A 288,358-nucleotide genomic window follows, 5' to 3' on the forward strand; every position below is an offset into this window, starting at 1 on the left:
CCATAGTTAGTGCAATCAACCATATATATGTACTGTTTATAAATGCATAAGTTTGTACAATCTATTGTGTATGTATGTTGGGACTTTGAAACTTCATGAATAATCCACGAGATATAGGAATAATAGATTGTAAGTCGCGAGTGAAAAATGGCGTTCATTCAATGTCATTAAAATCAGGTAAAAGTTTTCACTACCGCTAAACAAAGATCTGAGGACATCACGTTACGGGTCACGTCAGAACGACCTTTCGCGAATTTTGACTGACCAATGAAATGACTGACAAGAAATCGACATTAGCCAATCAGAAGGTAGCTTTCTCGAGCTTTACGACACTAGTTTCAAATTGGCGACTACGCTTCGAAACATATTTTGACCTATTCTCGATTAAAAAAATTAAAACTGATAAGCAGAACATTCTGGAATGGCTTATAGATGGCCTAGATTGTAATGGATATAATAATAAAACCCGTAACTGTCATTCGGAATAACCCGTGTTAAATATTTCGTGGTTGCATGATCAGAAAATACATTTCGACTGTCACTTTCATGATGTGGTAAGCGACGCCCTGATTGGTTGGATGAAAGGTTGTTCTGACGTGACCCGTAATGGGATGTCCTCAGATCTTTGTTAAGCGATAGCAAGAACTAAGACCTGATTTTAATGAGATTGGTGTTAATTCATAGCCATTGGAGAGAGACTTCGAGTCTGTTATTCCGTTTATCACATAATGGAAATGTTTCTCAGCAGGATATAGCTAATGGATAAAAACGGTTTCCGTGAAGAAGGTCAAACAGGTTGGTTCGACTTTCAGTGTGACGCCTTTGTCTGTCGCCGAGTCACAATATTAACCATTGGAGTTCTGGACACACTATTCACTGGGATAATTGCTACCATAATCAAAATAATAGTTTTAAGATACCGATAATAGGTGCCTAACGAGGACGTGGCTCAGCCCTCTTACGTGGAGCTTCCCCTGTAAAAGGATTGGGACAAACTATTCACTGGTTAATTGTAATCATTTCGATTGATGAAAATATGAGTTTAATATATCGAACAATAGTGTCCAACAGTTCGTTGGATTCAGGTCCAGTTAAACACCGGACAAAGGTATATTTCCGTGAATATCTAAGCGACCGCGGGAACCGGCGGATGTACAAGTGGAGGCAACTTTCGAAACATCAACGTTAAACCCAACTCACTCACTCACAAAACATCATCCAGCCCCGACGTCCAGCTATAAGCCAAATTTTTCATGTCACCACCAGGCTTGCCTAGCTTGGTGTAGACTGGAGACTGAATGGCGTACGATGCCTGAACGACATTACGCCCTGTGTGCACGTGCAGGGACGTAACGTCACGTTGCAGCAGGATACTGATCGTCAGCACGTAGCGCGTGCTGTAACATCTTTTTTGAGGCAGCATAAAATTGCCGTACTGCCATGACCGGCGGGTTCTCCAGACCTCTCCCACAGATCACGTCTGGGATGAGATGGAATGACATCTACGACAGAACCAGAACCACCTATAACGCTAGCTGAGATGGGCCAACGGGTTAACAATTGGAACCCCCGGGGTGTTTTTATTCATCTGATGTCTTCATAGCGCCAACGCTGCCTCGTCCGTATCAGCGCAAATGGTGGTCACACCCGATATTGAGGTGAGGTGAAATGGGGTTTAACGTCGCGTCCAAGATTATTGCACTTATATAGCGACGTGCATGCACGTGTATGTGTGTGTGTGGCTGCTTGTACTAGTCCGGACTGATGCCGATTTTTAGTGCTAGCTCACTGAGATACCATGCCGCAGTTTAACATGAATACCCCACTCAGACACAGTATACTGACTCCGAGCCGACCAGTCCTTGTTTTAGCCCCTTAATGCCGAGCGCCAGACAGGGTAACAACAAGTACAATCTTTTAACGTCTTTTTGTATGACGCGGCCCGGGATCGAACCCTGGACCTTCCGCTCTCCGGGCGGACGCTCTACCACTAGACCACGGAGGCGGTCCACACCCGATATTGACAGTGTTTATTGAGTTGTTACAGCACCCCCTCTTTTCGGGAATCTTTTCTAGTGGTAGAGTGTCCGCCCGGAGAGCGGAAGGTCTGGGGTTCGATCCCCGGGCGCGTCATACCAAAAGACGTTAAAAGATGGTACTTGTTGTTACTCTGTCTGACGCTCGGCATTAAAGGGTTAAAACAAGGACTGGTCGGCTCGGAGTCAGTATACTATGTCTGAGTTGGGTATACATGTTAAACTGCGGCATGGTATCTCAGTGAGCTAGCACTATAAATCGGCATCAGTCCGGACTGGTACTAGCAGCCACACAAACACACACACGTACATGCACGTTGCTATATAAGTGCAATAATCTTGGACGCGACGTTAAACCCATTTTCACCCCACCTCACCTATACATACATACGTATACAGTACATATGTAGGTCGAAACACGTGCAACAGATTCCGCTCTAACAGCCCGGATGTTACCATCCATCAGCTGAATGTTTTTTCGTTTTTTTTTAAATATTTGAAACAACATCCAGAGTGTATTTGATCTAACAACATCTTCAACGGCTGTGTGTAGAAAATAATTGGTTGGGATTCCTTACATTAAAGGTTAATGGAAAGTCAGTTATCTTGGCGGCTCTGACGCTATACCAAGAACAGGTCATGATGACCTTGTGAGTGAGTGTGTTGTGTTTTATGCCGCTTTGAATATTTTTGTTAGAGATGCTTCTACATGGTGCTGACAAGCCTAGAAACCAAAGAGGGCGGGTGAGTGAGTGAAACCCTTCTTTCAACTGTATTTCATTTAACCACAGCGTGCCAGATCAATGTGTGGAGAAATCCCGAATTGAAGCACGTTTGGTGAAAGCCGAAGGCACTTGTAGGGCGATGACAGATACACGACAGACTTTCCATCACTCTGAAAAGGCAAGTAGACTCAGTCAATATGAGTATAAAAAACATAAGTATTAATCCTCTTCTCTATTAATCGATTTGCATCTCTTATTTTCTGCCGACCTTACAAATCTAACATGCTTTTTTGTTTTTGTTTCTTTAAGGAACAGTTTTGCAAGTTTTGTAATGCCATGGTTTATTATAAATTTGTTTATTATAGCAACAAACCCCAAGACACTTTTATGGGGATAATCAGGCGGTAAAAGATGCACGACAGAATTTTCATCAAGTCGTTTATTGTTATAAAAATATCCTCGAAACGTTTGGCATCGACTAAAATGCTGAAATGAAGTACTGTTATGAGTGCTTATTTTTAATATTTGAAAACAGAAACAAAACAGATATTTACACCGCTTTTAGCAATAGTTCAGCAATACCATGGTGGGGGACACGAGAAATGGGCTTCACACATTGTACCCATGTGGGGAATGGAACCCGGAAAGCGAACGCTTTAAAAACTAGACTACCCCACCTCTCAAACACAAACAAATGTTGCTTGGTAGTGACATAATATTTATGAAAACGTTGATATGTTGTCTTAATCGCCGAATATGATTTCGTTTAAAGTCTGTGTCAAATCATGCATATAACGACGTGGTGGAAACCCGTTTCCACCAGACCGACCGCCTCCGTGGTCTAATGGTAGAGCGTCCGCCCGGAGAGCGAAAGGTCCGGGGTTCGATCCCCAGCCGCGTAGTACCAAAAGACGTTAAAAGATAGCACTTGTTCTTACCCTGTCTGACGCTCGGCATTAAGGGGCTAAAACAAGGACTAGTCGGCTCGGGGTCAGTATACTGTGTCTGAGTGGGGTATTCATGTTAAACTGCGGCATGGTATCTCAATGAGCTAGCACTATAAATCGGCATCAGTCCGGACTAGTACAAGCATCCACACACACACACATACACGTGCATGCACGTCGCTATATAAGTGCAATAATCTTGGATGCGACGTTAAACCCCATTTCACCTCACCTTCTACCAGACCCATGGTTGGAGTGGAAATGAGTGACGTTAACGACGCAGTCAACAATAGTCCGGCTACACGACGGCTAACTGTCAACCATTGAGTCCAGGCAAAATAGTGGCTGACGGCACGAGGAACGACCCACGCCATTTAGCCTCAGTGATACGCTCGACGAGCCTGACCAAATGTTACCCTTTTAGTCGACTCGTAAGAAGATTAGCCGGCCAAAAGGAAGTTTATTGTTTTTTTGTTAACGCCGCACTCAGCAATATTCCAGCTATATGACGGCGGTCTGTAAATAATCGAGTCTGAACCAGAACATCCAGTGATTGACATCATGAGCACCGATCCAGGCAATTGGGATACGATGACATGCATCAACCAAGTCAGCGTGAATGACCACCCGATCCCGTTAGTCGCCGCTTACGACAAACATAGTCGCCACTTACGGCAAGAATGGGTTGATGAAGATCTATTCTACCCGGATCTTCACGGGGCCAACAGAAGAAAGTATACACCCACGTTTGATGGTGGCTAAATATGAAACAAACAAACAAGAAATGGTTATTCGATGGTTATGTATTTGATACTTGTGTTTTTGGCATTAAGTTTAAAGTGTTTCGGCGACTGTATAAGTTACGTTTTCATAACGTTTGTTATGTTCTGCAGTGTTCAAGTGTTTATTTCGTTTTCCCCGGTACCTAAAGTTACTGTGGACCAATTCTTCCCGGAATACTCCCGGGGGAACTCCCAGCATGATAAAACATAAAACTGAGGAACACCTTTATAAGCCCACAGTCCTCTTTGATAAGTGACTGCCTCCGTGTTAGAATGGTAGAGCGTCCGCCCGGAGAGAGGAAGGTCCGGGGTTCGATCCCCGGCCGCGTCATACCAAAAGACGTTAAAAGATGGTACTTGTTGTTACCCTGTCTGGCGCTCGGCATTAAGGGGCTAAAACAAGGACTGGTCGGCTCGGAGTCAGTGTACTGTGTCTAAGTGGGGTATTCATTTTAAACTGCGACATGGTATCTCAGTGAGCTAGCACTATAAATCGGCATCAGTCCGGACTAGTACAATTAGCCACACACACACGTGCATGCACATAAATAGACGCGACGTTAAACCCCATTTCACCATACCTATTTAATTAGTTAATGAAACACGCTTTTAGTTGGGCTTTGTTACCATTCTAAAGGAAACTATCCTAAATCACTAGTCAAAACAGATACCTTATGAATATAGAACTGTTTGGTCATATATTTGAAAAGGATTCATCAGCACGTCAAACAGCCTTGAGGCATGTACACTGTGAGACGGGTTTAATAAGTGTATAAGGCACATACGTGTGTTTGTTTGCAATCGATTTTTCCCCGCATGCCATTACTGCATTGTCTTCAAAGCCACTCACCCGTCCATTTGTCATTAGAGATGAATCAATGATTGTTGCAAATTTATGAACTATTGAGGTTGTGGTATGTTTTGTGTTTGCGGAAACTGTGCTGCATATCAACTTGTATAAATGTTATGTGAGTGAGTTGGGTTTAACGCTGCTTTTAACAGTATTACAGTTATATCGCGGCGTGTCAGCTTAATGTGGGAGGAAAGCCCGAAGTGATGCAGGTCTCCGACGTTTACCACTTCGGTGAAACCCACGAGCACGGGTATGGTGCTGACAAACCTAGAAACATAATCGGGGCGAACCGGGATTCGAACCCACAATCGTAGGTTTCTGGCGTGCCCAAGGGACGCAACTCTGCACAGCGAATCGCGGCGCCATAGACGACTGGGCCACCCGTGTCCCCATAAATGTGATGCTATTTAAAATAACAACATAATATTTGGTCATGTTTTAGTGTAACAAATTCACAGACAAAACCTATACGTGCTAGCAGGAGACTGAGCGACACGCCCTAAAAAGAGCAGTGGTATAACAACTCATTTAACAATGTCAACATCGGATATGTGACCACCTTTTGCGTTCGAGCGATGTCGTCCCGGTAGCGTACGTCGTTCAAATTGCCATTAACAATGATGAGTTGTGATGTCAACCTCTGCTATCATTACCTTTAACCCCCCCAAATGACAACATTGAGAAACTGGACGCCTTCGTCACCACTCGCCCCTTTCCGTAACCTGCAAGAAGTCGCTATTCGGCTTGTCCCGGAATAACACGAGTTGGTCACGAATGCTTTAGACCATTGCGCGACCATCAGAGCTGTCCACTTTAACATGGACTCAAACGAGGGCTGGCCAAAAGTTTTAAACTTGACTGTTATCGCGAGCTGTTATTGTGGCAGTTTGGTATCGATGACGTAGATGCAACAACCGAATATGGTTATCTTGCGACGTCACGGGTGGGCGATTGGCCTGTGGCAAGTCATGAGTGTTGCCCTGAGATGTCTTCATGAATATGTTTTGAAAGATGCATTATTTTAATTTCAGAATAAATTAATTTTTATTGAATTTTATGTGAAGCACGGTTATATTTTTCCTCTAGTGTACAAATGTCTGCAATACAAATCTAAAACCGCGAAGGTTTGGGTTAGACTCGGTCTTCAGCAACCCTTGCTTATCGTACGAGGCAACTAACGGGATCTGGTCGTCAGGCACGCTGACTTGGATGATGCATGTCATCGTATCCCAATTGCGCAGATCGATGCTCATTATGTCAATCACTGGATTGTTTGACCCGAACCCGAATAATTACAGACCGGCGTCACATAGCTTGGATGTTTTACAGTCGGCTCCTGTGATAAGTATGAGAGTCTAGGGACATATTCATTCCCGGATTCCCAAACGAGGTAAATATGGAATATGTAAACAGTTGTTTAAGCTGAAAGAAAAAGAACAACAAGAACAAAAACAAAAACAAGAATGTCAACATGCGTCTTTATGCGTCATCATATGACGTGACTCAGTATTTGTGACCATCTTGAGAAACATAGTGTTCTTTTACCAACTATCCTGCAGGTATCAATGGTACCTTGAACATGGCATCTGTATGTCCAAACGATACATGCCAAGTCTGGGATATGTAGAGGATATTATCTGAGTGTTCATGTCATACTATGTGCTCATTTCCCGAGCGAGAGCGTAAACACAGTATGACATGAACACGAATATAATGTTATATTTATTCACGAAGAAGATGTCTACATACATAGACGAATTTTAGTGTTGACCTGTAAGGACAGCATGTCGCAACAGCAGCGGAACCACAATTTATCAGCTTATACGTCGTTTCTAGTGTGACGTCATTGCAACCTCACGTCACAATAAGATTCGAATGACGTCAACAATGCGGTCCAGATGACTAAAATAATGCACTCTTGTCTCGTGACGTGATATGACCCTAGGGCACATGATTTTTATGAACCCCGATATGTTTGCCCTCGTAGGTAATAAATGGACATATACATTGGGTGGTGTTTAACATATTCCCAGGTGTATAGATTAATATCAATACATAGATGATATTATATATATGTTTAAGACACTCGTGTCTAAATTCCGGTAATTAGACACTCGTTTTATGACATCAACACATTGTATGACATGAACACGAATATAATGTTCTATATATTACCTAAGAAGATACAGAGATGAATTTAAAATATATATTTTTCACTAATTACCACCGCTGTCTTGGAAAACCACTATTTGTCGAATGATGTCAACAATCTTCAGCTATGACATCGTTTATCGTGGGACGTCATTCCGATCTCACGTCACAATCAGATTTGAATGACGTCACAATGCCGCCCGGATGACGGAAACAATACACTGTTGATATGACCCTAGGGCACATACTGAGGATCTCACCCGAGTTTCTTTTGATATAAAATATATCAACAGTGGAAAAAATTATATGATTGAGTGTTGATATATTTGATATCATAAGACACTCGGTGGGACTTTATTTATCATCCAACATCATTCTTCCAACTTTTTCAATTTGTAAACAGTAATAAGCAGTGTCTTAAGTGTAAAAAAAAGTACTGCTAACAGTTTCAGTAGCAGAGCCATTAGTGATGTCATTTGATTGTCGTCATGGTAACCAATGACGTCACAATGGTCTGCAAAGCATTGTTATGCAATTTTATTGCAGCATATCTACAATGATCTCACCCAAGCGATATCTCCTGTGTGATCCAGTTTGGGATAATAAATGACTTTTATGGACCCAGATATGTTTGCCCGTGGAGGTAAAGAAAAATGTTTTTCCTTAATCAAAATATATGTCTGATGCCATTACAGGGTATGTCCTCCCTGGTACATTAGAGATTTAAAGACGTCACAGTAAATTTAACTATGCATGGGTAATCATAAAAGAGGCGTGAAAGAGTGACAACTGCACGCGACAACATGGGTTCTGGGAATTAAATTATTCATGTCATTGAATAAATTCCCACTGTGAACACAAATTCCACGTCGATAAACAATAGCAGCTTCAATGTCATAGAACAATAAAATAGAGGTTGTATAAGTGTAGAAAATTAACCGCAGCAGGCTTCCGCAAAAGAAACAGTGCTTTCTAACTCATTTTAGAATTATTGAAGATAGGCAGCTTATTTCTGTCTCCGAAAACTGTTTACTAAATTCCACTGTTTTACCCGTCGACAAACAATAGCAGCTTCAATGTCATTGAACAATACAATAGAGGCGATAGAAGTGTGGAGAATCAACCGCAGCAGGCTTCTCTAAAAGAAACGGTGCTTTCTAACACTTTTTAAAATTATTTAAGATAGGCAGCTTATTTCTGTATTACGTGCTTTCTAAAGAACTAGTGTGAGTGAGTGAGTTGGGTTTTACGCCGCTTTTAACAGTATTCCAGTTATATCACGGGCGTGCCAGCTTAATGTGGGAGGAAAGCCCGAAGTGATGCAGGTCTCAGACGTTTACCACTTCAGTGAAACCCACGAGCACGGGTATGGTGCTGACAAACCTAGAAACATAATCGGGGCGAACCGGGATTCGAACCCACAATCACAGGTTTCTGGCGTGCCCAAGGGACGCAACTCTGCACAGCGAGTCGCGGCGCCTTAGACGACTGGGCCACCCGTGCCCCCTGCTTTTCTAAAAAAAATCTTTAATAACTTACCATTGTCTCGCCTTTTGCTATGCAAACAGTACTTTCTAATGCGGCTCAACGTGAGTTTAACGTAACGTTTTTCGTTTAACGTAATATCAAGACACAGCCTTCCGTTATCAATGGTACATTCTTACCACATACAGTAAACTACGGTTATAACGAACACGCTTATAATGAACTGACGGATATAACGAACTTACTTTTTTGGTCCCGACTATTTGCTGTAGTTATGCTGTATATATGCTTATAACGAACTACGGTTATAACGAACTAAAATTAGTAGTCCCTTTGAGTTCGTTATAACCGTACTTTACTGTACTTGTAATAATGTTCCGGCACACACGTGACATGACTAATGGCTAAATACAGTGAAGAAATATTTCGATGTTCTGAATTATGGAAACATTGTGATACGCCATTTCAGTCCCTACGGGTTTCGAATAAATACAGACGCCTAGTCGAGTGTGGAATGTTGCTGAAACGGGCGAAGTCGCCAGCTGGTGTACCGAGGTGCCTAGGTTCTTTGGCTTTCAGGATGCGGTGACAATTCATCCTGCAAAAGTATTCCACGCTGACAAGAAACTATTCGAGAGATACGCTTCTACCACTACTCTTGGTAGACCTTATTGCAGATGAAAACCGTTTCTACACTCTGAATGTGTGCTTTGGGTGCCAAGGTAGGAAACAGAGGAAAGTTTAAGATGCCATTTTGTTTGTCAATGCAAAATATTCCAGCTACATCACGATTGTTTGTTGATAATGGAGTCTGGACCAGACTCTCCTTCCGACCCATGAAACCATCTCATACGAAAAGCATTGGTTGCTGGAGACCAATTCTAACCTTGAATCCACACGGGGTCAAAGAAGAAATCATGGTTATCAAATGAGCTAAAAACTTGTTTCCTCAGTTCCGGAGAGTGAAAAGTGAATGGGAAACTTTGGTTAGTCAAAGTGATCGCTAACAGGATTCAGCATTGATAGTTTATCAATTTCTGAAAACATAATTATGATATACAGTCATGGCTAAATCAATGGAACAGTTTCTTATTAAGTTTTGAAAGAAGACAAAGCCCTTTGAAATATAAACTGATGGAAATGAATAAGGGAACAAGGAAACATATACAGAAAAAACCTTGACTGTCAGTACATTTGAAATAGCGCGGATACAGATTCAACGCATGTCAGAATGAAATGTTGAGATGTTTTTGTGTTCGTTGTTTCCATCGCCTCTTTGATATACAGGCTGGGAACTCATGATAGGATACAATTTTAAAGTGTCTAAAACTAAGTGTTCCGTTATTCATTTCCGTCAGTATATGTTTGTTTCTACATTAACACTTCACTCAGCAATATTCCGGCTATATAACTACCGTGGTTGGGGGGGGGGGGGGGGGGGGGGGGGGGTACTCTGAAGTCGCCAGTACCTGGATTCGTTTGATCCCCACACAAGCATTGATGGGAAGCCATTGGACCATGAGCTCATGAACTTCACTGAAGGCTAAATACGTCGTATGTATTACATCCTGCATTCGTCACGCTTGAAGGTGAAGTGAGGTGAAATTGGGTTTAATGTCGCGTCCAAGATTATTGCACTTATATAACGACGAGCATGCACGTGTGTGCGTGTGAGTGAGTGTGTGCGTGTGAGTGAGTGAGTGTGTGTATGCGTGAGTGTGCGTGTGCGTGTGCGTCTGCCTGCACTAGTCCGGACTGATTCCGATTAATAGTGCTAGCCTACCATGCCACAGTTTAACATGAATATCCCACTCAGACACGGTATACTGACTCCGAGCCGACCAGTCCTTGTTTTAGCCCCTCAATGCCGAGCACCAGACAGGGTAACAACAAGTACCATCTTTTTTACGTCTTTCGGTATGACGCGGCCGGGGATCGAACCCCGGACCTTCCGCTCTCCGGGCGGTCGCTCTACCACGGAGGCGGTCCTCGAGGAAGGAGACCTACTGCCCAGTGTTGAGGCACACATTCAAGGAAGCACGACCAAGGAAACAACAAAAAGACCATGCGCAAAGATCAACATTTCCATGAAATAAAGTATTAAGATGTACCGAGGAAGAATTGGGAAGATCAATTAGTGAAAGATATGCTTGAGTCCAATAAAACCTCAGGGAGGAAGGTACAATAAATTCACCCTCCACTAAAGTGAGGAAGGTTCGTTCATCTTCTCTATTAGCCCATTTTGTGACAAAGGCTTCGACAGCATCTTTACATTTAAAAGCTGTGTCCCAATAGGTAGCAGGCAGTTCACGATATTTGAGGTCATATTTGAATTACCGACGAAGGTTGCAATTGTCAATAAAAGCGAAGTCGCCTGTGGTTTTATAACAGGTTGGTAGAAGTATGAGTCTCGACAGCTCCAGTTGTGGAGTTTACATCACCTGCCAAGTCCACTTTCTGCAATATTTAGATATACATGGACTGAGAAAGTCACTCAGGTTTAAAGCATCCTTTCCCAATTTCCAATGCAGGAACATGCAGTCTTGATTTAGTGAGAGTGAGCGCGTTGGGTTTAAGGATGTTTTGAACAGTATTCCAGTTATATAACGGAGTGTCAGCTTGATATTGGAGGAAAGCCCTTGATAAGTGAATGAGACCCTAGACGTTTAACACTTTGGTGATTCCAACCAGAACCGGTATGGTGCTGACGAACTTAGGAACATAAAAGGGGCGAACCGTGATTCGAACCCACAATCATAGGTTTCTTGCGTGGCCAAGGGATGCAACTCTGCACAGCGACTTCCGACGGTGGCCATGGAATGCAAGTCTGCACAGCGAGTGGCCGCCCTCAAACGACTGAGCCACCAGTGCTCCTCCGTCTTGATTTAGTGGAGTCGAAGTTTCTGGTTTGTCTAAAGGCTTTGAATTAATATCACATACTGATCCATTCTCTTGTACATACCTTATGCTCTTACTATTTCTAGAAGCATCTGCCAGCAAAAAGTGCTGAAGTCGCTTGGTTTCTTTCAAAGACATGCATTTGGGGCTGCCATATGGATGAACTGTCATGCAAAGGAGGAATGATTTTCAGAATTGAAATGTTGGCGGACACAAGTGGGAGTATTTCTGTTGATATCCAGGGGGCACGGGTTGTCCAGTCTAAGGCGCCGCGATTCGCTGTGCAGAGTTGCGTCCCTTGGGCACGCCCCAAAACCTATGATTGTGGGTTCGAATCGCGGTTCGCCCCGAATATGTTTCTAGGTTTGTCAGCACCATACCCGTGCCCGTGGGTTTCATCGAAGTGGTAAACGTCTGAGACCTGCATCACTTCGGGCTTTCCTCCATCATTAAGCTGACACGCCGTGATAGAACTGGAATACTGTTAAACTCACTCACTGTTGATGTCCAATCTATGCCAGCTGCCTTGTGTCAGGTGTGTACCACTTTGATGAGAGTATGGTGATGACAAACCTAGGAGCATAATCAGGAGCATAGTTGATTAAAACCCAGGATCATGTTCATGTATGCCCACGGGATGCTAAGTCTGCACATGCAATTGAGGTAGCACTCATGAATGGGACATCAGTGAGGTGAGGTGAAATAGGGTTTAATGTTGCTTCCAAGATTATTGCACTTATATGGTGATGAGCATGCACGTGTGTGTGTGTCTGCTTGTACTAGTCCGGACTTATGACGATTTATAGTGATAGCCCACTGAGATATCATGCAGCAGTTAAACATGAATACCCCTCTCAGACACAGATACTGACTCCGAGCCGACCAGTCCTTGTTTTAGCCCCTTAACGCCGAGTGCCAGACAGGTAACAACAAGTACAATCTTTTAACGTCGCGGCCGGGGATTGAACCCCAGACCTTCCGCTCTCCGTCGGACGCTCTACCACTAAGACCACGGAAGAGGCGTCTGGGACAACTGTGCCCCAAAGGTGCATGTTATGAGAGACTGAGAATGGTTTAACTCCGGTTTTAGCAATATTCCAGCAATATCATGGTGGGGAACACCAGTAATGGGCTTCACACACTGTACCTTTGTCGGAATCGAACTGGGTCTTTGGCGTGACGAGCGAATGCTTTAACCACTAAGCTACCCGACCGCCCAGGTGCATGTTATGAGTCTGCTTTGTACTTTAATAGTGCTCGCACCATTCAACATTCTAAATAACATCACAGCTGTCAGTTGTCAATGATGAAAATAGAACATTTGCAATTCAATTTTTTAATCAAAGTATATCTATTCATGGCCCTTTCTGATGTACTATAAAAAATATAAAATAATACATCCGCATAATTTGCTGAAAACATTCTCTAAACAAGAAAATGTCATGTTTACTAGTATTGCATTGTAAATACACTGTTTCTGAACTATAACTGATTCCTACCACCTAATATGTATAAGACAATTTAACAATGTGTAAAATAGGTACATTTATCTCACAACTGTTTTGCACTTAAATAAGATAATTGATTCTACTCATGTCGAAGACTGTATGAGGAAATCAGAGTAAACCAAATCCACTAGGCCTAAACACATGTTCCAGCTGTGTTGCCCATTGTTTGCTGCTGTAACAATCAGTAGCAACTTTCCAATAATTACATACAGAAAGGATCTCTAATAACTCATTAAGACTGACAAATTATTAATATTCTTTTAGAAAAGACAATTCACTGATCATATGTTACAAATCTTAGTGAGTTGGGTTTAACACTGCTTTTAACAGTATTGCAGTTATATCACGGCGTGTCAGCTTTATGTAGGAGGAAAGCCCGAAGTGATGCAGGTCTCAGACATTTACCACTTTGGTGGAACCCACTCGTATGGTGCTGAAAAACCAAGAAACATAAGCAAGGCCAACCATGATTCGAACCCACAATCCTAGGTTTGAGTACAAGGATTTTGAATTATTTATCTCTATTAAGTTTCAATGTATTAAACCTATCATTTCTGACATCTTTTGCCTCCTGAATCCCTTTATTGCCCTATAAAGCTGCAAAACGAATTAAAACTGATCTGGTGTAAATCAGAAAAATGTCTTTGATGCTACACATTAGTCTGACAAAACATAAAATGAAAATTCAACGAGGGTTTTCAACAAAAACAAAATGGAAAATCTTTTTGCTTATACATTGTAGCTGACACTGCTAGCAAACAATGGCAACTAATAATAATAGGCTGAACAAACAGTAACATGGAAATTAATACGCTAACAAGTATACATGTAACTGAGTCCATCAGTTAAAACAATATTGGGGATTTGAAACACAATCTTTCAAAATTCACAGAAAAATGCCAGAAGATACACAAATCAATATAGTCAATGCATCCTATCAGGATTATAGCTCCAACTGGCCTGTGAAGATCTGGGGTAGAATAGGTCTTCAGCAACCCATGCTTGCCGTAAAAGGCGACTATGCTTGTCGTAAGAGGCGACTAACGGGATCGTGTGGTCAAGCTCGCTGACTTGGTTGATGCATGTCATTGTTTCCAAATTGTGTGGATCAATGCTCATGATGTCAATCAGTGGATCGTCAGGTCCAGACTCGATTATTTACAGACTGCCGTCATATAGCTGAAATTTTGCTGAGTGCGGCATAAAACAACAAATAAACAAAACAAACAAGAATATAGCTCTAACTTATCAATAATTATCTTCAGAGGGCACGTTGTGTGGACATCATCCTGACGAAATAGGAACATGGTACTACAATTCATCAAAATGAAACCAGCTTAAGTATGGAGTCTTTAGTCTTCCACTTCGCCATTGAAACTGATACAGGTTGTCAACAATCTTATGAAGTAATTCAAGAAATATGAATAGATATATTGTAAGTTTACAAAGGCATTTATATCACATTTATATTGCACATCTCAGATCAACACAGGCTTCAACTGCCTCATTAACTCAAAAATCCCTGTTGGTTGTTTTGTAGTGTATTCATGAGTGAGTGAGTGAGTGAGTTGGGTTTAACGCCGCTTTTAACATTATTCCAGTTATATCACGGCGTGTCAGATTAATGTGGGAGGAAAGCCCGAAGTGATGCAGGTCTCAGACGTTTACCACTTCTGTGAAACCCACGACCATGGGTATGATGCTGAAAAACCTAGAAACATAATTGGGGCGAACCGGAATTTGAACCCACAATCATAGGTTTCTGGCGTGCCCAAGGGACGCAACTCTGCACAGCAAATTGCGGCACCTTAGACGACTGGGCCACCCGTGCCCCCAGTGTATTCCAGAGAAACATTTTCTGTTCTCACTGTGCAAGCGTTTGTTAAAGATGTCAGCTGTTGTCTTGTATTCATTGCACAAAACAAACTGTCATAAGACTCAAATTGTCTATAATATGGCGACATGTATCAAACAAATCAAGGATATTATATTTGTGTTCATGTCATACAATGTTTCCGACACGAGTGTCTCAATACCGGAATTTAGGCACGAGTGTTGTAAACATAGTATGACATGAACACTCACATAATGTTCTATTCGTTACAGAAGATGTCTTCATACAGAGACGAATTTTAGTGTTTACCTGTAAGGAAAGCAAGTCGCAACAGCAGCGGAACCACACTTTTTCGAATGACATCACCAATCTTCAGCTATAACATCTTTTCTAGTGTGACATCATTTCGAACTCACGTCACAATAAGATTGGAATGATGTCAACAATGCCGTCTTGATGACGGAAATAACACACTGTTGTCTCGGGACGTGATATAACCCTAGGGCACATATGATGTTTATGAACCCCAATGTTGGCCCTCGTAGGTATCAAAGTGAACTTATACCCACGTTAGGACCGGCCAAATATTTACAACAGCAATCGTAAATGTGATGTCGCTGGATTGTAACCATGTAGTGGGATGTCATAGCCATGTATGATAAATGCAATGTCTGCATGAACATGAGTCAAATAATAAATGAGCACGTTTTTATCCATTTGCAAAATAATTTGCACAGTTACATATTTTTTGTATAAGTCTCAAGTTTGTATACGACTGATATATTTCTCCAGGATTTAATTGCCCATAATTAATTATATAACACACGAGTGCGAATAAATAATTCTTGTGTACATTGATCAATCGGAAGGGGTGTTAATTGAGATTGTTCACTAGCCAATATATAGCAAATATCGCCGTGGGCGCTTTTTACGTCGAATACGGTAATATGCACTGGATTTCTTAAATGTTAATAAATGCAAATATGTTTTATCTGCCGTGGGCGCTTATTACGCCGAATACGGTTATCAGGGAGATCTGAGATTTGAACCTCCAAGCATAGGTTTCTGGCAAGCCTAAAGGAACTCAACACTGCACAACAAATCAATCTACAACTTAGCTACACACCACCCCTAGTAAAGTGTGAATTTGGTGCAGGAGCAATAAATATACCCTGCGCAACAGACTGCACAGTAACACCCTCATTTGTTTTTAACTGGAAAGTAAGATAAATTTAGATATAAAAAGATAAATCGTCCAGCGGATATCAATAATGTAACAATACAGTACTTCACTCCCTGTTCGTCACTTACTGAGGTGAGGCTTGAGCAACCAAATCTGCATAGCAGGGACAGAAACAGTGTGTCTTTCTAGTGTGCCTGTCACAGGACTCCCATTACCATTAGATGTACCCAATAATTGTGACAAGACCAATACTGTTGATCCATCTTCAAACTTGGCAATTGTCATTTCACTGTGAGTTAGATTATTAAACAAACCAGTCTGCCCCTACCTTTTCAGTAAGAGTGGCAATACCCTTGTTGATTATTTTGTAAATCATGCTGTCCATTAAATAAACTGAACAAAAAGGTTAGGGCTTCATGAATTATTTTTTATATCTGTATGAAATTGTGTGCTTCTGCACTTCAAAATAATTTCCCAAATCTATTCATGATGCCTAACTTGTTTTGTTCACTACATATTAATACGTTCATTCCCCAATGGGTTTGTCCAATTTGTGTGAAAGTACATTTATCCTAGACATAACATGGTTTGAAACAAAACCTTGCTTTCTAAGTAGGCCCTTCAGGCATGGTATTTCTGTTTTACCTTGTTTCAATTTTAACTGTGCTATTGGCACCAATACAAGGAACTCTGAGACCCTGCATAGCAACAGTTTGCATGAGGTTCATGAACATTACACTGACTATGAGTGAGTTAACAACACTTCATAAACTATTCAGTCCCACCACAATGTGTCAGCATTCAAGTCATGACATATAATCTCAGTACAGACAGAGTTGTTGTGGATGCTGGCACATGTTAGAATACGTTATCATGACATAATCCTACTACACTGGACCCACACAACAAACACATTGGATCAGTGCCTTTCACGGAACTGTAAGTAAGGCTGGATCTGTTACAGGGATTGTAAAGCACCATCAGTACCAATATTTTAACATCTGAACTCACAGGACATGTCTCAGGCAAAGAATAAAGCTTGTTACAGGCAATCAAGGACAGCTAAAATATAGGACGGGAATCAAACTCGACATACATGTGTCCCCCAAAACACTGTCCCATTACCACCCAAAAAGGGGGCGGGTCATATAACCACACAATCTCTGACAAGTCACCTGCCCCACTGAAGCTATTTTTCTAAAAGTCTTTGCATGCTGAATTTGGTACTGGTTCCATATTTGTAGAGTTATTGCCCATTTGAAGTAACACAATTTTAGTTCACTTGTCCTGACAACACGAAAGGTCACTCAAGATGTATTTTCTATGAGTGAGTGAGTGAGTGAGTGAGTGAGTGAGTGAGAATTAGTGAAGGAGTGAGTGTGTGAGAGAGGTATAACGCCTCTTATATCACTGCGTCGTCAGCTTGATGTGAGAGGAAAGCCTGAAGTGATGCATGTCTCTGACAATTACCACTTTGCTACAAAAAACTAGAAATAATAAGGGCGAACCAGGATTCGAACCGAGATTCAAACCCACAATAGTAGGTTCCTCGCATGCCCAGGGGACACAACTCTGCACAGGGAATTGTTGCAGCGCCTTGGACGACTGGACCGCTTGTGTTCCCTATTTTCTAAGAAAGGCCACATAAACATCCTTCTCTCACATACTCTTGATTCATTTAGAACTGTGTACTTTTTTTGGAGTGACTGGGATATCAAAATAAAATAAAGACTTAAAATTCGACCTACTTATTTCTTTTTCAAAACATGATGAGAAACAAGTGTATATACATTGGAATATAAGAACATCTGAAACATAGGCCAACATAGCCATAAACTCTCAAACAAGTAACAATCCTAAATAGATAAAAAGAGAAAAATATGTGCAAAAACAGACCATACACTTTGACTGTACAACACAGGAAGGCAATATTACACTGACAAAAAATATGTATCAAACTGTCACCATTAGTGTGTGTATATATTACAAAATGTTTGTAAACAACAGTTGTAGACATGGTAGAAGCAGTATCACATTTTATAAAGACATGCCATGAACGTGGCCCTTGATGGCAGTTGTCCTTAATAATCTTCAACACTTATTCTATACAACAATGTAATCAACACTACAAAAAAACAATAAATTACTTGTATTGTACAAATATAAATACTGGCTATTTACAGTTTACAGGGAAGTAGTTTCCTGAATGATTGTATAATAAGCATAGAACAAAAACACAAAACCAGAATGAAACAAGAGATTGATGTCACCTCATCTCCAATACTGAATCATACTTAATAACATGTCATATTCACTCAACATCAGATTACACAATATCATTCTAGTATACTGAAATCAAATAATTTTGATATTTGACAAATATAACTGATATACTACCAACTTATATCTTATATTAGTCAACCATTTCAAGTGGGCTGGGCTGGGCTGCTTCTATCTTCCCGAGGCAAGGGCATCAACTGACTATAAAAATCCAGTTCCAACCCTTGCCGAACTACGCAATTTCCATGTAGCACCACCAGTGGCTATTAAGAGTTATGTCCCTTCTATGTCCCTCCTAATGACCAATAAGATTCCATCACTCAGATCACTTGCTTCAAGCAAAATGGCGGCACCCTGTCAAAACGATCTGATTGATTATCAATATCTATATTTTATAAAACGGGTCTTATCCCGCAAAGTGCATCAAATCACTTGAGCACCTTGATAAAACTTGAAAAGATTTGAAAAATATCTGTTGATGCCCAGTTGGCAGTACACATGCTTTGCAAATCCTGCAGTCGGTCCAAATCTGCACATTGAAATCCATGTTGTTTACGAACTGGATGTCTAGTTCGTTACACGGTTTTGATTGGACTATGTATAGACTCGTTAGTCCGGCCGAACTGTAACTCTGGAATTCCAGCCTAGTTTGGCAAGGGTGGAAACTGGACTTTTAAAGTGCCTCGGGAAGATGGGATGTTTCAGGCTGGGATGTCTTGAAATGTCATTCACTGAATGACAACAGCAAGTTAGTAGTTTTACCCCACATTCAGCAATATTCCAGCGACATTATGGCAGAACTGGACTCACACATTGTACAGATGTGTGGAATCAAACCTGAACCTTTGATGTGATGAGCAACACTTTAAACACTAGATTGCCCCATCGCCCCTCACTAAATAAAGACATTGCCATACGGCAATAAAAATAATACTCTTGGTTCTCAGGCACCACCCGCATAATCATAAAGTCTGACACACATTTCGTTTTGATTTCTATTTTCAAAAACAAATAAAAAATCCTAATACTTAATAACAATGTGATCCAAAACAGTGTTCCGTTACTTCCCCTTACATGCGCACTGCATTACTGCGCATCATGTGTTATGGTCATGGCAGCAATAGGAGCTTGTATGCTTGTTAATGTATGGAGGCCCTTTGCCTTATTTGGTTACCTACTAGTTTGAACAAGCTAAAAAAACACACAAAAAACACCACCCGCCCGCCCACACTATATTTTCAAAAGTCATTGCCTGAGAACCAATTCTTTTATTTTTAAACCTAATATTGCCACTTCATAATATGTCATTCCGATTCAGGTAGATGTTAAAAAGGAAAACATACCCAATTTGCTAAATGTGGCAGTTTTGATCACATTTCACAGAAATAAGTTCAGCGTCAAAGGGAAGTCTCCTATATTCGATATGTCCATGTTTCAGTGGTAAGTTATAGAAGGTATATATTCATGATCTTAATAAGCACATACTCCCATATTCATATACATGATTGTTTTGTTTTGTCACCTACCGGGTATGTATTAACAGTGAGTATTTGATATATTTGTAAATATCACCTATAAAACATACACTGCAAAACACATTAAGAAGAAAAAGTTCAATATTTCACAGCCAAGGATAACTTTGTATCCTGATAATGTCAAAGTAATTCAATACTTACAAAATTTGATAACTGCCCTACGCTGGACAGAAGCATTTTGTTAGTTTGTTGCATATAAATTTCTTGAGATGATCTTCCTTCAAGGAATAAATACTGTAAATCCCATTCCGTTTTCTGAGGTCTATCACTCTCATTTACCCCAGCATGCTGTTGATGAACAGGTCATCTAACAGTCCAAAGGCACACGGTTATTTAACACATGTTCCAGGTCTTCATTACTTCACTGGTTGTCTTCAGTTAACATAATGTGTCCATCAGTTAACATAATGTGTCCATCAGTTAACATAATGTGTCCATCAGTTAACATAATGTGTCCATCAGTTAACATCAGCTGTCCATCAGTTAACATCAGCTGTCCATCAGTTAACATCAATAATTCATCATTTAACACCAGCTGAAATTAACATCAGATTCCAAAAATAAACATCAGTTGTTCTTCAGTGAACATCCGAAATTAAGATCAGATTCCAATAATAAACATCCTATGTTCAGCAGTTAACATCCCCTGTTGCACTGACTGTCCTGCTGATCACATCTCCACATGTAGGAAGGGACAAAGCTGCTTGAGTTTGTCGATGCTCCGGACACTGGTGCAGCCATACAGGTGAAGTGTCTTCAATCTGGGGAAAGAATGCAAGTATCGTGTTAACAAGTAGAAATACATTCCAAATGATGATGAGTGAGTGCGTGAGTATGGTTTTACACTGCTTCCAGCAATATTCCAGCAATATCACGGCGTCGGACACCAGAAATGGGCTTCACACATTGTACACATGTCGGGAATCGAACCTGGGTCTTCGGCCATTAGGCTGCCCGACTGCCCCTGATGATGATGATGTTGATGCATTTACTCCACACAACACATGATGATAGGGTGTACAAATATCGATACTACCCCATATCATATTTGAGAGTGTCTCGATGACATGGAAGTACTCACTTCTTGCAGTTCTTTACCAGTTTCTGTAGGCAGACCTCAGTGATGTCAGCAAGGAAGTTGAGCTTCAACGTCTCCAGGTTGCGGTTGCAGTAGCTGGCCAGAAGCGTCACACTGGAACACCACACAATTGTTGTAGGCTTGCAGTGACCTTTGTAGCACTTCACTGAGTGATGTTTGTGTGACAGTTCATGCAATACAGCGTTAGAAATCGGCACTAGTCCTGTAGTCCTTACCAAACTGCCCAATAGTAAAGGTATCCTACCGACTAGTAGAAATTGGCCCATTTTAAGGGTTTTGCTATATGTTATCATTATAAGGACTAGTGGGCAAAAACTGTTAGCTTCTAACCCTGCAATATCAGCAATAATCAGCAATATTCCACCTATATGACGGCTGCCCAGATGGCTGTCTGTACCAATATGATGTGCACCCCTAATCGTAGGTACAAGTTTCCAGGAAAAATCTCTATTTCATATTTGTGCACCGTCAAAAACTGCATCGTAGCGCTTTAGGTGAATAAACAGGCGATAAACTTGGTAAATGAAAATGTGAAATTTGCAACACAAAAATCACTACACGTGCAATCACATTAAAATCAGACCTTAGTCCTTGATACAGCTAAACAAAGATCTGAAGACATCCCATTAGGGGTCACGTCAGAATGACCTTTCATCCGACCAATCAGAGCGTCGCTTACCAGATCATGAAAGTGACAGTCGGAATGTGATTTCTAATCATACAACCTCGAAAACTTTAACACTGGGTATTCCGAACGATAGTTACGGGTAAAACGACTGAATCCATACAATCAAGCCTATCTATTAGCCATTCCCGAATGTTCTTTTGTTTAGGTATCAAATTTGTAATCGAGAATTTGTCAAAATATGTTTCGAAGCGTAGTCGCCAATTTAGAAATAAGTGCTGTAAAGCACGATAAAGCTGTCTTCTGATTGGTCATTCCATTGGTCGGTCAAAGTTTGCGCAAGGTCAGTCTGACGTGACCCGTAATGGGATGTCCTCAGATCTTTGTTTAGCGGTAGCGAGAACTAAGATCTGATTTTAATGAGATTGCTACACGTGATGATTTACAATAAAATAAGCTGGATTCAGCAATCAGCTGTACACACATTTACTCCCAGATCTAGATTCTACCAACGATTCAGTTAAAGCATACCAAATATTAAAACTTAAAAGATTTTACTTCAATGATTAGATGAAGTTGTATCCGAAACTACAATTGTATTAGGAATAAAAAAAAATAATATATTGTTATTTTAGTTTCTGCACTTTCTTAATAAATTTAAAATAATAATAACCATATGCATAGCACTTTTGTATTTAGGATATTTGTTTGGATATGGACAGTTTCGCAAGTCACTGTCTGCGTATTATACACAAGAAGATATGTTAATTTAATGTGGGAAGCAATGTTGTACAGGTACTTTGGTAAAACCTTTAAGCACAGCAGCCTGATAGTGCTGACAAACTAAAGATGATAATCAGAGAACCTGGGCCTTCTGTTGGCTGTCTGAGCACTTCACAACACAGAACAACACCCCGTTTTGGATTCCAGGGAGAACAGGTCCTTGTTACCTCATATTTGTATCTGGGTAAGACAGCTCGACATCATGGCGAGCGTATCCTCACCCAATAAGGGAGGTAACTCTGCCGAGCCATCCCTTGATGACATGGAGCACTACAGCTACTGTGTCTGCTTACCTGCGGTGAGAACATCCAGATGAGCTGATGTCCAGCTGTGTGAGTCGCTGGCAGTTGTTGGCCAGGGTCCGGATGCTGTGATCTGTCACGTTGCGACATCCACAGATGTCCAGACTCCTGAAGATGGACAAAAATAGTGCACATCATTGATTTGTGTTTGTTTGTTTGTTGTTTAGCAATATAACTCGGCAATATTCCAGCTACATGATGGCGGTCTATAAAGACAAGACAATCCAGAGGCTACAACCAAGCTTGGAGTGGAACTTGGAGCCAACCATTATGTTTACAAACAAGTGATGACTGCTGTGATGCTGAATACTCTTACCCCTGCTTAATTATATTCTTTGTTGGTCAATTTGAATTTCTATTTCATTCCAACGGGTAATTGGTATAATTGGTATAGTAAGAACGTAAGGGGGATTTTGGGTGATTTTCTGTTCGTCTGCAATCTCGAACCAATCTGATCAAACGAACAAAAATTAAAAATCATCTGGGACATTTGGTCAGTCGTAAACCTTTTCAAAATTCCCCATGATTGCATTCCCACAGACATAAACAAAAGGATAAACATTACTGCATTTGGGGTTAGAGGGGAAATTTCAAAATTCTTGTAATGGCTGCGCCCACACTGGTGGCAGCGATGTTACTGAGAGTGTAACGAGGGTGTCACCCTCTTGGAAGGAGCTTGGAGCATGCGGATTAAAGGGAGGTAATTACTGGTGCTGAGCTTACCGCACATCCACTGAGTATGTGGCTATCTCGACAAGAGCTGCATCAGACACATGGGGGCAGTTGGCAATGATGATTGTCTTCAGGCGAGGACAGTTCCGCACTATCTTCCTTATACAGTTATCCCGTATCTGGGAAAAAAACCATGCAACACTTGAACAGATGCTAGCAATGCATTTATGAGCCACCTGAAATCATTAATAATGACAAAAAATATCACACTTTACCTTGGTATAAAATCTTCAATTCACCAAGAAACATCTCCAAGATAGTAATCATTTTGGGTAATTACAAGTAAACGTTCCTCTAGAATACAATACCGGTAGTCTTATTCTCCTGTCAAGGAGACTCTTTAATGATAAACCTTTTCTGAGTGTGGAACATGACACTGTTTTGTTGATAGAGTTACTTCCCTTTGGGATTTACATCACGAGCATCGATCCATGCACTTGGGATACGATGACACACATCAACCAAGTCAGCGAGCCTGACTACCAATCCCGTAGTCGCCTCTTTCGATCAACATAGTCGCCGAAAAGGCGTAATAAAGATAGTGCTTACAAATGCAACTGCTGTTCATTGACAGCAACCTAGTCACAAAGGGCTGCTTTTAACAACACAGAATGAACAATAAAACATTTTTTATCATTGTCATAAAATTCCTTTAATACACAATGAAGTATGTAGGGCGTATAGCCATAGTATTTCAATTTTTAGCAAACAGAAACTGCAAAATTCCTACAGGTAGGCAGCTCTGGGACAATGAAGTGAGGGAAAAAGAAGTGACCTACCTGCTTACACCCCCGAAGGTCAAGGTTCTCCACTCGTCCCAGGCTGGCAGACAGGTGTGTGATGGAGGAATCGGTCAGCTGGACACAAATATAGGGTTACCATGACAACAGATGGGGAGGAGTGAGAGGGATTTACACTGCTAATAACTGCATACACCATAGTGCACCATCAATAACTGCATACACTATAGTGCACCATCAATAACTGCATGCACCATAGTGCATCATCAATAACTGCATGCACCATAGTGCATCATCAATAATTGCATACACCATAGTGCATCATCAATAATTGCATACACCATAGTGCATCATCAATAATTGCATACGCCATAGTGCATCATCAACAATTGCATACACCATAGTGCATCATCAATAATTGCATACACCATAGAGCATCATCAATAATTGCATACACCGTAGTGCATCATCAATAATTGCATGCACTGTAGTGCGTCATCAATAATTGCATACACCATAGTGCGTCATCAATAATTGCATACACCGTAGTGCATCATCAATAATTGCATACACCAGAGTGCATCATCAATAATTACATACACCAAGACAAGAGAGTTAACCGACTATAAAAGTCCAGTTTCCACCTTTGCCAGACTAGGCTGGTATTATGGAGTTACATTTTGGCTGGACTAACGAGTCTATGCATAGTCCAATCAAATCCGTGCCACTGGTGGTGCTTAGATCGAGCCCAGGAATTCCAGCCAAGTTCAGCAAGGGTGGAAACTGGACTTTTAAAGTCAGTTAACTCTCTTGCCTTGGGAAGATGCAGACATTGTTTCCATCCCATGCTTTAGCCCATAGGCGACTTGAACAGCCCTCTTAGGAAAACGTGTGTATCAATTTAAACAATTATACAACCAACAGTGAATGAGTACGATTTCACACCACTTAGCAATATTGGAAGGACACAAAAAATGTACCAATTGTTGGAATTGAAAGCATCCAGTAAGTATGTCGAGTGTAGCACTAAGATACCCTGCTGACCCCGCTGTCATATCAATAATAGCATGTATAGACAACATTTTGCCATGTTTGCCATGTTTGCGATGGTGATTGTTGTATTCAGCTACACTTACTGTGGCCACTACTTTGTATCAAAAGTTGTCCTGTTTTCTCAGCGAGATATCAGTAGTTTCATTATTGTTTGGATGACAAGGAACAGAAAGATGCATTATTTACCAGCATCCTAACTATGTGACGTACTCCAAACATGACGGTGGTCTATATGTGAGTGACTGAATGTTATTTAATGCCATAGTCAGCAAATATATCAACTATATGAATCATCAATCCACATCATCAGGGTACGATGACACTGTATATAGAGGCTAAACAAGCATGAGCTACTGACGTCCCCCAGTCACTCCACTGTTGGTGAACACTGAGGGTACGATGACACTGTATATAGAGGCTAAACAAGCATGAGTTACTAACGTCCCCCAGTCACTCCACTGTTGGTGAACACTGAGGGTATGATGACACTGTATATAGAGGCTAAACAAGCATGAGTTACTGCCGTCCCCCAGTCACTCCACTGTTGGTGAACACTGAGGGTACGATGACACTGTATATAGAGGCTAAACAAGCATGAGTTACTGACGTCCCCCAGTCACTCCACTGTTGGTGAACACTGAGGGTAACAGCTGCTGTTCAGGATTCACCATCAGCAGGGGCACCTCATTCTTGAGGGTTCAAATGTACGTACCCGGAAGCATTGTCCGAGGTTGATGGTGAGGAGGTTGGTGCAGTGGGTGGCGATGCAGCGGATGCAGCGCGGAGTCAGGTTGAAGCAGCCGAACAGCTCCAGCACTCGAAGACTGGACACACGAATACAGCATGTAATATAATTCCATTAAGGATGCTACAAGAAATTCATTGTCACCGACAGCTGTTTTGTTAAAGATGCAATTTGGGTTTACATTGCTGGGACAAGCCTCATAATCTGAGTGAATACATTGGCATCTGGCTTCACATTTTTTATTTGTCCCACACTATTTACATAAAATAAAGCCACTTAAAAGTCAGAAATATCTACAAGATCATGGATAAAAATATTTGAAACAAGAACCGGGAGGGACTGTGTGAGTTGGGTTTTACACTGCTTCCAACTTGATGAGATAGGAAAGAATGAAGTGATGTAGATTCTAGACATTTACCACTTTGATGAAACCCACAAGCATGGGTATGGAGCTGACAAACCTAGAAACATAAGCAGAGCGGACCTGGGATTCCATCCCATAATCCTAGGTTTCTGGAATACACAAGGGACACAACTGCACAGTGAACTGTGCCATCCTAGACAACTGGACCAACTGTGCTGACAAACCTCGAAACATAATCAGGGCAAATCTGGGTTTCCATCCCATGATTCTAGGTTTCTGGCACACCTAAGGGACACAACTGCACAGCAAATTGTGACTGCGCCACTCGTGTCCTCACTGTCACAGTTGGTTCACATGTGTAATATTGACAACAAATTGTTTTTGTTTGTTCAGACCCCATGTAAACATCAAGTCCTGCAGGTGCCACACCCACCTGGATCCGTGCTTCTTGATGACTGTCTCCACACCCTCATCAGACAGCATCTGGCAGCCATTCAGACACAGCGACTCCAGCCTGCAACATAGGCTCAAACTCAAAGCATCTGTATTATTATAAAAGCCCTCTTTGGATGTTCAAGAATGCTTTAATAACTACGGGCGTGATAATGGCCCGTCGTCAAGCAATATGAGGGCATTATCAAGTTACAGTGGCCGCTCATTTTTGATAACATTCGGGCAGTTTAACGATAATCCTATCCATTTTAGCTAAAATTCGAGATAATTTTACTTCGGTCAACTATATCAAACAAAATCTCCGGGCATCCTACCTGTGTGCACTCTCTGACAGAGCTGTGAGGCCATTATCAGTGACATGACACCAGCTAGCATCGACGTGTGTCAGGTGACGACACCGCGCCGAGGCGTGTAGCAAGATGCTGTCACCGGTCAGACCTCCACGACTGCACCGACTGAAGTTCAGCTCCTGGGACACAAAACATGACTTCATGACTCATAGCACAAGCCTGACCATGCTGACAGACAGGCATCACAAAACAGTATTCTTTTATTTCATCCTCATGCAACAAACAGTGTTTCATGTCATAAACAAGGATAAGAATGGGTATTTTCCTTTTCAGATGAAATTTCTTTGCAATGGAGCGTGGTCCATAATTTGGGGGTGTTTATGGGGGTAGCTATCAGATTTTAACAAATTTGTGGTCACTAAAATTCTTGGAAATTTCGTGAATCAGCGTAAGATTCTCATCCCTGCAAAAAGATGCAAGCAATCACCAACACAGAAATAGTTTAAATATCAATTTAAGACAGGTTCGATTGAGCAAAACAATATCTGATGTTCAAGTTTTCTCTTCCCTAATCTTGTCATGTTTATCTGTGGTGATGTAAATGAGTTAGTCCAAAATGAGTTGTGGACTAGCTGGATAACCCAATGTCTCTTCCCCTCCACATATGTCTAATATCGGTAAAAATATTTCCCAAAATTCAAACAGATAAAGTTCTGCAGTAAAATTTTAAAATTCTGTGAATAATTCAGCAATAATTCACACTTCTTTAATTCCCAATTAAAATAGAAACAACATATCTCAATAACAAGTTTAATGGTTTGTTTGTTTTTTGTTTAACGCCGCACTCAGCAATATTCTAGCTATATGACGGCGGTCTGTAAATAATCGAGTCTGGACCAGACAATCCAGTGATTAATGTCATCAGCATCGATCCACACAATTGGGTTCGATGACATGTTTCAACCAAGTCAGCGAGCCTGACCACCCGATCCCGTTAGTCGCCTCTTATGACAAGCATAGCGCCTTTTATGGCAAGCATGTGTTGCTTAAGACCTATTCTACCCCAGATCTTCACGGGTCAACAAGTTTAATGAAACAAGGCACTGGTCCTCAAGCTAGAGCCAAGAGTTATTCATCATCAACAATCCTCAGTTTGAGCTGTATCCATTATTCATCCACGAAACCTACCTTCAGATTGTCTGTACATTCCCTGAAGAGCTCTCGGAGGCCTCTACCTGTGACGTTGTCGCCGTGACACTGGATGAGCGCCAGTGAGACTGGGTGCCTCATGGCGATCTGGGACAGCCACTGATCACAAATAGCATGGTTCTTCTTCACAGTGATGTGCTTCCCTGCAGCCGAAACATCTTGCATCATACACAGGTAGACATGGTAGATGCTGATATCGTCATTTTCGTTCATAAATGTCACAGTCCCTATCTTAGATTATGCAGTGTCTTTCACTGATTCTTCGCATGCATAGTTATTTTACTTAGCTGTTTCACCTGCTTGTTGCATAAAATAGCATAAAACCTCAATCAAGTTTTAAAAAATTGAGACAAATTTCACTTATTCAATTGTCTAGTGGACTAGGGTGGTACTCTGTACACACAATGACAAAGTGATGACTCACAGAGGCTGTCATCAACGGAGATGCGACAGAACTGTTTGCAGGCTCGTGCCATTCGGGCTAGGTCACTGTGTGGTAGGAAGGAGAAGATGTAGAGCCAGATCTCATCCGGCAGACACTGCCACTTGGAGAACTCCCCCTCCTCTATACGTGGTGTCTGTCGGGGGAAGGGGGACGTTAGTGCATCGTATGGTACTGCGAGCTCGTGTACAGAGTGCTCGAGTGAGTGAGGAGATAAACCCATTACTGTGTCAATATCTCTAGCTGTGTAATCTGTAGATTTGGAGGCACTCAAATGTATTCGTAGAGATGAGTTTAACGCTGCTTTGAACAGTATATATAAACCTGATGCTACTTTTGCCTATTGTATAGTAGGTATTTTCCTGCTTATTTTTTCTAAGTAAGACCTCATCCCAGATATGAGGTTTTATTTTTTTCCTAGTAAGACCTCATCCTGGGTAAGAAGTTTTATTTTTTCCTTGTAAGACCTCATCCTAGATATGAGGTTTTATTTTTTCCTTGTAAGACCTCATCCTAGATATGAGGTTTTATTTTTTCCTAGTAAGACCTCATCCCGGGTATGAGGTTTTATTTTTTCCTAGTAAGACCTCATCACTGGTATGAGGTTTTACTTTTTCCTAGTAAGACCTGGATTGGATTTTTTGTTTAAATTATACTCTTCTGACGATTTATAAGCCAGAGAAAACATTACCCCTCTGCCTCGTGTTTTACATTTTCAACCAAAACTTTGGAGGCATGTCTTCTCCTATACTCACATCACGGTGCGTCAACTAATGTGGGAGGAAAGTCCATGGTGATACATATCTTAGATGTTTATCACTTTTGCGAAGCCATAAGAATAGGTATGGTGCTGACCAACAAAGAATCAAAATCAGGCTGATCTAGGATTCGAACCAACAATCAAAGGACTCTGTTGAGTGAATAGCACTGCCCCTGAATCTCCCATCTTTAGCCATATTGAGATACATACCATCTCCATGTACATGTTGTAGGCAGTGATGGCAGCGGAGGGGCCTGTAACAGGGAGAACAACACTTCACAACTAAGCTAATATTTGAAATGACAGATGCAATTATTTAACAAGATTAAAGAGACTATCATTCTAGTACAGTCTAGTGGATGAATGGATTTGTCGTAGATGGACATCTCCCTAGTTGACAGTGAGTGAGTTGGGTTTAGCGGTGAGCTTTACGTGGGAGAAAAGCCTTTGGGTATGGTGCTGACAAACCTAGACATATAATAGGCCGAATCCATGATGGCTCATGACATATCATCCATTGCGCATAACATCACTGAATAAAGAATAACTTTTTCATGCCATATGAAACATTGATACCCACGAGGCAAATAAAACACTTGCAAAGCTAAGGGAAGCAACTCTACGTGCCATTTTTCAGCAACAGTCCAATGGGCTGCTGAGCATTGTCTTTGTTCAAAATTAAAGAGGTCCTGGGTTCCTTGAATCAGAATTTAAGTCTTTAATTTTTCACATAGGGGTTTGACAATGACTTTGAAAACTGCTTAAAAGCTTAACTTTGAACACTGATCCTCCACTATCATATAGCTGGGATACTGATTACTAGGGCATTAAACAACAAACGAAGAAAACAAAGACAAACAAGTTACATGATCAGGACAAATCTCCGATTTGAACACATGGCAATAGGTTTCTGGCATGCCTAAGGGACACAACTCTGCACAGCAAATTGCAGCACCTTATTCGGCTGGGCCACCTGAGCAGCCTTATAGCAATGTAAGAACAGCCTGTAAATGAATTGTGGCAGACTAACCATAGCTAGAACACTGTACTTCCACAATGACATCAAGGCTAGGGCAGTTATGGGTGCTCACACAGTGTGTATATACTCACCCTGCAGTGTCCTGGCCATGGGTGGCTGATGGTCCTCCTGGGGCAGTCTGTGGGCAATGACGCTGGTCTGTGAGGGGCTGAGGTTAGGGGGATCAGTGTCCCTAGCCCGGGGCTGGTGGTTCCCTCTCACCTGGGCACTTGCTGGCCGCATACTGGATTGCACTTTCCTGAACAAACACATAGATATTGATAGGTGCTGTTTTACAAAAACATGTCTCAATATTGTCCTGGGATCAACACATCCTCTATTATCTAGCATAACTCATCTCCATTCTTTTGTGATCAACAGCCTGGACCCATTTGCCACAATAGCTTCATTTCTGACTTTTAGTTTTGTCTTTGTTTTGTTTGTTGTTTAACGCCGCACTCATCTATATGACAGTGGTCTGTAAATAATTGAGTCTGGACCAGATAATCCAGCGATTGACATGAGCATTGATCCACGCAATTGGGATACAATGACATGCATCAACCAAGTCAGTGAACCTGACCACCTGATCCTGTTAGTCGCCTCTTACGACAAACATAGTTGCCTTTAACGGCAAGCATGGGTTGCTGAACATTTCTGAAGAGTTGTCACCATCTTCATCACTTGTAGCTAACATTTTTGTCACTCATCAATCTCATTAAAATCAGATGAAAGGTCGTTCTGACGTGACCCCTAATGGAATGTCCTCAGATCTTTGTATAGCGGCAGCGAGAACTAAGATCTGATTTTAATGAGATTGGTCTCTCATTATCGTGAAATTGTACAGTTCATCAAGTGATAGTTCCTCTTCTAATAAATATCTGAATAAGAGGAAATATATATTTGAAGCCAATATCTTCAACTTGTTCAACACATGCACATTTATTTAACATACGATATAGATAGTTTTGCTCACCTCCGATACAGGTCTGCACTTGCTGGTCTTGACTTTTTGTGCGTCTGCGCCGCACCCCTTCCATCAGGCCTCCGTGTCTCTGCTGTCGCCATGTTCTCCGTGCTGGTGGAACACTTCACACGGGGGTCCTGCATCATGAAGTTCTTCATTGAGGACCTCGTGCTCAGTTCCCGGGGGTGAAACGACGACCATGCAATACTCGACTTTTCCCAGTGCCGCTGGTAGGGCTTGGCTTCAATAGACTCTCGCACAATACTCTGAGTCATTCTCTTCCTGTCAAGAAGATCTGCACTTTGAGGACGCTGACGTTCCGACCTGCTGGAATTGTTTCTCATGGCAAGTATATGGGCAAGGAAACAGGGGTCCTGTGAAGGATTTCCTTCGTCTGAGTTATCTCCCCCTGGCGTCCCCAGACTGTCCGTTTCTGGTGCTTCAAGAGGGAGATCTGGGCTTTCTTCAGCAGGATTGAGTTGCTGTGATTCGTTCACAGAAGACCAGTCATCTGTATCAATGGAGAAGCTGATTGGCATAGTTTTCATTGCCAGCCTCCTTGCTTTAATGACCTCCTCGTCATCACTACTGTCATGGAGGTCGAGACATGGAACCACCGGGGCATTGCGGCTGGCTGTTCGAGACTCCCGGCTGTCTTGGATGTCAAAGATCTGGACATCAATATCGCCGTGGTTCTTGTATTTGTTGCTTCTGCTCTTTTGATGCTTGGGTGGTGGAGAGTCAAAGCTTTCGGATGATTGGAGGTTAAGAATAACCTCCCCATCTGAGAGATCAGGTTCAACATCAGCCTTTGGTGTTACTACATCAACCTCCTGTTCTTGCCCATCACATGTTTCTGCTTCAACGTCATCATCGGCTTTGGCTTTTCTACTGAAATAGTTTTTGATGAAGCCTCTGATTACTGGATCACTGATAACTTCACAAAGATCATTAATTTCTTTAGGAGATCGGATATAATTACCAGTAGCACCTGAGCCTGTGGTTGGTACTGCCATCTCTCGCTTGACTCGCTCCAGCTGTTTCATGTGACTATCCACCTGTGCTGGCTTCGTCACACTCACCTTCATATCTGTGTCGTGTCGGTAGGACAGGATCTCGGGCGAAATGGAAATGCTTTTTCGTGTGGATACTGTAGGACCTGCTTGCTCAGTGGGGTTTTCAGATTTAACCTCCACATGTTCTGTTCTGTCCTTCCTGTCTGCATTATCCTTTCTTCTCTCCTTCCTCTTTGCTACAATGGACTCCACCCCGATCAATATTTCCCCACAGTCAGCACACCAAGACATGTATTCCTTGTTCCAGGACGCACATGCAGGACAGACCTTCACCTTCTTGCGCTTCTTCTGCTTGTCATCCTCGTCACCCTCGTTAACAGCATCCTTGGACTTGATGTGAGCAACATCTATCCCAAGTCTTTCAAGTCTGTCCGTGATTCCACCAGCCTTGACACTGGTGGCAGTGACGCTAGTGAAGGCGTCTTCATCAACTACATCTTCATCCCCAGCATCATCAACTGCTTCTCCATCTTCAGGTTCTTCATCTGGGGTTTCCTCAGCCTCCTCTTCAGTCTGTGGGAGACTGCCTTGAGGGGAGGTGGGTGGCCTGTATATGTTTTCCAAGGAAGAGAAGTACCTGTCTAAAGATGCCTGAGCAAACTTCTTCTGTTTCTCCATGTGAAAAACTTCGTTCATTTTGTCTTCTTGCATCTGGCGTCTGAAAGAAATGTGAAAACAAGACTTTATGAAATGTGAGATCAGTTCTTGTTACACATGTTACACCACCCCAGTCATCAATATTCCAGCTATATCACAGCAGCATGTAAATATTCAAGTCTGAACCAGACGACCCAGTAATGATCCATGCCATTGGGGCATGATGACAGGTACTGACCATCCAATCCACTAATCCACTTTAGTAGCCTCTCCCAATCAGCATTGGGGTGCTGAAGGCCTACTATACTAAACCGCAAAAGAAACGTCACCCCAAGGAACATTGCATGAAAAGTTGTCATTTAAATATCTGGGTAATTTTTGTCAAAGTTTCTAAAATTTAACATTACCTTGTCCATGTTGTCCGGAAAAATGAAATTTGATGATGAAAAAACAAAGCAGATGACAATAAAACCGATCGCCCAAATGCATCATGGCAACGGCCATGGTAACCCAATGCATGTGAGTTCCGTTCAAATTGAAATGCACATACGTTCCCCCATTTCTTGCCCTATAAAATCCACCCAGATCGGATAACTTTCATTCGATATTGAATTGCTACCACATGCCAAGATTGACAAGAAATCAGCGACACCAAGCCCTTGGAAGTTCCAGCAACGGTACCAGACCACCAATACTACAGATGACCGACCACGTAGTGGAAGGCCAAGGGTCACCATCCGACGTCAGGATCGTCAGATTGTGCGACAGCATCTTCAAGATGTTTTTTTTACTGCTGTGGAAACTGCTTGAAAGACCATGGTGACACACCATTGACACATTAGTGCGGACACCGTGCGTCGACGATTGATGAGCAGTCACCTCCACTGTCACAGGCCACACTGAGGACCCATTCTGACACCATATCACCGTCTTCAGTGGGCAACACAGCATCAGCATTGGCGCCACCAGCAGTGGAGAAGAGTCCTCTTCTCAGACGATAGCCGTTACTGTATCTCAACAGCAAATGGCAGAGAGAGAGAGTCTAGCGACGCCATGGGGAACGTTTTTCGGATGCTTGTGTTGTTTAGAGAGACTTATGGGGTGGTCTGAGCATCATGGTGTGGGGTGGAATTGGTCTTGCACAGAAGGTTGGCCCTGTGGTCTTCCAGAACATCAGTCCAGGGTGAGGCAATGGTGTCACAGTAGCTCGGTACATTGATCAACTCTTGAGACCACACGCCATACCTCTGGCGAGAACTGGTCGCTAGCTTCGACGTGTACACTTTCAAGTGTATCCAGTCCAGAATGACATGATGACATGTTTTAACTGTTCGAAAATAGGGTATGTGAAAATAGGAAGGCGGATGCCCCGATGCACACGCGACCCGCCAGTCACGACCTTGGGTGGATTGTGGTCCCTCTTGGCAGTGGATGATTTAACATAGCGCTTTAATTACTTTGGCAGAGGTTGCGGGTGACAGCACAGCCACGGTGATTGAATTAATAAGTATCAAGCGCTTTACTGAGTACTGCGGACCGCACCCGTCTCGCGTACAAGAGACGGCAGACCCGTCTCACGTACACGTTATGTCTGCCACTGCTCATTTGGCATGTTGCTGCAACCACAAGTTTTAGCATGATAACGCCCGTGCCCACACTGTGTGAGCAACAAGAGACTTCCTCCAGCAGAATGGTATCAGAACCATGCAGTGGTCTGCCCTCAGTCCCGATTTAAATCCCATTGAGCACCTGTGGGACGAGATTGAAAGACGGCTGAATGACGTCCGACCAAGGCCGACAACTGCAGCTGAACTGCGTCAGGCGTTCCTTAGAGCATGTAGAGTGTGGGCTCAAGTGCCTATGGCCTTCATCAACCGCCTCATCCATTCCATGTATCGACGTTGCACGGCAGTCATCAATGCACATGGCGGACACATGAGATACTGACTTGTGATGCCATTTTCTCAGAGACTAGTGTTGCGTTTCACATTAAGAACATTTGACACTTTAATTTCAACCTTGATGATCAGCTTTGCCAAGTTTCATCTTTTTAATATGTCTCAAAGTATGTTTACAGTGTTTGGACAAATAAGGTTTCTTATATATCTATCCATGGTGACATTTCTTTTGTGGTTCAGTATATAATCTTTGGGTGTAGATGCGATTGGGCTCAGTAATGACAATCAAATTGTGCAGTATTAATTATCTACATTTGGAACCGGTTGATTTATTTCATTTTCGAGATGATCTATTAAACACATCATAAAGTTTATCAGACGCAACCTCCTTTGCAAGTGTCATCAGATCTCCACGCACAGAGATATACCGTATTTATTCGTGTATTTATTTTATTTAAAATTCCATTCAATGATGTTTACCTAAATTTCAGCAAAATCGTGTCCCTCCGATACTTCCGTTTCCCGTTCCATAGGGTCTGCTAAACCACATACCGTGACAGCGCCAAATCACATTATCCACAGCAACAATGATAATATTTTCTTCTGTTTCATTTTTGATGAGTCTACACATCCAGTGTGTATTATACACGAATAAATATGGTAGTATTGGAATAAAAAGATCTTATCTTAATAATATAGTGTCCCAACCTTTCATATTATAATGGTTGTTCCCTCACAGTCACACATACCTATGTTCATGGTGTATCCTGATGGCTTCTATGTGTCTATCTGGAGCAGGGTTCCCCTCTTCTCTTTCATCTTCCACCTTCTTGCGTTGTAGCTTGTCCCTGTCTCGAGCTTTAGCCCTCTCGACATTCTTAGACGACTTATCTTTCGTGGTGCTCTGGGTCTGCACCAGCACCTCAGCAGGAGGGGAAGTAGGAGGGTGGGGTGGGTGTGGCACTGTGGGGACGACCTGTGGTGGGTAGTACACTCCTGGGGGCTGCTGAGCATTGCCTGATGGGGGTTGGGGAGGGGGGTGGGGGACATGGACGGGAGGGACATAGTTGGCGTACTGGGTATTGTATGCTGGAGGGGAGAATGGTTGCGATTGATACATGTTAGTATAGCCTTGGTAACCTCCATGGAAGCCAGGATCAGTCATGTAGGGCTGATAGAACATAGGGTGGGGGGAGGCCGGGGTGGGGGTTGTCGGAGTTCGGGGGGTAAACATGTCAGGCTGACCACCGTAAATGTAGGGTCCTGGAGGCTGCCCATGCATTCCTTGGGTAGGCTGCCCGTGCATTCCTGGGGTAGGCTGCCCATGCATTCCTGGGGTAGGCTGTCCTTGCATTCCTGGGGGAGGCTGCCCATGCATTCCTGGGGTAGGCTGTCCTTGCATTCCTGGGGGAGGCTGCCCATGCATTCCTGGGGTAGGCTGTCCATGCATTCCTGGGGAAGGCTGCCCATGCATTCCTGGGGGAGGCTGTGTAAAATCAGGAGGAAAATGTCCATGAGGTGACTGAAAACCTCCATGGGTCGGCTGGAAAGCCCCCTGAGGTGACTGAAACCCAACTGAGGGTGCCTGGAAACTCCCTGATGGCATGTTCATCATCATGGCTGGATGAAAGGGCATAGTCTGGTTGTATGACATAGCTTGAATTGGCATTCCTCGCTGTAATTGACTTCCAGATGCACCATAAGCTTGGCGGTAAATTTCATCTGCTGAAAATGTCACTTTTGGAGCAACAGTTATTTGTTCATAGTTTTTCGCACTGGAAGGTACAGAGTCTGATCCTTCTAGTTCCAAGTCTCGTTTTGTTTTGGCAACAAGGTTCTGAATGTGAACTGGGTCTTTTCTAGGTCTATTAAGCCTATGTCTTGGTGAGCGAGACTGAACATGGTTATTCATATGTCCACCTGTCTCAGGTCGGCCATGGCTGGCCTCTTCCTTCTCATGCTCTACATCTGTTTGTTCTTCTATCAAAGATCTGATCAGATGCGGTGAAGTCTCCGTGGTCTTGTTCTGATAAAGTTCATTAATATCTTTTACAGATTTTTCAACAAATTCTTGATACTTGCTCGCCCCTAACAAATTTTTCATTTCCTGTGAAAGACTATTTTCCATCAAATCTGCATTGTTATTCTGATTCCTGTCCAAGCTGGGCCGGTCAGAGTCAGGCCTATGTGTAGAAAGACCTAGGTCCTGGCAATCAACCTCACTCTTAAACATTGACATGGCATCAAGATCTTGAGATTCTCGCAACAGTTCCTGAGAATTATCTCTCGACAATGTCTTTGTTTCCTGGCCAGTTTGATGCCCTTTTCTAAATAAATGTTCCACATGCGAATTCCAGTCCTTTGACAACATGTCATCATCTACAGCAGCAGCAGTAGAAGCTGCTTGAGTTGTCCTTGTACCAGAATACTTTTTACCAGGCTGCCCATTTCCACCATCCTGCCTAACACTGGTCTTCACACCTTTCGTAGATCTTGTATTTGGCATAGGAGCCTGCTTAGTGAGAGAATCACGTTGTCCCAACAAATTGGTATTCTCTGGTCTGGTTCTAAGGGTCTTGACACCCTTCGTAGATCTTGTATTTAGCACAGAAGCCTGCTTATTGAGAGAATTATGTTCTCCCAAGTTATTGAAACTCTCTGATCCTGTTTTATTGCGACTTTTATCGCCTGGTCCATGTTTTTGTTGTTTGTCTGAATCCTGACCAGCCGCAAGGTCAGCTTCATGGGAAGTGTTTTGGAAGTATGCCAATCGCCTTTGTCGGACCTCTTCAATGGATGGGGGTTTGTTTTTATCCATATTGTTTTATCACCATCCCCTTAAGCTGATGTCCTGAAAAGAATGCAAGCACAAATATAGCATGTTTGGGCTTGTTTAAAAGTGCATTCACAAATATACAGAAAGAGGGGTATTTTTTCATGTAAAACTTCAATCAATATGTTTTTACAATCACCATGATCACAGAGTAATAATTCAGAGAATTATTCAATAGCACCAGCAAAAATTGAATAATTAATAATGATCAACATCATTTGTAAAACCAAGCTGTGTATGATGCCTACATCATATAAGTTTTGTTGCTCAACGCCGCACTCGGCAATGTTCCAGTGGTCTGTAAATAATTGAGTTTGGTCCAGACAATCCAGTGATTGACATGAGCATTGATCTAGGCTACCATCGGAACATGAAGTGAATGGGTTATCGGTCTGTTATTCCTCAAGTTGTGGTAATAAAATTATGACATGTACGTGTATATACATAGGGAAATTATATGGGAGTACGGTGATATTAAACTTTCAGTCACAAACTCACGGGAAATATTTTTTAAAAATATGAGGGTAATCGGCCACCACAGTCTGAAAAGGATTTATGAAGGTGGTGTTCTCGCCAGTGATGTAGGGTTATGTCTTGACTGTAGGACTCCATCGCGGCTCTCGGCTACATTAGATACTAAGTTCAGAAAGCCAAAGAAATACTCACTGTGACTTTGCAAAAACAATCTCAAAGAAAGTAATTTGTGGTCTACGTTTAAACAATAAACAACATTTTAGTTGGTTCTTAAAATCTGTTCATCTGGTGTCAAAGTAAGGTGAACAATACGTACTTCTACACCAAGATATCCATCAAAGCACTTTTGACAAGCACCTGCCAATAACTTTAGTCGCCATTTTGTAACTCTGGCATTTGTCGCCAGGGTATCGTTGAAAAAATAATAATATGGTAATAATAACTCTAGAAGTATAGAGTGTGTGTTTGATAACACAACGATAAAGAATAATTGAAATACAAAAATCATGAGTAACGTTAATTATAAATGTATGTTTTCTCGAGATCCGAGAACCGGAAGTAGAATATTGCGAGACGTAATGGCGACGTCCAATGACCCACGCTAAACGAAAATATTAAGAATAATCGGCGATAAATAGCGTACAGTAAAGCTATATTGTGAGTATGCATATATTTATTTTGTAGATGTTGGTAGATAGATCAATCAAGAGAAGTCGAAAGTTTGTTTGAGTTTCCAAGGTACATTAACTAGAAAAGGGCGAAAAGAAACCTCAAAACACAATAAGGCCGGTCAATTGCAGGCTCATGGTAGCCTAGTAGCTTTCGTATTTCATCACAATCAAATGTAAGGTTTCTCTTTTCGATGTGGGATTCATATTCCCTGTATGAATGTAAGAAAGCTTAGACATAAACACTTTGGAGAAAACATGTTCCCATTGTTCATTACACAGATAGACCCTGTATTACGACAAACATAGTTGCCTTTTACGGCAAGCATGGGTTGTCGAAGATTTCTTCAAAGACAACACTGTTATAACATTTAGTTTGACAGTATTGTGGTCACTGGTCATTGTCGCGTTTGAGCAGATACTAAGTATGTAAATGTAGTTAACAAACCATGTCAGTAGTTTATGTTGTGATTGTTTCACTGAATATAACAAATAAGTCATCAACTGCGGACTTGTTATTGTATTCATGAATTGATATTCATATTCCTTACCCTCTATCCATGATACGAATCGTATTCGCCTCCTAGTGTATTTGTTGCAGCCCTACTGTGAAGTAATATACAGTTGATTGTGATCGGTGAACCAACAGCTCCAGAAGTACTGGTACAGCATTTTCATGAAATGTTTGTTTCAGCTGACCTTGACCTACAATGGACTTCCAGCATCGAGCTGGGGGGAAGACGGGGAGTGGGGGTGTGGCCTCCGCCTCCGAGTCCAACCGGGACCGGAGGGAGCGTCTCCGACAGTTGGCCCTGGAAACTATTGATCTGAACAAGGTAAGGAGTTGTGTACAATTTCAAATAGCTGCAAAATTGCTGTGCGGAGTTGTGTCCCTTGAACCAGTGACTCAGAAATCTATGATCTTAAGTTTGAAACCCAGATTCACACTGATTTAGTTTCTAGGTTTGTCAGCACCATGTCCATGCTCACAGAAGTGGTATCTGTCTGAGACATGCATCACTTTGGGCTTTCCTCACTCCAGATCCTCTATGTTACATACTGGTTACCATAGTTTCTCTACTGACTCAAAACAATGAAACTTTGTATGCATAGAAACATCAATTTGACATTAATACCTTAGACATTTCTTGCATTGAATTGAGCAAGTTCCAGTTTTAGGGGCGGTCAGGTAGCCTAGTGGTTAAAGTGTTCGCTCGTCACACCGAAGACCCGGGTTTGATTCCTGACATGGGTGCAATATGTGAAGCCCATTCCTGGTGTCCCCCGCTGTGATATTGCTGGAATATTGCTAAAAGCGACGTAAAACCATACTCACTCACTCACTCACTCTTCCAGTTTAAAGTTTGGAGTTTGACTTTGTCTTGTTATCTTTGGCATGTTTTGACCAATAGAGCGACCAATAATGTCGTGCTTGGTCATGCTGATACTTATGTGTCAGGGTCCCTTTGAACAAAGCGATTTTAGCGCTAAGGTGATCGTCACTCCCATACCTTAACATAGACTAATGACAGTCCTTGCGCTAAGGTTGTTATGTACAACGGCACCCAGGCAGGGAACTATGAACTTTATTCTGGCCTCAGTGGGCCACGGGTTGCTGTGTCGTCTAAGGTGCTGCTTTTTGCTGTGCAGAGTTGCGTCCCGCGGTCACTCAAAAAACCTATGATTGTAGGTACAAATCCCTGTTCGCACCGATTATGTATCTTTGCTCTGTCAGCACCATACCCATACTCGTGGGTTTCACGAAAGTGGGAAACGTCTGAGACCTGCATCATTTCGGGCTTTCCTTCCACATTAAGCTGACACGCTGCGATATAACTGGAATACTGTTAAAAGCGGCGTAAAACCCAACTCACTCACTCCTCCCACATTAAGCTGACACACAGTGATATACAGTCAAGTCTCGTTAATCTGACACTCATTTATCCGACATACTCGTTAATCCGACATAATCATATGCAACCAACAATGTCTGGTTAACGGGACTTGACAGTAACTGGAATACTGTGCAAACCCAACTCACTCACTATTCTGGCCTCAGCTGGATACGGCGGCGGTCGGGTAGCCTAGTGGTTAAAGAGTTCGCTCGTCACGCCGAAGACACGGGTTCGATTCCTGACATGGGTACAATGTGTGAAGCCCATTTCTGGTGTCCCCCGCCATGATATTGCTGGAATATTGCTAAAAGTGGCGTAAAACCATACTCACTCACTCACTCACTCAGCTGGATACAGTCAAGGATACAATGAGCTCAAACATGTTGTGAGAATGCTGTTACCATAGGCATCACTTTCTTTTCATCATGTTCATGAAGAGAAATATGTGTCAAGTTTTGAAAAGATAATAAATGTCAGAAACGGGAAATGCTTGCTTGTAATAATTATCATGATTTATGCTTCTGAAGGTTTTTCCATATTTTCCCTGTGGGGCGGTGCCCGCGTTTCCTTGTTCTTATATATGCCTCATTTGTCAAACTGTTTTTCTGTTAACAGGATCCATATTTTATGAAAAACCATCTCGGATCCTATGAGTGTAAGCTTTGTCTCACACTACACAACAATGAGGTAAGCAGTTTTAGAACATTGATATTTTTTGTTAACTAACTTGTACCAAAAGTTCACATGATCTCACGTCGTCATCGCCTTAGATTATTTCTTGTTCAAAAACTACCTATTGTTACTTTTTAGCTCACTTGACTGAAAGTCCAAGAAGATCCAAGTTTGTTCAAGGCATCCTTGTCCTTAACGATGTTGCAAAAATATTTTATCTGTTTCATACAATCTACTGCATCATATTAAACTATCATAAAATTATTTTACATTTTGTCATCTTTTTCTTGAAAAGGCAGAGGTACTAAAACTTACCATGGATGCTCCCAGACATGCTGTCTCTAAACATTGCTCACTGATTTTCACAGATATCGGATCCTTGTAAAAGAATTGTAGCTATTGCAGCCAATTTGAATAAGTAATTTTTCCCATTACTGTCAGTTACTGCCTTATTGTCAAATGTATTCACCTCAGGTTTGGCTGTGTGACATCTTGGTGTGCAAGAAACATGATGATAAGTGTATGTCAGCAGTGGGTTTACCTCGGTCTATTTACGAGTCCTAGGGACTCTCAGTAATACATGTTGGGGGCCACAGACATTTCATTGGGCATCCCTGGGGGATCACAGTACCAACATGAACTAATATCCAAAGTATGTTTGAAAATGTCAGCTTATTATAGATGTCACTCTGTAACAGTATTTTGTGTCCATGCTTATTTTTTTTGCGTATAGGATGCAGTATTTTGAATCTGGTAAAGCCCTGCATTCGTTTTGGTCAGATTGCAAATTTAAAACTATAAAAAGCAATTTTCATTGGGACAAATCGCATTAAGGACTTTTGGATGATGTTTTCTGAATCTATATATAATTGGACATTCTTCTATATCATGCTTGTCACTACTTACCTGGAAGAAAATCTTTGGAAGACAGTCAGTCAGTGTCCCAGAACATGAACGAATCTGAATCGCCTGGTTAATATTGAGCAATTCAGATGAGCTTCTAGTTTCTTTTTTGATAAAACCTACAGGTTCAATAAACATGATAAGCACAAGATTATTTAAAAAAATGGTCAGTTTGTTATTTTTTATATTGAATTCCTGCTGTAAATAGTCATTATGGATTATCTCCCTTTGGTCATCAGATTTCATCCAGTGTATAGACACAGGATGGCTCTTAGTCGTGCTGTGCAAAAAACAGTCAGTGATTTTGTTCACATTGGCAAGTGTGACTATAATGTTTCTGATTGTCTCTTGCAGGGAAGTTACCTGGCCCACACACAGGGAAAGAAACATCAAGCCAACTTGTAAGTCCGACTAGATCAACACGTTCAGCCATCTCTCTGGCAACCATTTTCTACACTGGGAGAACATGAAATACCTATCCTTGTGCCATTGTGATAAGAGATCTTAGCACTAAGGTGATCGTAACTCCTATACCTTAACAAAGAGTTACGACATCGAAGCGCTAAGGTTGTTTTCTACGAAACCCTGTAGACACTAAAGTGGCTGGTTCTCCTCAAAGTTAAACGTGGTAAATGTCTGAGACCTGCATCGCTTGGGGCTTTCCTCCCACATTAAGCTGACACGCCGTGATATAACTGGAATACTATTAAAAGCGGTGTTAAACCCAACTCACTCACTCACTCAGTATCTATGATGTCCAGGGCAAGCCAGAAATGCCAGGTTATTAGGTTTGTCACAACTATTGTGTCAGTTTCATGTCTAGGTAAACACTCACTCACCCTATATATATAATATGAACAATTTCCACTCATGTGCTGTAAGGCTTTAGCTTCACACTTAGTTAATAAACATGGCAAATGCAGCCTACCCGTTTCACCATTTGTAAACATTGTTGTACACCTGTAGCCAACTTAAACTTGCTGACTTGCTGTCTGCTGCATAGGTATGTAACTTATACCTAATAAGTATACCACAAGACGTGCTACGCAATGTATAACTCTGTAATATCATATACTGAATTGAATAAAATAATATTTAAAAAACAACCAAAAAACACTCACTTACCCTAAGTGAAACATGCATATCTCTGGGTGATAAATTGAATATTGCTTACTTCAGCATTATGCAAGTAAAGGGGACTTATGGAATTAATTCTGATAATTAAGTAAATCTTCTGTTGGTCTAGACACATTCATGCTTAATTATCCAATCCAGTCGTATGCCTCCAATTTTCATGGTAAATATCCTGATCACATTCGCCACCATAGCTTTGTTTGAGTCTAGTGCAAATGTCACAATGCTTAAAATAGCCTTCCACTCAAATTGCACAGTTCTTTCACGACTGAAGCAAGCCGTTATATCACCATGCAATACTTGCAAAGACTTGTAGCATGACATCCCCTCCCCTGTCTTAATACTCCGCTAAAAGTAAAGTTCATAAGTCTTCTGAACCGATAAGATGCATCAAGGGCATGCTCATAGAAGGCCATGAAATTGAATGTAGATCTATGCCGAATTCACATTCATAAGAGGCATTGTGATTGGTTGTTGACTTCAAGCTCATGAGCAAGAGACAGGGTTTTACTTTGACTTACAAAAGTGGGGGACCCCATATAATCAATTTTAAGGGGCCTTGCAGGCAATATGAGGGTCCTGTAATGTAAGGAAATGGTTAAGTGTACTGTACGTTTTGGGGGCGGTCGGGTAGCCTAGTGGTTAAAGCATTCGCTCATCATGCTGAAGACCCATCGTTTGATTTCCGACATGGGTACAATGTGTGAAGCCCATTTCTGGTGTCCCCCTCCGTGATGTTGCTGGAATATTGCTTAAAGTGTCGTAAAACCATACTCACTCACTCACAAAGTTTTGCTAGTTACTACAGAGCTAGGAATGAATCAGTGATCATGAAGACAGTGGTCATGATTGATGGGTGAAATGACAGACACCCATAACTGCTCTTGATGCGCTGTAGGTACATTCAGTGTTATTGGTCAACCCTCGGGACACAGTATGTTCTTGTTTGCGCCCAATTTCAACATTTGTGCGTACTGGACAAAATGTTTGCTCTGTGTAAACCCTGAATAGAGATTCTGGCAGAGCTAGTAATACAGGAGATGGAGATGTCATGGTTGGCAATGGGTGCAGGGTGTTTATCATAATAAGAGGGAGATGAGATACACTGGATGAACTAGGGTGAGATACATTACATCACATGTCAGAATCCCTGCACAAGACCTGTTCAGGCTAAGTACGGTGTAAGTGGTAGAAATATCGCGTGAAGAGATACTTTGAGGCAGTGTTTTGTGCCACCAGAGCTCGGAGGGCAGCTAAAGATGCCAAGGAGGCCCCTGCACAGCCTGCCCCAGAGAAGGCCAAAGTTGACATCAAGAAATTTGTGAAGATTGGGCGACCTGGTTACAAAGGTAGGACCTGTTTCCTGGGCCACAACTGGAGAGGCTAGAAGGGAGAGGGGGATGGGATTGAGGGGAGGAGAGGAGATGGTGGTGGTGGGGGGAGAGTAGACGGGAGGGGTAGAGGGAGGAGAGGAGATGGGAAGGGTGGAAGAGATAGGAGGGAGGAGTGGAGGGAGGAGAGTACAGGTGTGGAGGAGGAGAGTAGACAGGACGGTGGAGGGAGGAGATGGGAGGTGTGGAGGGAGAAGAGTAGACTGGAGGGGTGGAGGAGAGTAGAGTTGTGGAGGGAGAAGAGTAGACTGGAGGGGTGGAGGAGAGTAGAGTTGTGGAGGGAGAAGAGTAGACTGGAGGGGTGGAGGAGAGTAGAGTTGTGGAGGGAGAAGGGTAGACTGGAGGGGTGGAGGAGAGTAGAGTTGTGGAGGGAGAAGAGTAGACTGGAGGGGTGGAGGAGAGTAGAGTTGTGGAGGGAGAAGAGTAGACTGGAGGGGTGGAGGAGAGTAGAGTTGTGGAGGGAGAAGAGTAGACTGGAGGGGTGGAGGAGAGTAGAGTTGTGGAGGGAGAAGAGTAGACTGGAGGGGTGGAGGAGAGTAGAGTTGTGGAGGGAGAAGAGTAGACTGGAGGGGTGGAGGGAGGAGATGGGAGGAGTGGAGGGAGGAGAGTAGACTGGAGGAGTGGAGGAGAGTAGAGGTGTGGAGGGAGAAGAGTAGACTTGAGGGGTGGAGGAGAGTGGAGTGATGGAATGTGGAGAGTAGAGGTGTGGAGGGAGGAGAGTAGACTGGAGGGGTGGAGGAGAGTAGAGTTGTGGAGGGAGAAGAGTAGACTGGAGGGGTGGAGGAGAGTAGAGTTGTGGAGGGAGAAGAGTAGACTGGAGGGGTGGAGGAGAGTAGAGTTGTGGAGGGAGAAGAGTAGACTGGAGGGGTGGAGGAGAGTAGAGTTGTGGAGGGAGAAGAGTAGACTGGAGGGGTGGAGGAGAGTAGAGTTGTGGAGGGAGAAGAGTAGACTGGAGGGGTGGAGGAGAGTAGAGTTGTGGAGGGAGAAGAGTAGACTGGAGGGGTGGAGGAGAGTAGAGTTGTGGAGGGAGAAGAGTAGACTGGAGGGGTGGAGGGAGGAGATGGGAGGAGTGGAGGGAGGAGAGTAGACTGGAGGAGTGGAGGAGAGTAGAGGTGTGGAGGGAGAAGAGTAGACTTGAGGGGTGGAGGAGAGTGGAGTGATGGAATGTGGAGAGTAGAGGTGTGGAGGGAGGAGAGTAGACTGGAGGGGTGGAGGAGAGTAGAGTTGTGGAGGGAGAAGAGTAGACTGGAGGGGTGGAGGAGAGTAGAGTTGTGGAGGGAGAAGAGTAGACTGGAGGGGTGGAGGAGAGTAGAGTGATGGAACGTGGAGAGTAGAGGTGTGGAGGGAGGAGAGGGGAGGGGTGGAGGGAGGAGAGTAGAGTTGTGGAGGGAGAAGAGTAGACTGGAGGGGTGGAGGAGAGTAGAGTGATGGAACGTGGAGAGTAGAGGTGTGGAGGGAGGAGAGGGGAGGGGTGGAGGGAGGAGAGTAAAGGTTGTGGAGGGAGAAGAGTAGACTGGAGGGGTGGAGGAGAGTAGAGTGATGGAACGTGGAGAGTAGAGGTGTGGAGGGAGGAGAGTAGAGGTGTGGAGGGAGGAGAGTAGAGAGGTGGAGGGAGGAGAGTAGAGAGGTGGAGGGAGGAGAGTAGAGGGTGGAGGGAGGAGAGTAGAGAGGTGGAGGGAGGAGAGTAGAGGGTGGAGGGAGGAGAGTAGAGAGGTGGAGGGAGGAGAGTAGAGGTGTGGAGGGAGGAGAGTAGAGAGGTGGAGGGAGGAGAGTAGAGATGTGGAGGGAGGAGAGTAGAGATGTGGAGGGAGGAGAGTAGAGAGGTGGAGGGAGGAGAGTAGAGAGGTGGAGGGAGGAGAGTAGAGATGTGGAGGGAGGAGAGTAGAGATGTGGAGGGAGGAGAGTAGAGAGGTGGAGGGAGGAGAGTAGAGAGGTGGAGGGAGGAGAGTAGAGGGTGGAGGGAGGAGAGTAGAGATGTGGAGGGAGGAGAGTAGAGTGGTGGAGGGAGGAGAGTAGAGAGATGGAGGGAGGAGAATAGAGTTGTGGAGGGAGGAGAGTAGAGGGGTGGAGGGAGGAGAGTAGAGTGGTGGAGGGAGGAGAGTAGAGAGATGGAGGGAGGAGAATAGAGTTGTGGAGGGAGGAGAGTAGAGTGGTGGAGGGAGGAGAGTAGAGAGATGGAGGGAGGAGAGTAGAGTGGTGGAGGGAGGAGAGTAGAGAGATGGAGGGAGGAGAATAGAGTTGTGGAGGGAGGAGAGTAGAGTGGTGGAGGGAGGAGAGTAGAGAGATGGAGGGAGGAGAGTAGAGAGATGGAGGGAGGAGAGTAGAGGGGTGGAGGGAGGAGAGTAGAGAGATGGAGGGAGGAGAATAGAGTTGTGGAGGGTGGAGAGTAGAGGGGTGGAGGGAGGAGAGTAGAGTGGTGGAGGGAGGAGAGTAGAGAGATGGAGGGAGGAGAATAGAGTTGTGGAGGGAGGAGAGTAGAGGGGTGGAGGGAGGAGAGTAGAGAGGTGGAGGGAGGAGAGTAGAGGTGTGGAGGGAGGAGAGTAGAGAGGTGGAGGGAGGAGAGTAGAGGGTGGAGGGAGGAGAGTAGAGAGGTGGAGGGAGGAGAGTAGAGAGGTGGAGGGAGGAGAGTAGAGGGTGGAGGGAGGAGAGTAGAGAGGTGGAGGGAGGAGAGTAGAGGGGTGGAGGGAGGAGAGTAGAGAGATGGAGGGAGGAGAGTAGAGATGTGGAGGGAGGAGAGTAGAGAGGTGGAGGGAGGAGAGTAGAGAGGTGGAGGGAGGAGAGTAGAGAGGTGGAGGGAGGAGAGTAGAGTGGTGGAGGGAGGAGAGTAGAGAGATGGAGGGAGGAGAGTAGAGGGGTGGAGGGAGGAGAGTAGAGGGGTGGAGGGAGGAGAGTAGAGGGGTGGAGGGAGGAGAGTAGAGATGTGGAGGGAGGAGAGTAGAGAGGTGGAGGGAGGAGAGTAGAGAGGTGGAGGGAGGAGAGTAGAGGGGTGGAGGGAGGAGAGTAGAGAGATGGAGGGAGGAGAATAGAGTTGTGGAGGGAGGAGAGTAGAGGGGTGGAGGGAGGAGAGTAGAGAGATGGAGGGAGGAGAATAGAGTTGTGGAGGGTGGAGAGTAGAGGGGTGGAGGGAGGAGAGTAGAGGGGTGGAGGGAGGAGAGTAGAGAGATGGAGGGAGGAGAGTAGAGTGGTGGAGGGAGGAGAGTAGAGAGATGGAGGGAGGAGAGTAGAGTGGTGGAGGGAGGAGAGTAGAGAGATGGAGGGAGGAGAATAGAGTTGTGGAGGGAGGAGAGTAGAGGGGTGGAGGGAGGAGAGTAGAGGGTGGAGGGAGGAGAGTAGAGAGATGGAGGGAGGAGAGTAGCGGTGTGGAAGGGGAAGGAGGTGAAGGGGAGGAGGAGTTAGTTATTGCAATAGTACTGCAACAGCTGAATTCATTATTACAATATCATTGTGATCGTACTGCAATATTTTGAGTATCTAACTTCCAATCATGTCAGTAGTACTGATTGCTGGGCAATATTGTGACACAATATCTAGCATCTAGCATAGGAGTTTTCAATATTGTGTCCTATGAGCAGATTGTTAAGATTGATAATAAATGCAATTAATATGCACTGCAAATCTGTGACGCGAAAAAGGTGTTGCCTGAATAAATGTTTGAAGCTAAATCATTTGTGGCATGCTTGTTTACATTAAGGATATACATACATTCTAATGACACTGTCCATGTCAGATTTCCTTCGCTCACTCACTTCGTTCCGTTTAAAAAAAGAAATGATAAAATATGATAAGCATGTGGCTTAGGTCATGTGCAAGTCATGATGTCATTAAAATTCTTCGAAGTCCTGTGTCATGTCACCGTCCATGTCCCCCATTACCAAGTCTGGGACCTCTAAAATTTTCCTGTGAGTCTGCTGGGTATGACTCGACTACTGTTTAAAGTGGTGGTTAACCAAACTCACTCAATCACTGATCCGTGGCGACTAAAGGGATCGGATGGTCCGACTCGCTGACTTGGTTGATGAATGTCATCATTTCCCTATTGTGTAGATCGATGCTCATAATGTCAATCACTGGATTGTCTGGTACAGACTTGGTTATTTCCAGGCTGCTGTTATATAGCTGGAATATTGCTGAGTGCGGCTTTAATCAGCAAACAAACAAACAAACAAACTAACAAACTCTCATTCTCTGGAGCTCCTAGCACTCACAAACAAATGCAGCTTGAAAGGGTTCTGTGTGAAGACTGTCTGCAGCACGACACAAACATTGGCATACATATCTCGTGCAGGTACCTGATGAACAACACCTCAGACTCTTGAATGTGCCTGTTTCTGCATCCTGTAAGGAAGTCATTCTTCTGCTCCAGCATAGCAGTTTCACCCATCATTTGTTGCATAATAGCAGGATACAGGTCAAGCAATGCCCCTGTCCATCACTGCCAACTGTCAACAAAGGCCACATTTTAAAAGTTATTTTATGGTAAACGATTTCGACCAACTTGAAATCTCTTTGATGCAATAGAACAGAAGTGTATATATGCAGAATTAAAAGGTGTTTTATTGAGTTTATAAAGAAGTAATAGATTGAAACAATGTTTTATTGAGTTTATAAAGAAGTAATATCTTGAAACAATGTTTTATTGACTATACTGAGGTAAGAGATTGAAACAATGTTTTATTGACTTTATACAGAAGTAATAGATTGAAACAATGTTTTATTGACATTGTACAGATGTAATAGATTGAAACAATGTTTTATTGACTTTATACAGAAGTAATAGATTGAAACAATGTTTTATTGACATTGTACAGAAGTAATAGATTGAAACAATGTTTTATTGACTTTATACAGAAGTAATAGATTGAAACAATGTTTTATTGACTTTGTACAGAAGTAAACGATTGAAACAATGTTTTATTGACATTGTACAGAAGTAAACGATTGAAACAATATTTTATTGACATTGTACAGAAGTAATAGATTGAAACAATGTTTTATTGACTTTAAACAGAAGTAATAGATTGAAACAATGTTTTATTGACATTGTACAGAAGTAATAGATTGAAACAATGTTTTATTGACTTTATACAGAAGTAAAAGATTGAAACAAATGTTATATGCGATATAACCCACTCAGTCACCGAGGCGTCCATAAAAAATGAAAGTCCAACATCTTGTAGTCTAGATCACATACTTTGTATACCCCTCTGATGAGTGTAAATTGGCAGGGCTCCCATGGCGGAAGGCTGTTATAGTGTTATCCCAAACATAACATTTGTTAACCATGAGATAGTAAATGACCTGCCCTGTAAACAATATAAGCATTAAGTTTAAATCAGTCTACCTAAACTGAAGGGGTAGCAATTGGGATTTTGTATAGAGACTTTATATTTTTTTAGCTACAGCTGCAAAACCAGATATTTTTTAAATAAAACTATGAGCCTAATTAAAAAGTAATTCAAAACACCTTTCAAGAATGCATTTTTTGTTGCTTAATTATTTTTTTCAACATTCTGAAGCCGAACTATTTGTTTTCAAGCATTTGGGGGACAATTTATTTGTTTTGTTTTGAAATAATCCCAATTTTTGAAGGTGTCATAAATGTGTGTCAACAAATGCATGTCAACATGATGCTTTCACGGAAAATAAAAAGTGATGACATACCGGTAGCTGCGAAGAAATGAACCTACTTAAGCATTACACAGTGTTTAATGAGACATCTATCTTCCTCCTTCTAATGCATGTTGTGTAACCTGTGACTGTTTGTGTTTCAGTGACAAAACAGCGGGACCCCGACAACGGGCAACAGAGTCTGCTGTTTCAGGTCAGTTGGAGTAACCTGCAGTGTCATCATGACCTGCTAGAGACCGGGATCTTCTCAGTAAATTTGTTTCCCCGTGCAAGTGTAACTTTATCTTCCTAAGGCAAGGGCGTTTACTGACTACAGGGCCCCGTTCCTCAAAGCGATCTTAGCGCTACGCTGATCGTAAGCCTATGTTAAAGTATGGGACTTACGATCACCTTAGCGCTAAGATCGCTTTGAGGAACGGGGCCCCGGAGTCCAGTTCCCATCCTTGCCGAACTAGGTAGGAATCTCCAGGCTTGATCGTAGCGTCACCAGTTGCTATTACGAATTAGATCCCTTCTATGTCCCTCCTATTGACCAATCCAATTCCATCACTCATATCACTTGCATTTGCTTCAAACAAAATGGTGGCGCCAAGTAAAAATGATCTGATCGATAATCAAGATCTATCTCACACCGCTAGTTGCATCAAATCACTTTGGCACCTTGATTAAAAACATGAAAAGATTAGCTAAATATCTGTCGACGCCCAATTGACAGTACACATGCTTTACAAATCCTGCAGTCAACCGAAATCAGCATGTTGAAATCCATGTAGTTTGTTAAGCGATTTTGATTGGATTATGCATTGACTCATGCCAAATGTAACTGTGGAATACCAGCCTAGCTCGGCAAGGGTTGGAACTGGACTTTTATAGTCACCTAACGCCCTTGCCTCGGGAAGATAAGGTAACTTTAGAAGAAAGGATGGCTACGTCCCTAGGCCAGATGGCCAAGTGGTCTAAGATGCTGGATGTTGCTGTCAAGAGTTATTTGCCTTAGCTGCCAGATCTGCTGGTCATGGGTGCAAATTACACAACAATTAGAACTCTGTTGGAATTCTCAGTGACTTTTATTTAAAATTTTTGTCTGACGAAACCTTACTTATCAACACAGCATCGATCTTTGGTCTCACTCAGTACCTCTAAGTTTATTTGCCATACTATTCACTAGAGCTGTTACGATTCACTCACATATTTGGTTAATCGAAACCGTAACCATTCATGAATTGAATTCGTTATTCATGGCCACTAGAATCAAATATTTATGAATATGCAATCATGTGTATTTACATACCCTATACCTAAAAATATCCATAAGAACATGGGTGAGGTGAGGTGAAATGGGGTTTAACGTTGCGTCCAAGATTATTGCACTTATATAGCGACGTGCATGTACATGTGTGTGTTTGTGTGGCTGCTTGTACTAGTCCAGACTGATGCCGATTTATAGTGCTAGCTCACTGAGATACCATGCCGCAGTTTGACATGAATACCCCACTCAGACACAGTATACTGACTCCGAGCCGACCAGTCCTTGTTTTAGCCCCTTAATGCCGAGCGCCAGACAGGGTAACAACAAGTACCATCTTTTAACATCTTTTGTTATGACGCGGCTGGGGATCGAACCCCGGACCTTCCGCTCTCCGGGCGGACGCTCTACCACTAGACCACGGAGGCGGTCATAAGAACATGGGATCCAGTGAGTGGGGTAATAATAGTGCTTTGAGCATGCCCCTGAGTGGTGTGGAAAAATATCCAATACAAATAGCCTGTTTGTATTATGATATCAACTCTTGGCTGCAGATCGATTACCCGGAGATTGTGGAGAGTATGATGCCGCGGTACCGCTTCATGGCAGCCTATGAACAGAAGATGGAACCCCCAGACAGGCGGTGGCAGTACCTGCTGTTTGCCGCAGAGCCTTACGAAACCATTGCCTTCAAGGTACGTGTTGAAACCCATTGAACGGGCCATTCGTGGATGATTGAATGATTGAGATAAAGGGGGTATCACCAGTAACAGGCAATGAATCTACACCCACCAGATTTTGTTTCCAGTCTGGATTCATTGTTCAAAGTTCACTTTTAATGAAATAAAATGTACATATATCAGGTGAATGTGGAACAGATTGGTACATAGATTTTATAGTGAGAGAGTTTGGTTTTACGTCGCTTTGGGCAATATTCCAGCAGTATCATGGCGGGGGACACTAGAAATGGGCTTCACACTTTGTACCCATGTCGGGATTCGAACCCAGGTCTTCGGTGTGGACGAACACTTAAACCACAACCACCCAACATAGATTTTATAATATTTTATGATTTGTAGCCAATCAGAGATATAGACATGCTGTAAAGTATGCAGCATGCTTTGGCTGACTTTTCTGATGGGTCAATCTGTAGCTGCCCAGTAGAGACCTTAAGTACATCTGATTATATGACTAAATGATGAGTGTTTGTTTGTTTGTTTTTAACACCGCACTCAGCAGTATTCCAGCTATATGACGGCGGTCTGTAAATAATCAAGCCTGGACCAGACAATCCAGTGATTGACATCATGAGCATCGATCCAAGTAAATATGATGAGTGGATAAGGGGATACAGTAACCATGCTTACTGCAGCTAGTGTTTATCATTTGTGATGTATTTTTACATTTTAGAGAATGTTTATAGAGGAATATTCAAGTGATGTCAACGATAAGGATGGGGTTTAATTTGATAATGACATGCAAAAGGCAGAATGTATGTGACATGCAAACAGAAAAGAGTATATTCGAAACATTGTCAGTGTACCCGCTAGCTTATGAAACTGCCAGACCTGGTGGACTGGCAACTCTAAAAATTACCAGTCCCCCCGAATTTTTGTCGGTCCCAACTTTCAACAAATAAAAAAACATGTGAAAATAACCTGGTTTTAATTCCCTCAACATCATATTCAATGCAATGAAGTCATCTCTGAAGTAACTTAGTTAGATTTACTTGTCATTCACACCAAGTTCAGTCACAATTCTCTCTTCTTTTCTAATATTTCGAGACTGTCACTACAAATATATACTTAAATGTTATTTCCTTGCACTAGAAATAGACAAGGGGAACCCTAGACAAGCTGACTTCGTTTGAAAAATATACGTATATGAATATCGCCAATGTTTTGTTCAACAAAGATTTGTAAGGTACTTTATTTGCCGGTCCACAGGGACTGGCAGTCCCATGAATTACCGGTCCAAGCCTAATTTTACCGGTAAAGAACTGGTAATTACCAGTAAACGGGAACACTGATTGTATTGATATGGATGGACTATGCCATGTCTGAAGGTACAGTAACGAGCAACAGTCCATAAGAAGAATACTCCTGTCACTTGCAATGCCATCCTGTATGGCATGTCATACAAGGGGTTCACGCAGTAGTGAGATTGTCCTCTTTGCGCCTTGATGTAGACCTGACACTTTCATCTTGTTGATAAGACAAAATGTTGAAGAAAGGCCTGGCAAATGGATTAGTCGTGGTTCCTGCAGCACTGTTTGAGGATTTGGAAGATGCTGCAATTTGACTTGTTTGTTATATGCAGTACATGGGGTAAATAGGGTACATGGGGTACATGGGGTTTTATGCATCCTGCATTAAACCGAAGAAGGGCCACATAAAACCCCATGTACCCCGAGTGATCCTTCTACAACAAATTTATCTTACTGACATGATTTGATGTGACATTGTAAAAGAATTAGCACAAATTCAAAACTGAAAGAAAACAGCTCTTCAATTGAGCTGAGGTTAACTTGTGCTATGTCGCGTGACTTCTATCGACTCAGGGTATAAGGAATTTATTCTGTTTCTCAGAAATCCATGTGCAGCCTGTATTGCTTGTGGCGGTGTATAAGAGATTTATTTCCCCGCTTAGAAATTTATTAACCTCCAAGGCGGGTAACACAGTATTTTATCAAGATCATGTGGACCAATGAGATCTCATCATTCTGACATGGTGGTATGATAATGTGTATTGGTCCTATGTATTTACATAGTATTACAGACATGGAAGTATTGACAACATTAAACATGGAGTTTCAAGTTTGTTTCTGCAACAATGTCAGCAACTTGTGTTGGTCAGGGGAAAGGGAGGTAACTCTTGGGATCCTGTTTGTAATTGCTTCTGTTTTTGAAACCAATCTCGACTCAATTGGTTGATATGATTGGCCATACAGATATGAGCAGAGTATTTTTGTATGTAGTGTTGCATTGTAAGCAGTGAACTAAATTTAAGGACATGACAAGTTTTGAAAATGTAAAGTCTGTGGGAGTTGTTTGTGTGTTGTTTTGGTGGGATAAAAGACATATATGTACTTTGCAGGTGCCCAGCAGAGAAGTGGACAAGGACCCCAAGAAACTATGGACACACTGGAACAAGGATACAAAACAGGTGTGTGGGGATATGTGTAGGGGACTGGTGTGGTGAAGGGGTGGGCAGTTGGTGTGGCAATGGGTGGTAGGTGGGTGGGGATGGGTGTAGGGCTGGTAGGTGGATGGAGGTGTGGACATGGATATAGGGTTGGGCGTAGGGGTGGGAATGGGTGGTAGGTGGGTGGGGATGGGTGTAGGGCTGGTAGGTGGGTGGAGGTGTGGACGTGGATATAGGGTTGGGCGTAGGGGTGGCAATGGGTGGTAGGTGGGTGGGGATGGGTGTAGGGCTGGTAGGTGGGTGGAGGTGTGGACGTGGATATAGGGTTGGGCGTAGGGGTGGGAATGGGTGGTAGGTGGGTGGGGATGGGTGTAGGGCTGGTAGGTGGATGGAGGTGTGGACGTGGATATAGGGTTGGGCGTAGGGGTGGCAATGGGTGGTAGGTGGGTGGGGATGGGTGTAGGGCTGGTAGGTGGATGGAGGTGTGGACGTGGATATAGGGTTGGGCGTAGGGGTGGGAATGGGTGGTAGGTGGGTGGGGATGGGTGTAGGGATGGTAGGTGGGTGGAGGTGTGGACGTGGATATAAGGTTGGGCGTAGGGGTTGGAATGGGTGGTAGGTGGGTGGGGATGGGTGTAGGGGTGGGTGTAGGGGTTGGCGTTGGCGTGGGCGTGGGCGTGGGTGTAGGGTTGGAGATGGGTGGACAACTCATGGCAGGCTTGAAATTAGACTGTAAAACTGAGTTTTCTGATGCATGTTTTATTGCAACTATTTAAACCATTGGTTTTTAAAAATACTATCAATATGTATATTGGTATTTTTAAAATTCCTATCAATATACATGTAGTACCATCGTAGGGGAAACAAATGCGATACATCAGAATTTCGACAGGAGGATCTAAGTCAAGTTCCCTAAGTTCTGCTTGGCTCGTTCCCACGTTCCATGTTCACATTCATCAGTGTCAGTTTCTGATAGCTGTTTATAAGGTATTACATTTGATTGTGATATGGAGGTGAACATGGAATGCGGAACTTAGAAAACTTGTTTTTGCCCAACCCTCCTTGGAGATGTCATTAGCACATAAAGAATGAATATTTCATTTCGGAAGTATCTAATAGATACTTAAGTTATAACAAAAGTTACACATGTGCATCTTGTGCGACATAAATCAGTTCATTAAACACACTATTTGATGAATCAATATAAACCAAAAGGAAATGCTGACAGGACCAATAAATATTATTTTGAATTACGTTCCTGAGCTTGGTGACTTGTGATGTGGTGAGTCACAATCCCCCACACATACCACCTCCTCAACAACCCTGTTGTTCAGACAGGTACATCCTGGTTGACTGTCCCAGCCTGCTGACAAGGGCGCCTGAACCGAGCATGTCAGCTGTGGGGGAGGGGGGGCAAACCCATGCTACACGACACACACCAGCGTGGTGTAGATAGGCCTTTGTTTTTTTGTCAGTTGCTTCACAAATATTTCTTTCCAAAAAAACAGAGACTTTGTCTTTGCCAAATCCTTGAGTTGGTGGCCAAATAAAAATACAATTGGGCCCTTCAATTTTATTTGTTTTTGTAATAAAAAGGTTCTTTGGACCGAAAAGAGAATTCCAGTTCTTTATTTTCCATTTGGCTTTCAGTAAAATGTGTTGGAATTGTTAATTATTTTTTTCATTTATGTGGACACAAAGACACACAGCTACTTGACATGAATGCCTTACAATAGATGGGTATTCATAACAGTGAGCTGTAGTGTTAAATGAGGCCTGGGAGACCAGGGCCAGGAATGGGAGTACTGACTCATCTGATAGTCTTTGTCTCTTCGTAGGTCAGATGAGTGTTTATCAACATGACAGTATGTATTATGATCAGTAAGCCAGATTAGCACCAGAGCCCTTGGCTCTGTATTTCATCAGATCATGCTTAGGGCAGTGAACTTGCTCCGTGTCAAGTACATTCTTTATTCTTTGTTTCAGTATTTTCTCCAGTTTGCATTCAAGGCTGACCCCAAAGGCAACATGCCACCCATGCAGCCTCCTGTTCCTATGGGTCCTCCTCGGATGCCTGGCCCCCCACGGATGCCCCCTCCCCCCATTCCCCCACCTATGGGGATGCCACCTCGACCACCTCCACCGTCAGGCCCTCCCCCTGGCCAACCACCTAATCAGGGTCCACCCCCGGTACCTCCCCCGTCCAACATGATGCCGCTTGGTCCACCCCCTTCTGCACCGCCACCACCCCCCCATGATGCCCCCAGGCCCCCCTCCTTCATCTGCTCCACCCCCCTTGGCTCCCCCCTTGGCTCCCCCTGCACCTCCTGCCCCACCTCCACCTCCTCCCCCAAACCCACCATCTTAATTAGGGTATGGTTAGTTTTAATGTCAGTGATGGGAAAGGGTATTTTTCTCATCAAATGTATGTGTATCGCAATCACTCCTCAAATTTCAAAGCCTGAAAGTGAGATTTTTCCGGGATAATAAGGGACCTAAGTGAATATTTGATCATAATTTTGAATTCATTCATTCATTGTTATCACGTATTCAAAAAAATACTTTGTACAAAATAAAATCATTCAACATTATTTTTCTCTTCTTTATTTCAAATTCTTTGTTTCCACAATATGTATTCTTTTTGTGCATTTCACATCTGTTATAGTTACACTTGCATAGCTGGCATATGGGTGACCCAGTCGCTAAGGCGACCTAAGGCGCTGCGATTCGCTGTGCAGAGTTGCGTCCCTTTGACAGGCCAGAAACCTATGATTGTGGGTTTGAATCCCGGTTCGGACCAATTATGATTCTAGGTTTGTCAGCACCATACCCGTGCTTGTGGGTTTCACCGAAGTGATAAACGTCTGAGACCTGCATCTTTTCGGGCTTTCCTCCCACATTAAGCTGACACGCCGTGATATAACTGGAATACTGTCAACAGCGGCGTAAAACCCAACTCACTCACACTCACTCACTTACGAAGATATGCCATGGAAAGCTGATTGTGAGTTTGAATCCCATTTTCAAATGTGATTCTTGGTCTGTCAGCACCTCTTATGCTACAGGGTTTTGCCAAAGGGTGAGTTAATGTGAAATAGAAGCATGGGTCTTGGTACCACAAGTCACATTGCAGAATGGCTTCCCTTAGGCATGCCAGGAACATATGACTGTGGCTTCAAATCCCAGTTTCTCCTTTTGTTTTCATGGTTTGTCAGCGCCATACCCTTTTGGGACTTGCCAAACTTCTAAACGTCTAAGACCTATGTCCCTTTTGGCTTTCCTCTACCAAGCTAACATGACATGACATGACATTACTGACATGCTGTTGGAAGCAGCTCCTAGTTGTTGATAAGATTTCATCCCGTCACCCATAGAACAAATGAAATACTGTTGAAAGCAGCTCTCAAGCCATCTGACACTCACCTACAGAGTTCATATGATTTCATCCCGTCACCCATAGAACAAATGAAATACTGTTGAAAGTGGCCCTCAACCCATCTGACACACCTACAGAGTTCATATGATTTCACCCTGTCGCCTATAGAACAAATGAAATACTGTTGAAAGTGGCCCTCAACCCATCTGACACACCTACAGAGTTCAGATGATTTCACCCCGTCGCCCATAGAACAAATGAAATACTGTTGAAAGTGGCTCTCAACCCATCCGACACACACCTACAGAGTTCATATGATTTCACCCTGTCGCCTATAGAACAAATGAAATACTGTTGAAAGTGGCCCTCAACCCATCTGACACACACCTACAGAGTTCATATGATTTCACCCTGTCGCCTATAGAACACATGAAATACTGTTGAAAGTGGCTCTCAACCCATCTGACACACACCTACAGAGTTCATATGATTTCATCCCGTCACCCATAGAACAAATGAAATACTGTTGAAAGTGGCCCTCAACCCATCTGACACACCTACAGAGTTCATATGATTTCACCCTGTCGCCTATAGAACAAATGAAATACTGTTGAAAGTGGCCCTCAACCCATCTGACACACCTACAGAGTTCATATGATTTCACCCTGTCGCCTATAGGACAAATGAAATACTGTTGAAAGTGGCTCTCAACCCATCTGACACACACCTACAGAGTTCATATGATTTCACCCCGTCGCCTGTAGAACAAATAAAATACTGTTGAAGGCAGCATTAAAGCCAACTCACTAACTCTAAACATCTCATATTTGCTATGTGCAAGCCCAAATGTGATTTGTATGTTTGTTGGTAAGTGTTGAATAATGTTCCAGCTTCATGATGGTGGTCTGGACCAGACAGTGAAGTGATTGATATCCTGAGCATCAATCTACACAATTGGGATGCGATGACATGCATGAACCAAGTCAGCAAGCTTGACCACCCGATCCCGTTAGTCGCCTCTTCAGACAAGGTTGCTGGGTTGCTGGGGACCCATATTCTTACCCAGAATCCCCACAGGTGCCATTATGTGACTATAGCTGTGCAGACAGTGACTCACAGTTGCTCCTAAATGATGGGTGTACAGTAATTCTTATAAATTAGAAATTTGCCTGTAAGGCTGAATAGGGAAATTAAGGAAATTGATGTGAAATGTAGACTTGGCTGGCTGCTGATGCCACAGGCGAAATTGATGTTATCAATCTCCTCTTCCTGCTGATTTTAATTCAAGGTTTACTCACCACGCTTTTACATTTGAGTGGACCCGTGAAGACCTGGGGTAGAATAGGTCCTCAGCAACCCATACTTGCCGTAAAAGGCGACTATGCTTGTCGTAAAAGGCGACAAACGGGATCGGGTGTTCAGGCTCGCTGACTTGGTTGATGCATGTCATCGATTCCAATTGCGTGGATCGATGCTCATGATATCAATCACTGGATTGTCTGGTCCAGACTCAATTCTTTACAGACCGCTGTCATAAAGCTGGAATATTGCTGAGTGCGGAGTAAAAGAACAAATAAACAAACAAAATACATTTGAGTGCATGAGTGAGTGAGGTTTTACGCCGCTTTTAGCAATATTCCAGCAATATCACAGCAGGGGACACCAGAAATGGGCTTCACACATTGTACCCGTGTCGGGAATTGAACCCGGGTCTTCAGTGTGACGAGCGGACACTTTAACCACTAGGCTACCCGACCGCCCCCTTTTACATTTGAAAATTGGGCCACCAATAACTGTTTACTGGGCCTAAATAGATCAGTTATTATGTTTTCTCGTACCATCCTTGATCATCCAGATCGCCTCCGCCTGGAGAGCGGAAGGTCCGGGGTTCGATCGTTGACCGTGTCATACCAAATGACGTTAAAATATAGAACTTGTTGTTACCCTGCCTGGCGCTCGGCAGTAAGGTGCTAAAAGAAGGACTGGTCGGCTCGGAGTCGGTATACTGTGTCTGATTGGGTTATTCATGTTAAACTGCACCATGCTATCTCAGTGGGTTAGCACTATAGGCCACATACACACATTGTGCATGCACGTGGCTATATAGTGCAATAATCTTGAACCAGGTTAAGCCCATTTCACTTCACTTGATCATCCAGGATCCTTTTTCTGCCTGCTATATTAAACTCGGGTTTTTTAGGAAGTGCATTACCATCTCGAACTTTGCATGACACTTTATTTCCTTTGGTATTTTATAATTTACAGAGTCAGTTATTTTTAATGTCATGCAATTGGAAGCAGACAGAAAATGAAACTATGACTGTGAAAGAGTAATGAGAATAACTGAAATATTTGAAAGAGTTAAAAAACACCCGATTGTTACATATGACTACAGCTGTGTTAACGTTTCCTCCCAACCTACCGGTGATTCAGTTAAAACGTAGCCACTGATACCACTTTAAAAAAAATTGATGCAATGGTCGGAAGAAATTGTATCTTAAAATATTATTTTATCAGGAATAGTATATTCCAATATGGTGTTATTTTAGTTGCAGCTTCCACCATATAATACTTAAAATTATAAGAACCACAAGCGTAGCACTTTGGTACAGGATTGTATCGAGGATATTTTTTGACGTATGGAACGATTTTGACGAGTCACCGTAGGGACTTCCGCACAACATGTATTTCGATTGCGAAACGTCATGTTGACATTTAATTGTCAAACTGCCTCAAATATGACTTTAAGCGGGTCATGGTACGGCATTTATGATATGTGTATCCATTCTCTTGCAACTAAAGTTGGTTTCAAAGGCGTCAATAGCGGTAATCTGACGTTATTATAATTATTGACTGAAATTTTGAATATAATTCAACACAATATATTGCAAACACTAGTCCAGATAAACAATGAACATTTTTTATATATTACCAGATATTATAATAATAGGATTTAAATTGCGTACTTCGGTTTCGGATTTGTTGACTGGTATTTCCGGTGCTACGTGATTGCGGTGATTTTTCTGAGATGGTGGGAGAAACATCGTGTCATTTGAAAAACTTGAGTTTATCGAAAAATGTTAGTAAATTTTGGGAGCCATGCTTTACCGCGTGCTATAACCGAGTTAGCGCTATATTGAAGGTGTCCTCCCATTTGGCCCACGCTTTTAAAGGATTTAATTACGGTAAGTAATCGGTTGGTTGATCACTCACTAATTACCCGTCTCCCCCAGAGTGATGAAAATGAACAGTCCCAACAACAGAGAAATACAAGCTAACAGAATCTTTTAATGTAATTTAATCAGGATTCCTTCTGCATCTGCCAGTGCCAAGGAAAATATTTCTCCTTGCTGGTGTCTGTCTCGGAGTCTGGGCAGCTGACCATGGAGGTACACATATTTTCTCTGGGCTGGGCTAGTGTCTGGTGTTTTATTAGTTCTTGGACCAACATTGTCATGGTGACTCCAGATTTCAACACCAGATCTAGCATCATCTCCAACCCAGTTTGACACGACATACCGGTAATCATTGAACAGTTGAACCTCAGCCTGTTCTAAAGCCCCATTGAAGGGCGTAATAACGAGGTGACACTGTATAATTAATCTGTCATGGCTGGTGGGTATTGCAACACACACCCATGCAGTTGTAGGTGTTTTTTCAACTTGTTTTCAGGCATATATATATATATGTATATATATATATATATATATATATATATATATATTATATATTATATATATATATATATATATATATATAGTTAAACTGTCATGGTTGGTAGGTATTGCAACACAGCCTTCCAATTGTGCATATGTATATTTTTTACTCTGAAATAGAACTGAATTGAAGGTGTGGCTGTTACATTTCACCGTCTGTCTGTCTGCTTATGAAATTGAAATTGAAACTTGAACTTGAATGTGTCCAAAGTTGCAAACAACTATACGTGTACCTTAGGTTTTAATCTAAGATCCCCTATTAATGTGGGTATGGGAGGGGGAGGTGGAGGTGGAGGGTGGAGGGGGTGGGGGGGGTGGCGGCGGGCTCAGTTTTCTTAGGCACTGCAATTCCCTGCAATTTTTCAGAGATGTGTCTGCAACCTTTGACCGTGGGGTTGAATTTCATATTCATATTTATGGGAAATCAAACCTAACCGACGGAGACCTTCTTTGGTCACACTATTAACCACTAGTTTGCCTGACCCAGATTCAATTATTCACTCGTAATATACGTTGGGTTTAACACTGCTTTGAAACAGTATTGATTTATATCATATCATGTCATGCGGGAGGAAAGCCGGAAGTGATGCAGGTCTTAAGCGAACCAGGATTCGAACCCACAATCACAGGTTGCTGTAGTGCCCAAGGGACGCAACTCTGCACAGTGAATGGCGGCACCTTAGACCAGTGCCCCAACTTTTGATATAGCCGACAGGATTTCTGTATATACTCTGCAAATAAAGAAAGATAAAAGTGATTTTAAAGTATATTTTATATATCATATTAATAATCAACAGATGGTAATATTCAAAACTGGCACACATCATTATCATTGACCCAGGTTCCATATGGCACACACGGAACAGTAGATTTCAAATTTGAAGGTCATCTGTTCCCAATATCTTCAAGATTTTTGTATGGCCACCATTTAGAGTCCAAAACTGACTGGCATCATTGTCTCATGGAAGCAATCCGGCAGTTGTGGCCAGGGGAATGTTCATCCACTCTGCCGACAGTGCTTGATCCAGTGCCTCCAGTGAATGTTTGATTAAGTTTTAAATCTTGAGACCTGGAGGGCCATGGCAGGACCTGGATGTTCTGATTCCTGAAAAAAAGAATGTTGTTTAAATTCCAGCCCTTGGGGAACCATTATGACGTATTGTGCAGATGCGTCTACAAGCATCAAATTTGGCACATGTGTAGACCAGAACATAATTACTCAAGTTTTGGAGGGGCGCCAAAGCCGGCGCTCATTGGGGCGGCCATATTTGCAAATTCAAAGATGGCCGCCAGTCCCTATTTCATTTTGTCCCAACTTCATAACCAAAAGTCATAGGATCCTGAATTAAGGCGCTTTTTAAAGGTTTTTAAAGTCTGTTCTGTAAGTGTAGAAGATGGCTGCCCACATCACACTACCACCATCAAATCTGTCCACTTCCTGTTTGCCGTTTCGTGCATAACGTTCTACGTTTCATGACGTCTACCATCCGCACGGCGAAGCATAAAACGTGACTCGTCACTAAACCAAACGTGTCTCCATCGCAGTTGTGGCCATACTCTGTTGTGACCCTTGACACCATTTGACGTCGAAGCCGACGATGCAGGGTCCGTTAAAATGACTACTCGAACTAGTCGTCTTGCGCGAATACCTTCAGCGTGTAATCGGTTCCTCCCCTGTGTAAGCTGATATCCTACACAGTCATGGTATTGCCGTAGATGTAGACGCGGCCGTGGTGGTTCTTCCACAGAAGTGACGTGGCCGTGGTGAATCATGTGCTCTGGTAGTGATACGTGGTCGACCGGATCTGGGAAGGTCACATGTTGTCCCGTGTGTCTGATAACGTTCCAAAGTTATGTAATGGCGCTTGGTGCTACGTGGATAAACCTTGCTACATGTGAATATGATTTTCGTGTTTGCAGTCGCGCGATGGCGTTGTTGCGTTGGGCTTCGGTAAGATTGTGATGGCATGCAAATGAAACCCCAACGTTTTTAAAGCCCAGCAAGTGAAGTTACATGCATGTCACGTTGATCTGTTTCGGCGCCAGGGTTTCACGTGGTTTTGTTTTTGCGATTTTTCCATCGTTTCACCAAATTTATGCAGTACCTTATATTTTCCACCTAAATCAATCCCAATCTATGCATATATGACCAATTCCTTTAGGTAATAATTCTGTATGGATGTCGGCAACTCTGTCAGATATTTACGATTTTACTACTTTTGCGTTTCTTTTTTTGCAGAGTATATAGCTTAATAATGACCTAACATGCCCACACTGCAGAAGCCATCACTAACCTCCATAAAACAAACAGTAATATGGCAGGCCCGTTGGAGCAGGTGTAGGGTGTGTAGAGGTGTGAGGGTGCCGCAAGGGTCAACCCCACCCACCACCCAACCACTCTCACACCTTTTGTCCCACCGAAGTTTTTTTGACAACAATTTGGAAGAGTTTTTCTCAAACCCCACCCATTGGCCAACATCAACACACAAAGTATTTGCTGCAGAACCGAATTTACAAACAATAACATTTTATTTATTACCTACGAGGGCAAACAGGGTTAATAAATATCATATGGCGCCCTTGGGTAATATCACGTCACGAGACAACAGTGTATTGTTTCTGTCATCCATTGCTGACGTCATTCGAATCTTATTGTGACCTGAGGTCGGATTGACGTCACACTAGAAAAGTCGTCATAGCTGAAGATTGTTGATGTCATTCGACAATTGTGGGTTCCGCTGCTGTCCTGATAGGTAAACACTAAAATTCATCACTGTATGTAGACATCTTCGGTAATAAACAGAACATTATATTCATGTTCATGTCCTTCTATGTTTACGACACTCGTGCCCCAAATTCCGGTATTTACCGGCTCTTTTCTCGCTCGGGTATTACCGAAATTAAGACACTCGGATCGTAAACATAGTATGACATGAACCGGAATATAATATCCTCTATATGCATAAGTTCAGATTTAATATGCTTTTTAGTTTTGTCACGTGACTTATTTCTCGTGACGGTTCTGAATCAGCGGGATTAATAATATTGGCTGATGAACATGGACATGTTTCACTGCTTCGAATGTATGTTTCGGACCGCCCCCCGCCCCACCCCCCCCCCCCCCCCCCCGCCCCCCCCCCCCCCCCCCCCCCCCCCCCCCCCCCCTTATGTTGTATCAACCCCGTGGGGCATACCGGGTTAGAGTTAATCCCCTGCAAACCATGTTGGTCGTAAGAGGCCACGCAATGGGTCAGATAGTCAGACTCGTTGACTTGGTCAATAGCAGTGCTCATAACGTTAATCACCGGTTTGTCTGGTCAGAAAAGCAAGAACAAACAACAGTTCTATGATAAATCAACTTTAATCTTTAGGTAATAGGTAACATTTCGAAAATACATATTTAACAAGCTCCATTGTATAGCGGTAATAACATCAACATCTACAACTGCACATTATATATCTAACACGATTCAATCTCGCCGAATTGGCAGTGCATAGTGATTACTTGTTTGTCGGAGTTGGGTGTCAGAGGCAGATCAACGATTTTGAAGAGGGAGGGCACCCCTGTGTATCAAACCTGAGGCAAAATTATTTTCGAGTATTTAATTGAACAAATGAAAAACGAAAACCAGGCCTCCTAATATGGTCGGTCCACAGAAAGTCGTCAGTGCTAAGTGCGTCTGTTACTCAAGTCGAAAGAACAACGCACTATTCATGACGTTTAATATTTGAGTTTTTCGTGCAAGATTAGAGGTAATCTTGTAGCTTAATGTGTGTTTTTTTTTTGTTCTTAATATCATCAAACATGTTTTGTTTGTTTCGTAAAATATATGGCGGCGAATCCGACTAACAAATAACCAGTTTCCTGTGGCCCAACAATCATACACCGATCACGTGACATTACCCGTGACGTCACGGTGCCACCTGAATACAGCCTAAATACTCTTGTGTTGTTGCAGTCACGTGACTCTACATGTAGAATTATGCCGTTTGTTTAGGATTTCATTAAGTTGAACTATGTTCACATATAAATGCAAATTAGAACAAGATAACTAATTTTAGTCACTTTTAAAAAAAAATTCCACTGCGACCTTATTCTAAATAGTCACCCTGCTTAAATCTATTGCTAACGACCCACAAAAGATGTCGAGACATCTTTCAAATAAGGCGCCGCGATTCGCTGTGCAGAGTCGCTTCCCTTGGGCACGCCAGAAACCTATGATTGTGGGTTCGAATCCTGGTTCGCCCCGATTATGTTTCTAGGTTTGTCAGCACCATACCCGTGTTCTTGGGTTTCACCGAAGTGGTAAACGTCTGAGACCTGCATCAGTTCGGGCTTTCCTCCCACATTAAGCTGACACGCCGTGATATAACTGGAATACTGTTAAAAGCGGCGTTAAACCCAACTCACTCACTCAAAGCGCTGTTTTGTTTTGACATAGAATAACATGCATAGTTTTATGCATATATTGTTAAACGCAATAATAAGACGAACACTGCGCATCCGTTATCATATTCAGATAGTTTTTTGAATAAAATCAACTGACATGACATTTTTATGACATTGTTCCCCCTACGACCAGTAATTTTAACAAAAATGTTCGTAAACGAATATAATAAAAACAAATCTTGCCTGAACTGGTAAAACACACATTCTTTGTCACACAAGATGTTTGGACAACTGTATTTTTAAAAAATCACGATATCCCCATCTATCCGAACATTATCCTGATTTTAGATCTAAAAACAGGACTTGTATCTACCTGCAACTATACAGAATAATACGCTTGCTGGAATGTACCATACAATATTAGCCCAGATGCGCTTTTAGAAAACGATGACACAAGTCCTAAAGTAATGGAGTTAATAGAAAAAAATAAAAATAAAAATAAAATAATAATAATAAAAAAATAAAAAATATTTTTTTAGAGTTGATAGCTTTACTATGTTAATATAACACTTGATTGGCCATCCTCGATTGTCCAGTGTATTACATCTCGTTTTGAAGGCCACGGCGTTATAAAAAAATGCCGTCCAATCAAATTACAAATGAGGAGCGAGATGAACTCTGTGGTACGTTCGTGATAGGCTGGATGGGATCGTGACGTCAATTTTTGAAACGATGCAATGGCGGAAATATAATACACGGGATTCACGAGGATCCTGACTGACGTGATCGCGATGATAATAAAGACAGCATGCCTTCATCGTATCAGAACTGCATATGCTACGAATGGTTCCCCTAAATGCTTTGAAACACAGCCAGTGTCATGGAAGAAATAATCATGTATCACACAGTTCCATACCACTTGAGTAGATTACATGCCATTTGAGCGGGTCCTGCCTGCAAAGTATACGTCAGTGTCAACCTAAAACACTTCTTCTAAGTCGAAATGTTGAACTATTTTATCTATTTCACTACACCCAGACTTCGGATAATACGAAATTAGAGCGACATCTTGGTTAAGGCCGGTCACGATTTCGGCACCGAATTCGGTCCTACCGGAATGTAGAGCTGAATGAAAGCACTCGGAACGACAATGATAACCTGGAAGAGCTACGGTAAAATACGTATTGTTCAATCAATATGAATGTCACAATTATCATATCGCTATCGCTAAACAAAGATCTGAGGACATCCCATTACAGGTCACGTCAGAACGACCTTTCATCCGACCAATCAAAGCATCGTTTACTGTCATGATCGACAGTCGGAATGTTTCAAAGATATCAGGTACAGAATTGGTACGATGCAGTGTGAATTATACTGAACAAAGAGGTTAGGGAACATAAATATTTTGGGGACGTTTTTTGTGGTGAAGACAAAAAACACTATTTCATATTTCTCATATACACATATTTCATGATCCCTAACTTGTTTTGTTCAGTATATATACCAAAAATAGCAGATTCCATTCTCATTCCATCGAAGGCACATTCCTACGATATAACCGGTGTAGGTGGCGCCGGATAAAGGCCGATTTCACCTGCTGCCTGTAATATACTGCTTTACTACTACCAAGACGACTATGCTTGTCGAAAGAGGCGACTAACGACTAACGGGATCGGGTGGTCAGGCTCGCTGACTTGGTTGGTGCATGTCACCGTATCCAAATTGCATTGATCGATGCTCATGATGTCAATCACTAGATTGTCTGGACCAGACTCGATTATTTAGAGACCGCCGTCATGTAGCTGGAATATTGCTGAGTGCGGCGTTAAACAACAAACAGACAAACAAATACTACTGACCTACATCTAATTCATCTGAAGGAAAGTCTTCTCCCTTTTAATAATGTTACGTCATCGTGAATAATCATGACGTTAAAAGTATTCATACTGTTTCACAAAGATATCAGTTTCTTCTATGGGGCACGGGCGTTTCGTTCGCCTAATTGCAACATTTATTAATACATTAAACCCCGAGAGAGAGAGAGAGAGAGAGAGAGAGAGAGAGAGAGAGAGAGAGAGAGAGAGAGAGAGAGAGAGAGAGAGAGAGAGAGAGAGAGAGAGAGAGTACAGGTGTGGTCCTGACAATCAGTGTAACTATGGGAGTCGAACCCTCGATTATGGGATTCTTATGCACCTAATTAAGGAACGTAGCTGTGCACATCGAACATTTGGCGCCTCACACGACTATGATTCCATGCCCCTCCCTCATCTGTGTAATAGCTAATGCCGAGATCTCTAGAAGTCCGACAGTGTATATAATACACTGTATTTGTACCTGAAGACTATGAACATGTGTGGATGGTTCTTAAGTACACTTTTAATAGCTACCTTTGGTATTTACAAATGGCTAAAGGTTGCATGAATCGTGCCAATAAGTTTCCATAACATACGTGCAACGGTTAAGCCACACCTGGATACATTATCTGCATACTGTTATATTCAGTCTTCGTAATGAAGAAGCCATTTCTCTTATATCACAAACACGAACCCATTCATCGACTCGGACCCTGTTTACAAAACATACCCCAACTATCACATCCAGATAAAAACAATCTAAATTATGTTTATGACAACGACAACAATAACAACAACATTTTCAATCATGTCACTGGTTGAAATAAACTTATCGTCAGGAATCATAGGAATTCACCAAGCGCATGTGAATTGCTTGTTAATTTCTTGTCTGAATTGTCAGTCTGAAACCTGACTCTCATGTTCGTCCTTATTGGTGAAGAGGTCTACGTTGGTGAATCCATTTCCATGTCTTCAGCTCATTCGTAATTTATACTGCCAAATTGTTCTTTCAACACGTTCGTAGGGAAAACATACCCAGATCAACACCCGTGTCAGCTTGCCACTTCCAGTTTTATGTGCGTCTCAAAGTGCTCATCATTTACGTAATCTGTTGAATCTGACCCTCTTTTGCTAAAGAGCGTTTTCATTGACAAGTCTTCCGGTTCGTCTTGCACCGGCGCACTCATAACTTCCTGTTTGACATATGGGACCGTGTGGTCCTCGAGTCCTTCAAATCTGTCCCCGTCCTCGTCATCGTCGATGGTTGGTCTCAAACGACCGTCAATTAGCTGTAAATCACACTGGCTGTCGTAATTGTCATAGGCTTCGATTACTGGACTTCTAATTGGAGGCTGGTCCACAGAATGAATGTCATTGCTTGCCGGAGTCACAGCCTCGTTGTGAGGCTCGTGTTTGATTGGTTGAGGTGTGGGGTTATTGGGCTCCTGTTGGGTAACTCTGGCAGAGTGGGGCCTTGCTCCTCTCTGACCTTTCTTGATATTCCGAGGATGCTGAAGAAATCTGGAATGAATGGAAGTACGATGTGGTAGAATCAAATAGATGTATACCTCTAATGTCCCTTCCTTTTTTGACAAAAAAAACCGAGAGTCTTTGTACGCAGTCTTTTCCAAAGAAAAAATCTAAAAACATTATTCAAGAAAGCTCAATCCCAAGTAAAGGCACTGTTAGAAAAGTGGTTTTGTCATTAAAATATTATCTCTTAAAACAAGGATGTTAGTTCTAACAATACAAACATTTTTTCCAAGAGGAACAGCAGTATTGGGAGGTCAGGGACCGACCATTTGCTGTTCTGGAGGGGGTGGAGTGAGGGATGCGGGGTGGGGGGTGGGGGGTGGTGGAGATTTTGTCTGGAGGTAAGATTTTTTTCAGTTACAGCTGCAAAACCACATGTTTTCAAAATTAAAACTATAGCCCTGAATATTGTTTCATAGAAAGCACGTTGCAACATGTAATTTCTGTGGCATACAATTTCCGTCGTTGGAGTAGCATGGTGGTTATTAATGTTATTAATGTGTTTTTTGACAGCCTTTGCAATATTCCAGTAACATCAGGGGAGGGGAGGGGAGCTCCAGAAATGGGCTTCACACTTTGTGCTCATGTTGGGAATATCACCCAGGCCTTTGCTTTGACAAGCGAACTTTTTAACTACTAGGCTACCCCTACCCACCGACGTATAAGCAGTGTACTGTCATTCAGAGCAAAATAGACTAATACATACTGGTATGTGAGTCGTTTCCCTTGCACCTTCTTGATGATGTTCATCTTGTAGTAGTAGCGCAGGGCACGGGATAGCTTCTCGTACGTCATGTTGGTCCTGTTCTTCTGGTACCCCCACAGCTCGGCCAGGCCGGTCGGGTTGATGATGCGGAATATCAGCTCCTCCTGCTTCTCCCAGCACACGTAGTCCCGGTACTTGGGGTCCAGCAGCAGCTGGTGGATGAACTCCCATAACAACCTGCAGTCTGAAGACAGAAGAGGACATTGTTACTCCCATAGTAACCTGCAGTCTGAGGACAGAAGAGGACATTGTTACTCCCATAGTAACCTGCAGTCTGAGGACAGAAGAGGACATTGTTATTCTCATAGTAACCTGCAGTCTGAGGACAGAAGAGGACATTGTTATTCTCATAGTAACCTGCAGTCTGAGGACAGAAGAGGACATTGTTACTCCCATAACAACCTGCAGTCTGAGGACAGAAGAGGACATTGTTACTCCCATAACAACCAGCAGTCTGAGGACAGAAGAGGACAGTGTTACTCCCATAACAACCTGCAGTCTGAGGACAGAAGAGGACATTGTAACTCCCATAGCAACCCACATTCTGAGGACAGAAGAGGACATTGTTACTCCCATAGCAACCCACAGTCTGAGGACAGAAGAGGACATTGTTACTCTCGTAGTAACCCACAGCCTGAGGACAGAAGAGGACATTGTTATTCTCATAGTAACCTGCAGTCTGAGGACAGACGAGGACATTGTTATTCTCATAGTAGCCTGCAGTCTGAGGACAGAAGAGGACATTGTTACTCCCATAACAACCTGCAGTCTGAGGACAGAAGAGGACATTGTTACTCCCATAACAACCTGCAGTCTGAGGACAGAAGAGGACAGTGTTACTCCCATAACAACCTGCAGTCTGAGGACAGAAGAGGACATTGTAACTCCCATAGCAACCCACATTCTGAGGACAAAGGAGGACATTGTTACTCCCATAGCAACCCACAGTCTGAGGACAGAAGAGGACATTGTTACTCTCGTAGTAACCCACAGCCTGAGGACAGAAGAGGACATTGTTATTCTCATAGTAACCTTCAGTCTGAGGACAGAAGAGGACATTGTTACTCCCATAGCAACCCACAGTCCGAGGACAGAAGAGGACATTGTTACTCTCGAAACAACCCACATTCTGAGGACAGAAGAGGACATTGTAACTCCCATAGTAACCCACATTCTGAGGACAGAAGAGGACATTGTTACTCTCGTAGTAACCCACAGTCTGAGGACAGAAGAGGACATTGTTATTCTCATAGTAACCTGCAGTCTGAGGACAGAAGAGGACATTGTTTCTCCCATAGCAACCCACAGTCCGAGGACAGAAGAGGACATTGTTACTCTCGAAACAACCCACATTCTGAGGACAGAAGAGGACATTGTTACTCCCATAGTAGCCTGCAGTCTGAGGACAGAAGAGGACATTGTTACTCCCATAGTAGCCTGCAGTCTGAGGACAGAAGAGGATATTGGTATTCCATAACAACCTGCAGTCTGAGGACAGAAGAGGACATTGTAACTCCCATAGTTACCCACATTCTGAGGACAGAAGAGGACATTGTTACTCCCATAGCAACCCACAGTCTGAGGACAGAAGAGGACATTGTTACTCTCGAAACAACCCACATTCTGAGGACAGAAGAGGACATTGTAACTCCCATAGTAACCCACATTCTGAGGACAGAAGAGGACATTGTTACTCTCGTAGTAACCCACAGTCTGAGGACAGAAGAGGACATTGTTATTCTCATAGTAACCTGCAGTCTGAGGACAGAAGAGGATATTGGTATTCCATAACAACCTGCAGTCTGAGGACAGAAGAGGACATTGTAACTCCCATAGTAACCCACATTCTGAGGACAGAAGAGGACATTGTTACTCCCATAACAACCTTCAGTCTGAGGACAGAAGAGGACATTGTTACTCCCATAACAACCTGCAGTCTGAGGACAGAAGAGGACATTGTTACTCCCATAGTAACCTGCAGTCTGAGGACAGAAGAGGACATTGTTACTCCCATAGCAACCAACAGTCTGAGGACAGAAGAGGACATTGTTACTCTCGAAACAACCCACATTCTGAGGACAGAAGAGGACATTGTTACTCCCATAGCAACCCACAGTCTGAGGACAGAAGAGGACATTGTTACTCTCGTAGTAACCCACAGTCTGAGGACAGAAGAGGACATTGTTACTCTCGTAGTAACCTGCAGTCTGAGGACAGAAGAGGACATTGTTACTCCCGTAGTAACCTGCAGTCTGAGGACAGAAGAGGACATTGTTACTCTTGTAGTAACCTGCAGTCTGAGGACGGAAGAGGACATTGTTACTCCCGTAGTAACCTGCAGTCTGAGGACAGAAGAGGACATTGTTACCCCCATGGTAGCCTGCAGTCTGAGGACAGAAGAGGACATTGTTACTCCCATAGTAGCCTGCAGTCTGAGGACAGAAGAGGATATTGGTACTCCATAACAACCTGCAGTCTGAGGACAGAAGAGGACATTGGTACTCTCATCTTACCTCCTTCGCCTTTCTTGAGGTGGGGCATGTGGAGATCAGCTGACATGTCACGTGATATGGAGCCCTCTGATGATTGGTGCATATGATTCTCAAGTTCCTCACGGTATTCCATTTCCTCATCGCCTGTAATCCAACAAAATGTCTGATAAAGACAAAATCAGTAATCAATAAAACAATAACACGGTATCAAATGACTTTGCAACAACTAATGAAAATGCGATCGCACTGTCGCACATGTCGATCTCATTGTCAGAGCTGTCGGTCTCACCTTCGCACGTGTCGGTCTCGCTGTCGTGTAGGTCAGTCTGACTGTAGCAATGTCGGTTTCTCTGTCACAACTGTCGGTGGGGGCACGGGTGTACAGAGATGCGCTCCTTGGACACGCCAGAAACCTATGATTGTGGGTTCGAATTCCGGTTCACCCCGATTATGTTTCTAGGTTTGTCAGCACCATACCCGTGCTCGTGGGTTTCACCGAAGTGGTAAACGTCCGAGACCTGCATCACGTCGGGCTTTCCTCCCACATTAAGCTGACACGTGATATAACTGGAATACTGTTAAAAGCGGCGTTAAACCCACCTCACTCACACAACTTTCGGCCTTGCTGGTAAACGTGTCCGCTTGACTGTCACCCTGAGCTAAATGCGCAAGGTTCATTGTGATTATCTCATGCTTGACACGACGACATGGGGGGGGGGGGGGGGGGGGGGGGTTCAGGGTGTAGAGCACATGAGTTTATTTACCAGTTGTTTCTCTTACAAGCGTTACCACAAACCGCTTAGTCCTGCACCATGGCCGTGGAATATATTTATTTTATGAAAAAACATAGTCTAGAAATGCATACAAAAGCAAGTCTAGCCAGCTCAAGCTAGCTCTATTCCACCAGCATAGGGACTTTTTTTTTGAGTCAAAAAGGATCTTGTGTAATATAAGATTTCAGAGACTAAATGTTAGTCTACAAACCGCTGAAACAGCAGATATACATACACCTACTTACAAGACGGACCGTCGTCAATTTACCAACATATACACCGGTACCTTTTGGTAGGGATATATAAGCGATCCAAAAATGGAATTATAGGGTCAACATGAAGAGACTTAATGTTTATTAATATTTGAACATACCTTGATAAATGACCCAAAGGGTCCAACACTTGAATGCCCACAAATTAACCGACCTAGGTGTAACATACTAGTTACGGCGAAGTGTTTTTAGAAACGCTTTCGGAATCCCGGTTTTGGATATTCCTTGTACAGTATGTTTTTTATTTGTGTGTGTGTGTTGTTTAACGCCGCATTCAGAAATATTCCAGCTGTAAGATGGGGTCTGCAAAATAATCGAGTTTGGACCAGACATTCCAGTGATAGACATCATGAGCATCGATCTACGTATTTGGTATACGATGACATGCATCAACCAGGTCAGCGAGCCTGATCACCCGATCCCGTTAGTCGCCTCTTACGACGATCACAGTTGCTGAAGACAAATTCTAACCCGGATCTTCACGGAGTTTGTACAGTATGTGGGGACTAAGGACCAACACGCGGCCTATAGCTAGTTTATAGTGTATACAGTGAAACTTCGTGAATCCGGACCCCGTTAGTACAGACATTCCGTAATCCGGACAATAACTGTTGACCATGTGTAACTATTTAAATGGACATCATTACGCTGCAGTGATGCGTTAATCCTGACAATTGTTAATCCGGACAATGATTTCACTGGGCTCGGAATTGGGGTTCACTACATAATGATACCCCGCATTCAACCATATCTATCCAGAGCCATCATCGACTATCCAAATGTTTCTATTCTATCATAAGAACCATTTTCTGGTGTCCCCCGCCGTGATATTGCTGGAATATTGTTAGAACCCATTCGCTTCGAGTTCAGTGCGGTGCGAATGACATGACACTAAAAATAGGCGTCCAATCAAATGACACTCCTTCATGATTTGCACAAGCAGCGACATATACAGCACTCCACCTAGAGTGTTGCGTGTCGTCACAAATAGAACCGAAACGTCTTGTAGCATTAGGAATTCCATCCCCTATCTTAGTAAACCCGTGAAGATTCAAGTTAGAATAGGTCTTCAGCAACCCATGCTTGCCGTAAAAGGTGACTATGTATGTCGTATCGGGATCGGGTGGCCAGGCTCGCTGGATCGATACTCATGATATTAATCACTGGATTGTCTGGTCCAGACTCGATTATTTACAGACCGCCGTCATATAGCTGGAATATTGCTGAGTGCGTCGTTAAATAACAAACCATCCAACCAACCTATCTTACTACTCGGGGAAACATCTTTTCAAGCTAAACTATCTTTTGACAATATATGAAGCTCGCATGGGAACTGAATGTAGATCTACACCATGGTACCATTGATATAGCTGACTTCAAAAGTCCCTAAGAAACCACCACGAAGTACCCCTTTAATCCTACCTTCAGGGGGCGACTCTGTGTCTGACAAGGCACTGTCTGTGTCCGTGTTGGTTAGGGCAGGACTCAACACGCTCTCTGTAACAGAACAAGCCTCTTTAACAAACCAGGAAGTCTACTGTTATTAACATGTCGAGCCTATGTATATTCTATTCATGGATTTTCCTGTATATTCTTTTGACAGTGTGCTCTATGTCAACATGGATAGCTGCACTTTATGAATTTTGAAATGTTTGAACAGATTCAAATATGAAAGTGTCTAGGCTTTAAAGCGTTGTTCCTTGTTGTTCGAACAGACCTTTGAAATAACTGATTTTATTAATACCGTATTCGACGTAATAATCGCCCTGCTCTAATAAGCGCCTTGCATGGCTAGTGAACAATCCCAATTAGCACCCTTCCGATTGATTGATGTACACAAGACTTATTCATTCGTGTATAATACGCACTCGTGTGTTATATGCACCCATAATTATGGGCAATGACATTCTGGAAAAATATATCTGTCGTGTATAAAACGCACAGACTTTTCTCTTGTATCATTCAGACTGTCAGCAAAAACCACGGAATTTACGATCTTTCTAAGATCTTAGAAGCTTTATTCTAATAAGAGCCCCCTATTTCTAATTTTGAGAGCGCCCTGGGCGTTTATTAGGTCGAATACGGTAATAACATTAAGAAGTGGAATTGTAGAAAATAGATTGGGTAAGTTAGAACGCGTGGACTTCGTAGGGATTGCATGAGTGCTGGGGCTCGATCCTCAAAGCGATCTTATCGTCAGGACAGCCGTAAGTTCTACACGGTTACAGAAACTTGCGATAGCACTGAGATGTCTTTGTGGATTCGGGTTCCCCCCTTGCACGTGATTTGTCATGTGACCGAACCACCTGCTAGTAACCGTAACGTGTAACAGCTTGGGCCCGGGGCCCCAAAAACGACCTTTGCGTCATCGTAAGTCTGGGTTAGAGTGTGGCTGTCTCACTACTATCGCTTTAGGGACGGGGCCCTGGCCAAAGTGTGCGGTGGACTCAAAGCATAAAGATGTGCTAGGCTCCCGGGTAATTAAATTAACAGTGTTTGGCTATATCGAACAAGAACGTAATATGGTGTGGTTTGATTAACTTGCATCCTTGCACAGCTAAAAGCTATTTTTGTTCAACAGATATATCACATATGAATCATTTATATTCCCCAGTGCTAGTTTTGATACTTGAAGAGCAACGCGGTGGTCCTGTCTTGTCGCGGAGGTCCTGACCCGGAGGTCCTGTCATGTCGCAGAGGCCCTGACGTAGAGGTCCTGACGCGGAGGTCCTGTCATGTCGCAGAGGTTCTGACGTGAAGGTCCTGACGCGGAGGTCCTGTCATGTCGCAGAGGTTCTGACGTGAAGGTCCTGACGCGGAGGTCCTGTCATGTCGCAGAGGTTCTGACGTGAAGGTCCTGACATGGAGATCCTGTCATGTCGCAGAGGTTCTGACGTGAAGGTCCTGACGTGGAGGTCCTGACGCGGAGGTCCTGTCATGTCGCAGAGGTCCTGACGTGAAGGTCCTGACGCGGAGGTCCTGTCATGTCGCAGAGGTTCCGACGTGAAGGTCCTGACGCGGAGGTCCTGTCATGTCGCAGAGGTTCTGACGTGAAGGTCCTGACATGGAGATCCTGTCATGTAGCAGAGGTTCTGACGTGAAGGTCCTGACGCGGAGGTCCTGTCATGTCGCAGAGGTCCTGACGCGGAGGTCCTGACGCGGAGGTCCTGTCATGTCGCAGAGGTTCTGACGTGAAGGTCCTGACGCGGAGGAAATAACGTGAAGATACTGACGCGAATGTATTGACGCAGAGGTCCTGACGCGGAGGTACTAATGTGAAGGTCCTCACGCGGAGGAAATAACGTGAAGGTACTGACGCGAATGTATTGACGCAGAGGTCCTCACGCGGAGGTACTAATGTGAGGTCCAGACGCGGAGGTACTGGATGTGAAGGTTTAGGCGCGGAGGTCCCGACACCAAGGTCCTGACTTGGATGCACTACCGTGAAGGTCAGGAGACTTGTGAAATCTAGTGTCAGACACGGAAAGGCGGACAACTCGAAACATACTTCAACAGCTTCAATAATTTCCCTGGGCCCTATTGTGTATTTTCTGTACCATACCAACCACTAATGAAATACATTAAGAGATCTGCTCGACGTACCCTAACCCATAAACCCCTACATCCCCAATGTATTTGACCTTCAACGGGAGCTTGTTGCAAGGAGCAGTGCTGGGCGTGAGGATGCACAACAGAAACCATCCTCTACGACTACCTGGAATGTGGACTTTAGGGCTGAGATCTTTATGTGGTGGCAACGGGGACGGATATGACGTCACAGGCCCAGGTAGGATGGGGATGTAGGACTTGTGTGGCTTGTCCGTGCTGAATGTGGGTTGCATGCTGCCGCTTGTTGGGCTGTCTGTCAGAAGGAGGATGCCATTTGTTCGGTGTTCCTGGCTGTGTACCAGGGCTGCTGAAACGACAAAGAAGTGAGTGAGTTTGGTTAACTTTACTTTGAAAAGTATCTCAGTTCTGTGACGGCATGTGAGCTTAATATGGAGGCAAGCCTGAACTGACGCAGGTTGGTGGCTTTTTCATCTGTCAAAAATCTTCCAGCATGGCTATACTGCTGACAAACCATCATTATCAGATCGAATCTGGCATTCGAACCCACGATCAGCACATCCTGGCAAGACAAAGGGACGCAACTCTGAACATAGATTCAACATTGGATGACAAGTGCTTGTGAAAATTTTGTGAAATAACCCTGATAAATCCCACGTTATATCAGAATAAGCGACTGAGTCTGTTGTTACGCCGCTTTAGCAATATTCCAGCAATACTGCGACGAAGGACACCAAAAATCGACTTAACACATAGGTGTAACCAGTGAGTGAGTGAGTGAGTGAGTTGGGTTTAACGCCGCTTTTAACAGTATTCCAGTTATATCACGGCGTGTCAGCTTAATGTGGGAGGAAAGCCCGAACTGATGCAGGTCTCAGACGTTTACCACTTCGATGAAACCCACGAGCACGGGTATGGTGCTGACAATCCTAGAAACATAATCAAGGCGAACCGGAATTCGAACCCACAATCATAGGTTTCTGGCGTGCCCAAGGGACGCAACTCTGCACAGGGAATCGCGGCGCCTTAGACGACTGGGCCACCCGTGCCCCTTATAGGTGTAGCCATGTGGGAATTGAACCGGGACTTTGGCGTGACGATCGAACGCGTTACCACTAGGCTACCCCACTGCTCCGTTATCAGATTGAAAACCAAAAAGAAAAGCAGCTTTACCTGGCGGAGGTTGTTTCAGCTGTGGACACGTGATATGGCGACCGAAGCCCGAAGCGGCATCTGGCGGCGGGATTGTAGGAAAGGGGGAGTAAGAGCAGGGTGGTGGTACTGTAAGTAAATGGTTAACGTCATGAATGGTAGCTAACATCTTCTATTAACCAGGGTATTATATCTCCATTCTATTAACACCGGGTGACAGAGGAACCTGGGAGCATGGTCTCTCTCCAATGTTATTAATCTCCATTGCAACACACAACCTTCCAATTGAGAGTGTTGAATAGCAGATGCTGCACGACATGAGAGTAAGGAAACTACGGTTATAACGAACTCAAGGAGACCACGAATTTTTATTCGTTTTAACCGTAGTTCGTTATAAGCATATGTAAAACAAATATACAACAAATGGACGGGGCCAAGAAATAGTTCGTTTTCCGTCAGTTCGTTGTAAGCGTGTTTTTTATAAACGTAGTTTATTGTTCAGTGTACATAGTTGGCACCAAAAAACAAATTAAACTGTCGGTAAGATAAAACAACGATTTAATGTCTCTCGGTTCGAAAATTGCATGGTATGTTTTACCCTAAAGCGTTCAAATGCAATATAGTCGGAAGGAATGACTATTCCAAAGTTTTCACAACTCAAAGACATACACGAACCAACCCAGGTGAGAACAGATTGAAGCACTTGACACACTCTTTAAGCTCTGTAGGAAACTTCATAAAATGATTGTATATATATATAACACATAAACCCGTGACGTCAACAAAAACGTGTGCACCAAGCGCTGACAAACAGCGGCCACAGACGTGTCAGAAAATGTAACTGTCAGTGTAACACCCCCGTCCCCTATACTGCCACTTCCCCCTACAAAACACACATCTCTCACACCCGCAGACTTTCCTCATACTGGCTACTTATGATTTATGAATAAATGCATAGATATACTCACAGCCAGTACAAAATGTCACGGTGACATTCCAAAGTAGGTCATGTCATGTTGATATCTCAATGGTGTTGTTTTCAGTTGTAAAACACCTTGTTATGTTCGGGTCATATATAAAAATATGTCCCCGTGCTCCAACGCCGAAACTATCCCACCGAGGAGCGCAACTCGTCCACTTTTTATTGACATAATGTTTTTTTCACAATTCAACCCCTTTGTATTCCTTTGTCCCGCAAAAAACTCCCAATGTTGCATTCGAATCTTGGTAGTGAATTCGAACCCCAGCTTCGCTAAGTAAGTGAGTGAGTATGGTTTTACGCCGCTTTTAGCAATATTCAAGCAATACCGCGGTGGAAGACACCAGAAATGGGCTTCACACATTATACCCATGTGGGGAATCGAGCCCGGGTCTTCGGCGTGACAAGCGAACGTTTTAACCACTAGAGTACCCCACCGCCCCGCCTAAAATATAGTTGGTTGTCAGCATAATATGTGTGCTCGTTCACAACACTGGTAAAAAGTAACTTCCGGCTCTCCTCTCGCATCCTCCGTCACGCCGGGATGTAACTGGGATATTATTCAACCCAACACGCAATCTCTCTCATCTGGCGGAGCGAGTGAGTATTTTAGGTTTAACGCCGCTTTGAACAGTATTCCAGTTATATCCCTGCGTGTCAGCTTGATGTTGGAGGAAAACCCGAAGTGATGCAGGTCCAAGTCGTTTACCACTAACCACGGGTAAGCCGCTGACAAATCTAGAAATAAAATCGGGGCGAACCGGGATTCGATCCCACGATCATGGCGTCTCTGACGTTCCCAAGGGACGCAACTTTGCACAACTAGCCCCCCTCAACTGTCCCAGAATGTGTTGACAGAAATTACTTCCGGTTTTTGTTACAGGCAAAAAACTAATGTAACAAATGCGTAAACACATGCGTGTATTTATGTACGTATAATATACGTATTTGTTTACCTACACGTATTATCGAATATACCGATCAAAGCAGTGTTAAACACAACCCACTCTCTCATTCACTCACTCAAATAATGAATTTTGGTGTCTTTGGTAGGCATTTAGAACTTGTTACTTCACAGACAAAGTTATATGGATTTCAGTCATTGTGTACTAAGATTACAGAAGTTGAAATCCATACACATCGCGTCTCATTGATGTTGACTTTGAAAGCGTCAAATGATATTATTTGTTTTTTTTCTGAGCGACTTCCTCATCTCGAAAGAATATAGAAGGTATTTCGGTGTTCTGCTGCTACTGACACGCACAATGACTTTACAATATCAATATGAAATTGTCAGCAGCAGCGTCACGTCAAGTTACCCCGGCGTGTGTATTTTCGGACATAATAATATTGCAAACACGACAAGTCGATTAAAGAGCAACCGCTATTCTCCGTGTTTAGTTTTGTCCCGTCGTTTATCAGGCCTTTCTTGAAGGAAATAGGGTATTCTGAACTTGATGCGCAGTCTATTGGAGGCCCTACTGTTTGTTTGTTTGTTGTTTAACGCCGCACTCAGCATTATTCGAGTCTGGACCAGTGATTGATATCATGAGCATCGATCTACGCAATTGGGATACGATGACGTGCATCAACCAAGTCAGCGAGCCTGACCACTCGATACGACAAGCGTAGTCGCCTTTTACGACAAGCATGGGTTACTGAAGACCTTCCCACCAGGATGTTTAAGGGTCGGAGACTACACGTCTTTCGAGTGGCTTTTATTGTAAACCCGGCGTCAACTACAGACCAGCCAGTATTGAATACGCCTCTAATTTGATTTTGCCCCGTCGTTATATCGGAGACCCGGCGACTATTACAGTTGTTATTTGCTGTTTAACGCCACACTCAGCTATATTCCAGCTATATGACAGCGGTGAGTTTATTAAAGGAACTACGGTAATCTGAACTTAATGCGTATTTACATCATACAGCTGCTGTGTGGAATGGGAAGGGAAAGTTAGCTGCTGTACCAGGAAGCTAGTGTGTGTTGACAGCTGTCCCTTTATTGGGTTAATCTATATTTATTCCCATAAAATAAAGTCGTTACTACCCCTGTGGCCCTGCAGTTATCCTTTGTACCTAGTCACTGGAAATGGGCAGTCCGAGCATGATTGATCCAACACACTTATACGTATACTCTGTACTCGACCAGGGCCCACTTGCACAAAGCTATCTTAGCGCTAAGATGATCTTAACTCCCATACTTTAGCATAGGCTTACACGAGTCTTAGCGCTAAGATCGCTTTGTGCAAGTGGGCCCAGGACGATCTAAAGGGCGACCCGCGACGTCAGTGTTAGAATAGGACTTCAGCAACCCATGTTTGACGAAAGAGGCCAAGACTGAGGGATCGAGTGGTCAGGACATTTGCTCCACTAACACAGCCCTTAATAACCGCGGCACCACACAACCGCTAATAACCGCTGCACCAACACATCAACAACCGCGGCACCAACACAACCACCAATAACCGCTGCACCAACGCAATAACAACCGCTGCATCAACACAACCTCCAATAACCGCTGCACCAACGCAAAAGCTAATAACCGCTGCATCAACACAACCTCCAATAACCGCTGTACCAACACAACCTCCAATAACCACTGCACCAAAACAACAACAACCGCTGTACCAACACAACCTCCAACAGCCGCTGTACCAACACAACCTCCAATAAAAGTTGTGCACCAACACAACCCTTAATACCCACTGCACCGACACAACTGCCAATAACCGCTGTACCGACACAACCGCCAATAACCGCTGCATCAACACAACCTCCAATAACTGCTGCACCAACACAACCGCTGTACAGCATAACAACCAACAACAGCTGCACCGCTGCACCAACACAGCCCTCATACCCACTGCACCAACATAACTGCCAATAACCGCTGCACCAACACAGCCCTCATACCCACTGCACCAACATAACTGCCAATAACCGCTGCACCAACACAGCCCTCATACCCACTGCACCAACATAACTGCCAATAACCGCTGCACCAACACAGCCCTCATACCCACTGCACCAACATAACTGCCAATAACCGCTGCACCAACACAGCCCTCATACCCACTGCACCAACATAACTGCCAATAACTGCTGCACCGACACAGCCCTCATACCCACTGCACCAACATAACTGCCAATAACCGCTGCACCAACACAGCCCTCATACCCACTGCACCAACATAACTGCCAATAACCGCTGCACCAACACAGCCCTCATACCCACTGCACCAACATAACTGCCAATAACCGCTGCACCAACAGAGCCCTTAATAACCGCTCAACCAACACAGCCCTAATACCCACCGCACCAACACAACCGCTAATAACCGCTGCACCGACACGACCACCAACAACCCCAAAGTCCAAAAGACTTATTACAAACATCAGGCGTGGGGGCGTATGTGAAGACTCTCTAAAATGCCTATAACATCAATATTTCTTTCAAAAGAAGGGCATCCAACTCGAATGTCGTGCACTTCTTAATGCGGCATAAAACATCGGTGGACAAAGCTGTCACGAGGAGGCAAAGCTGCATAGAAATTGGAGCCTTGTTTTCTAAACACGCTGCGTAATTACGGCGTCGCCTCCCTGTCCGGTACGTGGAGCCGTGCGATGATCGGTAATTGTCGTCACCGTCTGTGACATCTTAAGGAAACAACACAAATAAAATAAAATTGCAACACGGACCTGATCATAAGGAAAACGGTCATAAAATTCACAGGATATGTGTGGTTGTATTTCCGCCTACCTGTGTTGCAACTGGCAGTTCGCAGTATGACTGAACAAAGTACTGAGAATAACCGGCAGGGGGCGCGCCACAACACCCACGGGCGCTCGAGGCGCACCAAATATGCATCCGCATATTATACATAATCCGTAATCAAGAAATATATCAAACTGCATCTGCATGTTTTATTATATTCCAGGCAATTATGATATACAGTTAATAAACCAGAAATGGGCTTCACATTTTGTAACCAACGTATTTAGAAAAAGGAGTCTGATCTTAGTTGTAAAACGTTCATCATTTATTCATACATTATTTGAACAGATGAAAAGTTGACCAAATATCTACAGTGTATTTCTTATTTAAAGAGGTGAAAACCCCCCAAAGCATTAAGCCCTCAACATAATACCAGCTATACACAGCTTCAACACTACACCAGCTATACACAGCTTCAACACTACACCAGCTATACACAGCTTCAACACTACATCTGCTTTACACAGCTTCAACACTACACCAGCTATACACAGCTTCAACACTACACCAACTATACACAGCTTAAACACTATACAAGCTAGACACAGCTTCAACACTACACCAGATATACACAGCTTCAACACTACACAAGCTATACACAGCTTCATCACTATACAAGCTAGACACAGCTTCAACACTACACCAGATATACACAGCTTCATCACTATACAAGCTATACACAGCTTCAACACTACACCAGCTATACACAGCTTCAACACTACACCAGCTATGCACAGCTTAAACAAAATACCAGCTGTACACAGCTACAACATTACACCAGCTATACACAGCTTCGACACTACACCAGCTATACACAGCTTCGACACTACACCAGCTATACACAGCTTCAACACTACACCAGCTATACACAGCTTCAACACTACACCAGCTATACACAGCTTTAACACTACACCAGCTATACACAGCTTCGACACTACACCAGCTATACACAGCTTCAACACTACACCAGCTATACACAGCTTCAACACTACACCAGCTATACACAGCTTCAACACTACACCAGCTATACACAGCTTTAACACTACACCAGCTATACACAGCTTCGACACAAAACCACCTATACACAGCTTCAACACTACACCAGCTATACACAACTTCAACACTACAGAACGATACAAATTTTCAACTTTACCATATGAACACAACGACGTACTTTTTTCACAGTATATTCAGTATGTCTAAATTATGACATTAAGTCGTTCAACATTTAGTCGTTCGGCATTAACTGCCTCCGTTATTTTGGGGTAGAGCGTCTGCCCAAAGGGCGGAAGATCGGGCCTGCGATCTCCGGCTGCGTCATAACAAAAGACGATACACGATTTGTACTTCTTGTTACGCTGCCTGGCGCTCGGCATTAAGGGGCTAAAACAAGGACTGGTCGGCTCAGAGTCAGTACACTGTGTCTGAGTGGGGTATTCATATTAAAATGTGGCATGGTATGTCAGTGGGCTAGCACGCACGCACGCGAGTATTCGGTTTGGAACTGGATGTTTGTATCAGGTTAGGGTGAGACAAAGCATGGTATCTAGGCCTGTCAGAAAATACTCTTATTTCTCAAACCCGAATGCATAGGGGTGAACAATTGTGTTATATTATTATATTTCTTTAGTCGGTTACAAATCTACATAATATATATAGACCTTATTTGGCCACGTCCTGGTAGATTAAAAAAAGTTGGAATCCAGTGCAAGCGAAAATTGAGCTTTTTTCTGTGAATGATATTTATTTTGGGATCTTTAACCCCTGAATTAAACATGACCTTTTTCAGTAACAAACATTTTTTTTCAATGGCGGCCATGTTTAAAATCGGACCAGAATTCTATGAACTGTTTTAGAGACACTGGTAGTTTGTTGTTTAACGGCGGTCCGTAAATAATCGAGTCTGGACCAGACGATCCAGTGATTGACATCATGACCATCATGACGATCTACGCAATTGGGATCCGATGACGTGCAATAACCAAATCACCGCTTCTTAGGACAAGCATGGGTTGCTGAAGACCTAACTACCCGGATGTTCACGAGCAACAATAGCTGGGATCATTCTTCGCAAATCACAAAGTTAACAGACAGATGGACGGAACGTCAACCCCATAACTTTTCGTCCGGGGGAACTAAAATCGGAACCGGGAAAGATTTTTTAAAGTTCTAGACGGAGGGAAATAACTGGGTGATATTAAACCGATAGAGGAAGGAATGATCTGTCTCGTTTCGAGGAAGCTACTTCATTGTTCATACAAAACCATTTATATTTCCTGAACCTCTTACATACCGATAAACAAAGCATGTTGTTGTGGTGATTGAAGTACGATTGCACGGACGCCCAATTTAATCATCCTTCTCGTTTCGCCGGAACTAGCGATAAGGAAGCGATGCTGATTGGTTCAAATGTGCCACTAAAATTCACGAATGCCAGCTACAGCACATCGTTTCCCTAACCTGTCACAGATTCACGCGAAGGAAGCAACGTCGACTCCATTGCAGGAAATGACATTATGATACGAGTCATGAATTTCCTTCATGTAATGCTCTAGGCATCCTTATGACTTCCTTAAATAATTCATAGATTGAAATATCGATTTGGCTTGATGGCCGAGGGTTGATGGGGGGGGGGGGGGGGGACACAATCTTGTTTTTTTTCGTAAGTGGACTGAACTTAATGTATTCTGGTACACTTCCTGACACTACTATGTCACTGTAAATATGCTTCCTGGTCGATAGGAACTTTCTTACTACCACCAGTGCATATGGGGCTGAATGAAGTTTTTTTATATAGATCAGCTTTGAAAAAATGACTCCCAGAGATTTCGGAACCAGTACCTTTGTTTGTTTTTAACGCCGCACTCAGCAATGTTCCAGCTGTATGACGGCGGTCTGTAAATAATCGAGTCTGAGTGAGTGAGTGAGTTGGGTTTAACGCCGTTTTTAACAGTATTCCAGTAATATCGCGGTGTGTCAGCTTAATGAGGAAAGCCCGAAGAGATGCAGGTCTCAGACGTTTACCACTTCGTCGAAACCCACGAGCACGTGTATGGTGCTGACAAACCTAGAAACATAATCGGGGCGAACCGGGATTCGAACAAACCCACAATCATAGGTTTCTGGCGTGCCAAAGGGACGCAACTCTGCACAGCGAATTGCGGCGCTTTGGACGACTGGGCCACCCGTGCCCCCTAATCGAGTATGGATCAGACAATCCAGTGATTGACACCATGAGCATCGATCCACGCAATCGAGATACGATGACATGCATCAACCAAGTCTGACCACCCGACCCCGTTAGTCGTCTCTGACGACAAGCACAGTCACCTTTTACGGCAATTATTGGTTGCTGAAGACCTATTCTACGTGGGATCTTAACGGGTCGGAACCAATACCTAACGCCCCAAGACATCCGAACATGGCATGTGGACCATGCAATTCCTCCGTGCACGTGGTTAGGGTATCATTCTATAATTTGACATTTCACTGGTCGTCAGATCGCTCCGGGCCTTTTGTATTTTTCATAATCAACGGTAACATGCACGTTTCTCTCTTGCTTCCATGCAGTCTTTGTGATCCGATTGGGAATGCGTCCTCTACACCGTGAATGAGTGAGTGAGTGAGTATGTTTTACGCCGCTTTTAGCAATATTCCAGCAATATCACGGCGGGGAACACCAGAAATGGGCTTCACACATTGTACCCATGTCGGGAATCGAACCCGGGGCTTCGGCGTGACGAGCGAACGCTTTAACCACTAGGCTATCCGACCACCCCTCACCGCGAATGAGTACCTCCAGCAGTAAAACGTCTCCATAATGCAATGGCCAGCCATGATACTTAACCCTTCCCCCATAGAGAACCGTTCGGACATTATTGAAAGACTTGTTAGTCGACGGTAAAGGCCACCCGCTGCGTTAGCCGAACTGGCCAAGGTGATGCAAGAGGAGTGGGTATGACCTGCCTCAAATTGTCGTTTGGAGATTGATTCCGACTATGTCATGCCGTATAAACGAATGTTTGACCAATCGAGGGGACAGTACCCATTAATGATCAAGGCATCTCAAACGTTCATTGTTTAACCACACCCCCCTGTTGTCTTTCTTGGTTATTTGCACCCTTACAATACATCGCCAAAATGTTCTGTTCATTGTCATGTAACACCTAGTCCTTCCCTCTTCTTAGTCATCAATTACCATCATTTGATATCTCTTTGTATTTCTGTATCTGTTGTTTTCGAATAACGCATGATCTTTCTTGGAGAGTATACTTTCCGGCTGCGGTTTTCAGAGAGGTTTGCGGGGAGGTTGGGACAGAACAGACCCCTGATAATGAATGAGAAAGAACTTTGGCAGCGTAAAGGCTACTCCTAGTTATGTCTGAAGAAGGAAGCCACAGAACATCAAAGCAAGTGTTCACTCTATCAGCCATTGGTTTGAAACAAAACCAGTAACTCTAGGGTCAGAAGGGCACCAGCGAGAAGACGTAACAACGGGATCAGTACGTTTCAAGTTTTATGATCTGGGGCCAACGTGACCATAGCTCTGAGGTTCTCGTAAGTAAGCTCGCACGTGTTAAGGTATTGGAGTTACGCTCGACGTACGCTAAGATAGCTGTTTGCCCAGGTCAGGAAGGTGACCCGTGAAGATCCGGGGTAGAATAGGTCTCCATCAGCCCATGCTTGCCGTAAGAGGCGACTAACGGGATCATGTAATCAGGCTCGCTGACTTGGTTGATGTATGTCATCGTATCCCAATTGCGTAGATCGGTGCTCATGATGTCAATCACTGGATCGTATGGTCCAGACTCGGTTATTTACAGATCGCCGTCATATAGCTGGAATATTGCTGAGTGCAGCGTTAAACAACAAAAAAGCAAATAAACAAACCTTTCTTACAAAAATACTGTTTGCAGCGCTGAGCATCTGTCCAAGTTGGAAGCGCTATATAAATGCATGATTATTTGATACAGTTCTGGTCATATTGTCAGCATAAGGTAGAACACCACTGCACCGTGAGAACTGTAAACTAGGCATACTTACTTTCGTGTTTGCTGATAAGTCTTTGTAGAGCATTAAACAGGAGGTCTCCTGATGTGGGGTCTCTTTCCATGAAGTCAGCCCGGGTCAAGAGACCGAGAGCCTTTCCTGCAACACGTAAATAGGGGTCAGTGTGTGACTATAGGGACAACACGGGTCAGTGTGTGATTGTAGGGACAGGCAACAGGGGTCAGTGTAAGTGTAGGGACAGGCAACAGGGGTCAGTGTGACTGTACGGGTAGACATCAGGGGTCAGTGTGACTGAAGGGACAACACGGGTCAGTGTGTGACTGTAGGGACAGACATCAGGGGTCAGTGTGACTGTAGGGACAGGCAACAGGGGTCAGTGTGACTGTACGGGTAGACATCAGGGGTCAGTGTGACTGAAGGGACAACACGGGTCAGTGTGTGACTGTAGGGATAGACATCAGGGGTCAGTGTGACTGTAGGGATAGACATCAGGGGTCAGTGTGACTGTAGGGACAGACAGCAGGGGTGAGTGTGACTGTAGGGACAGACATCAGGGGTGAGTGTGACTGTAGGGACAGACAGCAGGGGTGAGTGTGACTGTAGGGACAGACATCAGGGGTCATTGTGACTATAGGGACAGACATCAGGGGTGAGTGTGACTCTAGGGACGGACATCAGGGGTCAGTGTGACTGTAGGGACAGACATCAGGGGTCAGTGTGTGACTGTAGGGACAGACATCAGGGGTCAGTGTGACTGTAGGGACAGACATCAGGGGTCAGTGTGACTGTAGGGACAGACAAAAGGGGTCAGTGTGACTGTAGGGACAGACATCAGGGGTCAGTGTGACTGTAGGGACAGACATCAGGGGTCAGTGTGACTGTAGGGACAGACAAAAGGGGCCAGTGTGACTGTAGGGACAGACAAAAGGGGTCAGTGTGACTGAAGGGACAACACCGGTCAGTGTGTGATTGTAGGGACATCAGGGGTGAGTGTGACTGTAGGGACAGACATCAGGGGTCAGTGTGACTGTAGGGACAGACATCAGGGGTGAGTGTGACTGTATGGACAGACAGCAGGGGTGAGTGTGACTGTAGGGACAGACATCAGGGGTCATTGTGACTATAGGGACAGACAAAAGGGGCCAGTGTGACTGTAGGGACAGACATCAGGGGTCAGTGTGACTGTAGGGACAGACATCAGGGGTCAGTGTGACTGTAGGGACAGACAAAAGGGGCCAGTGTGACTGTAGGGACAGACAAAAGGGGTCAGTGTGACTGAAGGGACAACACCGGTCAGTGTGTGATTGTAGGGACATCAGGGGTGAGTGTGACTGTAGGGACAGACATCAGGGGTCAGTGTGACTGTAGGGACAGACATCAGGGGTGAGTGTGACTGTATGGACAGACAGCAGGGGTGAGTGTGACTGTAGGGACAGACATCAGGGGTCATTGTGACTGTAGGGACAGACAAAAGGGGCCAGTGTGACTGTAGGGACAGACATCAGGGGTCAGTGTGACTGTAGGGACAGACATCAGGGGTCAGTGTGACTGTAGGGACAGACATCAGGGGTCAGTGTGACTGTAGGGACAGACATCAGGGGTCAGTGTGACTGTAGGGACAGACATCAGGGGTCAGTGTGACTGTAGGGACAGACAAAAGGGGCCAGTGTGACTGTAGGGACAGACAAAAGGGGTCAGTGTGACTGAAGGGACAACACCGGTCAGTGTGTGATTGTAGGGACATCAGGGGTGAGTGTGACTGTAGGGACAGACATCAGGGGTCAGTGTGACTGTAGGGACAGACATCAGGGGTGAGTGTGACTGTATGGACAGACAGCAGGGGTGAGTGTGACTGTAGGGACAGACATCAGGGGTCATTGTGACTATAGGGACAGACAGCAGGGGTCGGTGTGACTCTAGGGACGGACACGGGGGGGGGGGGGGGGGACACAGTGTGACTGTAGGAACGACAGAGGTCAGTGTGACTGCAGGGACAAAGGATGAAGGATCGTGTACGGCAACATGTCCGTCAGTCTGGAACTGTTAAAATACTTTTTCTTACGAAACAAACCCTCATCTTATCTAATATGTATGCACAATCACGTTTGGTGCCTTAAGGGGGTTGTAAACTGCTTGATATCACATTCAAGCATAGGGGCATGTACAAATGTCAAGTGGGATTATTTACAATGCATTTCCCATTTCATACAAAGAAACAAATGAGTTGTTTACCACAGCAGACGCAGGCTAGCGAGTGATGGGCGTGGGCGTGCGTGGTGCCGAAATAAACAGGTGCAATTCTGTCCCCACAATTATGAGCACATACCCTAAATCACGATGGACGATGGTTGATATCGTTAACAAGAAGCTAGGGTATAATATAAAATCAAGGTGTGCCGGTCAACAATCTTTTTTTAATTGCACCTGTTTACCGTAGGCACAACCTGTACGTACGAGTGTAATGTACCAGAACATATCCTATTTTTCAAAACAAAACAACCCCATTTACTTGAGTTTCAGATTTTGTGTTACACATATTTTTGGTTCGGTCGGAATTTAATTAAAAATAAGAATTCTATTTTGCATGGAATTGTTTAGGTTGGTCGATTTTTTTTCAGGGTGTTCAGTATTTGAGCCGTGACACGTATATGTATTTGGTTCTGAAAAAGTATTGCTTTTTCATAATTGTTTCTAGTGGCCAGAGGCTGAAATCAATTACTCTTTGATCAATTATGATTTAAAAAGGTTCCCAGGCCATTAAAGATCGGGATATAAAAAAAATATTTTACCATTGTTACTTCATTTTTTTATTAGAGCGTTTGAGTCTGGTCGGCGAAATCCTTAAACTTTCAAGTCGTGGTCCATATACAAAAGATATCAAATGATTAGAGAATGCGTCATCATCAATGGCAGAATGTTATTTTATGCACAGATAAGCACATTTATATATGAGGGTCAGGGTCAGTGTCAGTGTCAGGGTCAGGGTCAAGGTCAGGGATAGGGTAAGGGTTGGAAAACATTTCCACGAGTAAATTTATACCGGACCTAAAACATTTGTTTGCTTGTTTGTTTGTTGTTTAACGCCGCACTCAGAAATATTCCAACTATATCACGGCGGTCTGTAAATAATCGAGTCTGAACCAGACAATCCAGCTTTCCCCCCACATTAAGCTGACACGCCGTGATATAACTGGAATACTGTTAAAAGTGGCACCAAACCAAACTCTCTCTCACAAAAAGGATGGGTTGTTGAAGACCTATTCTCTTCCCTGATCTTCATGGGTAAAAGGGCGGTCGGGTAGCCTAGTGGTTAAAGCGTTCGCTCATCACGCCGAAGACCTAGGTTCGATTCCCGACATGGGTACAATGTGTGAAGCCCATTTCCGGTGTCCCCCGCCGTGATATTGCTGGAATATTGCTAAAAGCGGCGTAAAACCATACTCACTCACTCACTCATGGGTAAAAAAATACACTTAGAGGAATGATGGAGAACAAAACTCCCGGTAGTGAAAGATTTTCATTGAAAAAACTGTTCCATTGGTTTAATTCCCCTAGAGAAAATGATACAAAGGAACATGTTCAGGAACAGATACTCTTTGACAGTCACTCTTACCGTTCATGTCGAACTTGTCTGGCGCGACAGGCTCTATTGAGAACTCCCCCGCACACCACTCCAACCAGACTCGAACCTCGTTCTTGGTCCATGTGTGAGGTGGTTGGACTACAACAGACACCGGCATGTATTGTCGGAAATATAGGTTATACTGCCATTACCTCAACACACACACACACACACACACACACACACACACACACACACACAGAGACACACACACACACACCTCTGTATGAAACCATTCAGTGAGTGAAAACAGTACATTCAAGTGGTGATCAAGAAAATATTCTGCTTCTAACAGGAGAGAGAGAGAGAGAGAGAGAGAGAGAGAGAGAGAGAGAGAGAGAGAGAGAGAGAGAGAGAGAGAGAGAGAGAGAGAAAAACGCGTTTTCGGACAGTAGGCGTTCCGCTGCAGCGGAAGAGTCCATTTCCACTGAACAGGTGACTACTATGGAACGTGACACGGTGCACGTGGAGTTCATGTTCTACGTGTATTGCGCGTTGACTCGAGGTATGCACGGCAGCCCACGAGCAAACATCCCTCACCTGCTGTTGTCGACTGCGTGGATTATGCAGATATGCAGGTTCAATGTCAGATGGAGTTATTCAACACCAATGATACTTGTTGAACATTTCTTACATATATTTTGGTTTGTTGTTACTTAACGCCGCACTCAGCAATATTTCGCCTATATAACGGTGGTCTGTAAATAATCGAGTCTGGGCCAGACAATCCAGTGACTGACATCATGAGCATCGACCCACGCAATTGGGATACGATGACATGCATCAACCAAGTCAACGAGCCTGACCACCCGATCCGGATACTCGCCTCTTACTTTTTATAAGTAATGGCCACAAACCAGTAAACATCATAATATTTACAACACAGAGGCAATTTTGTCATCTAATAATATGAATAATATTTCTCTCAAAACTGAACACCAAAGCATATATTCTTCAAATAAACTTTAAATTTTAAATATGCACCTGATATATCCATTTCAGCCTAATCGAGCATTTGATATGCATTTAGAAGTTTGAAGAACATGTGGAGGAACTTCGATAGTATTTGTAACGATATTCCGTGGCTACTTCTAAAACTGGCCCTTTAAACGTCGTGAAATCGGGCCATGGAACAGCCAGGCCACGAAGTTCGAAAACAATATAGATATTAGATATCTAACCGTTGCCCCCGTGAAGATCCGGGTTTGAAGAGGACTTCAACAACCTGTGTTTGTCGTGAGAGGCGACTATCGGGATCAGGTGGTCAGGCTCGTTGACTTGGTTGATGCATGTCATTGTCTCCAGCTGCATTAATTAATACCCAATCTACTCTGGTCCAGACTGAATAATTTACAGACCGCCGTCATATAGCTGGAATATTGCTGATGCGGCGTTAAACAACAAACAAACTGAATGGTTGTATGATTTGAACGAACATATTCAATACCTTAACGTGACAATCACATGAATACTAAAATAGAAATTGTTAGAATAATCATTTTTAATTATATTCAATAAGTAAGTAACATTAAAAAGCGTTCGTTATTGCAATAATATAATATTTCGATTCCATTTTTTAGTCACGGGATCGTATCGTTGTTTGAGAAATTACGTTTCCAGCATGTTTGTCGTGACGAATTTATTTCTTACTTTGGAAAAGAGATGGTATTGGCATACCTAAAGTATCGTCCCAACACTATGAAGATCAGAGCGGACATTACTGTGTTTGTTAAGTGTCGATGATGTCGTGGCCTAACGATACTGAAATAATTCTTAAACATGTAATTTTTATTTTTATTTTTAATTATTTATATCATATTTACTCAAATGTATATGACAAAAAAAACCCCACAAAAAACCCCAACAACACCCCCCCCAAAAAACAACAACAACAAACAAACAAAACAAAACAACAACAAAAAACAAAAACAAAACAACCTTATAAACACAAAACAAAAAAACCCCACAAAAATCAACCAAAACAAACAATAACAAAAAAAAATCCCAAACAAAATTAAATTCATAAAGAGAACAGAACAAAAACAATTCCCCTACAAAAAATCTGTAATACAGTTTCATTTAAGGTACCGAGATGCATGATTAATGAAACAATGACATATATAAATAACCCATCCATCCATACTTAGGAAACTTAAAGCTTTTGACTTATATTTTCCGAGACACCTGTGAAACTTCTCAAATATTTGTATTGCTGAACTGCAACACAACAAAAACAGCATTCACCTCGCTCGCTAGGACCATTGTGAAACTCGCTATCAGCTGGGCCCCCTCCCCAAGTGGGGTCGGCGAGTTGTCTCATTCACAAGTATCCAGAGTAACATGAATGGACGTCAACAATGTTGCTGTAGTTTCACATTATTTGACACTCAGCGATTGTTGATCATGATTTCATTGCAGTATTTGAGACAGCACCAAATTATTGCTTTTGATAATACAACAAATACAAATATAGTATACCATATATTTATCAACGGTTATCCACGACCAAATACCGTATGGATATTAAATGTTAACTAAGCGACACTGAAAAATAAATAAATAAATAAATAAATAAATAAATAAATAAATAAATAAATAAATAAATAAATAAACCTGCAGGTAGTGCAAACATGCCTGTTCTGCGTTTCAGTTACTCGCATGATATATTTACATTTTACTTGATAAGCGTCATCTCGCCTTTACAATATGTATTATAAATCCGACATTTAACAATGTACAATTCAAGATACATAAGCAATGTATACTGACTTAAGATGTTTCTAAATCAAACGCTCTGAATCTAACCTATTTAGAAAATTAAACCCGAACAACGTTGTGATCTTGATTTAATGTTATTCAGAAATGTAAATGTTCTTTTATGGTCATGAACTACTACTACTACCACTACTACTACTACTACTACTACTGTACTACTACTACTACTACTACTACTACTACTACTACTACTACTACTACTACTGTACTACTACTACTACTACTACTACTACCACTACTACTACTACTACTGTAATACCACTTCTACTATTACTACTACTACTACTACTACTACTACTACTACTGCTACTACTACTGCTACTACTGCTACTACTACTACTACTACTACTACTACTACTACTGCCACTACCACTACTACTACTGCTGCTTCTGCTGCTTTTAAAGCTAGAACAAATATTTGTGTACAGTTCATTTTACCAAAGTTGACAACCAAGCGATATTTTCTAACCCCCAAAATACCCTGCATACCAAATTGTAGAATTAGGTTCACAATAATTGAATATTTCAAAGAAGATTTTTGCTCCCTGACAAAAATACAGATTATGTATATGAAAATATGATATGAGATGAAATAACGCGAGATCTCGTTTTACCCGAGACTTAAGTAAGGTACTCACCGAGGCTAGTTGGCACTAAGGGTGTGTGGTACGGCGCGGGGGTGACGGGAGGGGGGACCGGCACTGTGGTGGTCCATGGCATGTACATTGAAGGTCTCGACTCGTCACGGCCCGGCGCTGGAAGAAGCATGATCATGTCTAAAGGTCGTATGGTTTGACAGACTTTCTTGCTCACTGGAAACCGGAACGATTGAACAGGAAGTAGTACTGAATATTCACGAGCTCTTCTGTTTGACAATGGGCGGGGCCTATTATGCTAATAAGACCGGATACAGTTTTGCTTACGATTTCATCAGTGTATACCTGTGGTTGTGAAATTATGTTCGCCACATGGGGTAATCAGGTCTTCTAAAGCATTTTTTAACAAATTTAACAAATTCATGCATGACGTCAAAAAGCAACATGGCTTCGTTAATCCAGGGCGTAGAGTTAAGATAAACAGCGTGCGAAAATATTCAACAGATAAAAAGCAAATCCCTGTCCCCTGTGACGTCATGGCACAGTTATGGGCGAAGCTAGGACGCCACATTTGCATCTTAAATTCTTATCTATATATCTGCGGTTGGACATTCCGAAATCCTTATGCACTAGCTCTAGTCTGGAGTTTATCAGGCGATTATCAGTCCAGATGGGTGTTGTTTGGAATGTAAATATTGATTCTAATCCCTCTTACGAAGATTAACATGCCTCTAATATAAAACGCACTGCATTCTTGAGACGTTCTTTGCATTTTTTTCTGTTCTGTAAACGGTTTACAATCCTTTCAGTTTAAATACGATGACACATCTTTATGACAAATATGGTTGACATGGGAACTGTTTCTTTGTTGTTTTACGGATTGCACATCACGGTGGCCGATAAATAATCGATTCTGGACCACCATAACCAGTGGTTGATATCATGAGCCGCGTCTCACGCCGTTGGGGTACGATGACACTCAATCAATCAACTCACCGAACCTGACCATACGCTCAATTTAGTTGCATTATGACGAAAACCATAGGTTACATGAGATCAGTTCTTACCCGGAATCCCTAGGGGGTCATGATAACGAATGACGCATCAGCATAAGCTACCATGGCAACTAAATCTAAAAAAGCAACCGTATCACAATTGCAACTTAAACTTTAAAAACTCTGTGTGAAGAAAATGGAATAGAAATCTAACCAAATATAAGCCAGACACCCCCTGATTTTCAAGTTTACGAATGGTGTATTTGGTCGCCTGAAAGGGTTAAACCGAAAAGAACCACTTCGGAAAGGACAATAACTATAATTAAGTTAGCAGTAAACAAAACTAATTAAACTTCAGAATCGGTCGGTGATGAGAACAAGGTATATTTGTTCGGCCGACATTTGTGAACAATGCGTCATACCATATCAGACGGCGTGGGCACAACATCCGGGACAGAGAGACTGGGTCGGTGTTAGTGGGAACTTGGAATATCGGTCAATGGGTTACAACACAATTCTATGTTGTTTGCGTATGTTCGAAAGAGCTGCATACAGCCATTGTCACCATACAGCCTTTGTCACCCTACAGCCTTGGTCACCCATACAGCCTTTGTCACCATACAGCCTTTGTCAACCACACAGTCATTGTATTGACGACCGCCTCCGTGGTCTAGTGGTAGAGCGTCCGCCCGGAGAGCAGAAGGTCCGGGGTTCGATCCCCAACCGTGTCATATCAAAAGACGTTAAAAGATGGTACTTGTTGTTACCCTGTCTGGCGCTCGGCATTGAGGGGCTCGAGTCAGTATACTGTGTCTAGTTGGGTATTCATGTTAAACTGCGGCATGATATCTCAGTGTGCTAGCACTAATCGGCATCAGTCCGGACTAGTACAAGCAGCCACACTATATAAGCTATATAAGTGCAATAATCTTGGACGCGACGTTAAACCCCATTTCACCTCATCATTGTATTGACAGCCACTGTCACCCATACAATCAATGTATTGACGTAACTATGGTGCGCATATAGCCGGAACCGAACACGCCTTTAACTGCACGTAGGTCGTCTTTAATTCTAGAATCAAATTGATGTGTTTGGGAAAATTCCCAATACCAATCAGTACCACTGCCTTATAAACCATACCGAGATGATTGTCTGACGTGACATGGCTAACGTCAGACATCTCCAGCTGTTTATAGATTGTTAACAGGCATTTATTTTAGTTATCTAATTGTGAAATGTACTTTCGCTGGTTGGTTTGTTGTTTAACGCCGCACTCAGCAATATTCCAGGTATATGACGGCGGTCTGTAAATAATCGACTCTGGACCAGACATTCCAGTGATTGATATCATGAGCATCGATCCACGCAATTGGGATCGATGACATGCATCAACCAAGTCAGCGAGCCTGACCACCCGATCCGGTTAGTCGCCTCTTACGACAAGCATAGTTGCCTTTTACGGCAAGCATGGGTTGCTGAAGACCTATTCTACCCCGGATCTTCACGGTTCACGTCCGTCGGGGTACCATGAAACGCATTCCATTCATCTTCCCGAGGCAAGAGAGTTAACTGACTTAAAAAGGGCTCGATCGTAGCGCCACCAGTGGCTGTTACGAGTTATGTCCCTTCTATGCCTCAACTATAGACCAATCAGATTCCAACTCTCGTATCACTTGCATTTGCTTCAAACAAAACGGCGGCGCCCAGTCAAGACGATCTGATCGATAATCAAGATCCATAACTTGGGATAAAACGAGTCTTACATTGCGAAGTGCATCAAATCACGTGAGCACCTTGATTAAAAACATGCAAAGATTTAGAAAATATCTATTGACAACGAATTAGCGCTGCACATGCTTTACAAATCCTGCAATCGACCGAAATCTGCATGACAATTTAGGAACTGGATTTCGATTCCGGAGCGTAATTTTGATTGGACTATGCAAAGACTCGTTAGCCCAGCCAAAATGTAACTCCATAATACCAGCCTATTTCGGCAAGGGTGGAAACTGGACTTTTATAGTCAGTTAACTCTCTTGCCTCGCGAAGATGCATTCCATTGGGCCGGTATAACGTTTGAAGCCTATTGTTAGTTTCTCGATCCTGCAACATTTATGACCAGACGAAATATTAACCATCTCATTTGGATTTTTCTTACACATTACGACGACACGTCGTGAAATAACGCCGCGTTAAAGTCAACTCACCCACTTACTCACTCACCCATCTGCCAGAGAATGTATTGACATTATCTGTAGGTGAATTCTTGTAACTTCTCTGATAGGAAAGTCTCTCACTCATTCTGAAAGGGTTCTATGTCCAGACCAAGACTTACTCAATCATGATCACAACCACTCACTCATGATCACAAACCGTCACTCACTCATTCATGCTCAGTCTCTCACTCACTCACTCACTCACTCATGATACAACCGCTCACTTCTCACTCATGATACAACCCCTAACTTCTCACTCACTCACGATATAACCGCTCACTCAAGTACTTAGCTCCTGGCTTAGCTAAGAAAATCAATAGCAATGGTCCTATATCCCAAAGTTTGCCGCGTCCTTACTTCAAACAGACCTTCACAGCCACATTCCTCGAGCACTGAATTTAAAGATGTCCAGATAGGAGTTTACATGATTTATGACCACACACTAAAGTTATGCAAGTAAAATGTATTTCATTTAATTTTGAATTTAAATTTAAAGTAACACTAGATAATCCGTGGATCCAGTTGCATAAATGTATCTCTGTGCCTCGACGCTTTGTTAGGCGATAGCGAGAACTAAGATATGATTTTAATGAGATTGTCGTAGCGCTACGACTGTCGTAATACTATGTTAAAGTATGAGAGTTACGATCGTGTTGGTACTACGATCGCTTTGTGGAACGGGGCCTTGAAATGGACCTTTATCTGCTTCATTTTTCTGAATAGTTTTACTTCTGAGGCGGTATTTCAGGCTTAAGGAAATTCGATTTTATTTAATCGCCATTACTCATCTCAGACAGATCGCCCGTCATAAAAATCGATCGGTAATATATGACGTCCCTTTTCTTTTCGGTTATACGGAAGTGTTAAATGGAAATATTTCAATGAACAACAGCACCAAGATGATTAAAAGAGCTTTGGGAATGTTATTTCCATTTATCCGGAACTTTTCACTGTCTTGCTTGAACAGGAACATATAGATAAAATACAACCCGTATACTAAACGTTTTTTCGTGTAATCACTAACATGAATGTTACCAGACAAACCAGTAGTGCATCTCCATAGTAACTTACTGACGCCGATGTTACAAGACAGTAAAGCATAGCATCTCCATGGTAACCAACTGACGCCGATGTTACCAGACAGGACAATATTGTATTTCCATAGTAACCAATTGATGCCGATATTACTAGACAGTACAATCATGCATCTCCATGGTAACCAGCTGACGCCGATGTTACAAGGCAGAACAATAATGCATCTCCATAGTAACTAACTGACACTACTGTTAACAGACAGGACCTAAATACACGTGCAGCACGGATAATGTCTGCCAGTCATAAGCTCAGACAGGACCTAAATACACTTGCAGCACGGATAATGTCCGCCGGTCATGAACTCAGACAGGACCTAGACACGTGCAGCACGGATAATGTCCGCCAGTCATAGGCTCAGACAGGACCTAAATACACGTGCAGCACGGATATGTCCGCCAGTCATAGGCTCAGGCAGGACCTAAATACACGTGCAGCACGGATAATGTCCGCCAGTCATAGGCTCAGACAGGACCTAAATACACTTGCAGCACGGATAATGTCCGCCAGTCATAGGCTCAGGCAGGACCTAAATACACGTGCAGCACGGATAATGTCGGCCAGTCATAAGCTCAGACAGGACCTAAATACACGTGCAGCACGGATAATGTCCGCCAGTCATAGGCTCAGACAGGACCTAAATACACGTGCAGCACGGATAACGCTTCCAGTCATAAGCTCAGACAGAACCTAAATACACTTGCAGCACGTATAATGTCCGCCAGTCATAAGCTCAGACAGGACCTAAATACACGTGCAGCACAGATAATGTCTGCCGGTCATGAACTCAGACAGGACCTAAATACACGTGCAGCACGGATAATGTCCGCCAGTCATAGGCTCAGGCAGGACCTAATTACACGTGCAGCACGGATAATGTCGGCCAGTCATAAGCTCAGACAGGACCTAAATACACGTGCAGCACGGATAATGTCCGCCAGTCATAGGCTCAGACAGGACCTAAATACACGTGCAGCACGGATAACGCTTCCAGTCATAAGCTCAGACAGAACCTAAATACACTTGCAGCACGTATAATGTCCGCCAGTCATAAGCTCAGACAGGACATAAATACACGTGCAGCACAGATAATGTCTGCCGGTCATGAACTCAGACAGGACCTAAATACACGTGCAGCACGGATAATGTCCGCCAGTCATAGGCTCAGACAGGACCTAAATACACATGCAGCACGGATAATGTCTGCCGGTCATGAACTCAGACAGGACCTGAATACACGTGCAGCACGGATAATGTCCGCCAGTCATAGGCTCAGACAGGACCTAAATTCACGTGCAGCACAGATAATGTCGGCCAGTACACGTTTAATGGCCGCCAGTCATGATGTCAAACACTTCCTAAAAGAACTTGCTTCTATATTCTCACAGCAAATGATACCGATCCAACATGTATTTGTTTGCAATTCACACCGTTTCATTTCCTACGAATCCTTATCGGCCTTTACGAACGAGACTCTAAGTTAGCAAACGAATAATTTTCAACCTTGTGTCCTAATATGGCGTTGATTGAGATGCAAATCAAATCTACATAATAACGCCAATGCTTCAGCAAAATTCATCTATCATATCCGCATCTCACGCTGTTCATATGCTAATCTGATTACCAAGCGGTAAACACGGGGAATACCCCAACTCAGCAGCCATGGCCCCTGTACCAACACGTGACTTGCCCTTGTTGTCACCGATAGGCGGTTTGTGGAAACTTACAACTTGGCATCCTCGTCTTAATATGTAACCATTGAAAGAATACCGGGAAACAGCATACCATTCACCGCAATACCCAATACACTGTCAGGAAGTCATTTTACACAGCTCTTGCACAAAGCTTCAATGCGGAAGATAGAAATACAAATTTAGATATGCCTTAGTTTGAATTAAGTACACGTCACAAATATACCGCGAGAGGTGTTTTTCGCTGTATTCACAAAAACCTTCATTCATGTGTCAAATTAGTCTAAGATGTGTCAAAAATATCTCTGATATTTGGGCTCACTCAATATTTTTGGGGGCGTCGGGTGGCCTAGTGGTTAAAGCGTTCGCTCGTCACGCCGAAGACCCGGGTTCAATTCCCGACATGGATGCAATGTGTTAAGCCCATTTCTGGTGTCTCCCGCCGTGATATTGCTGGAATATTGCTAAAAGCGGCTTAAAACCATACTCACTCACTCACAAATAATCTATAAACACAGAGGCTGACATGTACTTGTGTCATTGAAACAGGATACACTATTGGTTTACAGCATAGCCTGTTGACTATAAAGGGCATTTTTTCTCGACAACTCCTGCTCAAAAGTTGTTTGATCAAGGTTATATCATTCAAGACCGCAGTGAAGCTTTCAATACGTGTCATGGTAGACATTTGATGGACATGGTAAATTTGACCAAGAGGATGACTGATGCAATTGAACCATTTAGAATTGTAGCATATCTTCACGTGTTTTTTTCAGATGAACACTTGACCTGCCTCTGCATGTATTTGTGACGGGCGCCACGGGGGACAGGATTCGCTGACCTTTTCGTGAACACCTGGTATCATCATTAACTGATATATGAATCGTGCCACTGATTGCTTTAAGCAGAGATTTGCTATGAATTTGGAATGTTTTTGTAAAAGTTTATTCTATTGTAATAATATTGCAATTGGTAAAAACACTATCGCAATACTTTGGCAACATATGAGTGTGGTAGTTTCAACTATTGCAATAGTATTGTGATAGTGTGACATACTGACAACGCTAGATGTGGGAGGAAAGCCCCAAGTGATGCAGGTCGCAGACGTTTACAACTTAGGTAAAATCCATGAGGACAGGTTTTGTGCTGACAAATCTAGAAACATACTCTGCGCGACTCTAAGATTCGAACCCTGTTTTGTGGCACATCTAATTCTGCACAGCTACGACTGGACCACCCGTGCCCCCTCTGTCGATGGTATAACGTGGTATTCATTCATTATGATACCCGTTACCCAAGGAAATAGAGGAAACCTGCAACACAGTCTGTACACTATATTAGGTGGTGGGTTTTGAGGGAGGGGATAGGGGTGGATGTTGAGGGTGTGGTAGATGTTGAGGGAGGGGATAGGGGTGGATGTTAAAGGTGTGGTGGGTGTTGAGGGAGGGGATAGGGGTGGATGTTGAAGGTGTGGTGGATGTTGAGGGAGGGGATAGGGGTGGATGTTGAAGGTGTGGTGGATGTTGAGGGTGTGGTGGATGTTGAGGGAGGGGATATGGGTGGATGTTGAGGGTGTGGTAGATGTTGAGGGAGGGGATAGGGGTGGATGTTGAGGATGTGGTAGATGTTAAGGGAGGGGATAGGGGTGGATGTTAAAGGTGTGGTGGATGTTGAGGGAGGGGATAGGGGTGGATGTTGAGGGTGTGGTGGATGTTGAGGGAGGTGATATGGGTGGATGTTGAGGGTGTGGTAGATGTTGAGGGAGGGGATAGGGGTGGATGTTGAGGGTGTGGTGGATGTTGAGGGAGGGGATAGGGGTGGATGTTGAAGATGTGGATGTTGAGGGAGGGGATAGGGGTGGATGTTGAGGATGTGGTGAATGTTGAATGTGTGGGTATTGAAAGTAGGTAGGTGTTGAAGGTTTGGTGGATGTAGAAAGTGTGGTGGATGTTGAAGGTGTGGTGGATCTTGAAGGTGTGGTGGGTGTTGAAAGTGTGGTGGATGTTGAAGGTGTGGTGGATGTTGAAGGTATGGTGGATGTTGAAGGTGTGGTGGTTGTTGAAGGTGTGGTGGTTGTTGAAGGTGTGGAGGGTGTTGAAGGTGTGGTGGGTGATGAAGGTATGGTGGGTGTTGAAGGTGTGGTGGGTGTTGAAGGTGTGCTGGATGTTGAAGGTGTGATGGATGTTGAAGGTGTGGTGGATGTTGAAGGTGTGGTGGATGTTGAAGGTGTGACGGGTGTTGAAGGTGTGGTGGATGTGGAAGGTGTGGTGGATGTTGAAGGTGTGGTGGATGTTGAAGGTGTGGTGGATGTTGAAGGTGTGACGGGTGTTGAAGGTGTGGTGCATGTTGAAGGTGTGACGGGTGTTGAAGGTGTGGTGGATGGGGAAGGTGTGATGGATGTGGAAGACCGGGTGGATGTGTAAGGTGTGGTGGATGTGTAAGGTGTGGTGGATATGGAAGGTGTGATGGATGTTGAAGGTGTGGTGGATGTTGAAGGTGTGGTGGATGTTGAAGGTGTGGCGGATGTTGAAGGTGTGGTGCATGTTGTAGGTGTGACGGGTGTTGAAGGTGTGGTGGATGGGGAAGGTGTGATGGATGTGGAAGGCCGGGTGGATGTTGAAGGTGTGGTGGATGTTGAAGGTGTGACGGGTGTTGAAGGTGTGGTGGATGTGGAAGGTGTGATGGATGTTGAAGGTGTGGTGGATGTTGAAGGTGTGATGGATGTGGAAGACCGGGTGGATGTGTAAGGTGTGGTGGATGTGTAAGGTGTGGTGGATATGGAAGGTGTGATGGATGTTGAAGGTGTGGTGGATGTTGAAGGTGTGGTGGATGTTGAAGGTGTGGCGGATGTTGAAGGTGTGGTGCATGTTGTAGGTGTGACGGGTGTTGAAGGTGTGGTGGATGGGGAAGGTGTGATGGATGTGGAAGGCCGGGTGGATGTTGAAGGTGTGGTGGATGTTGAAGGTGTGACGGGTGTTGAAGGTGTGGTGGATGTGGAAGGTGTGATGGATGTTGAAGGTGTGGTGGATGTTGAAGGTGTGGTGGATGTTGAAGGTGTGACGGGTGTTGAAGGTGTGGTGCATGTTGAAGGTGTGACGGGTGTTGAAGGTGTGGTGGATGGGGAAGGTGTGATGGATGTGGAAGACCGGGTGGATGTGTAAGGTGTGGTGGATGTGTAAGGTGTGGTGGATGTGGAAGGTGTGATGGATGTTGAAGGTGTGGTGGATGTTGAAGGTGTGGTGGATGTTGAAGGTGTGGCGGATGTTGAAGGTGTGGTGCATGTTGTAGGTGTGACGGGTGTTGAAGGTGTGGTGGATGGGGAAGGTGTGACGGATGTGGAAGGCCGGGTGGATGTGTAAGGTGTGGTGGATGTGGAAGGTGTGATGGATGTTGAAGGTGTGGTGGATGTGGAAGGTGTGGTGGATGTTGAAGGTGTGACGGGTGTTGAAGGTGTGGTGCATGTTGAAGGTGTGACGGGTGTTGAAGGTGTGGTGGATGGGGAAGGTGTGATGGATGTGGAAGACCGGGTGGATGTGTAAGGTGTGGTGGATGTGTAAGGTGTGGTGGATGTGGAAGGTGTGATGGATGTTGAAGGTGTGGTGGATGTTGAAGGTGTGGTGCATGTTGTAGGTGTGACGGGTGTTGAAGGTGTGGTGGATGGGGAAGGTGTGATGGATGTGGAAGGCCGGGTGGATGTGTAAGGTGTGGTGGATGTGTAAGGTGTGATGGATGTTGAAGGTGTGGTGAATGTGAAAGTTGTGGATGGTGGAGAAGGTGTGGTGGATGTGGAAGTTGCAATAGAATGTTGAAGGTGAGCGGGTGTTGAAGGTTTGGCTGATGTTGAAGGTGTGACGGGTCTTAAAGGTGTGGTGGAAGGGGAAGGTGTGGTGGAAGGGGAAGGTGTGGTGGATGTTGAAGGTGTGACGGGTGTTGAAAGTTTGGTGAATGTGGAAGGTGTGGTGGATGTGGAAGGTGTGGTTGATGTGGAAGGTGTGACGGTGTTGAAGGTGTGGAGGGTGTTGAAGGTGTGGAGGGTGTTGAAGGTGTGACGGGTGTTGAAGGTGTGGTGGGTGTTGAAGGTGTGACGGGTGTTGAATGTGTGGTGGATGTTGAAGGTATGGTGGATGTGGAAGGTGTGGTGGATGTGGAAGGTGTGGTGGATGTTGAAGGTGTGACGGATGTTGAAGGTGTGACGGGTGTTGAAGGTGTGGAGGGTGTGGAAGGTGTGGTGGATGTGGAAGGTGTGGTGGATGTTGAAGGTGTGACGTGTGTTGAAGGTGTGGAGGGTGTTGAAGGTGTGGAGGGTGTTGAAGGTGTGGAGGGTGTTGAAGGTGTGGTGGGTGTTGAAGGTGTGACGGGTGTTGAAGGCGAGACCGGTGTTGAAGGTGTGGCGGGTGTTGAAGGTGTGATGGATGTGGAAGAGTATGTTGAGAGTAGGGTCAAGGTTAAGATTTTGGTTTGGTGCTTGAGGCTGGGGTTGCATATGAAGGTGGAATGGACATTGGGAGTTTGGTGGATGTTGAAGGCGGTGATGATGTTGAGACTGGGTTTATTGTTGGAGGTGCGGCGAAAAACAAGTCCTCATCAGTCAGTCAGGGGGACGTGTGGTCTATTTATGGTCAGTAGTAGGTCGAGTCGGATATTACCGCACGACATGTGTGGGACGTGAATTATATAGAACAGGATGCGCCGTGTGCTATACATGCACTTGCCGCGCAGTGATATGTACAAGCTGGGTCGTAAGTGTTTGTGCTGCCAAGAACCAACCACAATATTCATATATATCATATAACCCCCTTCCAACTCGATGATGAAGACAATTACACAGGAAACGCGCACGTCATTCCGATCCAATTATCAAGTCTAGATGGGCCGGAAACCTCAGGACACCTTTGTTTTATGGGACAAAATAAATTTATATTCAAACACTTCCTAAAAGAACTTGCTTCTATATTCTCACAGCAAATGATACCGATCCAACATGTATTTGTTTGCAATTCACACCGTTTCATTTCCTACGAATCCTTATCGGCCTTTACGAACGAGACTCTAAGTTAGCAAACGAATAATTTTCAACCTTGTGTCCTAATATGGCGTTGATTGAGATGCAAATCAAATCTACATAATAACGCCAATGCTTCAGCAAAATTCATCTATCATATCCGCATCTCACGCTGTTCATATGCTAATCTGATTACCAAGCGGTAAACACGGGGAATACCCCAACTCAGCAGCCATGGCCCCTGTACCAACACGTGACTTGCCCTTGTTGTCACCGATAGGCGGTTTGTGGAAACTTACAACTTGGCATCCTCGTCTTAATATGTAACCATTGAAAGAATACCGGGAAACAGCATACCATTCACCGCAATACCCAATACACTGTCAGGAAGTCATTTTACACAGCTCTTGCACAAAGCTTCAATGCGGAAGATAGAAATACAAATTTAGATATGCCTTAGTTTGAATTAAGTACACGTCACAAATATACCGCGAGAGGTGTTTTTCGCTGTATTCACAAAAACCTTCATTCATGTGTCAAATTAGTCTAAGATGTGTCAAAAATATCTCTGATATTTGGGCTCACTCAATATTTTTGGGGGCGTCGGGTGGCCTAGTGGTTAAAGCGTTCGCTCGTCACGCCGAAGACCCGGGTTCAATTCCCGACATGGATGCAATGTGTTAAGCCCATTTCTGGTGTCTCCCGCCGTGATATTGCTGGAATATTGCTAAAAGCGGCTTAAAACCATACTCACTCACTCACAAATAATCTATAAACACAGAGGCTGACATGTACTTGTGTCATTGAAACAGGATACACTATTGGTTTACAGCATAGCCTGTTGACTATAAAGGGCATTTTTTCTCGACAACTCCTGCTCAAAAGTTGTTTGATCAAGGTTATATCATTCAAGACCGCAGTGAAGCTTTCAATACGTGTCATGGTAGACATTTGATGGACATGGTAAATTTGACCAAGAGGATGACTGATGCAATTGAACCATTTAGAATTGTAGCATATCTTCACGTGTTTTTTTCAGATGAACACTTGACCTGCCTCTGCATGTATTTGTGACGGGCGCCACGGGGGACAGGATTCGCTGACCTTTTCGTGAACACCTGGTATCATCATTAACTGATATATGAATCGTGCCACTGATTGCTTTAAGCAGAGATTTGCTATGAATTTGGAATGTTTTTGTAAAAGTTTATTCTATTGTAATAATATTGCAATTGGTAAAAACACTATCGCAATACTTTGGCAACATATGAGTGTGGTAGTTTCAACTATTGCAATAGTATTGTGATAGTGTGACATACTGACAACGCTAGATGTGGGAGGAAAGCCCCAAGTGATGCAGGTCGCAGACGTTTACAACTTAGGTAAAATCCATGAGGACAGGTTTTGTGCTGACAAATCTAGAAACATACTCTGCGCGACTCTAAGATTCGAACCCTGTTTTGTGGCACATCTAATTCTGCACAGCTACGACTGGACCACCCGTGCCCCCTCTGTCGATGGTATAACGTGGTATTCATTCATTATGATACCCGTTATCCAAGGAAATAGAGGAAACCTGCAACACAGTCTGTACACTATATTAGGTGGTGGGTTTTGAGGGAGGGGATAGGGGTGGATGTTGAGGGTGTGGTAGATGTTGAGGGAGGGGATAGGGGTGGATGTTAAAGGTGTGGTGGGTGTTGAGGGAGGGGATAGGGGTGGATGTTGAAGGTGTGGTGGATGTTGAGGGAGGGGATAGGGGTGGATGTTGAAGGTGTGGTGGATGTTGAGGGTGTGGTGGATGTTGAGGGAGGGGATATGGGTGGATGTTGAGGGTGTGGTAGATGTTGAGGGAGGGGATAGGGGTGGATGTTGAGGATGTGGTAGATGTTAAGGGAGGGGATAGGGGTGGATGTTAAAGGTGTGGTGGATGTTGAGGGAGGGGATAGGGGTGGATGTTGAGGGTGTGGTGGATGTTGAGGGAGGTGATATGGGTGGATGTTGAGGGTGTGGTAGATGTTGAGGGAGGGGATAGGGGTGGATGTTGAGGGTGTGGTGGATGTTGAGGGAGGGGATAGGGGTGGATGTTGAAGATGTGGATGTTGAGGGAGGGGATAGGGGTGGATGTTGAGGATGTGGTGAATGTTGAATGTGTGGGTATTGAAAGTAGGTAGGTGTTGAAGGTTTGGTGGATGTAGAAAGTGTGGTGGATGTTGAAGGTGTGGTGGATCTTGAAGGTGTGGTGGGTGTTGAAAGTGTGGTGGATGTTGAAGGTGTGGTGGATGTTGAAGGTATGGTGGATGTTGAAGGTGTGGTGGTTGTTGAAGGTGTGGTGGTTGTTGAAGGTGTGGAGGGTGTTGAAGGTGTGGTGGGTGATGAAGGTATGGTGGGTGTTGAAGGTGTGGTGGGTGTTGAAGGTGTGCTGGATGTTGAAGGTGTGATGGATGTTGAAGGTGTGGTGGATGTTGAAGGTGTGGTGGATGTTGAAGGTGTGACGGGTGTTGAAGGTGTGGTGGATGTGGAAGGTGTGGTGGATGTTGAAGGTGTGGTGGATGTTGAAGGTGTGGTGGATGTTGAAGGTGTGACGGGTGTTGAAGGTGTGGTGCATGTTGAAGGTGTGACGGGTGTTGAAGGTGTGGTGGATGGGGAAGGTGTGATGGATGTGGAAGACCGGGTGGATGTGTAAGGTGTGGTGGATGTGTAAGGTGTGGTGGATATGGAAGGTGTGATGGATGTTGAAGGTGTGGTGGATGTTGAAGGTGTGGTGGATGTTGAAGGTGTGGCGGATGTTGAAGGTGTGGTGCATGTTGTAGGTGTGACGGGTGTTGAAGGTGTGGTGGATGGGGAAGGTGTGATGGATGTGGAAGGCCGGGTGGATGTTGAAGGTGTGGTGGATGTTGAAGGTGTGACGGGTGTTGAAGGTGTGGTGGATGTGGAAGGTGTGATGGATGTTGAAGGTGTGGTGGATGTTGAAGGTGTGATGGATGTGGAAGACCGGGTGGATGTGTAAGGTGTGGTGGATGTGTAAGGTGTGGTGGATATGGAAGGTGTGATGGATGTTGAAGGTGTGGTGGATGTTGAAGGTGTGGTGGATGTTGAAGGTGTGGCGGATGTTGAAGGTGTGGTGCATGTTGTAGGTGTGACGGGTGTTGAAGGTGTGGTGGATGGGGAAGGTGTGATGGATGTGGAAGGCCGGGTGGATGTTGAAGGTGTGGTGGATGTTGAAGGTGTGACGGGTGTTGAAGGTGTGGTGGATGTGGAAGGTGTGATGGATGTTGAAGGTGTGGTGGATGTTGAAGGTGTGGTGGATGTTGAAGGTGTGACGGGTGTTGAAGGTGTGGTGCATGTTGAAGGTGTGACGGGTGTTGAAGGTGTGGTGGATGGGGAAGGTGTGATGGATGTGGAAGACCGGGTGGATGTGTAAGGTGTGGTGGATGTGTAAGGTGTGGTGGATGTGGAAGGTGTGATGGATGTTGAAGGTGTGGTGGATGTTGAAGGTGTGGTGGATGTTGAAGGTGTGGCGGATGTTGAAGGTGTGGTGCATGTTGTAGGTGTGACGGGTGTTGAAGGTGTGGTGGATGGGGAAGGTGTGACGGATGTGGAAGGCCGGGTGGATGTGTAAGGTGTGGTGGATGTGGAAGGTGTGATGGATGTTGAAGGTGTGGTGGATGTGGAAGGTGTGGTGGATGTTGAAGGTGTGACGGGTGTTGAAGGTGTGGTGCATGTTGAAGGTGTGACGGGTGTTGAAGGTGTGGTGGATGGGGAAGGTGTGATGGATGTGGAAGACCGGGTGGATGTGTAAGGTGTGGTGGATGTGTAAGGTGTGGTGGATGTGGAAGGTGTGATGGATGTTGAAGGTGTGGTGGATGTTGAAGGTGTGGTGGATGTTGAAGGTGTGGCGGATGTTGAAGGTGTGGTGCATGTTGTAGGTGTGACGGGTGTTGAAGGTGTGGTGGATGGGGAAGGTGTGATGGATGTGGAAGGCCGGGTGGATGTGTAAGGTGTGGTGGATGTGTAAGGTGTGATGGATGTTGAAGGTGTGGTGAATGTGAAAGTTGTGGATGGTGGAGAAGGTGTGGTGGATGTGGAAGTTGCAATAGAATGTTGAAGGTGAGCGGGTGTTGAAGGTTTGGCTGATGTTGAAGGTGTGACGGGTCTTAAAGGTGTGGTGGAAGGGGAAGGTGTGGTGGAAGGGGAAGGTGTGGTGGATGTTGAAGGTGTGACGGGTGTTGAAAGTTTGGTGAATGTGGAAGGTGTGGTGGATGTGGAAGGTGTGGTTGATGTGGAAGGTGTGACGGTGTTGAAGGTGTGGAGGGTGTTGAAGGTGTGGAGGGTGTTGAAGGTGTGACGGGTGTTGAAGGTGTGGTGGGTGTTGAAGGTGTGACGGGTGTTGAATGTGTGGTGGATGTTGAAGGTATGGTGGATGTGGAAGGTGTGGTGGATGTGGAAGGTGTGGTGGATGTTGAAGGTGTGACGGATGTTGAAGGTGTGACGGGTGTTGAAGGTGTGGAGGGTGTGGAAGGTGTGGTGGATGTGGAAGGTGTGGTGGATGTTGAAGGTGTGACGTGTGTTGAAGGTGTGGAGGGTGTTGAAGGTGTGGAGGGTGTTGAAGGTGTGGAGGGTGTTGAAGGTGTGGTGGGTGTTGAAGGTGTGACGGGTGTTGAAGGCGAGACCGGTGTTGAAGGTGTGGCGGGTGTTGAAGGTGTGATGGATGTGGAAGAGTATGTTGAGAGTAGGGTCAAGGTTAAGATTTTGGTTTGGTGCTTGAGGCTGGGGTTGCATATGAAGGTGGAATGGACATTGGGAGTTTGGTGGATGTTGAAGGCGGTGATGATGTTGAGACTGGGTTTATTGTTGGAGGTGCGGCGAAAAACAAGTCCTCATCAGTCAGTCAGGGGGACGTGTGGTCTATTTATGGTCAGTAGTAGGTCGAGTCGGATATTACCGCACGACATGTGTGGGACGTGAATTATATAGAACAGGATGCGCCGTGTGCTATACATGCACTTGCCGCGCAGTGATATGTACAAGCTGGGTCGTAAGTGTTTGTGCTGCCAAGAACCAACCACAATATTCATATATATCATATAACCCCCTTCCAACTCGATGATGAAGACAATTACACAGGAAACGCGCACGTCATTCCGATCCAATTATCAAGTCTAGATGGGCCGGAAACCTCAGGACACCTTTGTTTTATGGGACAAAATAAATTTATATGATATGAAATTTGTGTCCATACGTTGCCTCTTTTTGACAGTGTGCCAAGCTTTCGTGTGTCGTGGTGTCCCTGTTATGAATATTATAAACACATACATTTGTAATAAAATTAGGTAAGTGTGTGTGGGGCGGGTTGTGGGGGGTTGAGGGAGTGTGTGTGTGTGTGTGTGTGTGTGTGTGTGTGTGTGTGTGTGTGTGTGTGTGTATGTGTGTGTGTGTGTGTGTGTGTGTGTGTTGGGGGTCGAATCACTTCCGGATTCGAAAAAAGGACTGAGCCTGGTGTTACATAATGCATGAAGGTGACTATAAGATTTAAATAGTCTGGGGCTATGTTTGGAGTCGCGATCGGACGGTAAAGAAAAACACGTGTTGTATTTGTACTAAATAGGATCACGTACAACCAGGCTGGACGCAGGTCGGTCGGCCGGTCAAAGAAGTGTTATCAGACCCAAGTCAGTACAGGGTGATGGGCGATACGGACCTATCAGTGACACGCAGTCAGTAGTGCGAGTGCACTCACTAAAGACGCATTGACACAAGAAGACGAAGAATAAGAAAAAAGGGAGAAGAAGCGGAAGGAGAAGAAGAAAATGAGAAGGGAAGGGGAAGTAGAACGCGGAGAAGGATGAGGAAAAGAAGAAGAACCCTAAAGCAGCGACGTGGGTGGAGAGAGAGAGGAAGAAGGTGTGTGTGTGGAAGCTGCGTCGGGGGAGTGTGTGTGTGTGGGGGGTTCTATATGTAATACTAGTAAGCATCCTATGTTAGTCCAACTTGTACACCAACGCCGTTCGGTATGAGAATAAACTATTTTAAAACCAAAGTGTAAGATAAAATGTGACTCACCGCCTATTTCAACACGAGCAGCTTCTGTCAATGAAACGTGAAGTTTTCGGCCCACACGCACGCATGGCTGGCGTCCACAGATTCACAACCAGTCAACGCATTCAAACGCGTATATGATACACGAAAACGCTTTGAATAAAACGCGGGGCATTGAACGAATGACAGGTAAACTTGGGTAGGCTGTCCAACGCAACGAGAGATGCGTGGAAGACAATGCATGCGCGTAACAATGCATGTACGTGACAATGCATGCGCGGGGTAATGCATACAAATATGCAACCCGTGCTGTAAACGCGGGAGATACCGGGGCAGCTGTAACCCGATAAAAGGCATGTTTGTTAACAATTCAAGCTGCTTATAAATTATGCACTTGCAGCGAACACAGATGATCCGTTAATCTGGACCCCGTCTATCCGGACACCCGCTTCAGAACAGTTGAAGGCGGGTCAATTTCCACCTGGAAATACTAATACAGTAATAAGGTGATATTACTCCGAAACAAAGTTTCGCTTATCCGGTCATTCGTCATTCCGGACGATTTCAAGGGGAATGATACTGTCCAGATAAACAGGGATCCGTTGAATATACCGATTGTGAAATTTAAAGATTACATACCAAATTGTTGGAAGAAATTCCTTAAATACGAAGGTGGCATCACTTGCATTTCAGGAAGATAGCTGTGCTGTGCGTAATATAACAGGACTCATTATCTGTGTTGACAAGCAGAGCAACTATTCATCATTAGATACGTATGCGGATATAACGAGGCATTGAGTCATAAAGGAATGATGGACGAATGTCTCTATGCGGATATAAACCACTCCAGTGCCAGTGTAATTACAAGGATGCTCGCGTTCAAGTACCCACCGTAACTTACTGTCAAGAAGTGGGTATCCTTGTCAAGGCAGTTGGCAAACACATTCATAATCATATCTAAACCAAAATCTCTTTCTTAAAAGTGAAAGTAAATGTATCCGCTATTCGACGGAAGTTTGGTTTCGCTACCAACAAGTTTCATGTTTTGCATTATTGATGATGAACTTATGATGATGAAGTATATGACGGTTATTAAAATGATTACGTACAGAAGACAGGTCATATTCTTTCTGGTGGTGTGAATCATCGTCAAGGCAGTTGGGAAATGCATATTCTAAGTCATATTTCAAATAATACCACTTTCTTTGAAAGTGAAAGTAAAAAACCCGATGTTTTCAGGAAGTTTAGTTTCGCTACTAACAAGATTAAAAATTATGGTTGCATCAAGGATAATGACGTTTAAGATGATCAAACGTATGGCTTATTTAAATGATAATATTAATACACAGGTAAAAACGCGTATTTGCTCCTTTTTTAAAAGAAAATAATACTTTTACCTACTTTTATGAAGACGGAGTGCAAAAGGGCATCCAGTGACAGGATTAAGTAACACCGTCTCCTTAGTCTCCAACATTTTAGTGGGACACTGCGACGCTAAAGCCAGCTACCTGAGACAATCCGACGCTCGTGTGATCACAACGTGCACTAACTATAGGTAATATAAACAAGTCGAGTCACGCAGCCCCCTAAAGATCCGAGCTCACTTCTGAGAATCGGACCCCAGCAAGATAACACATTTTCCACATGTGTATAAATAAATATTCCCACAACATTTCCTGTGCTTATGTTAATCGATGGCAATGGTTTCAAACTCCTAACGGTTATATCAGAATAAAAAAGTTACATTAAGATAAAGAGAGAAAACATTTAACGAGTTTATAAAAAAAATCAGTGAAAGTAGAACCGGGCTTATTTACCAACACGCGGATGGTGAATATAGCATTGGTGCACGTTGGGACACCCTGTAGACGTTTAACGGTTAAATCATTGATAAAAGATTTTGTATTTACCCATTTTGAATCCTCATATTGTCAATGACACAAATTGTACTGTTGTACCCGGAAACTGTTTCCTCTGGCCAATCAGAGCGATCTTTCAACTTCCTGGTTAACTTCATTGATAATGAATAGGCTTGTGACGGGCCGCTCTCGGCTCACCTGTGTGCAAGCGTTTAGAGCCTGTTCAGGGCCAGCGTAGCGGAACGCACGACCCCGAATGAGAATAGGTACTGTCACTACTAAAATGACAGGATTTGCTTGTAAAGAGATTCGCGCATGTCGAGTGGGGTAACAGGTTTCACGTTGAAGAAAGTGCCCGTTGGCTATATAACGTTGGTGGGCATAGCTTGTTGTGTATAAACAGCGCACACACGCAGTGTCGGGCTACGGTAAATCATATAAAAAAACAGCTAGTGTACTTATGATTCTCAGAAACAAGGACATGCGCAGGTTTTCAACACACACGTACATCACATTTGCAGTTTGGTTGTTGTTTAACGCCGCACTCAGCAATATTCCAGGTATATGACGGCGGTCTGTAAATAATCGAGTCAGCTCAGTGATTGATATAATGACTACTCATCCACGCAATTGGGACCGATGACATGTATCAACCAAGTCAGCGAGCCTGACAACCCGATCCCGTTAGTCGTCTCTTACGACAAGACTGGGTTGCTGAAGAGCCTTCTTCACAGGCCTCACCACGTGTGCATGTACACACGCAGACACCGTGCCTGACACCAGACAAGGTGTGGTGGGGTGAAATGGTGTTTAACGTCGCGTCCAAGGTTATTGCACGTGTATAGCGACGTGCATGCAGGTGTGTGTGGCCGCTTGTACTGGTCGGACTAATGCCGATTTTATAGTGCTGGCCCATAACCATCTTTTAACGTCTTATGGCATTACGCGGTCGGAGTTTGAACCCCGACCTTCCGCTGTCTTGGAAGACGCCTACCACTTGTTCACGGAGGCGGTCCGACACCAGACAACGCTTGACATAATACGCCATTCTTGTTTCAAGGCTCTGTGATTGATACCAGAACGTCGTTTTTGACTCTAGACACCGTGCCTGACACCAACATGCGCTTGACATCAGACATGCTTGACACCAGACATGCTTGACATTAGACACCTTCCTTGACACAATACGCCGTGGTTTGACACCAGACACCTGATTTGACACCTTGTGTACCACAACACTTGGACAAAATGTTGAATAGATCAATATATTAACTTACCTTGTCGACTACCTACAGAAGTGTCACGGAAATGGCTACTTCCTAAACACCGGAGACAGGTTAATGCCTTCATGGACAGAAGGGAGAACATGCAATTACACTGATAACCCCCTTCCGTGTGTTCATATAATTTGCGAACATAGCAACAGGAACACAACTATACTTCCGATATGAAATTGTTGAACTATTTCCTAAAAGGAAGGACATTCCTGAAGCGCGTAGTCAGCGTAATTGATGTGTTCAACAGGGTACGTGTGAGTATCTCTGTTACTTCATGTTGACCTTTGAGCCCATGACAGGATGGATGGACTTTGGTTGGCAAAAGACAGAACTAGAAATCTACTGTTAATAATAGAGTACATAGCTCATTATACACATAGAAACTACTCCTACAATTGTGCAACAGGACGATAAACTTTCTTTGTGAAAGAATATGTTTTACAACGCCTTGTTTCAGCTTCTATAGTCCAGTGCTTACAAGTCTTTATTACTGTGTTGCAATGTCTATATACTGACGGAATGTATACATCTCATGTTGCAATGTGTATATTCTTCTTCTGCTATGTTTATATTTTTGTGTTGCAAGGTCTATATTCTCCTTCTACAACGTTTATATTCTTGTGTTGCAATGTTTATATTCTCATGCTTCAATATACACATTCTTGTGTTGCAATGCCTATATTCTCATGCTGCAATATATACATTCTTGTGTTGCGATGCCTATTTTCTCATGCTGCAATATATACATTCTTGTGTTGCGATGCCTATTTTCTCATGCTGCAATATATACATTCTTGTGTTGTCATGCCTACATTCTCATTCTTCAAATTATACATTATTGTGTAGCAATGCCTACATTCTCATTCTTCAAATTATACATTATTGTGTGGCAATGCTTATAGTCTCATGCTTCAAATTAAACATTCTTGTGTTGCGATGCCTATATTCTCATGCTTCAAATTAAACATTATTGTGTAGCAATGCCTATATTCTCATTCTTCAGATTATACATTATTGTGTAGCAATACCTACATTCTCATTCTTCAAATCATGCATTATTGTGTAGCAAAGCCTATATTCTCATTCTTCAGATTATACATTATTGTGTTGCAATACCTACATTCTCATTCTTCAAATTATACATTATTGTGTTGCGATGCCTATATTCTCATGCTTCAATATATACATTCTTGTTTTGCGATGCCTACATTCTCATTCTTCAAATTATACATTATTGTGTTGCAATGCCTACATTCTCATTCTTCAAATTATACATTATTGCGTTGCGATGCCTATATTCATGTGGTGCAATATTGATATTCCTTTGTTGCAATGCCTATATTCATGTGCTGCAATATTGATATTCCTTTGTTGCAATGCCTATATTCATGTGCTGCAATATTGATATTCCTGCATTGCAATGCCTATATTCGTGTGATGCAATATCGATATTCCTGTGTTGCAATGCCTATATTCTCATGCTGCAATAATTATAATCCTGTGCTGCAATGTCTATATTATAATACTGCAATGTTCATTTTCTACCGTACTCTGAAGTGTTTGTGCTGTGTCACATACCGACTACACAGCTTAAACAAGGCGTTGTAATGACGATATCAGTTAAAACACGTTCAAGCAGGGCGGTAGATGATCAGAGTTGATAAAGACACATGACGCAGTTGAAGAGTGGAAATAAGGGCCTGTTTGTGATAAATGTTTCCGGCCATTAATTTCTGAAAAAACCCACGCCAGGTGACGTCGTAGCATGACGACCTAAGAGATCGTGTGCAGGCTTCCAATCCTTCAAATACACCTCGTCCTCAAGAATGCAATGTCTTCTCAGGCAATACAAACACACTGGATTTCATCATGTACATGGGTATGTCGCTCTACATTAAACCCCAATCGAGAAAAAGAGACTCGGGGATGGGCTGATTCATTGTTGTTCGGACACCCATCTCCGCTTTTTTGGCGTTCATGCGGCGGTCGAAAATGTGGTAGAAATGTGGCATCCGGTTATCGGTGCGCATGCGTAGCATAATTAATCACAAATGTAAATAGACATGGAGACAAGTTTACACCTCCAAAGTTTTGTTTTGGGTGATGAAATTATGTTAACAGACGCGTTTACTTCACAAACGAGGGGCCATGGGGTAGTATAGAGGTGAAAGCGTTCGCTTGTCACGCTAAATACCTGGGTTCGATTCTCCACAAGGGTACATGTGTTAAGCACCATTTCTGATGTCCGCCGTCTTGATTTTGCTGGAATATTGCCAAAGGCGGCTTAAAATCATTCTCACCCACTAATTCACTTCACAAACGAACTTAACGTTGACCGTTTTTTGTTTTCATTCGAAACTGAGGAATAATCAATGCTATGTTTGGTGTCGTCCAATCGCAACCTATGAGAAATCGGCCATTCGCCTGTCGAGGTCTACTCGTTGAGGTAGACAGGAGTCCACGTGTGAACGTCACTAAGTAAGTGCAATTATCATGAACGCGCCGTTAAACCCCATTTCACCCCTGCAGTGTTAGAACTTATGCAGTAGACCCCACTTTACTGTTGCTTGCTGACATGAACAGAAGACCACAAGGAATGACAATAGGGGTGAACATAGAACACCACTGGTCATCCTGTTATTTTGTGATTACACAAGCGAGACCAAAATAAACACAGTGAATTCCCAGCGAATTCTTGTTTCGGTTTCGCCTGAAATTGTAACTGAAGCAGTAGGAAAAAGAACAGCCACATAAAGAGGGTCGAAACATTCCGCATGTGCATACAATATGCAGCTTCTTGAACTTTATCTAATAGCTCGCTAATTCGTCAGACATATGACGTTCGTTTGTTTGTTGTTTAACGTCGCACTCATCAATATTCCAGCTATATGACGGGTGTCTGTAAATAATCGAGTCCAGACAATCCAGTGATTGATATCATGAGCATCTATCCATGTAATTGGGATCGATGACATACATCAACCAAGTCATCGAGCCTGACCACCCGATCCCGTTAGGCCAGACATATGCAGTTAAGGAATAATTTCTAGAACTTCTTAAGCAAGTCCTATCATTGTATGAACTGTTTCTGATGAGGATTAATTATAGAGAAGGAGTGGCTTCAAGCTTGCACAGTCCATTAAAAATGAATTGTATTCCGTCGTACATGCACACAGAGACAGACTGACAGACACGCGTACGTACACACACACACACACACACAATCACAAACGCACGTACACACATACGCACGCACGCACGCACGCACGCACGCACGCACGCAAGCACACACACACAGAGAGACACACACACACCTTGATATAATGAAGGACAGTTCGCGTTGAATTGGGAACGCACCATTTTATAAACATGTGCTTAGGTGTGTTGTTTAGGATGAGTGGGGTGTGGTGGTGGATGCGGATGTGGTGGTGGATGTGATGGTGGTGGTGGTGCTGGTGGTGGTTATTGTAGTGGGGGTTGGGGTGGAGGGCCTGGAATTATTTTGAAAAGTTTCATTTCTTATAGAACATACCAGAAGAAAATACTTTGCATCAAGTTTTACACAAAGACACGGACATGCTGTATGCACTGAAAAAAAATGTGTTACTAGAAAAAGGTGTGTTCGACGCCTCCATTCCGAGAAACCATAAACGTTTTGAAGCAGTGACAGAAAACATATGCAGTTTCTGAATAAAATCTTTACCCCTAACAGATCCCCCAACCCCCAACCCGTACTCCCACAAAAACATATTAAATGCTCGGTCGCTTACAATTAGCAAAATCGATTCATGAAAGTATAAGAAAACATCCAGGTAAGTTGGTGGAAGTTCAAATTGTCTTACCTGTATAAAGCTACCCACCAGACCTTCGCAGAAGAACACCTACTATGCAGTGTGTGTGTGTGTGTGTTTATCATGGAGCATGAATGAATATAATCTATTTTTACAACCCCATTCCCCGAAAATTCTCTTCCCTGGAAGGGTTATAAGTTGAACAGATTTGTACCCAACCGGAAATCCCGCCCGAAAGTAAGTCATTTTAAAGTGTTAACGACACTATGCATTGTCATGCTTCGATAATGGGCCAAATAGGTCCTTATATACACATTACTTTGAGAAATATAGCGTCATGCTTACATGGGACATACAAACAGCTTATGTATAACTACTGTCATTTGAAGCTCTCTGGAAGCAGATTCGTCTTCTGAAGAAGGACTTGAAGCTTTGTGACTAGGCTAGCTTCAACTGTCATGTCACCTGCGGTGGGGACGATTGTTTAGAGGTGTGAAGAGAAGGGAAAATGAAGGTGTGTGAGGGAGGGTATTTAGGGGTTTGGGTACGGCAACTATTCCAAGGCTACATCACTAACGGCAATACAGTTACGCACGATGATGAACCCGAGAACGGATTGTTTAGTATTGAAGCTCTATAAATCAAAAGTGCCCATGTACCAATAGTACCCCTTTGTATACCAACAGTACCTTTTATACCAACATTACCCCTATATACCAACAGTACCTTTTATACCAAGAGTGCCCCTATATACCAACAGTACCTTTTATACCAAGAGTGCCCCCTTACACCAACAGAATCTCCTTATACCAGCAGTACCCCCTTATACCAACAGTGCCCCCTTTTACCAAATGTACCCCCTTATACCAACAGTACCCCCTTATCCCAACAGTACCCCTATATACCATCAGTACCCCCTTGTATAGCAACAATTACCTTTATACCAACAGTACGCCTATATACCAACAGTACCTCCTTATACCTGCAGCACCCCCTTATACCAACAGTACCCCTATATACCATCAGTACCTCCTTATACCCACAGCACCCCCTTATACCAACAGTACCCATATATACCATCAGTACCTCCTTATACCCACAGCACCCCCTTATACCAATAGTACCCCTATATACCATCAGTACCTCCTTATACCCACAGCACCCCCTTATACCAATAGTACCCCTATATACCAACAGAACCTCCTCATACCAACAGTACCCCCTTGTATAGCAACAATACCCTTTATACCAACAGTAACCCTATATACCAACAGTACGTCCTTATACCCACAGCACCCCCTTATACCAACAGTATCCCGTTACACCAACAGTACCTCCTTATACCTTCAGCACCCCCTTATACCAACAGTACCCCTATGTACCAACAGTACCCCTATATACCAACAGTACCTCCTTATACCTACAACACACCGTTATACCAACAGTACCCCCTTATACCAACAGTACCTCCTTATACCTACCGCACCCCCTTATACCAACAGTACCCCCGTCATACCTACAGCACCCCCTTATACGAACATTATCCCGTTATACCAACAGTACCCCCTAATACCAAACGTATACCGTTATACAAACAGTACCCCTGTTACCAACAGTACCCCCTTATACAAACAGTAACCCCATATACCAAGGGTACCCCGTTATACCAACAGTAACCCCATATACCAACATTACCCCTTATACCAACAATACCTCCATATACCAACAGTACCCCCTAATACTAACAGTACCCCTTACACCAACAGTACCCCCATATACCAACATTACCCCTTATACCAACAATACCCCCATATACCAACGGTACCCATAAGACAACAAGAATAAAAGAACAAGAACAAAACGATGCCAATTGTCCTCGTGGTACCTTCCTATGTCCGTCTGTAAATTGTTCGAATGAAACTTGTCTGTGTTAATTGTTCAACTGATTATTGGCCTGTGTAAATGTTCAACTGATAATTGTCCATGACATGACAGGTGCAGTATAGACACAGAATCCATCCTATGCACAATAGACATACAAACAGCGTGGACCTTAGGTGTATCAGAGAGCCTCTGTATATAGGCATACATAGACACACATCACAATCACCCGGATGTCAGGAATCGGTGTGTGTGGCGTCTTAAGGAGCCCTTATTGCCTGATCTGACAGATGGCATACAGCGATGCCCACTGTTACAGGGTTAACAGGATATACTGATAGCAAACAACGACAGGATATACTCTATAATCAACTATGGTATGATATACTGTACAGTTAACTTTGGCAGCATATACTGTACAGTCAACTATGGCGGCATATACTGTACATACAACTATGGCAGGATATACTGTACAGTCACATATAGGAGGATAAACTATACAATCACCTATAGCAGGATATACTGTCCATCCAACTATAGCAGGATATACTGTGCAGTCACCTACAGCAGGATATACTGTCCATCCAACTATGACAGGATATACTGTACAGTCAACTATGGAAGGATATACTGTACAGTCACCTATAGAAGAATATACTGTATATTAAACTATAGCAGGATATACTGTACAGTCAACTGTAGAAGGATATACTGTACAGTCACCTATAGCAGGATATACTGTACATTCAACTATAGCAGGATATACTGTGCAGTCAACTATAGCAGGATATACTGTACATACAACTATAGCAGGATATACTGTACATACAACTATAGCAGGATATACTGTGCAGTCACCTATAGCAGGATATACTGTCCATCCAACTATGACAGGATATGCTGTACAGTCAACTATGGCAGGATATACTGTACAGTCATCTATAGAAGAATATACTGTATATTAAACAATAGCAGGATATACTGTACAGTCAACTATAGAAGGATATACTGTACAGACACCTATAGCAGGATATACTGTACATTCAACTATAGCAGGATATACTGTGAAGTCACCTATAGCAGGATATACTGTACATACAACTATAGCAGGATATACTGTACAGTCACCTATATCAGGATATACTGTGCAGTCACCTATAGCAGGATATACTGTACATACAACTATAGCAGGATATACTGTACAGTCAACTATAGCAGGATATACTGTACATACAACTATAGCAGGATATATTGTACAGTCGCCTATAGCAGGATATACTGTCCATCAAACTATAGCAGGATATACTGTGCAGTCACCTATAGCAGGATATACTGTCCATCCAACTATGACAGGATATACTGTACATTCACCTATAGCAGGATATACTGTACATCAACTATAGCAGGATATACTGTACATTCAACTTTGGCATGATTTACTGTACAGTCACCTATAGCAGGATATACTGTACATTCAACTATAGCAGGATATACTGTGCATTCAACTTTGGCATGATATACTGTACAGTCACCTATAGCAGGATATACTGTACATACAACTATAGCAGGATATACTGTACATACAACTATAGCAGGATATACTGTACAGTCGCCTATAGCAGCATATACTGTACATTCAACTATAGCAGGATATACTGTATATCAACTATAGCAGGATATACTGTGCATTCAACTTTGGCATGGTATACTGTACAGTCACCTATAGCAGGATATACTGTACATACAACTATAGCAGGATATACTGTACAGTCAACTATAGCAGGATATACTGTACATACAACTATAGCAGGACATACTGTACAGTCGCCTATAGCAGGATATACTGTATATCAACTACAGCAGGATATACTGTACATTCAACTATAGCAGGATATACTGTGCATTCAACTTTGGCATGATATACTGTACAGTCAACTATAGCAGGATATACTGTACATACAACTATAGCAGGATATACTGTACAGTCAACTATAGCAGGATATACTGTACATTCAACTATAGCAGGATATACTGTATATCAACAATAGCCGGATATACTGTGCATTCAACTTTGGCATGGTATACTGTACAGTCACCTATAGCAGGATATACTGTACATACAACTATAGCAGGATATACTGTACAGTCAACTATAGCAGGATATACTGTACATACAACTATAGCAGGATATACTGTACAGTCGCCTATAGCAGGATATACTGTATATCAACTACAGCAGGATATACTGTACATTCAACTATATCAGGATATAGTGTACAGTCACCTATAGCAGGATATACTGAACATTCAACTATAGCAGGATATACTGTACATCAACTATAGCAGGATATACTGTACATTCAACTGTAGCAGGATATACTGTTCATTCAACTATAGCAGGATATACTGTACATCAACTATAGCAGGATATACTGTACATTCAACTATAGCAGGATATAGTGTACAGTCACCCATAGCAGGATATACTGTACAAAACCAGAATCATAATAAGGGCGAATCTAGGATTCACAGGATTCTGACACACTTAAGGGGCGTAACTCTGCACAGCGAATTGCAGCGGTTCAGACGACAAAGCCACCCACGGTATCTCCAGTGTTCTAGCACTATAAAACCGGATTAGTCCGGATTAGTACATGCAGCCACACTGACGCACGAATCCCGGACGGGACTCAACCCAAATAAGTACGAGAATCTGTACTTTACTAAGAAAGTGTTATCCCAAATATAACATTTGTTTAATAATAAGAGCATCTATAATGCGCCAAATTCCATTCACCAACGGAAAGCTCAAGGCGCTACATTATTATGACCCCGGTGAATGGATCAGTGTGCACTCGATTTTCATTCTCAGCTCCCTGGGAAGTGTACAACTCAACCTGCCAGGGAGGCGCCAGAAAGTGAACAGTCACATTACAACCTCATCCCACCGGGTACCCATTTACTGCTGGGTGAACAGAGGCATATTACGAACAAAGCCACTTGTCTAATGTGCTACATGTGCAACCATAGAACTCTCAGGAGTCAAGCTGCAAAAGTATCATCACGGTCACCCATCCAAGGACTCTCCGCGACTAACGTTGTTAAACTTCACCTAATTTGTGATCTGTGCTCTGTACACAGGACCATGTGGACAATACAATAATCTTGAGCGCTCAAGTGCTGTAATGGAATCGATCCCGGGGCTTCGGCATGACGAGCGAACGCTTTAAGCACGAGGCTACGCCACCTGGTATCTAACCATTACAATAATCTCGAGCGCTCAAGTCCTGTAATGGAATCGAACCCGGGGCTTCGGCATGACGGGTGAACGATTTAACCACGAGGCTACGTCACCTGGTATTTAACCATTACAATAATCTCGAGCGCTCAAGTCCTGTAATGGAATCGAACCCGGGCCTTCGGCATGACGAGCGAACGCTTTAACCACGAGGCTACTCCACCTGGTATTTAACCGATAGGGTTGACGTGCTGGTACGTGTTGTCATCTGAACGCATAAGGCAAACACTGGCAGTGTTCTTGGGGAAAGACGGTTATGATGATAACAGTGCGTGGGAGATGATTCATGCTTGTGGTGATCAACACTTAAAGGTGTGTTTATAATGCATGAGCAGGGCTCATCGAATATACAACATGTTCTGCATCGAGTGTACCTCACTTCCAAAACCAATTTCCGCGAAAACATGAATGGACATGAAATAACTTTTTACAGATGGAATATATTTTGTACGGTGTTCACGGTATGTGGAGGTCCTGCAGGTAACACTCGTTTGTTTGTTTGTTGTTTAACGCCACACTCGGCAATATTTCAACTACATGACGGCGGTCTGTAAATAATTGAATCTGACTGACATCATCCACGCAATTGGTTTGCGATGACATGCATCAACCAAGTCAGCGAGCCTGATCACCCGATCCCCTTAGGCGCCCCTTACGACAAGCATAATCGCCTTTTTTGTCAAGCATGGTTTGCTGAAGACCTATTCTAACCCGGATCTTCACGGGTCACTGCAGGTAACAGCAGATATAGTGCTGATGTCAATTCTAGACACTTTATACTCAAACATATTTGCATCACAAAGCTTATAAAAAAAGGAATAAATTACAAGTTTAGGAAATGAAACCCCATTAACCCGGACGCTACCGTTCCGAGTGAAATCATTCGGATTAATAAGAATCCTGATTGAAGAAGTGCGGTAACGTGGTATGAGTAAACACAAACGGTCACACACTAATTGTCCGGAAGTCTCGAGATCCGGAAAGCGGGTTGTCCGGATTAATGTTGTCTGGTTTATCGAGGTCATAATACTCCAGCGTGCACGAATATTGTAACTGCATATTTTCTATTTTTTGAAAACACATTTTTTAATTAAATAAACTTAAAAGTTTAAATTTATAAACTTATCCGAATATCTGTGTGCAAAACTGTATAGAACCTATCCGGGTGAGTGAGTGGGTTTAAGACCACGTTGAACAGTATTCCAGTTATATCACGTCGTGTCAGCTTGACGGGGGAAGAAAGCCCGGAGGCCCACTTTGGTGAAGTCCATGAGCACGGGTATGGTGCTGACAAACCTAGAAACATCGTCGGGATGGTGGCACTTGTTAAGATTATTAAAGTATTTATATTGATTTTTATGTGAAAACTATGAAATCGCCAGGATGTGCTACAGAATTAAACATCTTTACCGTCACAAATGTCTGTATTTGATGTCAGTATTTAATGAACTGACATTGCAACATTTTTAATATAGAGAAATTTTAAATTAATAATATATAAATGATAATAATAAGTAGTAATAAGTAACTCAACCCGGTAAAAACAAATATAAATTTGATCTACATTAAGAAAAAAGAAGTACATTGTTAGCACTATTTTTTTTAATCATCGATGAAAATTTTTATATCAGTTCCTGTCGGTAGTCTATTTATTTAAAAAAATGACAAAAGAAAATACTTTTTGATAATACCAGGCATCCATCTAAAATAACTCCATACCACAATCCGATCCCTAATGTGTTTTTTTCTCGTAGAGACAAATCTACATACTTTTGTTCTCAATTTGTAACAGAAACCTATAAACCGTTATAAGAAAGTAGTTCCTTCCTAAGTTTCGTCCACCGTGTTATTGATGTAACTGGTTGTATAATTTCCTCGGTGGTGTTAAATGCATAAAGATAGTCCCACATGCCGGCCTTTTATCTGACTGTAAGTTTACTATACGTGTATTTCCTGTAACGTATTCCTAAAACAGCCCCAACCACAGGTAGCTGAACATATTATCTGAGGATTAACTGTTTTGATGGTGATACGAAAAAAACCCTGCGGAAAATATGAAAGTAGATAATTAAAGGCAGCTTGGGGATTAGGAATCATGACAATGCTACAATGACGTAAATCTTTAAGTTTTCCTCTTACGACAAATGAGTTGTATATACAAATAACATGTCTCCCTCTCTCTATATATATCATTTAGCGGAAAGCGGGATTATTGTATTGCTCGAAGTGTATTATAATATGGTGGTACCCTTTCTTTGGAGGGAGGGGGTAGGGGATGGGGTGTTTTAGGGGTGTTGTTGGCGAAGGCATGGAAGTGAGTAATTCATTCGGAGGCTTACGAAATACTCCGAACACCTATAAATATTTTGGGGGTGATTTAGGGGTGTTGTTGGCGAAGGCATGGGAGTCAGTAATTCATTCGGAGGCTTACGAAATACTCCGTACACCTATAAATATTTTTGTTTAACAAGCATTTTAAAGATATCAAATGATTTATTTGACAATGTTAGACCACAGACCTATTATGGATACATAGGCTCTGGTTAGAGGTGGTGTTAAGCATTGTTCATTTGTACTTTCACAATGCACATCTTTATTTCGTTTTTATTTAAATCCTAGTTTCGAATAAAGCCGTAACTGACATGTATCGATAATCCTTTAAATAATAGTAGATTTATAAGTTAATCTGTAACCAATATGGAACGATGTAAGAAAGAATTAACTGAATGTCAAATTTTCAAAAAATGTCAACAAAAAGTGAATTTAGGATGATTTTCTTAAGAACGTTGAATCAATATGTGGTTAACATATGTCAAAGGCTAGATACTAAATCAGACTCTAATATGAAACGTTTGCTATGGGGAACGAACTCGTTGTATATTTTTCCATAGTTAAGTGAAATAGCGTAGTTCAAACGTGTATCTAGTGAATGCGCAGTAACCGCTTTCTAATTTTAATACGACAGTTAGTAAATCTTGATTTTAAAAATACATATGTAATTACAAAAAGTTAAATACTCTGAATACAGAAGCGGACATCCTGAAAGAATATATGACACAGACGAAGGTGGCCAAATGCCGTCTTTAGAATAGACCCACTGTTATTACTGGGCGTTTTTCGTTTAATTTGCTATATTGTACAAACTTAATTACAAACATACCTGACAGGTGAGAAATATTGTTTTTGACGGATGTAAGAGATTTGTTTGTGAAAAACGCTTTTCGATTTATACATAAATGAGGTTGATGAAAGATGAACTTGTGAATATATTAATGTCGGGTTACATTAACACATATATTTGTTTGTTCTTTAGATCCGCTCCCAGCAATATTCCAACTATAAAATGGCTGAATAAACATCTCTTCGTAAGTGTATGACGTATGCTATTTTAAAATGAACATTTCACAGCAGGTTCGCTTCTAATTGTTCTGCCTATAAAATCGCTATTTTTCATTAAAGCAGCTGTATGTAACACTCCTTAGGCTTACAAGATCTAAAGGCGGGTCACACCTTGCCAACAAACATGTCGCCCTAGGTTAGTATAAACACAACACTATCTATATATCGTGCGTCTTACCTACCTGCTACCTACATGCATAAAAACAAACATCAAAACACCGGTAATGGCAGACAATTGCTAAACTGCACATTAAAGGAAGGAAACGGGTGGTACGGATTGAAATAAACTGTCGATATTTACTCACAGAATTCATGGAAGCATCCACTCTTAAACGAATAAGAAAGTCAGTATGCGTGTCGGTATAGCCTGAGGGATGTGTTCCCACCTTAAGGAAGAAGGTGTCGAGGTGAGTGAGTTAAACAATAGCTGGGGAAATAGGGAAGCGCGTAGAGAAACTACACCCTACGACCTGGAGTGATTGCGGGATGTTCCGTCAGTAGACGACAAAGGGATACAGTGACGAGACTTTTTTGTTTTGACAGCGGTGGCAAAGTGCATTATGACGTCAGCAATAAGTTTGTTTGTTATTGTCATTAACGACATGGCGTCTGGTCGCAGTTGTTCATGTGGTAATTATACGTTTTATGGATAAGTTTAGGAAACACGTTTGCTTGCATTCCATGTGAAGTGAGATGGTGATTTCTTATTGTGTACTTCAGAGAGGACAAACTTCCCACTGTCACTCCTTCTTTATAGATGCTACACAACACAATCTAAAATAAAATAGTTGCTACAGATTTGCTACATAGTTTCTGACCTTCAACAAAGTCGCTACAGAACTGCTGATCGCTGCTACAGAGGTTAAACAGATCTGATTCAGAGGTGCTACACATTTACTATAGAGTGCTACATAGTTGCTACAGAGCTCCTACATAGCTGCTATAGAGTGCTCCATAGTTGCTACATAGTTACTACACAGTTGCTACATATTTTCTATAGAGTTGCTAAAAAGTTGCTACAGAGTTACTATAGAGTGCTACATAATTGCTATAGAGTTGCTACAAAAATGATATAGAGTTTCTACAAAGTTGCTTTAGAGGTTCTACATAATTGCTACAGAGATGCTACATAGTTACTATAGGGTTGCTACAAAGTTGTTATAGAATTACTATAGCGTGCTACAGGGTTGCTACATAATCACTATAACGTGCTACACAGTTGCTATAGAGTTGCTACACAGTGGCTGCTAAGTTGCTACATAATTGCTACAAAGATGCTAACAGAGTTACTACATAATTGCTACAGAGCTTCTCCAGAGTTACTACATAGTTTGTACACAGTTGCTACAGGGGTGCAACTTTAGAGTTGCTTCAAAGTTGCTACAGAGTTACTAAAGAGTGCTTCATAATTGCTACAGAGTTGCTACAAAAATGATATAGAGTTTCTACATTTCTACAGTTGCATTAGATTTGCTACAAAGTTGCCAACAAAGTTACTACATAATTGCTACAGAGCTTCTCCAGTGTTGCTACATAGTTACTACAGGGGTGCAACGTAGTTACTTTAGATATAGGTGCGTCACAGATGCTGCAGAGTTACTACACAGTTGCTACAGGTGTGCTATAGAAGTGTACGTATACGTAGTTGCTACTTGGGTGCTTCGCATTCGTCACCACTCGCCCCTTTCCGTAACCTGAAAGAAGACTCGCTATTCGGCTTGTCCCGGAATAACACGAGTTTGTCACGAATGGGGTGCTTCGCAGTTGCTGCAGACTTACTACATAACCCCTGACCAATCGAAGGTAGGTTTTTAATATACAATAATGTAGGTGGGTGGGAGGTTGTGTAGTCTGACTGTTGCGTCCAGTCCGGACAGGATACACAGTCTTATTAATGTATTCAACCATCGCCAATATGTTCTTTTGAGGAATCCATACATTGTAAAAACGTGTTTATTATTTAAACACTAGTCCTGCACCATGACCGTGGAATATATTTATTTTATGAAAAAATAATAATCTAGAAATGCATACAAAAGCAAGTCTAGCCAGCTCAAGCTAGCTCTATTCCAGCATAGGGAATTTTTATTTTTAGAGTCAAGAAGGATATTGTGTAATATAAGATTTCAGAGACTAAATGTTAGTCTATGTAAACACATACAAGACATGTTTAGATATAAACATGTTTAGGAGTGTGTTTAAATCCTTGACGGAATACACATTTGGTGTGTTCTCTCTAAACACGTTTAGGGTCTAAACACATGAAATGAGATATCGTCTCACAGCCTAAACACCACCTAAACATCCCCATAATCTAAACATGTTTAGAATATTTAAAATTGTTAAGAATTTGAACTTGTACTATACGGAGTGATGCCGATTTATAGTGCTAGCCCCAACCATCTTTTAACGTTTTTTGGTATGATGCGACCGGAGATCGAACCCATGACCTTCCGCTGTCCGAGTAGACGCTCTACCACTAGACCACGGAGGCGGTCCGACACCAGACAACGCCATTCTTGATTCAAGGCTCTGTGATTGATACCAGAACGTCGTGTTTGACTCGAGACCAACATGCGCTTGACACTGAGATACCATGACGCAGTTTAACATGAATACCCCACTCAGGCACAGTTTATTGACTCCGAGCCGACCAGTCCTTGTTTTAGCCCCTTAATGCCAAGCGCCAGACAGGGTAACAACAAGTACCATCTTTTAACGTCTTTTGGTATGACGCGGCCAGGGATCGAATCCCGGACCGTCCGCTGCCCAGGCGGACGCTGTACCACAAGACCACGGAGGCAATATGGCAATACTTAGGTTTGTGTTTAGGACCTGAACACATTTTTACAGTGAAGGTGTCCCGTATTCCATCCTCGAAGATTGTGTGAATGTTGTTTAACGCCGCAGGCAGGAATATTCACGGGGGCTTGCAACGATACCCATCATCGGAGGACATGTTGTTCACACACCTTAATATTATTATTCGATCCCAACGGGTGGCCCAGTCGTCTAAGGCGCCGCGATTCGCTGTGCAGAGTTGCGTCCCTCGGGCACGTCAGAAACCTATGATTGTGGGTTCGAATCCCGGTTCGCCCCGATTATGTTTCTAGGTTTGTCAGCACCATACCCGTGCTCGTGGGTTTCACCGAAGTGGTAAACGTCTGAGACCTGCATCACTTCGGGCTTTCCTCCCACATTAAGCTGACACGCCGTGATATAACTGGAATAATGTTAAAAGCGGCGTTAAACCCAACTCACTCACTCACTCACTATGATTGTGGGTTCGAATCCCGGTTCGCCCCGATTATGTTTCTAGGTTTGTCAGCACTATACCCGTGCTCGTGGGTTTCACCGAAGTGGTAAACGTCTGAGACCTGCATCACTTAGGGCTTTCCTCCCACATTAAGCTGACACGCTTAGATATAACTCGAATACTGTTCAAGACGGCATTTAAACCCTACCAATTCACTTACTCGTTATTATTACCGTAGAGGTAAGAGAAATGCACTTTTCCTTACATACTTTCAATATTGAAGAAATTAATTTACGGGGATACGGACTGTAAGGCGCCGAAATGCGCTGTGCAGAGTTGCGTCCCTTGGACACGCCAGAAACCTATGGTAGTGAGTTCGAGTCCCGGTTCGCCCCGAATATGTTTCTAGGTTTGTCAACACCAGACAAACCAGTGACTGATATAATGTGCATTGACACACAATCAACCATGTCCCCGAGCATGACCACCCGATCCAATGAAAAAACATACCCCACGGAGCTGCTGACTACTGGAGATATGATCACATGTGTGAGCTTTGCACTGAAACAACAAACCACACGGAGCTGCTAACTACAGGAGATATGATCACATGTGTGAGCTTTGCACTGAAACAACAAACCACACGGAGCTGCTGACTACTGGAGATATTATCACATGTGTGAGCTTTGCACTGAAACAACAAACCACACAGAGCTGCTGACTACAGGAGATATTATTACATGTGTGAGCTTTGCACTGAAACAACAAACCACACAGAGCTGCTGACTTCTGGAGATATGATCACATGTGTGAGCTTTGCACTGAAACAACAAACCACACAGAGCTGCTGACTACTGGAGATATGATCACATGTGTGAGCTTTGCACTGAAACAACAAACCACACAGAACTGCTGACTACTGGAGATATGATCACATGTGTGAGCTTTGCACTGAAACAACAAACCACACAGAACTGCTGACTACTGGAGATATGATCACATGTGTGAGCTTTGCACTGAAACAACAAACCACACAGAACTGCTGACTACTGGAGATATTATCACATGTGTGAGCTTTGCACTGAAACAACAAACCACACAGAGCTGCTGACTACAGGACATATGATCACATGTGTGAGCTTTGCACTGACACAACAAACCACACGGAGCTGCTGACTACAGGACATATGATCACATGTGTGAGCTTTGCACTGACACAACAAACCACACGGAGCTGCTGACTACAGGAGATATGATCACATGTGTGAGCTTTGCACTGATTTAAAAAAAAAAAAAATGAGTTTCATATGGACTGTATTTCCGAAGTTAGTTCGATATACAAACACATGCAAAAGCAAGGCAAGTTTCCACCTGAACAAAGACGGAAACATATGGTAAAAAAGAAGAAGTGAATGTCATTGGACATCATTTTGGTCAATTTGGAAATGTCCCCGACATGTCTACCAGTGAACCCTTTGGAAGTATCAATAACGCCGTAAATGCCGCAACCCTGATCAAACAACTTTTGATCATGACGTTCATTATTATTCGTGCTCTTCGTAATGATTTTTGTTATATAGAAAACGCATGAAAATATGCAAATACATGACGGGTATTTAACGGAACGTTTCATTTTGTTGTTGTTCATCTGTTTAATGTGGCAGCAACGCAGTTAAACAAATCACAGCAAATCTTTTAACTGCAGAACGAGCGAGAGTATATCCGTCAATCTGATTGGCTGAAACACATTGTTAAATGGCATTCGTGACCAACTCGTGCTATTCCGGGACAAGCCGAATAGCTTGCAGGTTACGGAACGAGGCGAGATTAATGTGTTATATTGGTTTCGGAGACTTGAAATTGTCAGGACACTTCACTGCGTATCAATACATTTATTAACCAGAAACACATCCCAAATTTGAAAGCAGTTAAACTCCGCATAAAAACTAAACTACCGCAGCCCCTTTTCATTGCGTGTGGGGCGGTCGGGTAACCTAGTGGTTAAAGCGTTCGGGTTCGATTCCCGACATGGGTACAATGTGTGTAGCCCATTTCTGGTGTCCCCCGCCGTGATATTGCTGGAATATTGCTAAAAGCGGCGTAAAACCATACTCACTCACTCACTCATTTCATTGCGTGTAATGAATCTATTTAGTTGATTTCTCTGTGCATTCTGTGATGATATGTTGTCTTGTCGGGCAGGATACGCTCACTTTTTCGCGAACAACTGGTAAAATTACTATTTGCTATTGATTCATAGGCACATAATTAGGATATGGCCGTAATCGTACAGTTGGCTCTGCTTTTGGCAGTGATTTCTTATGGGTAAATAAAGCGACAAAACCCTTTCCATACCCAATAGAAATCTCTGCATAAAGCCGAGTCGATTATACAATTCCGACTGCATCATGAGCATGTGTTTATGAATCACTATCAAATAGTAATGCAACCAGGTGTTCACGAAAAGGTGGGGAGCGTATCCTGCAGACCGGTGACCCCGTCACAAACACATGCAAAGGCAAGTCAATTGTTCACCTGAAAAAACACGGGAACGTACGGTACAGGTCAAAATAGGGAATTGCTTAGGACATAATTTTTGTCACTGATCCGAGAAATTCGGAAATACCCTCCACATGTCTACTATAAAAGCCTTACTGAGGCCTTGATCAAACAATGAATATTACGTCATCCATCGCATCATGACGTAGTAATATTTAAGACTGGCGCCATTTATGAATTACGTCGGCTTCACGTATATTTCAGGGCATCAAATAGCCAATAACACCCTCCAATCTCAGACCACATAATGTTCCTAGCCTGAATAACCACCCAACTCAACAACCCTTGCTTGGGTAATAGCCGGAACCCAATACGGACGTGTCCTGTTGAAGTAGATGACGTATAGCATACGTATCGTTGTGTTTGCCTTTTATGCGCCCTCCTCATGGATACGTACTCAAACGCATGTGCTTGTTTTTTTACGTATGCATCTCAAACAGAAAGGTGAAGTTCTTAGTCTATTTCATTTTGTATTCATTTACCTACATTGCTATAAATGCATGTCTGTCTCATTTATATTATGTCATATTTCAAGCAAAAACATATATCAACCACACAAAGACCGATAAATGTTGAAATTATCGAATCTTTCTTAAGGTCATCCTATTATGTTTTTTGACCCCTAAGGCATGGCCGGTAAAAATAAGAGCTTTTAATTTTTTCTTGCTTTCCAATTGCGGTTACAGATTGAAATTGTTTACTAGAGATTTAGATAAAAAAAATGTTGTATTTACTTTTAGCGCGTTTACCAATTGCAAACTGCATGCTTTGCAGATTATAACAAATCTGCACCATAAACTGTTTCATAAAGAAAGTTTAGATTAGTATCAACTTATAACTTCACATACCTGGAAATATTCTCCGACGCCTATAACCAGTAAACATTGCCTGCTGCAGTCGACAAGACCCGCCTTCATTCAAAACATATGCCAACTTCCTTGTCTTAGTGACCAATCAAAGGTAGCTTGGCGGTATAGGTAAACCTCCATAGACGTGTATACACTATACAATACTAAGATTATAATGTTCGTACTTTGGATCTGATATGGCGGTCTTAAGTTTACTATTCTAGGAAAGGTATCGTCTTTCTGAGAAGAAACCATCTCGTGTCACGGTTAGTCACTTAGTAAAAGTGATATTGCATTATCCTAAAGAGGAAGTGATTTTAAATATTTAAAAAAATAAATAGTTTAATTTTGTTTTGTTTTAATTCTAATTTCTTCACAATTTAAAAAATCTACATACACCAGAAATGCTACTTACTTATGATATTAACCACCTAATCACATATATTTTATGATTGCAAGATGAAAATATTTATTTATTCAAATAAAATGTGTGGTGATTTGCGGTTTAGGGCCGTTTAGGGTGTTATTTGTTATAGCACGGTTGATCAGATTATTGTGGAGCACTGTGAGGAAGCCACAGGGCTTGTATAGTCGTCACAAACCAGGGTTGATCTCAATTGGGATTCGAAACCACGATCAGCGGATCGCGGCACTGCTAAGGGACGCAATTCCTTGATTTGAAAACTCTGACTTTCAAGACAGGTTTCCTTAACCTAGAAAGGTGCGTTGTCATCGAGAAGCCGTGTTTTCTTCAAATGTTACGCCGAATGAGCATTCCCTTTGTGTGTTTGACTGACAACCTACAAGGAAGTAGACAGCTGAAGTAGTTGTGGAAACAAGTCTACCTGTTTTCAGACAGCGCTACAGGGACAATACAATCATGCCATTTATCCACGTGTGAAGACTATCCCATGGTAACGGAGACAAACAGGTCCTCGATGAATCAGCCACTGGCAATGCAGGTATTTGCTAGGAAGCTGTTTTCAATATCGCTGATCTGGGCGTGGCGTGTTTGTACAGTTGACCGGTAGCTGCTACACCTTCTTAAAACACCATTTGAAACTACACAGTACATAAAGCTGGCGTGTTGGAAACGTGAGATGTTCCACGTGTTGTGAACAATCAACGGCTTTTGGGTGGGGCCACCACAAACAGGCTTCAAAACAATAGTACCACGTGTTACAAGGAGCGAATGATAACGATTATTACAATGCTGCTGCTAATGATGGTGATAACGATGATAATAAGATGATTACAATGCTGCTTCTGAAGCTGCTGCTGATAATGATGATTACGACGACGACGACGATGATGATGATGATGATGATGAGGAGGAGGAGGAGGAGGAGGATCGCGGTCCCCGAAACACTTGCATTCCACTGACGGCTCGTCTTCACCAAAATCAACGGGCAAAAATAAGTACACATCCACGTTTAAAGGTAGCGAAAATTTGAACAAACAGGAAATGGTTATTCGATGGTGATGTATTTGATACGGGTATCAATGGCGATATTATTTGCATAATATCAATGGGTATCTCACAAAAGGTGACGTGAAAATGACGTCTCAAGGAACATTGGGGTCGCAATTTCACAGTACACAATAAGGAGCAGAGTGAATCAGGTATGGCCAGTTTGAGTTGGTTCAGGGACACCGGGGATTCTCAGTAGGGAATATGACCACCACGAGCATCAATGCACGCGACTGATGACACGATTGGGAACCCGTTGCCACTCGTCCTTCAGTGCGGCTTCCAGCTGTTGATGGTTCTGTGGTGGATGAGGACGCCTCCAGATGGGACGAACCACAACTGTCCAGTGGGGTCTGGAGAGCGAGCTGGCCATGGAAGAACGGCAAAATGCGCGGTCAAGAAATCCTGGACGACCCCTGCAGTGTGTGGCCGAGCGTTGTCGTGCTGTAAGAGAGTTCCCTGTTGCTGTTGGCAAAGGTACGGATTGATGAAAGTCATCCCTGTCGATCTGGCCGTTGAGATTGCCACGGATGATAACAAGTACTGTCCTTTGGATGCCACAAATACATCCTCTGAACTTAGGATCTCTGCCTCCCTAGTTAGGATCTCTGCCTCCCTAGTTAGGATCTCTACCTGCCTAGTTAGGATCTCTGCCTCCCTAATTAGGATCACCACCTACCTAGTTAGGATCTCTGCCTCCCTAGTTAGGATCTCTGCCTCCCTAGTTAGGAGCTCTGCCTCCCTAATTAGGATCACCACCTACCTGGTTATGATCTCTGCCTCCCTAATTAGGATCACCACCTACCTAGTTAGGATCTCTGCCTCCCTAGTTAGGATCTCTGCCTCCCTAGTTAGGAGCTCTGCCTCCCTAATTAGGATCACCACCTACCTGGTTATGATCTCTGCCTCCCTAATTAGGATCACCACCTACCTGGTTAGGATCTCTGCCTCCCTAGTTAGGATCTCTGCCTCCCTAGTTAGGATCTCTGCCTCCCTAGTTAGGATCACCTCATTCATTATCCGAATGCCACCATATGGATACACTGAATGCAGCCTGACGCCTATCGCCTCCTCCCCCACCTTCCCACCTCCCCACCCCACCCTGCGATGATAAACCCGAGTACGACCATCACTATGGAATTAGCAGAATCTGCTTTCGTCAGTGAAAAACATTCTCTGCCAGTCGTATATCTGCCAGCGCTGTAATGTCCTTGCCCAGTGCCGTCTTCGACGTTGATGTCCATGGGTCAAAGTCATGCCACGGAAGGGGCGGTAGGCTCAAATGCCTGCGACACGGAGCTATCGAAGCACACTGCGTCGACTAATGGGCGGTCTAACGCTTTTGTTGCCGTTTCCGTCGAGTTTAAAAACTCGTTGCAAAGTGCGCAAAGTACCGGTCTTCCCGTGGCGTCGTCACGGGTGGTCTGGCTGATCTTTCTCTGTCCCGTGTCCTGCCAGTCTGACGAAGGATGGTGTACAATGATAATTGTTTCTTACACTCTGGGTGTGGCTGGCACCCATTTGCCTCATTCCCCTCTCTGTTGTGTAGTTATACTTGGCACACCTTTGTCGTTACATTTGATCAGAGACCATATAAGAGATGTATAGATATAATCTTTCATATGGTCTCTGATTTGATGTTTTGGAAACGATTCATTGTATGTTATACCATTTCTGCATGTGTTTTGGGGCTGGGGACATGATTCTACCTGGGAGTGGCTGGTCACTTCACAACAGTTGGGACTGGGGACATGACTCTACATGGGAGTTGCTGGTCACTTCACAACAGTTGGGACTGGGGACATGAATCTACATGGGCGTGGCTGGTCACTTCAAAACAGTTAGGGCTGGGGACATGACTCTACCTGGGAGTGGCTGGTCGCTCACAACAGTTAGAGTTGGGGACATGACTCTACATTGGAGTGGCTGGTCGCTTCACAACAGTTAGGGCTGGGGACATGACTCTACCTGGGGGTGGCTGGTCGCTCACAACAGTTAGAGTTGGGGACATGACTCTACATTGGAGTGGCTGGTCACTTTACAACAGATGGGGCTGGAGATATGACTGTACAGGGGAGTGGCTAATCGCTTCATAACAGTTGGGGCTGCGGACATGACTCTACATGGGCGTGGCTGGTCACTTCACAACAGTTGGGACTGGGGACATGACACTACATGGGAGCGGCTGGTCACTTCACAACAGTTGGGACTTGGGACATGACTGTACAGGGGAGAGGCTGGTCACTTCACAACAGTTGGGGCTGCGGACATGACTGTACAGGGGAGTGGCTGGTCACTTCACAACAGTTGGGGCTGCGGACATGACTGTACAGGGGAGTGGCTGGTCGCTTCACAACAGTTGGGGCTGGAGATATGACTGTACAGGGGAGAGGCTGGTCGCTTCACAACAGTTGGGGCTGCGGACATGACTCTACATGGGCGTGGCTGGTCACTTCACAACAGTTGGGACTGCGGACATGACTCTACATGGGCGTGGCTGGTCACTTCACAACAGTTGGGACTGGGAACATGACTCTACATGGGAGTGGCTGGTCACTTCACAACAGTTGGGGCTGCGGACATGACTCTACATGGGCGTGGCTGGTCACTTCACAACAGTTGGGACTGCGGACATGACTCTACATGGGCGTGGCTGGTCGCTTCACAACAGTTGGGACTGCGGACATGACTCTACCTGGGAGTGGCTGGTCGCTTCACAACTGTTGGGGCTGGGGACATGGCTCTACATGGGAGTGGCTGGTCACTTCACAACAGTTGGGGCTGGGGACATGACTCTATATGGGAGTGGCTGGTCACTTCGCAACAGTTGGGGCTGGGGACATGACTGTACAGGGGAGAGGCTGGTCACTTCACAACAGTTGGGGCTGCGGGCATGACTGTGCAGGGGAGTGGCTGGTCGCTTCACAACAGTTGGGGCTGCGGACATGACTGTGCAGGGGAGTGGCTGGTCGCTTCACAATAGTTGGAGAAGGGAAGGAAGTAGTTAGATTTAAAATAAATCGTGCTTATCCGTATGAAGTGCACATTATCTCGAATAGCCAACGTCACCAAAACGAACAATATCGTTTTTCATGTTGAACTTTGATCATGGATGAAAACATCAGGCATGCAAAGTTGTGGAGGCACTTGTCCAATCAGGTGTTTGATGGAAACACTTTACTGTCGAAAAAGGTGAGCGCATTTGTAAATAATCCGTGTCAGACGACAATGATCAACACTGCAGAAGGCAACCGAAGTATGTTTTAAGCATCGTTCTACGACCGTGGCCCTTTCGTGTGTAAATACATTCAGGAAACACTCCAGAGGCATAGGCAGAGATCGTCAGGAAAAGGTTGGGATGACGCAAATATATCTCACACTTTTAAAATAAAAATCCAAGAATGCTTAAAATGTGTAATTTATTCAGCACAAATGAAATCGGATGATAAGAAAGCTCTCAAAATGTGTGCGCTCTAATGGTAAGTAAATTTAAACCAAGCCGAATCTATAAATACCAAATGCTTTCCAAGTCCCGAACCTGCGAATTGTGCACCTGCCTTAGTTAACAAATATCATATGCAAAGAGTGAGTGAGTGAGTGAGTGAGTATGGTTTTACGCCGCTTTTATCAATATTCCAGTAATATCACGGCGGGGGCACCAGAAATGGGCTTCACTCATTGTACCCATGTCGGGAATCGAACCCGTGACGAGCGAACGCTTAAACCACTAGGCTACCCGACCGCCCCTCATATACTAAGAATACCTAGTTCTATTCCGAAGGATACCCATGTATCATATACGGAGAATAACGTGGTATATAATGAATAATGTATCATATACCATGAATACCATATATCATACCAAGAATACCATATATCATATACCAAGAATACCATATATCATCCAAGAATACCATATATCGTAAGCCCGGGGTAATTACTTCCGCAATGATTGAAATGAGGCCAGCTCGCCTGGGTCGGCTCTGTTTCGATAAGTCTGTTTTCATTCAATGGTGTCAGTCATTCGGAACCTGCTCGGCGCGTGACACATGTACTCGTGTCAACGCTATCAGTACCTCTATCAGGCTTTCCGAGAACCTGACGGGTGTTCTCGGAAAGGCAGACACACAACAGAAGCGGAATGCGGAAGGTCAATTTTCAAGTTCCAGGAGATAGAAGGTGGCACCGTGTTTTGTAATGATAGGTGTTGCACGTTACCTAGTGAGACTGATTACCCCACCGTGTCTCCAGATGAATGACGAGACTTGTACGGTAACATAAACAACTCAATTCCCACCTCACAGGTAATATATGTGCGTGTGGCTATATTACATCAGATAAGATTCTGATGAAGATGAAATCAGAAAATGATAGTAAAACTTAATAAATGGCACATTACAAACGCACATTATTTAATATATAGTATGCATAGTATGCTTACGAAAGACACAAACGTACACGGATTTTACTTTTAATGAGCACGTTGCACACACGCAGGCGCGCAGGCAACGCGCGCACGGGCAAACAGGGTGCACTTTTAACATGCACACGCATACAATAATATGCACATCATAAACGCATTGAAAATGTACAGTATTCACATCATACACGCACCGTGCATTTGTGATTTGCACTTTTTCAAATACACAGGAAACTGATAATAATCACAACAACCGCTCACATCATCCCTCGGTGTGTAAGTATACCACAAGCGCATTTACGAAGCGCGAGAGTAAGACTTAGTATCATCTGGGGCCGTTTCAAGGTACCTTATGGGTTTAGGACATGCTTTGTAGGTGTGCTTTATGTTGCTTAATGGCATTGGTAAAGCATTACAGTAAACTACGGTTATAACGAACACGCTTATAACGAACTGACTGATATAACGAACTTATTTTTATTAGTCCCGGACATTTGTTGTATATTTGCTGTATATATGCTTATATAACGAACTACTGTTATAACGAGCTAAAATAAGTGGTCCCTTTGAGTTCGTTATAAGCGTAGTTTACTGTACTTTGTTTCATTTTTATACACATAAACGATGAAAAACCCTTTCAATAATCATACTAAAAGTCCATTGTACGATTCCGACTATATCCTAAGCATCTGGTCATGAATCACTATCTGTTAGTGATGCTATCAGGTGGCACCCGTCACAAACACATGCAAAGGCAAGTCAAGTGTTCAACTGAAACAATGGAACATGTGGAACATTGCATAGGACATGCTTTAGGTCTTTGATACGTCAAATATGGAAAATATTTTCAAGGGTGCAGTCAAAACCTACAAAACTACTTCAGTTTCGTACTGTTTCTTCATTGCCATGTGTCAGCACCATACGCACTCCCGCGGGTTTCACCACAGTGGTAAACGTCCAAGAGGAAGACCTTTATCACCTTTGGACTCTCCTATAACATCAAGCTGACACGCCGTGAATTTGTCTTTCTATGGTTATTTTGTTATCGTCACTCATGACTGAAAACAGACTTCCACTTGGGTTCTCATGGATGTTGTTTCTAACACAGCTGGTATATATTGTACACCGGACAATCGAGGATGAGTACAGAATATTCTTGCGGTGATTGCACTAACCCAATCCAACCCAACCCGACCACAACCCAACCCGACCACAACCCAACCCCACCCAACCCGACCAGAACCCAACCCACCACAGGCAAGGCCACATGCATTCAACAATATTCCAGCTATAACACGGTTGTCTAAAACTAACCGAGTCTGGACCAGACGATCTATTGATTAACAGCATCGTTCTACTCAATTGGGATACTATGACACGCATCAACCAAGTCACCGAACCTGACTACCCGATTTCGTTAGTCGCCTCTTACGAATAAAACATCTCAGGTTTCAGAGGACCTATATTATTTCCCGGATCCCCACGAGTGGCTCGGCGCTTGGTAAAGGAGTCAAGATGACCTTATTTGTTACACCTTTAAGATACACACAAGTTCTGACGTCATTGAAACCAGTTAATGGAAAATGTCTAGGATTTTGAATTTTAGACTACATTCCTAATGTTTTAGGTCGACTTCTACGTCTTCGTCGTGGTAGATAAACGTTATTATAATGTCAGCATGTATAGCACGTTACTGAAATCCGAGGTCTTAAGCAGCAGCCTTGTTAAAGAAGGTACCAACCTTCTTAACTAACCATCCTGTTATGTAAGGAACTACCAGTGGCCAACACATCTAATTTAGTACCCTTGTCTAGCAGCCTTCAAGTTGTCATTAGATCGACGGATGTAACTTTCCAAAAAGATCTAGGTTAGAAACCCTGTCAAGAGATGTGAGGTAGCAACCATGTCAAGAGGTCTAAACTAGCAAGCTTGTCAAGAGATCTAAAGTAGCAGCCTTGTCAATAGATCTAAAGTAGCAACCTTCTCAATAGGTCTAAAGCAGCAGCCTTGTCAAGAGATCTAAATTAGCAACCTTGTCAATAGATCTAAAGAAGCAACCATGTCAAGAGGTCTAAACTAGCAAGCTTGTCAATAGATCTAAAGTAGCAGCCTTGTCAATAGATCTAAAGTAGCAGCCTTGTCAATAGATCTAAAGTAGCATCCTTGTCAATAGATCTAAAGTAGCAACCTTGTGAAGAGGTCTAAAGTAGCAAGCTTGTCAAGAGATCTAAAGTAGCAACCTTGTGAAGAGGTCTAAAGTAGCATCCTTGTCAAGAGATCTAAAGCAGCAACCTTGTCAATAGTTCTAAAGTAGCATCCTTGTCAATAGATCTAAAGTAGCAAGCTTGTCAAGTTGTCTAAAGTAGCAAGCTTGTCAAGAGATCTAAAGTAGCAACCTTGTCAAGAGATCTAAAGTAACAACCTTCTCAAGAGATCTAAGGTAGCAAGCTTGTCAAGAGATCTAAAGTAGCAGGCTGTCAAGAGATCTAAGGTAGCAACCTTGTGAAGAGATCTAAAGTAGCAAGCTTGTCAAGAGATCTAAAGTAGCAGGCTGTCAAGAGATCTAAAGTAGCATCCTTGTCAAGAGATCTAAAGTAACAAGCTTGTCAAGAGATCTAAGGTAGCATTCTTGTCAAGAGATCTAAGGTAGCAACCTTGTCAAGAGATCTAAAGTAGCAACCTTTTCAAGAGGTCTAAAGAAGCAAGCTTGTCAAGAGACCTAAAGTAGCAACCTTGTGAAGAGATCTTAACTAGCAAGTTTGTCAAGAGATCTAAAGTAGGAGCCTTGCCAATAGATCTAAAGTAGCAACCTTCTCAATAGGTCTAAAGCAGCAGCCTTGTCAAGAGATCTAAATTAGCAACCTTGTCAATAGATCTAAAGAAGCAACCATGTCAAGAGGTCTAAACTAGCAAGCTTGTCAAGAGATCTAAAGTAGCAGCCTTGTCAATAGATCTAAAGTAGCAACCTTCTCAATAGGTCTAAAGTAGCATCCATGTCAAGAAATCTAAAGTAGCAACCTTGTCAATAGATCTAAAGTAGCATCCTTGTCAATAGATCTAAAGTAGCAACCTTGTGAAGAGGTCTAAAGTAGCAAGCTTGTCAAGAGATCTAAAGTAGCAACCTTGTGAAGAGGTCTAAAGTAGCATCCTTGTCAAGAGATCTAAAGCAGCAACCTTGTCAATAGATCTAAAGTAGCATCCTTGTCAATAGTTCTAAAGTAGCAACCTTGTGAAGAGATCTAAAGTAGCAAGCTTGTCAAGAGATCTAAAGTAGCAACCTTGTCAAGAGATCTAAAGTAACAACCTTCTCAAGAGATCTAAGGTAGCAAGCTTGTCAAGAGATCTAAAGTAGCAGGCGGTCAAGAGATCTAAAGTAGCAACCTTGTGAAGAGATCTAAAGTAGCAAGCTTGTCAAGAGATCTAAAGTAGCAGGCTGTCAGGAGATCTAAAGTAGCATCCTTGTCAAGAGATCTAAAGTAGCAAGCTTGTCAAGAGATCTAAGGTAGCATTCTTGTCAAGAGATCTAAAGTAGCAAGCTTGTCAAGAGATCTAAAGTAGCAAGCTTGTCAAGAGATCTAAAGTAGCAGCCTTGTCAAGAGGTCTAAAGTAGCAACCATGTCAAAATATCTAAAGTAGCAAGCTTGTCAAGAGATCTAGAGTAGCAACCTTTTCAAGAGGTCTAAAGAAGCAAGCTTGTCAAGAGATCTAAAGTAGCAACCTTGTGAAGAGATCTAAAGTAGCAAGCTTGTCAAAGAGAAATAAAGAAGAAACCTTGTCAAGCGATCTACAGTAGCAAGCTTGTCAAGAGATATAAAGAAGAAACCTTGTCAAGAGATGTAAGGTAGCAACTTTCAATCTATCATTACATCTACGGTTGTAGCTTTCTAAAAAGATACAAACTAAAATTGCAAAGAGATGTAAGGTAGCAACCTTGTCAAAATATACAAGTAGCAACCTTGTCTAGAGATCTAAAGCAGCAACCTTTTCAAGAGATCTAAGGCAGCAACTTTGTCAAGAGATCTCAGGCAGCGACCTTGTTTGGGGATGTAACACCTTTTCAAGAGATCTAAGGCAGCAACATTGTCAAGACATCTAAGGCAGCAGCCTTGTAAAGAGATCTTTTATAAGGTCATTTGCTGACATGGTTAGTTCATTGATTTCCAAATCACACAACAATGAAGAAAGCGAGTATCAAGAAGCCATACACCAGTTAAATCAAACAATACATTAAATGTCCAACACAAATTCAATTTATGACAGCTTTTGTCTTCGATCTTGACGAAAGTGAGTGAGTGGGCTAGTGAATGAGTTAGCCCGTGACTTTGGTATGTACTACTTTGAATAATATGTGCGTTCAATTTAAAAAAAAATGAGGTTACCACATTTCGGGCAACCATGGTTGACTAGATTCAACCTGGGTAAACAATGTCAATCAAGCATAATTTGATAAAACCCAAATAATGCTATAAAACAAAATGTCTGCCAGAGGACGGACAACAACTGCCACGTGTATTGCTCCAACACACAACTCCCAGGGGTTAGGAAGGGGTTTAGAGGTTGACAAGTATACATGTAAAACTACAAACAGTTCAAATCAATGTGTAGAACATCTAAAAGATATGAAATCATCAATTGAATTAATGATATTAAAATATCAGTCTTAAAAGTCGAACTTCCTTGACGCATATAAGAGTGAGTGAGTGAGTGAGTGAGTATGGTTTTACGCCGCTTTTAGCAATATTCCAGCAATATCACGGCGGGGGACACCAGAAATGGGCTTCACACATTGTACCCATGTCGGGAATCGAACCCGGGTCTTCGGCGTGGCGTGCGAACGCTTTAACCACTAGGCTACCCGACCACCCCGAAATGGGGTTCAACGTCGCGTCCAAGATTATTTCACTTATATAGCGCCGTTCATGTACGTGTGTATGTACGTGTGGCTGCTTGTACTAGTCCGGACTGATGCCGATTTATAGTGCTAGCTTTTAGTATGACGCAGCCGGGGATCGAACCCCGGACCTTCCGCTCTCTGGGCGCACGAACTACCACTGGACCACGGAGGCGATCTCACATATTCTTGAATACCTGGTATCATCACTGATTACCAGTGATCCAATCATATAATATTCAACGCTAAATTGCCTTTTACGCCCAAAGGAATCTGGGACAATCGAGACTGTTTTTTTCTCTCGTGTTGACGTTTTGTATCATAAGGAAATATATGCCCCTCGCTAATTCCACCGACATGATTTGTACTAATTCAAACATAAAAAGTATATACACCAGCCAAGTGCTATGAAGAAGCTTAATATTTCACAACTGCACGGTAAAAACCATGATGTTGAGAGTGTATATATGTACTCTTTAACACAAATTAAAAAAAATATATGCTCTTTTCTCTTTCCGACATTGTAAGATACATTGACTAATCACACGATATAATAAAACAGTATCTACACATTTATCTACAGAATTATCTACTGATCTGTTGTTGAAGTTATTGATAGCCACGTTATTGATTTAAGTAAAATATGATGTAGACCTATCTTACGGTAGTGTGGTTGGCAGGCCGGAGGATAGGGGGAAAGAAAACCATGGGAAGGTGGCCAGGGGATTGGAAGAAGGGATGGATGGTTGGATGGTTTGTTGTTTAACGCCGCACTCAGCAATATTCCAGCTATATGACGGCGGTCTGTAAATAATCTGGACCAGACAATCCAGTGATTAATATCATAAACATCGATCCACGCAATTGGGATCGATGACATGCATCAACCAAGTCAGCGAGCCTGACCACCCGATCCCGTTAGTCGCCTTTTACGACAAGCATAGTCACCTTCTACGTCAAGCATGGGTTGCTGAAGACCTATTCTACCCCGGATCTTCACGGGTCTGGAGGAAGGGATTTTCGGGGTAAGGGAAATGGGGGGTAGGAAAAGGGAGATTTGGGGGAAAGGCAAATGAGGGTAGGGAGGAGTAACATTGGTGGTAGGGCTTAGGGACAGGGGCGTTAACTTTTTGGTAGTGGTAATGGACTTTTAGGGTAGGGTAAATCTTGTGTGTAGGGGCCTGGAAAATAGGGGGTAAGGGGTTGGAGGTAAGGGACCAGGGATCGCTTGTACAAAGCGATCTTAGAGCTACGACTAGTGTAAGCCTTTGTTAAAGTATGGGAGTTACGATCATCTTAGCGCTAAGGTCACTTTGTGCAAGTGGGCCCTGGAATGTAAGAGTGAGGGGATTTGGGGCTTGGGGCCTGAAGGAGGGGTGAGGTGCTTTGGGGTTAGGGGGCATGGAGGGTTGGGGTAAGCTATGGTAAGGGAGGATGCATTGAAAGAATCGTCAGTCAGACAACAATCACTGTTTTGCATAAAGATAGTTTTGCCGGGAATGTTGCATGATTCAGTTCAATTCTCTTTTTCAAAATAGTTTCGCTTAACGTCATACTGCAGATGTGTGGCACAGAACCCGACAGGTTGAAGGTCGCGTCCTTGAGACACAGAATAGGGAACATTTACATCACAAACTTGGGAAACTCTTAAACAGATCACAGATAACACATTCAAATAAGGAATATAAGGAATATGAAACTGTCTTCTACAAGGGCGGGTAAAGGTGGGTCACCCTGCAATACTTGAAGAGGGGCAAGTTCATGTTCTGTCTTATGTTCTCTGGGTTTTCTCCAAGATTTCTCGAGGAAAACAACTTATGACCCCCCTCCATGAGCAGTGATCCTGTCTCCTAGCTTTTCACGGTGACTTGCACTAAAAAAGTTACTGAAAAAGTGTTTGTAAGCAAACAGCATTCGACACACAAAATTAAATATATGTACAGAAAATTACAATATATGAAAAGAAAATCAAATTCAATAGGTTGTTGAAATCATACATTTTTAAAGATATGCAATACACACTTCCACGTATAAAACACCCAAATTCGACATGTAGTTACCAGAGTGAAGCAGGTATTGTCATGATCAGTTTGAGTTGATTGACAGATACCACACATTCAGCCTAGTAAAGTTTTGATAACGTTTGTAATTGTTTGGTCAAATCCAATTTTCAAGTGTACATGTTAGTCAATGCGGAAACAGACTTAAATTTTCAGATGGGCAATTTACAAAACGCCTAAATATTTCGGTTATTGTACAAATTAACTGCAACATCTGTCCATTTATTTTTTCTGATAACGAATTCCAGTGATTTTTATGTTGGTTTTCATCACTCTTCTAATCTTGGCATTATTATTCCATTGTGATGTACTGAAGCCCTCTTGAACTTCTCAATAATGTCTAGTCAATCAGTGAAATAAATCGACAGATTCGTCAGTCAATTTGTAAAATGTCGGAAATATTTAGGCATTTTGCAAATTGCATAAGTGAATCGCATTTAACACATTGACTGTAATATATACATTTTTTAGCCCGCTAGTTCATAGGATGTAACAGTGTGAGAGGTGCGCTCTAAATAATAAAGTTCCAACTTTCGGCGACTGCTTCAAGACATACATTGTATATTTATCTAAAAGATAGACCCAAACAATAATTATTTATCATAGTATTTTCTGGAACAATTTATTCTGAAATTATTTTTATTTTTTACTTACTGAAATATATATTATAATGAATTTATACGAATTCATACAAATATGATTAAAGAAGTTTTATGCGAATTTATACAAACATGATAATTTTAATCATAATAATAAAAATAATAGTAGTAGTAGTAGTAATAATAATAATAGTAATAATATTTATAATAATAATAATAATAATTCGAATGTATAAATTTTATTCATTTGTACAGATTCTAACATATAGATCTATTCATACGAAATACTGCTACAAGAATAAGTCAATTTAAACGAATGTAATGAATTGACAGATATATTTTAGTACAACGAACGTATAACACCGTATACCTTGACGAATGAATGGGAATTGATGCTTAACTAAGAGCACTTTTAATGTTTATGTTGCAATTTCTATGTTGCTTTATACAGAATTCATCGATTAAATGTTTCAATGGGAGTAAATTATTGAACATTGTTTAAAATATTTACAATGTGTAGCATTTAAGCGCAAAACTGAGAATTTTAAACTGTGAAAAATATGTCAATGACTTTAAACGGATTTTAAATTTATTGAATAAAACAAAAAAATGCCTTAAAAACTGACGTATCTCGCATATCTTCCCTGCAGGCCGGCTGCCCGGGGTGAGACAGGTCATGTCCCCTACACCTCCCTTGTCACGTACTCTCTAGGCAGGGAAGGTTCGTCCAGAGGTGAGAGTTCCTCCTCACTCCACAAGACACAAGACACAAGACACAAATTCACCCGACACTGCCCTTCCGCCAATAAGCATTGGATACAACAACGAGGTGTTTCCGCGTCTCAGTTGTTTGAAAATGACTGTTCTATAACCACCATATCATGTGTTTTACTTATAATATTAATTACGATCATCTAAACAATAACAATAAACAACAAAAATAACAATAGAAACAGTAAATAACAACAACAGTCGAAACGATTTTAAACAAAATAAAATAAAATAAAATAAAATAAAATAAAATAAAATAAAATAAAATAAAATAAAATAAAATAAAATAAAATAAAAAGCTCTTTGGGTTTAACTTTGGAATGTATTTCTCCGATTGTTATAAAAACAGCCAATGACAAAACTGACAATTAATTTTTCGTTGGACACGTTTTTTTTTATAGCATTTTCCTTCTAAACCAATCAAACCTCCATGAAATCGATACTGCACTCAAAAAAAAGGTACCATTTTCTTGGTCAAACCCGTTACCCTACGGTCAAAAGTACCCGGGAGAGTCAGGCTTTCTGATAATCTGGGTAATGCAGAAAGCTGCAGTGTTGGGGAGTCTTCGCATTCTCCGCAAAAGTTCTGGGTGGGTTCGACTAGGCAGGGCTTCCTGGGAGAGGTCCCATTCATAATAAAAATAATGATTTGATTGTAATGCAAGAGACACAATTATGTTTTTCAAGTATTTTTCAAAGAAGCGATATGTTTAAAAAACAAACAAAACACAAACCACCAATATCAAATATACCCGCACACCACGTTAAAACTAATAAACATGCACACCACATTGATCCAAATAAACATGCACACCACACTGATCCAAATAAACATACACACCACACTGATCCAAATAAATATACACACCACATTTATGCAAATAAACATGCACACTACATTGATCCAAATAAAAATGCACACCCCATTTATCCAAATAAACATGTACATCACACTGATCCAAATAAACATGCACACCAGATTGATCCACATAAACATGCACACCCCATTTATCCAAATAAACATGCACACCCCATTTATCCAAATAAACATGTACATCACACTGATCCAAATAAACATGCACACCAGATTGATCCACATAAACATGCACACCCCATTTATCCAAATAAACCTACACACTCCATTTATCCAAATAAACATGCACACTACATTGATCCAAATAAACATGCACACCCCATTTATCCAAATAAACATGCACACCACACTGATCCAAATAAACATGCACACCAGATTGATCAACATAAACATGCACATCCCATTCATCCAAATAAACATGGACACCACACTGATCCACATAAACATTCACACCACATGTAAACATGTACACGACGTTATAAACATGTACACGACGTTATAAACATGTACACAACGTTATAAACATGTACACGACGTTATAAACATGTACACGACGTTATAAACATGCACACCACGTGAATACTAAGAAACATACACACCACCTTATAAACATGCACAGCACGTTATAAACATGCACACCAAGTTATAAACATGCATACCACTTTATAAACATGCACACGACGTTATAAACATGCACGGGACGTGAATACTAAGAAACATGCACAGCACGTTATAAACATGCACAAGTCGTTATAAACATGCACATCGAGTTATAAACATGCATACGACGTTATAAACATGCACACCACGTGAATACTAAGAAACATGCACACCACATTATAAACATGCATACCACGTTATAAACATGCACAAGACGTTATAAACATGCACACGACGTTATAAACATGCACAAGACGTTATAAACACGCATACCACTTTATAAACATGCATACAACGTTATTATCATCTATACGACGTTATAAACATGCACAACACGTTATAAAAATGCACACCAAGTTATAAACATGCATGCCACTTTATAAACATGCACACGACGTTATAAACATGCACACCACGTGAATACTAAGAAACATGCACACCACGTTATAAACATGCACACCAAGTTATAAACATGCATACCACGTTATAAACATGCACACGACGTTATAAACATGCATACAACATTATAAACATGTACACGACGTTATAAACCATGCACATCACGTGAATACTAAGAAACATGCACACCACCTTATAAACATGCATACCACGTTAAAACATGCACAGCACGTTATGAACATGCACAACACGTTATAAACATGCACTCGTTTTAAACATGCATACCATGTTATACACATGCACACCACATTTTAAACATGCACACCAAACTGATACTAATAAACTTGCACACCACGTTTTAACATGCACACCACGTTATAAACATGCACACCATGCTATAAACATGCAGGCCACGTTACAAACATGCACACCATGCTATAAACATGCAAAGCACGTTTTAACATGCACAACCATGCTATAAACATGCATACCACGTTACAGACATGCATACCACGTTGCACAGCATGTGCCACACCCTGCACAACATGTGCCACACCCTGCACAACATGTGCCACACCCTGCACTAGCATGTGTCACACCCTGCACAACATGTGTCACACTCTGCACAACATGTGCCAAACCCTGCATTAGCAAGTGCCACATCCTGCACAACATGTGCCACACCCTGCACTAGCATGTGCAAATCCCTGCACTAGCATGTGCCACACCCTGCAAATATGTGCCACACCCTGCACTAGCAAGTGCCACATCCTGCACAACATGCGCCACACACTGTTTTTAACATATGCCATACCCTGCACAACATGTGCCACACCCTGCACAAAAATGTGCCACACCCTGCACAACATGTGCCACACCCTGTTCTAGCATATGCCACATCCTGCAGTAGCAAGTGCCACACCCTGCACATCAAGTGCCACACCCTGCACATCATGTGCCACACCCTGCACAACATGTGCTACACCCTGCACAACATGTGCCACACCCTGCACTGCATGTGCAACACCCTGCACTAGCATGTGCCACACCCTGCACTAGCAAGTGCCACACCCTGCACAGCATGTGCCACACCCTCCACAACATGTGCCACACCCTGCACTAGCAAGTGCCACACCCTGCACATCAAGTGCCACACCCTGCACACCATGTGCAACAGCTTGCACAACATATGCCACACCCTGCACAACATGTGCCACACCCTGTTCTAGCATATGCCACATCCTGCAGTAGCAAGTGCCACACCCTGCACACCATGTGCCACACCCTGCACTAGCAAGTGCCACATCCTGCACAACATGTGCAAATCCCTGCACTAGCATGTGCCACACCCTGCAAAACATGTGCTACACCCTGCACTAGCAAGTACCACACCCAGCACAACATGTGCCACACCCTGCACTAGCAAGTGCCACACCATGCACAACATGCGCCACACCCTGTTCTAGCATATGCCACACCCTGCACAACATGTGCCACAACCTGCACAACACATGCCACACCCTGCACAACATATGCCACACCCTGCACATTATGTGCAACACCCTGCATTAGCAAGTGCCACTCCCTGCACATGTGCCACACCCTAATCTAGCATATGCCACGCCCTGCACTAGCAAGTGCCACACCCTGCACAGCATGTGCCACACCCTGCACAACATGTGCAAATCCCTGCACTAGCATGTGCCACACCCTGCAAAACATGTGCCACACCCTGCACTAGCAAGTGCCAAACCCTGCACAGCATGTGCCACACCCTGCACTAGCAAGTGCCACACCATGCACAACATGCGCCACACCCTGTTCTAGCATATGCCACACCCTGCACAACATGTGCCACACCCTGCACAACATATGCCACACCCTGCACAACATGTGGTACACACTGCACTAGCATGTGCTAAAATCTGCTCTAGCATGTGCCACACCCTGCACTAGCATGTGCCACACCCTACACTAGCATGTGCTACACCATGCACTATCATATGCAACATCCTGGATTTATATATGCTACACCCTGCATTAGTATATGCTACACCCTGCATTAGTATATGCTACACCCTGCACTAGCATGTGCCACACCCTGCACTAGCATGTGCCACACCCTGCACTAGCATGTGCCACACCCTGCACTAGCATGTGCCACATCCTGCATTAGGATATGCCACACCCTGCACTCGCATGTGCTACAACCAGCACTAGCATGTGCCACATCCTGCACTAGTATATGCCACACCCTGCACTTGCATGTGCTTCAACCTGCTCTAGCATGTGCTAAAATCTGCTTTAGCAAGTGCCACACCCTGCACTTGCATGTGCTAAAATCTGCACTAGCATGTGCTACAACCTGCACTAGTATATACCACTCCCTGCACTAGTATATGCCACACCCTGCACTAGCATGTGCTAAAATCTGCTCTAGCATGTGCTAAAATCTGCTCTGGCATGTGCCACACCCTGCACTAGTATGTGCCACACCCTGCACTAGCATGTGCTAAAATCTGCACTAGTATCTGCCACACCCTGCACTAGTATGTGCTAAAATCTGCACTAGTATGTGCCACACCCTGCACTTGCATGTGCTAAAATCTGCACTAGTATGGGCCACACCCTGCACTAGCATGTTCTAAAATCTGCACTAGTATGTGCCACACCCTGCACTAACATGTGCTAAAATCTGCACTAGTATGGGCCACACCCTGCACTTGCATGTGCACATCTCAATTTGCAAGTGCCATAGTTCGCAAAAATTATGCAGATTTCTCATAATCAAGCTTCCTCGAAACGATGATCACAAACTGTTTGAACAGCTTCGAACGACCACCCAACACTCGTCAAATATTCTTATACACGACGAGTACAGTACCTGTACAAAATAAGGAATCACCAAGTACAGTGAAGGCCGTGTCGGCCCATTCAGCATTACTGAGTGTACAGTGTGGGTTATTTTCAACGTTCAATATACGCAACCACATTACCCTATAGGAAAGTAAAGCTAGTTTTGAACAGCGGCAGCATGAGCTGAAGCCATTAACATACAAAGCCACTGAAACCCACACAGCAGGGGAGGTAACTCTTAAATCGTACGCCATGCCCCAGGTCATCGTTTATCTCCGATGACCTTCCGGGTGCATGTTCGTATATGAAACTGAGCCATTTCATTGGCTGGTCGACATACATGGAAAGTCCCTAGTCGTGTGTTTTTTACTCCACCTAACACTGCCCTAATACTGTATCTACATGGCTACCTACTATATATGCACCTAACCTAGGTCACACATGGCTTGACACACATAGTGTATATATAAACAACACTGCGTCTCAGCAATGTGTTGACGGTGTTCTATAATAAGAAATAAATATGTTCGTCCATCGGAATATTTCCGAACTTCCCCTACAGATTCTCAGAGCGACGATATATATTTAGTAAGTAGCCCAGCTGGTGTATTGCCAGCAATCGCCGTAAACTCGGATGTAATATCACGCTTCAGTTAAAGATGCATGGTAAAGCGACAAAGCCAGCTTGTTCCGCGTCCCTAAGTGGTGTTCAGTCATCGGATTTGACCAGGCAATGATTTATGTAGTGTTACGCACAGTTGTTACATATATCAGGAACTGAAATGCCGTAGCAAGAGTTTGAGTACAAATATTCCTACCTTGTGAATATCGATAGCCATATTGTATGTCCTGTGCGCAGGTAGTTAACGTGAAGTTAGAAAGCTTGTCGCTTAAGTTAGATGACTTCCTTGTCAATACTTCCGTGCGGAAATGTCATCATTGTGGGTAGAAATATGGCGGGGAATGTAAACGCTTTTGCTTGCATGTAATCGTAAACATTTCTTAAAATATCATAACAAACAATACACATGTAGACTTTCATGGTAGAACCCGGATCTCAAGTAGATGCATTCATGTAAACCCGGCTATTAAAATTTAAATCTTGATCGATTTCAGTATCTTGATTTCGATTAAATTGAATACCTATATCCATCTATACACACCCAGAACATAGGCAGAATATGTCTGTACTTACACTGACACAGAACGCGTACAAAACCTATCCTATCGCTACGTCAGTGTACAGACATGTAGGTATGTATACTACGCTAATATTACGCATTGTTTGCATGGGATTATGACATGATGTTCTATGTATGATGCTTGATTTAGTACAATCACTGACACATAGGTAAGACTGACAATACAATTTACTTACCGGTGGTTTTGTGGTGAATTGTTGACATCCTGAAATGAAAGGCCCGACCTCGTAGTTGATCCGCCTTAGCCTACTTCTTCTTTCCTGACGACATAGCTTTACTTATCACTCACCTATCCGGGAATAGATGGTGTGTGTAGAAACCATCACGGCAAAATATACATATATTACCTTTTGACGATCGATGTAATTCTTTTTAGAAATATTTGCTTCATCATTTCTAATAAGGAAGAGAATATATGGATGTCAACTTCTTTATTATGAGGAGCGCAACGTTTCGGAGCATATGCTTACTCCTTCATCAGGTGAATTCAATTATGCGTATCACTTCTAAATGCCTTTCAAAGACCTGATTATTTCTAATGTTTATTTATGTGTTTAGGGCCATGGGCTTGTCCGTGGTTCTTGTGAGACCCTGGGTCCCGTTCCTCAAAGCGATCTAAGCGTTAAGACAGTCGTAAGACATTGTTACAGTATGGGGTAGCAGTAAGATCGCTGTGTTTAACGTGGCCTGGACAGGGAGTTCTACGCTACATGATCCATTAGTAACGCGCTGTAAACTGGGTACCCGAGGAGACGTTGCGGTGGTGTTATTGAGTATTATGGTCTGACTCCACTTTTTGGGAGCAATGGATCGGATTGTTGATGATGCGTGACAGGGGGAGATAATATATTGTCGGAAACCTAGAGAGAGCGACCAAGCACTCTCTCTCCTTCCCCCCCCCCCCCCCCCCCCACACACACACACACACACTCTCTCACATACACACCAAGCACGCGCGCGCACACACACATGCACATGATAACGTACATAAACGCGTCGACAATACCCCGTTACAAAATACAGAATACTATTTTGTTAGTGAAAAATAGCCTTGGTCATGTTGAGACATCGGTGCAATAGATGTCGGATAAGCTCAGGTGTCAAAGGTCTTGGAAGAGATGAGTGAGTGAGTGAGTGAGTGAGTATTGTTTTACGCCGCTTTTAGCAATATTCCAGCAATATCACGGCGGGAGACACCAGAAATGGGCTTCACACATTGTACCCATGTTGGGAATCGAACCCGGGTGTTTAGCGTGACGAGAGAACGCTTTAACCACTAGGCTACCCGACCGCCCCTCATGGATATAGAGAGAAATGGATGCCATGGTCAAAGAAAGAGATGGGCGTTAAAGATATCGGGACACACGACAGTCAAACATATAGAAACAGTAGTAGGTGTCAAACATATAGGATGAGATAGGTGTCTGAGCTGTAGGATGAGACAGGTGTTAAATGTATAGGTGTCAAAAATAGGATGCGTAAGTCTCCAAGACAGAGGATGAGGCAGACGCCCAAGATATTGGAGGAAATGAGTGTAAAAGATCTTGGATAAGAGATTGGTGTCAATTATACAAGATTGGTTGGATGGTTTGTTGTTTAACGCCGAACTCAGCAATATTCCAGCTACTAGTATATGACGGCGGTCTGTCAATAATCGAGTCTGGACCAGACAATCCAGTGATTGATATCATGAGAATCGATCCACGCAATTGGCATCGATGACATGCATCAACCAAGTCAGCGGGCCTGACCACCCGACCCCGTTAGTCGCCTCTTAGGACTAGCATAGTCACCTCTTACAGCAAGCGTGGGTTGCTGAAGACCCAATTACACAAGAAGAGATGGGCGGCAACGATTATATCCTACCTGGTTCACGTCTTAAACACTGTTGCTGTACTATATCTTTACTCGTATATACCATTGCCGTCCATCTCTCCAATTACACAAGATGAGATGGACGGCAATGGTTTAGGAATCATTCTTTGCAAAAAGAGCACGTGGAAATGAAGAAATATGTTAAATATGCAAAGATAAATGTAAAACATATATGAAGAGATAGTTGTCAAAGATATAGCACAGCAACAGTGTTTAAGATGTTTAACTAGGTAGGATATGATCGTTAAAATGTCACGGCGTTAAATAAAAAATCCAATATATTATAATGTAACTATCATTTCCATTCGGAACTGTCCTTTTATGTTTGTTTTCAGGATTAAGAACTCATATAAGCTGCCCTAAATGTTCAGCCTGCTTGTACCGGGGAATTGCATGAACATGCATGTTTAATCCTGTTTGCCTTTGGAGAGGCCATTGTGACACATTGTGACGTACGGTGATGTGTTCCGGATAGGATATCAACCCCAGAATTAGGAACAAGGCTGACGTGAAATGGATGTCGTAGTACATCTAATTAAAACCCATTGTAAATGTATTTGTGTGTTAGCTTCGTATTTGTGATGGTGATCAATCAAGGAGCAGATATTAACCCAAGGACAATTTTTAGATATCAGTATCACACATGAGACTGATGCTTAGGCCAAGACAGTAATAGAATTGCATCTTAGTTCCCTTTTCAGTGTTTTGCACACATCCATCATTACCTCAGCGTAAGTACGCCGGGCCAGTACGCCAGTGTGAGGTCAAAAGTGTAAGCACATCAGTGTAAGTACGTCAGTGTAAGTTCAAAAGTGCAAGTAGGTAGTACTTAGTATGTAAGTGTGAGTTCAAAAGTGTAAGTACATCAGTGTAAGTACGTCAGTGTTAGTACATCAGTGTTAGTACATCAGTGTTAGTACATCAGTGTAAGTACGTCAGTGTTAGTACATCAGTGTTAGTACATCAGTGTTAGTACATCAGTGTAAGCACATCAGTGTTAGTACATCAGTGTTAGTACATCAGTGTAAGTACATCAGTGTAAGTACGTCAGGGTAAGTACATCAGTGTTAGTACATCAGTGTTAGTACATCAGTGTAAGTACGTCAGTGTAAGTACGTCAGTGTAAGTTCAAAAGTGTAAGTACATCAGTGTTAGTACATCAGTGTAAGTACATCAGTGTTAGTACATCAGTGTAAGTACATCAGTGTTAGTACATCAGTGTTAGTACATCAGTGTTAGTACATCAGTGTTAGTACATCCGTGTAAGTACATCAGTGTAAGTACATCAGTGTTAGTACATCAGTGTTAGTACATCAGTGTAAGTACATCAGTGTAAGTACATCAGTGTAAGTACATCAGTGTAAGTACATCAGTGTTAGTACATCAGTGTTAGTACATCAGTGTAAGTACATCAGTGTTAGTACATCAGTGTTAGTACATCAGTGTTAGTACATCAGTGTAAGTACGTCAGTGTAAGTTCAAAAGTGTAAGTACATCAGTGTAAGTACATCAGTGTAAGTACATCAGTGTAAGTACATCAGTGTAAGTACATCAGTGTAAGTACGTCAGTGTAAGTACATCAGTGTTTGTACATCAGTGTAAGTACATCAGTGTTAGTACATCAGTGTAAGTACATCAGTGTTAGTACATCAGTGTAAGTACATCAGTGTAAGTACATCAGTGTAAGTACATCAGTGTAAGTACATCAGTGTTAGTACATCAGTGTAAGTACATCAGTGTAAGTACGTCAGTGTAAGTACATCAGTGTAAGTACATCAGTGTAAGTACGTCAGTGTAAGTACATCAGTGTAAGTACATCAGTGTAAGTACGTCAGTGTAAGTACATCAGTGTAAGTACATCAGTGTAAGTACGTCAGTGTAAGTTCAAAAGTGCAAGTAGGTAGTACTTAGTATGTAAGTGTGAGTTCGAAAGTGTAAGCACATCAGTGTAAGTACATCAGTGTTAGTACATCAGTGTAAGTACGTCAGTGTGAGTTCAAAAGTGTAAGTACGTCAGTGTAAGTACATCAGTGTAAGTACGTCAGTGTGAGTTCAAAAGTGTAAGTACGTCAGTGTAAGTACATCAGTGTAAGTACGTCAGTGTAAGTTCAAAAGTGTAAGTACGTCAGTGTAAGTTCGAAAGTGTAAGTACGTCAGTGTAAGTTCAAAAGTGTAAGTACGTCAGTGTAAGTTCGAAAGTGTATGTACGTCAGTGTAAGTTCGAAAGTGTAAGTACGTCAGTGTATGTACGTCAGTGTAAGTTCAAAAGTGTAAGTACGTCAGTGTAAGTTCAAAAGTGTAAGTACGTCAGTGTATGTACGTCAGTGTAAGTTCGAAAGTGTAAGTACGTCAGTGTAAGTTCAAAAGTGTAAGTACGTCAGTGTAAGTTCAAAAGTGTAAGTACGTCAGTGTAAGTTCGAAAGTGTAAGTACGTCAGTGTATGTACGTCAGTGTAAGTATATCAGTGTAAGTACGTCAGTGTAAGTTCAAAAGTGTAAGTACGTCAGTGTAAGTTCGAAAGTGTAAGTACGTCAGTGTATGTACATCAGTGTAAGTATATCAGTGTAAGTACGTCAGTGTAAGTTCAAAAGTGTAAGTACGTCAGTGTAAGTTCAAAAGTGTAAGTACGTCAGTGTAAGTTCAAAAGTGTAAGTACGTCAGTGTAAGTTCGAAAGTGTAAGTACGTCATTGTAAGTTCAAAAGTGTAAGTACGTCAGTGTAAGTTCAAAAGTGTAAGTACGTCAGTTTAAGTTCGAAAGTGTAAGTACGTCAGTGTAAGTACGTCAGTGTAAGTTCAAAAGTGTAAGTACGTCAGTGTAAGTTCAAAAGTGTAAGTACGTCAGTGTAAGTACGTCAGTGTAAGTTCAAAAGTGTAAGTACGTCAGTGTAAGTTCGAAAGTGTAAGTACGTCAGTGTAAGTTCAAAAGTGTAAGTACGTCATTGTAAGTTCAAAAGTGTAAGTACGTCAGTGTAAGTTCAAAAGTGTAAGTACGTCAGTGTAAGTTCAAAAGTGTAAGTACGTCAGTGTAAGTACGTCAGTGTAAGTTCAAAAGTGTAAGTACGTCAGTTTAAGTTCGAAAGTGTAAGTACGTCAGTGTAAGTACGTCAGTGTAAGTTCAAAAGTGTAAGTACGTCAGTGTAAGTTCAAAAGTGTAAGTACGTCAGTGTAAGTACGTCAGTGTAAGTTCGAAAGTGTAAGTACGTCAGTGTAAGTTCGAAAGTGTAAGTACGTCAGTGTAAGTTCAAAAGTGTAAGTACGTCAGTGTAAGTTCAAAAGTGTAAGTACGTCAGTGTAAGTTCGAAAGTGTAAGTACGTTAGTGTAAGTTCAAAAGTGTAAGTACGTCAGTGTAAGTTCGTGTAAGTACGTCAGTGTATGTACGTCAGTGTAAGATAAAAAGTGTAAGTACGTCAGTGTAAGTTCGAAAGTGTAAGTACGTCAGTGTAAGTTCAAACGTGTAGGTATATAGTAGTGTCTTTGATAGAGTTGATATCGATGACCATTTGTATGATTTGTTTTGTTGGGAAACTGAAAAGCATTTTTTACGTGCAAGACATGGAACTGTTCACAGGTTTATGACATGTGTCAGGGAAGTAACGAGGGGAATTTTGAAATGACGTTATTATACTGGTCAGTCACACGTTCAAATCAATGACACTACCACGGCAGCCCATCACGTATGTGCGAAGAACAGATCTTGTTCACATCCAGATCAACTTATCAAGCATGCGTTATTGTGTCGAGATCTTACATCCTGACATGTCTCTGCAAGCACCATACGCCATTTTCAGCATGACAATACTCGTCCCCTCACATCACGAAATTACTGGTTTCCACGAGGGTTGACGTCAACGTCAACGAGGGGTACAGAATCTGCAACAATTATGCCAAGCTCTTCAGCTAGAATGGGCTGCCATTTCACAAGGTGTACTCCTCGGGTGTTTCCAATGATGTCGAATGATGTAACACGCATAACCACGTGAAGGTTTAACAAATGTTATATTTGGGATAACACTAGTAAAGTACAGATTCTCGTACTTTTGGGGGTTGAGTCCCGTCCGGCATTCGAACCCACCCTGCCAGAGTGAGGCACCTTATCGCCAGGACACAAAGTCAACGATCTAACCCACTCAGCCACCGAGGCTTCCGCAAAAATGAATGTCCAACAACTGGTAGTCTAGATTACGTACTTTGTGTACCCCTCTGACAAGTATAAATTGGCACGGCCCCAATGGCCGAAAGCTATGAATACGTTCGAATACCGGACGGGACTCAACCCCCCAAAAGTACGAGAATCTGTAATTTACTCCAAAAGTTTTATCCCATGTATAACATCGTCAACTATGGCCAAATTGTTGTGCAGATAATGACTCCTAAAAGAAACTTCATTTTGATATTCTTAATCATTTTCTTATTTGAATTGTTCTTCAATTCAGTTAAAGTTAAAATTATATTCTTAATCTGGGCGCGTTAGTTAAAAAGGGTCTTTTCTCCAGATATTGTAGCGTGTGCCCCGTGTGAAACTGAAGCCTGTTTCTATACAATAGGTTTGTTTGTTTGTTGTTTAACGCAGCACTCAGCCGTAAAAGGCGTCTATGCTTGTCGTGCGAGGCGACTATTGGAATCGGGTGGTCAGGCTCGCTGATTTGGTTGATGCATGTCGTCGTATCCCAATGCGTGGATCGATGCTCATGATGTCACTCACTGGATTGTCTGGTCCAGACTCGATTATTTACAGACCGCCGTCATATAGCTGTAATATTGCCGAGTGCAGTGTTAAACAACAAATAAACAAACAAAAAGTAAACAATTTAGAGCATAGCAACGCGTTTTTCGAGACACTGATGTTTAAACATGTTCATAATTTATATGCTGCTTTTGCAGTGACTGAGTGAGTGAGTGAGTGAGTGAGTGAGTGAGTGAGTGCATTGGTTTAAACGCGGCTTTGAATACGGTATTCAGGTATGTCGTGGCATGTCAGCTTAATGTGGGAGGAAAGCCCAAAGTGATGCAGGTCTCAAACGATCACCACCTTAGTGAAACCTACGAACAAGGGATTCAAACCCATGATCATAGGTTTCTGGCGTGCCCAAGGGACGCAACTATTCACAGTCAGTTGCGGTGCCTTAGGCGACTGGGCCACCCGTGTCCCCATAACACACTAATATAGTAACCAGATCGTTATGTAAACATCGTCACAGTATAACAATAGTTGGGATGATCAATTCATATTTTGTGTTCAGTGGCAATGTGTTTTTCACACTGGCCTACTGAATTATGAATTTGATCCTGGGTTGAACACGTGGACATATCACGTGACTCCACGGGTGGTGAGTCTCAGGCGCAATTCGGACCACGCCCGACACTTTCCATCACATCTGACAGCACGATAGGCTGATATGATCTCTGCGGCTTTAACTTCACTTTGTGATGCATTAAATATGAGACCGGCCTTTGATCTGATCTGAAAGCTGACATGTATGTCATCACTGCCTATTACCGTCAGTAACAACAGAGTGTTGAATAGATGGGTTTCTGGTTGTAGGTCCGGGTGCAGACGAACGCTGGGTCTCTGAATATATAACATGCTGGTAGAAACAAGCAGCTTTATTTAAATTGAAAAGGGCCCCCAGTGAGATGGAAGATTCAAAACCTGTGGAAAATGAGTGAGTGAATGAGTTGGGTTTAACGCCGCTTTTAACATTATTCCAGTTATATCACGGCGTGTCAGCTTAATGTGGGAGGAAAGCCCGAAATGATGCAGGTCTCAGACGTTTACCACTTCGGTGAAACCCACGAGCACGGGTATGGTGCTGACAAACCTAGAAACATAATTGGGGCGAACCGGGATTCGAACCCGCAATCATATGTTTCGGGCGTGCCCAAGGGACGTAACTCTTCACAGCGAATCGCGCCGCCTTAGACGACTGGACCACCCGTGCTCCCTGTGGAAAACTAAGAAGACTTAAAGGGTTAAAGCATTGCTTTAAGGGCTGCGCGGGAGGGAAAATAATATGGTTCAGGGACTGTGAGACGGACTACCTAGTATTTTTCTTGTAGCTTCTCGCTGACTGGTCTGTGCCAGAACACAGAACCTTTAAAACCAGTTTGGGGATGACGAGAATTGAGCCAACATGGTTTCATTGACGGGTGGGTGACAGTAGAACATCAATCTCACTAAAATCAGATCTTTGTTCTCGCCAAAGGTCGTTCTGACGTGACCCGTACTGGAATGTCCTCAGATCCTTGTTGCGCGGTAGAGAGTTCTAAATTTAAGATCTCATTTTAATAATATTTTTAGAACACCCTTTTTTAAGTTCACTTCAACACCAACAGAGCATATAGAATCTGCCTGAGATTGAAACGGCATCAATTTCCAGTTAACGGATGTGTGACGTGTGTTCAATGGTTGTGTGGTTGCTGTGTGACGAGTGTGTGGCAGTAGAATACACAATAACACCTGTCGAGTCCGGATCTCGCTAATATGAAAGCTTTGTTTTCCGGACGATACTGAAAATCTACACGATTTTACATGTAACCGTTCCATCTGGATTAACGTGGTTTCAACTATACAATTGGAACAATACAAACAGAAGTGATGCAGGTCTTAGACGTTTACCACTTTGGTGAAACCCACGAGCACGGGTGTGGTGCTGACAAACCTTGAAACAAAATGAAGGCGATTGTTGGATTCGTACCCACGAGCATAGCTTTCAGAGTAACGCAAACCTGCACAGCAAATTGGGGCGCCTAAGACGACGGGGCCACCTGGGCACTCTATATGATTCGTAATACCAAGTGTATAAGCTTTACAATAGTGAGTGAGTGAGTTGGGTTTAACGTCGCTTTTAACAGTATTCCAGTTATATCAATGCGTGCCAGCTTAATGTGGGAGGAAAACCCAAAGTGATGCAGGTCTCAGACGTTTACCACTTCGGTGAAACCCACGAACACGGGTATAGTGCTGACAAACCTTGAAACATAATCGGGGCGAACCGGGACTTGAACCCACAATCATAGGTTTCTGGCGTGCCCAAGGGACGTTACTCTGCACATCGAATCGCGGCGCCTTAGACGACTGGGCCACCTGTGCCCCCATCTTTACAATAGGTCACGAGAAAAAAAACTTTGAAAATATCATACGATACGAAGGACTGCACTGATGGTAGGTTTGTGCAAGGAATGTTGGAAGCAATGGTCAATATATAATTCAAAATTGGATTACAAGAAACCGAACATTATAAAATAGATTGTTTCACTTAAAAAACTTTAGATAAACGGAACGGTAAACTGCAGAGAGATATATTAAAGATACACTTAATAGGGTGAATGGATGAGTGTGTTAATGGGGTTTAAGGTCAATGTGAACAGTATTTCAGTTGCATCACTGATTGTCAGTTTAATTAAGGAGGAACATGCAGGTATCTTAGGTCAATTTAATGATGACACCAGGTGTTCGCTAAAAGGTGAGCGTATCCTGCCCCACCGATGGCACCCGTCACCAGGGTTGAACACTATAACTCCAGAGGGGAACATATCAAATTCTAATTTGAGATTATAAAAAGTGTGTCAACACTCGAAGGAGGTGGTTATCATACATTTGTTATTGTCATAGTCTATACATACAGTGGGCCATGGTGTTTTATTTTACTATATAACACCATCTCTCTACATGGTATTGTTTATGTGCAGAGTGTTGAGAAGCTCAGCAACCCTGCGGAGCCTTTCGCTTGGATAAAGTCATCTGGCCTGAAAAGTGAAACAGAAGGCTTTCTGTTAGCTGCTCAGGATCAGTCACCTCCCACCCAAAACCGACAATGTGTGATTCTGCATTAAAATGTAAAGGAAATGCAGTACGTGCAATGAATGTAATGAGACTGTCCAACACATTGTCAGTGGATGCCCAGCTTTTACACATACACAGTATCTTAAGCGACATGATGGCGTGACTTGATCCTTTTATTACCGTCTTCGCCATGCTCGTGGCTTTGACTAAGAGGTCCATCCATGGTAGGACCCAGAATATGTAGAGGGCGTCGTGGAAAATGATAATTACAAAATTCTTTGGAATAGGCCTGTATACAGCCTCATACCTATCCAGGCCAACAAACCTGATCTTGTCCTTTTTGATAAATCCAATGAAATCATTTACATCATTGAATTTTCTGTTCCTATTGACAAGATTCAGGAAAAACATGGCAAATATGCGAACCTCGCTTTCGAAATGTCACGCTTGCATCCTAAGAACCAAGTTGTCCGACTCCCCATTTTTCTCGATGCCTTAAGTTTGGTACCCCCCAATCTGTTGACTCACATTGAGAGAGAACCCGGGTTTGCTTGCCAGGAATACAGCCCGAAAAGTTCTAGGTGGATTTGACGAGGCAGCGCTTCCTGGGAGAAGTCCCATTCGCTGCCTGGGCTGCGTGTAGAGGGGGCAAGGGCCCTTAGCTGATGATGAGCCTAAGCAGACTGACTGTGTCTGGATCACCCAAACCCCCTTTTGCTGCATTTTAAAATGTTAATCTGTACATAATAATAATAATAATAATAATAATAATAATAATAATAATAATAATAATGATGCTAAGTTATTTATGTGGCAAGAACATTTCTTAAACACAAACCACCATCTCATCACACCAAACATTAGAAACCATTAGATCTGATCGCATACTTCCCAGTAGATATGATCATATCGTTTCCATTATATAGATCAGAAGATATGTCTCGACGATTCCCACTATCCCCTTCATTTTTAGCACAGTATACCGGACAATTATACCCTGGTTGTCCAAAATAGCTGATGTTTAAACAGCAAACTAAAAAGTTTCTGAATGTCAACCACATCATAGCACGCACAATACAAACAACGCAAGCACATCCATCGAGTCAAAACGGTTATTGCTTATGAAAAACCAGCGCCCGGACGGAAGTCGATATGATCTTTAAACCCCAGGCATGTATTAAAACATTTTAATCGAAATCCAGATGTCATCTGAGCGCCGTGGGGTTCTCATACGCAGGTGGGGGGCTTGACTGCGAAGCGTAGTGTAATGACTGAGATATACATCTCCACAAAAGTAATATTTTACCTACTTCCTTAATATTCCCAATCATTACGACTATCCCTAAAGGAAGTTCCTGGTTTGGAGACATAAATGTATTTTGTTCAAGTTGTATCGGCGCGTATATTTTTATCCACGGAAACAATGAGATTCAACCGAAATAAGTGAGGTTAGAGATGCATGTTAAGGGCACGTGGAATATCTCGAGGCGGTAATGAAATGGTGACGCGTATGCGTTTAATACCGACGCCTTTTAGGGCCATTTGTTTTTGTTATTTTGTTTCTTGAAATATCAAGATACTAACTTGAAGTTTCAACACATCTTGAAATTTCAAGTTAGTATCTTGATATACTTGAATCATGTGTATCATTGGTCATATGTAGTGTATATACTTGAATCATGTGTAGCATTGGCCATATGTAGTGTATATACTTGAATCATGTGTAGCATTGGTCATATGTAGTGTATATACTTGAATCATGTGTAGCATTGGTCATATGTAGTGTATATACTTGAATCATGTGTTGCATTGGTCATATGTAGTGTATATACTTGATTCATGTGTAGCAATGGTCATATGTAGTGTATATACTTGAATCATGTGTAGCATTGGTCATATGTAGTGTATATACTTGATTCATGTGTAGCATTGGTCATATGTAGTGTATATACTTGAATCGTGTGTAGCATTGGTCATATGTAGTGTATATACTTGAATCATGTGTTGCATTGGTCATATGTAGTGTATATACTTGAATCATGTGTAGCATTGGTCATATGTAGTGTATATACTTGAATCATGTGTTGCATTGGTTATATGTAGTGTATATACTTGAATCATGTGTTGCATTGGTCATATGTAGTGTATATACTTGAATCATGTGTAGCATTGGTCATATGTAGTGTATATACTTGATTCATGTGTAGCATTGGTCATATGTAGTGTATATACTTGAATCGTGTGTAGCATTGGTCATATGTAGTGTATATACTTGAATCATGTGTTGCATTGGTCATATGTAGTGTATATACTTGAATCATGTGTAGCATTGGTCATATGTAGTGTATATACTTGAATCATGTGTTGCATTGGTTATATGTAGTGTATATACTTGAATCATGTGTTGCATTGGTCATATGTAGTGTATATACTTGAATCATGCGTTGCATTGGTCATATGTAGTGTATATACTTGAATCATGCGTTGCATTGGTCATATGTAGTGTATATACTTGGAGCATGTGTTGCATTGGTCATATGTAGTGTATATACTTGGAGCATGTGTTGCATTGGTCATATGTAGTGTATATACTTGGAGCATGTGTTGCATTGGTCATATGTAGTGTATATACTTGAATCATGTGTTGCATTGGTCATATGTAGTGTATATACTTGGAGCATGTGTTGCATTGGTCATATGTAGTGTATATACTTGAATCATGTGTTGCATTGGTCATATGTAGTGTATATACTTGGAGCATGTGTTGCATTGGTCATATGTAGTGTATATACTTGGAGCATGTGTTGCATTGGTCATATGTAGTGTATATACTTGGAGCATGTGTTGCATTGGTCATATGTAGTGTATATACTTGAATCATGTGTAGCATTGGTCATATGTAGTGTATATACATGGAGCATGTGTAGCATTGGTCATATGTAGTGTATATACTTGAATCATGTGTAGCATTGGTCATATGTAGTGTATATACTTGGAGCATGTGTAGCATTGGTCATATGTAGTGTATATACTTGAATCATGTGTAGCATTGGTCATATGTAGTGTATATACTTGAATCATGTGTAGCATTGGTCATATGTAGTGTATATACTTGAATCATGTGTAGCATTGGTCATATGTAGTGTATATACTTGAATCATGTGTAGCATTGGTCATATGTAGTGTATATACTTGAATCATGTGTAGCATTGGTCATATGTAGTGTATATACTTGAATCATGTGTAGCTGAATCGTGTGTTTATTTGAATCATATGTAGGGTTTATACTTGAATCATGTGTTTACTTGAATCATATGTAGGGCGCATACGTGAATCGTGTGTATATTTTGTCATATATGTGACTCCAGAGCTCTTGATGAGATTTTGGTTGAGTATTTTACCCAGGAGTTTGGTTTTGATTGGGTATCCACATTTTTGGAGGATATTCAGATTCTTTTACCCATTCGTTTCTTGACATTTAGGTATTTTAACTTGAAAACCTGTTTCGTAACAACCCCTCTAAATCTTTATGAATAGTAGTACAGTAAACTACGGTTATAACGAACTCAAATGGACCACTAATTTTAGTTCGTTATAACCGTAGTTCGTTATAAGCATATATACAACATCTATACAGCAAATGGCCGGGACCAAAAATAAAGTTCGTAATATCCGTCAGTTCGTTATAAACGTGTCGTTATAAACGTATTTTACTGTATACTGGTCTACGTCTGCTTGCAGCTCCCTCTCACGGGAGCCATTTTTGTTTGCAAAAACCCAACATTGTGAGAATGGCGCTATTTTTTTAATCACCAATCAGCGACTGTTTACGAAACATGTACATAGACTAGGCACGATGTGCTTTTCAATTGGTATCTATTAGTATGTTTGTCGCACAAACTCTTCCGAATGTAACTGTCGGTAGGTGGTTTTCGCGATCGGCTGATACACAACCATTTTATCTAACAGTTGTAATTATACGCAATCTTTATATCTAACTGTTGAAATACATTGTTCTTTGATACGCTTGGATTTGATGTGTCTGCGTATTTCAGTTTATTTAATGCGTATTTTAAGCAAATACGCAGCTCAGAGTCATACATCGATCAGTCTTGAATCATGTATGTACTTAAATCATATGTTACTTGAATGACTTGATTACTTGAATTATGTGCATATTTGAATCATATGGGGGGCATATACGTGAATCACATTTTACTTAAATCATGTATATGCTTCAATCACACGTGTACTTGATTCATAGATAGGGCATATACGTGAATAATATCTCCGTCTTGATTTATGTATATACTTGAATCAGAAAGACACTTGATTCACGTGTAGGGCTTATACGTGAGTAATAACGAAGTCTTGAATCATGTATATGCTTGAATCAGATGTTTATATGATTCACATGTAGGGCTTATTCGTGAGTAATAACGCAGTCTTGAATCATGTAATTACAATTGTATAATTGATACAGATGTAAGCCGTATAAATGAAACACAAATTAATCTTGAATCAAGCATTTAATTGAATCGAATGTAAACTCAACATGTACATGTAAAATGTCATTTTCTCTTTTGCCATCAATGTCTAATTTCTCTAATTTCCCCGTACATGTTTTATTATAGTTGACGCAGCGGCCTTAACACACGCTATAAATGTTAGGACAGATTATGTAAGGAATTCTCAACCTTGGAAGAAGCACGCATAGGAGTAAATGAAAAAGTGTTAGTTTGATTTTGAAGGAAAGACCGACCGTGTGTGTGTGTGTGTGTGTGTGTGTGTGTGTGTGTGTGTGTGTGTGTGTGTGTGTGTGGCTGTTTGTACTAGTCCGGAATGATGCCGATTTATAGTTCCAGCCCACTGAGATACCATGCCGCAGTTTAACATGAAAACCCCACTCAGACACAGTATACTGACTCCGAGCCGACCAGTCCTTGTTTTAGTCACCTGGTGCCGGGCGCCAGACAGGGTAATAAGAAGTACCTTCTTTTAACGTCTTTTGGATCGAACCGGACCTTCCGCTCTGCGGGTGGACGCTCTACCACTAGACCACGGAGGCGGTCGCCCCAACATTGATAATATTTGGGGAAAATGAAAGTGTACCGAGTTTGTCTTTTATGTAATTGAAAATTGAAATAACTGTTGTGAATTTTGATTAAGTTCATCTTTTGAAAATAATTTAAGTGGCGGTCGGGTAACCTAGTGGTTAAAGCATTCGTTCGTCATCCCGAAGACCCGGGTTCGATTCCCGACATGGGTACAATGTGTGAAGCCCATTTCTGATATTGCTAAAAGCGGCGTAAAACCATACTCACTCATTCACTCACTCACTCACTCACTCACTCACTTGAAAATAATTTAGCTATCTTTAGATATTTTAATTTGAAAGTCACACATTATGATAAAATCAACCAAGATGTTTAGTTTCTGTTGCTCCTCAGTGTATATATATGGTGTTATCTCGCTAGTTACATAATTTCGCGGCTATTCCCATTCTCACTTCCCCCCCTCCTTTTGGCCATATAGTGCGGAGTGAGGTACCCCGGATGTACAGAGCGTTTGCTGAAACAATGTTTCCACGTTTGTCACATCTATAGTAAGAATGCATTACATACCCTAGTCACGAGAAACAACCATCCGTTCGTTTTGATCATGTAACTCATTTACGGGAAGCTTAACCATTTAGAAAAAAAAACCCGGAGCCTATAAAACTTCCCATTAGCTGAAATATTCCATTTGATTGTTAATTCATGACAGTGACATGTCATGTGTTTACCCTTTATTGGTTCATCGCATATCAAAACACTTTAGACCGCTAGAATATGGTAGCATTCATTTTCAAGATGGCCGCCAAAACCGATATTTACCTTGTTTGAAATAGACGGACATTCATGATAACATTGAAATCTATCTCAGTTTAAAAAATTCTTTTGTTAAATATATAAATGATAATACATTTATTGGGCAAGACGTCTTTGTTTTCCAGACGTTTATAATATATACTGCGAAAATAGGAAACACTATTTCCGCTTTTTAGGCAACTGTGACAAGAAAACAGTGGCTGTTCTTTTACACGCGTGTTATCACAAATTGAGTCCCCTTGTTATATTGATACCGATTCATTACCTACAGGCCTTCCGCCTTTATAGCTCTGTTCAAATGTTCACTTTGATGCCTAGCCAAATGTTTCATCTTCAGCCCATTCCCTTGTAACCAGTCACTCCCTCAAAGCATGCGCCGCAGTCAAACAGTCTCCCTTAATGCCTTGACCAAACATGTACATTTCCCGAATGTCCATCGCGTCGGACGCTGGCCAAATATAAGTCACGTGGTTTAGAATCCACTTGAAATGACAATATATGACTGGACTGACTTTATAAAGCTGGTCTTGTGAAGAACAGATCCAGTGTCCAAGTTTTCTGACAAGCTGATTTTTGTAGTATACAGAAACATCCTTACAATGGAAGAACTTGGAACCGTGGCTTACTGTGGGAGGATATGGTTGGCGGTGTTCAACACCGTGTTTACGGTAGGTTGTCATTTTGTCAGTAACAACCGAAGGACATTGTGTCATCGTGCTTAATAGTGAGTGAGTGAGTGAGTGAGTTGGGTTTAACGCCGCTTTTAACAGTGTTCCAGTTATATCACGGCGTGTCAGCTTAATGTGGGAGGAAAGCCCTAAGTGATGCAGGTCTCAGACGTTTACCACTTCGGTGAAACCCACGAGCACGGGTATGGTGCTGACAAACCTAGAATCATAATCGGGGCTAACCGAGATTCGAACCCACAATCATAGGTTTCTGGCGTGCCCAAGGGACGCAACTCTGCACAGCGAATCGCGGCGCCTTAGACGACTGGGCCACCCGTGCCCCCTTGTGCTTAATAATTACTGGAGTTGCCAGTAGCCTCGTGGTCAAAGTGTTCGCTCGTCACGAATAAGATCCGGGTTCGATTCTCCATTTGGGTACAATGTGTGAAGCCCGTTTGTAGTGTCCCCCGCCGTGGTATTGCCGGAATATTGCAAACAGCGGCGTAAATTCATACTCACTCACCTATACCAGTTCTGCCAAACCAAGCGAATGTTCAGAAATATGGACTGCATAAGTGATACTTTTATAAATTGACTTCTTATAAAGTAGAAATGAAAATAAATAAAATTGTAATAGTTCAATCGTTATCAAATTATATTTCGCATCAAGTTGTTTTATTTGTCGGCTAAGCTGGAAAATATATTCTTATTCTGCGTAGTTTGATTGAGTATGGTTTTACGCCGCTTTTAGCAATATTCCAGCAATAGCACGGCGGGGGACACCAGAAAGGGGCTTCACACATTGTACCCATGTCGGGAATCGAACCCGGGTCTTCGGCGTGACGAGCGAATGCTTTAACCACTAGGCTACCCGACCGCCCCTTATTCTGCGTAGAATGTGTAAGGTTTTGAAATAACTTTTTTGCCTTAATGTCACTACCCTGGTGTACTAAAAAACGCTTATACGATCAATAAGTACATGCTTGTTGTCGTATGGATTAACCACAACGAGAGCATTTAATACAAGATAAAATTACTGGCATTTAGTTTCTTTACATAAAATGTCGCTAAGATCTTGTTTTTGAATGAATTGCAGAATTCGTACAGGATGATTTGTTTTTCCAAGTTTCCGTAAGATTATCATTGTGACGAAACATCAATATTTTATACAAGTTCAAAATTTTACCATTAACATTGACAAAACTTAATTTCTTGGGATGTACACTATATGTAGTAGTGTTACAGTTGTAACTGAAGCAGATTGATACCAAAACCCCAACCGCAAAGGCCATTCATCTATCATCCTGTCTTGACAAAAATGTCGCATCGGTTATCTATGTTTGTTACGTATTTAGTGTATAAATACAAAAGATAAAATCGGTATTTCATTCGAGTTAAATAACATTTTATAGTGGAATGACGTTCAATCTACCTCAAGGGCATTTATTTTTGACAGAATAAATAGAACATTTGTCTTTTCTTGTCAAATAAGTTTTTTATCGTATCTCGTAGCTTTACCCTCTTGGCATTACGTTAAATCTATTAAGCGGTGGTGAGGTGAGGTGAGGTGAGGTGAGGTGAGGTGAGGTGATGTGGGCTTTAACGCTGCGTCCAAGATTATTGCACTTATAGCCTCCAATAATATTGCACTTAAAACTATAGCGACGTGCAGGCACGTGTTTGTGTGGCTGCTTGTACTAGTTCGGACTGATGCCGATTTATACTGCCAGCCCACTGAGATACCATGCCGCAGTTTAACATGAATACCCCACTCAGAAACAGTATACTGACTCAAAGCCGACCAGTCCTTGTTTCGGCCCCTTTAATGCCGAGCGCCAAACAGGGTAACAACAAGTACCGCCTTTTAACGTCTTTTGGTATTACGCAGCCGGAGTCGAACCCAGACCTTCCGCTCTCCGGGCAGACGCTCTACCACTTGACCATGGAGACGTCATGGGTCAGTGGGCGTAGCGTAGTGGTGGAACCGTTAGCTCGTCCGCCGAGGGCCCGGGTTCGATATAATGTGTGAAGCCAATTTCTGGTATCTCCCGCCGTGATATTATATGAATATTGCTAAAAGCGGCGTAATACATGTCTCTAAATCTAATCCTCGAATTGAAGTCTTTATTTCGTGCTTTGGGAAAAAGTTCGTGTACAGGACTATCAGCGCATACTTTTCTCAACAATGTTGTTCTATATACAGAACAATGCAAATAATCACGAAGACCAAGGCGGAAATTTAGAACGTTGCTCAACGCCCAGTCACGTGTTCTTGTTTACATGAACATCAGAACAATAGCTTGTGACGTCACAGAAGCACAATCTCTATCACCTATCAAGGCCAGCGATCAACAGCTTCATCAAATATGTAAATATTGTGGTATTGCCGCATCGTTCTGAGCGTAGGGTGCAACCATGAGCTGATATAGCTATCTGGAGTTAAAACAAGGAAAAGATAAGAAACTTCTGAAATATGTTCTTTAATCAAATCATCTCTTTATATATCCAGTGTTTCACCGACACGTTGCACGGTTATATACTGTTGGGCAAAAGAAAGTGTACACTCATTTTTGATGGTGGCTAAACATGAAACAAACATGAAATGGTTATTCGATGGTGATGTATTTGAAATGAGAATATAGTTATGTTTAGGACTTGGACCATTTCTTGTGTACCCTGCCGTGATACTGCTGGAATATTGCCTAAAGCGGCGTAAAACCATACTCACTCTCTCATTTCAAGTTTGCATGTTTCAGCGACTGTTATCAGCGTAGTAGCGTTTTGCTAACGCTTGTAATGTTTTGGTCAAATCCTACTTCAAGTGTACACGTTCTTTTCTTTTGCGGGCCGGTAGCTTAGTTGTTAAAACCTTCGCTCGTCACACCGAAGACGCGTGGTCGATTCCCGACATGGGTACAATGTGCGAAACCCATTTCTGGTGTCCCCCGCCGTGATGTTGCTGGAATATTGCTAAAAGTATCGTAAAACCAAACTCACACACTCACTTTTCTCTTGCCCGGCCGTGTACATACGAAGTCATAAACGAAGTCTCGAATAGCCAGAATCAGAAACACTGACTATGTAGACGGGGAAATGAGAGATACAATCAATCACAGACTATGTCGAGTTGACCTTACTACGTCTAGATACTAACACCGGTGCCGTATCAGGCTGTCGCGAGTTGTCGAAGCTAATGCACATGGCCACAATGACAGGCGGTGACGGGACGTGATCTCGTGCATGTGCGACCTCCTGAACTGCAGGTGATAAACAGGTGCTCCGAGAATAGATAAAGGGATGAATAAATCTGTTAGCATATCGTCACGCCTGGTAGTGACGTAAACATACTCAATACCTGTCGGTATTTAATACCAATACTGGTCTTGTGGTGACATGAAGTGTCGAATACCTATACTGGGCGAGCAGTGATGCACAAGTATTGAAGACCTATACATGCGTAGTGGTATTCAGGTATTCAGTACCCATACTGGCCTAGTGGTATTGTAAGTTATTCAGAACCTTTACAGGCGTAGTGGTATTGGGCAGGTATGCAGTGCCTAAACAGGCGTAGTGGTATTGGACAGGTATTCAGTACCTATACGGACACAGTGGTATTGTAAAGTATTCAGTACCTATACAGGCCTAGTGGTATTGTAAGCTATTCAGTACCTATACAGGCGTAGTGGTATTGTAAGTTATTCCGTACCTATGCAGAACTAGTGGTATTGGACAGGTATTTAGTACCCATGCTGACCAAGTGGTATTGTAAGGTATTCAGTACCTATGCAGACCTAGTGGTATTGGACAGGTATTTAGTACCTATACTGACCAATTGGTATTGTAAGGTATTCAGCACCTATACAGACCTAGTGGTATTGGACAAGTATTTTGTATCTACATAAGCCAATGCGTAACATTCAGCATTCACACAGGGAGGGTAAATTGTGTCATATCAACACAATCGTTTGACACATGTCAACACCAGTGACCTCACTGTCAACTGTGGTTTGATGCTTGTGTTGAATGTCAACACGACAACACATATTGACAGTCAACAACACGGACAGGGCCTGCCTCAATATGAACACTGTAGGGAATGGTCGACCCATTTCTCATCGACCAGTAGACAAAGACCGATAGACAGCTGCTTTGTCTATTTGAAAATCATGTCCTTTACGCATTGAACACATGATATACATACTTTACAAAAGTATTTCTTTTCTGCGATTTTTCTTGTTTTGCTTTCCACACCATACCAACACCACCACAAGTAGCTGCAAGTTGAGATGGCTGAGTAAAGAAATACTCGGAGGCGCGGGTGGTTCTTTCTTAATCGCAGGAATTCCTTATGCAGAGTAGCCTCCCTTAGGCGCGGCAGACGCCTGTGATCGTGGGTTCGAATCCCGGTTCGTCCTGATTTTGTTTCTAGATTTGTCAGTATTAAAGTCCCTCACCCATTCATCGAAATCGAATGAAGAAAGAATCAATGTCTGAACAATTTGAACCAGTGTGCTCAACATGTTGTTAATGGTGTTGTATGACCTTGTAATTCAGGTGACCTAGTCACGGGTTGGAATCCTCATGTTACCTGATTATGTTACCAGGTTTGTCAGCACCGTTCTCGTGGGTTTCAACAAAGTGGTAAATGTTTGAGACCTTCATCACTTTCAGCTTTTCGCATCATCAAGCTGACACGCTGTGAAACAATTGAAACACTGCTCAATGCGGCGTTAAATCCCACTCACTCACTCCAACACCACTCGACACAAAACAGTTTCAGGTGTCCGGGGTTAAAGACGGGTTTTAACTGATAATTAATTATCTTAAAGATTTGTGAATATGTTTAAAATGGATAACTGCATGTCTCCGCACACAAGGTGTTTTTTATATTAATACGATTGATAAAGATAATGACTCCGATACATTTTAAGTTTTATCTATAACATCGTTATTTCACTAATCTTCGATGTATTGTCATCAGGCTTTTTAAAGAAATCGATATTTCGATCAATTATTACACAGCATTTTACCATTGTCTGTCATTTCAAGGTTAGCTGTCTCGAAGAATTTCGAAGCTGCTATTAAGCTCAAATTGAGTTCTGGTGTAAACCAGTTGAAAAGCCGGTTGGCTCATAAATATATATATCAGTTTGTTCATGATGAAGACATGTGTGATAAAGTACCAGTAAAGTTCTCCTCGATGGTGTGGGGCGTTGCTCATAGTATCAATCACCGGTTTGTCTGCTCCAGGCTAAAACATTTTACAGGTCGCCGTGATATAGCTGGACTATTAGTGTTAAATAAGAAATAAATATTAATGAAAAATGCTGAAGCCCCGCCATCTGAAACATGATGCGTATATTTACAGATACTGGGCTCCGCCTGTTTTGTGCTGGGCAGCGTGTTGAGGTTCAGATCCGACATCTTTACAAGTTACCTGTCGGGTCTCATATCTAACGTCCAGACGGAGGAATCAGTCTTCAACTTGAGCGACTTCATTGAGGGCATTGCCTTCACCTTCATCGTCATCGGGCTCTTCATCTTCATCGTCGGCGGCCTCGGATGTCTCGGTGCTTGCTGGAAACTCAGAACATGCTTGCTTGTGGTGGGTACATGTCATGTTGATACATGCAATATTGGTACTTGTCATGATGATACATGCAATATTGGTACATGTCATGTTGATATATGCAATATTGGTACTTGTCATGTTGATACATGCAATATTGGTACATGTCATGTTGATACATGTCATATTGTTACGTCATTATGATATATGCAATATTGGTACATGACATTTTGACATATGCAATATTGGTACTTGTCATGTTGATACATGCAATATTGGTACTTGTCATGATGATACATGCAATATTGGTACATGTCATGTTGATATATGCAATATTGGTACATGTCATGTTGATACATGCAATATTGGTACATGTCATGTTGATACATGTCATATTGGTACGTCATTATGATATATGCAATATTGGTACATGACATTTTGACATATGCAATATTGATACATGTCATTATGATATATGCAATATTGGTACTTTTCATGTTGATACATGTACTGTTGGTACTTGTCATGTTGATACATGTACTATTGGTACATGTCATGTTGGTACATGTAATACTGGTACGTCATTATGATATATGCAATATTGGTACATGTCATGTTGATATATGCAATATTTTGTCATGCGCGTAATGTATTTTTGCATATGTCATGCAGTTATATAATGACAGTATAACAGTAAGGTGATACTTCTGTCTGTGTTGCAGTACGCCGTGGTCGTGGTGATAGTGTTGGTTGCGCAAGTCGTGGGCGTCACCTTGATGTGCACCCTCAAGTCACAGGTAAGACGACTATATGGGGGCACTAGACCATGAACAGTGAAGCCGGTTCTCCAGCAACCCATTCTTGTCGTAAGAGGCGACTAGCGGGATCGGGTGGTCAGGCTCGCTGACTTGGTTGATGCATGTCATCGTATCCCAATTGCGTGGATCGATGCTCATGATGTCAATCACTGGATTGTCTGGTCCAGACACGATTATTTTCAGACCGCCGTCATAAAGCTGGAATATTGCTGAGTGCGGCGTTAAGCAAACAAAACAAACAAACAAACAAACAAACAAACAAATAACATTGCACACTACCATACGTATAATTAACGCTGTCTAGCGTAGTTCGGTCAATGGTAAAAGTTGTTAAAGAAAAGTTTATTCAAGAATATTTACCAATAAAGAGGGGGCACGTGTAGCCCAGTCGTCTGATTATGTTTCTGGGTTTGTCAGCACCATACACGTGCACGTGGGTTACACCAAAGTGGTAAACGTCTGAGACCTGCATCACTTCGGGCTATCCTCCCACATTAAGCTGACACTCTGTGATATAACGTGAATATTGTTTAAAGCAGCATTAAACCCAACTCACCCACTCTTCAGTTTGACATCAGCCTAAAGACGATGTTAAAGAGGACGTTATCGTCCAGCTACACCGGGGACATCGGCACCGACCCCGTCACCCTCGGCTGGAACTACCTCTTCGTGCAGGTACGTGTACAGTAGAAGTCTTACTGAATTCACGTTACAGATTTAATTATCATACGAGTTTGTGAAATGTTGAACACATATAATTATAATTTAGTCTATAGTTTCCAAAGTAAGAGGTGATATTCTATTGTGACTATTTAATTCCTCTGATTTAAGTTGGACTGGGCAGTGGTTGAATCTGTTGTAATGCTGGACATGTCGTTGGACTGTGCTATGGCTGAGTCTGTTGCAAAGATGTACGTAGGGTAGTTGAACTATGGTTGAGTCTGTTGCAATGCTGGACATGATGTAGTTTTTTGGGTATGGTTGAGTCTGTTGCAGTGATGTGCGTATTGTAATTGAACTATGGTTGAGTCTGTTGCAATGCTGGACATACAGTTGTACTAGGCTATGGTTGATTCTGTTGCAATGATGTACGTAGGGTAGTTGAACTATGGTTGAATCTGTTGCAATGATGTACGTAGTGTAGTTGAACTATGGTTGAATCTGTTGTAATGCTGGACATGTCGTTGGACTGTGCTATGGCTGAGTCTGTTGCAACGATGTACATGCTGAAGTTTGATTGAACTGTAGCTGAGTCTGTTGCAGTGCTGGACATGATGTAGTTTTTAGGGTGTGGTTGAGTCTGTTGCAGTGCTGTGCGTCGTGTAGTTGAACTATGGTTGAGTCTGTTGCAATGATGTGCGTAGTGTATTTGAGCTGGGCAAGAGTTGAGTCTGTTGCAATGCTGGACATACAGTTGGACTAGGCTATGGTTGAGTCTGTTGCAATGATGTACGTAGGGTAGTTGAACTATGGTTGAGTCTGTTGCAATGCTGGACATGATGTAGTTTTTAGGGTATGGTTGAGTCTGTTGCAGTGATGTGAGTAGTGTAATTATGGCTGAGTCTGTTGCAATGCTGGACATACAGTTGGACTGGGCCATGGTTGAGTCTGTTGCAATGATGTATGTATTGTAGTTGAACTATGGTTGAGTCTGTTGCAATGATGTATGTGCTGCAGTTGAGTTGCTGCGGCGTTGACAACTACACCGACATCTACACGGCGACTCACTGGAATCGGACAGTGTCTGAGGGGGGTCTGACCGTCTATCTGAAGACACCCTTCACGTGCTGCAAGCTGGAGGGAGAGTACCCGGACATGGACTGGCCACTTGACCCTTTCTGTGCCCTGAGTCCAAACGCCTCCAACTCCAACTACAACCATGTGAGTAACAATACTGCCTGATGTCAACTATACTGCCTGCTGTCACCAGTACTGCCTGAATCATACACCCGGTGATAACAGTATACGTAGTGCGTGAATCATATACCTCGGTAAAAACGATGCTACCTGAATCATATACCTCGGTAAAAACAATGCTACCTGAATCATATACCTCGGTAAAAATAATGCTACCTGAATCATATACCTCGGTAAAAACAGTGCTACCTGAATCTTATACCTCGGTAGAAACAATGCTACCTGAATCATATACCTCGGTAAAAACAATGCTACCTGAATCTTATACCTCGGTAGAAACAATGCTACCTGAATCTTATACCTCGGTAAATATAATGCTACCTGAATCTTATACCTCGATAGAAACAATGCTACCTGAATCATATACCTCGGTAAAAACAATGCTACCTGAATCTTATACCTCAGTAAATATGATGCTACCTGAATCTTATACCTCGGTAGAAACAATGCCACCTGAATCATATACCTCGGTAAAAAACAATACTGCCTGAATCATATACCTCGGTAAAAAACAATACTGCCTGAATCTTATACCTCGGTAAGAACAAGACTGCCTGAATCTTATACCTCGCCAAGAACAAGGCTACCTGAATCATATACCTCAGTAAGGACAATACTGCCTGAATCATATACCTCAGTAAGGACAATACTGCCTGAATCATATACCTCAGTAAGGACAATACTGTCTGAATCATATACCTCAGTAAGGACAATACTGCCTGAATCATATACCTCAGTAAGAACAATACTGCCTGAATCATATACCTCGGTAACAACAATACTGTCTGAATCATATACCTCGGTAACAACAATACTGTCTGAATCATATACCTCGGTAAGAACAATACTGTCTGAATCATATACCTCGGTAACAACAATACTGTCTGAATCATATACCTCGGTAACAACAATACTGTCTGAATCATATACCTCGGTAAGAACAATACTGTCTGAATCATATACCTCGGTAAGAACAATACTGTCTGAATCATATACCTCGGTAAGAACAATACTGTCTGAATCATATACCTCGGTAAGAACAATACTGTCTGAATCATATACCTCGGTAAGAACAATACTGTCTGAATCATATACCTCGGTAAGAACAATACTGTCTGAATCATATACCTCGGTAAGAACAATACTGTCTGAATCATATACCTCGGTAACAACAATACTGTCTGAATCATATACCTCGGTAAGAACAATACTGTCTGAATCATATACCTCGGTAAGAACAATACTGTCTGAATCATATACCTCGGTAAGAACAATACTGTCTGAATCATATACCTCGGTAAGAACAATACTGCCTGAATCTTACACCATCGCCCCTTCATACGCACTCAAAGTGCTCAGTATTGATAACTGACATACGTGGCATGGTTTAAGTGCTCAGTATTGATAACTGACATACGTGGCATGGTTTAAGTGCTCAGTATTGATAACTGACATACGTGGCATGGTTTAAGTGCTCAGTATTGATAACTGACATACGTGGCATGGTTTAACTGCTCAAGCTATTATTACCTTTGTCGGCTCTTTCATTCTTCTAAATCCATGTTTTATTAAAGTTCTAATTTATGTTTTTGAAGGAAATACATATAAGAGTGTTGATTCGTAAATAAGTGTCAGATATGTTACGGCCCGAAAATATCCGAGTCACATGCTGAAATTCAAACCACGGACAGCCGGACCCGAGGTCAGACACACTGTCCACTTGACCAAAGCGTTCAGTGGACAAGGGAAGAATGTCATATGTCTGTCATACAGGCCCTGAAACAAATATATCCAATACAGCCCATGCAAGTCTATTGTATTTGGCAAGTCTAGATTACTGCCACTAAAGAGAGTCTTCAGGCTCCTTTTTATTTTATTTCATAACTATAATTTAACAACTGTTTCTATCTGCAAAATATGTTCGTTTCAGAGACTAGATGTAAGTCTCGGATGTCATCTGTGGGATGAGTCCGCGGTCTGCTACATAGAGGGTGTAATATGGGTGTCTGTTTTCAGGGTTGCTACAGCGCGCTGGAGGGCGTGGTCCTCGGCTACACAGCGACGATGGTAGTTGCTGGCATCATCCTGGCCGCTGTCGAGGTGAGAAACACGTTCACGCGGTACCGTTTTTTTGTCATTTACGAATTTATTATCAAGGTCATGTCGACGAAATAAATTTGAATGTGTCAAACATTTTGTATTAAATAACCTCTAACACTATCGTCGATGGGTGAAAAAGAATAATTGTTTCTTGTTTGTTTTGTATGTTTGTTGGTTAAGGCCACACTCAGCAATACTTCAGCTATATGATGATGGTCTGTAAATAATCGGGTCTGGATCAGACAATCCAGTGATTGACATCATGAGCATCGATCCACGTAATTGGGATACGATGACATGCATCAACCAAGTCAGCGAGCCTGACCCCCCGATCCTGTGAGTCGCCTCTTACGACAAGCATGGGTTGCTGAAGACCTATTCTACCCCGGATCTTCACGGGTACATAAAGATCTGCTTTGGGTTTTTTAAACATTGGGTTTATTGACGCCGTGAACAGTATTTAAGTTAAGTCATTGCGTTTTAATTCCAACTATTTTAACTGAATATTACTGTGTGAAGAATGCTCAACAAACCAAGGATCATAATCAGTGAGAATCAAAGATTCGAACCCATATTCACCGCATCCTTGCACAGCTAGGGGGCACAACCCTGCACAGCGAATTAGACAACGGAGTCACAACGTTTAAGCCAGCTATGTGGCCATGATCCCATACATAATCATGCTTCAGTTTGGACTGAATTTATAAGCAGGGCTGAAAGCCTCAGCGATGTTGAATTAGGTTATTCAAACACTGCTTCACCCTAAGACGAGCATTCCCTTGTCACGACGTAACACGTACCAGTAAGAAGACTATGTCGCAGTACTCGATACACTAATGACAATGTCCCCTGGACCCCGGCTAGTCTAATTCGCCGATGTCTATACAGAGTTGCGTCCCTTAGCTGCAATGATCCGCTGGGTTCGACTCCAACATCCAACTCCTCGCATATTCAAAGTTGTTAACGTCTACGTCCTGCGTTCTTTTGAACACCCTCATTAATACTTAATGTTGACCCGTGAAAATCCGGGTTTGAATAGGTCTTCAGCAACCCACGGTTGCCGTAAACGATCGGGTGGTCAGGCTCGTTGACTTGGTTGATGCATGCCATCGTATCTCAGTTGCACAGATCGATGCTCATAATGTCAATCACTGGATTGTCTGGTCCAGACTCGATTACTTACGGACCGCAGTCATATAGCGGGAATATTTCTGATTGCGCGTTAAAAAACAAACAAACAAAAACAAAACCTAATGTTGTTTTACACCGCAGTCAGTAGAAGTCCGCTAAATCCCGCCATATCACACAATACCCCGCTATAACACGGTGGTTCAAGCGCAGGTGGGGGGCACAACCTATGGTAGTGAGTTCGAGTCCCGGTTCGCCCCGATTATGTTTCTAGGTTTGTCAGCACCATACCCATGCTCGTGTGTTTCACCGAAGTGGTAAACGTTTGAGACCTGCATCACTTCGGGCTTTCCTCCCACATTAAGCTGACACGCCGTGATATAACTGGAATACTGTTAAAAGCGGCGATAACCCCAACTCACTCATTCACTCAGTCACTCACTCACCAATAACAATGGGATTCGAACCAACAATCAGTTGATCAAGGAGCGTAAATTTGTACAACAAAGGCTCCGGTTCGATTCTCCGCATGTGTGCAATAGGAAGCCCATTTCTGGTGTCCCTAGCCGTTATATTGCTGGAATAATGCTGAAAGCGGCGTAAACCACACTCACTCACTCATTGATGGCTTGGCAAACCTATGTTTCCACCGGGGGCACGGGTGGCCCAGTCGTCTAAGGCGCCGCGATGCAGACGCTATGCAGAGTTGCGTCCCTTGGGCACGCCAGAAACCTATGATTATGGGTTCGAATCCCGGTTCGCCCCGATTATGTTTCTAGGTTTGTCAGCATCATACCAGTGCTCGTGGGTTTCACCGAAGTGGTAAACGTCTGAGACCTGCATCACTTCGGGCTTTCCTCCCACATTAAGCTGACACGCTGTCTTATAACTGGAAGACTGTTAAAAGCGGCGTTAATCCCAACTCACTCACTCACTGTTTCCACCTGATTATAGACCCGTGGAGACCCGGGTTCAGCAACCCAGGCTTGCCGTGGGAGGCGACAATGCTTGTCGGGTGGTCAGGCTCGCTGACTTGGTTGATGCATGCCATCTTATCCCAATTCCGTAGATCGATCTCATGAAGTCCAGATCCAGACTCGATTATTTACAGACCGCGTCATATAGCTTGAATAGTCCCCGAGTCCAGCGCTTAACAACATACAAACAAAACCTGATTATAAATATAGCTTTTGCGGCACGAACCGTGTGATGTTTTTGTCGGAATAGATCCTGAAACTACGGACGAGGTCAGACGTGACGTCATTGTTCCGGGAGTTGTTTGTTGATCATTGTTGTTTGTTTCAGATTGTCAGCGTTGTTTTGGCCGTGCTGCTGTTCCGTGACCTCCACTGCGAGGAGGAGGAAGTATTCAAAGAGTAAACACGACCATCATGATTTAATAGGTGGTGAGGTGAAATGGGGTTTAACGTCGCGTCAAAAATTATTGCTCTTATATAGCGACGTGCAGCTGGGCGCGTGAGTGTGGCTACTTGTACTAGTCCGGACTGATGCCGATTTATAGTGCTAGCTCACTGAGATACCATGCCGCAGTTTAACATGAATACCCCACTCAGATATAGTATATATAGATATAAACTCCGAGCTGACCAGTCCTTGTTTTAGCCCCGTAATGCCGGGCGCCAGACAGGGTAACAACAAGTACCATATTTTCACGTCCTTTGGTATGACGCCTCCGGGGATCGAACCCGGACTATCTCCGGGCGGACGCTCTACCACTATACCACTGAGGCGGTCTCATGATTTTATAACCTGCAACGTCACAGTGCACATGGTGACATGTCCAACAAGATTCATGATTTCAAAAGTTAATGTTAATCTCAACTATACATAAACCTCTGTTATCACCGTAAACATATTGACATTACCGAACTCGCCGCAATTGGCTGTGCAGAGTTGTCTCCCGTAGTCGTGCCAGGATTCAATGATCATGGGTTCGAATTTCAGATTTACCTGGTCGAAAACCTTGCGGTTTATCCGTCTTTTTTGAATATACCAAAGAGGTGTACATCTTAATGTATCGCCTTTGGCTTTTCGCCGACATCAAGCTGACACGCCGTGATATAACTGAAAAACTGTTGGAATGTTGCGTTTGGCGTGTGTGACGTACTACACGTCACTGGTCAAGATGATGTTGTGGTCGAATCACGGGTATGTTTCTGGCTTTCTCACCTTCGATCCAGACATTCATTATCACTTTGGGCGGTGGGGTAGCCCTGTGGTGAAGGCGTTCAATTGTCACGCTGAAGGCCCGGGTTCGATTCCCACATGGGTACAAGATGTGAAGCTAATTTCTGGTGGCGCCCGCCGAGATACTGCGGGAATATTTCTAAAAGCGGCGTTAAATCCAATTCACTCACTCACTCACTCACTCACTCACTCACTCATTATCTCTTTCTGCTGATAAACACTGGTACGCGTGTACTGATTCAAAATTGCAACATTGTGCTGTGAAAGCAACCCTGTCCGGTATTTCACCGTTCTATAGCTAATATATTGATTTGCCCTTATAAAGAATCTGCCAATTTCACCACGTGCTATAATATCATAATATTCTCCTGTGGTTGCGAAATCCTCATTTAAGCTGGGGTGAAACCGCTTCAACACTTGACATCATATGTAATGAAACGTATGGAAGAATTAGTTATTGTTGGCTTGATTAATAATAAAGTGATACACACGATTCAAGTAAATGCATGATTCAAGACTGAGCTATCATTCACCCAAGGCCTGCGTCCCTTGGGCACGCCAGAAACCTATGATTGTGGGTTCGAATCCCGGTTCGTCCGGATTATGTTTCTAGGTTTGTCAGCACCATACCCGTGCTCGTGGGGTTCAACGAAGTGGTAAACGTCTGAGACCTGCATCACTTCGGGCTTTGCTCCCACATTAAGCTGACACGCTGCGATATAACTGGAAAACTGTTAAAAACACCGTTGAGCCCAAATCACTAGCTTAATCAAGATGATGTGGAATGTGTCTGGGTTCTCGACTCCAATGCATCCATGTCCAAGCCCGGGCGTCATTGTTCTATCATCTGTCGTGTTACTCAATGCATTGCTCTGTGCACCTCCGTATCGAGTCTGCCAGGAGTTGATTGAGCGACAGCGCCATAAGTCCAAGGGAGAGAACTCTGAAATACAGTTGCCACTGCTGACTCAATGCACTACCACAACGTTCAGTTCTGATAGTATTTTTGAACGCTTGTCACTGTGAACACAATCCGTCAATGTGCGCTGCGCGTGTCTTTCATAACGAATGTAGCTTCAGTGATTTCGGGTAAGAAAAGGTTCCCCGGTACCGATGCTTGTTTTAATCAGCTGGTCAAGCTGGGTGTGTGATCGTACGCCGACGGCGTGGGACATTGCTCATATTAACGATGACTGGTTTGTCTACACGATTTGAGTACTTACAGGCCGGCATTCAGCAACAAACCAACAACAAACTAACTGTTGCACGCAATAGCCATGTATAGGTTTTTAAGGAACAATGTTTTAAGTTACACAAACTTTCTAAGGTGTAGCCTTTCCTATAGGGATCATTCAATAGCGTTTCCTTTCTACAGAGTAGAATAGTGTAACATATTAGCAACGATATAGTTACGAACGACACATGTGTTGTGTTGTTTGTTTGTTAGTTTCTTGTTTAACGCCGCACTAAGCAATATTCCAGCTATATGACGGCGGTCTGTAAATAATCGAGTCTTGACCAGGCAATCCAGTGATTAATATTACGAGCATCGATCCACGCAATTGGGATACGATGACATGCATCAACCAAGTCAGCGAGCCTGACCACCCGATCCCGTTAGTCGCCTCTTACGACAAGCATAGTCACCTTTTACAGCAAGCATGGGTTGCTGAAGACCTATTCTACCCCGAATCTTCGCGGGTACATGTGTTTTGTACACGAATGAATATCGATGTTGGGTTGTGCTTCATTCAAGGACAAGCGTGTATATGTTATGTTACATTTGAATATGGCAATATATTTTTGCAAACTGAAGAGTGTAGCATTTTCTATTTTTTATAGTCCCTTGTGCGCGTCATTGTGTTGTTTGTCGTACTCTTTATTTCATAATGTATCGACTTTTTAAAATATACTTCCGCCGTGTACAAAGTAATTATTTGTAAACATATATAAACAAAGCAATAGGTACATATAAAGTCACAATTATGCGTGAAGAGTTGCGTCCCTTAGGCGTGCCAGAATCCTTTGGTCGTGTTAAAACATAACTGAATGTTTCTAAAAGCCAAAATAAGTTGAGTTGTGACCTGACAGTTAACCCCGTATGACTATGTATGAGGTCCGACCACTAGCGCGTACCATTGTGAAGAAAGGGGTAGCGGGTGGTCCGCGACAAGTACTACGATGGATAGCAATATTCCAGCAATATCACGTCGGGGGACACCAGAGTGAGTGAGTGAGTGTGTATGGTTTTACGCCCTTTTTAGCAATATTCCAGCAATATCACAGCGGGGGCACCAGAAATGGGCTTCACACATTGTACCCATGTCAGGAATCGAAGCAGGGCCTTCGGCGTGACGAGCGAACGCTTTAACCACTAGGCTACCCTAACGTGGTTGGTGGTTCACTCAATGACATGCTCCATTGTGATTGTTTTTAGGGTTTCAGCATACTGTAAACGTAATATTGAATTAATATTGAGATAACTAGATAACCAGAGCACGTGTCTTCACATTCTGATGCGGTGTCTGTTTCTGATCCTTAACCTGTATGGACTTGTCACACCGACCTCTTAATAGTCGGATGAGCAACACGTGTGTCCACGGGAGCGTAGTCAATTTCATCTTCATGACCTGCACGTGCACAACATGCGCACACCCTCTCTACCTGTAACAACCCCACTGTGTTTGCTCTAATTCTTTGCATCGCCAACTTGTCTCAAACGTGTTGGGAGTTGGCGAAGTACAACAATGGTCAAGGGGAGGTAACTGGTTTCTTAGGTGTGCGTGACTGACTGAAGTGTCTGTATAATCTCCACTACTGTTTCGTGGCTGTTGCGGTGTGCCTGCGGTTGAATGGCTCATCCATTGTCGTTTATGTTGTCACATTTTGTACATTAGTCCAAGACGCAATTTATATATTTCATACTTCATTGTTGTTTACTTATTTCATGTTCAATAAAACATTTCACAGTCAAGTGGCTATCTGTGTGTGTTTAATGAACGTTAGAGTTGGGACATGGCACTTCGTTCACAAGGAGCTTGGTTGGTTGGTTGGTTGTTTAACGCCGCTCTCAGCAATATTTCAGCTGTATGATGGCAGTCTGTAAATAATCCAGTCTGGACCAGACAATCGAGTGATTAATACCATGAGCATCGATCCACTCATTTGGGATTGATGACATGTATCAACCAAGTCAGCGAGCCTGACCACCCGATCCCGTTAGTCGCCTTTTACGACAAGCAGTGTCGCCTTTTACGGCAAGTATGGGTTGCTGAAGACCTATTCTACCCCGGAATCACGAGGAGCTTGGAGTGCAAGCATGGGTGAAGAACATATACAGTAGCCGTCACTACTGGTGTGTGACAACATGTCAACGTGGTGGCCGCTAGTGTGTGACAACATAGCAACGTGATGGCCGCTAGTGTGTCACTACAAAGCAACGTGATGGCCGCTAGTGTGTCACAACAAAGCAACGTGATGGCCGCTACTGTGACAACATAACAACGTGATGGCCGCTAGTGTGTCACTACAAAGCAACGTGATGGCCGCTAGTGTGTGACAACAAAGCAACGTGATGGCCGCTACTGTGACAACATAACAACGTGATGGCCGCTAGTGTGTCACTACAAAGCAACGTGATGGCCGCTAGTGTGTCACTACAAAGCAACGTGATGGCCGCTAGTGTGTCACAACATAGCAACGTGATGACCGCTAGTGTGTGACAACATAGCAACGTGATGGCCGCTAGTGTGTCACTACATAGCAACGTGGTGGCCGCTAGTGTGTGACAACATAGCAACGTGATGGCCGCTAGTGTGTGACAACATGGAAACGTGATGGCCGCTAGTGTGTGACAACATAGCAACGTGATGGCCGCTAGTGTGTGACAACATAGCAACGTGATGGCCGCTAGTGTGTCACTACATAGCAACGTGATGGCCGCTAGTGTGTCACTACATAGCAACGTGATGGCCGCTAGTGTGTCACAACATAGCAACGTGATGGCCGCTAGTGTGTCACTACATAGCAACGTGATGGCCGCTAGTGTGTCACTACATAGCAACGTGATGGCCGCTAGTGTGTCACTACATAGCAACGTGATGGCCGCTAGTGTGTCACAACATAGCAACGTGATGGCCGCTAGTGTGTCACAACATAGCAACGTGATGGCCGCTAGTGTGTCACTACATAGCAACGTGATGGCCGCTAGTGTGTCACAACATAGCAACGTGATGGCCGCTAGTGTGTTACAACATTACAACGTGATGGCCGCTAGTGTGTGACAACATAGCAACGTGCTGGCCGCTTGTGTGTCACAACATAGCAACGTGATGGCCCCTAGTGTGTCACTACATAGCAACGTGATGGCCGCTAGTGTGTCACTACATAGCAACGTGATGGCCGCTAGTGTGTCACAACATAGCAACGTGATGGCCCCTAGTGTGTCACTACATAGCAACGTGATGGCCGCTAGTGTGTCACTACATAGCAACGTGATGGCCCCTAGTGTGTCACTACATAGCAACGTGATGGCCGCTAGTGTGTCACTACATAGCAACGTGATGGCCCCTAGTGTGTCACTACATAGCAACGTGATGGCCGCTAGTTTGTCACTACATAGCAACGTGATTAACGCTGGATAGTTGCTCACAGTATCGACCACTGGTATGTCTGGTCCAGACTCGAGGACATGTAGTTGCAGACCGCTGTCATATAACTGGTATACTGATGTGTGCGGCGTTAAACAAATCGAATACCCTTTGACAATGCACAACGATAACACAACATATACGATGCTGACCAGGGCAGATAACGCTAGCCAAACTGCGCTGTATCTCAGATAGCGTATCAAGCTTGCTTCAGCGGGATACGCAACAGAGGACAGTAGCCGTCTCCTTGGCTGAACCCCTGCTCTAACATGAATCTCATCGTTAAATCTCCAAGCTTGTATTCTGGCTGTCAAATCTACGTTTTTACGCTCACCTTGGGTTTTGTTCTGAGGATCATTACTTCTGAGTTGACCTCTGACCCGAGATGTTGTGGCCCCGACCAGTGGGAAGCCGTGAGTCTCGAGACAGGGGGGCTGATTGACAGTTCGGCGGATTACGTGACTTTGACGGAAATACGGAGCGTTGTTCACTATGACTACCGGAACAGGAGGTTCACCGTGGAACAGAGTGTCTGGAACGGAACGAGCAACGCGACCTTCCGTCAAACAGTACACATTGATTACAACAAGGTATGTCTTGTAGTACACGTTGTATTGTGAGTGAGAAGTGTTGTACGCCGCTCTGAATAGTGTATAGTTACATAACGACCTTCCGTCAAACAGTACACATTGATTACAACAAGGTAGGCCTTATAGTACACGTTGTATTGTGAGTGAGAGGTGTTTTACGCCGCTTTGAACAGTGTATAATTACATACGACCTTCCGTCAAACAGTACACATTGATTACAACAAGGTAGGCCTTATAGTACACGTTGTATTGTGAGTGAGAGGTGTTGTACGCCGCTTTGAACAGTGTATAGTTACATACGACCTTCCGTCACACAGTACACAATGATTACAACAAGGTAGGTCTTGTTGTACACGTTGTATTGTGAGTGAGAAGTGTTGTACGCCGCTTTGAACAGTGTATAGTTACATAAGGACCTTCCGTCCAACAGACACAGTGATTACAATAAGGTAGGTAGTCGGCGTTGTGATATGTGATTGTTTGAGTGTTTAAACCGCTTTGAATAATATTTCAATTGCCACGACGTGAAAACCCGAAATGATACGGTCTTAGATGTTTAGCACGTTGATGAAACCTAAAGGTATTGGTGCCGAGAAACAATGATCATGGTCAGTGCGAACCTGTAATTCGAACCCATTGATCATAGGATCGTGGATCGTCTAAGGGACGCAACTCTAAACAGCGAAATGAGGCGCCACCCATGCAACTGTTATGTTAAAGGGAGACTGGACTCAATGATGTCTGTAAACATTACCCTAGTTACTTTCATTTGTACACCCGTATTCAATAGAATCTGTACACATTTATCCATCTTCCCGAGGCAAGGGCGTTAACTGACTGTAAAAGTCCATATTCCACCCTTGCTGAACTAGACTTGAGTTATGGAGTTATATTTTGGCTGGACGATGCACAGTCCAATCAAAATCGCGTAACGAAATCGACAGCCGGTTTCGTAAACTGCCGTGCAGATTTCGATCGACTGTACGATTTACAAAGCATATATACCGTCAACTTAGCGTCAAAAGATATTTTCCGAATGTTTTTATGTGCTCACGTGCTTTGATGCACTTCGCGAAGTAAGACCCATTTTATTACAATATAGATCTTGATTCTCGATCAGATCGTCTTGAATGGGCGCCGCCATTTTGTTTGAAGCAAATGCAAGTGATATCAGAGGTGGAATCTGATCTGGTCAATAGGAGGGGCTTAGAAGGGACAACTCGTAATAGCCACTGGTGGAGCTACGATTGAACCCCGAAATTCCAGCCTTGTTCGGCAAGGGTGGAAACAGGACTCGGGTCTTCGGCGTGACGAACGAACGCTTTAATCACTAGGCTTCCCGACCGCCCCGTTGCAGACAGGAAAGTACGTTTGTGATGATGTGTATGCACCTGTTGCAGAAGCTGAAGTGGACGCTGTATGATCGGCAATGTATCCATCAGTTACACGCAGAAGAGATGCCATCACCTTGCATCCCAGGTACGTCCAGTGGCCGTTATCTGTATGAGTGAGTGAGTGAGTGAGTGAGTGAGTAGGGTTTTACGCCGCTTTTAGTAATTAAACATCAAAGGACACCCATGGGGGGAATCGAACCAGGGCGTGTGGTGTGACCAGCGAAGGCTTACTCCACTGCCCCCACAACACAAAGGCTAGCCTCTGCTGAGGAAAAGGAGTGAATGAGTGAGTATGGTTTTACGCCCTTTTTAGCAATATTCCAGCAATATCACGTCGGGGGACACCAGAGTGAGTGAGTGTGTATGGTTTTACGCCCTTTTAAGCAATATTCTAGCAATATCACGGCGGGGGACACCAGAAACGGGCTTCACACATTGTACCCATGTCGGGAATCGAACCCGGGTCTTCGGCGTGACGAGCGAACGCTTTAACCACTAGGCTACCCGGCCGCCCCTTGAGGTAAAGGAGAAAACTCAACTAAATAACTCAATCATTCAAAACCATACACAGTGCCGTAGCCAGCGTGGGTGGTGTGTGTGTGTGTGTGTGTGTGTGTGTGTGTGTGTGTGTGTGTGTGTGTGTGTGTGTGTGTGTGTGTGTGTGTGTGTGTGTGTGTGTGTATGTGTGTGTGTGTGTGTGTGAGTGTTTATTTGAATCAATTTGGTTACAAGTGATACTTGAACAAACATTTGCCCACCCCCTGTCAATAAAAGTTAACTACGGCCTTGATACACAGATGATTCCATCGCCAAATGTTATTTAGTATTTGCCATGCGTAAATATCGAGAATTGTTTTCTACGCAATTAATGTAAAGTGTTGACAAAAAAGGTGAAGCAATTTATCTCCGGACAAGGACCATCAGTGATATGTCAGCGGACGTGTGGTTCCTGAACGACACCAACGGTAATCGCTACACCTACACCGTCACCAGAGACATCTGCGTCCTCCTCAACGAGATGACCGTCAGCAACGAGGCCAGTACGTGTCCGCTGTACCCACCAACACAAAGCAATCTTAGCGCTAACACCAGCACAAAGCAATCTTAGCGCTAACACCAACACAAAGCAATCTTAGCGCTAACACCAACACAAAGCAATCTTAGCGCTAGCACCAGCAAGTAAATATATGTCTTATCGCTATGGTCTCATTGTGCAAGTGGGCCCTAAGCGTATGTGAATGAGGCCATTTCAAAACAGTATTACTTGGTTTATGCTTTTCAGGCGTAGGTATATTATGTGTGAATGTTGTATTACGCTACGGTTTGATATCATTGCCGCTTAAAAATAATAAACTTTTGACCAGTCACTGAAAGACATAACGCACAATAAAGAAAATCCTTTTGGTTTAGAAACAAGGTCGGATTCTGATTGGTTGAGACCCATTCTATTATTTTCAGTATACCCCGATGTAAAGTATATTTTATATGGCCTCCGCTCGAATTGCCTAACTGTTGGCATTACATTTGCAATATACCAATCGCAATTTTGTATCTCGAATTAATTATTTAAGATGGTACTCAACGGTTTCACCATCCTCGATTATCCAGCGTTAAAATCTTCATTGAGTTGTGTCAAAAATATCTTGATATAATGGCGATACAACACACTGGATAATCGAGGTTGGAGTTGCACCTAGTGGTCAATCTAGTTTGGATAGTTCCAGAGAAGTATTGACTGGGATTACAAACTCTCAAAAGGTTACAAACTCTTCAATATACTTAAAATTGAAACACATTGATAAGTTTATACTGATTTAACATGATAAGAACGTGTAGTATTATTTACCTGTGAGTGTGTGTGCGCGCGCGTGCGTGCGTGCGTGCGTGCGTGCGTGAGTATACGGAAGCGAACGCGAGCCTTTGGCGTGACGAACGAACGCTTAAACCACTAAGCTATCCCATCGCCTGTGCTCCTTAGAGAACAAAGGACATTTATAGTGATCCTTATCAAACATCTCTTTTCAGTATCGACGTTCTCACTGACACAATATGACAACATTTCGATGGGGATAGCAGACGACAGCGTGTTCCGACTACCGCCATCTTGTCTTCTCAGCCTCGATGTGAGGTTACAATAGAATAAATATATTTATTTTCATAACGGTTTTATGTGCTTTCCAACGTTATGTCCCCGTAGCGGAATCTTCTCGTCTACCCGGCACCTATTGTTAAGATAATCATATTAGAATTCACTCGGGTGGATTAATCCCCGAGAACAAAAGGTTCTTCTTCCTTGCTGCACCCTGTGAAATAATATCCGGGTTTCAATGAGACAAGGGAAAACAACTACATTTCAACTTGTTTTATTTAAAACATGATTATCGCAAACATATAACACACCTAGGCGATGAGAACAATCATGACATGTAATATTTTATTTCAATACCCAGGAGGTGAGACTCGTTATCTTTGTATTCCTTCATATACTTCTGCACATTAACATACTGTCTCGTATGTCCATCTTGATAAAGCGAGGTTTTCATTCAGGGGATCTGGCACCAGCTCTCAAATGAGTGAGTGAGTGAGTTGGGTTTAACGCCGCTTTTAACAGTATTCCAATTATATCGCAGCGTGTCAGCTTAATGTGAGAGGAAAGCCCGAAGTGACGCACGTATCAGACGGTTACCACTTCGGTGAAACCCACGAGCACAGGTATGGTGTTGACAAACCTAGAAACATCATTGGGGCGTACCGGGATTCGAACCCACAATCATAGGTTTCTGGTGTACCCAAGGGACGCAACTCTGCACAGCGAGAGAGACCTTAATAGGTAAAAAGGGGATAAATCAGCTTTTGTCCAAGTCCGAGAAGCTAGGACAAAAGTAAGACAGCTCATAGACGATTCTGAAAACGGAATCATGGCAGACCTTCCGCAAATCTTTAAATGAAAAGACAAATGCTAAAACAGTCTGGACCAAAATACACACAATCAGGGTAAGCGTAAACCAACAAAAACTCCCAAGATAGCCAACCCACATACAGTCAAACCTCTCCTAGGACTCAACCCCAAAAGTAGGAGAATCTGTACTTTATAAAGAAATTGTTATTCCAAATATAACATTTGTTACATTTGACCACTTTCTAAATGGCATTGTGTGTTCATCTGAATGTGGATATAAATTCCCCAAATGTTTGCAAATCATAAATACAAAAACATTTACCAATACAAGAATATGGTAGCGAACATATAAGGACTTACATCTAGTCAATAGATGGTTTGAGAGTGTCATTAGATCACAAGAGAATGAAATGTTTGGGACACTAATTCTCTGACACAAAATGATTTCACACTGTCCAATGGCGACCGCCGGAGTTTGCCGAGCGGTGTCGGAAATAAAGCCGGGGGAGAGAGCTGCACCAGACCGTGACATAATTGAGCCAGTTGACGCCTCGGTGACAGCTAAACTTAGTAAAAACATATGTACGGGACACTAATTCTCTGACACAAAATGATTTCACACTGTCCAATGGCGACCGCCGGAGTTTGCCGAGCGGTGTCGGAAATAAAGCCGGGGGAGAGAGCTGCACCAGACCGTGACATAATTAAGCCAGTTGACGCCTCGGTGACAGCTAAACTTAGTAAAAACATATGTACGGCCCCAGGTTAATTTTCAGTTGTGTTACAGAGTCTTCCAGGGAAGCAAAGAACCGATCATAAGTTGCTTGCTTCTTATTTTCCCTATCCCTAACTGTAAAGCTTAAACTGCCGGGAAAAATAAAGCATACTCATGAAAATTGAATTTTACCCCAACATTAACGTTATCAAAACGTTACTAGGTCGAAAACAGTCGCCGAAACACTGCAAAGCTATGATCCAAACACAAGCATGAAACCTGCATAAATTACACCAACATTGAAAAAAACATTTCTTGTTTGTTTCCTGTTTAGCCACGGTCAAACATGGGTGTACACTTTCTTTTGCCCGGCAGTTTAGTACAAGCAGTTGCAGCCACACATACAACACGTGCATGTGTGCAGGTGGGCTATATAAGCGCAGTACTCTTTAAGGCGACGTTAAACACCGTTTTACATCCCCTCACCCGCAGAAGGAATGGTGACTATGGCGTCCAGTCCAGATTGTTTTCGACGTGACTGCTTATTTGTCCGAGCTGACTTCGTTAATTTGCCATGTAGAAATGGAAAGAAATCACAACTGTTTTCCCTGCCTTCTCACCGCCTCCGTGGTCTAGTGGTAGAGCGTCTGCCCTGAGAACGGAAGGTTCGGGGTTCGATCCCCGGCAGCGTCATACCAAAAGACGTTAACAGATGGTACTTGTTGTAACCCTGTCTGGCGCTCGGCATTAAGGGGCTAAAACAAGGACTGGTCGGCTCGGAGCCAGTATACTGTGTCTGAGTGGGGTATTCATGTTAAACTGCGGCATGGTATCTCAGTGGGCTAGCACTATAAATCGGCATCAGTCCGGACTAGTACAAGCACACACACACACGTGCATGCACATCGCTATATAAGTCAAATAATCTTGGACGCGACGGTAAACCCCATTTTACCTCACCTCACCCCCCTGCTGTCTCCTGACAAGTGATTGTTTAAAACCCCATACTGTTTTCACTGCGATATTTATTGGCATGACTGGTACTCTGAGCAATAAGTAATTTGTTCCTACGAAAGTATTCTTGTAACATTTACCCAAATCTTAAATTAAAAATAGAGAATATTAGCATCGTTTTCGTATATCACTTATGCATTATTATTTCGACCACTAACCAAAGGTTTTGAGAAAACAAATCTGTTCACCCAATTTTAGATAAAGAAAAGATAGTGAGGGATTGTTTCAGTCAATGCCTCAGGACATATAATATTGTTTCATATTAAAGTTCTACTCTTATAGACTATAGATATGTGATACTTTGCAAATTGTGTTTCTCGACTTTCCACTCATATAGGTGACGCTTCTGCTACTACGACTACTGCTACAACTACTGCTGCTGCATCTATTAGTACTAAAATACATAGCACAACTCTCAAATTTCGGCACCGAAAAAACGAGATAAAAACCACAACGCAGGCGTTGATCCAGTTGGCGAGCTTGCCCATTTAAAAACAGGCCACATGATTGTTGGCATTGTCAAGAAGCGCCTTTAAAATAATTACAAATACGCGATGCATATGGTCAACTCGAAACCCACACGTTAACAAGTGCGTGAGATGAAATGAGATTTACCTTCGACTTTAACATAGTGCATGGGATATTTATTTAAATTCACTTTACACTCAATTAATTTAATCCATTGTATAAACCGTCAGTACACTCAATTAATTTAATCTGTTGTATAAACCGTCATTACACTCAATTAATATAATCCATTGTATAAACCGTCATTACACTCAATTAATGTATCCATTGTATACACCGTCATTACACTCAATTAATGTATCCATTGTATACACTGTCATTACACTCAATTAATGTATCCATTGTATACACCGTCATTACACTCAATTAATTTAATCCATTGTATACACCGCCATTACACTCAATTAATATAATCCATTGTATACACCGTCATTACACTCAATTAATGTATCCATTGTATACACCGTCATTACACTCAATTAATGTATCCATTGTATACACCGTCATTACACTCAAATAATATAATCCATTGTATACACCGTCATTACACTCAATTAATATAATCCATTGTATACACCGTCATTACACTCAATTAATGTATCCATTGTATACACCGTCATTACACTCAATTAATATAATCCATTGTATAAACCGTCATAACACTCAATTAATGTATCCATTGTATACACCGTCATTACACTCAATTAATGTATCCATTGTATACACCGTCATTACACTCAATTAATTTAATCCATTGTATACACCGTCATTACACTCAATCAATATAATCCATTGTATACACCGTCATTACACTCAATTAATGTATCCATTGTATACACCGTCATTACACTCAATTAATGTATCCATTGTATACACCGTCATTACACTCAAATAATATAATCCATTGTATACACCATCATTACACTCAATTAATATAATCCATTGTATACACCGCCATTACACTCAATTAATGTATCCATTGTATAAACCGCCATTACACTCAATTAATTTAATCCGTTGTATAAACCGTCATTGCACTCAATTAATATAATCCATTGTATACACCGTCATTACACTCAATCAATGTATCCATTGTATACACCGTCATTACACTCAATTAATATAATCCATTGTATACACCGTCATTACACTCAATTAATGTATCCATTGTATACACCGTCATTACACTCAAATAATATAATCCATTGTATACACCGTCATTACACTCAATTAATATAATCCATTGTATACACCGTCATTACACTCAATTAATGTATCCATTGTATACACCGTCATTACACTCAATTAATGTATCCATTGTATACACCGTCATTACACTCAATTAATATAATCCATTGTATAAACCGTCATAACACTCAATTAATGTATCCATTGTATACACCGTCATTACACTCAATTAATGTATCCATTGTATACACCGTCATTACACTCAATTAATTTAATCCATTGTATACACCGTCATTACACTCAATCAATATAATCCATTGTATACACCGTCATTACACTCAATTAATGTATCCATTGTATACACCGTCATTACACTCAATTAATGTATCCATTGTATACACCGTCATTACACTCAAATAATATAATCCATTGTATACACCATCATTACACTCAATTAATATAATCCATTGTATACACCGCCATTACACTCAATTAATGTATCCATTGTATAAACCGCCATTACACTCAATTAATTTAATCCGTTGTATAAACCGTCATTGCACTCAATTAATATAATCCATTGTATACACCGTCATTACACTCAATCAATGTATCCATTGTATACACCGTCATTACACTCAATTAATATAATCCATTGTATACACCGTCATTACACTCAATTAATGTATCCATTGTATACACCGTCATTACACTCAAATAATATAATCCATTGTATACACCGTCATTACACTCAATTAATATAATCCATTGTATACACCGTCATTACACTCAATTAATGTATCCATTGTATACACCGTCATTACACTCAATTAATGTATCCATTGTATACACCGTCATTACACTCAATTAATATAATCCATTGTATAAACCGTCATAACACTCAATTAATGTATCCATTGTATACACCGTCATTACACTCAATTAATGTATCCATTGTATACACCGTCATTACACTCAATTAATATAATCCATTGTATACACCGTCATTACACTCAATTAATATAATCCATTGTATACACTGTCATTACACTCAATTAATGTATCCATTGTATACACCGTCATTACACTCAATTAATGTATCCATTGTATACACCGTCATTACACTCAAATAATATAATCCATTGTATACACCGTCATTACACTCAATTAATATAATCCATTGTATACACCGTCATTACACTCAATTAATGTATCCATTGTATAAACCGCCATTACACTCAATTAATTTAATCCGTTGTATAAACCGTCATTGCACTCAATTAATATAATCCATTGTATACACCGTCATTACACTCAATTAATGTATCCATTGTATACACCGTCATTACACTCAAATAATATAATCCATTGTATACACCGTCATTACACTCAATTAATATAATCCATTGTATACACCGTCATTACACTCAATTAATGTATCCATTGTATACACCGTCATTACACTCAATTAATGTATCCATTGTATACACCGTCATTACACTCAATTAATATAATCCATTGTATACACCGTCATTACACTCAATTAATATAATCCATTGTATACACCGTCATTACACTCAATTAATGTATCCATTGTATACACCGTCATTACACTCAATTAATGTATCCATTGTATACACCGTCATTACACTCAAATAATATAATCCATTGTATACACCGTCATTACACTCAATTAATATAATCCATTGTATACACCGTCATTACACTCAATTAATGTATCCATTGTATAAACCGCCATTACACTCAATTAATTTAAACCGTTGTATAAACCGTCATTGCACTCAATTAATATAATCCATTGTATACACCGTCAGTACACTCAATTAATGTATCCATTGTATACACCGTCATTACACTCAAATAATATAATCCATTGTATACACCGTCATTACACTCAATTAATATAATCCATTGTATACACCGTCATTACACTCAATTAATGTATCCATTGTATACACCGTCATTACACTCAATTAATATAATCCATTGTATACACCGTCATTACACTCAATTAATATAATCCATTGTATAAACCGTCATAACACTCAATTAATGTATCCATTGTATACACCGTCATTACACTCAATTAATGTATCCATTGTATACACCGTCATTACACTCAATTAATATAATCCATTGTATACACCGTCATTACACTCAATCAATATAATCCATTGTATACACCGTCATTACACTCAATTAATGTATCCATTGTATACACCGTCATTACACTCAATTAATGTATCCATTGTATACACCGTCATTACACTCAAATAATATAATCCATTGTATACACCGTCATTACACTCAATTAATATAATCCATTGTATACACCGCCATTACACTCAATTAATGTATCCATTGTATAAACCGCCATTACACTCAATTAATTTAATCCGTTGTATAAACCGTCATTGCACTCAATTAATATAATCCATTGTAGACACCGTCATTACACTCAATTAATGTATCCATTGTATACACCGTCATTACACTCAATTAATATAATCCATTGTATACACCGTCATTACACTCAATTAATATAATCCATTGTATACACCGTCATTACACTCAATTAATATAATCCATTGTATACACCGCCATTACACTCAATTAATGTATCCATTGTATAAACCGCCATTACACTCAATTAATTTAATCCGTTGTATAAACCGTCATTGCACTCACTTAATATAATCCATTGTATACACCGTCATTACACTCAATTAATGTATCCATTGTATACACCGTCATTACACTCAATTAATATAATCCATTGTATACACCGTCATTACACTCAATTAATGTATCCATTGTATAAACCGTCATTACACTCAATTAATATAATCCATTGTATACACCGTCATTACACTCAATTAATATAATCCATTGTATAAACCGTCATTACACTCAATTAATATAATCCATTGTATAAAGCGTCATTACACTCAATTAATTTAAACTGTTGTATAAACCGTCATTGAACTCAATTAATATAATCCATTGTATACACCGTCATTTCACTCAATTAATGTATCCATTGTATACACCGTCATTACACTCAATTAATATAATCCATTGTATACACCGCCATTACACTCAATTAATGTATCCATTGTATAAACCGCCATTACACTCAATTAATTTAATCTGTTGTATAAACCGTCATTGAACTCAATTAATATAATCCATTGTATAAACCGTCATTACACTCAACTAATATAATCCATCGTATACACCGTCATTACACTCAATTACTTTAATCAATTGTCACAAGGGATAAATATTTCAAATCATCTTCTCTAAAGGATCTTTTTAACAATATTAATTCTGATAATTATTGTTTTTTTTAAAGAAATAAAATTGTATAGTAAATTTTGATAATATGTCCTGTATAAAATGAATGACCTTTTTAAATTGGTAGACTGAATTTATATCTGAGCTGGATTGCTGGATCCTCAAAGGGGGTTGACGTAGTGTAAAATTATTGTCCCCCGGAGAGGATATAGTAAGTCCATATCATTCAAAGAATAGTTCTGCCTACTACTTTTTTTAACACCTAGTATACTTGTAATTTTAATTGTGCCTAATTTTGCGTGCAATCGCTAGTTGCTGAAGGGATGATGTAAATCCTGTTGTGTTCCATGCAGGAAGCTAGTGTACTGTAAGTCCCCATGGTTCCTAGTATGGTGATCTACCTTCAGTTGCTGGCGATCTCCAGCCTGTTTTTATACTATGGTGTTATGTTTAGTGCTATCAATTTTATGATTCCATACTAGTTTTAAGTCTATTTCTGTGATAAGTCTGGTTATTTTACTGTCCTTCGTTGACAGGTTTTTATACGTTTAATAGTATTTATAATCTTTAACCTTTGATAGTCACGATATGGCTGAAATAATGCCGATGTGACTTAAAACTTAACTCACTCACTCACTTAATCCATAGTATAAATCATCATTACACTCAATTAATGTGATCCATTGTATAAACCGTCATAACACCTAATTAATTAAATCTGCTGTATAAACCGTGATTACACTCAATTGCTTTAAGCCATTGTATAAACCATCATTACACTCAATTAATTTAATCTAGTGTGCCAACTGTCATTCTCATCATCCCATCTGAATTGTGTAAGTTTCTATCTTTTTACAACTGGCTTCACATGTTAAACATGTTTTCGATTATAACTGACTTGTTATTTATTGTATAATAGATCTTCTGAGGGTTGTGACAATGAAGTGGCCAGCGGGTCGTGGAGTATGTTCAGGGTCTGGGGATCTCAGACACGAGGCAGCCATTGTGATTACAAGCAATAGGTTGATGTTAAAAAGCGAAGAAAATGAAACAGGTAAAATATTATTTAAATATATCCTAATTTTATTTCATATACCGGGATTGGCGCCACTCCAAGGGATTACGCAAGTTAGTCAGCCGTCCATTAGTGTTGGGGAGTGTCCATGAAGGTATGATTTACCTATTAATTTTTTTCTACCACTTCGCTTTTTAACATCAACCTAGTTCTTGTACTTTGCTTCGTTGTCTGAGATCACCAGACCTTGAACACATTCCCCGGCCACAAACTTCTTTATTGTTACACCTCCTCAGAAGATCTATGTTGTGGGAATCAACCTCAGGCCATTCACCTGACGAAGGTGAAACAGGTTGCCTTTGTGTACGTATACGAAAGAAACTGTTACCCCTACTATTCCATGTCATTATTATTTCAAACATTTAAAAGCCTATAAGGTTTCTAAGCCTATAAGGTTTCTCGACTTCAATAAAGGCGGGGTATGTGTGTGTGTGTGTGTGTGTGTGTGTGTGTGTGTGTGTGTGTGTGTGTGTGTGTGTCTCTCTCTCTCTCTCTCTCTCTCTCTCTCTCTCTATCTATCTATCTATCTATCTATATATATATATATATATATATATGCATGCGCATGTACCACCGGGGCGATCGGGTAGCCCAGTGGTTGTGGTTAAAGCGTTCGCTGGGATGCAAGGTGATGGTATCTCTTCTGCCTATAAGGATGAATACATTGCCGATCATACAGCGTCCACTTCAGCTTCTGCAACAGGGGCGTACACATCATCACAAACGTACTTTCCTGTCTGCCACGGGACGGTCGGGTAGCCTAGTGGTTAAAGCGATCGCTCGTCACGCCGAAGACCCGGGTTCGATTCCCGACATGGGTACAATGTGTGAAGCCCATTTCTGATGTCCCCTGCCGTGATATTGCTGGAATATAGCCCAAAGCGGCGTAAAACCATACTCACTCACTCATGTACCACCGGTGGTGGTTTCTTTACGAATAAACTGAATCTGAATGTGATAAATAACGGAAAGGATGCTGCTAAAACTAAATACTTAATCAGAGGGAATGTGGGATTCAGCCACCACCATAGGTTTCTGCCGTTCCCGAGGGGCGCAAATGTCAACGTAACCACTACCCGCATGTTTTTTGTTTGTTAAAATATACATTCAATAACGGTGTCTTCCCGCTTCACCCCACTTTTAGGTTAAGACAGGTAGACGTAATTGTGTAATGTTGGTTGACTGCTCGACCGGAGACTACCCGCGTAAACCGAAGCCTGTTTTAGGAGAGCTTTAAATCCCCCAAGCGGTAATAGGTAATCTTGGTCATAGGTCATCCGTAAATGTCTCTGATCTGTGATAATGAGTGAGACACGTTCAGCAGGCGTAGAGTGATGATGTTGTCAAGGTGACCCGGATTGGGTGCCGACTGATGACGTTTTTTTAAGACGACCAATCATCTTAGAGTTTAATTCTATATAACAATATAAATTCACATGTCATAAATTCACATGTCATGTCCACGGACAAGAACCCGGATGTAGGCGCGTGCAAACAGGACCACGCGTGACTTTGTTTTTATTTTCATTTTCATTCTCGTATTTCCAGAGTCTCATTATACGTAGGCAATAAGCCATTGCAGATCACGGTATAACGACAGTTTCCTAGAAGGCAGGATATGAACAATATAGAGGCACCCATTCTTATGTCATTAGTTCATTGTAAGAAATGTAAGAAATACAATTGTTTTATTAGTCTTCATATGAAATATTATCATTGTATGCAAACGTTTGTGGCTGTTTTTTTGCTCAGAAGAAATATATGTTTCTTAATGGTATGAAATGCGAATCGATGGATGGGATGCGAGGAGGATGAGATGAGAGGAGAGGGGTTGAGATGGGAGGAGATGGGTTGAGATAGGAGACTTTAGATTTATATGGGAGCAGACGGGTTGATATGGGAGGAGATTGATTGAGATGGGAGGGGGGTAAATGGGCTGAGATTGGAGGAGTTTGGTTGAGATGGGAAGAGATGGGGTAAAGGGAAGAGTCGGCTTGAGATGGGAGGAAATGAGATAGGATGGTTGGAGATTTATTGAGATGGAAGGAGATGCATTTATATTGGAGCAGATGGGCATAAATGAGAGGTAACGTTTTGAGATGGGAGGTGATGGATTGAGATGGGAGGGGATGGATTGAGATGGGAGGCGATGGATTGAGATAGGAGGCGATGGATTGAGATAGGAGGCGATGGATTGAGATGGGAGGCGATGGATTAAGATGGGAGGCGATGGATTGAGTTGGAAGGAGTCGGGTTGAGATGGGAGGGGATGGATTGAGATGGGAGGCGATGGATTTAGATGGGAGGCGATGGATTGAGATGGGAGGCGATGGATTGAAATGGGAGGTGATGGGGTTATATGAAATGAGACAGGTTGAGATGGGAGAAGATGGGTTTATATTGGAGTAGATGGGTTTATATTGGAGGAGATGGGTTTATATGGGAGGAGATGGTTAGGGATGGGAGGAGGTGCATTGGGATGGGATGAGATGGGGTTATATGGGAGCAGACGGGTTGAGATGGGAAGAGATTGATTGAGATAGGAGGGGATGGATTGAGATGGAAGGAATTGGGTTGAAATGTGAGGTGGGTTTATATTGGAGCAGATGGGTTTGTATGGGAGGAGGCGGGTTGGGATGGAAGGAGTTGGGTTGAGATGGGAGGAGATAGGTTTATATTGGAGGAGATGGGTTTATATGAGAGGAGTTGGGTTTATATGGGAGGCGATGGATTCCAATATCCTGTGCCGTTGTGAAGGATTGATCTTATCCCTTCCTCTCAGGAAATATTTTCCTGAACGATACTATCGCCTTGGTGACATCCCAAAGAACATTTGATCCATACATCACGACACTGTTGATTAAAAATGTATTTTCTTAGGCTCGAAAAACGTAACACGCGGTCTCCATGGCAACAGCATTTGCATGTGATATTATGTTAATGAAACGACATTATTTTCCTTATCCAGCTGTTATCCTGTCTGAGGTTGTGAAACAGTGCTTGCGGGTCACCGCAGTCGTTTGTGTGTTAGCTTGGGGCTTATTTGCAGTTCAGGGTGTAAGGTTTTGTTTGCTACAAAATATAATAGCTTTTTCGTGTACACGATGCAATGCATATTTATAGCAAAATTATCCCGAGAAGCTAACATACAGGTTCCATTTCAAGATTCTTTTTCGTTTTTGTGTGCCTTTATCAAAGGATGACGAAATTATTATTAGTTGCACGCATTCGTGTCATTATTCAATGTTTTCAATTGACAAATGTTTGTATTAATGTGTGCTTCAAGGAGTAGATACAACAGTTAAACCCTGCATGGTCACACAATTTGTAAAGGAAGAGTCCTGCCCGCTGTACATCCCTACAACCTGTACACCACGCGTCCTGCTCGCTGTACATCCCCTAATACCTGTACATCACATGTCCTGCCCGCTGTACAACCCCTGCTACCTGTACATAACATGTCCTGCCCGCTGTACAACCGCTACTACCTGTACACCACGCGTCCTGTCCGATGTACATCCCCTACAACCTTTACACCACGCGTCCTGTCCGCAATACAACCCCTACTACCTGTACACCACATGTCCTGCCAGCTGTACAACCGCTACTACCTGTACATCACGCGTCCTGCCCGCTGTACAGCCCCTGCTACCTGTACATCACATGTCCTGCCCGCTGTACAACCCCTACTACCTGTACACCACATGTCCTGCCAGCTGTACAACCGCTACTACCTGTACATCACGCGTCCTGCCCGCTGTACAGCCCCTGCTACCTGTACATCACATGTCCTGCCCGCTGTACAACCCCTACTACCTGTACACCACATGTCCTGTCCGCTGTACATCCTCTACTACCTGTACATCACGTGTCCTGCCCGCTGTACATCCCCTACTACCTGTTCACCACATGTCCTGCCCGCTGTACAACCCCTACTACCTGTACACCACGCGTCCCGCCCGCTGCACAACCCCTACTACCTGTTCACCACGTGTCCTGCCCGCTGTACATCCCCTACTACCTGTACATCACGCGTCCTGCCCGCTGTACATCCCCTACTACCTGTTCACCACGTGTCCTGCCCGCTGTACATCCCCTACTACCTGTACACCACGTGTCCTGCCCGCTGTACATCTCCTACTACCTGTACACCACACGTCCTGCCCGCTGTACATCCCCTACTATCTGTTCACCACGTGTCCTGCCAGCTGTGCAACCCCTACTACCTGTACACCACGCGTCCTGCCCGCTGTACATCCCCTACTACCTGTTCACCACGTGTCCTGCCAGCTGTGCAACCCCTACTACCTGTACACCACGCGTCCTGTCCGATGTACATCCCCTACAACCTTTACACCACGCGTCCTGTCCGCTGTACACCCCTACTACCTTTACACCACGCGTCCTGCCCGCTGTACAACCCCTACTACCTGTACACCACGCGTCCTGTCCGCTGTATGTCTTCTGCTACCTGTACACCACGTGTCCTGTTCGCTGTACATCCCCTACTACCTGTACACCACTAGGCTACCCGACCGCCCGCGTGAACATGAAGTACATGGTGATTGTACGTAGATTTTTCTTATCAATTATTAGCAATAAGGACAAATCTGCAGTACCATATGTTGACTGTACTTTTACTAATGTTGCGTTTATGTGTACACATATTGCGAACATTACCGTTGTAAGTAGATGCTTGTTAAAATTCATGTGGAAAACCAACGAACAAGGGTCATTTCCCAGTTCTTGTTTGTTCGAAATTACGCACGATGTAAGTGTGAAGTGTGAACTATATTATGTAGAGGGGAATGTCCTCGTAACTCTCCATTCCTTAAAAATAATGGAGCAGAGGCCCCGCAGGGGCCGAGGCCCATTATGTTTAAGGAATGGAGAGTTACGAGGATATTCCCCTACTTAAAACTCATCCCTACTTTTACACTTTAACAAAATATTCTGTAGTTGAAAATATTTGAAAAATAAACCAGAACTCTTTGTTGTCCGTATTTATACTGCGTGAGTCGACCTTGCGTGATGCACGAGGAATGCGTCCTCTGCCGCTGTTGCACGTGCGCCAAGCTCCGTGGCGAGTTGACATTTACAATGCATGGTACACGGCTCTTCATAATTGTATTGGGTCCTAAACTAGTATTTATCATTCGCTTGCACATTGTTAATACATGCTGATGGGTATAATTGGAAATATAGAGCCCCGAACAAGCGATATTTATGTTACCTTATTTGTTTGTTCTCGTCAAAGGTTTATCTAACTATCTATAAATATGATCATTGTTGTGGGTAACGTGCTCTAACACAAAATATATACATATTATTTTGAGCTTTTAAGCATTATGCAAAATTGTGAAAATATTTAATAGTTAATTTCACATTATGCCTACATGTGCCGCAGTAGCTGAGGTTGACAATTACACGTTTTCAAATCTAACGATGCGTGTTCGGACCCCGCTGACGACACATGTTTTCGGAAAAAAATGAAAATATTCACTTGTAAATAAATGTAAAAACATAGTTCTGTCTGTTCCAAGTGTAAATTAATTCAAATGTTGCTTCAAGATAATGTACAGTTGACAAGCAACTCTCCATTCCTGAAAAATAATGGAACGGTCAAACAATGGAATGACGTCACAGATGTGTTTTAATTGTACAGCATCCACAACTGAAAGCAAAATGATGAACACTTTGCTTACTCACACCAACACGTTGTCAAGATAGACAGATTCACTTTCAAACTCTGCACCCCATTGCTATTAGGAGATGACTAATATGGGAGTCTAGGGGGAATCCGGGTTAGAACTGGTTTGTTTGTTTGTTGTTTAACGCCGCACTCAGCAATATTCAAGCTATATGACGGCGGTCTGTAAATAATCAAGTCTGGGCCAAACAATCCAGTGAATGACATCACGCGCATCGATTCACGCAATTGGGATACGATGACATGCAAGAACCAAGTCAGCGAGCCCGACCAGCCGATTCCAAATGTCGCCCCCTACGACAAGCATAGTCGAGGCAAGCATTGGTTGCTGAAGACCTGTTCTAACCCGGATATTCACGGGACTAGAATTGATTCTTAGCAACCTATAATTGTCGAGCATGGTAATCGGGTGGATTGGGGTGAAGGCGTATCAATCTACCAAGGCGGCATCGATCGTTGCTCAATCAATCAATGACTCGAGTATTTACCGACCTTCGTCATAAAGATCGAATGTTGTTAAAAACACACAAACTAAAATTGGGACATTTGAATACATATGTTTGTCCTTCAAACCAAATAACTCATTCACTGTTTCGAATATTCAGCAGAAAATATATGTTAACCAGCTGAGATATTAAAATTTTGCAAGCATTCGAATGAGAAACATAAAACACAGCTCAGTGGTTAGGTTCTTGTTCACTTAAGAAATCCATTGACCATGTTAGATGATGTAACCCTAAGCGAGCTGTGACAAAGAGCGACAGCTACGGCCGAAGGGACAAATTTAGTCAAACTCACGAAACCACTGAGACAACTCACTAACGAAACCACTGAGACAACTCATTCACGACACCATTGAGACAACTCATTCACGACACCATTGAGACCACTCACTAACGAAACCACTGAGACAACTCACTAACGAAACCATTGAGACAACTCACTAACGAAACCATTGAGACAACTCACTAACGTAACCACTGAGACCACTCACTAACGTAACCACAGAGACAACTCACTAACGAAACCACTGAGACAACTCACTAACGAAACCATTGAGACAACTCACTAACGAAACCATTGAGACAACTCACTAACGAAACCACTGAGACAACTCACTAACGAAACCACTGAGACAACTCACTAACGAAACCATTGAGACAACTCACTAACGAAACCACTGAGACAACTCACTAACGTAACCACTGAGACCACTCACTAACGTAACCACAGAGACAACTCACTAACGAAACCACTGAGACAACTCACTAACGAAACCACTGAGACAACTCATTCACGACACCATTGAGACAACTCATTCACGACACCATTGAGACAACTCATTCACGACACCATTGAGACCACTCACTAACGAAACCACTGAGACAACTCACTAACGAAACCATTGAGACAACTCACTAACGTAACCACTGAGACCACTCACTAACGTAACCACAGAGACAACTCACTAACGAAACCACTGAGACAACTCACTAACGAAACCATTGAGACAACTCACTAACGAAACCATTGAGACAACTCACTAACGAAACCACTGAGACAACTCACTAACGAAACCACTGAGACAACTCACTAACGAAACCACTGAGACCACTCACTAACGAAACCATTGAGACAACTCACTAACGAAACCGCTGAGACAACTCACTAACGTTACCACTGAGACAACTCACTAACGAAACCATTGAGACAACTCACTAACGAAACCGCTGAGACAACTCACTAACGTTACCACTGAGACCACTCACTAACGAAACCATTGAGACAACTCACTAACGAAACCGCTGAGACAACTCACTAACGTTACCACTGAGACCACTCTCTAACGAAACCACTGAGACCACTCACTAACGAAACCATTGAGACAACTCACTAACGTAACCATTGAGACAACTCACGAAACTATTGAGACAACTCACGAAACCATTGAGACAACTCACTAACGAAACCATTTAGACAACTCACGAAACTATTGAGACAACTCACGAAACCATTGAGACAACTCACTAACGAAACCACTGAGACAACCCACAAACGAAACCACCGAGATAACTCACTAAGGAATCAACTGAGACAATTCACTAACGTAACCATTGAGACAACTCACTAATGAAACCATTGACACAACTCACTGACGAAACCATTGGGACGACTCTCTGACGAAACCATTGAGACGACTCTCTACCGAAACCGAAAAGTGTCCAATGTTCAGGGATTTGAACTTATGCTCTGTGGTGTGGGTGTTGAATAATAAAGTATATAATGAAATTCTGTTTATGTTGAGTATAAGTGTGTATACGTAGTTGGACAATATATGGTTACACGCCAATTAAATTGTCTCATTGCACGTGTTTAATGTTGAGCTCTTTTACTAATTACGTTTCAACACATGGCTTCAATGCATTTGTTTCATAATCGTACGCTACATAGGCTACACAATGGGCTGTCGGGTAGCTGTTAAAGCGTTCAATCGTCACGCCGAAGACCCGGGTTCGATTCCCGACATGGTTACAATGTGTGAAGCCCATTTCTGGTGTCCCCCGTCGTGATATTGCTGGAATATTGCTAAAGCGGCGTAAAACCATCCTCACTCACTCACTACGCAATGGCGACAAAAACTGTACCAGCATCTCATATATGAATAAAAGTTGTTCGTACACGATTTACATTGATTACTTGGAAGTTAATACATGAAGCTAAATAATAATTGTGTAGTTTTAAACATATAAACTTCCGAACATTTCTCGTTTTATTTTTCTTTGGGAGAGAAAAGCAGTGACAGTTGTGACAGAGGTGTCAAATCGCTGTCTCAGATGACGAGGTATCACGTTGGGATGACCTTAAGATCACGAGTTGCTAGTCTGTCATACAGACCGTGATGTAGCCTGTGTCACAGTCCTTGAACCAAATGATTTCCTCTTTCGCCCTTACTGTAATACTATTGCCCTAAATGAAGTCTAGATTATCCACATGGTTAGACTGGAAGTTCCATCTCACCGGGGCTCCTATTCAATTAAAATTCAGTTGTTTGTTTCTATCAAAATAATATCATTTTCAGGGACCAAGCATCAGTCTTTCCATGAAGGATAGTATCCAAATGATCCCATGCAAGTCTATAATTGTTTTACAAGTCTAGATTTCTTCAAAAAGACTCTCCATGTTCTTTTCGATCGTATATCGAAAGACTATTAAGCTTTTTTTGAAATCTAAAACGTCTATGTTAGTATAGCGGCTTGCCAGACATATCACTTTGAAATCCTTATCGAATTTATTTTTCAACATGTCAGTGTAGATCTTTTAATATCCTTTCACGCTAAACGCATGTACTAATTAATTAAAGTGGTAATACTATGCAGAAAATAACACTTTTTGTAACAAGAGGTTGGGCTTTATTTATTGTAACAAATACATAACTTTTTGTGGTTCGTTAATCGACCATTTCCATTCACATGTCAAAATGTATACTTAATATTTTTTCATATGATAAGGTCCTACTTGTGATCTTTATTCGTGCTTTGGAATCTATTTTTCTACAGGAACCTTTTTGGGTGGACCCCGATGGTTACATAACTCTAGACAGCAATATTCAAGTCATGATTTCATGACCCGTCTAAGATGTGTCAAACCAATGCAGAAAAATGCCTGAATATTGCTGAACTATTGTATGAAGCAGATTAAAAACACACTTAATCATCTACGATCAGTATATATGTAACGCTTTGAGCATAATTTAGGGCGTAGATTTGGCGCATGATACATATGCACATTATTTGGGTCAACAAAAGAAATGTTTGGCTGAGACGCTAAAACTGCCTAAAACTATGTTGCAAAACGAACACATTTCTTGAAAGTTTTTTTAACATAAATAAGTAGAAGAATCTCAGCACTTGTACACAGCAGACTTAACTATTGTTTTGGGGGCACGGGTGGCCCAGTCGTCTAAGGCGCCGCGATTCGCTGTGCAGAGTTGCGTCCCTTGGACACGCCAGAAACCTATGATTGTGGGTTCGAATCCCGGTTCGCCCCGATTATGTTTCTAGGTTTGTCAGCACCATACCCGTGCTCGTGGGTTTCACCGAAGTGGTAAACGTCTGAAACCTGCATCACTTCAGGCTTTCCTCCCACATTAAGCTGACACGCCGCGATATAACTGGAGTACTGTTAAAAGCGGCGTTAAACCCAACTCACTCACTCACTAACTATTGTTTTAAGTTTCAACAAAATCAGTAAATGTGAAGTCGTGTCACTGGATTTCTGGTCCATCACGTCATGCCTCATGTTATGTTGAATGACTTTCCTGATGACACGAATGTCTTGTTTCAAACCGGTATGTGATATACTGAAAGCCCTTTACTGTTGACACGACCTTGTTGCTACATATATGAGTCACTGAATACCCTTTACTGTTGACACGACCTTATTGCTACATATATGATATACTGAAATGCCCTTACTGTTGACACGACCTTGTTGCTACATATATGATATACTGAAAGCCCTTTACTGTTGACACGACCTTGTTGCTACATATATGATATACTGAAAGCCCTTTACTGTTGACACGACCTTGTTGCTACATATATGATATACTGAAAGCCCTTTACTGTTGACACGACCTTGTTGCTACATATATGATATACTGAAAGCCCTTTACTGTTGACACGACCTTGTTGCTACATATATGATATACTGAAAGCCATTTACTGTTGACACGACCTTGATGCTACATATATGATATACTGAAAGCCCTTTACTGTTGACACGACCTTGTTGCTACATATATTATATACTGAAAGCCATTTACTGTTGACACGACCTTGTTGCTACATATATGATTCATTGAATGTCCTTACTGTTGACACGACCTTGTCGCTACATAAATGATTCACTGGATGTCTTTTTTTGTTGACACGTCGTTATTGCTACATATATGATATGCTGAAATGCCCTTTACTGCTGACACGACCTTTTTGCTACATATAAGATATACTGAAATTTCTTTTACTGTTGACACGACCTTATTGTCGGCAAAACAGTTGAATGCAAACCATACAGGAGCCATAGGGACACTTATCTATCCTTGTGATGATCTACAGCAGAGGCAGTACACAACAATCTACATGACACCTATCTGACCTTGTGGTAATCTACAACAGATGCAGTACACAACAATCTACATGACACCTATCTGACCTTGTTGTTATCTACAACAGATGCAGTACACAACAGTCTACATGACACCTATCTAGCCTTGTTGTGATCTACAACAGATGCAGTACACAACAGTCTACATGATACCTATCTGACCTTGTTGTTATCTACAACAGACACATTGCACAAGAGTCTACATGACACCTATCTTGCCTTGTGGTAATCTACAACAGACAAATTGCACAACAGTCTACATGACACCTATCAAGCCTTGTGGTGATCTACAACAGACAAATTGCACAACAGTCTACATGACACCTATGAAGCCTTGTGGTGATCTACAACAGATGCAGTACACAACAATCTACATGATACCTATCTAGCCTTGTGGTGATCTACAGCAGATGCAGTACACAACAGTCTACATGATACCTATCTAGCCTTGTGGTAATCTACAACAGATGCAGTACACAACAGTCTACATGATACCTATCTAGCCTTGTTTTGATCTACAACAGATGCAGTACAAGACAGTCTACATGACACCTATCTAGCCTTGTTGTGATCTACAACAGATGCAGTACACAACAGTCTACATGACACCTATCTAGCCTTGTGGTAATCCACAAAAGACACATTGCACAACAGTCTACATGGCACCTATCTAGCCTTGTGGTAATCTACAACAGATGCAGTACACAACAGTCTACATGACACCTATCAAGTCTTGTGGTAATCTACAACAGATGCAGTACACAACAGTCTACATGATACCTATCTAGCCTTGTTTTGATCTACAACAGATGCAGTACACAACAGTCTACATGACACCTATCTAGCCTTGTGGTAATCTACAACAGATGCAGTACACGACAGTCTACATGACACCTATCTAGCCTTGTGGTAATCTACAACAGATGCAGTACACAACGTACTACATGATACCTATCTAGCCTTGTGGTGATCTACAGCAGATGCAGTACACAACAGTCTACATGATACCTATCTAGCCTTGTTGTGATCTACAACAGACACATTGCACAAGAGTCTACATGACACCTATCTTGCCTTGTGGTAATCTACAACAGACAAATTGCACAACAGTCTACATGACACCTATCAAGCCTTGTGGTGATCTACAACAGACAAATTGCACAACAGTCTACATGACACCTATCAAGCCTTGTGGTGATCTACAACAGATGCAGTACACAACAATCTACATGATACCTATCTAGCTTTGTGGTGATCTACAGCAGATGCAGTACACAACAGTCTACATGATACCGATCTAGCCTTGTGGTAATCTACAACAGATGCAGTACACAACAGTCTACATGACACCTATCAAGCCTTGTGGTAATCTACAACAGATGCAGTACACAACAGTCTACATGATACCTATCTAGCCTTGTTTTGATCTACAACAGATGCAGTACAAGACAGTCTACATGACACCTATCTAGCCTTGTTGTGATCTACAACAGATGCAGTACACAACAGTCTACATGACACCTATCTAGCCTTGTGGTAATCTACAAAAGACACATTGCACAACAGTCTACATGGCACCTATCTAGCCTTGTGGTAATCTACAACAGATGCAGTACACAACAGTCTACATGACACCTATCAAGCCTTGTGGTAATCTACAACAGATGCAGTACACAACAGTCTACATGATACCTATCTAGCCTTGTTTTGATCTACAACAGATGCAGTACACGGCAGTCTACATGACACCTATCTAGCCTTGTGGTAATCTACAACAGATGCAGTACACGACAGTCTACATGACACCTATCTAGCCTTGTGGTAACCTACAAAAGACACATTGCACAAGAGTCTACATGGCACCTATCAAGCCTTGTGGTGATCTACAACAGATGCAGTACACAACAGTCTACATGATACCTATCTAGCCTTGTGGTAATCTACAACAGATGCAGTACACGACAGTCTACATGGCACCTATCAAGCCTTGTTGTGATCTGCAACAGATGCAGTACACAACAGTCTACATGACACCTATCTAGCCTTGTTGTGATCTACAACAGATGCAGTACAAGACAGTCTACATGACACCTATCTAGCCTTGTGGTAATCTACAACAGATGCAGTACACAACAGTCTACATGACACCTATCTAGCCTTGTTGTGATCTACAACAGATGCAGTACAAGACAGTCTACATGACACCTATCTAGCCTTGTTGTGATCTACAACAGATGCAGTACACAACAGTCTACATGACACCTATCTAGCCTTGTTTTGATCTACAACAGATGCAGTACACGGCAGTCTACATGACACCTATCTAGCCTTGTGGTAATTTACAAAGAATGCGGTACACGACAGTCTACATGGCACCTATCTAGCCTTGTGATATTGATGATGATTAATACATTTTGTATGTATAATTGTAACAATGATTTTAAAAATTCATGAAATTATAGACGTAGAATTGCATGCCATCCAAGCATGTCACAACAAATTAATACCGGTTGAGTCCTATGATGCTTTCAGTGAGGTTTTTGTAATGATATACCTGACAGATGTCCGCGGCCAGCTAGTACATAATGACTTTCGCCAGTTAATGACACATAGTGGTAACGAAATTCACACATATTAATGTGATAAACATGGCTAGGCATGTAACATATTGCAATTATTTGACATATTAGGTTTCAGACTTTTATGTCAGTTTTCTAACATCTTAGGGGGCATCAATTTCATTTGTTTGGGGAGGGGGAGGTATGGGGGATAGACTCGGAACAACCTATTATATTCCAAACTTTATCAAGCAAATTATTTATTTGCTGTGCATCATCATATATTCTATCAATTTTTACTACTAACACAAGAAATGTTGACGTTTGTGTATATTCAACAAAACAAATCATTCATTTCTTCACCATTGCCAACAGACTATTCATTTGGGGCATATGTCTGAACAAACTATTCATTTCATTCAATAGAATTGATGCTGCTTTACCGCTGTGTTTCACTAATGTTGTCATTCATGATCACTATAATTTCAACGATGTCAAACTAAATGTACAAAGAACGCATCTCCTATTCCAGATGAAGAATACTCACAGTGATACTATAACTATTAAAGTTCTAGCAAATAAACTCCATCTGAAATTTAATATGCATAGTCTTACGATTAATTTGTGTAATTTCATTCTGATTTCTTGGTTGTCCATCACCAAGCCGCAATGTAGGTTTCACCAAAGTGGTCTAAAAATGCATTTCCTTCGGCCGCAGGCTTTCTTCCCACATGAAGCTAACATATTGGTCAAGAACCCAATTCAATCTTGCACTCATGTAGTTCTAGGCTCAATGCCATCAGTATATCTGTCAGTACGTGTACTTCTATGCAACTGTTAGTAGCCAAATGTACGCAGAGTGGTGTTTTGGCGTATGGGTTGATTTGAAATACGGGGCAGGATACGCTCAGCTTTTCGCGAATACCTGGTAGCATTACTATTTGGTAGTGATTCATAAACACATGCTCATGATATAGTCGGAATCGTACAATCGACAATCGACAATCGACTCGAGATTCCTATTGTATATGAAAAGGGTTTTGTCGCTTTATTTAAAAACTGAAGCTGGATCCTGAACCTCTTTCGTGATCAACGTCGGAGTTGTCACTTCCTGCTGTGATTCTAACGCTTGTAAACATGGGTGTACACATCTATCAGGTAAGGTAAAATAGATTGAGTCATCCTGCTTTACAGTCATCAATCAAATACTGTCAAATGAACATACATATGGATGTGTTGTAAGATACAAGGAACCTTAGAAGACACCCATGATTCAAGTTTAACATTTATGTTAGGATTATATTATCACGTATTGTGGATATTTCAATGATCTAAGCTGACCATCAGCGTCAGCAAAACAAACATTGTAAGGAACTGTCGATATTTCAATGATCTGAACATTAGTTTATTGGAAAACAAATATTTGAAAGCGCTGTGGATATTCCCATGATCTATGTTAAACATTAGTTTCATGGGAAAATACATATTGTAAGTCATTGTGGATATCCCATGATCTATGTTAAACATCCGTTACAGAGGAAAACAAATATTGTAAGGCACTTTGGATATCCCATGATCTATGTTAAACATCCGTTACAGAGGAAAACGAATATTGTAAGGCACTGTGGATATCCCATGATCTATGTTAAACATCAGTTACAGAGGAAAACGAATATTGTAAGGCACTGTGGATATCCCGTGATCTATGTTAAACATCAGTTACAGAGGAAAACGAATATTGTAAGGCACTGTGGATATCCCATGATCTATATATGTTAAACATCCGTTACAGAGGAAAACGAATATTGTAAGGCACTGTGGATATCCCATGATCTATGTTAAACATCAGTTACAGAGGAAAACGAATATTGTAAGGCATTGTGGATATCTCATGATCTATGTTAAACATCAGTTACAGAGGAAAACAAATATTGTAAGGCACTAAGGATATTTCCCAGTTGAACATCAGCGTGAGGAAAATATTTTCATGATCGTTGACCATTAGTGTTAGTGTCACACGTCGAATGATACAAATTGCAAACAGTCAAAGCTGTTTATCGCCACAGGTGTTAATGTTAAATGCCTATCACGGCTTGATTAGAGTTCTTGACGAGTATGGCGCAGGTTTGAAACATAGTATCAAACGATTTCGAAACCACTTCGCGGGTTAAATAACCACGCAGTTGGAAAGCATCATTTGTGTTTCTTCTGACAAAACCTTGGTGTTACGGGATATGTCAGCTGATGTCATCGCAAGATAGCTACCCAGTGTTCAAGGAGCCGAGATATGTCATGACGTTCAGTGTGTTTGTGATGGGTCAGCATCTTTCTTGGCTCTCTTTACATGGCAGTGACGACAGAGTTCTCAGTAACGGGATGCGCCTGAGTGACGCTGCCGTTGCTGGCGTGGTTGTTTTTGGCACGTTGTGTATAGTAGGAGGCGGCGGGGCTGAGAAAGTGTCCAGGAGGGGGCTTGGTCTGACGATGTGGGTTGTTTACAAAGCCCTCCTTGGAATGCTGCTCAACCTTGAGGCCACGGCCATCGTTCATGACTTGCACTTCCAGGCTGTCGTAGCCGACCGTGTGGTGCTCGCTTTCAAAGCCTCTGTTGAGGAGTCCGGGAACGACTGGAAGAGATGGAAAGTGAAGATAGGTTACTTGAGTATGTGATGAAGCAAATAAATGAGGTTTCAGACGTAGGCAGCAACGTGATCGAAGTTCGGAGGAATGTTTTGACGTGAAACGGTGAGAGTACAAACATAAGGGATGGCTGTATAGTTAGTTAAACACATACATTGGCACTACCACAGTCACACATATATTATACACACATACATATGTACACACATAAATACTGTCACTTACACATATAGATATGTGCATACATAAATACTGTCAATTACACATAAAGATATGTGCACACTTACATACTGTCACTCACACATATAGATATGTGCACACTTACATACTGTCACTCACACATATAGATATGTGCACACATAAATACTGTCACTTACATATATAGATATGTGCACACATAAATACTGTCACTTACACATATAGATATGTGCACACATAAATACTGTCACTTACACATATAGATATGTGCACACATAAATACTGTCACTTACACATATAGATATGTGCACACATAAATACTGTCAATTACACACACAGATATGTGCACACATAAATACTGTCAATTACACACACAGATATGTGCACACATAAATACTGTCACTTACACATATAGATATGTGCATACATAAATACTGTCAATTACACATAAAGATATGTGCACACTTACATACTGTCACTCACACATATAGATATGTGCACACATAAATACTGTCACTTACACATATAGATATGTGCACACATAAATACTGTCACTCACACATATAGATATGTGCACACATAAATACTGTCACTTACACATATAGATTTGTGCACACATAAATACTGTTACTTACACATATAGATATGTGCACACATAAATACTGTCAATTACACACACATATATGTGCACACATAAATACTGTCACTCACACATATAGATATGAATTTACATATGAACACTGTCACTGACACAAACATGTATACGTTACAGTAAAATGTGTACAATCAGTCAATGTGTAAAATGCGTTTCACTCAAGCAATCTACAAAATGCCTAAATGTTTCTCTCATTATACAAATGGACTGAAACATAAGTCGATATATATTAAAAATTGACTTAAAATTGAGAATATCGTTTCCAGTCACTGGGTGTTGAAATTCATCATCAAAATGTTTGGGATTCGTTATCATAATAAAATAAATGAACAGATGTTTCAGTCCATTTGTAAAATAACTGAAACAGTTTGACATTGCCTCAGCGGACATGGTCAGTCATTTCACACATGGACTGTAACATGTATACAGTTTTGGAGAGGACAGTGTAAGCATCTTATTGTTTGGTTATGACACATGTAACATATACTGCAGATATCTTTTCATTGCTTTTGTGACAAATACGTTCACAGGTAAGTTCTGCATGTGCATGGACATCAACTTAAATAAGTCATACATATTGATAAATACATGTACAAGTCATGCTCTTTTCTTCTCAACATTATGTTTCAAAATTATAATCATTTAAATACCACGTTGATATTGGTATTTCGTTCTTGTTATTCTCATCCCAACTCTGCAAACAGAAGCTGCTGTTTAGCATCATACACGACGAAATGTTTGCACGAAATATGATAAAATCGAAACTTTCTTTCGGTATTTTGTTCCAAAACAATGAGCTGCTGAATCGAATAAATATGTTCTGAGTGAGTGAGTGAGTTTGATTTTACGCCGCTTTTAGCAATATTCCAGCAATATCACGGCGGGGGACACCAGAAATGGGCTTCACACATTGTATCCATGTCGGGAATCGAACTCGGGTCTTCGGCGTGACGAGCGAATATGCTTTAACCACTAGGCTATCCGACCGCCCCAAAATATGTTCTGAACGACCACGATTCTATTTTGTCTATTTTTATCATAATCCTCTATGTACTTGTCGTCTAAATTGAAAACTCTATTCTAAAGTGTCAGTTAAATTCATTACACAAATTCAAAAACGATGCTGGAAGTTACATCAGTGTCAATAATAAATTATACATTAACGTTCATAACCAACGTCCCCTCGATCGCGATCCGGTCGCGACAAGCGTACGATCCCATGGCGGCTGGTCATAGCTATGACCGCGGTCGGACTGCGAACGGAACACGACTGAGGGGATGTTAGTTTAGAAGAATATAGATTTACTGAGATACTGGTCAGTTAGTAACTTGAAATATATGGAGTGTAGGTATGTATGGCGGATACACACATAGGAGAGGTGCAGTAGTAAAGTGACATGTAATTACTTGAGAGTCACGCAGGGTAAACACAGCAACGAGAACACATTAACAAGCTTTTATTCAAAACACTGGAGATTCCAAAACGATTGCCAGCCAATGTGTTCAAAACAGGGAAAACATGTACACAGAGAACACAGCATGATACACTTAAACATAGGTACAATAAGATTTTAGTCTAAGTAATAAATACTTTGATGCACACGTTAAGGTATGTGTATACCAACAATCACATTTCGTCATTTTTCAGTTGCCATAGTGGCAATCTCCCGTGTACCGTAACAACCATTAGGCCACATACAGAGTACTGTTTCTCGTCACTTATAAAAAAATGTAAAATGAGTAGGTAGGTCGAATTTAAATTATGTTGTATTGACCCAAATCCATAACACAACACCCCAACCCATAAAACAGTAAGCTGCTTAAGCCCTTCCTTAATCGCAAAAATCCCGGACGACATTGCCGGACGTTATTGTGGGTTTCGTAAAAAATGCAACCTCGGAATGTAAAATATAAGCCTAAAATGAAGAAAAGGAACCGAATTTAGTAAGCGTCCCCCCTCTCCAAACAACAACACAGAAACACAAAACTAAATAAAACACACAAAATAACCTCTTTAGAATAGGGTCGATATGTGTTGGTTAGTGATACGGGCTTTGAAGTGTTTGTGTTCCTACTGACAGATATCTGTCTGTCCCAAGAGGTTCAGTATTGCTTTAAAAGGTAATTCCTGATATTTGGAACCAATTATATTGGTGACTAGCAGAGTTATATGCACATGTGAGTTTCGTAACAATATCTCTATATTACAGTAGTGTTAATTTGCACAATGTTTCTCTAGCACAATCCACTCGCGATTTCTCCACCTTGGATGCATCCAGAGGTATAAACGTGCACGGGAATACGCAGCAATGCGCCGCTCTATCCATGTCTAAAGATGAGGGATGTTCATTGACTCTTAAAGTTGTATCAAACAATATAAGTCGTGACAGTCATGGAAGTTCCACCGGAAACGCTCCTTGGCATTGACGGTCCTGCGCAGATGCAATGTACACGTAATTTCGAAGTGAAGCCATTTAAGTCAAAATTTAACCTGAAGATAAATATGTCTGAAAAGAGTAAAATGTCACAACTTTTACACTTCCGAACGTGTTCATTAACTACTCGGTCAGGTCTGAATTTCAATTTGCTTCATATGAAGATATTCGTTCATTGTGACATTTTAATGTGCGGCCATGCAGTGTAAGTGTAGTACATTAGACAGAAGGAAAAACAGTTTGAAGACTAGAGTACACTGAAGCATTGTGAAAAGAAACAGCTATTGTTTAGTACAACAACCGAATAACATGGTTTGGAATGAATGGGCAGACACAATGTTAGTGTAGAGGGATAAATAGTCAACGCTTGATTTAGATATATTGACAAGTTAGTGTCTGAATTCCTATAACTGGGGTGGGTTGCAAGCCAAGAATCGCTTAGTTGAAGCAAATAAATCGCTCATCCTGGGGTCTGCAGCAGCTCGAAGCGCCTGCGTACGCTTCCAAAATGGCGGCGCAACTACCGCTTGGTTGCCTTGCCCTAATGAAGAACGTATTACTAATAGAAGAGGCTCGATGACGAACTTATGAAACTTATGACTACTTTGAAGATGTGGAGCAGACTGAGGATGATGGGGTATTAGCTCCCTTTGCTCATTTCCCAGTTGATCCAGTCAAGAATTTCTTGTGCCGATGTCAAGCTCAGCCGCCATTTTTGTTCGAGAACGAAGCGACCTTAGTCAGCGGTTAATATGATTGCAGGGGTCTGAAAGTTGTAAGGCAAATCGCTGTACTTTGCTTGCAAGCGATTGGCGTTTGCAACGCACCACTGATCTTAAAACGTTTGAGTTGCGTCCCTTAGGCGTGTCAGGATCCAATAACCATACGTTCGAATCCGAGAGTAAACCTGGTTTTGATCCTTGGTCTGTCAGCACCATAATCGTTGGTGTTTTACCAAAGAGTAAACGTAAAAAATTGCCTCACTTCAGGCTTTCATCACATATTATGAAGCGCCATGACATAACTAAATCTGAAATATTGTACCAAATTCCGTTAAAATCACTACTCACTTCGAAGCAACTACAAACTGCAAACATGTTTAATTCTGAGTATAGGGGTTAACGAAGATTTATAGGAATATTATCTGAAAAATAAATACCGGAATGAAATAAATATTATATAAGTTTTGCGTTTTGATGTGTGAGCAAGCACATACACGTGCACAAATGTGTGCATGATGATTATAGCGTCATTTCCTACCTTGCTTTTCGGTCCCACCTTCCGCTACAAACAAATCATTATGGGCGCATCAACCATATACCCCAGCATGCAATATACCAAAACTAAACTCTAACCGCAAAAAAGCAGGACGGTAAGAACTAAATACACTGAAACCCCTTTAATCCGTCCTCGAAAAATAGTCCAGATTAACAAATGTAAAAAAATTACAATATTCATTTAAAAAAGTTACCCAAACCAAAAATAACAATACCCGTGAAGATTCCGGGGTAGAATAGGTCTTCAGCAACCCATGCTTGCCGTAAAAGGTGACCATGCTTGTCGTAAAAGGCGACTAATTATAACGGGATCGGGTGGTCAGGCTCGCTGACTTGGTTGATGCATGCCATCGATCCCAATTGTGTGGATCGATGCTCATATCAATCACTGGATTGTCTGGTCCAGACTCGATTATTTTACAGACCGCCGTCATATAGCTGGAATATTGCTGAGTGCGGCGTTAAACAACAAATAAACACACAAAGCTTTTTTGCTTGTAACAAACAAAAAGTAAAAACTTTAGAGCATAGCAACGTGTTTTTCGAGACACTGATGTTTAAACATGTTCATAATTTATATGCTGCTTTTGCCAACCAAAAATAACAATAGCCTGATTAACGAATGAAAACAAATAGCGAGCTATGTAATGCTTGTTTGTAACGCAAAACCGACAAAACTAACATCAGGAAAAAGTGTTGTTATACTTTGTATCGCTCAAAATAAACAGACATATCGCCAGATATAATGCATGCATATCGGGTATGGTACAAATTTGTACCACATATTTAGGCTGTCGTCTAGTGGCTGAAACATTAAGCTCGCAGTAGAACCAGCGCCCACTTGCACAAAACGATCCTAGTGCTACGGCTATTGTAAGGCTATGTTAAAGTATGGGAGTTACGATCATCTTAGCCTTAAGATCGCTTTGTGCAAGTGGGCCCAGATTTTGAAGTTACAGTAAACTACGGTTATAAAGAACTCAAAGGGACTACTAATTTTAGTTCATTATAACCGTAGTTCGTTATAAGCATATATACAGCATAACTACAGCAAATAGTTGGGACCAAAATATATGTTCGTTATATCCGTCAGTTCGTTATAAGCGTGTTCGTTTTAACCGTGGTTTACTGTATGTTGTTTTGTATGTACATTGATGTTCCGAAAAGGTGCGGAATGTGGAGTTAACTGGGTTCGGATTAACGAGGTTTCATTGTAAATACTAGTACCCAAGATGCACAAAACATTAAATGAAACTAACATAGAAACATTCGATTCTCGAGTAAAAAATCATGCAAACCATTTTGGATGTAATGATAGAATTTTAACAATCATAGACATTAGAAACATGTCATACAATGGGCCACATAGGAAACTAACCAAACGGGAGTACAAATCATATGAACATATCACAAAGAATAATATACCTTCAGAGTATACTTATGAAAAAGTTGAATTAAAAATGTCATTGATGATACATATATTATATTCCTTAACATTATATTATCTACGGATTGGTATCGGGATAAATTAGGAAATTAGAAGAATGACTTTAGTATCATTACCCATAATATTGATACATAGACATTCAAGGGAAACTATAGTCATCGCAAAGTAATATTTGTATCCAACCATAAATACATGCAAAGGTTTGATTCAATTTATATAATACTTTGTCCAGAAGACAAAATATCAGAGTAGCTGCATCTTTTGTCATATAACTACAAGTGCGTTAATACAATTCACTCTGCGATCTTTACCATATACATAAACATAAATTATATAAATAGACATGTACATAAATTCGGAGCTCAAATAACGGGTCTTTAATAGACATTAAGTTGGGAGAGGGCTTTATCCCTAAACATATCGGATTTAGTGATTCAAAGAGTCTAAGCATTTATCTAGATACTACAGGAAAGGGCGACGAGCAAACAGGCAAGGAGGTTCTATCTAGGCCTAGCTGGTGTACAGAGTGTGTTTGAGGATACATACCTTGCTGGATCTCTGACAGTCTTCCGTCCTCCAACACCTGCAGGATGTGTTCCACCCAGCCATGACCGTACGATTCCATGGGGTAAGCCGGCTCGCCGTGCTTGGGGATGTCCAGACCTGCAACACAACCGGGGCAACTTGCAATATTTGCAATAGTGTAGACACAGCTTGTAACATATGTAAGAATATGTAGGCACAACTTGTAACATGTGGAGAGTGTAGGTACAACTTGTAACATATATAAGTCAGTGTAGATGCAACTTGTAACAGGTGTAAGAGAGTGAAGGTACAACGTGCAGCATATGTAAGAGAGTGTAGGTACAACGTGTAGGATATGTAAGAGAGTGTAGGTACAACTTGTAACATATGTAAGACAGTGTAGGTACAACTTGTAACATATATAAGTCAGTGTAGATGCAACTTGTAACAGGTGTAAGAGAGTGAAGGTACAACGTGCAGCATATGTAAGAGAGTGTAGGTACAACGTGTAGGATATGTAAGAGAGTGTAGGTACAACTTGTAACATTTGTAAGAGAGTGTAGGTACAACTTGTAACATATATAAGAGAGTGTAGGTACAACTTGTAGGATATGTAAGACAGTGTAGGTACAACTTGTAACATATGTAAGACAGTGTAGGTACAACTTGTAGGATATGTAAGAGAGTGTAGGTACAACGTGCAGCATATGTAAGAGACTGTAGGTACAACTTGTAGGATATGTAAGAGAGTGTAGGTACAACTTGTAGCATATGTAAGGAGTGTAGGTACAACTTGTAACATATATAAGAGAATGTAGGTGCAACTTGTAACATATATAAGAGAATGTAGGTACAACTTGTAACATATGTAAGAGAGTGTAGGTACAACTTGTAACATATGTAAGAGAGTGTAGGTACAACGTGCAGCATATGTAAGAGAGTGTAGGTACAACTTGTAACATATGTAAGAGACTGTAGGTACAACATGTAGCATTTGAAAGAGAGTGTAGGTACAACTTGTAACATATGTAAGAGACTGTAGGTACAACTTGTAGCATTTGAAAGAGAGTGTAGGTACAACTTGTAACATATATAAGAGAGTGTAGGTACAACTTGTAGCATATGTAAGATAGTGTAGGTACAACTTGTAGCATATGTAAGATAGTGTAGGTACAACTTGTAACATATGTAAGATAGTGTAGGTACAACTTGTAGCATATGTAAGAGAGTGTAGGCACAACTTGTAACATGTGAAAGAATATGTCTACTATTCACAACTTGTAACATTTGTAAGAGAGTGTAGGTACAACTTGTAACATATATAAGAGAGTGTAGGTACAACTTGTAGGATATGTAAGACAGTGTAGGTACAACTTGTAGGATATGTAAGAGAGTGTAGGTACAACGTGCAGCATATGTAAGAGACTGTAGGTACAACTTGTAGGATATGTAAGAGAGTGTAGGTACAACTTGTAGCATATGTAAGGAGTGTAGGTACAACTTGTAACATATGTAAGATAGTGTAGGTACAACTTGTAGCATATGTAAGAGAGTGTAGGCACAACTTGTAACATGTGAAAGAATATGTCTACTATTCACAACTTGTAAGATATGTAAGAGAGTGTAGGTACAACTTGTAACATATGTAAAAGAGTGTGTAGGTACAATTTGTAAGCTATCTAAGAGTATGTAGGCTTTTAACATTTGTAAGAGTGTGTAGGTAAACTTGTAACTTATCTAAGAGTATGTAGGCACCATATGTAATGTATGTAAGCATGCGTAGTAATAACTTGTAATACTTGTAAGCGTATGTAGGTTCAATTTGTAACATATGTAATAGTGCATAGGCTCAACTTGTAACATATGTAACATTATGTAGGCATAACTTCTAACATTAAAAATAGTATATATAAAATGACCCACAAAACAAATATATATTACCAGTGTGCTCTGGTTATCGTTTACTCGACCTGACTCGACACCATACGTTTTCCACAAGTGAAACCAACGAGCACGGGTATGATACTGACAAACGGAATCAGTGCGAAGTCTGGGTTTTAAACCCATGGTAATAGGATTCTGGCATATCTAAGGAACACTACTGAATTGCGCCGCCTGAGACCACTGTCCTCTATGTCCAATTGCACCTACCTTTCCTCTCCAGATCCTCGGGAACTCGGAGGATGCCTATTAGTCGGAGACATCCGAACATAAGTAGACACATGGCTGCTGACCACCCAGCTATAGACACCACGCCCGTCAGCTGCCATGCAAGACGCTGAAACAACAGTTGATGAGGATGAGGATCTTCTGGAATTGCAGTCAATTTCCAGTTTAATGGTTTCGAATAAAATGGGACATCTGACAAAGAACTGACACGTTCCACAACACCCCGTATGTTTATATCAACAGAGTTTGTTTGTATGTTTTTTAGAACACACTGAACCACTTCGAATAAAGTACAGTAACTTTGTGTATAGGGATTACCTGATGAGGTATGTTGAAACGATAGAACTTTAACATGTTTAAAAAACTATATTCTTCAAATCAGCAAAGTAAAACGTTACTAAAGGTAGGGTCGCACAAACTAAGGGCATCTGTATGCCTGTAAAACATCAGTTCAGCCTGAAAACTACAAAATATTCTTTAATTCAATCATTTTACAGTGTAAAAAAACCTGTCAGGTTGCATGCTTACAGCTGAAGTCAAAATACAAATTGCTGCAAACACAATTACCGACGGCACACACATATACTTATAGTAACTGATGACCATTATTCAACCTTAGCTGCAACTACATTCCTTATCTGCAACAAAGCATAACACATAGTTCCTATGCATCCTACCTTCGGTTTCCCCATGGCAACAAAGCATAACACTTAGTACCTATGCATACTACTTTCGGTTTCCCCATGGCAACAAAGCATAACACTTAGTACCTATGCATACTACTTTCGGTTTCCCCATGGCAACAAAGCATAACACTTAGTACCTATGCATACTACTTTCGGTTTCCCCATGGCAACAAAGCATAACACATAGAACCTATGCATACTACTTTCGGTTTCCCCATGGCAACAGTGTATAACAGACTGCCATATATGCACAAGAAGTAATTTTCGCTCTGTACTCCCTTGTGACACAATGACTCTCTTTGAAACCCCTATACTCTCCAGGACGCTCTGTACTCCATTGTGACACACTGACTCTCTTTGACACCCTCATACTCTCTATGACAGCTAATATACACAAGCACGTTTCCTCATCTGCAGCAATGTATACCACAGCTAATATACATAAGTAAAGGTAAGTTTCCTCATCTGCAGCAATGTATACCACAGCTAATATACACAAGAACGTTTCCTCATCTGCAGCAATGTACACCACAGCTAATATGCACAAGAACGTTTCCTCATCTGCAGCAATGTATACCACAGCTAATATACACAAGTACGTTTCCTCATCTGCAGCAATGTATACCACAGCTAATATACACAAGTACGTTTCCTCATCTGCAGCAATGTACACCACAGCTAATATACACAAGTAAGTTTCCTCATCTGCAGCAATGTATACCACAGCTAATATACACAAGTAAGTTTCCTCATCTGCAGCAATGTATACCACAGCTAATATGCATAAGTACGTTTCCTCATCTGCAGCAATGTACACCACAGCTAATATGCACAAGTACGTTTCCTCATCTGCAGCAATGTATACCACAGCTAATATACACAAGTACGTTCCCTCATCTGCAGCAATGTATACCACAGCTAATATGCACAAGTACGTTTCCTTATCTGCAGCAATGTATACCACAGCTAATATACACAAGTACGTTTCCTCATCTGCAGCAATGTATACCACAGCTAATATGCACAAGTACGTTTCCTCATCTGCAGCAATGTATACCACAGCTAATATGCACAAGTACGTTTCCTCATCTGCAGCAATGTATACTACAGCTAATATGCACAAGTACGTTCCCTCATCTGCAGCAATGTATACCACAGCTAATATGCACAAGTACGTTTCCTCATCTGCAGCAATGTATACCACAGCTAATATGCACAAGTACGTTTCCTCATCTGCAGCAATGTATACTACAGCTAATATGCACAAGTACGTTTCCTCATCTGCAGCAATGTATACCACAGCTAATATACACAAGAACGTTTCCTCATCTGCACCAATGTATACCACAGCTAATATACACAAGTAAGTTTCCTCATCTGTACCAATGTATACCACAGCTAATATGCACAAGTACGTTTCCTCATCTGCAGCAATGTACACCACAGCTAATATGCACAAGTACGTTCCCTCATCTGCAGCAATGTATATCACAGCTAATATACACAAGTAAGTTTCCACATATGCAGCAATGTATACCACAGGTAGTATGGACAAGTAAGTTTCCTCCTAATCCGCAACAATGCATACCACAGCCAGTATGCACGTGTGAGTTGCCTTTATCCGCAACAATGTATTACATAGCTGAACCTTTGAAGTTTAAACATATGTATTATTTTTAGTATTGATGTCACTCCAACCATACACCTTCTTACAATAATAATGTATACACGTTTCAGGGAAACCTTAACTCAAAAGTGCACACGGAATTCAGTTCGGGTGAGCCAAACATATGAAAATGATCCAACTTACCAATCCTGATTGAGTATCCCATGCAAACAGGATCCCGTCATTTTTCTTCAAGAAGGAGACAGCGATAACACCCCAAAGACCACCTCCAAAATGAACTGTGAACGGGCAAAGGTAGAAACCTATTATTTAAGAACGACTAAATAGGCGTTATAGAATACTCGTTTCTAATGAGGCACTGAATAAAGTCTTACTTAGTGCGTGGCGAGTAACGTAAAGTCTATGACGTTGTTACGGCTTTCTATGAAGCTCTGTGACTGAATGATGCCCTCTGATCATCTATGACTCTATGATACCACAAGACTATGACGCTCTGTGACTCTCTATGACACCATGGAGCTCTATGAGTCTCCATGACGCTATGTGACGCTCTATGGCGCTCAGTGACCATCTATGACTCTCTGTGAGATTGTGACCCTCTCTGACTCTCTACGATACCCAAAGACTCTCTTTGACGTTCTGTACTCTCTATGACACTCTTCGACTCTCTTTGATGCTCTGTTAAGTTCTATAATTGTATAAAGATTATGTGACCCTACCACGCTGTATGACTATTCATGATTTGTGTTTACTCCCTTTGATTCTCAGTGACATCTTTGTGACATTGCATGACTGTGCGTGGTAGTCAACGACTGAATGTGATGCTGAGCGTCGAAGATTTATGATTGTGTGACAGAGCTATGATGTTTTCTCACCCGCTGTAGCGTCGAGCGGGTCATCTACCTTCAGCTTCAGCATGATGGTTGACCACACCTTAAAGGAGACGGCGGCAAAGAAGCCTACAACCGCGGCTCCCCAGGGGTAGTACACGTTGCATCCGGCACATGCTGCTACCTGCATAATAATAATAATGATGATGATTATGATGATGATAATAATAATAATAATCAATACAATGTACGTTTCTGCTCATAGCTATTAACCTCTTTACAGAAAAAATCACTTCTCCCCGAGTGCCGCGGTAGTTTCGCAAAAGCTTCGCGCTAATACCAATGTGCAGTTGTTGAGCTACTGCGGTGTGTTAACGTAAATACCGCGGTGTATTCGTACAGTTACCGCGCGTTGTATGCAGAATAACCGCAGTACGTTTGCGCAATTACCACATCGTATAAATTTAGTATCTTTACTGGTAATAGCTGTGAACATTAGAGTCCTAGTACACAGGCCACAAGACACTAATTTCATCTTAGCCCTGGTTGCATACTATTGTATATCATACTACAGCTGTGTAGACACTTACCATTCCGGTGAGAGCACCGTTCAGAGTGTTCAGGAGACTCCAGTGACGATTGCCGAAGTATCCGGTTTTGTTTATGAAGAGGGTGACGAAGGCCGACATTGAGCCAGAAATGATGGTGTTCACGACGGATAGACTGACGCTGGAGCCGCTGCCTTCACTGGAGATGGTGAGAGCTGATCCTCCATTGAAAGCGAGGAACCCAAACAGCAGGATGAAGCCACCGAGAGCTGCGAACTGACACCATATAACTCTGATTGTTTCAGTGATAGAGTTTAAGTATGTTCAAGGAATAAGGCAGAGGGACTGCAACAATAGTTTTGACATACAGTTGTCTCGAACTCGGATGTATCGAGTTCCCGGTTGTCTGGAATTCAATTCATAGTCACAAGAGATACAAAAACGTTTGAAACTTGCCCTGATATGTCGAATTCAAAATTGTGAAAAAACCCACAACTCAGCACAAGTAAGAATGTGTAACAAGTATGAGTGCAATCATGCAATCGGGATAAGTCATGCAAAGGGTCTAATAACACGGAATAAGTCATGCATAGGGTCTAATAACACGGGATATGAAATGCATAGGGTCTAATAACACGGATACGTCATGCATATGGTCTAAGAACACGGGATAGGTAATGCACATGGTCTAATAACACGGGATAGGTAATGCATAGGGTCTAATAACACGGGATAAATCATGCATGGCCTCTAAGAACATGGGCTCTGTCATGCACAGGGTCTAATAACACGGGATAAGTCATGCATAGGGCCTAATAACACGGCATACATCACGCATGAGGTCGTATAACACGGAATGCACAACGCATATCTTATTATAAGACGGGATGCATCATGCACAGGACTTTAAGCGTCATATAGCGTCAGTAGAAAAAAGGAAACTTACCGGCACGGAGTGACCTCTAAGGTCTACTGGACCACGGGTATCCGGGTGGAATCGTCCCAATCTGGGTCCAAGCAATAAAGCGCCACAGAAAGCAGCTACCCCGCCGAGGATGTGAACGGCTCCACTACCAGCAAAGTCCTGCGCATAATGAAATACAAATAAAAAAAACGCGTAATGTAATCAGACGGTTAAAAAAAGATGTAACAAAGCAGAATATGATTATCATACTGACAAGATCACGTCGCCGTGGTCATGTCTTCAACGTCATGTCTACAAGGTTTTGTCTACAAGGTTTTGTCTACAAGGTCATGTTACGAGGTCATGTCTACAAGGTCATTTCTACGAGGTTATGTCTACAAGGTCATTTCTACAAGGTCATTTCTATGAGGTTATGTCTACAACGTCATGTCTACAAGGTTTTGTCTACAAGGTCATGTCTACGAGGTCATGTCTACAAGGTCATTTCTATGAGGTTATGTCTACAAGGTCATGTCTTCAAGGTCTCGAATACAGGGTCATGCATACAAAGTCACGGCAACCCAATGATACTTTCTATCCTTGTGACGTCGATCTTATGACAACAATGCATGTGTTGTGTGATCTGTGTACGTACCTCGTATCCTATCGTGTAGGTTTCATTGCCCGTACCGTACACGGAGCCGACCACAAGCCACCCGTCCGCAGCCCACACCCACCGGGTCACAACGGGGTATATCACAGCTGAAAATAAATGTTAGCAGGTCAGGGTTGGTATTCCCTCCTTTTCGTAACAATATTTAATTTTAAAAAATGTCTTTTTCCACCGTCGACAGGGCATGAACCATTTGTTTTGAATTACCCCTAACTGAGTGTGTGATTCAGTTTATTGCCAATGTTATCAGTATTTCAGTTACATCACGAGTGAGTGAGTTAGTTGAATTTGACGCCGCTTTTAACAGTATTCCAGTTATATCGCGGCGTGTCAGCTTAATGTGGGAGGAAAGCCTGAAGTGATGCAGGTCTCAGACGTTTACCACTTCGCTGAAACCCACGAACACGGGTATGGTGCTGACAAACCTAGAAACATAATAGGGGCGAAGCGGGGTTCGAACCCACAATCATAGGTTTCTGGCGTGCCCAAGGGATGCAACTCTTCACAGCGAATCGCGGCGCCATAGACGAATGGGCCACCCGTGTCCCCTAGTTACACCACGAAGTGCCAGCTTGATATGAGAGGGAAGCAAATGCAGAACTTAGAAAAAATACAACTTAGGTGGAAGCCACTGTTATAGAGTGAGTGAGTTTGGTTTTACGCCGCTTTTAGCAATATTCCAGCAATATCACGACGGGGGACACCAGAAATGGGTTTCACACATTGTACCCATGTCGGGAATCGAAACCCGGGTCTTCGGCGTGACGAGCGAACGCTTTAACCACTAGGCTACCCGACCGCCCCCCACTGTTATGGAGCTCACACACCTAGGATCGTGATCAAGATGAATTTGGGATTCGAACCCACCAAGATAGAAATGCTGATAGAAATTAAGCGACACACCTCAGCACAGCGAGTTGCAGCAGGTGTGACCAAGACTATCGATATGACTTTACTCACATGTGAGAAGAAAGCTGTACACGAAATAGGCCACGAACTCGCACCTCTCGGCCATGGCGCCTGACACAATGGTGGCTGCGGTTGCGGCGAAGACATACTGGAAGAAAAAGGAGGCGAAATCCGTGTCCGGCAGGTCGTGGGAGGCCCAAAAGGAGTAGCCGATGAAACTGTTTCCTTTTCCGTATGCAAGTGGGTAGCCAATCACCCAGTACGCGATACCCGCAACAACTGAAACATGGACGGTGTTGTATTTATACAGATTTAAACTAAATTATTACGAGCCAGATTCAGAATTATTGGGATTCGATCGTCCAATTAATCTGCCTGACAACTGCTGCATGACTCGCGGGTGTTATCTATACCTTATAACTACCAAACTATAAAACTCAAGAACGACGTGCTCTCTCAAGTATTTACTTTATTAAGTTGTCGTGTTAGAGGAAGTGGCGACATGACTATTTGCTGGTTCTCCAAATTAGGATATTTTACCTCAGACAGTGTCTGACATGGAGTAATTAGTGTGAGAGTTGGGTTTATCATCCAAAACCTGCTTCCACAGGAGATATGGCTTGGATGAGCTCAAGCGATATCTGCACTGTAGATGTCACTGGAATGAAATTGCATCACAATGTTATGCAGACCATTGTGACGTGTTTGGTTACCATGACGTCACAATCAAATGACATCATTCATGGCTCTGCTACTGGAGCTGTTAGCAGTACTTTTTTACACTTAAGAGACTACTTATTACTGTCTTCAAACTGAAAAAGTTGAAAGAATGATGTTGAATGATAAATAAAATCTCACCCTCGTATCTTTTGATATAAAATATATAAAAAAAAGTGGAAAAATGTTTTTCCACCTTCATCAACTCGTGTTGATATATTTGATATCAAACAACACGAGGATGAGATTCTCTATTTAAACAGTAGTTAAGTTAATTTTTTGAGACAAGCCCATAATCTCGCATGTCAAAGAGGTTAACCAGCGTTGGTCAAACCCCAAACCATTTAAAGGTATGTTTCTGACAAACCAAGGTTCATAATCGGAAAGAATCTGGAATTGGAATCGATGCTTATCGGATCCTGGCACGACTAAGGGACGAAACTCTGCACAGCCCGACTTGGTCTGTGTCCCCTGTCACTAATTACATTGGAAAGGGGTTTAATGATAAGGATCGTGCTTGTCATGGCTGTGTGCATAAAGAACCTATATGACTGTCCGAAATGCTCAACCAACTGATATGGATGTCTCTTTAGCAGTACCAACCACTGGGTTTCACATCATTTGATGTTAATTACACATTTTTGCTCTCCACTATAGAATATAAAAGACTTTTTCTCCGATGGCTCTATATCTCCCCATCGAGGAGGAACAGACACTTGTTTATATACCAGAGGTGATGTTAGCACGTTATAGTCATTGCAGCAAAACAGGTATTGTTATCTCGGCCGCGACCATTCCGCAGATATGCTCCCACGGGGCTCTTTGCATTCCTATATTTTTTTGCTTGCTCAACGGGACATTTATTAGTTCTACATAAAAAAAGACAGGCCTTTTAAAAAAATACATATGGATTTAATAGTTCCTAGGAATATTACATTTGATGCTGTGCAGTAATATAATTTATATGTAATAAACGACTATACATTCATATATATAGATATACCCTTGGATAACGACTTATTTTATTGCAAGGGTAGGGATGGAGATGAAAGCTCAAGGCACAATAAAAAGATGGAGCATCACTACATCACGGAATAATCCTGGACCATGTTTAGGTTCATTTGCATCGTTTAAATGGAAGTACGCATTAAAAGTTTCTAGACTGTTTACAGTTTTTACAGTGATTATCTCAACGTGGGAAGGCACGCATAGGTTTTACATTGTACGGGACCTGGGAGAACTTAAGTCGAGACGCATCCATGTACAGCTTTCTCATGACTATCTTCAATGTTGTTAACATCAGTGCTGCACAGCCTTATCTTAGTTAACTTCAGTGTTGCATATCCTTATCTTAGTTAACTTCAGTGTTGTACAGCCTTATCTTAGTTAACTTCAATGTTGCATATCCTTATCTTAGTTAATTTCAGTGTTGCACAGCCTTATCTTAGTTAACTTCAATGCTGCACAGCCTTATCTTAGTTAACGTCTTTGTTGTACTAACTCATCTCAGTTAACGTCAGTGTTGTACAACCTTATCTTAGTTAACGTCAGTGTTGTACAACCTCATCTAAGTAAACTTCAGTGATGTACAACCTCATCTTAGTTAACGTCAGTGTTGTACAACCTTATCTTAGTTAACGTCTTTGTTGTACAACCTTATCTCAGTTAACATCAGTGTTGTACAACCTTATCTTAATTAACGTCTTTGTTGTACAACCTCATCTTAGATAACGTCAGTGTGGTACAATCTCATCTTAGTTGACGTCAGTGATGTACAACCTCATCTTAGTTAACATCAGTGATGTACAACCTCATCTCAGTTAACGTCAGTGTTGTACAACCTCATTTCTGTTAACATCAGTGATGTACAACCTCATCTCAGTTAACGTCAGTGTTGTACAACCTCATCTCAGTTAACATCAGTGATGTACAACCTCATTTCTGTTAACATCAGTGATGTACAACCTCATCTCAGTTAACGTCAGTGATGTACAACCTCATCTCAGTTAACATCAGTGATGTATAACCTCATCTAAGTTAACGTCTTTGTTGCACAACCTCATCTCAGTTAACGTCAGTGATGTAAAGCTTCATCTCAGTGAATGTACAGTGATGTATTTTAACCTTAACTCATTCAACATGAGACGAGGGATTTATTTCTGAAACATTAACACACCGCTGTATATGACTGACCCACTGTCATTGCGACATATTTGTTGCAAATATTTACTGTTGTTGTTGTTGTTGTTGTGAATAATCAATTGAAAAAATGACCCCTGATGAACCTGTATGTTCTTCATGCTGATGAAAAAGCGCCGCCCACTAATCTTGAGTGGATCAGTCAGATTATCATCTCGTGAAGTTAGGTCGAATATTCGACAGGTGTTGTACAGGTGGTAGTAAAAGCAGAGGAGATTAATCACATTGTTTAACTAGGGTGGTAGGCTGGTCGTATTGCTGCGATAAGTATTTGCATTAGGCTTGTGGTAAGCCAAGTAACATTCTCGGGAACAGGTTGTAAGTCAAGTACAGTGAATATAAACGTTTCATCGTCAACTTGTTTACGTTGTATACGTGGTTGTAACAGTCAGTGGGTTGTATACATGGTTGTAACAGTGAGTGGGATGTATACATGGTTGTAACAGTGAGTAGGCTGTATACATGGTTGTAACAGTGAGTAGGTTGTATACATGGTTGTAACAGTGAGTGGGTTGTATACATGGTTGTAACAGTGAGTAGGTTGTATACATGGTTGTAACAGTGAGTAGGTTGTATACATGGTTGTAACAGTGAGTAGGTTGTATACATGGTTGTAACAGTGAGTGGGTTGTATACATGGTTGTAACAGTGAGTGGGTTGTATACATGGTTGTAACAGTGAGTGGGCTGTATACATGGTTGTAACAGTGAGTAGGCTGTATACATGGTTGTAACAGTGAGTGGGTTGTATACATGGTTGTAACAGTGAGTAGGCTGTATACATGGTTGTAACAGTGAGTAGGCTGTATACATGGTTGTAACAGTGAGTGGGTTGTATACATGGTTGTAACAGTGAGTGGGTTGTATACATGGTTGTAACAGTGAGTAGGCTGTATACATGGTTGTAACAGTGAGTAGGTTGTATACATGGTTGTAACAGTGAGTAGGCTGTATACATGGTTGTAACAATGAGTGGGCTGTATACATGGTTGTAACAGTGAGTGGGCTGTTTACATGGTTGTAACAGTGAGTAGGCTGTATACATGGTTGTAACAGTGAGTAGGCTGCATACATGGTTGTAACAGTGAGTAGGCTGTATACATGGTTGTAACAGTGAGTAGGCTGTATACATGGTTGTAACAGTGAGTAGGTTGTATACATGGTTGTAACAGTGAGTAGGCTGTATACATGGTTGTAACAGTGAGTAGGCTGTATACATGGTTGTAACAGTGAGTGGGTTGTATACATGGTTGTAACAGTGAGTAGGCTGCATAAATTGTTGTAACAGGTAAGTTGCATTCATGGTTAAAGGGAATATTTCGATACACATGCTAGTGTGCTCTGAAAGATGCTTATTTTGATGTAACTCACATGAGTCCATGAGATTCTTGATGAGGATGTTAGTAGAGTTTTTGCTGCGTACGGCACCGGCTTCCAAAAAGGCGAAGCCTCCTTGCATCACTGAAATATAAATCATTACCATTAAAAACGAAACGTTTGAAATGCATAAAAATATTCTGGAGAATATAAGATTAATTATTTTAATTTTAAATTGAGTATAAATACATTTGGGTTGTGTGGGGTTAAATATATATTTTCATTTCTTAAGTAGGTTACAAATAAAAAAAATGTATTCTTTAATATAATGTACTGTGTCACCTCTGTAATTTGGCCACGTCCTCTGTAATAAGGGTACAAATATTCATATTTTAACACTTTTCCAAAATAAAAATGAAGTATTGGGGGAGAAGTCTCTCTTTTTGGGCGGGCAGATCATGAAAAAACATATTTATATAACAACCTCATCTAAGATAAACATGTCGTCGGTACAGGATACATGCCATAATAGGGCCATGTTTATGTCTCATATTTACACAGCAAATGATCACTGCGAACAATATATTGTGGGGTCATTAAAGACCAAAGAGGAGTGACGCGCATACATCAACCGAAGTATCTACAGATCGCATCGCCAGAGGCAACACAAGCTGTTTCAGTGAGCCAGGTGTTTTATGAGTTAGCATTATCTACATCTACCAGAACATCTGCACCGTATTCATGTAACAGTTTTATCCAAGGATGTATTTGCCAAATAATATTCATCCACTTGTTGAGCCGGTGTAGTGGGCTCAAACGACTCCCCCTAAATTTGGCTCTAGAGTCATATGGGCCTAGGCTCAAATGAATCCCCTAGCCAGGCTCAAAACACTCCCTCTGGGCTCAGCTTACTCCCCTACTGGGCCCAAATGACCCCCCTTGTTTTGAAACAAAATGATTACAGAAAAGATCAAACTTATCTTGGGTGGGGGGTGGGGGGGTGGCAGTCGTCTATGGCGCCGCGATTCGCCCCTATTATGTTTCTAGGTTTGTCAGCACCATACCCGTGCTCGTGGGTTTCACCGAAGTGGTAAACGTCAGAGACCTGCATCACTTCGGGCTTTCCCCCCACATTAAGCTGACACGCCGCGATATAACTGGAATACTGTTAAACGCGGCGTTAAACCCAACTCACCCACTAGTATACAGAGACACCTTACTATACCCAAACACGCTTAGACTAACATCTAGTCTCTGAAATGAACACATCTTACATAAAAAAACAGTTGTTCAGTTATCTTAATAAAAATATAATAAAAAGGAGCCCAGTGACTCTCTTCATTTTCAGACTGCAGTGATCTAGACTTGCCAAATATTATAGACTTGCATGGGCTGTATTTGATAAATATTTGTATAAGGGTCTGTAAGACAGACTAAGACACGCTATATACTCAAACATCTTAGTATGCCCAAAGACCTTAGTCTGACCCTGTATACTCAAACACCTTAGTATGTCCAAACACGTCGTATACTCATATACCTTATTATAACCAACCATCTTATTATATCAAGACATATTTCAAAATGATTGTATACAAAGTCGGTGGGTGAGTCACACAGGTTTCATCGGTATTTTAAGTGAATTTCGAAGTGATGAAGGCTTTAGATATTTACCCACTAGTGTTGGCACGGTCCCTGACAGGGGATTGCGGTGCCTACAACGATTGGCCACCTGTGCCCAAATTGATTTATTGAACATACGAACAGACCCAAGCCTTACCCAACAAAAACACTGGAGTTGATTGAGATAAACATACAACTTTAACGTGGAATAGGTCGATATTGTTTATATGTACATTATATTGAAAGCATTGAATGCATGTTTATTCAGGGGGTGAGTGAGTATGGTTTTACGCCGCTTTTAGCAATATTCCAGCAATAGCACGGCGGGGGACATCAGAAATGGGCTTCACACATTGTACCCATGTCGGGAATCGAACCCGGGTCTTCGGCGTGACAAGCTAACGCTTTAACCACTAGGCTACCCGACCGCCCCTGTTTATTCAGGATATTAGTTAAGTGGTTAAATTTATATATGTTCTGAGGAAATGTTGCAAGGAAACTGTTTATATATTCATGAACTACTTAAGGGGAGAGTGTATGAAAGGAATACATTTTGTGATTCATGTGCATTAGGTAGGGCGTGTCTAGCATCTTTCATGTATTTCGGAGATACCAGAGATTGTTTTGAATTGATACAATTGTTGTACGAGACATGGTTGTAGTGCAAAACATGATGATGAAGCGATACATGACCTCCATGTGAGATAACATTATAATGCTAGACATGATCACAGCGCGAGTCATTGTTGTAGCACGAGGCAGGATTGCAATGCAAAACATGATTTTTGAGTGCAAAATATGATTGCAGCAGGAGAGATGATTGTAGCGCGAGTGATGATTGTAGCGACAGACATGATTGTAGCGCGAGTGATGATTGTAGCGACAGACATGATTGTAGCGCGAGTGATGATTGTAGCGACAGACATGATTGCAGCAGGAGAGATGATTGTAGCGACAGACATGATTGTAGCACGAGAGATGATTGTAGCGACAGACATGATTGTAGCATGAGAGATGATTGTAGCGACAGACATGACTGTAGCATGAGAGATGATTGTAGCGACAGACATGATAGTAGCACGAGAGATGATTGCAGCGACAGACATGACTGTAGCATGAGAGATGATTGTAGCGACAGACATGATTGTAGCATGAGAGATGATTGTAGCGACAGACATGACTGTAGCACGAGTGATGATTGTAGCGACAGACATGATTTGTAGCGACAAACATGATTGTAGCGAGAGACATGATAGTAGCGCCGAGTGATGATTGTAGCGACAGACATGATTTGAGCGACAAACATGATTGTAGCGAGAGACATGATAGTAGCGCGAGTGATGATTGTAGCGACAGACATGATTTGTAGCGACAAACATGATTGTAGCGAGAGACATGATTGTAGCGCCGAGTGATGATTGTAGCGACAGACATGATTTGTAGCGACAAACATGATTGTAGCGAGAGACATGATAGTAGCGCGAGTGATGATTGTAGCGACAGACATGATTTGTAGCGACAAACATGATTGTAGCGAGAGACATGATTGTAGCGCCGAGTGATGATTGTAGCGAGAGACATGATTGTAGCGCCGAGTGATGATTGTAGCGACAGAACTGATTGGAGCACTGAAGATGATTGCGGTGCGAGAGATGAGTGTAGCGACAGGCATGATTGTGGTGTTAGAGATGAGTGTAGCGCGAAAGACAGGCTTGTAGTGTGGGAGGTGATTGTTGCGAGAGAGACATGATTGTAGCACGAGAGATGATTGTAGCGACAGACATGATTGGAGCACGAGAGATGAGTGTAGCCCGAGAGATGAGTGTAGCGCGAAAGACAGGCTTGTAGTGTGGGAGGTGATTGTTGCGACAGACATGATTGTAGCGAGAGACATGACTGTAGCGCGAGAGGTGATTGTAGCGCGATTGATGAATGTGGCGACAGACATTATTGTGGTGCGAGGCAAGATTATTTGCCAGACATTATTTTAAAGGCAGTCAATATCGTAGTTCGAGACAAGATTGTAATGCGATATCATTTTCACGCCTGACATTACGTTAATGCGTGAAACTGGTTACAGTATCATGTTTTCTGTTGATCTACCCCACACCCCACACCCCCCCCCCCCCCTCCCTCCCTCCCTCCCTCCCTACCCCTTCAAGTAGGATTCACACGTACAGGTATGGTAAGGTTATTATTCATCAGCGAACAACAGCCCAGTGTGTAAATTTCATTTGATATAAATTTCATTTCATATGCATTGATGTTTGACACAGATATACCCATGTAAAACTTAATATAACAATTCATTTTGAAACATGTTTTACAGTTCTTCGGGTCATTCTATTGTGTTGTGGCAAAACTGTTCGAAATACTTATGTCGATCCATGGGCGCGATTAGTCAATCCGAAAAGTGTTTTATTCGATCACGGTGATTTCAATGCTTCTAGAATGTTTTGTCGCGGTGTTGCACAGGGGTCAATTTATATCCGGTTGCTTAAAATAGAGAAGGCGCAACTTGTAATGCGGCGCGGTGAATGTCGAGAAGTGGTTTATGGGTCGTTGTAACCTGTTTAGTCCAATGACACCATATTCATCAAATCGACTTTTCGTCGCTCATTTGAGATACGTGTATGGTGGAGATACTAGTAGGCTCGAAATACGGGTATGATCGAGGCACGAGTTGACGAGATTAAGTATGATCGAGATACGGGTATGGTGAATATAAGTGTATATTCGACACATGAGCATGATCGAAATACGGGTATGATCGAGTTGATCGGTACTGACTATAATCGAGACACGTGTATGATCGACAATCCAGTATGATCGATATACGGGTGTGATTGAGATACGCGTATGAATGACAAATGAGTAGGTTCGAGATGCGAACTGCATGGAAATACGAGAATGGTCGAGATACGAGTATGCATGCTCCAATGATTTTCTGATTCAGATACAACCCATTCTAAAAAACCAATATTGATGCTTAAAATTTGAACTTATCACTATTCCGTTTGAGTTAGTAAGTGAGTGAGTTGGGTTTATAACGCCGTTTTTAACAATATTACCACGGCATGTCAGCTTAATGTGGGAGGAAAGCCCGAAATGATGCAGGTCTCAGACGTTTACAACTCCGGTGAAACCAACGAGCACGGGTATGGCGCTGACAAACCTAGAAACATAATCGGGGTGAACCGGGGTTCGAACCCACAATCATAGGTTTCTGGCGTGCCCAAGGGACACAACTCTGCACAGCGAATCGCGGCGCCTTAGACAATTGAGCCACCCGTGCCTCCCATTCTGTGTGAGCTAACGAAGGTATTTTAGAATACATTTGTGGAAGGAAATATAGAAATATTATTCTAATTAAGGATAATATTTTAAAATAATTAAGGATTATATTGCTTAAACAAATGGCTTAAAAATGAATAATATACTTGGTAAAAAAAATCATGAATTTATCATATAAAATTCTAAAACCTAACACCAACTTTCTCGTATCATCAGTGTGTAAGTATTGCTTGATTCAAAGCAAAGTGTTGATCCTATTGTGTGTAACATATCTAAAAAGGCATCTTGAGCAAAACACGACGACTTTGTATTGTGCTATTTCTGATCCTGTTTATCTTCTCGAATTCTATCTGAGCGATTATTTTGCTTGGGGGAAATCTAACACACGCTATCACTTGTAATAGCAGGGTATAAGTCAATCTGCTTTTTGATATGAGAAACACGTTCTGCTTCGATAATTCATGAGTTCAAGGTTACGAATAAACAGGACATTGGAGTGTAAATAATGTACGGTTTAACTGTTTTCGTGGAGGTCTTATACAACTGTACTCGTTGATCTCGAGAACCATTATCCCTTTAACAATTTCAAAAGCATCATCCTATCGAGCCATAAGTGGAGAAATACACCGCGATGGTATCTCACTGGCTACGATGTGGATAGCAAGACTACAAAGCTGAAGTTGAAGTGTTGAAGTTGTTCGACAGGAATTAATGGTTATAATGCTTATGGGGAGTCTCTGTGTTAGAAGGGTAGACACTTGTGTCTCTACAATGCCTGGGCCAACACATGCACGTCTCAGAGTCACAGGGGAAGACTCCTCTCTCGACACAATACCTGCACCTACAAATACACGTCTCTGTGTCATAGAGGCAGACACCTATCTCGACACAATACCTGCACCTACACATACACATATCTGTGTCATGGAGGTAGACACCTATCTCGACACAATACCTGCACCTACACATACACATATCTGTGTCATAGAGGTGGACACCTATCTCGACACAATACTTGCACCTACAAATACACGCCTGTGTATTATAGGGGTAGACACCTATCTCGACAAAATACCTGCACCTACACATACACATCTCTGTGTTAAAGGGGTAGACACCTATCTCGACACAATACTTGCACCTACACATACACGTCTCTGTGTTAAAGGTGTAGACACCTATCTCGACACAATACCTGCACCTACACATACACATCTCTGTGTTAAAGGGGTAGACACCTATCTCAACACAATACCTGCACCTACACATACACATCTCTGTATTATAGGTAGACACCTATCTCGACACAATACTTGCACCTACACATACACATCTCTGTATTATAGGTAGACACCTATCTCGTCACAATACCTGCACCTACACATACACATCTCTGTATTATAGGTAGACACCTATCTCGTCACAACACATGCACCTACACATACACGCTTCTGTGTTATAAGGGTAGACATGTATCTCGACACAATACCTGCACCTACACATACACGTCTCTGTGTTAAAGGGGTAGCCATCTATCTCGACACAATACCTGCACCTACACATAAACATCTCTGTGTTATAGGGGTAGCCATCTATCTCAACACAATACCTGCACCTACACATACACATCTCTGTGTTATAGTGGTAGACATCTATCTCGACACAATACCTGCACCTACACATACACATTTCTGTGTTATAGGGGTAGCCATCTATCTCGACACAATACCTGCACCTACACATACATGTCTCTGTGTTATAGGGGTAGCCATCTATCTCGACACAATACCTGCACCTACACATAAACATCTCTGTGTTATAGGGGTAGACACCTATCTCAACACAATACCTGCACCTACACATACACATCTCTACAATACCTGCACCTACACATACACATCTCTGTGTTATAGTGGTAGACATCTATCTCGACACAATACCTGCACCTACACATACACATCTCTGTATTATAGGGGTAGACACCTATCTCGACACAATACCTGCACCTACACATACACGCCCCTGTGTTATAGTGGTAGACATCTATCTCGACACAATACCTGCACCTACACATAGACATCTCTGTGTTATAGGGGTAGCCATCTATCTCGACACAATACCTGCACCTACACATACACGCCTCTGTGTTATAGTGGTAGACACCTATCTCGACACAATACCTGCACCTACACATACACATCTCTGTGTTATAGTGGTAGACACCTATCTCGACACAATACCTGCACCTACACATACACATCTCTGTGTTATAGGAAGACACCTATCTCGTAACAACACCTGCACCTACACATACACATCTCTGTGTTATAGTGGTAGACATCTATCTCGACACAATACCTGCACCTACACATACACATCTCTGTGTTATAGGGGTAGCCATCTATCTCGACACAATACCTGCACCTACACATACACAAGTCACATGAGGATTAAATTATATTCCTAGAGACATAAATAGATAATGAACCCCAATCTCAGTGATTTAATAATGAGGTCTTACTTTATCGGATTTGCACAAAATGGTAATGGTAAGAATGAAAAAAAAGGCCATCAAAGACTGTGTCTCCTACTTCGATGTAATGGCAACAGATTATGACCACAGACCACAGTCATATACTGCTGTGCAGCTGAAAATAGGACATTGTTCATGATCACACTCAAGGTATTGGCATGGACAAACCATGCGTTTTGAATAAACGACCTCAACCTTGTAGTAAATGCTAAGCGTTTTCTCCGGGCTGGGTCGAGACGGTCCCGTGTTTCTGTCAGGTGAGTAACACGATGCACGGTGGGTCTGTCCACGTCCCGATCACGGTATTGTGACAAGCACGTCTACCTTAGTCCACGTTCGTCTACCTCGGGATCCCATCACAACACTGAAGTCGCTGTTAATTATTTGTGTGTGACTAGGTGTGTCATAGTGTCGTAAAACCCACTTTTGTAAGATGTGCGTCTGCCTCGGGGTCCAATCACACCACTGAAGTAGGTGTTAATTATGTGTGTGTGTGTGTGTGTGTGTGTGTGTGCGTGCGTGCGTGTGTGTAGGTGTGGCATAGTGTCGTAAAACCCACTTTTGTAAGATGTGCGTCTACCTCGGGATCCCATCACACCACTGAAGTAGGTGTTAATTATTTGTGTGTGACTAGGTGTGTCATAGTGTCGTAAGACGCAGACACACACTCGCTGATTATTATTATTATAACATACCTATTAATAATATATATAGTATTATACCTTTTCTCACACATATGTCTTGTATATTGTGTAAAATATGTAGCGGAACACTGAGTTATGGAAGATACTTGCTGTCAACACGTGATACTTTGGGTCATTATGTTTGACTGGGATTCTGTCTATCTAGACTAGTAGGCTTTGAAGTTTCACGACTGTCTGATAAATAGTATTACCAAGTGATAACCATAAATGTAAACTAATTAATATCGTCATTTCGTCCGTTAGTGTCCACACTGTTACAGTCATAATGGTTAAACCCCAACCCATAATGAAAACAAAATACATTAAGTGTCTTTCGGCAACTCTTTGTGCATTCTTAAACAAAAAGGGTTAATGTGACTTGCTTTACATAAAGAGTATTTATTTTACATTAACGGGTGCAACAGAGCTGCAAACAAACATGGAAACCGGTTTACCATCAGCTTAGTATCACCAGCTGCCGTTCTGTAATGTCAGAACGGAGAGTTCTCAAATATACACAATAAAACACCTAACTTAGTCATCAAACGAGATGGATTTCGAATGAAAACAAATCGAAATGTTAGTAATGAATGTCACCTTTACTATTTTTTAAGCCCATTGATACTATCGTCAGTATCAATGCACTAATGTTTTTGAATTATCGTATTGACATCTGACCATGAGCAATTACGATCCATCAATAGTCTTTGAACTCCTCGAGCATCATATTTACCTATTGTCAGATGTCAGATATTAAAATAATGATAGATGACCCCTGTGGGTCTAGAAGTTAAATAATGCCGATGTGACGTTAAGTGTACAACTAAAAATCTCAATGCACTTCGCAGGCCATATCTTTCTGTCGGTTCTTTTCAGAAAGCCAACTGAACGAGCCAAACATTCATGCACTCTTGTGTTCATTGCGTTTCCCCATGCTGGGAGATGCTTGTCTTTCGTGTTTGAAACGTAAGTGTTCAACTTAATAGCCTAATTTTCTCGCTCAAATGGACATCGTTGTCATTAGTCGAATGAGTCCTTCTTCACCCCCGCCCTGGGTCATCATGACAAGAACCCTTACATGCGCGCTGCATGCATGAGAGCCTCGTTTTCCCGTGGGACATGCGTGCACGTTGAAGTTTTGAATATGGAGGTCAAGTGATTGGCTTCAATGTGCATCTAGGCATCTATGAGTTAAGCCCAGTTTGTCCTTCTCGGGTTCAGTTACAACTCAAATACAGGGCGCATGGGTAATTGAACAAGAATGTGCTTTGTAATGTTTGCAAAACATGTAGCTATTGTGACCTTGCATTTATGCATACATCGTGTGCATATAAGTACGTAGGCGAAAGTAAGGGAGTGTTTGATACATTTTACGCGTAGACAACTGCTGCTACTACTATTACTGTTGCTACTACTACTACTACAACTACTACTACTACTACTACTACTACTACTACTACTACTACTACTACTACTACTACTACTACTACTACTACCACTACTACTAGTCTACGACTACGGCTACGGCAACTACGACTACGACTACGACTACGACTGCTACGGGTACGGCTACTGCTACTACTACTACGACTGCTACTACTACTACTACGACTGCGACTACTACTACCACTACTACTGCTACTACTACACCTGCGACCACGCCAAATTCGACTCCTCCACTTATTTGTTCACATATTTGCAGTTGTCTTTCCCTGAACGTATTTTTGATTTATGAACAAAACTAGACTGAACACGTCCCGTTTTAATTCTGAAAACCCATTTGTCCAGAAATTCTCCATGCTGTGCCCAGTCCATGCCCAGTCCATGCTGTGGCGAAGAGTGGTCCATGGGCGAGAATATTTTCCTTTGATCAAAACTCATGTTTTTCTTTGGCAAATACATAAATGTTTGTCTACAAGCATCGTTACATAGTCAACTCATTTTTACTTAATTCAACTAATTTGTGGCGTTAATTAAATTATTTTTCTTTGCTCAAAACTCATGTTTATCTTTGGCAAATACACAAATGTTTTACAAAGTTTTACAAATTTCACCTTGTGTACGTATTGTAACGAACTTTAATGAACCCGGCCAAACGTTAAGTTTCAAAACATATTTATAGTTTATCATACGCATTCATGCGAGTGTACTCCAATTCATTGACGTTATTTTCTACAACATTAAAGTTTAGTTAGTTTCTTTTTCATTTCCCATTTTATGTCTCGTTGTTACATATAAATCTGTTCGTTACATTGTTTGTGATGACGAGGCCACCGAGCGGAAGAACCCGGCCTACCACATCTTTGGCCTGGTGTATTGCAGTAAAATGTTAACAGCCTGCGCTTTTAAGTGGATTTTGCGTTCCATATACGTTCCATTAATCACACTTAAATAACACTTAAGTGACTATGCAATATACAGGTACACATGCGCGTATTTTAATGGAAAAGAGTGAGTGAGTTGGGTTTAACGCCGCTTTTAACAGTATTCCAGTTATATGGTGCTGACGAACCTAGAAACATAATCGGGGCGAACCGGGATTCGAACCCACAATCATAGGTTTCTGGCGTTCCCAAGGGACGCAACTCTGCACAGCGAATCGCGGCGCCTTAGACGACTGGGCCACCCGTGCCCCCTGCAATTAAGATGGACTCTTATCCCTGGCTTCTTCTCGGCTGTCTGACTCTGCCCGATAGGGCTCACCAGCTGCCGTGAGTCGATTTGCTCGCTAACGCAACTGAACGTGACAAGAGACTGGGCTACCGTCTGTAAGGAGAGCGTAAATAAACTTCGAGGCAATATCTGTTTTACGCGTTTTTGAACACTGATTGACTATGATGTATGAAGATTTCGAAAAAGGGCGCATGTTAATGAATTGCTTCAGCCTAAACAAACAGACAAAAAGAACGGTAGAAGCTCATCGGATGTTCTTATTTGGAAATACCCCTGGTGGTTATAGCTTAATAATAATAAAACGTAGCCCTGAAATGAAAGCATTTTCGGTTTTCGGATTGCGCGGACAATACGATTGCTACTCTCTACGATTGTTGTCATCCATGTTTCCTCGTACATGTATAACCCTACGCCTGTGTATTTGTTGTCATTCACTTGAAGCTCAGTTAATGCTCAGTTAATGAATTTTTTACAGGTATAATTCGTGGTAGCTCCACTTAGATTCCAAGACAAAGGTTCCCATTTGGCGTTTCTTGTGTCTGGGGTAAATATTTAATCTGTATCCCGGTTTGAAGTTGGGTGAAATGTATGTTATGTAACATGCACGTGGCAGCCCAGCAAGAGGAGTGATCAGTTGATATACTTTTGTGTATCAAAGGATCAGCAGAAAATACGTTGATTGAATAATCACTGTTATTTTGCACAGTGGATTTGTCAAAAGTAAGTGTTTACATTTGTAGGTTTACTAAAGCAGGCACTGTCAGCACTGATAACCGCACTTATAATTATTACCCAGTCAGTGATAGTAAACATAAGTTTGCGTGGGAATTAAGTGATATCCACTCTACTGGTGACAATGTTCATACTGAAATTGTACAAGAAAATGATGGCATAATAATGTTGATGTGTTTAATGAATGTATAGATGATAATAGGGAAATTGTTGATAAAGATTACATATTAGTTATAATAGAGGAAGAATGTGAATATGTCCTGTGGATAAATGTATCAAAGACACTACAGTAAAGTACGGTTATAACGAACTCAAAGGGACTACTAATTTTAGTTCGTTATAACCGTAGTTCGTTATAAGCATATATACAGCAAAACTACAGCAAACAGTCGGGACCAAAAAGTAGGTTCGTTATATCCGTCAGTTCGTTATAAGCGTGTTCGTTATAACCGTAGTTTACTGTATGTGACACCAAACAAGATTTTCTTTTAGGAAAGGTATATATACCTCCAGAAAATTCAAATTACTTTACAAGTGAGACATTTAATGAAATTGAAAAGAATTTACTTTATTTTCTCTCTTTGAGTGAGTATGTTGTCCTAATGGGTGACTTCAATGCAAGAACTAAACAGCTTTGTGATTATACCATATTCAATAAACAAGTACCCATAGAATTTGATATTGATATAAATGATATGGGTAATGAACTTGAGCCTGATATGTTATTAGATAAACTTAATATATCACAGGTCAGGGCTAATCAAGATAATGCAAGGGTTAATAATTCAGGTAATAAAATAATAGAGATATGTAAAAATCTTAACTTAATGGTAGCCTGGGACAGGATAAAAATGTAGGTAAAACAACATGTAAAGATAATAGTATAGTTGACTATGTTATAGCCTCCCAAATGTGCTTACATCTGTTTACTGACTTAGCCATTTTAGACTTCTCACCCCTGTTTTCAGATGTGCACTGCCCAGTGTCTTTTTCATCAGCCACAACTGTACTCCAAGAACAAACGGTAGGTATCCAGTGTGAAGTAAACACAGTACAAAATACTCATCCTGGACAAAAACTTAAAAATTGTAGATAGAACTAACAGGTTTCCACAAAGTTTGAATGCTTCTACAAAGTTTGAATCTCACTCGGAAAGCACATGTAGCTAGATAAGGCCAAGCTGACCCACATCTGATTAATGACATAACTGAAGAGGCCGGGCACGTGCTGATAGACGTTGCACGCGCTGCTTTCGGGGCCCGGGGGCAGGGCGTAGGTGAGAAATATAAGATGAACAAACCATGGTTTGGAAAGGAATGTATGAATGCTAGAAAAAAAAATTCAATGCAAAACGCCGCTTTAAAAGATTTAATTCTATATAAAATAACGACTGTTAAAATATGAATATAAGGCTTATAAGAAATGTATGGATAAGCATATAAAACAATATAAAGATAACTTGGGTAAAATATTGAGAGAAAAACACAAACACTCTCCAAAAGTGTTTTGGAAAAATGTCAAATAGAGATGAAAAGGATGATAATATTTGTCCTGAAATTGAAGTATTTTACCAGTTTTTTAAATCGCTGAATGAGACAACTTCAGAAGACCCGGAAATGGAGGAATGTACTATGGATACTCAATATGACTGTGAAACTTTAAATGGAGATACGTGTATCACATCTGATGAAGTCATGATAGCATTTAGAGAACTAAAGAGAAATAAAGCATCCGGCATTGATTTTATAGAAAATGATTATTTTATTGAAAGTATTGATTTATTAACACCTTTGTTATTTGAACTATTTAACCTGATATTAGAAAAGTGTATACTTCCAGAATCTTGGTTAGTGGGAATAATTAAACCGATTTACAAGAAAAAAGGTGACCCACTTGATCCTAAATCACATAGGCCTATCACTATCCTTAGTTGTTCTGGAAAACTTTTCACCAGAATATTAAACAACCGTTTGACTAAATTCTTAGATAAAAATAATATTCTAACACCTGCTCGAGCAAAATTCAGGAAATCTTTCTCAACTGCAGACATTATGTCACAGGTTAAGTTTTACTAATATGTTAATTATGTCACCAACTTGTTTCCATACCTAATATTGGCTTGAACAGGCCACCTTAACTGTGGTCTGCCAGGTACATCCTGGGCCCTGGCACATGCAGTCCCTGCAAATGATGTAGAGGCAGATCACATGACTGTCCTCTATAAAGACTTCATGTGATAGGAACCCAGCACACACCATGCCATATAGCATGTAATTTTGTTATAAACAGGTATGTTGAATGGATTGCGTGAATGCTCTTTTAATCTTCAATTCGCACAACAGAGTGGCTAGTGTCAGAAGTGGAGCAAATACTAGTACTTAAAGATCACTTTTTTCAGAAATGGAGAAGTGACGTTAATTCTGGTTCTAAAGGATTATATTATAAACATTTAAAGGATACTCCAGTTCTCGATAAATATCTTCTATTGCCAAAACGAATATCAATTCCATTACTACGATTTCGAACCTGTAATCATCACTTACCTAATGAGACTATTCCAAAGGAAAATAGAACCTGTAAACCATGTAATTCCCCATCTATTACTGATGAATTTCACTACTTATTCATATGTATTTTTTTAACGTGTGGGATATTGTTCCTTTGTGTGGATATTCACGGATACATTCCTCGAACAAGGTAGCTGTCTATACGTCTATACACAAGGCCGTAAACTTTTTTTGACAGGGCTTGCAAATATTTGTACAAGTATCACTTGTCCCCAACTTGTAATTTCATGATTCATGATTCGTCACCATTATAATGCAAAGATACCTACATTTCATTATTTTCAAGACTAAACTGTATGTCATTTTGTTGATCAATGTGACTATACGCCTTTAGACGATCAATAAAAGCGACAAATGCTCTTTTAATCTTTTTTTTTTATCTAAATTGAAATAGGTTCATTCTTGTGTGGATTATATTAGTCCAGATAACTGTTTAATTTATGGAAAGAATACACCTTAAATTCCTCAGGCTTATCACAGGATTAAAAAATTCTACTCCTCTTTATATGATATATAGCCAATTAGGTAGGCTACCATTAAGAATAACAATTTGTAAACGAATGATATCTTTCTAACACAAATTAACATATCAACCTGGTGTGTAAACTTTCACAGCTGTTATATCAATATTTGTCACTTTACAGGAACAGGACTATTGCATCAACAAATCCCTGGGTTAGATATGTTATGAATATATTAGACACTATTGGATTTTCTTATGTAGTTAAGAATCCGTCAATTTGCACAACAGAGTGGCTAGTGTCAGAAGTGGAGCAAATACTAGTACTTAAAGATCACTTTTTTCAGAAATGGAGAAGTGACGTTAATTCTGGTTCTAAAGGATTATATTATAAACATTTAAAGGATACTCCAGTTCTCGATAAATATCTTCTATTGCCAAAACGAATATCAATTCCATTACTACGATTTCGAACCTGTAATCATCACTTACCTAATGAGACTGGCCGATGGAAAAATATTCCAAAGGAAAATAGAACCTGTAAACCATGTAATTCCCCATCTATTACTGATGAATTTCACTACTTATTCATATGTATTTTTTTAAAAGAGTGAGGCAAACATTTCTGTCATCATATTATACTAAATGGTCAACTATTATAAAAATTGTAAAACTCTTATCAACAACAAACACACAGGATGTAAAGAATTTATCTAGATATTTTCTTGTAAAAATATCCATTAGTATTAAAAAGGCTAGGTAATCACATGTTATTTACTGCCATCTTGTCTGCTATCTGAATATACATAATTATTTATTGTAATATGCTCTTGTACCACCTTTTGTGGTTTTTGAGAATAAACTGATTCTTTACTAAAGCAGAGGGAATACCCCCATATATGAGCGTGAAGTGCCGATGTAAAAACAACATACTTTGTTCAAAGGATTAGCCGATAAAACGGTGATTGATTGTTCATTGTTATCTATAACTCTGTTTTTTTAAAGAACCGTGCACATTGTGAAAATAGTTGTCACGTAGGCTTTCCTTTGAGACTTAACACCCATGTGAAAAACACCTCAAACAAACTAAGTGATCAGTTGAGAAACGAACACGGGTTATAATATCCCGAAAAGCTATATATATTTTTTAAAATATTTGATTGTTACAGAGACACGTGACATCGAATAAGTTTCTTTGTACAGCTGCAGACGTGTGGGATGTTGTTCCTTTGTGTGGATATTCACGGATACGTTCCTCGAACAAGGTAGCTGTCTATACACAAGGCCGTAAACTTTTTTTGACAGGGCTTGCAAATATTTGTACAAGTATCACTTGTCCCCAACTTGTATTTTCATGATTCAAAGATTCGTGATTCATGATTCGTCACCATTATAATGCAAAGATACCTACATTTCATTATTTTCAAGACTAAACTGTGACTATACGCCTTTAGACGATCAATAAAAGCGACAAATGCGCTTACGAATGGCGCAGCACAGATCGCGAACTAGATTATCCATTAACCTCTTCCTGCATTGCCATCTGTTAGCTTCATAAATATGCCTATGAAACAATTCAGAGAGATTATATACAGTGGTAGGACGCTTAACTCGGTACACAACAATCCATTTCATTACAGGTGAGTTGTGATTGAAAAGAATCTCTAACCCATTACGTATCACTATCTTTCACGCAATACAGTTGTTGAAAACTCTGCCGTCCCGACATTCAATGTAACAACACAATACTCTTCTCACATGTCTCTAAATGAAAGCATATTCGTACTCCTTATTCACCCCGATGTGCATTCTGAATGAATGCCATGTCACCACGAGGTAAAGTTTGTGAGGCGTGCTCACTGCGTGTACACAAGATGCACGCGACGCCCTTAGCCACGTGACAGGTATGAAACACACTCATGTCCACATCGCTTCACCCCTCGTGATAAACAGGTTGTACGATGAAGCGTGAGCGTGGTGATGATGGAAATGCTGAAACAGGTGCGCGCGCATTTTAATGCACATGTGCAATAGAATGCACAGCATTATGACTGGTCATATATCATACATCGGGGGCGGGGAAATGACACTACGAAAAAGTGGGTTGATTTGGGGAAAATTCATCACAAATTATAAGTTTGAACATCAATATTTAGGGACTGGTCATTTAATACAGTGGGTTAGCAAAATATCGTCCAGATATATTTTGAAATAAACACGTGTAAAACCATATTCAATAAATTATCTCTGAAATGAAGACTGACGCTGTCATATCATAATATATAATAAATATAAATGAGGTAAAATAAAAATGTACTTACAATATACGATCATTCCCATGACAATGAGAAAGAATTGATCCAGGTTTGTTTTTAAGTTTTCAAGATCATTATTTGATTTTTCTAAACCTTTTTTTAAGTTGACAAATTCCTCCCATGTAATGTTTGAAGTCATGGTGACCTATTTCACAGAAACGATCCACCTGTCTTCCTTGCTCCACGAATAATGCAAGAATGGGATAAAACTTTCATTTTATGTTGGTGTTGAAGCATTGACATACTCCTATTTGCTGATTGGATAACTGTCGCTCCGCATCACCGGCTGTCATTGCGCATATTTACTGCGCAGCCTTCAACGCTGTTCGCCTGTCAGCTGAGAAATTACCTGTCGTTATCTATAACTGAAACAGGAGTGCTTGAATTCATGAAATTGGATTAACAGTTGTTGTTTTAATTATAGAGTTGGCGTCGCGTTACTGAATATTAACTTTTTTGTGCTGTCATGCTTGCAACACAATTTCAATATAACATTTGAATTAATTATACAAAAACATATTTACCATTTAATCATCAACGTAGACAACACCTTTGCTGTTTTTTTTCTATCACATTAAAATGTGACTGCTTTATTAAAAACATGCTCCAGATTGAACCATTGAAATCAGCGTGACAGGTTTGTCCCGGAAATCACCCATTTGTGGGTAGGGCAGTGTTTCACAGGTAGGAAATAGCTGGTGTATTACTGTGTTCATTGAGGGCACTCACGCTTCGTTGGTTTTGTTGTTTAACACCGCACTCAGCAATATTCCTTCACGCTTCGTTGCAGTTCGGCTGTACTTTTGTATACGACAGATGCAATTCGTTTATTGAGGGACTTTGCGAGAAAAATCCGTACACGGTTTGTGCAACAAATTGTCCAATATTTCGAAATCCTGAACATAAGAGGCTAATTTGAAAAACAAATCCCACATAATTTCTTTTACATTTAAAAAAAATAATTTTAAAGTCCTGAAAACGAGACAATGATTTGGTTTGAGTTTTGATATCCTGACCTTTACAATAAAATATCCTTTATTTCGAACTCGTGTATATCTCGAAGTCAGTGATTGATAATGATGGTCAACATGACCCGTGTTGCGGTATGCGGAAGTCTTGCCGTGATATCTACAGCATAGTGTTACAGCCATATGTACACGCCTTCTTGGTTTAACACTGTTTCTATCCAGAGATGAGATACGCTTGAGACACGGGTATTTGTGACCCGTGTGACTGACTGCCGGATGTATTGTTTGCGTCTGTTTGGCCGGAAACAAGAATGTGAACAAAACGATGAAATTTGATACGATACCCTTTCCAGTAAGGTCGTAAGGATACCGAGAGAAAGAAATGTAGAAACTACTACTACTTGACCCGTGAAGATTCCGGGGTAGAATAGGTCTTCAGCAACCCATACTTGCCGTAAAAGGCGACTGTGCTTGTCGTAAAAGGCGACTAACGGGATCGGGTGGTCAGGCTCGCTGACTTGGTTGATATATGCCATCGATCCCAATTGCGTGGATCGATGCTCATGGTGTCATTCACTGGATTGTCTGGTCCAGACTCAATAATTTTACAGACCGCCGTCATAAAGCTGGAATATTGCTGAGTGTGTCGTTAAACAACAAACAAACAAACAAACAAACAAAACTACTACTAGGATAGGATAGGATAGGATAGGATAGGATAGGATAGGATAGGATAGGATAGGATAGGATAGGATAGGATAGGATAGGATAGGATAGGATAGGATAGGATAGGATAGGATAGGATAGGATAGGATAAGTTTTATTCCATACTGAAAGGCCTCAGGCCCATAGTACAATTCTGTTTTCGGGAGTGGTTACAGATCCGTTTAACAGGTCATATTCTAATTAACATAGCATGATAAATGAACATTGATAGTTTTTTTAGAGTATCTTTATCAGTTGTTGACATGATCGTTGTAAATCTTTGTATAGTGGGATGTAAATAACCAGGCAGATCAATATATTTTCTTCTAAGGTGGTCGTATTTTGGACAAACTAACAGAAAATGAAACTCATCTTCAATCACATTTAAATCACATTGCTCACATATTCTCAATTCTCTGTCTATGTTTCTATGCCTGCCTACATCGATCCTAAGTCTATGAGAGCTGCATCTAAATTGTGCTAAACTTATTCTAAACCTTTTAAAGTTGATGTCAAACAAATAGTATTCTGGGGAAATTGTTGTCTTGAAAAGCTTGTAATAATTGCATTTTTCTGAACTTAAAACATGCGATGCCCATTTTTGCAAGTATATATCCTTAAGTCTCTGGCGTAAAGAAACTAAAAATGAATCTGGATTGTTTGGTACACATTGATTACGCCAAACATACCCATAGCCGCAATCATTTAATAACGACTTTACATCATATACCCAATTGCGGCTTCCATGTTTTTCATACAATAACATCATATTGTAACATTTTCTAGGTAATCTATCAATAGGCATTTTAAGAATCTTGAACCAATACTTGAGAATTCTAATATGCTGAAATATGTAAAGTGGTACACGTCCACATTCACCATACACCATAACACTCGATGTAGAGATTTTTACGCCAAGGAATCGTTTACAAGCATATAGATGGACCAGTTCAATAGTTCTGTATTCAGTATGCCCCCAGACCTCTGCTCCATATAAAAGAATTGGAGTAATTTTTGTATCAAATATTTTAAAAAAAGTTTGATATGAGAGATCAGTGAACGTTTTCAAACTATGTAAGATTCCCATTAGTATCTTTTTTGCCTGCATTGCTGCATTACTGGTGTGGTAATTCCACAATAATCTGCCTGTGAAGGTTACCCCCAGATATTTATAAGAAGTGACAATTTTTAACGGTTGTGAGTTGAAGAACCATTTTTCCCTACTTGATAGTTTATTTCCCTTTTTGAAAACTAACACTTTCGTTTTCTCAGTGTTCACTTGGAGTTTACAATTAGAACAGTACAGCTCCAGTTGATCTATCAAATTCTGTAAACCTTTTATCGTACTAGAGAACAGGACTATATCATCAGCAAAAAGCAACAGAAATATCTTAACAATATCTGGATGCAGCTGTATACCATCCGTACAATTTTCCTTAATTTGTGCAGCTAGTTCATTAATGAAAAAACAGAACAGAAATGGGCTAAGAATACAGCCTTGGCGTACACCAATGTTACATGTGAAGACATCAGAGTATATTCCCCGATTTTTAACACATGACTTTACATTTTGATAAATATTGCATAATAGTTTACCCATTTTATTACTCACCCCATTTGAAAGAAACAACGACTACTACTACTACTACTACTACTACTACTACTACTACTGCTGCTGCTGCTGCTGCTGCTGCTGCTGCTGCTGCTGCTGCTGCTGCTGCTGCTGCTGCTGCTACTACTACTACTACTACTGCCAAGGGTAGGAATGAGGCTGTCATCTTGAAGCAGACTTGGTAGGTCGCACTGGTCACGGAGTTCTGGGAAGAGGCTGGGTAAAAATCGGTTTCTGATGTCATCATAAAAATGACAGTATAGGAGGAAATGACTTTCATCTTCGACATGAGAGTCGTGACAGAGTTTACAGTATCGTTGTGCTGCAGGGGTCGGCGGGTCAGCGTATCTTGCAGTTTCTATTTCTAGCCTCAAAGATCCACATCGGAGCAACGCAAGGATAGATCTTTGGTTGCGGGGTAGCTGTGGGTAACTTTCTGTACATAGTGTCATAGCGATTGATTTACGACACCCATTGTCTGAAGAACATTTAATTGCAAAGGCTCATTACCATGGAGCCATGACATCTATATGCCTCGAAACACTTAATTGCTGTTATTCATAAGATGCTAATCCTAATCGTTAATCCCCATTTTTGTGTACATCGACCGTCTGCCATTCTGAACGAGATGTGCAAGTATGTCACTGATGAATTACTGTTTACATTTATATTTATTACTTACTAAATGTCAGGTGACCTTGGCTATATAAGCCTTGGTCCAGAGAGATTGAGATTGCATTTAAACCCCAAATAAAATATTAAAATCAAAACTACCTTATTTGATAACCACCCAACACACACAGCTCCCTTAGTTCGTCCCCCACCCACTCTTGGCATTCTTTCCAAATCTCAAAATTTCAAAATTACTATATAAGTAACCCCTAAAGCCCCCTCCTGGGTTGCACAAACTCACTTTTCCCCTTTTTGGAAACACATTAAATGGCCTGGCCGGGCCCGTGTGCGACATACGCTTGCAGTCGGAAATCGCACGTTAAATCTCCAATATAAGTAAGTATGTAAGATATCGTCTATTTCAAGGCCACAGTTGCTTTTCTGAAGTTCTATCGCTAGATCGTTGACATATAAGATGTAGGATAACAGTCAACATCTGTTTGCTAAAATAGCATATACGATTTATATAAATTGTTGTCATGGTAACGGGAGTGACTGTCGACATTTCTTCTAACATTTCATCTGATCAGAGTCTGATTCAATCTGTGACGGATGTTTGTTTGTTTGTTGTTTTGGTTGATACATGTCATCGATCCCAATTGCGTGGATCGATGCTCATGATATTAATCACTGGATTGTCTGGTCCAGACTCGATTATTTACAGACCGCCGTCATATAGCTGGAATATTGCTGAGTGCGGCGTTCAACAACAAACATCAAACAATAACACAAGATCACCCAAAATTGGGGCATATTTTTGGATCTGATTTGGAAATATATTTTGACAAATAAAACATTCACGACTCAGATTAGGTTGTTGCGATTAAAATTCACATAAAACTGATAGATTCATTTCAAATCGCCCTTCCTGCTCTTGTGACGCTACTACCATCAATTACTTACTTGTGTGTCAAAATTACACCATTTTTAGAAAAATTATGTATTATTATCCACAGGATTATGATATAAAACAGTTGTATATGGAAAAATATGTACAGGAAAAGATAGAACTTATTCAGTCCGTACATGCATTTATCTCAGAACCTGGTATATTGTATTAATTAAAAGAGTCTTATAATCCACTTATCTACTTATAAATCAAATGGTTATATAATTGGTTATATCATTGCTTAACTGATAGTATCATATTAGTATCTGACATCAGGAAATATTTTTATATAAAATTACTTGTTCATATTTCGTATGTCATGCAAAATGTTTTCAAATCTTTGTATTGGAGAGACATGAAGATAAATTACTGGTTTGTTTGTCAATCTATTCATTATTATATTAATATGTTTAGACCCATGCCGTATACCCGTCATAACCACACGCTGATAGTCGGTATTTGATCTGTGGCCAGTTTAAGCTGTATTGGCAATGAGAGAAACACATATTATACATAGCCATCATGAAGCCACACTGGATACTGGTACTGTCGCTCTGTCCCCCAAGGTTTTCGGCTGCTGAGCGATTAAAATGGCGGAAAGCCGCAATGTTGAATCTGTCCGATCACGGTATTTTCTCGAACAGAAATCACCATTACCTTTAAATGTAGCCTGAAATAAATCCAGTAAAGTTCGAATATTGATGAAGTACGATATTAGAAAACTATAATTTGCCTCTGAATGTAACGCTAACGATGTCTCGTATTATTGGACGTAGTTCACATTTGAAGTGGTGGTCCTTGGGACTGACGTCTCCCAACTAGCCTAATTAGTACTAAAATTCACACTTTTGTCTCCACTCGATGTCATATCATGTTCACTGCACATGTGCGGCTAATGGATGATTTCTCACATGGGTACAATGTGTGAAGTCCATTTCTGGTGTCCCCCTCAACGATATTGCTGGAATATTGCTGAAAGCGGCCTTAAACCATACACACTACACATGTGCGAAAAAATAACTTACATAACACAATAGGCGTAAAAAATGGTATTTTAAGGGCAATCACATTGAATGTCTATCATCTTACAAGTATTTGGGTATCAAAATTTCTAGTAAGTTAACCTGGAATGAACACTTTATGGATTCTTCGTTGCAATCAAGGAAGGCATTATTTGGTATTTTCGTAGAATATTTGTTTGTTTAATCTCCCGCTAAACCCTGTCAATGGTCGCCAGTGACTAAAGGAATGGTGTAAATCCTGCTGGGGTCCATGCAGGTAGCAAAGGTACTGTAAGTCCTCATGGTCCCCAGTACGGTGACCTCACTTTAGTTGCTGGTGATATATAGCCCAATTTTATCTATTGTAATGTTATGAATTGTCCTATTTTATGGTTATGTACTAGTTTTAAACATATATCTGTGATAATCTAGTTGTTTTATTGTCCTTCGTCGATAGAATTTTTTACAGTTTACATATATATTATTATACAAGTAATAATAAGTTAAATTTTGTCTCGTCACGATATGGCGGCAATATTGCCTATGTGACGTTATATATTAACTTAGAAAAGACCCTTGCCGTGTGGTGTTTTCTTCAAAGTTTTAGATTGTAAAGTGATGTCGATTTTATTGAATGGCGCTGAAAGATTGTAAGCTTAGCAGAGGTATTGAAGGCGTTTATGTCCAGGCATGCATATATTTTGCAATGTTTGTAAAAAAAAAGATTTCGTTGAGGATGAGTATCATTTCTTGTTTGTATGCACGGTGTATGACGAATTGTGTGAACAGTACATTCCAAGAAAGCTCTATAATGTATTTCCCACATTACAGTTAATTCAATGTCTTGATGTCAAGTGATAATGTACATTTATAAGTTTTATGCAATCAAGGACAAAACTTACAATAATGGCTGCTGTACAACTGCTGTGACATGGGCCGATGGCTTACGTAACCTTGCTGAATGAACATAATAGAATCTACGATGTAAATTAACGCTATATTGTTTCTCGGTTGATTCACTTTCACATGCGTCAAAATCAACCTTCATTGATGTATTCATTGTAATATTCCTATGTGTAATGGAGCGGTATTAACATAAGCGCTTCGCTTGTTTACCAGTCCATTTTCACGCTTTTGTTTAAGCCAAATGCGGTCCATTTGTTTTCACAAGTTGTCAACGGTGAATGCCACAGTCTTTGTTCTTGGTAACCTGTCAAAAGATCTTTGAAGTATAATCAAAACACTGACTGTCTGCAAGGTGTCCCCCTACTGTGCCCACTTTTGGTTTTTGGTCCTAAAACAATAGGGGGGGGGGGGATTAGGGATTAAGTGGGGGACCGTATCAGCTAAAATGTTCTCACCTGTACAGTGGGCACTGCGGTGATAAGTGAAATGTTCTCACAAGTGTTCACTCTTGTTAAATTTGTTCACTACTTTATAATTAGATGAAATTTGCTCCCATAATTTGATTGAAACATATTTTGTGATGAGTTATTGGTGTTTTGTCTGCAAAAGGATTGTGATAATTCTTTTAACAACACTTGGAACCTGTGCACTCTTTAACTACTTCGAGAGGCATTTAGAAGGCATTTAGAAGTTGGAGTACAAAGTAAGGATAAGGGATAGAGTTATTTTATTAACGTGTCACGTGTCACAAAAGAGAGATATTTACATGTTCTTTGGCATAAGAGACACAATAACACATTATATACATAGTATACTATAAAATACACTGACAATAAAATTTACATACACTGAATGCTAAGTATCTAGCTAAATGATTGCCAACGCTTAAGACCGCCTCCGTGGTCTAGTGGTAGAACGTCCGCCCGGGATTCGATCCCCAGCCGCGTCATACCAAAAGACGTTAAAAGATGGTACTTGTAGTTACCCTGTCTGGAGCTCCGCATTAATGGGCTAAAACAAGGACTGGTCGGCTCGGAGTCAGTATACTGTGTCTGAGTGGGGTATTCGTGTTAAACTGCGGCATTGTATCTCAGTGAGCTAGCACTATAAATCGGCATCAGTCTGGAATAGTACAAGCAGCCACACATACACGTGCATGCACGTCGCTATATAAGTGACAAGATAGACACAATTGTTTTATGGATAACAACTTCTTTAATACTGGGAAAAGCGACGTTTCGGTATTGATCCTTATACCGTTGTCAAGCAAGACTGAATGAGGGACATAGTACAGAATATATATAGTAGGTGGAGGATTAACAGTAAAGACAATTGCATACAAGAGTGGGATAACATTGGTAGGTGTTGACAACAAAGGGATGATGCTGTCACAAAACGCTGGACAGAGAACACATAGGTGGAAGCCAATAGGGACATGAAGCCAATAAACAGGATAAGTGATTATTGTTTGATGAGTTCATTCTAGGCGGATGGGATGAGATAGCCTTGATATCTGTTGATTGATGGCTTGTGGCGGCGAATGTGGACTGCTTCTGTTAGTTTTCTTTTAGTGAAACCATGGCGGTTGTCCCAGCTGATGATGTGATTGGGAGAGTTGCTGATATGGTCCGAGATGGCTGATTTGCTGGAGGGTTTTATTAGCTTGCAAAGCTAAAGTTTTGTGTGTGTGTTATACCAAGACCCTGAGCTTGACAAATAAACACCCAAGTACTTATAGGTAGGGACAATCTCCAACGAAGCTAACTTAAACGAAATAGAAAATAATGATCCAGAAACCTATTGTAAAAACCTAACAGACTATATAATAAACGCAGCCAAAACCTCCATCCCCTTCAAAACATCTAAGACAGGCAAACCGACGGTACCATGGTGGAATGAGGAAATAGAACAGACTAGACGAAAACGTAAATCAGCCTTCAATAAAGCAAAACGCGACTACAAACACCTAAACATAGCCCACGAACTAAACCACCAGGTTCAAAAACTAGTCCAAATAGCCAAAAGTAGAGACTTGAAAAAAATCTGCGAAGGTATAAATAACCGTACAGATGCCAAAACGGTCTGGCGCAAAATCCACGCCATTAGAGGCTTAAAACGACATAAGAATACCCTAGCATTAACAACTCAACCAACCCCGCCCAAAAAGCAAATAATCTCGCCAACCACTTTTCGGCCGTTAGCAATAACACCAACTTCAGCCAAAAATTCCAAGACAAAACTTAAAACAGGAAACAAACCCACAAAAGAACCAAACAATAACAAACTTTATAACCAGCTAATAAAGCTCACTCATATAGACCAATATCCCTAACTTCAAATTTATGTAAAGTAATGGAATCAATGGCTAAAAATAGATTACAACATTACCTAACCCAAAATAACATCATAAACCCAGATCAAAGCGGTTTCACTCCTGGCCGCTCAACCCTGGATAACCTCGCCCGACTAGAGCAAGATATTAAGACAGGACAACTAAATAAACAATATACCACTGGCATCTTCTTAGACTTCTCTAAAGCTTTCGACATGGTATGGCACGACGGGCTAATACAAAAACTCAAAGGTCAGATAATAAACTGCATCCAGGACTTCCTAAACAATCGTAAAATAACCGTGGGTATAGACCAAACACTATCGGACCAATGTCCCCTAGAAAATGGCACTCCCCAGGGCAGTATCCTCAGCCCCACCCTCTTCAATATAATGATAAACGATCTATTCGAGGGCCTATCCCCTAAAGTAAACACATCAAAATTCGCGGATGACGGAGCCCTCTGGATCCGCACTAAAAGCATTAAAATGGCCCAAAATTTACTCCAAAAATCTCTTAATAAAATACAACAATGGGCTGACAAATGGGGCTTCTCCCTTGACTCAGAAAAAACAACATGAATAGTATTCAAACATAAAAACATGAAACCAGCCTCCCCAATCCTCCAGCTAAACAACCAAACAATCAAATTTCAAAAACAAACCAAATTCTTAGGATTTATTTTCGATGAACATCTCACCTGGGATGCTCACATCCAAAACCTAACAACTAAATGCAGGAAAGACCTAAACACCTTAAGATGCCTAACTGGCTCTAACTGGGGAGCCTCCAAAGATACCCTCCTCTCTCTCTACATATCACTAATTAGATCAAAACTAGACTACGGCTGCGCCATATACAACACCCTAAACAACACTCTATCTAAAAAACGACTCAATACAATATCAGGCTCTCAAGCTAATTACACGCACCCAGCATGGCACCTCCTACACTTCACTTCAGGCCTTAACAGGAGAAATGCCACTAAGTCTACGCAGGGAACAGCTAAGCTTAAATTTCTGGTCCGCGTCCCAATCAAACCCTCTCATCCAAAACTTAATAAACCAAAATATCAGCCCAAAAAACCAAGCTCTAGCTCGTAAACACCCCTTACTTACCCCAATATCCCAAAGAATAACAAACTACCTAAATGAACACCAAATTAAAAATCTTAAACAAAACTGCAAACAATCAAATATCTTCACCCCTAAACTTAAAATACCCAGAATAGACACAACACTAGCTAGCAAAATCAATAAACAAACCGACCCAAACATAGCTAAAACCACCACACTAGCATACATGCACGAAAATTGGCCAAATTGGTGTCACATTTACACGGACGGATCTTCAGATCCGACCTCCAAACACACAGGTTTCGGAGTCCATACCACACAACCAACTAAAACCACACAATCCTTCAGACTCCCAAACAACCAATCAATATTCACGGCAGAACTAATGGGCATGGCCTCAGCCCTCCATAATCAAGAATCCAAAAACCACAAAAAAATCGTAATACTAACCGACTCCCTAAGTGGACTGCAAGCCCTCCAAAACAAAAATTCCCCAAACCGACCTAAATTAATAAATCAAATACTTAAAAGCTCCAACGACCTAACTAAGGCAGGCAAACAAATAACCTTCTTGTGGATACCCGCCCACGTAGGAATATACGGTAATGAAAACACCGATAAGGCAGCCAAACTATCCCTGAAATAAGCTTAAACTTACCCATTTCAAAATCAGAAATTAAAAGCGTAAACAAGCAAAAAATCACCAAAAAATGGCATAACCTATATCTAAACTCAAGTAACCAAATCAAAAAGTACTCAGCAATCCACTAACCAAACCAAAAATTCTCCATCCATAAAAAAAAATCGACAGAGTAATCACTAAACTCCAAACAGGACACACCAACCTAAATAACCACCTAAATTAAAAAAAAACCACACTACAGGTAACTGTCCACACTGCATACAACTAGAAACCCCAGAACACGCACTCATCCACTGCACACACTACCTAACACATCGAACCGCATTACAAACCACCCTCAACTAAACAAGGCTCTCACTCTAGAAGCAATACTAAACCCACAAAATAAACTAGAAAACTTCAAGGCCTTAGGCGTATTCTTAATCAAAACGGAACTAATAAAACGCATCTAAAAACACAAAATCTACCAAATCAAAATCATATAAACAAACAAACATCCACCATACCCAGCTCCCTTAGGTCTACTCCCCAACCCCATCGGCATCTATTCCAAATCTCAAAATTCCCAAATTCTATATAAGCAACCCCTAAAGCCCCCTCTTGGGTTGCACACACCACCTTTCGCCCCTTTCGGAAACACATTAAATGGCCTGGCCGAGCCCGTGGGCGAAATACGCATCAGTCGGAAAGCGCACGTTAAATCTCCAAAATAAGTAAATAAGTAAGTCCAAAGCGTCATCCTTTAGAAAAAAAACTTTTCAAAAGATTTCAATCTTCCCCCTTTCCTGAAGACTACGATTTTACTTTTTTGTATATTAACTTTAAGCTGCCACTTATCACAATATTGAGCAAGTTTATCAAGCCTTTTCTGAAGACCTTTTACAATACACTCGAGTATGGCAATATCATCCGCGAAAAGCAAGATGAATAATTGAATCATACCTAAATTAATAGTATATTGGTTCCCTTGATCAAGAAATTCCACCAAATCGTTTATTAAAAATGAAAACAAAAACAAATCGTTACAAGTACTGTTGTTAATCTTGATGTACGGTCTAAAAACATTTACATGTAATTTAACAAACGGGGAGCAGAGATCCATGTCTTCATCAGTGGCTATATTGGAGGTACGTTTACCAACACCAAGAAAGAATTTACAGGCTCTGTTTTGGATTAGATTAAGTTCTATATAAACGTTCAGTAACCATATACTAGAGCCATTAAACATTACCGACTCAACAAGACTTTCATACAGTTTGATGAAGACATCATAAGACATACCCCCAACACTAACGAATACTATGAGCCTAACTGCCGAACTGAATTATTTAAAAAAATCATTTTTACCTTCCACAGTCTCCGCCTGGAATGTACTAGATTCTACTTTGAGAGAAGATTAGATATGAAAGCTATTATTATGTTAATAGATATGACCTTCGAACCGCCCTGTTTGGTAACGTCATCCTAGAACAAAGAAATACTGCTGAATATCGTTGACTCTGTACATCATTTCTTCTCCATGAACAAAAGATTTGTCTAAACATGCACTCTTATATATATCTCACTAACAACTGTTTACCTTTGATGTACCACATGTGACTTAATATCAAGTCTATACTACTGTATAATTATACTACTGCTGCTTGTTTGAATTCTGTCGGGGAGAGATATTTATATAGGCTCTGCCTGTTTATCAATCCCCTTTCACTGTACCAGTGGAAATAAATATTGTTACCCCCCCCCCCCCCCCCCCCCCCCACACACACACCCCACCCCCACCCCCACCCCCCACTCCCACACACAAACACACGCAGAATAAAACTTAGATATTAACGAAGACAAAGCACGCTTGGCAGATTTGTTCAACTCGTTAACAGTTTTCTTCATTTCTAGGTGCTCGTCAATCCATAGTCCCAGATAACGATATGATTCAACATGGACAACGTTTGCCCAGCGTAGAGGAATAAAACAGATGATCTCGGCTGTGATACATTTCTAAAATGAATTACATTTGTCTAATTCATATTCGCTGTCAGTTGCCAACGTGTTGACCATTCATGCAGTACATTAAGCATGGATTGTAATGAACATTCATCAGGGAGCAATTAATGCAATATATCATCAGCATACATTAACATGGAGAGCAAAGACTCATCAACAGGTACACCACAGTTGAGAGTGTTAATAGCCTCAGACAGGTCGTTCACATACACAGAAAATAAAGCTGGGGATAATGTACAACCTTGTTTTACACCAAGCTTAACAGTAAAACGTACTGTAAGAAATTCTCCTTCAATTCAGTACAATAGACATCCACATACAATGACTGGATAGCATTCAATATCTTTCCTCGAACTCCAATATTTCTCAACTTCAACTACAGAGAATCTCTATTAACGGCGTCGAAGGCTTTTTAAAATAAACAAATGTAACAAAGGTTGATTGTTTTTTTGTTTTTTTCTATACTGAATTAAAGAATTTTAAACATAAATGGGGGGGCACGGGTGGCCCAGTCGTCTAGGGCGCCGCGATTCGCAGTGCAGAGTTGCGTCTCTTGGGCACGCCAGAAACCTATGATTGTGGGTTCGAATCCCGGTTCGCCCCGATTATGTTTCTAGGTTTGTCAGCACCATACCCGTGCATGTGGGTTTCACCGAAGTGGTAAACGTCTAAGACCTGCATCACTTCGGGCTTTCTTCCCACATTAAACTGACACGCCGTGATATAACTGGAATACAGTTAAAAGCGGCGTTTAACACAACTCACTAAAACATAAATGATCAATACAGTAACGGTGGGCTGAGTCTCTTTTTGATCTAAAACCATTTTGCTCATCTGCTAGGATATTGTTCTTTTCAAGCCACTCAGTTAGTCTTGAATTGAGTACATCAGAATATACTTAACAGGGAATAGAAGTTATAGTGATACCTCTATATTCTAAAGGGTTTCTAAAATACTTCATACCACTCTTAGGAATAGGATGGATTATACCGCTGTCCCACATAACTGGTACAGTTCCATTTCCAAAGCAGTATTTAATAATTCTGTACAACAAATCAACTGAACTTACATTTTTTAAAACTTCAGCAGGAATATTATCCACACCTGCAGCCTTTCCATTCTTAAGTCTAAAACAGCCTTTTCAACTCCCTGCACTGAAATAGGTTTATTTAAAATGTAAGTATCGAACATGGGAGACTGATCTATTGTAGGGTTCACATTTAAAATACCATCACCGGGTGCTGTGTTAAGTTGTGACTTATGTGCATTTTTCCATTTTGATAAAACAATCATATCGGATGTTTTCATATAACAGGCGGCCCCATAACTCATGCTCTTTCTTTTAGGAAGTTGTTGTGATTTGATTTAATCCCACGGGGAGTTAATCTGAAATCATAGTTTGTTAATATTTTGATGAAATGTTGCATTGTCACATTGTCCCTTCTAGGGTTGCATCGTCCCGTTCACATTGCGTGATGACGTTGTGTCCATGGCGATAAAGACTAATGGCTGTCTATCATATATCTCGCTTTCTTCTAAAGTAAGTACTGAAATCCACCTGAATTATGTCTGTTCATCACAATCTATAAACACCTTGGCGTCTTTCTACAAAATAATCTTACATGTGTCAGGATTCGTTCTCATCAACCTGTGCTCTTCGTAATCGGTGACTTGGTTGAGTTCGTGTCATTATATCCCGTCGGTGTGGATTGTTGCTCTTAATATCAATCACTGGATTGACATGTCCAGATTTGATTCCTACAAGCTGCAGTTACATACCTGGACACACACACACAGACACACACACACAGACACACACACACACACACACACACACACACACACACACACACACACACACACACACACACACACACACACACACACACACACACACACACACACAGCGAACCTAACAGACAAGTACACATGCACACTCTCACACACACAAGAAACCTAACAGACAGGTAGACACACACACTCTCACACATACACGCACGCACACACAGCGAACCTAACAGACAAGCACACACACACACACACACACACACACAAAGCGAGCCTATGCAAGCCTGACACACACACACACACACACACACACACACACACACACACACACACACACACACACACACACTCTCTCTCTCTCTCACACATACACAAAGCGAGCGTAACACACACACAAACACGCACACACAAAGCGAGCATAAGACGCGCGCGGACACACACGCGCACGCACACACACACACTCTAACATACACAAAGCGAGCGTAACACACACACATGCGCGCACACACAAAGCGAGCATAAGACGCGCGCGGACGCACACACGCACACACACACACACACACGCACGCACGCACGCACGCACGCACTCACTCACGCACTCCGGTTTGAAGGTCATTCACCCCCAGTACAGGCGGAAATAAAGCAGTACATTCCATATGGGATAAAACGCTTTATATACAGATGTCCACAACAGAAGCATTAATATCGAAACATGGCAGGTATAATACCACTCGTTTCACAAAACTGACGAGGGGTGACCAGTTCACAGATATAACGTCGAATGCCCCACTTATCCTTAACCCAGAACATACAGTATCACGTTCATCCCAAGATTACCCCAGATAGATTTTGCCTTGTCACTAATGCTAAACTCGTAAATCCACTTGTACCTTTTAGCACCATATTTGGTTTAGAAGTGATCTCAATGGGGTGTCGAGAGATGAAACACCGAGAAACATTTCACGTGATACTAGCAAATTACATAGCCAGTAAGCCCTTTCATTAATCTACTAAAAGTAACACCGTGTCGAATGTAATATATTCCATTTTCAGCTTATCTATCTAGTGATACTATTGGGGCGTACGGATTTTGATGAAGCATTTTGGAATCTATATCTGGTCACGAGAAGGCGACAGTCCTTATTGTCCTGAGTGATGTATGAAAATATAAGTGTTTGAGATAGTCGTAAAACTATGTCAGATTCTGTGTCAGTGACCGACTCATTTCTTCAGGCTTGAGGGTGATTCATTTCAGACGAATTTAATGTAGTGATTTGCCTTTTATCGGTCATAATTAGGGATCTGTGCAGCGATCTATTATGATTCTGATTCATCTTTTGTCAAACTCTCATTTATTGTCCAATATGGCTCCCAAAGGAGATTCCACCTGTGCCTGTGTGAAATATGTCACCTGAATATCACTGAAGCACTTTGTGGATGTGATAACTGCAATGCCATTACGAAAGCCAATCTCATAGAAATCCCGAAATGGCATGTCCTTAGATCTTTTGTTTACCTGTAGCGAGAACTAAGATCTGAATTTATTTTTAGTTTAAACATATTTTATTCTCCTAAAAAGGATTGGGCACAAGTTATCACAACTTAGAACGCCCTCTCCCATAGATTTACATGTATGCTTATTTACAATTAATGAATTAAATGATAGAAAAGAAAAAAAAGAAATAGAGAAACGTGTGTGCCTTAACATTGCTCACTCAAACCTTTTTACTTTCCTTATTATATAAGTATGTATCTTCTTAAAAATGTTTTCTTTCACATGATTAGGTAAAATTGCATTGCCAACAGGCATTAGGTTGATATTTACATCACAAGTATCTTTCACAATTAACAATAGTGAGTGCATCAATTCGTTTCCAGCTGATTTAAAAAAAGAACATTAAATGAAAAAAATTATATAAATTTTCACATGGGCTGCTATATCGGCATTTTGGATACCCGTTTAAACCTTTTCTAAATAAGTCATTTTTTAATTCACTATCATCATGTCTTCATTTTGTATTTAGACCATATGAGAAATGTGATGGAACTGTAGATTTATCTGTTCTTAAAATCGATCTTAAGATCTGATTTCAATGAGATTGTGAGGAATTCTAAAATGGCCGTTAAGTATAATTCTTATCGTTGGTAATAGGTAGCTCCCTAGACTTACATTTAGTCCCTGAAATCTTATATTACACAATATCCTTCTCGACTCTAAATTTTTAAAAAAAAATCCTATGCTGATGTGGAACAGAGCTAGCTTGAGCTGGCTAGACATGCTTTTGTATGTGTTTCTAGATTATTCTTTTTTCATAAAATAAATATATTCCACGGTCATGGTGCAGGACAAGTAGGTCCCCATCAGCCTGTGTACAGCGTGGCTATGTGGGTAGTGTGGTCAGGCTAGGTAAATCGGTTGATTGTGTGTCATCATCGTACGGCATGGATCGTGGCCCACAATACCAGCCACTGGATCGTCTGGTTACACAACCATATTACCAACAACATCTTAACCTACAATAAAAATAGGAAGTAAACCTTTGACCATAGTTTCCCCTTTATAAATACTCGAATTACACAAAGACAATGTCTCAGTTTAACACGGGGCATTTGTTTCAGGATCTAGATACGTATACTGTAGACCCTGTATAAACCGGCATCATGTGGTACGGGAAAGAAATGCACGAGAAACCGAATAATGCCGGATTAGACAAAGGCCGGTTCAGACAGAGTCCACTGTAGACTAGAAATGGAAACAGACTGTAGAAAGCTTCCTTTTATCTATTGAGTCAGCTTATCGTGATAGTTTTCTTATCAAAGCCATTTGGTGCGATTTTGGAGAGATATTTATGAAAACGATTTTGTTGGATATCTTCATACAGGACAGGGTTATCTGTGTCGTGCTTTCGTAACCATATCGAGTAGTTAGAGGGTAGCTGGGCGACTTGAAGCCTCAGCGTCTCTATGGCTTCGTTACTGCCCAACGCTGAAGCCCGTGTTTCGAGAAGTGACTGTTTCGAAATATGCCTCTGTTTACCCAACAGTGAATGGGTATGGATGAGCTATTTGTCTGTTAACCTTCTAGCACCTCACTGGCAGCATGGATTGTATAGTCACCAGGGAACTTAAAATTCGAGTTGATGCTGATCCATTGAGCAAGGTAATAACGTTGTGTAGCCCCGCTGAACAGCTATCCAAGTTGTAACCGGGGCTCTTTATAACTGCATCATGTGAAAGAGAAACCATTTCTCCCAGGGACTACTTGAGACTGTAAACCCTGACAGGAGGGTGCATACATCGGGACCGACGTCTCCCTCGGTAAGTTCCCTCCCGCCTTCCCGAGGAGAAGATGTTTGTCCAACCTTTAGAGCGCCTCATCACAAAGATAATTTTGGTATGTGTGTGTGGTTTTACATTTTCAAACAAAACGAGGAGTCGTGTTTTATCCGACCTATGAACCATCTAAATGCAAGATATATCAGACAAAATAAGAAAACATCGATATACCTATAGTGAAATAATACCTGTGTCGCGGGATGAAAGTAATTCGATCAAAGCTTACGAGAGAAAAAACACGTGCAGCATGGATCAACTGGATTCATGACATGTAAAATGGATAAACTTTTCGGGTTTTATCCAACTTATGAACCATCCAAATTTAAGAAATACCAGACAAGATAATAAAACATCGATATACCTTGTAGTGAAACAATACAGTGTGTCGCGGGATGAAGGTAATTCGATCAAAGCTTACGAGAGGAAAAACGCATGCAGCATGGACCAACTGGATTCATGACATGTAAAATGGATAAACTTTTCATCATCCGACACGGTGGCTCACGGGTGGTCCAGTTGTCTAAGGCGCCGCGATTCGCTGGGCAGAGTTGCGTCCCTTGGGCACGCCAGAAACCTATGAATGTGGGTTCGAATCCCGGTTCGCCCCGATTATGTTTCTAGGTTTGTCAGCACCATACCCGTGCTCGTGGGTTTCGCCGAAGTGGTAAACGTCTAAGACCTGCATCACTTCGGGCTTTCCTCCCACATTAAGCTGAAACGCCGTGATATAATTGGAATACTCTTAATAGCGGCGTTAAACCCAACCCAACCCAACCCAACATTTTAACTAATGCGCTCAATTGGGGATTTCAGCCATCAGAGCTGTGACCTTCAGCTTGCATGCCACAGATCACTTTAAATGGAGGGGCGGTCGGGTAGCCTAGTTGTTAAAGCGTTAGCTCGTCACGCCGAAGATTCGGGTTCGATTCCCGACATGGGCACAATGTGTGAAGCCCATATCTGGTGTCCCCGCCGTGATATTGCTGGTATATTGCTAAAAGCGGCATAAAACCATTCTCACTCACTCACTTTAAATGGAGACTGATGTCCTACTTTCAACGTTAAGGTTAAGGATGTGTCCAAAATAGAACGGTGACCTATTTTAGATTTGTTTAAAGACCTAGTGACTACTGTGGTAGGTTGAGGAGAAATCATTTTAAAGGGCGATATACCGCAATATTGTTTCGCGATGCTACTGTGTACGAGGAAAGCTTGTTTTGAATGTTACATGTTCGGTCCCTAAATGCCGTCATTGTGATTATTACAGTGAGTGAGTATGGTTTTACGCCGCTCTTATTATATATTAAAGCCTGAGCAATATCACGGCGGGTGTTACTGTCACATGTTCGGTCCCTAAATGTAATCTTTTCGAATATCACATGGTCGGCCTCACAATTCCGTCATTTTGAATAGTCGATTTTCGGTTCCTAAATGCCGTCATTGTGATTATTACAGTGAGTGAGTGAGTATGGTTTTACGCCGCTTTTAGCAATATCATGGCGGGTGTTACTATCACATGTTCGGTCCCTAAACGTAATCTTTTCGAATATTACATGATTGGGCCCCACATTCCGTCATTCTGAATATTACATGGTCGGTCCCTAAATGCCGACATTTTGAATATTTCATAGACGGCCCCTTTATATCGACATTTTGAATATTTCATAGACGGTCCCTTAATATCGACCTTTTTAATATTACATGGTCGGTCCCTAAATGTCGACATTTTGAATATTACATGGTCGGTCCCTAAATGTCGACATTTTGAATATTACATGGTCGGTCCCTAAATGTCGACAGTTTAAATATTACATGGTCGGTCCCTTCATGCCGACAGTTTGAATATTACATGGTCGGTCAACAAAATGTCGACATTTGGAATATTTCATAGACGGTCCCTTAATGTCGACATTTTGAATATTACATAGATGGTCCCTAAATACCGACACTTTTGATATTTCATGGTCGGTCCCTAAATACCGACTTTTTTAATATTTCATGGTCGGTCTATAACTGATATGATTTGGGGGCTCTAAAACAAGTGAGTCTCAGAAAAACTATGCATCGGGTCTCTGAAACTCGCTGAATATCTTTATAAATTTGCATCGGGTCTATAGATCATACAGGTCTCTATTTAAATATACAACGGGTCTCTACAACAAACCGGGACTCTACTTGAGTGAGTGAGTGAGTGAGTATGGTTTTACGCCGCTTTTAGCAATATTCAAGCAATATCACGTCGGGGGACACCAGAAATGGGCTTCACACATTGTACCCATGTCGGGAATCGAACCCAGGTCTTCGGCGTGACGAGCGAACGCTTTAACCACTAGGCTACCCGACCGCCCCTGACTCTACTTGAACATGCACATGTTCTCTAAAACACACCGGTTCTGCAGGGGACAACACCGTTCTTGTGAATGTCGTAAATAAAGTCGACACTGAGAAGTCTATTATCAAGCTCCTTCCCAGCGCGTGTCACGTTCATTACTCTCTCGGTAACATCACTGCCACCAGTGTGGGCGCGGCCATTACAAGAATATCTTGAAATTTAGCCTCTAACCCCAAATGTAGTAACGCTCATACTTTTGTTTATGTCTTTGGGAATGCCATCATAGTAAATTTCGAAAAAGGTTTACGACTGGCAATGTTTTCCACATGAATTTACTTTGTTGTTTGTATTATCAGATTGGTTCGAGATTGCAGACTAACGGAATATCAACCAACTTCTCCCTTACATTCTTATAACATGATAGTTTTAATGAAATAGAAATTCAAATTGAAAGAAAGTAATTTAGCAGGGGTAAGTGTATTCGGCGTCACGACTGTCGTCATTTGTTTGTAAACATATATAACGGTCATTCGGTTGCGAGTTCAACTCCAAGCCTGGTTGGGGCCACCTATCACAGTGGGGAGTTTTGACTGGTGGCAGCGATAGTATAGAGAGCTCCGCGAACGGGCTATCGCTGCGAGGAGCTTGGTCTGTTATATGTCCATATGCTACAGGCTTAACTTACGCGAGCTGATGGTGTTCACGAGCGGATCTAAAGAGCCTTTGAAGCGAAAAATGTTAACACACGCTGTTATATTCATACCTGTATCAGCTGGTCTGTACAGTAAACACCAGGTGTGGATATGGACGGAGCGAGACTAATTAACGGCTGCATCAATTAGTTGATGATTAGGACGAGTTTGTCAGTTTAGTTTTAGATTCTCCCAGTCCCTAGATACTAAATTTAAAAAAGGAATCCGACTGCCTGAGCTCTAGCCTGAAATCAAGCCTCGTTCTGGCCTCCATTTGGATAGCAATTATTATTTTGTAGATCTTTATCCTCAAATTTGATGTAGAAAGACAAACTACAGTGTCAGATGTAACATCTCCGCGACGACGGCGGCATGTAATGTATCTAAACAAACTGTAGTCGCTGCTGTCGCATCAACGCGACTGTAGGGTATCCTGGCAAATTGTAGCCTGGACTGTCGCAGATAAATTATATATATGACGTCACAGTTATAATTTATGACGTCATCATAAGTATGACGTCATATTATATGTCATTGTCAGTTACACTGAAGAGCTGTCATGAGACAGCGAAAGTACTATATCTGAAGCTGATATAAAGAAGATGATGGACTAACGTGGACTTTATTATTTTATTATATATTACATGTACACCGAGTGAACATTTACCTCATTTTTGTATATATAGATATGAGCTAATTTTGTCTAACCATCTCCACTGTCTCTGTGCAGTCATAAAGGTCAAGGTCAAGTACACATGACCCCAGGGACGACTTTGAACAATGGGTGAAGGTCACCTGTATATACGGTTACTTAACTCTCACCAGCAGTGAGGTCAACGATCGATGAACGTTGAAGTGTTCCCAGCTTACAGGACCCCGAGACCATCCATGACACACTAGGCAGATGATAGCTCGCCTCGCCATATGCATGTTACAGACAGGAATGCCATAAAATATCTGTATCCAGTAACGAAGAATGTCTGTCCTCACAGCCCCGGAAATACTGCCTGTGTATGAAGAAACAGGATATGCTTTTCTTTTTGTTGAATGTGTTATACATACAAAAGGCCAACGCTGGGACACATTGTTGATGACATATCATACTAAACCAATTATGGGGAGATTTTTTGAGTTTGTAGCGTGGAACAACATGGCAAATTGGTTGAATACACCTGAAATGTTATTATTTCGTCATAACACAGTACAGTTAACTACGGTTATAACGAGCTCAAAGGGACTCCTATTTTTTTTTCGTTATAACCGTAGTTCGTTATAAGCATATATACAGCATAACCACAGCAAATAGTCGGGACTAAAAAGTAAGTTCGTTATATCCGTCAGTTCGTTATAAGCGTGTTCGTTATAACCGTAGTTTACTGTATAACAAAGTATCGTCGCTTCCACGGATTTATTGTCAAAGTATCGCACTTTTCCGCAGCTTTAGTGACAAAATATCCTGATCTCTAATGTTTAAAGCTAAAGTATTGTCCTCGTCGCAGGTGTCCACATGGTTATTGTCAATAAAATGTACGTCAGGAAGGATGTATGTTACAGACATTTGCCGTTATGATTAAAAAAGAGAATAAGGTATAATGCTGACAAACTAGGAATCATATTCACTGCGAATTTGGGATCGATTTTCAGCGTTGTGTCTGTTTGTTGTTGTAACGCCACACTCAGCAATATTCCGGCTATATGACGGCGGTCTGTGAATAATCGAGTCTGGACCAGACCATCCAGTGATTGATACAATGAGCATCGATACAGGCAGTTGGGATGCGATGACAAACATCAACCAGCCTGACCACCCGATCCTGTTATCCGCTTCTTACGACAAGCATGGGTTTCGAACATCAATTCTAACCCGGATCTTCACGATTCAGCCTTGTGTATAGGATTATGAGGTATTATGTAATATGAGGCAAAAAAACCCAGTTAATACATGCATATTAATACAACTCCTTATTCACAGCGTTGTGGAATGTTCATATGCACCGGATCAATAACGGTCCGCGTGCAACAATCCGGTGTGAATAATAACTAGACGTCCAAACACATATTTTGTTACCAAAAGGTCCATAGTTCTCATGGAAACTACAATGACGGTTTCATCATCATGATCATCATCATCATCATCATCATCATCACCACCATGATCATGATCATGATCATCATCATCATCATCATCATCATCATCATTATTATTATGTACAGATCAAAATAAAAAATGCAGCAAAGAGGGTTTGGGTGATCCTGGCACAGTCAAGCTGGTTAGGCTCATCATCAGCTCAGGGCCCTTGCTCCCTCTACACGCAGCCCAGACAGAGAATGGGACTTCTCCCAGGAAGCGCTGCCTAGTCAAAACAACACAGAAGTTCCTCAACACTGCAGCCTCCTGCATTACCCAGATTGTCAGAAGGGCTGTATTCCTGGTATCAAACCCGGGTACTCTCCCAATGTCAGTCAACACATGGGGAGGTACCAAACCTAAGGCACCGAGAACAATGGGGATCGGACAACTTGGTACTTGGGATGCAAGCGTGACATTTCGAAAGCGAGGTCCGCATATTTGCCATGTTTTTCCTGAATCTTGTCAATCACATTGGTGACTCCCGTGGCAAATAGTGTTACACTCTCTTCGAAAGCGAGGTCCGCATATTTGCCATGTTTTTCCTGAATCTTGTCAATCACATTGGTGACTCCCGTGGCAAATAGTGTTACATTCTTTTATGAAAGCATATTTCCTTAACCAACATGTTTGCCCAAGAATTGTGGTGTTTTCAAAGAAACCAAAGAATACAAGCTTTTAAAAAACCGCCGGCCTAAAAAGGCTAAGAACTGTGTGGTTTCTACATATGTGTATATATGGTGGAGAGTGCACTTTTAGCTCATTCAAGTACAGTCAACTACGGTTATAATGAACTCGCTTATAACGAACTGACGGATATAACGAACTTACTTTTTGGTCCCGACTATTTGCTGTAGTTATGCTGTATATATGCTTATAACGAACTACGGTTATAACGAAATAAAATTAGAAGTCCCTTTGAGTTCGTTATAACCGAGGTTTACTGTATGCTAATTGACAGTAATTAAGTGTCAGCAACAGGTATTGACAAAACATTCAAGCTGTCCCAAAATAATGATTCTACAGAGACATATACCTGGAAGGAAATGTAAACAGGTTGTAGATTTTCTTACTGCATTCAACTGAATAAAATATTTATCATTTGTGTGGTCGGTCAATACTATTGTTAGCCTTTGGTTGGACGTATGACAGCAGTCTTGGTCCGCGTTCTGAACGACGAGGGTGGCCCAGTCGTCTAAGGCGCCGCAATTCGCTGTGCAGAGTTGCGTCCATCGGACAGGCCAGAAACCTATGATTTTGGGTTCGAATCCCGGTTCGCCGGTTCCCGGGTGTGTTTCTAGGTTTGTCAGCGCGATACCCGTAGTAAAAGTAAAATAGTTCCTAAAAAGAGAGGTGACATGGGCATATGGATGCACAATTTGCTCTTCAGAAACATCTTACGCAGCACATGTGTTCAAATCATATCCTCATTAGATGAGAAAGGTCTGTAAAGAACTACCTCAGCATGTCAGTCACAATGACAGCGCGTCTTAATACATTAACATCAAGTAAAAGACGTCAAAATGGCCGACACGATAAACGTGACGGGAGAAACTTCCGAAGTTGTTAATGAACCTGTGGCGGTTACATGTGTTAGTCATCATTGATCAACTGGCCTATCATTGAAAGGTGAATAAAGATGCGCCAAACAGACGCTAAGGTAAATTCATAGATTGCTGGAGACGGTCAATGTCAGCCAAGGCACGGATTGAGTCGATACTACGATAGTTTAGATATGCATTTCTTCGTTTGTTTATTAGGATAGGCCGCAGCGAGGATATTCGTGAACAGTCATCCAGTCACGCTCTCTGTCATTTCTCACTGTATACTGGAACGCTGAGACCAAGAATAAAGGTTCTAAATGATCAGAAAGAACGCCTATGTATGTTTTCGTGCTAGGGAATTCCCAGGGATTTCCCCAGGAATGTGGAAGTAGTCCGTCAGTGTTGACGTCATTTCAAGAACAAGATCTCGCGAAACACGTATGAACGTCAAATTTTGTCGTTCATACACTTATGAACGTCAATTTCGCTGTCATGTGACCGACCTCTCGTCGTATGCCGTATATCGTGTTAACTTCAAATTGAAAAATTATTGCAAAATGTGTAATTTACGGATCATAGAAGACGAGTACGACTCAATTTATGTACATATTCATATACTTGTACACCCGGTACTACAGCTGATGGCAAGCACTCAGGATCCTTTGTTCTTTGACTGCAAAACGTCCGTACGACGCAACCATGTCTGTGTTATTTTTTATGAGTAGAAGTGCCACATCTGCATTTTAGGTTTAGTAATTTATTGATGTGCTTCCAATGCTAGTCACAGTTCAGTGATGCAGACCTGTGTCGCTCCCGGCACTTTAACAGGATACCAAAATAGTGGCATCCCCAATCAAATTTTATTCATACTGTCCTACCGTATTTAACAATTTAAATAGCAATATCAAAACATACATGTAAGGTATTATCTTTATAACTATTTCTTCTTTTATTAACGACACATTAAAATACAAACCAGGTCTTCCTATTAAAGGCTTCTGATGTCAGAAGAATGATGCTTGATGCAGAGGACCAGTGATACTCGCTCCAGCCTGACAATGTCGTGCTGATAATAAATATAGTAGGTACTACACATTGTTACTGATTTTAGTTCAAATGGGGCAAGTCTGACATCTGGTCAAGCTACAAACCCACCCAGCCAACGAAGCTTCCACAAAAAGGAAGTCAGACAACTGGTCCTTGCGTACACGGACTTCGGCCGACCCGTGAAGATTCCGGGGTAGAATAGGTCTTCAGCAACCCATGCTTGCCGTAAAAGGTGACTATGCTTGTCGTAAAAGGCGACTAACGGGATCGGGTGGTCAGGCTCTCTGACTTGGTTGATGCTTTCAACAAATTATTCAATACAGTATAATTTCCTGTTTAGATCTTCATACAAACATCCCGATGCAAGCAACATGTCAAACATGTCAATCACATATATTCGTCTCGGAGTATATATAAACATCTATACACTGAACCTTTATGCACTTATGGTGAAAATGATAAAATCGTTCAATGGGTTAATTGCAGTGGTTGACGTATATGAAGTTATAGAACCTCATGTGCTAGGCATATATACCAAATTTTTTTGAGTTGAGGTGTCCTACCTCTTTGTTTTGCCTTCGTTATTTTGTTCTTTATTATGATACCGTCGGAAATTAAGTATCAATCTTAAGTGCAATCAATCTTCAAAGGTCCCAGGCATACAAATCCATTCGACCCAAATCTTACTGGTTTTATTTTTCAGAACATTCCACTTCCGAATTTTGAAGTTTATTTTACCATTCTACATTTGACCGCAGATCGGGGCGGTCGGGAAGCCTAGTGGTTAAAGCGTTCGCTCGTCACGGCGAAGACCCGGGTTCGACTCCCGACATGGGTACAATGTGTGAAGCCCATTGCTGGTGTCTCCCGCCGTGATACTGCTGGAATATTGCTAAAACTGGCGTAAAACCATAATCGCTCACTGTTGTTGGACGTTTGTATCACAGTTAACAGGTGTACCGCTAACACCGTGCAGCCTTGCTCGCGCGCGCGTCCACCAATAGATCCCTTGGTTGATTCGTGTCATCGTATCCAAATTACGTATATCGATGCTCATGATGTCATTCACTGGATGGGCTGGTCCTGAATCGATTATTTACAGACCGCCGTCATATAGCTGGAATATCCGGCGTTAAACAAACAAATAAACACACAAACAAAACCAATGGATCAATGCGGCAGTTTTGTGATCCTGACTCATTTACCCACAACTTTCAAAGTCACTAGCGTCTCTGTTCTAATTTGCGAAGTCTTCTTGCTCTCTTCTCTTCGGTGTTAATTCGTATAGTACCAGGTTAATTGTGTACAATTTAGCATTTTCAAAGTAACCATTTTCAATATTTAAAAAAAATATGTAGATTTGACAAATTCCCGAGTGCTCTCTACCGAGCCATAACACAACCAGCAGGTATATGCGTTGCATACATTTATTATGATGAGTAACACATTTAATTGCAATTGAAAAATATGCTACAGATATGGATATAATAATTCGGTGTATGAGTTGCATCAGTGGACTTTTGCTGTTGCATCGAACATGCTACTGTTAAGGATGTAGGAATTCTGCATTGCACCATTTACGGTGCAGCCTGGGTATCGTTTTTTAGTATATAAATATACAAATACAGCTAAACACCGCTGTCGTAGTTGACGGGACCCACGTAAATACTTCGAGTTATCCAATGTTCGACACAACCGAAAAAAGAACTTGGCATACTTTTACCGACTGGCACGAGTGAGTGAGGTGAGTGAGTATTGTTTTACGCCGCTTTTAGGAATATTCTAGCAATATCACGGCGGGGGACACCAGAAATGGGCTTCACACATTGTACTCATGTCGGGGAATCGAACCCGGGTCTTCGCCGTGACGAGCGAACGCTTTAACCACTAGGCTACCCGACCGCCCCCGACTGGAATGAAGAATGAGTAACGGGAAACATATGCGACTAACAAACCATGAGAATGTGCTCATCCGATTCGACTCATCAGAGGTTAAATAATGGTGAATAAAGACAACCGTAAGTTCGACACATCAAGGCTGGACACATCAAAGTTCGACACAATGGTGTTTGTATATTATACGTTGTCGCTAGTACAATGTGGGAGCGGGCACGGGTGGCTCAGACATAAAAGGCACAGAGTTACGTCCCTTAGTGGTGACAGTATCCAGTGATCGAATTCCAGATTCGCGGAGTATGATTCTTGGTTTGTTTGCACCGTACCCATGCAGGTTACCACCAAAGAGGCATGGCTTTGGTCTTTGGCTAAATGTATCGCAGTCACCCACTCAATGTGGAGTCAACTAAAACTTGTGAGTACGATGGGCTTGCTAGGTTGTTTGTTGTACTTGTTTACCTCTTGCATTGGTTTTTTTATGCGAAAACCATGAGAAAGGGGTAATCTTGATTTGCACACCATGACGTTATGGCATGGTATTGTCTGCCTCGTATATTCATGGTATGGTCATGTCTTCGTAGAATATTTAGGGCATGGCGTTTTATTCGTGATGTTGTGCGGTGGCGTCGTCTCTGGCGCGCAGATACCTATGATTGTGTGTTCGAATTCCAGTTGCCCCGAGTATGTTTCTAGGTTTGTCAGCACCATATTCATCATCAATTCAGTGTATGTAGTATTTATCACTTATGTCGAGTCAACCCCAAGAAGAAATGTTTCGGCCGCTAAAAACGGCCCCCTCCCTCCCCAAACTGTGTTGCAAAACGAATACATTTCTCAAATGTCTTTCTTTACTTAAAAGCATACCCGTGAAGATCCTGGTTAGAATGGGTCTTCAGTCACCTATGCTTGCCTTAAAAAGCAACTATGCTTGTCTTAAGATTACAGCTATTTGACTGCGGTCTGTAAATAATTGAGTGTGGACCAGATAATCCAGTGATTGACATCATGAACATTGTCACAGATTCTCGAATTTACCCTTGTCACGGTTTAGTGACCGCCGTTATTTTGCTGGAATATTGCTGAGTGCGGCGTTAAACAAACAAACAAAACTTATAAGTAGCATAATCTCTCAACTTGACCACAGCAACACATCGTTTTTATCAATCGTGTGACTGAATTTCTGGTCCATTGCTTGATTGTCGGGTTTGTTTCCATGCCGCCGTCACGTGGCAGGAGTACCTGTACTGCTGGGGGGTGTCAACACACACAAACATACTTTTTCCTGAAAATTGTAAGTTGCGGGCGTTATCGGGAGAAGAACATCCTTTATACCCTTTTCGCGAAAACCTGGTGCAGTCACTGATTATTAATAATCGATAATTAAAATGTATCCAATAAAACTGACCACGAACACTTTTTTTTTACTTTGACAGTTATCATAAAATTATTCCCAAGGCAAACATATGATATTTTTTCATTTTTCAGGACGAAGATATCTTTATTAATTTTATACCATCTATCCTGTTTCTATGTAAAAAGGGTTATATATTGTACGTGGGGATGAGTATTAACCTGGTTTATATTAATCTTAAAATGAGAAGTTAAATTACATGACGTCCTAAAAAATGTTCATTCTGCATGTTTTGTGAATAAAGTAAGGGAGGCTTCGCCTGCAGAATCAGACAGATAGGGTTAACTGCAAATATGCTGCACTGAACTAAATATATAAGAATTTATGTACATCAAAACTGTGTCAAAATATATTGCCTTAGCTTTTAAAGTGACGAATATGCATGTTCCGTTGTAATTGTCAAGTAATGGTAATTAGTAATGGATTTAACAATGAATGCAAAAAGTATTTCCGTAACCAACTTACAGATTGATTAAGTGAGTGAGTGATTCAGTTTGGTTTTACGCCGCTTTTTAGCACTATTCCAGCAATATCACTGAGGGGGGACTCCAGAACTGGGTTTCACAGATTGTACCCGTGCTGGTGATCGAACCCAGATCTTCAGCGTTACGAGCTAACGCTTTAACCACTAGACTACCCGACCGTCCCTAGAATTTGTAAGGAATTATATTATAGAATAACAATGTTAAAGCAAAAGAAAGCATACCGATTTAAAAAATATGACATTAAAAATTTAAAGAACTGTATGATTTGATTATATCTGTTTAACCATCACAAATTCCTGCAACAGTTCGTCAAAAATATAATCTGTGCCTGGGTAAGTACGTGTTAATATAAATTGTTTCTATGAAGACTGGTGTAAGAAATGAATTTGCAACCACTTATCCCCTACCAGGTTTGAAATGTAAATTTGGGCAGAAAAGAAACCAACAAATTGATTGTTTTTCAAAGATAAGGTGTATAAGATAGCCATAACCATCATAACTTGAGTTTAATGCGAAATTTTATTTTTGCTTTTTAATCAATGTATGTATTTTTAAAAAAAAAACATGTAAAAAATCATTCACACACACAAGCACTGCAGGCGATGGGGTGAACATTCCCTAGGCCACAATTCGGGATTTTTAACAATCGATTGCCATCTGTTGTTTGTTTATATGACATACTTCTAGAATCACTTTTGCGTTTCTTTTTTTTGCAGAGTATATATATAAATCTTTATCAATATAGCAGGGCAATTTCTGTCAAACCTTTCTTGACATGTATAAAATTATACAGCGTAGGGCAACAAAGAGTTTGGGTGCCATGGTGAGTATTATATGACGCTTCGATTGACAAGCTTTTCACCCCACAGGTGTCCGCATAGTTGAATACAACTTGGTGGTTAGTTTGGTTTGTTTGTTGTTTAACGCCACACTCAGCAATATTCCAGCTATATGACGGCGGTCTGTAAATAAACGAGTCTGGACCTGACAGTCCAGTGATTAATATCATGCGCATCGATCTTCGCAATTGGGATCAATGACATGCATCAAACAAGTCAGCGAGTCTGACCACCCGATCCTGTTAGTCGCCTCTTACGACAAGCATGGATTGCTGAAGACTTTTACAGAGGGTGGACGAAAGGTACTGTTACATCTGTTTCTTCAGCCATATTGACAATATGGACTCTTGAATCAGTAACAACCCTGCATGTGGAGCACTTTCACGAAGTTTTGGAACAAATCTGTCCACATTTATTGGTTTAACAGTTGCAAAAGTAGCATCCTGCTTTGAAATAGTTGATGTCTTTGAATGTTCAATTCAGGCTCAATTGGCGTTTTCTTGGCTGTTTCCACTTGCATTCCTTTGACGTAGATGCAAAGTTTCTTTTCTGAGATGTCAACTAAATCATGAAGGACAGCAGCAACATGGTTGCAGGATTCACCTTCACTGAAACACATAAATTGTTTATTTCATAATTAAAACGTGTACAAAATCTAATGCCATATCCAAAAGTTTAAGTTACTGTAGCATGACACAAAAACGTAGGATTAATAAAATGTTGCTATATGTTACCACCGTATTCCATGTACAGGTGGGGCAACCGGATAGACACAATGCAATATTGTCATTTGGTTATGAGTTATGAGCAAAATTCATTCAATTGCAGAACAATTATACGTATACTAGTTTAGGTACTTTTAAGCAAATAAAACTGATACCTCAGAGCTACCGTTTAATGTAATTTAGTCGATCTACTTACCCTTCACTACAGTTGCATCCAGCAGCATGTACTCGGCCAATGACCTTGGACAGGGACACCCACACATCATAATTCGGGTTCTGTTTCATGATGTGAGCTGGTATTGAAGGAATCGCCTTGGCACTGACATTACAATGAAAACAGGCAACATACAGTATGATATATGCTGATGTTGGATTATATGGACGTGTCTATTTTCAGAGAAAACTTCAGATTTCAACTGGCGTTTGGCTTTGTTTGGGCCCGTGTCGACTGTCGTGTTGACGCTGTTTTCTCAAAATCAAACAATTATACAAATCACTTGAACTAAATGATGGCACATTGCTATCCCGGCCATGTTTCAGGAGTAATGGGTCTGGTTAAAGCTCGCCGAGAGGTGACAGAAACTTCTTAAATCGTCTTTCTCACATTGACCATCGATCGTTTGCCAAGATCCTCACACCTTTTGCGCTCAAAATCAAGTCCGACTTCTTCCCTGAAACGTATTCTCCATGATTCCGTAAGTAGGTCTTGAATGTATGCACATTTAACGTGTCAAATTTCCAATTTACATCTTGTGCTCTCCCGCTTATATGCTCTTCTCTCGACGCCATTTTGAACTGAAAACATCCCAAGGGCCCACTTGCACAAAGCGATCTTAGCGCTAAGACTGTCGTAAGTCTATGTTAAAGTAGGGGAGTAACGATCCTCCTAGCACTAAGATCGCTTGGTGCAAGTGGGTTTAGCGGTAGCGAAAACTAAGATCTGATTTTAATGAGATTGGTCAATAAGTAGCCCCACGCTCCTCACAGCGATATCCCGTTCGCTTCTAAGCTCCTCACAGCGATTGTCGGTTCTATGTAGCCGAGAGTGAAACAAAGGTGTCACACGCTGGGAAGGAGCTTGAAGGGCCCTAATAAAGTTCACTCCGAGCGCGTGACACCTTCGTTACACTCCGCGAACGGTCTATCACTGTGAGGAACTTTGGAGATAATACAAAGCTCCTCACAGCAATATCCCGTTCAGTGAGCATTCGTTACCAACTCGTGTTATTCCGGGACAATCCCGGTTACGGAAAGGGGCGAGTGGCGACGAATGGTTCGTTAAGCTGTCAGTACTATCGCTGCTAAGCTCCTCAGAGCGATTGACGGTTCGCAGAGCTCTCTACACCATCGCTGCCACCGGTCAAAGTTCCTCACTGTGAAAGGTGGCAACAACCATGCGTGGAGTTGAACTCGCAGCCCACTGATCATTATGTTATCGTGATGACTGCCGTGACGCCGAATACTCCTACCCCTGCTAAATTATTTTCTTTGTTTGTCAGTTTGAAATTCTGTTTCATCACAACTATCATGTAATTGATATAGTAAAAATGTAAGGGGAAAGTTGGTTGGTTTTCCGTTCGTCTGCAAGGTAAATTCATCTGGGAAATATGGAAATTCGTAAACCCTTTAAAAATTCATTATGAATCCATTCCCAAAGACGTAAACAAAAGTATAAACATTACTACATTCGGGGTTTGAGGGCAAATTTCAAGATCCTTGTAATGGCCGCACCCACACTGGTGGCAGCGATGTTACCGAGAGTGTAACGAAGGTGTCACGGAGGAGCTTGAAGTGGCCTTGATAAAGGGAGATAATACACGGAAGGGGAGATAATAACGTCTTGGCGAGGGCTATTAGTTCGTTCCGAAGATAGACAGTTGGGGACAACGTGGGTCATGGTGAATAGATCGATCGAGTCAGGCAGTCCTTGGTGCTCCAGCTTCATAACCAAAAGAAGACTTTAATCACTTTCATCCTATGTTCCAACACGACTGTGGAACAATGTTTGCAGTGGATTAAACCCGTGAAGATCCGGGGTAGATAAGGCCACCAGCAACCCATGCTTAAGAAGTGACTAACGGGATGGGGTGACGTTTAGGGTCGCTGACCTGGTTGATTCATGTCATCGTATACCAGTTGCGTGGATCGATGCTCATGATGTCAATCACTGGATTGTCTGGTTCAAACTCGATTGTTTACAAACCGTCGTCATATGGCTGGAATACTGCTGAGTGCAGCGTTAAACAACAAACAAATAAACAAAGACTGTGGATTAGACTAAATGAAGCGCACTTAAAATGCACGTTGGTAACTGCTTTAACACACACTACAGCCTGTAACATGTCTGTATATATTCCTGCCTGAAACAGATAACCGATCGCGACTATAGTTAGAATGGAAACGTTCGCCAGAAAACATGACTACAGAATGCTTAAATGAACTTAAGAAGGGACAATAATTATACTATAATTGACATACAGTAATAACTAATTATAATTAATTGATCCCAGTTTAATTATTACCGTTACTACGG

The 288,358-nt window shown here is 41.8% G+C and overlaps 6 protein-coding genes across 17 annotated transcripts; 3 read left to right on the top strand and 3 right to left on the bottom strand.

Annotated features, from left to right (window-relative positions):
• Positions 1-20,803: 20,803 nt before the first annotated feature.
• Positions 20,804-39,060, bottom strand: LOC139462522 (uncharacterized). Its single transcript, XM_071244296.1, has 15 exons — positions 38,994-39,060; positions 36,120-38,221; positions 31,809-33,533; positions 30,925-31,091; positions 30,025-30,068; positions 29,037-29,190; positions 28,592-28,755; positions 27,428-27,582; positions 27,094-27,174; positions 26,264-26,375; positions 24,538-24,615; positions 23,750-23,877; positions 23,018-23,134; positions 21,299-21,409; positions 20,804-20,978 (listed from the first exon to the last, which is right to left on the bottom strand). Exons 2-15 carry the CDS (start codon positions 38,186-38,188, stop codon positions 20,888-20,890), a joined length of 5,196 nt encoding a protein of 1,731 aa, XP_071100397.1. The 5' UTR covers positions 38,189-38,221; positions 38,994-39,060; the 3' UTR covers positions 20,804-20,887.
• A 187-nt stretch (positions 39,061-39,247) lies between these two features.
• Positions 39,248-57,812, top strand: LOC139462055 (splicing factor 3A subunit 2-like). The gene is given in 10 exon segments (XM_071243556.1): positions 39,248-39,334; positions 40,040-40,181; positions 41,856-41,927; positions 43,170-43,216; positions 45,189-45,298; positions 51,112-51,161; positions 52,769-52,909; positions 55,311-55,379; positions 57,345-57,605; positions 57,607-57,812. Coding segments are annotated over 9 exon segments (996 nt in total). The 5' UTR covers positions 39,248-39,334; positions 40,040-40,055; the 3' UTR covers positions 57,727-57,812.
• An 8,015-nt stretch (positions 57,813-65,827) lies between these two features.
• On the bottom strand, positions 65,828-155,698 carry LOC139462524 (transcription factor ETV7-like). Of its 11 annotated transcripts, none has more exons than XM_071244300.1 (11): positions 155,597-155,698; positions 96,054-96,170; positions 92,632-92,739; positions 89,052-89,156; positions 86,850-86,903; positions 79,273-79,380; positions 78,245-78,448; positions 75,955-76,029; positions 73,509-73,631; positions 70,936-71,179; positions 65,828-70,217 (listed from the first exon to the last, which is right to left on the bottom strand). In XM_071244300.1, exons 1-11 carry the CDS (start codon positions 155,622-155,624, stop codon positions 69,749-69,751), a joined length of 1,635 nt encoding a protein of 544 aa, XP_071100401.1. In that variant the 5' UTR covers positions 155,625-155,698; the 3' UTR covers positions 65,828-69,748. The 11 variants fall into 11 exon arrangements, with proteins under 11 accessions (XP_071100401.1, XP_071100404.1, XP_071100408.1 ...); XM_071244303.1 differs by lacking the exon at positions 155,597-155,698 and adding an exon at positions 155,037-155,122; XM_071244307.1 differs by lacking the exon at positions 155,597-155,698 and adding an exon at positions 128,860-128,926.
• Positions 155,699-171,549: 15,851 nt separating this feature from the next.
• LOC139462133 (CD151 antigen-like) lies at positions 171,550-184,530 on the top strand. Its single transcript, XM_071243636.1, has 7 exons — positions 171,550-171,618; positions 176,987-177,223; positions 177,910-177,984; positions 178,573-178,680; positions 179,683-179,886; positions 181,939-182,022; positions 184,456-184,530. Exons 1-7 carry the CDS (start codon positions 171,550-171,552, stop codon positions 184,528-184,530), a joined length of 852 nt encoding a protein of 283 aa, XP_071099737.1.
• A 5,671-nt stretch (positions 184,531-190,201) lies between these two features.
• Positions 190,202-194,129, top strand: LOC139462056 (uncharacterized). The gene is made up of 4 exons (XM_071243557.1): positions 190,202-190,597; positions 191,998-192,076; positions 192,882-193,031; positions 194,017-194,129. Exons 1-4 carry the CDS (start codon positions 190,277-190,279, stop codon positions 194,127-194,129), a joined length of 663 nt encoding a protein of 220 aa, XP_071099658.1. The 5' UTR covers positions 190,202-190,276.
• A 23,422-nt stretch (positions 194,130-217,551) lies between these two features.
• Positions 217,552-255,032, bottom strand: LOC139462525 (putative ammonium transporter 1). 2 transcript variants are annotated; one of them, XM_071244309.1, is made up of 12 exons: positions 254,804-255,032; positions 237,972-238,061; positions 233,737-233,964; positions 232,759-232,865; positions 232,146-232,283; positions 231,242-231,475; positions 230,697-230,835; positions 230,005-230,099; positions 227,491-227,617; positions 225,361-225,477; positions 223,351-223,374; positions 217,552-218,789 (listed from the first exon to the last, which is right to left on the bottom strand). In XM_071244309.1, the coding sequence occupies exons 1-12, from the start codon at positions 254,934-254,936 to the stop codon at positions 218,503-218,505; spliced, it is 1,719 nt and encodes a 572-aa protein (XP_071100410.1). In that variant the 5' UTR covers positions 254,937-255,032; the 3' UTR covers positions 217,552-218,502. The 2 variants fall into 2 exon arrangements, with proteins under 2 accessions (XP_071100410.1, XP_071100411.1); XM_071244310.1 differs by lacking the exon at positions 223,351-223,374.
• Between the last annotated feature and the right edge of the window lie 33,326 nt (positions 255,033-288,358).

The sequence above is a fragment of the Haliotis cracherodii genome, unplaced genomic scaffold (assembly GCF_022045235.1).
Source record: "Haliotis cracherodii isolate W230 unplaced genomic scaffold, xgHalCrac1.p SCAF_15, whole genome shotgun sequence".
Lineage (NCBI taxonomy): Eukaryota > Metazoa > Mollusca > Gastropoda > Lepetellida > Haliotidae > Haliotis > Haliotis cracherodii.

Excerpts from the sequence above, each read along its gene's own strand:
- LOC139462522 (XM_071244296.1), bottom strand. The coding sequence starts at position 38,188 with ATGGATAAAAACAAACCCCCATCCATTGAAGAGGTCCGACAAAGGCGA. Across the intron at positions 26,376-27,093 it reads ATCAAGAAGCACGGATCCAG|TCTTCGAGTGCTGGAGCTGT; the intron begins GTGGGTGTGGCA and ends TCGTGTGTCCAG. Across the intron at positions 21,410-23,017 it reads TCTGGATGTTCTCACCGCAG|TGTGACGCTTCTGGCCAGCT; the intron begins GTAAGCAGACAC and ends GTGGTGTTCCAG.
- LOC139462524 (XM_071244297.1), bottom strand. The coding sequence starts at position 114,523 with ATGTTGGAGACTAAGGAGACGGTGTTACTTAATCCTGTCACTGGATGC. Across the intron at positions 89,157-92,631 it reads AGACAAGTTCGACATGAACG|GAAAGGCTCTCGGTCTCTTG; the intron begins GTAAGAGTGACT and ends TACGTGTTGCAG. Across the intron at positions 79,381-86,849 it reads GGCGTTAAAAACAAACAAAG|TACCACCACCCTGCTCTTAC; the intron begins GTACTGGTTCCG and ends ATTTACTTACAG.
- LOC139462133 (XM_071243636.1), top strand. The coding sequence starts at position 171,550 with ATGGAAGAACTTGGAACCGTGGCTTACTGTGGGAGGATATGGTTGGCG. Across the intron at positions 178,681-179,682 it reads GGAACTACCTCTTCGTGCAG|TTGAGTTGCTGCGGCGTTGA; the intron begins GTACGTGTACAG and ends TATGTGCTGCAG. Across the intron at positions 179,887-181,938 it reads CCAACTCCAACTACAACCAT|GGTTGCTACAGCGCGCTGGA; the intron begins GTGAGTAACAAT and ends GTCTGTTTTCAG.
- LOC139462056 (XM_071243557.1), top strand. The coding sequence starts at position 190,277 with ATGAATCTCATCGTTAAATCTCCAAGCTTGTATTCTGGCTGTCAAATC. Across the intron at positions 190,598-191,997 it reads TACACATTGATTACAACAAG|AAGCTGAAGTGGACGCTGTA; the intron begins GTATGTCTTGTA and ends CACCTGTTGCAG. Across the intron at positions 192,077-192,881 it reads GCCATCACCTTGCATCCCAG|GTGAAGCAATTTATCTCCGG; the intron begins GTACGTCCAGTG and ends TTGACAAAAAAG.
- LOC139462525 (XM_071244309.1), bottom strand. The coding sequence starts at position 254,936 with ATGACTTCAAACATTACATGGGAGGAATTTGTCAACTTAAAAAAAGGT. Across the intron at positions 233,965-237,971 it reads CAAGAATCTCATGGACTCAT|TTGTTGCGGGTATCGCGTAC; the intron begins GTGAGTTACATC and ends TCCATGTTTCAG. Across the intron at positions 230,836-231,241 it reads ACGGTGCTCTCACCGGAATG|GTAGCAGCATGTGCCGGATG; the intron begins GTAAGTGTCTAC and ends ATTATTATGCAG.